The sequence below is a fragment of the Chroicocephalus ridibundus genome, chromosome 21 (assembly GCF_963924245.1).
Source record: "Chroicocephalus ridibundus chromosome 21, bChrRid1.1, whole genome shotgun sequence".
Classification (NCBI taxonomy): Eukaryota; Metazoa; Chordata; class Aves; order Charadriiformes; family Laridae; genus Chroicocephalus; species Chroicocephalus ridibundus.
The window spans coordinates 3,991,693-4,255,876 of record NC_086304.1 but is presented as its reverse complement, the minus strand read 5'-3'; the positions used below and the strand labels follow the sequence as shown (position 1 = coordinate 4,255,876).

Below are 264,184 nucleotides of genomic sequence, written 5' to 3'. Positions count from 1 at the left end.
GGAGAGAACCTGGCTCACGCCCCAGGTGGCCCGGGGGCCTCTTCGCTGCTGAAACTCTCCACCGAGACAGGGCTGCTGCAGTGATCCCAGGGGGGGACGTCAGGCCACAGAAACCCTGTCGAGTCGCGTGTTTCTCAGGCTGCGTGCCGGCTGACAGCGCCAGGCAGATGCTGTTGTGTTGGTTTCTCTCCTCCCCTCGCTGCTGATGTTTTCGCTCCAGTGAATGCTGCTACCTCGTTTGCCCCGGCGCTGCAGGAAGAGCCATCCCCGCGCAAGGTGTGAGCGCTGGGCGAACTCCAGCCTCACCAGAGCCGCGTTGACCATCTCGGCGCTCCCCGCAGACCCTGCCTGCCATCATCAGCAGTAGCCTGCAATTTCCCAGGCCGAGGCCCACCTTATATCCCACTCTGGCTCCTGACCTCCCCCTCCCGTGTTGTCCTTTCAGTCCCGAGCTCTGTTCGCAGAGCTGCCCGGTTTGTTAGCTCTCTGCAAATTTCATTAGCAACCTGGTTTCCTCCCCCTGCCACATCATTAAATTAGAGATGTTAAATAAAATCGGACCTCTGGGAGGGAAGTCATGGCAGAAAGGGAAAACACACTGCAGTAGGAACACATAGATGGGGCATTTCATTCAAGGCAAAAAAACCCCAAAACTTCCAAACCTGTCTATAACTAAAATAAACAACAGGGGAAATAAAGGCCTGTTTCTCTGTTACACGGAGGCTACTTTCCAGCAGCTCCGCGGTGCTACAGGGGCAAGGGAGAGGGGATGCAAAACTGGCAACTGCTTTAAAGCAGCAGTGAAAGGAGAGTCGCTGAGAACGGCCGTCAGGCAGGAACGCAGCAGATGCAATCGTTTAGCAGGAGGTTTACACTGGTTAGAGCCATACTGGGACCATCTTGAGTGCACGGTGAGGGGAGGCTGCTATAAAGGTGCCTTGTCTCAGGAGAGTTCACCTTCGCGTGGGAAGCACTACAGCAGGCGGGGACGTGGCTCTGGACTGCGTCTCTGAGTTTACTCCTGGCCCTTCCACTAACTCTTGGCGCTGATGTCTTGGCTCAACGTCAAACTTGCCCTTAACCCCAAGTTCCCAGTGGCCAAATTTGGCTGCCTACACCCCAGCCCATGCCCAACCTAAGCCAACCTGATCTCCAGACAAGCTTCGCTCAAACTCTGTGAAGGTCTAAGATCTCCTCCTGCAGGCCATGGGCCAGGGATAGATTCCAGCTCCAGCTCCAGCTCCAGCTCTGGCTCCGATTCTGGTTCTGCCCTGCTGGAAGCCCCTGTAGGATTTAAGGTTCTTCATTAGGACACGGACGCAGCATGACCTGCTCGGAATTACATCCCCGTTGAGTACTTCTCTGGACAGGAGCACATCTCCCGTCTTTCCCACCCTCCCCATGCTCCATACATTACCTCTGAAGTTGTTGGGAATGGGGCAGAGCCTTGAGTGAGTCACTCTACGGCAGGCGACTCTGGGATCTTGCTGCCAACCTGAGCCACCAGCCCCTGAAAGAGTCCTGTGGAGAAGAGAGGAGAGCTGAGTCCCAGCCCTCAAAGGGAATGGGCAGTCCCCTGGCCGGCTCCCGTCCAGAGGGGTACGTTCCCCCATCAAGCAGACCCCTCTCCCAGACAACAGTGCTGTAATTATCTTCAGAGACAAGGAAAAACACATGTCCTAATTAAACCCAATTCATCTTCTAAGCAGCAGTTTCACACTTGATATCCAGAGGCAAAATTATGCGGGGGGCGGGGGGGGGGGGGGTGTTAAATACATAAATAAACTGAGAGTGTTTGTTGTTCTGCTTTTGCAGCGAGAAGATATTTTGGTAACTGTTTATTATGAATCAACACATCAAGGGGAGCAAAACTGCAACATCAGGGCTGAACAGAGCAAATAGGATGTTTGAGGACAGCAGGCAGGAGGACATAAACACCACTTTGGAGAGAGGTTCTCTCTTCATTTTGCCCACATTTACAAGGTCCTTTCCCTCCCTCTTACGCCCTTCCCCCTCTTTGAAAAACGATATTCCTGTGCTCCGTGTAACAAAATTCAAAGCCGTGATATTAGCGATTCCCTGCAAGTGCATTGCTCCCTGCTCCCTCAGAGGATGGGAACTCGGCCCGAGGCTCGCATCCCCCTGGCAAAGGATGGGGCACCGACCCAGGGCTCCCCCCTCTCTGCTCACAGCCCTTCACGCCAGCAGGTGCCTGGAGGAGCGTTCCTGCACCCACCACCACGATCCCCCCTTCTACGGGGACCCTCCCACCTTCCCTGGCACGGCGAGAGTCCCCTTGTGCCCAGCCCTGGCGCCCCTCGCGTGGCAGAGTGGCACGGAGAGCCTTTGAGGAGCCAGTTTTTCAGAGTGCAGCCCTTACAGAGCAAAAGGTGGAGACTCCGGGCCAGTTTGTGGGGCACGGAGGAGTCCTGGAGCCCAGCAGGGGCTGTTGGAAACACTGCGCTGCACCTGCCGACGTACAGCCCCGAGCACCAGGACCGAAGTCCCTTGGCGATGATCCCAGCAGGAAAATCCCATCCTGACACGGACCCTTCAGAGCTACCGCAAGAAGGTACTAAAGAAGCGGTCGCCGTAGTTTTATAACTTTATAATCTAAACATTTCTGGTTCCGTCTTTCCTGCTCACGGCCAGGTGGCTGCTCCCAGCGCTGGGCCGCGAGTTGCTCTTTCCTGCGGTGTTATTTATTAGGTACTTCTGATATATCCTGCAACCACCATAAAAAATACACCGCTACTGCAAATACAGACTGGGAAAACAAATCATCCCAGAATACAGTCTACACAAAGGTTGTTAAACTATGGACTGAGTTAATTAGCAGCTAATAAAAGACTAAATTCTTCCATTAGCTATTCCGGTATGCGAGATCCACCGATTTCATTGGGGGCCACTTGCGTCCGTGGGCACAAGGCCATATTTACTGCGGTAACCATGAATGCAAGTCACGGGACAATCAGGGCTCGCCGCAGCTGGGACAGGGATGGGGACAGGGACGGGGGGGGGCTGCACAGCCATCCAAGCAACTTGATGTGCCACACCGGTGCGAACGTGGCTCAGGGAGGCCACAACCCTCCCAGCCCCTTCCCCAGCCCAGTAAATCCAGTGAGAGCAACGCCCGGGGGTCAGTTCCACCGCTGGGACTGCGACTGCCTGTTTCAAGCACGGAAATTGGAGCTGGGCTCCCTCCTATCTCCCTTCCTTCCATGTAAATTGTTGATGTTTCCAGATCTGACTCACCAGTCACATCCTTTAAAACGTGAGTCACTGTCGTGCTGCTGCCTGCGGCCCTGTTCAGCCAGTGACGCCCCTTGTGTTTTCCCTAAGAGCCTGAGGATTTCCACTGGAGCTGGATTCCTCCTGGGACAGGTGCGCAGGGGCTTCATCTGCTGTGGTGACACGGCGGCTTCACTGGCACGAGGTGCAACGGCCAGGGCTGTTCGTTCTCATGGCGCGAGAGCCCGGCTCTGCTGGGTGAGCGGCGCAAAGGGCCATCAGCGCCCGTGGAGACCCAGGAGCCATGGCCGGGGGGGCTCCCAAGTGGCTGAAGACCCTCCTCAGCCACCCCAGCGCTGCTCGGCCATTGCACTTCCTCAGCTTTGTGGTTTGCGTGAGAAAGGGATGGCCCCTTCCAGCAAGGAGCCCTGCACACCCCCCCCAGGACGAGAACAGATGTAGAAGTGCCACAGAGATTTAAAACGGGGAATCTTACAGCAGCGACTTGGCACACGGCTGCGGGAAGCGCAAGGCATGATACGGGCTCTTAAATGGGATTTCAATGGGAGTGAGGCATCTTCTCCATCCCCTTTAAAACTCCCACGAGGTACCTAACGGTAAGTCTTTTGGCCCGCAAATCCCTTGATAAAACCCCAAACACAATCCTGAGACAATCTGTACTCAGAGTACCAGAGACCGGGGTTAGGCTGGTGAAAACAGCACATATCCGTGGGCGCCGGGCTGCCCCGACGGTCCTGTGAGGAGGCCATTTGGGAAGAGAAGGGCCCTGACCAGCGTGAGTCTTGATTCAAAGGGCACGACAAAGCTCTCCCGCGGCTACCAGCATTGTGCCATCTGGCATTGGCCTGCAGCCACCTCTGGGGCGCTCCGTAGGACCTGGCCACTGAAAACAGGACATGAACAATAACACGTCCGGTTGGGAGGCAAAATGTTATTAAAGAAATTGGCACACTCCATCATGCAGTAAGAGACCTGTGAACCGCACCAGGGGCTTTAGACTATTTAGACTATCGCTACAGTGAGGGCGACTCATGTCTGTCCCTCACCCGCTTCTCCAGCTGTGCCCACATGCCAAAATCCAGCTGTGCAGGGCGGGTGTCACCGCTGGGCCCCGCCAGCCCCCGCTAGACACGTGCCATCACTGTGGTAGTTCTGCAATCCGCAGGAAGAATCGCAGAGTGGTCTGGGTGGGAAGGGACCGTAAAGGTCACCCAGTGCCACCCCCTGCCCTGGGCAGGGACACCTCCCACCAGCCCAGGTTGCCCCAAGCCCCGTCCAACCTGGCCTTGAACCCCTCCAGGGATGGGGCAGCCACAGCTTCTCTGGCCAACCTGGGCCAGGGGCTCACCCCCCTCACAGCCAAGAATTCCTTCCTCACATCTCATCTCAATCTCCCCTCTTCCAGTGGCAAACCCTTCCCCCTCGTCCCATGGCTCCCCTCCCTGCTCCAGAGTCCCTCCCCAGCTTTCCCGGAGCCCCTTGAGGGACTGGAAGGGGCTCCAAGGTCTCCCCGGAGCCTTCTCTTCTCCAGGCTGAGCCCCCCCAGCTCTCTCAGCCTGTCCCCACAGCAGAGGGGCTCCAGCCTCCACCCCGGGGCAGGACCCTGCACTTGTTCTGGTTGAACCCCATGAGGGTCACACGGAGCCACTTCTCCAGCCTGTCCAGGTCCCTCTGGATGGCATCCCGTCCCTCAGGAATGTCACCGCACCACTCAGCTTGCGAACGTGCTGAGGGTGCCCTGGGTCCCACTGCCAAGAACCTGTGCTGTACCCACCCAACCCTCTCAAGCGGAACAGACCAGCACCTGACACAGATGAATTTACTGAAGAGAATAAGGGAAGCAATACTGAAGCATTTAGCACACTAAAATTGTCCAAAAAAACAATTATCCTTACGGTACAAAAGGGGAAACTGAGGCACAAAGTTGGCAACTCCCAGTTCTGGCCCCCACAGAGTACGGGGCTGCACAGGCACAGAAGGAAAAGGTAACCCCTGCTCTGAGCGTCTTAGCGGGTGGGTTTGTTTTAGCCGGTGACTTGTTGCACTGTCCCAGGCATTCAGTGCATCCCCCAGCTCACGACACGAACGGGAGAGCACTACAGAAACGCCAGCACTTGAAAAAGAAAAGATATGAACCCGCCAGCCCCTCACTCACAAAAGCCCTGAAAATACCCTGATACAGGCACTCAACCGCTGCTTGTGCTTCCAGCATATAATGTTTTAAAAGATGTTAGCAGCACAAGTACATCATCAGTATTCTCGACGCATTAATTCCAAAGCACTTGGGTTAAAATACAGTCTACAATCGGTAGCGTGGGTGTGCGCCAGACTAAGGATTGGATGGGAGGTTTTCACTGTAAAGCGACCAACAGATCAATTGCTCAATGACTGATCAATCTCCTTCTTTACCTATCTACTTCTGAACAGAACTATTTCCTCCTTTCTCTGTTTTTCTCTCTTTTTTAAACATCTCCCTTATAAACCCAGTCTGTGGCCTCAGTCCCACACTCAGATAGTTCTGGACTTGCAGCACATACAGGAGGGAGAACAAATAATCAGAAAAAAAAGGTATTTTTTAGGAAGCCAAGCACCTCCTCACTTTTGGGAGGCTGTGCTCTGGATCTCCCTGTCTTTTTGCCGTATAAGTCCCTGCTGCCAGACCCTCCGTGCTGGGAAGTGACCCCTTCTCCCTGGCCCCCTCCCCAGGGATTCTCCCCGCTCCTCTTTTGTTTGTGCTCCTAAACGCTCAGCCACTTTCTTGGCAGAAAACCCTCCCGCTGCCACCTGGCCACTTTTCCACCTCCCGGGAAGTTTTGCAGTGACCCGCGCCACAGCCAGGAATGTGGCTGGGACACTGCGGGAGGGGACACGCATCTGACAATGTGCCCCCCCCCCCCACCCGCTGACCCCAGCCTCAACAACACTCGCATCCAGCCACTCGCATCGAGTCAGAAACAAAGAAGAAAAACCCTCATGGGCTGCGATTCGCCCTTTATTGTGAACCCCAGACGTCATACGCGCACGGCTATAGATGGAGCTCGGGAGCCCAGGCCAGCCCAGTGCGAGCCCACCCGAGCTCCGTGATGGTGGTGGTGGCGGCGGCTGGTGGGGGGGGACGCTGTGTCTGCATGGCTGAGGATGTATTACAGAGGCGGGCTGGTCTCCATGTAACTAGAGAGCGTCTGTGATCTACAAAGGGTGAAGGCAGAGAGGGAGGAAGAGGAGGTAGCTGTGTATTTCCCAGCCGCGCTCTCCCCAAGAGGAGGCCGCCGGGAGCCCCTCTCTCATCCCCCCGCCATCTCCCTCCAGCGCAGCACGCTAAGGAATGATGAAAAAAAATAATTCTGCAAAAAGGGTGAGTGGAATCAGTTCTTCGTTGGGGCAGGGTGGGGTAGGGGAGGCTCCCGGATGTTTTGGGGAGGGGGGTTTGTCTCTTGATTTCCAGTTGTTCGCTTTGCCTTGCAAAAAAAACCCCAAACCCCAACCAGATCAAAACAAACCCAGACCCAGCACCCGTCTCTCCTTCTCTCCCGCTGCCCAGCGCCTCTCCTTCCTCTTCAATTTGCCGGGAGATACTACTCGCCGCTTCGTGCGGAGCGATGTAGGCAGGCAGTTTTCATTTTTGATCACAAGGAAACGATAAAATCTGGAGACACCATCAATCTGTCGCTCTCCGCTCTGTGCCGTTTGCGTGTGTCTGCTGCGCCCAGAGATCTTATCGCTGCCTATGCAGAAATCTTAAATATAAACCCAGCCATAGACTTCACCTCTAGGACGAATTGTTCATAAAAGGCTCAAAAATGCAATTTTCACTGCAGCAAAAAAAATCAGCTAGTTTAAATTCTCCCCAACACGCTCCTGTTCCTCTTTCCAATGCGCGTTATATGAGGCGAATATAACATTACAGCCTTTCTTATATAATGCCAGAGTGAAGCCCTGCCTGCGATTTTTGCATCGTCCCCTCGCTATTATTGTTGTTGCTTCGTGTCTGCAGCAGAAAAATCCATGTAGAGCGGATCGAGCAAAGTCCCTCAGTCCCAGCTTCGGTGGAGAGGGGCCGGAGGGAGGGGGAGGCGAAAGTTGGGCAAAGAGGGAGGGGGGGGAGAAGAGGAGTGTAAAACCAAGAATAATACCATTTTCCCCCATTTTCTTCCCTCTCTCTTTGTGTTAGGGGCAACAGGATGGAAACCAGCAATCTGTGCAGCCAGAGAAGGTCGGCTGGGTGCGGAAATTTTGCGGGAAAGGCATTTTTAGGGAAATCTGGAAAAACCGTTATGTGGTTTTGAAGGGAGATCAGCTTTACATCTCAGAGAAGGAGGTAGGATCGGTTTCATTTTCCTTTCCCATCCCCCCTTTCCTCCCCTTTGCAGATGAAAAGCGCACGCTGAGAGGACCCAGCCTTTCCCCAGCCCCTCCATCGCCTCTCCATCGCCAGCCGGGCTCCAGGAGGTTTCTCGGGGGCTTCTCTTCTCCGTGAGCTGGCCCCGGAGAAACCTGGCCGGGGCTGGTGTGTCGGCTCCGACAGCGGCTCTCCCAGACAGCTCCGGCTGGGAGACATTTTCCCAGCACTGGACACATGAAGGGATTCACTTAGCGAGAGTTAAAACCCTCATCCTTCTTTCCGCCGCGGTGAAACGGCCGTGCCAGCTTCCTTCTGTGCCTGTCCTCCGGCATTAAGTTCGACAGTGGTCTTGTTCCCAGCTGCTGCACTGCTCTATTTGGGAATAACTCTGGTCTCCCAGCGGGAATCCAGTCCCTTATCTCTTGTATTTTTTTCTGCCTGAACCACACCGCAAGAGGACAATGGGGGAATTTAACCACGGATTCAACACCTTGTTGAAAAACGTGCCCCCTCTCCTCCCCCTCGTCTCCGCTCAACATAGGCTGGGGTTTGGGGTTTAATGTGGTGTTTACATTAGACTTAATTGGATATGACTATCAGGCTACGCGGCGCGGGCTCGGGCAGGCTGGGATCCGGCTGTCCTTGTGCAGCCTCCCCCTCTTAGTTTTTGTCTTGATAAATTCATCAGGAAGAAATCCCCAGGCAACAGCACTCCTCCCTCTGATTACCCTTTCCAAACTCATCGCTGGCACTAGTGAGAGTTGTGCCCAAAGAAGAGGCACGGGGGCTGTTTGGAGTCAGGCTGGTGTTAGGACAGGGAATTTGGGGCAAAAACATGGATCTGGGTCTGGGTCTTGATGGGTTTCCTCCCGTAAGTGGAGGTTATTCCCTGACGGGCACTGCCAGGTGGCCCGTTGCTCAGACACATGGCTACCTGGGCCAGCTTTATCAGTTTAGGATCTGGAGAGATAACAGGGTCCAAAGCGCCAAGCATAATTTGATTTAGAGGCTAATGGAATCACGGGGCATGGCGAAGTGCAGATGGATCAGGGGTTATTAGAACACAGAAATAGCCTAAAAGCAGACTGACAGCGCAGGTCCTGCTTAGCCATGTGTCGGCATTTCACAGCTCGCTCCCTTGATCCCTTGGCTGCTCCAGAACTGGAGAGAGACACGGGAGTGGGGAATAGTGTTGGCTGCAGGCTGGGGGTTCAGGTAGAGAGATGTAAAGGAGTAAGATTAGAGAGTGTGTGCAACCCTGGTGGTAACGAGGCACTAAACTTATGATGAAGCTATGGATACATTATGGATGGGGAAAGCTGGACGGAAAGATGGACGCAAGGGGTACACAGCGAGTGGCAAAAATCTCCTTTCATTTGGGGTCATTCTCTTTCCCCGCAGTAACGCAGACTGTACAGCGTGGATTTCTCAGCCGCAGGCCTGCTTGTCTTCCATGACTCTTACAAGCAGCTCACATACCTCTGGGGCCACAGATCAGAGTTTAGAAAGTGCTAGACAGACAGATTACATGGCTGGAAGGATTTTACCTGCTGCCTTGCGTTCTACCAGTCCTGGTCAATGGCTCTGCTGTACTGGGGCCCCGATTCAGGGTGGCACTGAAGCACATGCCTGAACAGAAACATAAGCTTAAGCCCAGTTAATGGGTATGGAGCTGGAGCTCGTACTTTTTGAGCCAGGACCTGGAAGAGAAGTAACCATGACCAAGTCCAAATGATAGGGGAGATGCCTGCTTGGATCAGACCGTGCCGACACAGTTGGAACTGCTGGGAAAGGACTGGGAATGGGCCGGACTGGTCGTCTCTGTAATGGTAAATCAACGGCAGGTTGGGCAGATGCTGAACAGTGTTAGCAGGATGCTGAATAGTCCCACAGGCAGGTGTGAAGGTGCAGTATCAGCAATGTGACTGAAAAATACTGTAATTCACAGCAGAGTTGGCAGGGAGGCTGGGGGGGGGGGGTTGGGGACAGTTAGAGACAGTCACGGGAACTTCTCAGGGTCCCTGTCACCACCATTCCATGGGGAAGGGGCCATATGGGTGGGCGGAGGGAGAAACTTGTCCCTGCTGAAGCAAAGGCAGAACGAGCGGCTGTCACCACAGCGTGTGACGGGACGGGGACTGCCACCCAGGCTGCATTGACCGCCTGAGCCCGCGGGATGCGTTCTGCCCAGGCTTAGGGCCTCCTCGGAGAACCTTCGCTGGGGAGGCGGAAAGGGTTCCCAGAGAGCGATTTGGCGCCCGTAAGCCCCGAGCAGCCTCTGAAGTGCCCACTACAGCTACACCCCGGTGCCTGCTCCTAATGCAGGGGGCCAGCCGAGCCGCCGGGCTCCCTGCAGCAAACTCCTGCAGGGCTGGAGGAGCTGCCCTGTCTGGAGGACACTCCCAGAGGCTCCGTCTGCAGCCCAGACCTGCGCAGCGCTGTCCGGGACAGCAAAGCCATGCTGTGTGGCACAATACACTCCCTTAAGCAGTGTTTCAGCCCTCCCTTTGATGGGAAGTACTCTGCATCTTGCCTGGGAAAACAAGAGTGTTTTCCAAAATCCTGGCCACCCTGAAGTCACCAGCTGGACTGCCGCTGGTGGCGGTACGGCTGGGGTGTCCCGGACACCCCACGCTGCCGGGTGGGTGGCTGTGTCTCTCCCGAGCACCCCAACTATTTGAACCCTGGAGGATAAATCGAGAGCAAAGGCTCTGCTTGGCTAAGGAGCAGGGCAGCCTGAGACAGCATTCATACTGGAATCAACACCAGGGAAGATGTGCAGGGCAAAGATGTCTGTCTGTCCATCCCTCCCTCACGAATACGCCCAGGTAGCCACCGCTCAAATATCTGTGTGCTCTGAGCCCAGAGGGACGAGGCTGCCCGAGGGGCCGTGCGGGTGCTAGTTCTGAACAAGGAGCACTTGTGTTTGTTTCAGGGAGCGTGAGCATATTTCTTTACGGGGAAAAAAACTAGTGCATGTGCAACTGAAGCAGCACTGTGGCTCTACGTGTGTGAAAGACCATAAATAACACACAGCAGTGACTGCCGATGTCTTTATATGGAAGAATCTGTGGTTGTGTAGAAATGTGGTTGCAGAGGTAACATCTGGCTGCGTGCACGCGTGCTGAAGTGACTCTGTGCGTCTGCAGGAATGAAGAATGTGCCTGTGTCGCCCGGTCCGGCATCTCTGGGAATCTCGATATAGGAGGTGGCTGCAGCCCCCTGGCCACGGCAGACGGGGGGAGCCTGCTCGTGTCTGCCTGGGCCGACGGAGGGCACACGCTCGGCATGGCTGCCGCTTGCCTGTGTTTTTCAAGACTTTCTGTTCAAAGACAGACAGGTCTTTTAACACACGGCACGGGTTTTTGGTACTGACTGGACCTTACTCCTTAGCAAAGCCAGGCCGTCACATACCAACAAGACCTGAGCTGAGGTCTGCCCTGGGGAGATCTGCCCCGCACTCCCTCCTGTCCACAGGTCCCAGCGCGTGTTTCAGAGCTCTGCTCCCGGAGCACGAGGCTCCCTCTACACGCTCCCTTCCCTGGCAGCAGGTGCCCGCAGCTCCCACAAATAGCTTAATATATTGGGATTTGTCAATCAGAACAGGATAGAGCCTCTTCTGTGGTTTTTTTCACACACGGGATTATGCCCAGTGGAGAAAATGGAGTTGTGTGAGAGGCTCTTCACTGCCCTGGAGAAGGGTCTCCAGTTGTGAACCCCTGATGCCACCGGTGCGGCTGATGGGGCAGGCACTGGATGCAGCCAGAGAGAGAATTAGATAGTGGAGACCCTAAGGAGACGGGAACCGAAAACCCTAGTGGAAATGGCCACTAGACAGGCTGAATCTCAGCCCAATTTCTGCAGTGATGGGAGAGGAGACTCAATTGTCTGTTTCCGCAAAAGATCAAAGTCCTCCTGGGCTATAAATTATTTTTGCTCCATCAAAGCCATCGGAGCAACGTGGATTTGGTGGATGGAGCTTAGGAGTTAACTCTCATATTAACCTCGATGTTGCTTGTCGGCTCCTCTTAGGCTCAGCGGCTGCTCTAGAACAGAAGGCAGGCTGTTCAGCGGTTAACGCAGGGCTCCCGGCCTCCCCCTGTCAGCTCAGAGCGCCGCAGGAGAAGGGGTTAAATACCAGGACTCCTGGATGCTGCCCTCAGTTCTGCCACACACTCACTAAATGAATTCAAACCAGACATTTATTTACTTTTGCCTGAATTTCTCCATCTGGAAAGCAGGGCTAATAATACTCACCTCGCTAAGGCACAAGGTGCCTGGGAAGGGGGAATTGTGTGTCACATACTGTGGGATCCCTCGGGAAAGATGTCAGCTCAGGGCAGGTAATGATGCTGCATGAAGACAACGCGGAGCAGTAAAACTGCTGGGAGCTGAGCACCGGTTTGATATCTGGAAGGGCTGAAGGGACAGGTTTCCAAAAGGCTAACCCCCACAGACTGCTGAAATCCCATCAATATCCACATCGATTCCTGCTGGGAATCCGTGTGCTTTTTCACTTGCCTACCTAGGTCCTGGGCTTGCAGGTTAGAGACTAGCCCTGGTTTATTTATTTTGGTTAGGAGAAGATGTGAACGCCTGATAGAAGCCTGGGCTTTCTCCCTGGCAGAAACCAAGTCTGTAAGGAGAGGAAATATATTTTTATCAGCCCAGCTGATACACCTGGAAAATGCAAACAGGGCTTTTGAGCTACATTCTTTCATTAGGGCATCAACCTTTGGAAGCTGTGAAACCTGCTCTGACACCTAGAACCTTTTGCTCTTCCAGCCGTGCACCACAGCGGTAGCTGGGGCTTACAGAGCTCCTTCAGGCAGGGGCTCCAAGCCGGCACAGCTCTGCACCCCTGCTGCAAGCTGAACCCTGTGAACTTATGCAAAAAACCCCTTCGTTATTTAGCGTTTGGTCATCAGCCAAAAAAAGCATTCAGGGCAGAAACGCGCACGACAAGATGTGCTGAAGTGCGCTGAGCTCTGCTAAGCGCAAGAACACCTTCCTAGGATCATTTTTGCATTCCTTCCCCTTGCTCTCCACCACACCGGTTCCCTCCCCCTCTTGCAAATTTCTGGTAATTGTTCTCTTGTTTCTAGCACAGCTTTGTTATTGCTTTGCACTTGGGAGTAGCAGTCAGACTAACACAGACACAGCTGGGCTCCTACCACTTCCTGACAGGAAGCCCAGGGCTGTCCAGACAGCATGAACGGACTCTGTGATGACGAGATGTTAATGAGGAAATGCTTCTCAGGGCTTCCTTAAGCCTTTTCTTGTTTGCTACCAAAAGCATCGACTCAATTAGCACAAGAGCACTTGAAAAGTAGTCTGTTCTCGCTCCCCATTTGTTACAGCACCATCAAACACGGCACAACTCCCTCTCTGCCTGCAAGGGGTATGTGCGTGCGTGCCCGCATTCAAAGGAGCCTCTGGAATTCACATACGTGGTTCATGCGTGTGATGGAGCCTGTAAAGTACCTGCGGTGTTTCTGTGCATGTGCTGCTCACGTACTTGGTACTGTGGTGACGCTTCATGGTGTGCGTTTGCACTTGGGGAATGTCTCTGCGTGGGGGGTGGCCGTGTTTTCTGTCATGTCTGCGGTTGGTAGGTGCGGAAAGTATCATAGAATCACAGAGTGGTTTGGGTTGGAAAGGACCTTAAAGACCATCCAGTTCCCCCCCTGCCCTGGGCAGGGACACCTCCCACCAGCCCAGGTGGCTCCAAGCCCCGTCCAACCTGGCCTTGAACCCCTCCAGGGATGGGGCAGCCACAGCTTCTCTGGGCAACCTGGGCCAGGGGCTCACCCCCCTCACAGCCAAGAATTCCTGCCTCACATCTCATCTCAATCTCCCCTCTTTCAGCGTAAAACCGTTGCCCCTTATCCCATGGCTCCCCTCCCTGATAAAAAAGGTCCCTTCTGCCCCTTCCATACCTCTCCTGCTCTAGCTCTTTTAAGACAGCCTTTTCCCTTCCACCTTCCTTCTCCTGCTGGGCCAACCTCTGTTCTACACCTTCAGCGAGGCTCTTTTCTGCCTCAATGGCACCGTCCTGCACAACCAGAGAGAGGGTCAAAGAACGCTTAGACCGAAATGACACAGAGACTGACTCCCTTTCCCCGCAACAGAGGTAGCTGGTGAGACGGGGCAGCACGGCCTTGGGATTCCAGTACAGCACTGTGATGCAGAAGAGCTGGTTCCAGCTTCAGGGGCCAGTCGGTTCTCAGGGACCTGTATTTCTAGTAGCCTTGGCTGATGACTCTCTGGGGCAAGGGAGTGGAGTAGATAGACAACGTTCTGTTGCCGTCCCCCCATTAGCTCAGGGCAGCAATCTGACAGTGAAAGGCCTGGAAGGTCCTGCTCGTGCCCTTGAGCCACCAAGTTCGTGGTGCAGCCTCCCCTCAGAATGCAGGTGTGCGGGGGGGGGCAGTCTCCTGGGGCACTGCCACTTCTGTTCCACCAAGGGCCGGAGGCTCTGCCTGAAACCAGGGTCCTGCTGCACTGGTGGCTGCACAAATGCTCTACATCGCCGTCTTCTCTCCACACGTGCACATTAACTGGTACTAAAGAAGGAAAAAGAGGACCACCTGCAGTGTCCCACTGTACACAGACCATTTTAGAATCATAGAATGGTTCGGGTTGGAAGGGACCTTAAAGATCACCCAGTTCCAACCCCCCTGCCTGGGCAGGGACACCTCCCACTAGACCAGGTTGCTCCAAGCCCCATCCAACCTGGCCTTTTACCCCGTGCCCACAGCATTTTGTAGGTCTCTGTTATGTGAAACTCTCCCAGCGCTCCCTGTATTTCTTCTAGTTCACTTGCAGACCAGAACCACACAGTTACCTCCCTTGTGCAGCCAGGGAACCGAGGACAACGGGGAGCCAGTGACAGGACAGGCCATTAAGCTCAGGTCTCCCCCTTCACCTGCCAGTCCCCTCACCAGTGCTGCTGTTGTCCAACAACCAGTGTTGGACACATGCGTGGATTTCCATCTTGGCGACAGCCTGATTTTAGCTAAGGTCTGCAGAAATTTCTGTCCCTTGCTAGCTGGTAGAACCGCTCGGCTTGAGGAAGTGAAACTTTTTTCTCAGCTTGAGAGAGGAACATGCTGGCTGACGCTGGCCCCGAGACTGTCCATGTTTGGATATTCAGCCTTGCTGAGAATCTGCAGGTTTCTTGTTACGCCCCAAGCCACATTCTGACCTCTTGAATGTCTTGTGGATACATTACACTTGGTGTCTTGTGATTTTCTGCACCTTCCGCATTTGCTTTGAGCATGCCACATCTCAACAGGGAACTGCTCAGGCAAATCTCCACCAAAAAAAAATGTGAGGAAAACCGCAGAACTTTGCCTAGTGTGACTGTCCTTCCGCTGCGCTCCTGCTTTGGCCCCAGAACCCAGCCCTGATCCTAATCAAGGCGGTTTGGAGTTGCTGCAGGTGACAACTTGATGAGGGAGGAAATTTTAACTCTCCATCAGCAAGACAACCAAGGGGCAGTTAATTTAAAACCCATTAGGGATCCTCCCGTTGCCAGAATGCTGCAAAGGAGCATTGGCACAGGAGAAGACAGACCTTTGGAAGCATGACTAGCTGCCAGGCTAGAAATGAGCTCTCCAAGCCTTTGAGAGAAGGTACTTTGGGTGCCACGGCTGGTGCTCTGACCCGCTACGTCTGCACAGGATCGCCAGGTCTCACAGTGCCGTGGTGGCCGGCGTCCCTTCGGGCTGGCCCTGGTGGGCAGCAGCTGCGGGGGCGAGGCATCCGAGGAATGCAGCTCCCTCCTTCAACTCCAGCAGCGCGCCAGCAATGTCAGCCTCAGCACATCTCCCCGCTGACTGCAGGCCCAGATTAGCCGCTGGCCGCATGGCTGCCTGTCGTGTGGCTATACCCCCAACAGTGGCAGCTGCCACTGGGGGTGCGGGGACTGTCTGCTGTAATGGCTCCAGGATCTAACGTTCCCTGCTTTAGGGACCCGGCTTTGTCTTAGGTGGTGGGAGACATCTTGGGTTCCTGCTGTGTGCCTCAGTTTCCCTTCCCTCACCTGGCCTACTTGGAACACAGGAAGCATTTTGTAGCTCACCTAAAGGGGCCCCAGGAAAGCTGAGGAGAGACTCTTGATCAGGGAGGGGAGCGATAGGATGAGGAGTAATGGCTTTAAACTAAAAGAGGGAAGATTTAGACTAGATCTAAGGAAGAAATTTTTCACAATGAGGGGGGTGAGCCCCTGGCCCAGGTTGCCCAGAGAAGCTGTGGCTGCCCCATCCCTGGAGGGGTTCAAGGCCAGCTTGGACGGGGCTTGGAGCCACCTGGGCTGGTGGATGGAAGGTGTGTGTCCCTGCCCAGGGCAGGGGGTGGCCTTTAAAGGTCCCTTCCAACCCAACCGATTCTATGATTTCTGGGAGCATGGGGAGGAGCCAGACTGAGCCCCAGGACAAGAAATTGCTTTGTCTGCCTAGAGCAGGTACAGTACGGACAGCAAAGCCAGGAGACAGCCATGGCAGCAACTGCTTGGATTTATTTACCTTAATCCTTTCAATCCAAAGCTTCCCTGCAGGGCAAGGAGTACAAGACCTACCTGCCCACGAGGCTCTGAGGTCCCTCAGCTCGCTGCATGCCAGGCACTCAGCAGCTGTGAGGAAGGAAAGACCTGCTGGCCACCTCCCAGCTGGGAGTGATTTTGCCAAAATCAACCATCCAGGCCTCTCCCTGCCTAGCGCATTGAGCCAAGCAGTCCCTGATACCTCTCAGCCTCAAACTAGAGCGTGGGAGACCTCAAGAAAGGTTAATGAAAGCAGAGGATCCAAAAAATACCCACATCTGCAGAGCCCCAGCTGCTTCGCAGGCAGGTGTGCAAACCTGTGCATGGACAGGAGAGGATACGCTGCCCCAGACAGGGAAGATTCTGCTTTTTCTTGACTCCCTAAAAGAAGCTGTAGAAAAGAGGAACTGTCAGGCCTTGGAGAGCCTGTTTAAGCTGTCTTTCCTGCAAGTTAGAGGGCAAGAGACAAACTGGCTGAGGATGGGGAACCAGACTGAAGACTGTACCCAGAGGAGATGCTCAGCCTTTTCCAGAACCCAGACCTTTTCTTAAAGAGCTTCAAGTTTGGTGTCTGAGACTAAAAATCAGCCCTGACTTTCAAAAATCTACGTTCAATCTATATTCAGCACAGAAGAAGAAAACAAACAGTCAGATGTAATGGTCATAGTAAATCTCCATCACTAGGATTAACTCCTCACTCAGGTCACCCTGACATAAATGAAGATCGATGCTGCTGTGCTGCCCCTGCCACTCCTTTACAAACCACAGCAGGCGACAGAGAAATCGTGCTTCGTTCCCTCCTACTGAGAACTGACACCTGAGGCTCCTTCCTCCCAAAGGTCTCCAAAATGTTGCCCAAAGAGCTTACGCTGCTGGGTAGACATCGAGCCAAACGCTCTGCTGGCAAAACCTGAAGGGTTTTATTTGCATGGCTCCAATCTCGCTGAAAATGTGGAGGAGAGTAGACACCCTGCAGGTTTGTCACCCACCTGTTGATGTAGGTGACCAGGATTTAGGCTCACTGACCATGTGGTTCCAGCAGCTTTGTGGGTCTTTAAGGGTTGGTTTTTTTCTTTACCAAGGACGGGCTGCGTGACTGTCCTCAGCCTCTGAGTGCTCATCCTCTCCTGCCTCTGCTCTGTAATTCATGCCCACCTCCTCCCTCTTCTTGGCTTGAGCAGCCTCCCACAAAGGACAAAAGATCTGGCTGGTACTTTTGAATTTTGCCTTTCACCTTCCTTCCTCTCGTTTCACTGTTTACACACTGAATGCTCTCTTATTTTGCCCTGCTGTTTACTCCTCTGCCTGCATGTCTCAGTGCGGGGGAGAGAGGGGACATCAGTTGGCAATGCCCCTTGTGAGACACGACTGCTGTCCTTCCCGCGCAATCGCTGCTGCTGCGTCACCGCAGAGGAGCCCATTTCGGGCTGATGCTGAGACCTCTTCCCACCACCACGGCAGAACAAAGCCACGTTCACATGACTAAATTACGGCCCCATTCACTTTATGGCCTCATTATACTACCAAGGCTCTGCACAGGAGGGAATCAATTCCAAGTGAGCACAATCCTGCCTTTCCTGCCTGCACTGCAGCTCTGGCTGAAGGGCAGACAGACCCTTTGGTATGCCCACATCCTTAACGGTATCCACATGTGCACCCATTCCCCAAATTACCTGTGGGGGGCTGGACGTGACCACCTGCTCTGAAATGCAGAAACGGGACACCACCATCATCCTTTTAATGCAAATAGATGTTGCTTATTCGCAGTTCTTAAGCATTTTATAACTGGTCTATGCACACATACGGCATTTTGGTGAAAGCGATGTACCATCCGTGCAGCAGGGTCTCCTGTCTGTGTCGTGGGTAGACAAGCACAGGGTTAGAGCCCTGGCATTTGTCAGTTCAAGTCTTCTAAAGGACGAGCTACACCTGAAGGGTGTTTATCTGAACCGATTACACCCATCCTCTCTGCAGCCTCCGGTAGACATTCCTAGAGGCAAGATACTTGAGTCCCAGCTCCCGTGAGCTCACGGTGCAGGCTCTGCGTGTCTGGGAAAAGAGGGAAGGGCTGGGGAAGTCCCAGTGACCTACATGAGCAAACATCTGGAGTAAGGACTTCTGTCTGTGCCGCTGTGTCACAGCTGGGGGCTCAGAGGGGATCGGCTTTTCCCGCTGCAAATGAATAAGGCTGAATTCAGCCAAGATTCTTGGAAAGAGGTGGATTGCAGGGTGTTACTGGGAAGAGAGGAAAGCCGATTAGAAAGGCACAGGGACGATACATAGATAGACATTATCTGTGAGAGCCATTTCCATATCTGTTCGTAACAGCCCATACACAGTGGCTGTTGTCATCAGCAGAAATAAGCAATAGCTTCTGGGGCTCCAGGAATAGCTGTGGACAGTGTCTGCCACCAAGTTCGTGAAGACAAACTGTGGGGGTAGAAGGAAAAAAGGATAGAGGGGGAACTGCAGTCATTATGCAAGGCCAGATGGTCAGTTTATCTCTGTCTCTGGTTAGAAAGCTGGTTACAGCGTTTTAGTCAGCCTCTTCCTTTAATTCTATTGCAAACATCACGGGGAATTCCTTCAGTGCTTCCCAAAACTAGGGAGGAAACATATTAAATGGGCTGGAGTCCTTTCAAGAAATCCAAGAGCTAAGACCTCATCACCGTCTGCCTTTCCGGCACCTGAGTTACTCAAACTCAGATCCCAGCCTGTAATGACCCCGACTGGAGTCGGATTAAGCAGATTCACATGGATTTGAGCCTGCTACAGTTCTGTCCTTAGCGGACACGCAAAACCAAGTTCTTTTCCATCCCAGTTACCTACATTGCTCATGTTTACCATGGAACAAGTAGAGCTGCCCTGCTGTAGAAATGGGAAGTGAGGATTAAAAACGTTAAAAACAGCAATGAAAAGGAAGGCCATACAAAACTGAAGGGGGGAAGCAGAAGACAGGCTCTGCATTCTCTTCTTTGCTCCAAGTGTCCCCCGAGCGACAGCACCTTCAGGTGAGGGGTCTGTCTGTCATGGGGCAGTGTCAAGAACCCTGGCTTCCTCCCCAGCTCAGCCACAGCCTTCGCAGCCCTGCGCAAGTCACATCTTTAATTTAAGCCTCTGTGGTATTTATCCATAGCTGTGTGCCTGTCTCACCAGGGCCAATAGAGGAAGTCTTGGGAAACAGACCTGGAAAAAGTGAGATGTAAAAGCTGCCAAGTGGCCACTCGATGGCTCTCTAAAGGACAACCAGGAAGTGCTTGCACCTCTGAAGGCCAAGCCCTAGCACTCTCCTCCTTCTTGAAACCTTTCGTGAATCCCCTGGCTGCCGAAGGTCTCTGGGGGCCTGGCCACCCAGCAGCTACCAGAACAAAACCCATGACCTGGGCCATCACTGGGGCCTGAATGAATTCTGCCCATAGCCCCTTCCCAGGGGATGAGGCTCAGCAGCGGGGGAGAGCAGCAGACGTGTCGTGTCAGTAATCTGGGACTGGATGTGCTTCATCCACCCCCCAAATCAGCTGTCAGCACAGCCTTCAGTAATACCACCAGGTTAAAAATAGGAAGTGCTAATTTTTATCCCTCAAACTTTTGTTATGATGTCTCCAGAAAAGCAACAAGCGCTAATATGATTGCCCCTTTTAATCAGCAGATGAAAGTCCACCTCCTCCCAGCATCTCCTGCCTCCGCAGGAACCTCCTCCTCGCTGACAGTGTCCTCTTCTTGCTGCTGGAGTAAATCCTGTTCATTTTGGCGGTCCACAAGCATTAACACTGTGTCTGGTCACACCTGCATGTCAGTTCAGCCCAAGCCCAGTAACTTCAGGGGTGGGAGAAGCAGTCAAGTTCCGAAGGAATCCATAACAAGGCAGGAATTAACCTAGGAGACTGTGATTTTCAAGTTAGCCTTCTAAATATGTCCCCCTCATTGCAGAAGAGACTTGAGTCAAAACTATCATGCTGAAAATCTCTGCTTCTCCCCCGCAAACCCAAGTGTAGCGCTCCCCAGCTAATAGTGCCATTACTGCATTTGTGCCTTAAGGTGGACGACTCTCGCGCAGTGTTTCAGTGACCACAAAACCCACCAGAGGCTCCAGCCCACATTCTGTACCTTCAGAGCCCCTGTGCAGCCACCCCGCAGCCCTGTCACTGCCTCTCTGTCCAACATCTGCAAAGGCTGTAATTTTATTTTTCTTTTTGCAGGTAAAAGATGAAAAAAACATACAGGAAATGTTTGACCTGAGTGATTATGAGAAATGCGAAGAGCTCAGGAAGTCCAAAAGCAGAAGCAAAAAGAACCACAGCAAATTTACCCTCGCCCACTCCAGACAGCCTGGGAACACGGTACGCTTTGCTCTCGCGCACGCGGTCAGCCCGAGAAAGCCGTCAGCTCTTGGTGCAGGCCAGCTTGTCTCCCAGTTACTGCTCCAGGCTTGAGGGTTTGAGACAGTAACTGGGGGGTCAGACTGGATAGCCTCACTTGTGTAGGAGTCCTGATCGTGTCTCGTGGTTTAAAATACATGAATGTGCATTTACCACGTCACGACCAATAGCAACAGTGAGAGATGGAGAGAGAATCAGTGTTTCTGCTGGGAAAGCACTCAGGCCTCTGGTGTACTAAGTAAATATGACCAAGCATTTATCTCTGCATCTGATCACCTGAGAGTATTCTGACTTTGGGAAAGGAAGGTATCAGAACATTTGCCAGGAGCAAGGACAAAGCCATTTTACTGCCGCCACTCCTGGCAGCTGTGGTTCAGCTGACTGCCCTTGTTAATTCACGGGCGGAGGCAGGGATGCTGATGGTCTTTGGGTTTGCTGCCCAGATTTGGGCAGTATCAAAAGAGCTGCACAGGAATTTGTCCCAAGGGTCCCTTCCACACAGAGGAAGGCTAAAAAAGTGCCAGAATGGGAGCTCTGCTACCTAGGAGCAGGACTTTCCACAAGGTCTCAGTTCCCACTGCAAAAAGAGAGCCAGTCTCTAACTGCAGGCTGTCTCTGGCACAGATGCACCCACCCACAGCCACACACGTGAGCTGGATTTACACGCTTCATTCTGACTTGTTTCAGTAAACCAGGCTTGCCCGCCCCGCACTTTGAGAGGGATTGTATAACACCAGGGAATGCAAAAAGGGAAGAGAAGGGGAAAATGGAAAGCGGCTGCGCTGTCCCCGAGCAGTGTGAGCAACGGACAGGACTGAACAAAATGTTGTAGAGGCTAAAACTAATTTCTACTGAGTATCTAACTTTAAAAAAAAACAAAACTAAGGATCCTGCATCCCCTTTACACGCCATATTTTCAGAACTGCTCTGCCCTCCGTGTGCATCTGACATATCATAGTATGGAAAATCCAGCTCCTTCTGTGGGTACCTCCTGTAGCCGCTTGTCTACCAGACCCTGCCAAAGTCCGAGGTGGCAACAGATAAATCGCATGTGAGTGGCGGATGCACAGAAAGGCTGCATCATCGTTTGATGAGGGCAAAATCGAGGCTGGTGTGTGGGAAGGCAAAGAGGGGGAAGGAGGAACTGCAGCCACGAGGGAAGTAAATATGGTACACAGCTTTTGGGTTGGAAAGCTGGGTACTGTGAGGAATCGTGGTCTGCTTTGCAAAGGGCTGCCAAGAAGCAGAGAGGCCAGGTGCAGTGTGTGGCAAAGCAGTGCCGTTTTGCAGGACTGGAGGATCGGGTCTGCTTCGTGTTTTCCCACTGAGCCAAGCCAGCTGTAAAGGCCGTGTAGCTTTTCTGTGGGCAGGGTCACTGTGAAAGCATCTCTGTATGAGTTTAGTCACTGGCACTGACCTGAATTCCCTCTTTTGTAGGCACCAAATCTGATCTTCCTGGCTGTGAGTCCAGAAGAGAAAGAGTCCTGGATTAATGCCCTCAACTCTGCAATCACACGTGCTAAAAACCGCATCTTAGATGAGGTGAGCAGGACCCTGAGGGCTGGACCCAGGCTCTGTTGTCCCAACTTTAATCTTGGGTGAAGATTTTAGACTGCTGGAGATAGCAGCAGCCCCTCCTACCCTCTCCATTTCCTATTTAAAAAGAGTGCAAAGCCATTGGGGTTTTATGGACTGCACTCAAGCACAGCCACCAAGACCTATGGAGTGAGCTGTTCTGGAGGTCTGGGATAGTGTGATCCTCCCAGCCTCGGGATTAATACGCAGCACTGATTGCAAAGCGAAGGCAAGGGGAGCCGCCAGGGCCCTGTCCGCTCCCTGGCACACCCGGCCCCAGTGAGATGCCTTCACTTTGGGGCCCAGCACAGGGATGGTGGGACTCTGTTTCCCGGGGCTTTGGAGAGACTTTCCTCCCATCCGCTGCTCCTGGGTGAACATGCAGCGTGCTCATGCTTGCAAAGGAGCTTTAAGTAGTGGAACTGAATTAAGGAATTAACTGAAAACCAATACAGTCTCACGCTACCTTCAGAGCACTCTAATAGCACAGCACCATCTGTCAACCCACCTCAGTCCATCTTCATCCCGCCTACCCCTCCCCTCTCAATCACCATCTTCAAGAGACAGGCCCATTTCCACTGCTGTGGCTGAAGAAATGGGAATTACTGGGCATTTAGACTTTGCAGATCCTTTCCTACTGTTCAAGGGTCAAACCAGGAATGTTTAATCATGCCTTCTCAGCACTGTGTGGCATATCTGTCAAGGCAAGTCAGGCCCTCCATTTAGTGAAGAAAGAAGGGACAACCAGAGAGATGAGGCATCAGTGCACTGTGGGAAAGCAATAGGAGGGCCCTGAACACTATAGCCCTGCCTACTTGAGAACACGTCCACACAACGCGTAACTAGCATAGCTCCTACCACTTCCAAAGTGGTGGCATTATTGCTGCACGACACTCCCAAAGTAACTACCACAATTACGCAAAGCAGCTTCTACTAGAAAAAAAGAACAAAGCAGCATCAGTTCAGCCTCCTCTTGGAGACGAAGCGTGCACTTACAACCACAGCTGAGCTGACAGAGGCCAGGTTTAGGTCCGTGTGAGCATTCCCACATAGTTTATTCCAGAGTGAACGATAACTGCCATGAGAAGGCTATGCCCCTCGCTACCGGGGCTGCGGTTTGAAAGAGCATTTCAACGCTGTCTCACATTAATGCTTCATAACAACTATTCTTCAGTTTAGATCTGTCTCAGATCTATCTCATCCGCATTCAACTTAGCGCAGTCCAGGTGGCCCACTGCTGTGATGCTCTTTGTTCTCACGGATGGTAACACAAAACCCTGTAGTGAAGGAAAACGAAGGTCAGACCATAGGAAAAGCTGTAGAGCAGAAAGCAGCATAGCAAACAATGGTATAGATTGCTTCAAGGAGAGTCTGTCACTGAAATCTTTACAAACAGATCATAGAATCATAGAATCATTTAGGTTGGAAAAGACCCTTGGAATCATGGAGTTCAACCATCAACTCCACTCTACAAAGTTCTCCCTTACACCATGTCCCTTAACACCACATCTAAACGAGTCTTAAACACATCCAGGGATGGTGACTCCACCACTTCCCTGGGCAGCCTATTCCAGTGTCTGACCACTCTTTCTGGGAAGAATTTTTTCCTAATGTCCAGCCTAAACCTACCCTGCTTCAGCTTGAACCCATTCCCTCTTGTTCTATCACTAATTACCTGTGAGAAGAGACCACCACCAACCTCTCTACAATGTCCTTTCAAGTAGTTGTAGAGAGTGAAGAGGTCTCCCCTCAGCCTCCTCTTCCTCAAACTAAACAGTCCCAGCTCCTTCAATCGCTCCTCATCAGATTTATTCTCCAGGCCCTTCACCAGCTTCGTTGCCCTCCTCTGCACTCGCTCCAGCACCTCGATATCTCTCTCGTATTGAGGTGCCCAGAACTGGACACAATACTCAAGGTGTGGCCTCACCAGTGCTGAGTATGGGGGGACAATCCCCTCCCTCCTTCTGCTGGTCACACTAGTTCTAATACAAGCCAGGATGGCATTGGCCCTCTTGGCCACCTGGGCACACTGCTGGCTCATGTTCAGCCGCTTGTCAATTAGAACCCCCAGGTCCTTTTCTGCCAGGCAGCTCTCCAGCCACACTGCCCCAAGCCTGTAGCGATGCATGGGGTTGTTGTGGCCCAAGTGCAGGACCCAGCACTTGGCCTTGTTGAAGCTCATACCGTTAGCATTGGCCCATCGATCCAATCTACCCAAGTCTCTCTGTAGAGCCTCCCTATCCTCATGTAGATCAACACTCCCGCCTAGCTTCGTGTCATCTGCAAACTTGCTGGTGATACACTCTATGCCCTTATCAAGGTCATCAATAAAGATGTTGAACAGAAATGGCCCCAACACCAAGCCCTGAGGGACACCACTTGTGACCGACCACCAGCTGGATTTAACTCCATTGACCACCACTCTTTGGGACCGCCCATCCAGCCAGTGCTTGATCCAGCAGATCGTATGCTCATCCAGGCCATGAGCCAACAGTTTTTCCATGAGAATTCTGTGGGGGACAGTGTCAAATGCTTTTCGAAAGTCTAGGTAGACAATGTCCACAGCCTTTCTCTTATCCAATAATTGGGTCATCTTGTCATAGAAGGAAATCAGGTTTGTCGGGCAGGATCTGCCTTTCATAAACCCATGCTGACTAGGCCTGATCCCCTGCTTGTCCATTATATGAGTTGTAATGGCACTGAAGATGATCTGCTCCATGACCTTCCCTGCTACCGAGTCAGACTGAGAGGCCTATAGTTTCCTGGATCCTCCTTTCTGCCTTTTTTGTAGATGGGCGCTACATTTGCTACCCTCCAGTCCATTGGGACCTCCCCAGTTAGCCATGACTTCAGGTAGATCATGGGAAGTGGCTTGGCGAGCACGGCTGCTAACTCTTTCAGCACTCTTGGATGTAACCCATCTGGTCCCATAGACTTGTGCGCATCCAAGCGGTGTAGCAGGTCACTGATCACTTCCTCTTTAATTGTGATGACCTCGTTCAGCTTCCCCTCCCTGTCTCCCAGCTCATGAGGCTGGGTGCCCAGGGAACAGCCAGTTCCACTGCTAAAGACTGGGGCAAAGTAGGCATTGAGCACCTCAGCCTTTTCCTCATCCTTTGGGACTGTGTTTCCCTCTGCATCCAGTAAGGGAGGGAGATTTTCCCTAATCCTCCCTTTGTTGTTAATGAATTTATAGAAAGATTTTTTGTTATCCTTAACAGCTGTAGCTAGGTTGAGCTCTAGCTGCGCTTTGGCTCTCCTAATTTTCTCCCTGCATAGATTCAACAGATAATTGCCAGGAATGATTTAAGTAGATCTGATCCCATCAAGGCACAGAGGGGAGACACCAAGGAAAAACTCTAAGACTCTTCTAAGGCTGGGTTCCCACATGCCATTCCCTGCTGGCTCTACCTGCAAATCTCCTTCTGTGCATCCTCAGTGAGTTTCAGGACTCACTGCTTGCAACCCCAGCTTCTGCCTGCTGAGCAGTCCAGCCCCTGTCCCAGAGGTATGTGGGAGAAGTTCACCCTCAGCACACAGCCAGGTCACAAGAGAAAGGGAACCCTGGAGGAACGAATGATCTGCCACAGTGCATCTGGCTGATTACAGCTACAGGAGCTAGGAATGGCTCGTATTTCCTGTGCTCCCAGGTGTTCAACTAGCCTTTGTCACCACTTTAGGTTACTGTCGAAGAGGACAGCTACCTCGCCCACCCGACACGCGACAGAGCAAAAATACAGCACTCCCGACGCCCTCCAACACGGGGACATTTGATGGCTGTGGTATGTATAACAAATTCCAGACACCTGCTTAGGTAAAATTCCCTTGCAACTATTTCATTTATAAGCAAATGCAAGAAGACCTGGTGCTTGAGCTCTGGCCCGAACTGAAAATTGTTGTAAAGACCCAGGGTTGTCCTCCATTCTTGAAGACCTTGTACAAACCCTTTCGCAAAGCAGCAGCTTGCCATCACTGACACCCATTTTCCTGATGCTGAAAATGAAAAGCTCCTTCAAGCTCCTGATGGAGAATTAGCCATACGGCTGGGGAACTCAGTCATGAGTTAGCGTAGATGGCTTGTCCAAGGCCATTCAGCTGATCTGCATCTCAGCTAGGAACCTGGGGCTCTGTCAGTAGGTCACACTTCTAGTATTCCTGGTCCATCTTTGCATCCCGGTCCAGGTGATGCATACCTCCAGTATGAGAGACACTCAACAGTAGTATGTGGTTCCAATGATAACACAGCTCTTCTTCATCTGCTTCTTCAGGCATCTACCTCAACCTCTGATGGCATGCTGACACTCGACCTGATCCAGGAGGAAGACGCCTCTCCAGAGGATCACAGCACCTGCGAAGAGAGTTTCCGAGTGGATCTGGATAAGTCAGTGGCACATCTTACTGCTGGCCGGCGCCGCTCGGATTCAGAGAATGTCAAGTCATCAGAGAAAGGCCGGACAGGGAGCCTCCCGAGACGGGAGGTGACCTCATGGGACAGATCTGGGCAGCGCAATGACTCCTTTGACAAAGGGACCATGTACACCCCACAGGTCCCCAAAAAGCTCTCACATTCAGAAAAGAATAAATGTGCCTCCATGGAAGAAATCCTGTCTCGACGGGACTCTTCTACGCACCGGGCGGTGCTGAGGAGGGGGCTGGAGGCTCAGTTTGCCTCGGCAGAACCAGAGCAGCTGTCCCGGATACAAGAACTGGTTGCACTGAAACTGGAAAAAACTCAGGAACTGCTGACAGAGGTGAAGGGCTATGGGGAAGGCAAGAGAAAGACCAAGGATTCCAACACCAGCACCACCACCACCACCACCACCACCTCTTCTTCCTCATCATCTTCAAAGTCGGACTCTGAAAGGATCCTGCAGGAATCTGAGAGGTTGCTGGGGGAGGCTTCCTCCACCTGGAGCCAAGCCAAGAGGGTGTTGCAGGAGATCAAAGAGTTGAGGGACCTGTACAAACAGTTTGAACTGCAGCAGGCGGACTCAAAACCCAAACAGAGCTCACAGTCTCAGTACAGGAAGAGCATGATGTGAAGGCAAGCCTTGGGATTGGGAGGGAGGGACAGGGGAGGGCGGCCATTTGGTCTTTTTTTTAATTATTATTATTTACAGTGTTCAAAAGAGTGAAAAGGTGCCTGTTTCACCCAAATTTGCTTCTCTAAGCTTGAACCCTTCCTTTCCTCCACCGCATCCCCTGACGAAACAACCCTGTGTTCCAATAAACTCAGTTACAGTTTATACCTCCTTTTTTAAAGAGCACCCTTTGCACCACGGGCCCCCAACTTCTGTCATGCTTGGAGGACGGACGAAAGCACCGTTTCCTAGAAAATGCCCCTGCATGCCTGGAGCAGCACGTGCATAATGATGGGGACAGATGCTCTTGCGCTGTATAAGCCCTGGCTTTGCTGCTCTAATGTCTCAGCTGTATCCTGCATTACAGCTCCTTGACCAAGAATCTCGTCTTGTTCCCTCACTGTCCTCTTGGAAATAAATGACAGAAAAAAAAGGTGTCCGTCCCAGCCAATGCTTGGAAGTCCCCATTATCTGGGAACTGTCTCGAAGATGCCTGGAAGTTCAGGCTGACCTGGAGTTTGATGGAAGTCACCAGAGGCATTCGCTGGACTGCAGCTAGTGGGGTTCTGTCCTGGCACAGGTCCCTTTTGTGAACTCCTGGGGTCGGCAGCTCTTACTCTTCTGGTACATATACAGCCCTCCAGAAGGAGGGCTACAGGTATGCAATCCGTGTCCAAACTGAGCCTGTCTGTCCGTTGATGCTTTACAGAACCCCCTTGGCCCCGTGCAATGGGAGTTAGCAGCTAAATGTCTTCCTTTCTGTGCAAATAGAGGATCAAAGCCTTGAATCTAACAGACAGCCCATACGGGTTGTTTGAGGGGGTTGTTTTCTGGCTTTTCCACTTTCATTTCTTTTTTTTTTTTCCTTTTCTTTTGAGCTGAGGGCAAATGGAAAAATCAGGGTTGTGTACAGGCGACAGCTGGAAACCAAGAGCCAAAAGTAGTTTTGGTGGGTTTGATTCCGTTCTCTCGTGCGTGCACAGGCTCGGTTTCTACCAGCCAGACTGCAACAGGCAGCCCTTGTTGCTCCCCTAAGATCAGAATCAGGCCTACTGAAATGAAAGCTGAGCCTGTAGAGAGCTCAAATACCCTCACCTTGGTGATGCCAAGCACTTTGCTAAGTAGGTGGCTCAGTTTTCACGCCTTTAAACAGAAAGACAAGAAAGGAGGATGTTAAGATGTCTCACAGGGCTTAACGTACACTGATGTGGTAACATCCAACTGTTACTTTTTTTTAAAAAAAGGAAACCTAATTCCCTTACCTACATTGCAAATAATCCATGAAAATATTAAAACCAACAGAGTTATTTCCTGGTCGCAGTTGGTGTTGTCTATTTTCTTTTAATGGTTGACCTCCCTTGGAAAGGAGATTGGTTACTTTCACTTGTGTCTGGTCAGCTTTACCATTCAGGCTCGTGTTGCTGATGTATAGTTGCCAGCACTACAAAGAAAGCATTTCTGGTTTGTTTTAATTAGTCCTTCTCCCGCTCTCCTGTTAGAATTACTGGTGGAGTTATTACTGTTGGCACTACGTTCCCGAAGATCTTATTATTTACGAACTTATGTCCCTTCCAACAACCGTTTACTTGTTGCTGACTCCAGCACAGCTCTTTGCCTGCTCTTAAAGGACAGTTTTGAAAAGGCATCACTCATTCACCTAAGCTTTTGTCACAGAGCTGCATGCGACAACTTTCCGGGGTTGTATTCCAGCATTTTTATTCTTTCCAATGTTTTTTCTTACCTTTTCTATCACTTGAAGGATCTGTTTGGAAGCATCAGAGGAAAACCGGAATCCCTAAAAGAGATTAAAAAAGAACGCATGTGAGCCACTCTGATATAACCCTTCCCACTCAGCTCTTTGATCAAGAGAACAAGAAAAATATGCAAATATTTTCCAGATGCAACTTTCAGCATTAAAATTAGCCTTGTTTTCAAAATAAGAACGCTAGTCTAAAAACGTGGAGGTTTGAATTGCTCTCGATTGGGATGGATATGTGTTGTGACTGGCCTCCTGGACTGATGTCAAAATGTAAGCATGAAAATACACCTGATCCTGACTGTTCAGGGGTCATTAAATGGTCTCAAGTCTTTCCCAAGCAACAAGGTAATACAAGAATTACAGTGCACAAACAGTGCTCGAGGCAGGGATGGAACATTGAGCAGTCACCCGAAACAAGTGACTTTTTTTGTTAGACAGGTAGCCAAGGGCATCTTTATTTCACTGCTGCGTCCACAGGATTATGGACCTGAATCCCATCTGGTATTACCCGGAGGTCTGGGCACAGCATTGCCATCCTTACGTCTCTGCTGTCCAGAGAAAAGGGACGCGTTACACACTTGTCCGAGCTGAGCAGAAACGCGGGACCAGTTCTGCTCTTTGGACCAACCTCTGCAAGCCTTACTTTTTTGTACCTAGAACGAGATTTGGAGGAAATGGTGGAGCTGACTTAGGAAGTGAGGAAAAAACTACTTCCAACCTGGGAAGAATTGCAGTTCTCATCCTGCCGAAACCCAGGAGGCGATTTCCTAATCCGAAAACCTAAAGGGCCAGGCGCGACGCAGCTCTGGGTGCAGCGTTTCTTAGCTGGAGAGCAGAGCGCTGCCCGGGTACCAAGCTGTGGCGCAGCAGCAGGAGCGGCTGCTTTTATGCCCCCGGCGCCATACTCTTGCCCTAAAGACGTCCAGCTCTCCCACTCCTCCTGTCTTACCCCAGGCTCTTCTCCGCCCTGCGGGGAACAGAGTGCCTCAGGCTAGCACAAGCACCACAGGGGATTCCGGACCATTTTTCAAACACAAGATCCCACATCTGATCCACGCGTTGGCTTCTCCCTCCCTTCTCTCCACCCCAGCTCAGCACTGCTGAGTGGGATCCTGGGAAGATTTACTATTTCCAAAATTGATTAGAAACTTTCTTTCAGAATATGTTCCCTGTCTGTAGAAAGCATCATTTCTGACGGGGCCCAGAGAAAAGGAATAACTTAGGAAGAAAAAAGCCCGTGAGATTTCAGAGTAGAAAACATATATTTTTCACTTAGGAATATTTTTGTATTATACAAAATGTGAATTTTTCCTTAAAAATGTCTCCAAGTCAAAATAAAATGCTTTGTTTTACCGACTGCCCCCCTTCAAGAAGCCTGACACTTTTTTCCACAGGCAATTTCTACATTGTTTTCATTCAAAACAAAATTAAACTCGACTTGTGGAATTCTTCCTAAGGCAGAAATGCCAGGCTCCAACCGGGTCTGAAACTTTACCAAGTTGTGAAAACTTCAACCCTGGGCTCAGCCTCTGTGCTGCCGAGCACCGTATATTACTGGGTCATGGCCAAGTAGAGGGTTCTCTGTGTTACTGCGTTATTAGATGCTTCACAAGAATATCTATAAACTCATTGCAACAACAGGAGCCTCTGACTCTAGACATTGCACAAGTTCAAAGGATCGAAATCTCTCTCTCCCTTTCTCCCTTCTCTTTTTATTCTTTTTTTTTATTTATTTAAAATTTGGCAAAGTCCTCCCCTCTGTCAATCCCACTTCTGGGATTAGAGACAAAAAGCCAATTATGAGGTAGAATGGCATGTGTATGGAAAACCTGCCAGTCACGTTAGCGCTGCTGTTTCTTCCCTTCTTGAGCACAGCTCCCAAGCGGAGAGCCCACGGGGAAGCTGTGGCTGGGTCCCCCCGTGGGGACCCTTCCCGAGGGCAGGGAGAGGTGGGCTGAGCCCGTTTCCTCCCACCCAGCGGGTGCAATTCATCAACAGATCACACTTAGCGACAGTTTATTCTCTATTTAGCCATATAAACGGCTAACAAAGGCACTGAACACACAGCGATTCTCACCCTTATTTTCTCTAATTGAACCACATTCCAAAGGACTAAATAGAAATTTTGCTTTTTTTTTTTTTCCAAAAAACCCTACAAACTGCAATAATAAAAATGATTCAGCTGCAATTGCAGTGATTCTCTGTAGTCTCTTCTCAGCACGCCTATGCCGAGGAAGCCGTTCACACCAGGGAGGGGGGGTGCGGTGGGAACCCCCTTCCTGTCCCGGGGGGTCCTTGCACCAGGGGATGGGGAGGAATTTATGATGCTGCCATAAAAAGGGATCTTCCTTGTGAATGGATCTGCAGTCCGTCTAACACCTTTAAGTCATCGAAGGAAGGGAATTGCCCTTGAATTGCTGCTGGAACCTCAGAAAAGGATTCCAGCAGACTTTTTTGAGATTTGTGAGGGTTCAGGAGCCTGCTTGAGTTTTATCACAGAAGTCACTCAAACTGAGAACATGCCTGAACACTGAAGTGCTTCACAACAGCCGAGAAGGAGAGCCTGCTGTTCTCTAAGGCCCGGCCTGGGGCTGCCTCCTCCCCAGTGCCTCAGGCATAATTCCGACTGTCCCAAGGCAGCAATTCACCCTCACTTCTACCGCAGTCCAGAAAACCAAACACAGAAAATTTGAGCTTCAGTCCGGCAGGCCTACGAGAAGACTGCGCTTTGCAACTGGGGCAACCGCCTGGTCATCTCCAAGACATTAAACTCAAGAGCTGTAGCAGTAATCTCAGCTTCTGAATCCTTTGGGAGCATTGCTGTTCTTGTTAAAAAGCCCCTAAGAATTGTTCTGGGCACTGGGCAGCAATTTTTCAGGAAGATCAGATGTTAACATGTGAATAAAACAAAGTTGAAAATAAAGAGTTTATTTATACCTGGTCCCTACACAACAGGATGAAGGGCAGAGTCCACCTGGAAGCTGAGAGGTTTTGTATTTTGCTTTCCTGCCTCTCTGGTGCTTAAACTTTTCCCTCCTGCCTCCTTTCCTCTTGCCGGTCCTGCCCCGGGCTCTCCACAGAGGCAGTGTCCCCATGGATGGCCGTGGCTGTGCCGAGAATAAATCAGCAGGCATGGCAGCTTGGCAGGCACACCCCACGCGAGCGTGCGCCTGGGATGCTTCGCAGCATAGCAAGGACAAATTTGCAAGGGGAACAAGCAGTGTCAAACGCGAGCAAATCATTTTTATAAAAGCAGTTGAAGAATTTGAAGAGCAAGATCCCTTTCTGCTTCATGCACCGCATGCCGGAGCCTGGGGGGGAATCTCAGAGCTGAAGAAAGCCTGTCCTCCAAGGACTGCGCGTGACACAACCGCAGGAAGGGCAGGCAGATGGCCCTGGCCGTGCTGAGCACAGCACCGCAGCAGCCACGGGAGCCGTCAGCCCAGCTCTCAAGGGGACAAGCATCTGCAAGAGGGAGGGGGGTCGGGGCTTATCCCCCCCCCCCCGAGTCTATCTGCAGCACCCATGCTTGGTATCATTGAAAGGAGGGGAATGAAAAGCCTCAATTCTCTGTATATTGAAGAGCTGACACATAAATCAGAGTGAGCTGAATGCCTGAAGTAGTTGGTGCAAGAAGATCTATAAATGTAAAATAGGAATTGGTACCATGGAAGTGCTGACTGTGGTTTGACTTCTGTGTGTGCCTGGGGGAGGCGGGGGCTGCGCTGTCTGCCGAAAACAGAAGTCAGGGACTAAGGTGTTGAGCTGTGGAGAGAACTGAAACTCCCTTTCACAAAGGAAATTTCCAGACTGCTTTTACTCCAGAAAATCGTTCCCAATTTCTCCTTCAGGGACATTTCCAAAAGCCTTTTATTTTGATTTCTGACTTTCTTCCCTTTCAGCTGTCATCTACAGTATTATGCAAACATTTACAATGAAAAACATTAACAATGAAATGGCAAATCCACTCGGAGCGCTGAGCACTTCAGCGCTCTCCGAACTGCTCCCTTCCTCCTCCTCAGTCTTCCCCTGTGAAATCCACCAGCTGAGCAGCACATCTGGGTCTCGGGGGAACCCTGGATTCTCGTGGAACTGGTCCCCTGAACCACCTCCCAGGGCCTTCAGAGAAAAGGAAGACAGCTGCCTCTTTGCTGCTCTCCTTCACACTCTCCATCATTCCTGTCTCAGTTTGCCTTTGCAGTTCAGCAGCTCCTGGTTTAGGAAGTTCCTCCTGTCTCGTTCTCTGCTCAGAAGGGTGATGGGAGAGCAGGAACCATGTGATGAACCAGGGGCTCTCACTTTGCGTAACTGCAAGATGCTCCTCGAGGTCAGGTTTCGTTGAACACCTCTTACAACCCCTTCACATGCACACACACACGACCTTGCCCCGGCCTCATCACTGAGATATCTGTCAGACAGAGCAGGGTTATGCTGTGTGGAGACATCGCCGGCTCCTGAAGGCAGGGTGATGGCACCCACTGCTCTGCAGCCCAGCACGCTGCTGGGTTCGGCAGCTCCCAGGACAGTTTAGAGCCACATGGGGCTGGTTTAGAGCCACAGCTGGAACACCAGCCACACTAGCAGAGACAGAGCCACAGGACCCTCACTACCTGCCAGTTCAGCCTGCGCCTCGGTGACAAAAGCCGGACAGACCATATCCCTCACGTTAATGCTGTCGGTGTGCCCAGTGTTCAAGTGTTCAGGGTCTGGGGAAAGCATGGGGGATTTTTTAGTTGAGGAACAACTTCATTTTGGCTTTATGCCCGAGGGTTTCACTGAGTGCAGAGCACAGCACAGTGGAAAGTGTTTCCTGATGCACCCCCGCCACATCCTTGTTTCTCGGGTGTTAAAACTTTGAGCGTTATTTAAGACTTGCCCAATCCTTCTTTCTGCACAGCTGTAATGTACTAAGGAACCTGCCCTTGATCCATCTGCGGAATATTTTTAAAGAAGCTTGTACCTGCCTACCCGTTTTTTCAATAGGAAACAACCTCCCTTGATTCCATTGTAGGGAAACAGTTCACAGCTCCCCCCCGACCTTCCAAAAAAATGAAATGGCAAAAAGCGCCTTTAAAGAAAACTTCCTCCCAACTTAGCTTCCATAATTATCACTTTATAAGTGGCAGAGATCCACTGAAGGAGAGGGGACCACAGCCCCTCATCAGAGACTCTCAGCAGTGCTCTGCTCGCAGGGATTTGCACCCCAAGCTCCCTGATGCCGCTTACCACCGTCCAGCGCTGCGGGGAGGAGCGTACCAGCACCGGGCAGGCAGCAAACCAGGCACCGGCTTTTCTCTCCCTCTCCCTCCATGCCCCATCTGATTGCTTCAGCCACGTACTCCTAGATAACTTGAAGGCTGTGTATTTCTGGGAATTCCACCCCTCCTCCACATCCGAACAGAAGACATCACCCATCCACCCTGCCTGCCCCTCCCTACCCACCAAACTGGCACTGAATTTCAACTGGCACAGCTGGGAAGAAGCCTAGGGCCCCCTATCCTCCCCTCAGAATAAATAATGAATGGTTTCCAGAGGACCAGGAGCTATTTGTATCTGAGCTGCAGGAACCCACAGCAAACAAAAGGCCCTGGGAAGAACTGAATGGTGACTATGATGTAAATGAAGCAAAGCTGGGGGCGATGGGGTGGGAAAAGAGAGGGTTTAGAGACAGTTATATGAGTCTTTAAAAAACAAGCAGGCGACAGCCCAGAGGAGTGAGCTCTAGGAGACTCTGCTGAGCTTGTGCAAGGAGCGCATGTACCCGTTGAAGGAAGGGTGGGAGAGGGAAGGAAGGAACACTGTTCCTGCCATCGTTACATCTCTTGTCTGTTAAAGAAGCTGAGCAGAGTGAAGGGGGAGCAGAAAAGCCAGCTGTGCGCTGAGAGGCTGCTCCAAGCGTCCCGGGGCCCATGCCGGAATGGTTGAGTCCAGGCTTCTCCTGCTCCATGAAGCTCCTGGCTCTACCTCCTTCACCAATTCGTAGATCTGAGCAAGTGCTTAAGCATTTGACTGAATCCGGCTCCTCTAGCAGAGCCTGCCGGTTTGTTCTCCATGCTGCAAGAGGGCGGGTGTGACACTGAAGTATCAGGGCTCTGTGTCACAGCCCAGCCCGTCCAATACCCCAGGCCAATTCCTGGCCTTCTGGCAAAAGCAAAGGATCTCAGGGACTCAAGAGTTTTAGTTATTTGCTGGAAGGTTTGTCCAGGACGTGCTGATCTGCCAACACAGCCCTCATCAAAACACCAAAAGCTCCAGCCTGTAAGAAGCAGCTGTTCTGCCAGGCCAGATAATGAACAGCCACAAATGGCCCTCGGCTGCACCAGCTTCCACAGAGCTGCATTAACTTGTACCAACCATGAAACCTGCAGGAACCCATGCATGAGGACCTGATCCACACAACTGGCAAGCACCGGTGCTGGGATCGGGCAGCTGAAGGATGCTCCGACACTCACAATCCATGCTGGGAAGCTTGCAAGGCTGCAGTGGCCCTGCCTACCTGCTGGGAAATCCCTGCTGTGCACGGTGGTGGAGCTCACTGACCCCGGTGTTCCATCTCCCATTTTACTTGGAAATCCAAAGATCCTCCACATTGAGGTTTGATTCATCACGCAGCAACAACCAGCTCCAGGAGCGACTGATCAGAACTTCAAAGCACAAGGATGCATAGATTAGAGAATGGTTCAAAATCCATTTAATTGGAATTCTGCGAGATTACCCTTTATGTCTGCTTTGCTGTGTGAGAAAGGAACATTCTCCTCTTTCCCTTTTCTGTATCCAATAATTGAAGGAATCAAATCGTTTGCAAGCCAAGACAGTGACCCTGAACTTCATGAATACGCATGTCTAATGAGCCACTTTGGGTTTATCCCCTGATGAGTCATGGCTCAGAGCAAAACAAGAATTTTCAAAAAAGCTAGAAGGGAATGTAAGGGCTTGGGTCGCTCCCTTCTCCGAGAACGCCTACATGGTTTAGGAACACAAATGCCACTGAAAGGTCAATCAGGAAGGCATTAATTTTGCCTACCTTTAGCCATTTAGCTTCCTTCCCCAGAAACGGTGCTTATCTTGGTATGAACAAATCACCCTCTACAGGTATTGATTTCTTTCCATTAACTGTATGCAAGCCCAAACAGTTAAAATTTGGAGGAGATGATTCCTGTCCATAAGCAAAACACCATGTCATGTCTCTACCCCGTTTAAACTCCTTGGAAAGCCTTGGTTTCCACATATATTGCACAAAGGGGCTTTGAAGGTGCTATTTTTTGCTGCAACTGCTCAAAAGAATATTTACAAACATGATACTGATTTTATTGTTGCTTGATCTATCAGTTCTTTTCCTCTTTGCCTTGTATTTCAGGTTCTCCTTTCCTCTTCTTAAAAAGGGGATTTGGGAGGGGGGGATGGAATGGGTTGTTGCTTTTGGAAGATCTGCACTGATTTTTATGTAAATTAAACCTTCCATATGTACAGACTCCGGGACATTGTTCCAGTCTGCTCCAGCTCTGTTTATTTTGATTGATTTTAAGGCTGTGATGAAAAGAATTTTTTAAATTAAAGAAAAATTTTTAAAAAAAAGCGCCTTTCTTAATGGATTTTACATAACTCGAATCGAGTGATGTTTCCAGGGCTAACATCAAGCACTTTTTCATACTGATGAACTGGTTGCTCCACAACAAGTCTTTTGCAATGGAAGGGCTACGCTGCCGACCCAGTGAGATGGATGGCAGTAGCACAAGCCAGCGTGTGTCACTGCTTGCAGTGACAGGCAAGGGCAGCGATCAACGCTCCCTGCTAATGCTGCAGCAGCCCTTGTTAATGGCAAGCTGCCCCCGCCAGCAAACTCAAGCAAGTCACTGCCTTATAATTGTATTAAAGCAGTGGTTAAGGCGGGAGAGGCATTTAGTTTCAATTTTAAAAGTACTGAACTGCTTGAGAACCATGTGTGACCTCTTGCAACCCGGGCAGCGCCAACAAGATGCTGGTCTCCCCAGTGATTGCCCTCGTATTTCAGAAAGCCTGTAGCAGTGCTGCTACGAGTTGAAGCCTTTAAAGAAGCCAGCACAGGCTCTGTTTCATGCTGAAAACCAGCAGAGCAGCTGAAAGGTCATGAACACCAGCTGGCAATGCTGCGGTACCTGATACCCCCAAGCCACCCTGCCCAGCCCTTTAGGCAGGATTCAGTAAGTCCCTCAAGTGTCTAAGAAGGACGGTGTTTTGGGGACTGGGAGAAGAGAGGCAGATGACAAGGGAGGTTACCAGAGGGCAGGGGCAGCTAACGGCGTAGCTGGGACTCGGAATATTTCCTCCCTAAACCGTTGCCATTAACTGAAAGCTGGTTTAGGCTGGAGGAAGGGAGGGAATTCCTGTCACTCCCAGGTTACTGTCGGAGCCTCCCCTAATGAGGAGTAAGGAGGGAGAGGCCTTAGCTTGGGTAAATCTCAGACTCGCTGCGGTTGAGGGAAGGCCAGCCACAGAACCGGAGCTCTCTGCCATGGCGAGGTCCAGTTTGCAGCTCACCAGCTGCCTGCCCCCAGACCTCGCCGTCTCCAAGGCAGGGAATTGTGGCTACTGCTTTATCCAGCCCCGTGGGACTGGGCACTAGCCATGTCTGCCCGCTCAGCATGCACTCCCTGCAGCCTGTTTATGTCACCTGCACTGCCAGAGAGCCAGAGATCCTACAGTACCACCGGCGTCATCTTTTACATCGCAAGCTCAAGCCCCGGACATTTTCAGCTCTTAGAATTACAGCTCCCTCCTACACGTTTCCTTAAAATATGCAATAACACACCACACCCAGCAGTATGAGAATCAAGGCAATTTTTTGTTTCTTTTACTACTATGACCTACCTCAGTATCTGCTCTCAGCAGATCAGTGTCACAGAGGTATCTAACACTGTTAAAAAGACCCTCTTTGGGCTCATGGGGGGTTTAGATAACACTGGCCGTGTCCCAGCCAGGCTGGCCGGGAGTGAAGGGGAGGCAGGAGGCACCGCAAACTCATGGAGAGCAGAGCTCACACCTGGGTGTCCCGCACCGTCCGGCTCGGAGCCAAGTGCTCTGCCTGTATTTGCCAGATATTTTCACTCAGCAATTCCTGTATCAGATGTAATAGCCTGGGCTTGAATCTGAACTTTGTACCTTAGCATAGTTCTGTGGAAGGATATTTCTCTTTACTGACGTTAATAAAATCGCTCTATCTGTTGGTAACAAAGGACAAGGTTTGTTCTCTGGGACCTCTTCAACAGTAACTGGTAGTTTGCAAAAAGCAAGCGAACAGGCTGGTTTTACTATAACAGTGATCCAAGTGGAGATAGGAAGAACGGGTTGGAAAAACAGATTTAAAATACAGAAAAATACATTAAACTCTTCCATGGTTTCCACGATTTCCAGGCTTGCTCTTACAGCCTAAGAAATGTCCTCTTTCTTGGTTCATATTTCAACAACCTCACCTGCATATGCCAAGTCTTACAGACTGGTTTCAAAAAATCACTCTTTAAAAATCAGATGGAGAATAAAAACATTCAACAGCTGTAGGACTTGGCCTATAGGATTTCCACCCCACTGACGGATTTGCAAACCCTATTCTCAATTTATAAATGTGAGCCTAGTTTTATTAACCCTGCTGCAGATTTACAGATCCTATTAGAGATTTACAAATCACACCAATCTAACCTAAAGGAAAACTGATTTACAAACCCGCATGTTCTGCTTAGGCAACACGCCCATGTCACGATAAATAACCAGCTGTACAAACCCCATCCCCTTTTTTTTATCTCAGACACGGTCGGTCTGAGCCCTCTGTTGTGACGATGCAGAGTCTGATGAAGAAGGAGGTCTCCACAGTGGAAACCAAGATATTTCAGAAGTCTGAAAAACAAGCTGGACAGATTTTCCTGTGCTTCCTGCATCGAGATGCTCTGGAAAGACCTGAAGAACGAGCTCTCGTTTTCCAAGGCTCTGTGTTGAGTCTCATGCAGAACTTAGAAAAGCAGAAGCAGTAACCTAAAAAATAACTGACAACTGTCTCTGCTGGACCAGTGAAGCAATAGAAATTACAAACCCTCTGAGATGAGATCGTCTTACAGGAAGAGCTTTAGAGAATCAATACAGAATTCTTTTTGCCTGCTGATGTCTCTAGCTTTTTGGGAATCTCACTTAGTTGCGTGACTCCAGGAGCCTGATGATTTAAGAAAAACACCAAAAATGAAGGTTGTTGGCAAAGTGGAATATCATTGCAACCACTTTTCTCCACTTTCTAATCCTCACTTCTGACTACTCCTTTTTTTTTTCCCTGAACCCCATTCCTCAAACTCTGCTTTCTCCCTTCTTGTCCTATAAATCACTTAGTTTCCCAAAGTATCTGTGGACATTTATTCTGGTCTTTACTTCCAAGATAATCTCACCATTCCAGTATGAGCCACAGCTCCCCTTCCTGTCCTCGTTCTTGCATCTGATCACCCTCTCCTTACCCCTTGCTAGTTTTTTCCACCTCTCTCTCTCTGCCCCCTCCCTGCCAGCCCCTTGGATGGTCCCCTGCCTTTGATGGCATTTCCCAAAACACTGGCATGTTGCAATGAACCCTAATGGAGCTTCAAAGCCAAAGAGAGCACAGACGTTGCTTTGTCCATCACACACCAGTTTTGTGGGTCTATCCATGCGGGAATAACACTGCACAAAGAGGACATGCTTGGCCAATGGAGGAGCAACAAGTCTGCCATTCCCTGAAAGGGCCAGCTGTATTGTCCAGTGCGTCAATTATGTCAGCTCTGGAGACAAAATATTGTATCATTATAAGAATAAAGAGCACCCTGGCAGAGCAGCACAGAAAAGAACAATTTTGAAACTTGTTAATGGCTAAGAAATCTTGCTTATGCACAACTCTGCACAACTGCACCTTGAAAACACATGCAAGATGGGAAGAAGGGGGCTGAGAAGAAGTATTTCTCATTGCACTGGAGATCAGCTCGGGCCCTGGATTCTTAGTTAAGATGTAGGCAAAGTGTCTCCTACAAAAATAGCTGCAATTTGCTTGACAAATGCCGATGAGCGTGTGAGTGTTGTTTTGCTTCCCTTGTCAGCTGCCACTCAGCTTCCCTTCACCCTCTCTGTCTGCTTCTCCTTCTCCTTCTCCTTCTCCATCTCCGCAGCCAACCCCAAACCCTGTCTCGCTCCAGCTCCCAGCCAAATAAAGAGCATCAGCGCGAGGAACCCCAGGTGCGTGCAGGCACCCAAGCACCCACCCAGCCCAGCAGCTGAGCCAAAGAGGCTTTTTTTGGGTTATTTCCACCTCCCCAGCTCAAAGACAGGCTCTCCCTCCCTCTTCTGCCTTTCTGAAGAAATAACGGCGAGGCACCTGGGAAATGCCTGGGGTATTACCAGTATACAACAGGCTGGGAAAAGAGGTTTGAAAAACAAACAAAAAACCCCAATATCAACAGGGGGCCAATAATCCCAATAACAACACCGGGGGGGGGTGGGGTATGAACTGAAGATTTTCCACAGCCACTTTTGATGAAAACAATGACAAAATGTATATTATAAATTTACTTTTCCACAGAAAAAGTTGGGCTTTTTGTCAAATGAAGCAAACCCCAAATATTTCCATTTTTAAATTCTTCTGCAGTACATCAAGGGAGTTGTAGTTAATTCCCTTTGCATTCCTCTCTGCATCCTGATGGGCCTCTTTTGGAGACGGGAAGACAGCCTCGTAGCTGGGGCCCATAGATCATCTTCACACTGTACTAATTTTCCTTGAGAAAAACAAAGAAAACAAACCAGCACATCTGAAATTCTTATGGTGTTTTTTCTATCCTCTTCCAGCACACACATGACCTTCTCTTTCCACTTAGCAAAACCGGAGGGACAGAAGAAATGTGGCCCCCATGGTTAGAGATCTGGACGGTTATGGTGAGAACTCCTCCGAGCATCAAGGACACAGGGACCCTTGCAGTCCTGTACCTCTGGTCTTTAATAGTCATTTAGCTGAGGATAAGTGAACCACACGGAATTCTGGTTGCACGCATTGCCAACTGTGTGGCACACGCAACCTGGACGTCCAGCACCAGGAGCTGGAGCTGCTGTGGCTGTCATCGCCCCAGGCCGATCAGGCTCCTTCTAGCCTTGCCCCGAGAATTTTAAGTGGGAGGGAAAATGAGGAATGGGACAATCTTGCTTGTGCTACAGATGCTGAGAATGTCTGGCCACCATTTTGGCAACACCTCTGTGGTGGCTGCCACCTTGTTTGACACCGATGATGGAACACTTGATCTCCACGTATAACAGTTACTGCTGAAGCCAGTGCTGCTTGGACGGTGCTGTAACAGACTTGTACCCTCCATGGAATTCAGTCCCATCTCTTATTTTCATAGGTCGCTAATGCCCTTCAGAATCAGTAACTCAAAGCAAACGCAACAGGCCAGATACAGAGAGCAGCTGCAAAACTGAATTACTGCAAGGCCTCTTTAAAGCAGAAGGTGACTATTAAGAGCCTTTTGGTGGCTATAAATAGAATTTATACACACTTGGAGGCAACTTTTACACTGCTGGAGTGAGGTAAAGGACTTTGGTATAAGGAGGAAATAGGCCTGTGTTGTTTAAATAGCAGTGGTCCACATCCTGGAATTATATCTTACAAAAGCAGTTCACAATAATAAAATTATGGTGGATAAAGTCATATTTCTCCAGCAGTTTCCAGTCTTGAAGCCTTCCACTGCATTAAGGGGAAAAAAAAAAAAGAAAAGCCCCCAAACTCCAGAATGGAGCATAAACAATTGTGACTCATGCCAGAGGGTTCTGTCTGCTGGGGTGGGTGGATAAATACAGTTTTCTGATACAGCTGATAGTTCCTGCTGCGCAGAAGTATTTCTTGGAGTTACTGATGAAGGAAACTGCAGAAGTTTTTGCTTTTTTTTCTCTAATAAGGCAAATGCCTTAAAAAGATAAGGCAAGATCTATTTCTGCAGAAGGTGTAAAGCTATAGCCCCTCTGATACACCAACTATGATGGTAAAATATGGTGGAAAAATATGTTCAGCATACACTTAGCATAAAATCAATGGGATTCAAATGCACTCCATTATGTTATTGGAGCTGGGTGGATTTTTTTCTGGACACCTGTATGAGCAGGTGTAGATGAAAACCCCGTCCTGTGGGCTGGGGAGCAGAGGGTGGCCCGGAGCTACAATGAAGCGTGACTCTGTGCCTTATCCATTTTACCCCCATGGGGCAATTAGCTTGATGCGGACGGTTGAACTTTTGAAATAAAACGTTCCTCCGGAGATGCCCATCTTTCCATTGATCACAGAGAGGCTGCTGACAACTAGGTTACTAACCTCGAGATCCTGTAAATTACCTGCTCAGAGAAGTGCCAGGGATTTACTGCCTGCTAAGTGCATGTAAATGGGCAGCTATCTGCCACAGAGAACAGCTCTCACCAGAAGGGAATGCACTTCCACTGACCTCACTTACCATAACATGCCATTTTTCAGTACATTTTGTGAAAATCTTAGGCTGCTTTGAGAACTGCAGTGTATTGAGAAGACAGTTTTATTTCTGCAAATTTCCTGCTTCGAGGGAAGTTGCTCTATAGGAAAACCTACTTAAGCATATAAGGGTATATCTACCTCGAAGTGTTTCTGCTTTGTTATTGAGAGTTGTCTCTTCCTAATGGAAAGCACGGTGCTTCTATCCTTGGAGTACTGGAGTATTGAAATCCTCTTCCAAGTCCCAAGAGGGAGAGGAAAAAATAGAAAATAGTTTGACCTACATTCACAAGAATAATTATTGACTTAACAAGTTCCAACCAGTTTTTCAAATTAAAGCTCAGCAAGAACAGACCCACTTCCCTAAAAAAAAGAAAAAAAGGAAAAAATTTAGTCTTATTGTATGTCAGATGTACATGTGTGCAGTGATCAGATGTAAAGGTATCCCTGGAATACGCATGTATGAATATTTGTGTGTGCTTGCACCTCTTTAGGAAGGAATTCTGTTTTGTCATACATTGTCTGGTGCCTTGCAGTGTGGGTCTCTGCCCTTCGACTGGCAATTTCTGCACACCGAGCAGGAAGATGCGTGGCTGGATACATACAGGCTACAACCCTTCCTCAGAACCTACGGGATCAGTACTGGGAACACAACTGTGAACCATGAACAAAAACTGCCCGAAAAGGGCACGTTTAGCATTTCCCTCTTGTGGCCACATGGAAGCCAGAAACCCAGCAGCTGTGAATTCACGAGTTTCAGGATTGTACCTACAAACATCAGCACGGAGACACTTCCTGTCCCTGGGATTAACATCTCAGAAAGAAAGAGGAAAAGGCCTTCAAATAGCAATACTTGAGACTGGAGTTAAAAAGCCCTGCCGAGCCGTTACCTGCTACTAATGAACTGGAAAATAGCGCATCATCATTATATGATTCTGGCACATAATTCTGGATTCTTTCCGAACTCCAATGAGAAGTATTTATTAAAAATTTCTGGCTTTTTCTGCATAATTATGAACAGTGTTGGTGTCTCCATCTATTGTAAGTCCTGGATTGTTTCTAGGATTTCTTTTCTCTAAATACAATTTTAAATACACCTTATTTTGTCCTTAAAACTGACAGCCAGGAATTTCTGTCTTAAGTTGCCTTTTTTCGTTCTGTATTTCATGCACTTCATAAAACTAATTCATAATAATTGCTCTCAATCCCTCCATCTTGTCATTTCTATTTGTTACATATTGCTTTTTTTGTTCTAATTGCCGTCTTTGCACTGAGTCTGTGCCAGATGGACTCTCTTGAAGGAGAAATTATGGCTCTTTGGCAACTTAATGCGGTCTTTTTACAGACTCATCCATGTTAATTTGTGTCTTTCCATGTGAAATCCTTTGCTGTCAGTTTTGACTCTCAGTTTCCTTCATCTTTGGGAGATCAGTCCTGCAGCAGTACATCACATGGGGCTGTTACTGGCTGAGACAGTCCTCTGTTTGCCTGTTCTGAATGTCACCAGGTCACAACGGTGGAGCATCCCTGCCTGAACATCCACTGGCAGTGGCCTTGCCACCACCCTGTCACTTTGCTGATGGCTCCACGCCCTCGGGTACCATCTCTCAGGCCTGCCAAATGAGGGGTAAACAAGCATGTAACCATATTTCTTCCCAAATCCTCCTGAACAGATGCTAATCTTTCCTCTCTCCCCGGCAAGCAGAGACTTCCAGCCCATGTCTCCACCTCTATCACCATCCCCTCTGGCTGCCTGGGTCTGGGCTAAGGCTTTGTTGGTTTTGAACTTCCCTCCTGTGTGGCAGGAGGTGCTGGGTGGGCAGAGGGGAACCCCCAGGCACAGGCAAAGAGGCAGCAGAACTGCAGGGGCAACACCACTGAGCACCGAGTCCCTCACTCCGCTAATGTCATCTTTGGCCGTCTCCAGGTGCCAAAGCTCTGGGAGATACCTGTCCTGTCTGAGTTTTGGTGGAAGCAGAAGATTGCAGGAGGCTGAAGCCAGCTGTGGGCATTTCCTGGGCTTTGGTTTTGACTTCTGTATGCTTGATGTCCAGGATGAATGTCCGACAGACTCCCCTGTTTCCCCACTCCTCCCTTTCTCAGTTTCTTCCTCTTCCTTTATTCCCTGGAGGGGATCTGGGAGAATCCTGGGGTTTCTGCACCTCCTTTCCAAATCTGTTTTGGAGCACAAGACAAAGTGGTTCTCCTCTGACAGTCAGGAAGCGGCAGCTGGCATAAAAGACGATATTAGGGAAAGCAAACTGATGAAAAAGCAGATCTGTATAACATATCTGTATACATATATTTTATATGTATACTTTTATTTATTTTTATATATATATATTTTTTTTTATATATATATATATTCCCAAGTGATTTGGGAATAGCAGACACTACAATGGCTAGTGGAGACTGTAATAAGAGATGTATTGACAAGCCTGGAAGCCTGTCTCCTGCCATCAAGTGTTTGTTTTCAGGAACTAGAACACGTGGTATGAATTGGGCAGCGAGCGTTCAGCACGAAGCAGTCGGTATTTCAAAAATGCTTCCAGTCCACTGGGGTGAGACCATGCTCCAGGAACACAGCTCAGAGCCGGCAGCTTCTCAGTTATTAATTCCTTGGCAACTTTGCCCAAGAAACTTGATCTCTGTGTCCCAGTTTCCCCTGTCTGTATGAAGATAATAATCCCTCATCCACCTATAAAAGGATGTGGAGGGATTGATTAAGCAGCAGTCAATGCACAACACGTTCATTTTCAAGGCAGAGCCCGTTAACGAGAAGAGCTGTTCATGGGAGTTACTAATAAGTCTCAGAGCATCCCTCCTCCCCAGCACTAGCATTCCTTCCCTTCGTGTGGGGTCAGAGGTGGTGTTTTGACACTTCTGCTGTTTAACATGACATCTGGTAGAGAAAAAGTTGAAAATTGTAGCTAGTTGTACTTTTTGGAAATGTTTCTATCAGCCTGGCACAAGAATGGCAAATCATCTGCTCTATTTTCAGACATATCTATTTTGTTTGAGTTTATAAAATGTCCCCAAGGGACCAAAAACTATAGTGAGCCTTCCACTGTATTAATTTTTAAATTTTTAAACAACTCTTCCTCTGTTTTGAAACAACTCTTCCTTGCTCAAAGGGAAGACAACTTTAAAAAAAAAAAAATCTTTGTAACTTTTCTGAATATTTGGGAGAGGTCAGACAAGCCAGAGTTCAAAGGGCTGGAGATCAGCCCCTCATGACACCAGTGGCTTTGGAGTTATGCATGTAAATGATTATTGCTTCTTCCAAAACCCTTCCCTTCAGGCTGACAGAAAGGAGACACTTCATAGCTCTGTGGTTAGAATAAAGAGTTCATACATGCATGATAGGCAGACAGAGGGTATTATTCAGAGCTGTAAGAATTAGTAGCTTACAGTCTGATATTGAACAGTGTGCAAAGGACTGGCATTAATTGGAACTATCCAGCAGAGATGTGGACATAATTATTTAAAGGACTAACTCTCAACAGATGGACTTGGTCATGGCAAATGCATAGTGGAATTATCTAAAGAGGAAAAATGCAAATGCCCTAGAAGGGAATTATTATTTTGAAGGATGCAGGCAGCCTTTGGCTATTAGGTGGCAGATGATTCTGTCCAGCCATGGAGAGCCTAAAGAGTAGTATCTTTAACATTTTTCTTCAAAAATCTGCTCACCTTGCCCTCACAAGCCTAAGAGAACCAGCAAAGGGTCTGGATTGACGGTAAGAACATCAGCGTGACGGTGATGATGGGTGCTGTGAATGCAAGCCGTGGGATGGTGACTTCCCTTGAGATTCCTCGTGAGGCAGCTTGTGGGGCGCTGAAATACAGTGGCACGAGGGACATGACAAGCTCACATCTGAGACAGGTGGTGAGGCAGACACAATGGAGAACCTGGGAATTTGCATAATGGTCCTCCTGTTCTTGATAGCCATGTGATCATATGGCATCAGCCTAAAGATACTCCCCCTCGCCATCAGATCAGACATCTTAGATGCAGTGGGATGGGGAAACTGCTGGCAGGGGGAGAGAAACAGCAGAGACAGCTAGACAATCTCAGATGGAGGTGCTTCAGGGAAAGGTGGTACTTCACCTTTTCCCAACCAGGAGTTCCAGTTCCTGAGCAGATGGCTCTGCTAGATCCCTCTATGTTCTCAGTATTCACAAACAGACTGAGGAAATCGCAATTTTAACGCAAAAGCTTTTCATCAGCAGCTGAAGTCCTGTGGCTAACAACAAAATGGAAGGACAGTTTTATAACCAAGAATATCTTCCTTTCTTTATTAAGCTGCTGATCCTTAAGCACATGCATAATTTTGGTTGCATCTAGTTCATATCCTATCATAACTTTTAGTGTGGATTGCTGGATCTCCTCTTTAAAATAGGATGCTCTTGGATGGACATTACTCCATGCTGGAGACATGGAGACATTACTCCCTGCCTGCTGGGCAGACCATGGGCTTCAGGTTGGTCTCAGCCCTCTGAACACGTGGGATCCTGCATGTTTTAGTGTGCAGAGTGAATTTGGTCGCTCCCCGAGGGACGGATCTTCGTGTGTGAGTGGGGAAGAAGACAGAGCAGAGAGCAAGGAATCAAACAGAGTACACCAAACCTAACCTTAGTAGGGGTCCTCCTTCATCTCACCAGCACTTCTTTAGTGCCTGTTGTTGTAACACCCAAACAAGTCTCAGCAGGGAGGAAAATACTGATGATGTTGAGTGTTGAGAGAGCCTGAGTGTACGAGATGGAGAAGCAGCACTGCCTAAAGGTTAGAGCCAGCAACTGGGAGACAAGCCTGGTTTCTCTGCTGTTTATGCTGTAACATAAGTCACTTGATTTCTTCAGAACAGCCTCCCACTTCCTGTGAGCCAAGTGTTCTTCCTTCCAACCCACTTGCTGCTATATATAATCTCAGCACTGTCTACCTTTTTTGCAGTTCAATCTGGGAGTCATGCTTCTCAGAAATCATGAGATGGCATGCAAGATCATGCAGGTTCTTGGAAGAGCATAGTTTGGATGCCTGCTCTTGGCTGCTTGCTTTCTGATCCTTTATAGGTCACAGGGTCACTTTGTAAGGTTTATGTCTGTTGGCAGGAAAGCAAAATGGTAAAGTGCTGTAAACAAGAAGCCTGGCTCACAAAAATAACATTTGGCCTCTGTATGTCAAATACATAATTGGGAAAATCAGTTTATCTGTCTCCTTGTTCAAGCAAGCTAAGCAAATTTGCCTTCTGCCATCTGCTTCCTCCCTACTTTCAGTGAAGAGTTAACCTACCAAATAGTCAACATGAGGCAAAATCACAGATAAATCTGACTGTACGCTATTGGGAAAAGAACGGTTTGTAGCAGCAGCCTCCTCATCTGTTATGTAATAGTAAAGTTAATTTCTCCAGAAGTTTAGTCTAGAACAGAGATCTGTCATCAGGTATAAACTCTGCTTATTGATCACTGCAGGGATTGCAGCCACTTCTGGAATGGAACCAGGCAGCTCTTCAACACCACACACCAGTGAAGGACAGCCGCTCCCTCTCCTTAGCACACTGATGGGTGACTGGGACTCAGGGAACCAGAGCAGCTAGCTGATTTGTCATATTTCCTGGAACACCAATCTTTTGCTTCCCAGGACAGGAACTAAAGACATAATCAGCTGGAACAGGAAGAGGACGTGAGGTGAACCAGACTCAGCAGCTTGCTCCATGACACAACGCTTCCATGTGCACCTTGGAATCACAATGACTTTTGTGGACACCCAGATTAATTACAAACAGCCTCTGATTTGCTCTCAACTATTGCTGGTGTATCTTTCCCATGGAAGATATCTCTAGCGTTACTCCTACCTGTATCTACCGACCTGTCCATCTTTTTCCGTTGGCCTCCGTTACACTGTATCTGACCCTTTGCACTTTTCATACAAAAGTCATATTTTCTTATTATCCATCTTTTTAACCAAAGACAGCATTTTCTTCTGGTGTGTACAAGTAATTCTACAGTGTTTGCCGACTAGAATCTGCTTCACAGAACCAAAGAATCCATCACAGCAGATCGAGGTAGCTGTCACTACTACTAGTAGAGTGCATTACTACTAAAAAAAAGTGGCAAAGGATGTGAAAATGTAGACAAACCAGTATAATTCCTAGTACGATTTCAGCATACGATGTTGTATTTATCTAGGATTTTTGTACGAATTATGTGATTCAATGTTGACTTTTTTATGATTAAAAAGATAGAAAAGATTGCCTTTTATTGTGGGGAAACTGAACTTTAGAGCTGGGGAATGACTTACTTGGAATCATCAGCAAAGCTAAGGCAGAAGGAGCACCACGCGTGACCATTGTGACCATTCATAAATATGGTCACAAGCTCACACTGAAAGGATTAGACTTGAACTCTTCTAAAAGAACCAAATGAACTCTAGCGCGCCACAGGTGGACCCAAACAGACTGGAGAGCAAGGGCCAGAGTCTCCCACACTTCAGCAAATGGGAGCATCTGCTGCATGGAACAGAGTTGATAATGCCTTGTTATACAAAATGTGGGTGATAGCTCAAATGGATGCATTTAAAAATATAAAAAAATACATGTATCATATCTCAATGATTTTCCTCTGACAATCCAGTCACCCTTATAGTGACTCAAAATTTTCTGCTGTTGTAGCTTTCCTCACTCAGACAGCTTGTGACCTTGTTTATTCTTTAGTGTTAGAAACATCACTGTCTGTATTTTAAGATGCCTTAAAAACAACTTCCCCTTTTACACTGCCTTCTATACAGTTTTCCGTCCTTTTCTTACTGCTTAGCAGTTTAGAAATGTTTCCATTACAAAGAAAAACCACCTGCCTTAAATCACAATATTCACGAATTCAGAGGCAAAAAAGAAGATACTTGGTCACCTGAAGCTCTCATCATACAGAAATCCTTGTCATTTCAGCTGAACCTTAATAAATATCTGCCTCCTAAAGTTTCTGTTCAGTGGAGTGTGTGAAATAGCACAGGAACAGGTTTGTGCTCATGCGGTCGGCATGCGGCGTCAAGGCCAGCTCTAGGAAATGCAGTACCTTGTGCAGGGCAGTACGAGGTGCAAGGCAGCAGGCCCCTGCATTTCACGGCTACCAGTTCTGCTTCCTCGGAAGCCCACCCTGAACTGGTTTCCAGGGGTAAGCTTGGCTCCGGCCTCCCAAGCTGCAGGGTAGGTGTAACAGCGGCCCCACTCTGCTGGTTTCAACCCCCTCTGGCTCAGCTGGTGAAGGTGGCTGTTGTGACCTACAGTCCACCGGTGGGCTTGTTCCTGATCCAGCTTTCACAGGGCTACCCGGAGTCTTGGGTCCCCTTCAAGGGCAGAGGTAGCATGCACCAAAAGTCTGAGCTGTTGCCTTGAAACATTCTGCAATGCAATGGGATGACAACTGCAGAAAGTGATACGAGCACCAGCTGACCTGTCAAGATGGTGAGTTTGGCTCCTTTCGATAATACAGGGATAATGCAGGCCTCTCAGATGTCTTCCATCCCCGTGTAAGAAACCCCCAATATCCACTGGCCATCTGTCACAAAGCTACAGGATGGAAGCGAAGCACCAGTGCAGGGCTATAAAGCGGAAGTGATCCAGGTCCGGCTGCGTGGGAAGTATGAACGGGACATCTCACGGGCTTAGGCCCCAAGACTGGGGCAGTCCTGAGCTATGAAATAACAGGATCAGAGTTACCCTCCAATACAAAAGTGCAATTCAGTGACCAGGAGGAGCAGAGGCAGGGAAGATAGGGACTGTTTAAGCCAGAACTGTTGTTCAAATGCTGACTCTGCCAGTTCCTGAGTGCATGACTTGGGATGAATCACCTCACTCTGTGCCATTTAGCCCTACGCAAAGGGCAGGCATGAGATCTCTGCTCTCAAAATAGGAAGACGCTGCTCCGCCCTTGTGATTCACTGCAGGTGATCTGTATCTTCATATGCTCAATGACAGTCATTCCCGCATAAAGGAAGCTGATGCTTATACACTGGAACAGCTACGGGACAGGAGGGGGCACATTATTCATTAAGCAATGGTAAAAGTGATTGTGAGGAAGTATTACCTGGCACAAAACAGTCCCAAAGAACTTTCATTTAAAGGGAAAATAAAAACTAGAGGTGCCAATTTAGATCAAGAGAGTAGAAGGGAGACTCTTCAAATTGGAACAGACCAGGTGCTTGCTACAGGGTAGAGCAATGAGGGTGCCAGAGAGAAGGGAACTGGATAAGAAGGATTGTGAACATATTTACAGCCATCTGGCACCCTCTAATTATCCAAATGACGAGGCTGCCTGAGTGCTCACCAAAATGCGGAGAGTGAGGGAAGGAAGGAGTTTGTTTGGGCAGAGGATCTTGAGTGCTTCATGCTTTCAACGTATGTTTTTTGGAAATGTTTTATATCACTTACAAGATTATTTATATTACTGGAGATGTAGGAAAATGATACCAGAAGGAAATGGAAGGGCTACTCCTTCTGGAGTTTTCCTTCCAGGTTCCTAAAAATCAAGTCATAGGAAAGAAAAGACACGGTTTCTTGGGAGGCAGCATCAGGGATCAGGAATGCATCAGGAAAGCTGGATTCCTTCTCATCTATGCCACTGATACGTTGTCAGTATTATCTGAAGTCTTGCAGTTTTTCGTGGGAAATCTGCGGCAGCTGGGATCATGTTATTTAGGAAAAAAATCCCAGGTTCTAGAACTACAGAGTAAACATTTTAAAACAAGGTCATGGTGCTTACTCAAAAAATAAGAAGGAAAGTTAAAGTTAATGTTTTCAAACACCAGTATTATGCTTTTATTGGCCTTATTTATGATTTTTTAATGTCTGGATTCATCAGCATTACAGTTGTGTTATCTTTAAATTACTTTGTTTTGTTGTGCATTCTTTCTTGAATCAGTTTTGACTTGTTTTCTTGGTTTTATCACTGTCCAGCTGTAAGGACGTGAATAAGAGCTTTCAGCTCCTTCTTTAGAATGACACTAACCTTTCTTTCCTACCTGTTGAGAGTTTTAATTTTAGTGCTCTGCAGAAACGCAAGCAGCAGTACAATTCTTGCATTGCAGTTATAGTAAATGTATATCCCTTCACTTGACAGGACTGAACAATAAAACCCAATCGTTTAATATGAAATCTTGGGTGTGTTTTTCTCTCCTTTTTGATCTGGGAGATACCATAGTGTCAAATACTGTGGTGTGATATTTTTAAAGGTTGGATAATTTTATGACCACTAATAACATCTGCTGTTATGCCTTTTAAGAGAAGGGTAATCAAATTTCATGCTTCAGGGTATCAACTGATCACAGCAAGTGTCAAAATTGGCTCTGTATTTCATTCTTCCGTCAGGAGCTACTGGGCTGACTGATCTCATTCAATTGGGAACTAGACTTTAGTGACAAATTATTTGTCTTAACATGGTAAAAAGCAAGGTGCTGGATTTAAAATTTTATATTTGCCATTGCTCACATATCATGAAACTTTCCATGGTACCTAGTGTAAGAACTGACATAAAAACACCGTGTTCTGTCAGATTCAGACCACTGATTCCTTGCATTTTCTATCTTTAATTTCTTCCTATACTTAACAAAAAAGCTTTTCACTTTTCTGCCAACATGCTCTTAATATTGCTAGTGAGCCATAACTTCTATAGAGCATTTATAGCGCACAGTGTACTCCTTGTCTTTATATCCGTTTGTGCTGGATTTCTCATTTTAAAATCCATTTGCATAGTTTCAATAAGTTCTTGGGTGTTCCTCCCTTTCTGTTACAGTTCCTTTCTTGCCTTCTGGCAAGTTTGCCTTCTCTTTTTTTGGTCATTTATGGGATGCTGTCAGAAATGCTGAGCCAAAGCATTTCCATTTCCTCAATTTCGACTTGTTCTTTTTGATTCATTTTTAAAAAATAAAAATCCTTTTCATTTTTCATTCGATTTGATTAATTCTTTGTTCATTCTATCTTGGTGTCCGAGCAGTAGGTTTTGGTATCATCTTTCAAACTTCGTTCGATGAAGTGACCGAGTGCAGAGTAACATTGCTGTGGTCCAACTGCCTGTTAGAGTGCCGCAGGCAAAGTTATTTTGGGCTAAAATCTTGCTCAGTCTGAAGCCCGTCCTTTGCCTTCTGGGGAAGTTATATGCGTGTAATTTAGCATGGAAAACTGCCACCAACCTGATTTCACTCTGCCCTCCCTGCATGAATTTTATTGGAAGGTGAATGAAAAGTTGTCTTGCTCTGCCCTCTTATGATGGTATCATACTTCCAGCTGCTTTTTATTAGGTATGTCCTGTCTGCATCTCCGAGACAGGCTTTTAAGTTAAAATATATGATAGTTATACAGTTCCTAAGACCTAAGTGACTATACTTAACAGTATTGATTTTAAGTATTGAGATATGCATTTTTGTATTGCTCAGTTTTTTTATTCTCTAGACAGGATGGCCTAGCACCCTGTCCAGCCGAACCTTAAAACTGTCCAATTCTGGGGAATCCACCACTTCCCTGGGGAGATTATTCCAGTGGCTGGTTGTTCTCACTGTGAAAAAATTTCCTCTTGTGCCCAACTGGAATCTCCCCAGGAGTAACTTGTACCCATTACCCCTCTCTTTTCCATGTGACTCCTTGTAAAAAGCGAGTCTCTATCTTCTTTGTAGCCACCCTTTAAATACTGGAACGTGCTGATAAGCTCTCACTGAAGCCTTCTATTCTCATGGCTGAACAAACCCGGTTCTCTCAGCCCTTCCTCCTACGGCAGCTTCCCTGGCCTTGGATCATCTTGGTGGCCCTGCTCTGGACCCCCTCCAACCCATCCACATTTTTTTTGTGTAGCGGGGGCCAAAACTGAACACCATATTCCGGAGTGGGATAATGACTTCTTTATCTCTGCGGGTGATGCCCTCGTTGATGCAACCCAGCATCAACTGAATGTCATGTCCAGTACATACATTCCTCAGTTCCAAAAGCTGGTGTAAAAAAGGGTGGTCCCTGATGTTATTTAGAGTTCATATACTCATCAGAGAGATTGCAGGAGACAGTGATGATATTGTAGTACTGTGCTAACATCCCAAGGTGGTCCATTTTTCATTGTCTTTTCACAGAAAACCAGAATACATGCAGTCAATCCATTGTGTAAAAACATCGGGGGCCAAAGGAAATGGTCGCAGCATGACTCCAGGCCTGGAATCTTATTATGAAAATGCCTAACTATATTAACTGAAATGGAAAGCCTATTCACATGGGACACCAAAGGGTGTACGTGAACGCGTGTGGCAATTCTTGTGTTGCAATTGTCGCTTCCAATCACTGTTTTTAACCTATAATTTTCCTGTTTATCTCAACTTAGCAGTCAGTAAATATCTGAACCCCACTCCAGCATTTCCACGTGTTTTCTAGGGCTCCCCTATCAGATATGCTGAAATACTGAGGGGATGCTGGGTGCCAGTGTCCATTTAAAATGTCTGCAGTATACTTGTTGGTCTGCACTGAACCCTTTATCTGTTATTCCCAAAATGAAATAACCCACATACCATCAAGAAACATGCTTACAGAGTTGGAAGAGTTTTCCTCATCAGCTTATGCTTTCCTCTCCCCTTCTTGTTTTTCGATCTGTCTTTTGCACTTCTTAGGCCCAGCTCAGTGACAGCCTCTCTTGTTGGTATAGGGAACCTTGATTTTGTGAATATCCTAATAATGATGGTGGAAATACACAAAAAGAACAATCCCAGGCCTGTGAACAGGTGATTTTTCTATTTTTCATTAAGCATGTTTTCTTTAAAACATTTGCTTTTAATGTAAGTTTGAAAGTCACCTGTTCACAGATGCGAACATACTTTGTGTCTTGTGTGGGGTCAAAACACAGCTGCTTCCTGAGGCTGGACCAAAGTGAGCAGCAGCCACCTCAAACTGCATTTCCTCAAACTGCCCAGAAGCAGGGAGAACAGCAAAGTGCTTTTACAAAAGAGATTATACTCTCCGGAGCTCCTCCGGCCAGGAACAATCTTTCTTAACTGGCTGGAAAGCATTCAGTAAATGTCACATTCCGAAATAATATCAAATTGACAGCAGTGCCTCAAAATCTAGAACCAGTTTTACTGAGTGATAAATGCTGCAATGTGCCAAACTTTGCTTCTGCTGTTGAACCCACAGGAAAGACACTTGGATATAATGAAGATATGCAGCAGAGTGAAATAGCAGCGTCGGGGGGTAAGTGAGAAGCAGGGATGTCATTGATGGTGTGGCAGTTCTCAGTTACGTTTGTTTTGTCCTTGACACTGTCCAGGGTAATACACCTGTCCACATTTGTCCAGTGCTATTGTGCACTTCAAAGGCCTTGTGTAATTAAAAACACTTATTACATCTATCTAATAACTTTAATTATCAAAACTATTCCATAGAAAGTAAGCCCAAATATACTAAGACTTTAGGATTTCAAATTTCTAGCAGTGTAGCCATCCTTAAATAAGGATGGTTCCAACAAAACTATGCAGAAGCCTGTATGATTCTGTCAGAATGCCTTTTGCCTCTTGTGCATTTAAAAAGGCCCTGGAATCATCCTTTCCTTTAAAGCTTAAAGGGGTTTGATGGACGTGTTTCTGAAATGGTAGTGAAAATCATCCTACGTTCACATGACTCCAGGTTCTGCGATTTTAAGATGTATTTGTACAATATTCATAACACAACTGTGAAAGCTGGCAACTCTCATTTTGATATGCCACTTTCCCAAAAGCCCACAGAAAACAGATGGACTTTGCAACATGCCTGGAAAATTAATTAAATCTGGACGCTGGTGGACAAAGGAGAAAGGAAGAGCCAGATTCAAGGACATCTCCTGAAAAATGTTTCTTCCTGTACACAATGGACGCGGGGCTGAACATCTCCAGAGTGTGTTTGCTGCTCTTAAAGCGAATGAAAATGTGTTTGTTTACGGTCACGGACTGTGGAGAGAACTGTTGGCACTGCTGGATTCGTGCTAAATACAGTCTTGAACTTGAAGGAACTGGCATATTTGTGAGCCTCAACTTTACATTAACGGAAGTTTTGCAGCTGTTGACTACAACTGCAGCCATTGCTGATTGTTTACACACACATGTTTTTGCATCCCCAGGAAACATGAAAGCCATGAGAGAAGAGGGGAGGAGGAGGAGAGGGGTGACAGAGGGTTTGAGAGATGGAGCAGGATTCTACAAGCAGTCACCACATCCCCTGAACTGAACCCTTTTTGACCCAGTTGTTGGGATTCTGTTTGCACACTCCTTCGTTGGACTAACACTTTGTTATTCTTGTCCTTATACAAATGACACTGTCTTGGGGTCAGGACTGCGTGGGAAAGCAAGTCAATTCAATGACAACGCAGGAGAAAAGAGAACAAACTAGCTATGGCCTGCAGCCATACAACCCCAAACTGGGATTTCATTAGTTTATGAAATAACCATCATAAATCCTGACTGGGAGGAGAATAAGAAGCTGCCAAGAAACTCCCAGGTATTACAGGAAATAGTGTTGACACTCAAAACCCCCAGCTACCTAGAAAGACAGATTGATAACTCAGCATGTGGCACTTCTCAACAGAGGCCAACAATTAACCTTATCACTTTAGTTGTGTTAGAGATCAGTACATACAACTCCAGTTAGAACATGATCAATTTACCTTTCCATAAAAATCCTCATTATTGCATTCGGTTACTGTTCAGCATCTAGTCCAGCATCCTGCTTCCAGAATCAGTTATTGCTTAATGCTCCAAAGTAACACGCAGCTCACTAGATGCATTATTTTTTGTAATGCCATTCACAGACGCAGGAGAGGAGAAATACCTCCCCAGAAACCAGCAGTCCCTAAGCATAAGATTTGATTATCTTATTTTAGCATGCGCATTATGGCCCAGATTTTGAGCTGCAGCTGTGTTGTGCCATGGGGACTGGCTCCTGTCTAATTTAGAGCAATGGCAGATTAGGAATTGCTGCAATTACTATGGTACAATGTTGCTCCAGCCACAGCTCCATTTTCCCAGTAATTAGCCCCTGCACCAGAAAGCATAGAAGGAAGAAGATAGGAAAGTGGCTGTACATCTCCTGGGGAGACTCCGTGGCAGGTAGAAATACACCAGTGACGGAATCTGTTGAGAGTACAGCTGCTTTATGTAGTTAGAGAAACATAAAGCAGTTAGCTAGAAGACCAGGTCCTCCATTGCAACCTACAGAGGTTACTCTGGCCCAAAGGATGTAATTAATTACTATTATTGCTTGTATATTTAGGAAATCATCCTCTATATTTAGTAAATGTAAGAGGAGGGTTGGCCAGAAAACACGGTAAGGACAATTGTCCTTCATGGATGATGGTAAGATACATCATGATAAACAAACTTTAAACAAACTGTGATAAGCCCAGAATATTTTGGTTTGGAAAACAACCCCCCAAACCCAAGAATCTTGGGTACTAGACCAATGCCCACAAGACCAGGTCTATTCTTCTCTGGTTATGTAAGACCAGGAAACAAAGCGGGGCTGGGGGCAAAGGAAATGAAAACAAGCGAAAGCCTTGGAAACAAAAGTACCACTATGAAGCTTTTGGACTAGTAAAAGAAAATCCTGTTTGTAGAAGATTTACTACGAACTTGAAAGATACCTGTGGAAAAAGTATTTGATTTTGCTGCATTTACTATCACTTCAGTGACAGAGTGCGTGCTCAGTAGGCGGGTTACCGAAGAGTTTATAGGCAGGACAACCCCAGCCTTGTACTAATCCAAAAGGGGGTTTTTGTCATCCAAGTGCATCTGGGAATTTTATGGGGTCCCCTTTAATACAGAAGGACTGTGCTACAAATAAAGGATCCCTAAACCATTAACACAGGAGTAATGACCTGCATTATGCCAAGAAGATTTTTTGTCCTTTCAAGGGCGAGTTAACTTAAAAAACAGTGCAATAATTACAGTGTTTTGTAGGGTTGTGGGGTTATTTTCTTCTTAGGCTACGAAGTACAGAGGTTAAATGATACATAATATGGTCACCTTAAATGTTTTATGAGAACAGAAAGAGCAATACTGTTTCCTTTTCCCTCTCAGGGAAGCTGAATTTTCTCTGTCTAAGAAGCAAATTCTGATGCAGCATTATATTTTTACTAGACTATCAAGAATATACTCCCCAAAATGTTGTGCCAGTGGCCTCAGTAGTGTGCAAGTCCTAAACATGACAGACCAGCAACTTAATCTTTTGGACAGTTCATTTAGAAGAGCGAATGTAGAAGAGAAGGCAAACTTACTTTTTTTTTTCCCCCCAAGAAATTTGGAGTACTAATTTCACAAAGCGAATGCATACCAGACAATGTAGTACAAGCTCCTCCAGGCTGTTAGATGAATAAGGTCTTTCAGGCACTGCACACTGCCTCGCTTGTTCCCTAAAGTACCGCTTTCTGGTAGCTAACCTCTCAGCTGGCAAGAGCAGAGGACACTGGACCAAGTGCCATTTGTCTGCCAGCTTAAAAAAAAAAGTAGAACCCCCCCTTACAGCTGTTCCCTCTGCACCTCCTATTACACACTTCTATGGCATCTGACACTATAGATGAAGACACATGATAGTCTTTAAAATTAAGAATTCCAAGTTTAATGAGCTCAGCTGTCAGAATCCTGCTGAAAGTCTACTCTGACCAGCTCAGAGTTCTCAGACTCTATCACACCTCACTTGCACACTCTGAAAATCCTAACGTGCTAGGTCAGTCCATAACTTCTCATCCCGAACAAATGCTCCTGAAGTGAATCAGGAAGCAATAAATATTTTTAGAAGGCAGCCTTCTCTCATAGTTCCCTAATGAAGGGGAAGATAATTACCTACTATTTATAACTCCTGAATGTTGTAAAGACAGGGGTTATAGATGAAGCATTGTGGAAACTATGTATATTTTACCATGTGAAACCAAATAATTTTTTGTATCACCTTGAGCTCCTCATTACAGACAGAGGCACATGCTACTTATTTTGCTGCATTTTCATCCTTACAATTCCAAGTTTTATGAAATGAATGCAGCTGATGAGTCCGGAACCTTCCAAAATATGGCATTTTAAAGAGTTACTTTGACTCCTTCACAGTTAGAAGATAGTTCAAAGATAACTGGTCTCTGATTCTCTCCCCTAGCGACCACAAAGCTCGTTACTGGTCGGACTGTCGTGCAGACGGTGCCCTCTAGTGCTCATTCTTCCTAAAACAGGGGGCAGATCCCGCCTATGGTGCCTGGAGCCCATCAAGTCTACAGGCAGAATCAGTAATACATGGTTAAAGAATAACCAACAGGAGATTTGCATGGAACTGCAATTTTTTTTCTAACAATTTTCCCTTCCTTTTTCCTCCATCTCCCTCCATATTCCTGAGTGCCAAAGGAGATAATAATACTGGTATTGCAATAGCAGGTAGGTGCCCTGTGGCCTGTACAGCACTGTGCTTGCACGCATGAACAAAAAAAAAATAATATTTAAGAACAGCAAACCCACAAAATGACAGGAGGATCAAAGTCAGCAGCCTAAGTGGCTGAGTGCCAGGCCCGGCAGCCCACCACCATTCCAAGCACCTGCCAGATGAGGTCACTCCATAACAAGAGAAAGGAGATTCTCCCATCATGCCTTCCCTTGCACTGTCACAGAATAAGAGAGACATTTCCCGATATAGTTTCAAGCGTCTCATGACAAAACCAAAATTTTAGTTCTGCCCTTGCAAAGCACTGCACCGCTATGTATTTTTTGACAGACGTTATTTCCCCTAGAGCATGATGCAGTGCATTCATAAGTGACACTTACAAGGGATCAGTACTGGGTATGACTGCATCTGAGCTAGGAATTTACAATGTACAACTCTTCGTCTTGTTTCTAGCAATTCTAACTTTGTCGGTTTTATTGCTGCTTTCTATCACTGGAACCATGCAAGACAACTGGAGCTGCTGTTGGTCTTTGCAAGTCCACGCAAGCTTTGCATTTACTTACTCCAGCCAGAACAGAACTGCCTGGCTCTGGGCACTGCTGCCCTTGCACTCGCTGATTTGCCAGTGGTTTTTGCGGAGAGGCTAATAGTCATCACAAAGAGATGGGGAAACAAAGCAAAAATTCTGTAGCTGAGTGATTGTACCTTGTGTGCTGAGTTCCTTTTTTTTTCTTTGTAATTACGCCGTATTGGAAACATCTAAGAGACGGCAGGTTTTGCATACATTTTAAACTGTCTTCTAAATAATAAATCCAGATACATATAATTGCCTGTAAAGGCAAATTGAGTTTAAATTACTGTATCTGCTTTCACTTTCTTAATTATGTCACTTTCCTTAATTATGCTTAGCTGTTTCTGAATTATTGTGATTAATTCAGATTATCTGTGAGTAATTCCATTGCCTCAACTTTAAGCGTGTGGCCAACACTTATAGAGATCAAAGATAAATAACGAAGAGTACTATTGGTCCAAATACTACCAACCGCTGAGTAATTTCCAACATTTAGGAGCAGATTCAGCAAACGACTTAAGTGGGTTCTTAGTACTTCAGAACAGAGTACTAAGTCCATTCCTATTCGATGAGTATTAACTATACATATAAGCACATGCCTGTGTCACAGGGACTTCCCGGTGCAGCTTCTTCCTCACAGCACATAAAGAGAACTTGCCTTGCTCTCTAATTCTCCCTCATCTCTTCCCTCTTTCTAACCTACGTCTTACCCTTCTACACAGCAAACAATATTTGCGCTAACCTTGCATACCGAGCTGATGATTGATTCCTACTGAAAGTACATTTTCTATACCATTAGAAATTCAGGCGTACTAGAGAAAGGAAAAAGAGACTTATTTGGGGAATTTGCAAAAGTTCCAACTGAAGCACTTCAAAAAGACTTGCAGTAAAGGACACACAGCAAGCATTTCCAAATTTAAACGTTGTTCTCAGTGGGCGTTTCATATTACTATCTTCTTCATGATTCCTCACTTTGTTCTAGGAAATATTTGTGCTTTTCAATAGTATGATGTTCCTGGAATCTTCTTTGTAGTGAAAATGCTTAACCTTAATGTAGGAATTATGCAGAAATTTAAGCCTACAGCTATTCAGAAATTCAGAGCAGAGATACATTAGTATTCTTCCTCCTTCCATCCCTCCTCATTCTTACAAAGGTACAACTCGTCTGTTCAGACCTCTGATTTGAATAAGGAGTAACTCTAGATGTCTCTGTAAAAAAAAAAAGAGGCTCTCCCAGGGAAAGCATCTCTTATTAATTTGTGTAACATGTTAATGTAAGAGATTTCACTAACAACCAACCTTACTACCCCTGGCAATATACATCAGTTGAGATGGAAATACCCCTCATTATATCATAAGATAAAACATTTTAATTTCAAGAAGTCTGTGCTTCAAAGAAAGCAAGCCTCAAACACATGCATTTATCTTTAACACCAAAAGCTTTAGATATTTCAAGAGGTACAATCTAAGCGTTCAGAGCTATATTAACTTCAGCAGGAGTACTGGATGGATGTACACAGGAGGTGTGATTACACCCAATATTTGGCATGAAAAAGTCATAGCTTGATTACGTATGGAAAAGAGTTACAGACATGGACCATCCTGGGTGGGCCAGACCACAAAACAGACCCTGTTCTTAAACTGGTGAGGAAATTTCACTCTTTTGTTCTCATTACTGGCGTGTGTTTATTTTCCAGCCAGAAAGCCATATAAAGGTTACAGAGCTATAAAGGAGATCAAAGGTATGTCTGTTAAAGAATTAAATGGAGCCATAAGACCTAGGACCTTTTTAAGAACATAGTCTTACAACGACTCTAAATGGGTTTTTGTTCAGTTTAGGCAAGTAACTTCAACTATTATAAAATTTATTGTTAATAAGCCCATAATGATGAATGCAGAGAAGGATGAAAATATATATACACATGTGAAAATTAACTGTAAAAGTCAGTAAACAAAACTGTGTTTCAGTAATACTTAAAGTACATTAAACACTAAGAAAGTTCAAATATTTGACTTTAATGGCGTGTAACTTGATGTCGCTTGGATGAACAACATTAGCTGGCTGAATACTGATTCTTAATAAACAAACTAATGATTAAGTTTCCTGGAAATTAAACAGTAAGCTTCCTTTTCTTCTCTGACAGAGGCTGAAATGGAGATGAAGGTATCTTTGTAAAGCCTAACTTTTTTCCCTGCAAGTTTGAAGAATGAGAATTTCTTTCAACTTAATGTTTTTAGATTATTGTAATTCATGGGTAATAAAAAATTTAAATTCTTAAGTTTTAAAATACATCCAGGGTACTTTTTAACTTACTCAATCCTCATGTTCTCACCCTCACTGATACTTTGTAATGAGTTGATAGCTAATAAGTATGCTACGTATGACTTGATATGTAATGAGTATGCTACCTATTGAGCGTGTGTGATGTGCAGACATGCATTTTTATTAAACAGAAGGCATTTTTTTCTTTTTAGAAGCAAAAGGTTTAGCTGGTTTTGTGGCATTTTTAAATACCACATTGTTCTTACAACTTCTTGCACAAAATAAGGCATGAATTACTTGAATTTCCAAGTCTGATCCTACTATTTGTGTAGATCCTTTCACAGTGATAGCGATGGATTGAAGAAAATATTCTTGTTAGTTTTGAGAAACACGAATTATCAAAGTCATTCATTTCAGTACTAATAATAGTTTTTTGCTGTAATGTGGGATCTTATTAGTAACAAATGGCAGCGTAGAAGAAATACCTCACTGTAGTTTTAAGCAGAAAAACAGCTATGAGTCATCACTGTGGCAAAGCTGGGAGAACAAACTGGGATTCTAAAACGTCTAGGAAAGACACTTGCTGCAAAGACATGATAATATCAATATGATTTTAGCCAGAAGCTCCCTTCCAATCTTAGGTGCCTAATTAAACATTATTTCTGTATGTCCCCAATATTCCCATGAAAGACAGATTCCCAAGGGTGAAGGACGTGAAAAAAATTGTTCCATTTTCTTTGTATCCCCCATGTCCTTAACTACTCTTTCCCTCAAGATTTGCCCTAAAGCCCTTACATGAGTGTATCAGAGGAAACATACATCACACAAGTTTATCATAAAGTTACTATGCAGCTTTAAACAAATATACAGATATAATTAAATTTGTCAACCAATACTGGCATAACCAACAGAATCTATCATTCTTGAAAAAAAAAAAAAAACAAACAGAGATTTTCAGTTTATCTTAAAGAAGTTCCCAAAAGGCATGAGCTCACACACATTTTTGACACTCCTCTACCAGAAGAGACCAAGAGGTCTGACCCTCTTGGGTGGGAACGCTTCCAGTTATGAGTGACCTTCCTAAGCCTACCGCATGCCACAGAGCCTTCTCGCCGTTTCACAGGCTTATTACCTCAATTTATATCTGAGCCCACGCTAGCTTTCCCAGCTCACCTTTGCAGGGGAAACACAGGCCAGAATTTCATCCCTTGGGCTTGTTCCACATTGCGGAACGACTGCTCTTCATTTTGCGTTTGGTAACTGCATTTAACTGTGTATTATCTTACCTTCAGAGGTGACTGTCTTCTGCACATTACAGTGATGCTTTGAGCTCTCTAAGGGTCTCAGACATCATCACGCTAAGTTCTTTACTGCTCTGGAGGTTACATGATGCCACAGTTCCCCTGCCAAAATAAGTTACTATTAAAACAACACTGTCATGAGGCTCTACTTAAAATATAAAAAAAAATAAAAACAAAAAAACAAAAAAAACAACAAACCCTCAACTAATATTTTGAGATAAGTTCTTTTTTTGTCAATTATTTGGTAGAACCATTTTGTAAAAAGCATATGAATATTTTATGTTTTCCTGTAGTCTGTGCTCCTTATCATGCTTTAATAAAAAACACAGTATCAAGCAAACATAGAAATACTAGCACAACAGAATTTTACTTTGAAATACCATGGTGAAAATCAACAATAAAAATCTCTTAATATACAAAGCAGCCACTTGCGAAGACTACCAAGTGAGGACAGTCTCTCCAGACGGCCTTTATAGCCGATGGAAAGAGAGAGGCTCTCCCAGGAAGTGGCTGGCGGCAGCTACATGAAACGCTGCTGTCTGGGGGAGCTGCTCACACTCCACTGACAATGCAGAGGTGTCATTTATGTTTAAACGGGGACCCTTTTCTTTCTTGCTTTCATTTTCCCTTATCTCGCACGATCGGAGACGTATGATGCCTGTTACATGCCTGTTGTTACATGTCCCCTCCTCTCCTGAGGGTCTCCTGGGGACAGCTGTGACATGGCACTGCAGTTTCTAGGCGTAAAAAGGGGCACGTAGGAACTGCCCAGTGTGGCAGAACTGGAACTGGCTAATTACACCCCGCTGAGCAGGGCAGGGTAAAACCACCCCCTCTACCTTTATCAAAGAACCTATCCAGGGACCACACTAAAGGCTGTTTGTACAGCTCCATTTTAATGGACAGACACTATTAATGCTTCAGCTAGGAGGAGCTGAGGAACTTTCATTTGCTGCTCATCAATCTGATTATTTTATTTGAATTAACTACTGTAGAAGGAAATGCACATCAAACATACCATTTTAACATGCTATATTAATATAGGAAAAATATCTCTTTTTTTCTAACATAAAACCAAATATGAAGTCTGTGGTCATTTTTTTTCCTAGAACAGAATCCTTTTCCTCCGTGCCAAAAGTTCCCAGCCTTTATGCGTGCTGTGGTTTTCTTTTGGTTTGTTGTTGTGGCTGTACATTTGTTTTTGGATTCTCCATAATTTTTGGCAGTTAAATTAGAAGCATCAGGAAAGGGTTTCCTCATTTTTTTTTTTATTTTTTTTTTTTTAATGAAACACACTCAAAGCAGAAACTGAACCATATGAACTGTAAAGTTTAAAAACCAGATGAGTGTTCCCCAGAAGATAAAGCTGTAACTCCAGTGAAAAATCTCCCAACAGGAGCAGCACTAGAAATTTCACTGCCCCAGGCCATGCTCTGCAGAAACTAATTTTCTGCCATCCTGCTCAAAGCAGCTGCTGTCACTGACTTTTTCTCTTCCCATCCTATGCATTTTGCTACCCCAGGGCAGCTGTTTGCCCTGCCTCTCCGTTTGTGCCAGTCCTGCTCATCGATGAACAACAAATGGAGAGCCTGAGCATGTACTTACAATATGATGTAATCTCACTTGGGCCGCAACCCCAAGCACAACTAAGAGACTCAGAAGAGAAGTAAAAATAATGTAAGAATTATTTGTATCTCCTAACTTCTAAACTGATCTCATTCTCTGCCTCAGTCATTTGTAACGTGTATGATCAGTGAAACTGGCATTTATTTTTTTAGTATACAGCAACAACTCTTACTGCCAAAATCAACAGTGCTCTGTTTACTGTTGCATGTGGCAGTTTTCATTCTGATAATTCTCATCACTTCATCAAAAGCTCACAGTACTTTACACTCTTCTTCAAGCCTGAATTAATGGGATTACATGAGAATGTCAGGTTCCCCTTTATCACGTAGAAATACAGATGAAGAAACTTGAAAGCATATGCCCTGAAGGCCAGACATTGGAGACCCTCGTGGTTTTATATCCTCAACAGCATGATTTTTTTAAAACTAATTTTATTTGGAGGGGAGGTGGAATAAAGGGACAAAAAGGCGAACTCATCATCTTGGAATGTGTGGGAATGGCAAGGTATAGTTCTGTTAGTCCTTGGCTACATCACAGATCAAAGAAAACGCTTTTGTACAAGTCTTACCCGCACTAGGGTAAAAATAGCTGCTAACAGAAAAGAATGCCTGTCCTAGGCAGGTCTAAGGACAGCGCACAAGCGTGACCAGGACGGGTGTGCCATCTGCTACTAAGACATGTGTAATGCAGGAGCAATTTCTTCACCTGATGGGACCTGCAGAGGCAACAGCGCAAGAGTTTCCTGAGAAACAACTTGCAAAACTGGATTTCAAATCATTCAAATCTGTGCGCTGCTGCGTAACAAAGAGCAAGTTTATTACGCATTCCCTCCGCGGGAGCACCCAAATCATCGCTCCCAGGCACCCACTGGCACAAGGTCCCGTAAATCGTTTTTGGGACTGTTACCAGATTTAGCTGGAATTTCGTGATAGCTACTGTGGGGGAAAGTGAGAAATGGGCAGATTTGACTGGTAACTGTGTCACGTTTCCTTGGGAGAGCTGGCCAAATATGGGGCACGTAAGAACTACATTGCAGCACGAGCTGCCTGAAAACACATGCTTTTAAGAGTTCTCTAACTACCGGGTTTTAACTAGGGAAGAATTTCTTCACGTTTTCACACTAAGCATTTGTACCAAAGTCCAGCTAAACTTACCCCTTCTCACGCAGGACGTTGCGAAAAACCTTTGGGATTAGGGTTTATACTTTTTTTTCTCTGTTTGGACTCACACACCCTGCAGCGGCACAAAGCTCACCCCAACTGACAGGAAAAGCATCTCCTGAGGGGCGGGCGGGCAGACAGACAGGCAGGCAGGCAGCGGCTGGTTTGGGATGAAAATTAAGCCCTTCACGGGAGCTTCCCTCCCCTCACCTCTCGGGGCGCTCCTCCCCGCCAGCACTCGAGGCCTGCCCGGCCACGAAGGAGCGAATCCGCGGCGGGGGGAAGCGAGAGAAGCCGTGAGGAGCCGTTGAGCAACGATCGTTGAGAAGCGACCGTTACCGGGGGTGTGAGGGGGACGCTGCTGGGCGGGAAGGCGGGGCCGAGGGGGGGAGGGGGGGCGGAACTGCGGCAAATCTCAGCCAATCAGCGGCGGGCTCGGCCCCTGCTACCCGGGGTCGGGGAACCCCGCGGTGACGGTTTCCCGCTCTCGGGGCCCCGCGCGTCCTTCCAGGCGGGGCGCGGGGGGAGTGTAAAGATGGAGGCGCCCCATGCTGGGCACTCACCCGCCTGATGAGGCGTCGCTGCCCCTGAGGAAGGAAGGGGAGGGGAAGCAGCACAACTGGAAGGGGGAGATAAGGGCCGAGAGGGGCGGGAAACAGAAAGAAGGGGCAACAAAAGACAAAAGCTCCGAGAGGAGGAGGAAGGAGGAAGCCGCGCGGCCGCCCGCCAGCGGGGCTTCCCCTCACTGCGACAAAATGGAGGACAACAGAGCCCATGGGCTTCCGCTACAGGCAGCGGTCTAGGGCACTTTTAGCCTTTGGAGAGCGGCAGGCTTCCTTCCATGCCTGTCCTGCAAGCCCCTCTCCCAGCCGTGTCGAGCATCTCACTTCCAGGAGCCGGACCGATGACTTGCACAGCAGGAGGGGTGTGTTTTAAAACAAAGAGAAACTGCCAGACTGTGGCAGGGAGAAAGGTAGCTTATGGCAGGTCACAACAAGCTGTTCGCCTCCAACAGAACGAGCTCAGGAGCCCACACCTCAAGTTTTTCCTGATTTTCAAAGACATGCCTACACAGCACTGAATTTTTCATCTACCATCCATGTACCAGAATGAAGAGCCTGGTTTTACTGAAACATAGCCCACCAGTATCCCCAAAAGGTAGACGAGGCTTCTGCTAAAAACAATCCTAAATCTCAGGTTCCCCATTTGGTCTCACTCCAGTGGGCAAACAGGTGCATAGGGAGTGAGCAGACAATATGCAGCTTTACATGGAAAGGCAATTTCTCCCCACACTTAAAAAAAAAAAAAAAATCACAGAAAACCACCACCCCTTTCTTGGCTAATCACTCATCTAATAGAAGAAAAGCTTGCTTAGTTACTAGCTTTCTCAAGTGCATCCAGGGGATTTTTGCCAAGAATGCTGGACTAATCCCAAAATAAAAACAATGCTATGTCTCACTGTATAGGAGAATCAGCTTTTTTTAAAACATTGTTCTTGGATGAGGAGCAATCCACACAGACCAAGGCAGCTACTTTAAAAGGACAGCATTAGACTTGCAGCTCAGGCTGTCGGGCACTTATGTCAGCATTTATATGAAAAGCAAAATATAACCAGGCTCTTGATTTTCATTTTTGTTTCTAAACACTCAACCAGACTCGCCTAGCAAATGGTACTGACTTCCAAAAGCCCTGTCAGCTCCAACACTGTTTCTACATTGAACTCATCTGGAAATCCAGCCATCCCTTTAGGTTTTCCATAGCATCCTTCCTCGACAGTGACAATGTGACCAAGAACTAGAGGACCATAAAATCCAAGTTCTAGCCCCAGAAAGATGCACAGGTTTCCCCAGTAACAAAATGTAACAGGGCTGAACAATTACCTGTTACTCCATTCCTGAAGAAATAGCACATTCTCCACAGCTGCACACACTAAAAGAAGTAATCCAATACAATAGTCTCAATTTATTTGAAATAATTCGGTTTGAAAACTTTTTAATTTAAAATTTACAGCACATGTGGGGAGGAAACATGTTTTGTTACAACTAAAAATTATCAGAAGAGTGCTGCAGGGTTGTTTTCTTTAATTTAACACTGTCATGGCTTTATTCAAAACACAGTTGCACAAAATCAGTTACTCCAAAGTTTAAGGAAAGAGTTTGATAAGGAACCGAAACACACTATATACATACTGCCATACAAAGAGCATTAAAATAGGACAAAACCTCTACAAAATATAAAACCCACCCTTACATATTTGCATGAAAAGACCACCCACCAAGCAAAAAAGTTTCAAAAGTTATCTGGAGGCTCTGTATTACTTATTTTAAAAAAATGCTATGCTGTTTAATTGCATGCCAAGCTGACAAATACAAAACTATACTTAGATGGTGACACTGAGGAAAAGACAAAGTTACTTAGAAGTTTTGTGTGAGACTCAGATTTTTAGATGTAGCGGCTGATGCACAACCCTGCAAGTTGTTGTTAGAAGTGTTAAATCTGCCTATCCTAGGGCAGGTCTGCTAACCCCTTCTGAGTTTATCCTCTTCTGTCCAATTAGCTCATCCAATGCTAAAATTGGACTCGCTTACTGAAACAAGCCCGGTACTCAAATAATTTTAATCCATTAAAATAGAATTTTTCCATTTATAACTAATTTTATATGCATCAGTAAGAGACGGTTAAGGAAAACCCTGACAACGAGGTACTTTAGAGTACATGCTTATAAATAAGAGATCTCAATCATTCGCCGAGACTAAAAAAAAAAAAAAAGGCAAAAAGATGGGAAAACACACTTTTCTATCTCAAAGCTGAGCATGAAGCAACTGCCTTGAACACAGAGCCTCCACGACAAGATAGGATGTGCACTTACCTAAGGTTTCTAGTCATTCAGTATTCATACACAAACACAGGAGCTTAGATTGTGGTTGCAAATGTAGTTTTACCACTACTTTTCTAGTGTCTTTACAGATATTCATTAAAAAAAATGCAAAACCCATTTAGTCAGTTCATTTCCAAGTATATTGCCGTCTGCCTGACTCATCTCGTTCAGATGCCTTTAATGGCTGGCTATGCTTTACAGCTACATGAGAAACTATGATTTAAGGCTCTATTCGGGGCTGGGGAAAAACCACACACACAAGAAATTGGGCTTTGCAGAATTTCAACCCTGCAGTATCTGAGATTTAAGAGTTGGAAGTCACATTTAAAGTCTGCTAGTGTGTGAAATACCTATTAAATATTCACAGGTAACCGATCTATGGGTGACTGACTCTCCCTTAGGTCCAGGAATCTCCCTCTTCCCCACCCTCGGTGTCTCCCTCAGTTTAATGGCAGCTATTGTCAGCCAAGACAGATATAAAAATAAGTCTCTTGAATAAAGCTGTGTGTGATATTTGGTTCAGTACCTACGTGAAACAATGTAGATTAGTTTCATATCATGACTACTGTTTTAAGTCCATATCATGGCTGAAAGAGGAATGCTCTACGTCTGAACTTGTTTCGCAGTGGCTCAAATAGAGAACATGAATCCAGTGGGGCAGAATTATTAAAGACCTGCTGGTCACAATCAGGCTGCTAGAAAAAAGCTTGTCTGCATGTCTCCTGTACTTGCCACCCACTGTACGCAATGGAACAAGTTTCTGCAGCCATTCAATATAAAAAACCCTAAACTATTAACTAGTATTATACACGAACTCGAATGTTTTGCCTATGACCAGATTTTAAAAATTTAAAAGGTGACCTGGGAAGAAAGACTAACTTCTGCTCATCTTTCCCCCTTCAACGATTCTATAAAAGGGCAGGGGGGAGGGTGTTTGAAAAAAAAAAAAAAACAAAAAACAAAACATGCTTGAAGGAGTTACCCGTTAACTTCTGCATTAGAAATGCATGTATTTTATAGCCAAACACCATGATTGTTGCAGAATTCCCAAAATGACAATGCAAGAGCGAAGCGAGTGAAAGTTTAACACAGACTTCTAGCGAAATGTTTTACAACTACAGATTATTTGCTTTTGTTAATACCTGCAATGACTATGTGTTTTTGAGAAAATTTACAGGTTACAACCTTTCAGTTTGCCAAGATACTTTCTTGAAGGTATCTAGTGAATACTCCAGCAAACACTGACCATCTGAACAAGCAGGAAAAGAAAAAGATCTTCTGAAACCCACTTAGGCTTTACCATGGAACACACAAAACGGATAGAAGACACAAAAAAAATATTACAGGAGTCACCTTTTAAAAAGCTGAAATGAAGGTGTAATCTAGTTGTCGATTTCAAATAGAATCCCTGGTAAACTCAGACTCCAGTCAACACCTCATTGAAGGGAGACTAGAATTTGCCATATAGCATTTTTGAGTTCAGCTTTTTAAGTATAAAAACTTAAAAAACTTGAAGGAAATTCACAATATTAAACCCATGTGAAGAGGGTATTTTGACTCTGGGCTAACGATGACCAACACAGCAAGCTTGTATGAAATTAAAGAGCTCCAAATAAAAGTCTAGGGGGAAACTTGACAATGGCTTCAGTAATTATAGGGCTGAAAATTGTTTCCTACATATAGGTTCACTAACAGGCTATTATATCTTATTTGGAATGATAAAAAGGGCAAGAATAGTAAAACCACACTTCTCCTATAAAAAGTTAACATATTATCTTCTGTAGGGACATCTATGGTACATGGAGACATACAGATCTGCATAATCACTATTGCGTATTCTGTAACTTAAGAGTCTGGTCCTACTTGTGTCTATAACAAATTAATCATCCTCTTCCTCGCCTTCGTCTTCAGGGTCTCGTTTCCTCTTCTCCCCTCGAATGCCCTCTGCTAAGGAAGAGAGGTATGCAGACAGCTCATTAGGTTCCGCTCAGACATCATAAACATCATGTTAGACTTGCAGAAAAGGTAATGTAAATAGATTACTGTTTGTTTGTAGTTAATGCATTCACTGCTATAACATCTGTGTTGCTTATGGCTCTCAAAAAAAAAAAGATCAGTTTACATTCCACTGCATAATTCACACAGGCCACATTAAACTAAGTTCAAGCTAAGCATGTGATGTTCCGTACAGCAATTACTGATATGAAGTAGATTTATAAAAAAAGATTTTCTGTTAACCTGTATTTGAGAACTAAAATGGAAATGCTTTTGTGCCATCTCCCTAACTTTAGTTGTTAGAAATGGCACACACCCTGCCCAAAACCCAGCAGTTTCTGCAGATACCAAGCAAAACGTGCTCCGCTCTCTCCCCAATGACAAACTGATACAAGCATCTTGCACAAACACCTTTGAGCTTATTCTTAGAAATATGCTTAATTCAGTCAGTGGACTATGCGCTCTTGTGGTGAAATCCTGAAATGCAATTTTCTTAAATCTAATAGATTTGTTTTCCAGCAGTCATTTCCTGGCTAATTAGCCATCCTGACCGCCTGCTTTGTTGTCTTAATAGATTCAAAGACTGCATTTTTAAGGAGCAAAGAATTAGCATTACTCCTTCATAATTTCAGTTTTTTCAGGCACTAGATAGATCTCCAAGAACTGCTGCATTAAGCCAAGCGTACAGATGAGATGGGGACTAGTCTGGCGAGAAATTCTACAATTTGTCTGCAGTTTACACAGACTTCAGGATTAATACAGAACTTTGCTGCCAGGGATAGTTCAAAGATGAGGACAGAGTTCCCAACCATTCGAAAAGTGAAGTTCTGGGAGAGCCTCATAGCAAGAACCGCGCAGAGGGAAAGCCAGCTAATTGTAAGATTAAGCTTGAGAATTCTTTAAAGGGCCTTTAGCAGCTGCTGACTGGTAGTAACAGGGAACTCCTATACAGTGTCTCCATCTTACCGCTGGGGTCACACAGATGCATACAACTAAGCCACCCACAAACCAGAGTGCCCCGATTTCTGCACAAGACCCAAGAATAAGCCTTCTGCTGAGAGCGCGACTTCTGCTCCAGCAGCCCAGAACAGAGAAGGAGCATCGAACATAAGGCTGGTCCCTACCCTGAACGCCTGGGAAACTCAAACAAGGTGCAAAAAAAGAATTGAGTGATTTGTTTGTCCTGTTTAACTTCTTGCAGATCCTTTTTAAAATATCAAAAAAAGATAAAACAAGAAGTTATTTTATGAAAAAATACCAAAGGAACAGCATCAGCCTGCAAAAAGGCCGCTTCTTCCGTATCAGTTCTAGACACTCGGTACGCTGTGCCGTCTTAAAGCAGGATGAACCACACACACCGGCTTTTTTTATTTTGCAAGCTTTTGAACTATTAAGCATGTGTTTGACATTAAAATACTAATTTACAAAACGAAGAAGTTCCAGCCATTGATGAAAAGAGTAGATAGAAAAAATCCGATTAGGCTCACTAGCTAAGCCGTTAGACAGGATACTGGGTCAAGTTTGCCTCTGAAGAAAGTTCTACTGGAGAAGCCACTTTCAGCTTGACAAAGGGAAAAGATACAGCAGCTCCTGCTGCTGCCAGGGCTTTGCCACTGGAGCCGCTGGTGCGTGAAACAAGGCATTTTAAACACATGTAAATAACATTTGCAAGGTATAAGGAAGAGTCCCTCTCCTCTCCATGTTGGAACATCAAAACTTCTAACTGTGTAGGAGATGCAGTATCTTTCATTTTAGAAAACCGCTTCAACCAGAGACTTTGAAAACTCTCATTTCTTCTTTATCTCACAAGTGGGCAGACAAAAAAAAAAAATACCAAATACTGCACAGCTATTTTACTACCTGCTCGAGCTCTTGCTTAAACCGATCCTAAAATACCTCACATACCTTCAGAAACAGACCAGCCAAGGAGTGATTTATACCGTTAAAGCACACGTCCCAAACTTGCAAAGTTAGAGAATTATAACAAAAAAAAAAAATCTATTGTTTTAGTCACAATTTTAGTAACTTGAGAACTTACCTTCTTCCTCCTCATCACCTCCTTCTTCAACATAGTCATCATCATCATCTTCATCCTTTACAAAAGTTGTGAAATACTTTTAAAATTGCCATTTAAGTTTTGCTTACATGCTGATCCCGAGCAGAACTTTCAGAAAATCCCTCTCACTCTGTTCAGAGGTCACATTCCACATTTACTTTTTGCTACAGGACATCTGTGCAAGGTCAGGCAGCCAAACGGACCGCGGAACGTTTAATCACCCCAGCCAGGGCATTATCTGGCCCGGTAATTCTCGTTTCTTTGTTTTTCCCACTTATCACTACCTTACGCCAGTTCAAGAGTAAGTTATTGCAAAATTAACTGAAGAGGCCATGACAGCAAAGAGAAACGACAAACAGCTTCAGTTTTCCTCTTAACCCGCTGTCATTAAAGGACAAGGAAGCAGAACAGTTAGTATCTTCACAAAATCATTGTTTCTGTGGCAAATGAATTAAGTTGTTGGGATTATTTCTCCTTGTTTTTTTTTTTTTAAAGCTGATAGCTGAAAAATGTAAACCAATTAACAATCAGCAGCCCCAGAAAATTAAACAGTGGTGCAAGATCTCTACCCTACTGGCACCACGTCAAGCCTTGAAGACAAACTGAAGTCTTATTTTTATATCCATCTGCTGTATCGAATTTTACACATAGGGCAATGTAACAAGTGAAAATGTGAAAACTTAAATGAATGCAAAATACAAACTCAGTGTCTGGTTTTGTTGCGCCATGGTTCTGAACTCCTCTAATATTGTCACAGCTGTGTGTGACAATTCCTAGCCACCTAACGAGCAGAGCATATACATAAACTAACGACCACACAAGATTAATTCCTGATATTCTTCCTAGTCACATATTGTTCATTTTCCAAAGAACTCTCTGAGGTCTTGGCTTCAAAACAGATTTAGTTAGTTTTAGCTTCATTAATTGTGTTACAGCCATCAACTGTAAGGGTATTAAGGCAGGAACGATGTTACATTTTAAGCAAGTCATATGAGCGCTAGTTACAAGACCAAAATGAAGAACACCAAAGAGTTGAACTCAAGGTTTTCTGTGAAATGCAGCTGATGGGATGTAAACTCTTATCAAAAGTAAAAGCAGTGGAAGCGATGTCAACAGGGTTTGTCTGAGCGGAAACGTGCGAGCTGCTCACACAGCCTTGTGCACAAAATCCACGCCAGACACCTTCTCCCTCTGAAACCCTAAAAAGAGCACCGAGTTAAGACTCCTGGGTTTTACTCTGTCCAAGAAGCATTTAGGCATGACCAGTTTATAGCTACAAGAATCTATTCATAACCTCGTAAAATGTGCCTATTTTCTTAATACTCCTCCTATTTGCTTTTTTGCTACCTGAAAGATCCTGTAGGCTATTTTCCACAGCTCTTCACACCACCACCAAGAACATTATCAACTGAGCGCATGGTAAAAAACCCTAGGATTTGTTACAGCAAAAACACGGACTTTTCCTTTGTTTCATTGTTCTTGAAGTACCAGTAACTTGTTGCTACTTCATTCTCTTCTTTCACAAAGACAGGGTATTTTCTTTGGTTTTCCAAAATAAATTAATTTATTCTACTTAATATGTATTTCTATTCTAACAATTTAGTTGGTAGTAGCGCAGTTTCAAAACGCTGGGGAGAACGGCTTCTTTAACAGAGAATAAAGAGGCTTTACCATCCTGCAACGTTCAGGGGTGGGATAAAAGTGAACCAAGCCTTGGAAGTCAGCCAGGAGCATCCTCCCAGCTGACAGCCACCGCTCCTGTTCCAGTCAACACTTTGTATTTCAGCGACGGCAGCATTTTCTCTAAAATGTCTCACTGCATATGTATACTCTGTGTCTGCATGGTTCAATTAACACAGAGGTCTGTAGGCAGTTTTTCTTAATCTCTTGGATTTGGCAGAATTTACGAACTTTACCTGAATCTCTTCTTTCATCAGGTATGAGAGACCAACTTCCTCCTCCTCTTCACCTTCCCCCAAATCTGAACCTCCGTCATCTTCATCATCTTCCTCTTCATATTCTCCTGGAGGACCAGCTTCATCCTCATCTTCATCATCATCATCTTCATCTCCTTCTGAAATGAAGGATGCACTTACACAGATACGCTAAAATTCAGTTTCATTAATTCCTCCTTATGCAAGTTCGTATATGTCAGGTCAAGCTAGTTGTAACTTTCTTTGCAGAAGGGTTTGGGGGTTTTTATTTTTTTTAAAATGCAGGCAACACTTGGGAAACAAGTATGATTTTAATGAAGTTAATCTTTATAATTTTTTTCCCCTGAAGAAAGGCTACCAATGCTTTCATGTCACAAGTCTCAGGCAAAATTCGCAATGCCTGAAGCAGCTGTGAATGCAAACTCCTGCGAAGGAGCTGAAAGTTAGTGGAAGCGGACGAGAGGCTTCTCTATAGACTCAAACCCTAAAATATTTAAAGGCAAAACCATCTTAACATATTACCTGTATCTGTTATTTAATCACTTCCTAGTGACTATGAAACAGCTACGCTTACAAAGAGATGTTCTCTCATTTAATTTCTCTGTCTGGAGCATACAATCACTTTCACAGTTTCCGTTAAGCAAATTACAAGAAATGAGAAGGTGATTTAACACTTAAATTCATTTTCAAGTTAATAATCTATTAACCTGTTTTTAAATACTGGGCTTATAGTCACATTCTAAGTACCAACTATTCAGCCTTCCTTCAGTTCTTTTAAACACAAGCTTCCAAACTCCAATGTGTCCAAGTGCTCGTCAGCAGCCCCTTGAGAGCCACGACCCAGCACCCAGCAGCGGCAGCTCCTCGTTTAAGTCATAAAGAAAACACTGAGAAACCTCCATCATAAACAGCTACAGCCTGAATCTCACTGGTTATTTGGGTGGATATTTAGAACACAGACAAGCATAAGCCGCTGCATCACAACAACAGCCCATCATATTTGCTAACATATTTTGGGTGGTTTTGTTTTTTCTCCCTTAACAGCTTTGAGTGTGTCAGTCATCTGTTCAGCCGAGTACATTTAAAGACGAGCAAGCGTCCTGTTCCTGCGACCACATCAGCCCAGACTTTGTAGCCCCACACTGACAGACCTACATCTACGGGCTTCGTTTTCAATCGGGTAACAATGGAAAAAGATGCAGGAATAGCCTCATTAATGACTACAACTGAGGTCAAGTCAGAAGAACTATATACATTTTTTGAACAAAAAATTATATCATACTTGAGCACGGGACTGAAGCCATTACAAAAACAAAGCATTTAAATTTAGTTTTTCATGCAAAATAATGTGTTTGTCCCCTCACTTTGCATCATTCAGTAGTGCCGAAGTGCTTTACTACTGGCAACAACTTATTTTGAGAATATTTCTATCTTTGTACCATTATCTTTAGTCAAATTTCCTTAAACTTAGAAGGCTCCAGCAAGAAGACTCAAAACCTGTGACGGGAGTTTTCCTTCTGTATCAGTATGTTACTACCAACCCAGTTCTAGAAGTCTGCGCTTTAAAAACAAGAGCACGGAAGAAGTCCCTGTACCCGCCACCGCATTCCCATCTTTATTACGGCATGCTAGTTCTGTCCACAGCTTATTCCAGGAAGTTACCTTCATCATCATCATCTTCCGAGTCCGGTGCCTCATTATCCTCCTGATCAAATCCATCTAGGTACGTGATTTGCTGAAGCAGCTCAAAAATGCTGTCTCTGTAATCCTCGAGGTTTGTAATCTCACAGTTGAACAGGTCAAGGCTCTTCAAGTTTTTGAGATTTTGCTGAAAATAAATGAAAAGGGTGTTGTTTTTCACCCCCCCATTTCTTGACACAGTACTTCAAGTTACAGTGCAGTCACGGCTGAAACACAGGTAACCATATAGCCAGCTACAGAGTTTATTTTGTCCCTGTCCCTTCTTCTCTATTCAGTTATTTTGCTCCCCATTAAATGCAAACTTCAGTCAAAAAGGTTTCCAGGTCAAAAAGTAGTGAGAACTCCTAGTGGAAGCGCTTTTGCAGACCAACTCCACGGTGTGTTCGCTGCACGCCCCACACATCCTCCAAGCACCGGGCCACTGCGCACCAACCGCACAACACACATTTGGCTTTGCTTTTTGTTGGCACAGTCAATTTGTCTTCCATCCCGGGCAAAAACTTAACAACTCCAGCAGCCTTTTCGTAAACAGTCTGACTAATTTAATTACAGGCATATCTTGTGAGGAGCAAGCAAGAGGCACTTGGTAGGATTTATAACCCCACTGCAGAATTTGCCTTCTGAACAATAAAGACGAGAAAGCCGATGGCGATTTTTCTCACCTTTCAAACCTTACACACTACAGAAGGAGCCACCTGCCTGCCTTGGCAAGCACCTAGCATCCAAATAAACGTGCTTCTTCTATAGAGCGCTGTAACAGCTTTACTTGCTCTACTAACTGCTCGGTCACAGCACCATTGAAGTAGATGAAGAATCTTTACGAGCAGTTTAAAAAATATGCAGTCGATATCAAAGTCCTAAAAAAAATTAAAATAATCAGCTAGAAAACGGGGTGCACAGATGAGGTGGCGAGAGGCGCTGGCAGCTTCCTCCTGCATTTACATGACCTGCTCCTGGTGCTTTCCAGGTTTGCTCCCAAGTGAGCGCCTCGAACACCCCCCCAGTCACCGCACAGTTTAACGAAAGCTTAAGGCAGATGCTTATTAGACAAACTGTACCTTAACAAATGAACACAAGAGGATTAGCAAGACATAACTTGGCTACTTTTCTTTCAAAGACAAAACAGAAGCTCAAAAATCTCTTATTCAGTCCATCCCGCTACCAACACAGAAGGGATTTTGCAGCAGTACATTTACAAGCGCTGTCTCTAATAACCGTGACACTGAGTTAATCAAGTTGGGGCCAAGTGGAACTACTGACAAACCTAAACCACTGCAGTACCCAATATATAGGAACTATATAGAACACAAGACAGGTAAATTTCGTCTCTTACGCCTTTCAGCTGAAAGGGAATATAGGCAGCTAGAACATATCACACTGTATCTTTGTCCTTGATTTCTTGCATCGTACTAGTTCAAACCCCCCATTTGTGCTTGGAAAATCTGCTCAAACACAGCCCTTACAGCTATGTTTATACCATTCCATTGCAAAAAAAAAAATGCATTTGTTCTTGATAAAAATAAAGAGTATTTATTAAATTTTCCATTAGCCCCTCTCACTTCGTACTTACAAGAGCTTCCACAGTGCCAAGATCTTTGATTTTGTTGCCACTTAGATTTAGATATGTGAGATTTGGACACCTTTCTGCAAGGACCTCCAGGCCTCCTGAAATGATGTTGTCGCTCAACTCCAACTATTATAGAGAAAGCAAATGAAGTTATTTGAATGGTTGGCTTCTTACCATTAGATCCAGACCCACACAGTTTTTAATGGTTCTCCCTCTAACTGGCCAGCTTAATCACAAAGCTGAAAGCTTCTGAAGAGTACCCCAAGTTAAGAAGGAATAGTTGTGTTATCGCTTTGGCTGTCAAAAAGTTCCTTCGAGTTTACTTTAAGAATTATAAATATTCCTTAAAATCTCATGGGTTCGAATACCTAAATTTTAAGTTAGTAGAATACGCAATACTGGGATTCACTGCAAGCCTTTACTCTGCCAGCGATGTGCAACTTAGAATCACAGAATTGTTTAGGTTGGAAGAGACATTTAAGATGGTCTAGGCTGGAGAAGACCTTTAAGATCATCGAGTCTCACCATTAAGCCAGCACGGCCAAGTTACCAATAAACCAGTCCCTCAATGTCACTGGCTAAGGGACAACCCAACGGCCTGTTATCCACCACCGGCGCCCCACAAGAGACGTCCAACCTTCACACCCAAGCATTTCCTGCCCTCGGAGTCGTTGGCGAAGCCCAATTTGGCCGTAATTAAGTAGAGATACCCCCCAAAATTTCAAATCTTAAGAAATAAAGAGGTAGCTGGGCCATGGCATGGCTTCCCAGCCCGCCATCTCCCAACGCACCATCAGCCCCACGCCAGGTCAACCCAAAGGCACAACCACAGGTCATCACCCATGACTTGTGACTTCTCCAAGCACCAGCGGGCAAGGGGGACGTACCTTTCGGAGCTTACTCAATGTGGGAAGCTTGGCCAGCGACGTCAGCTCTACGTTGGCCATGCTAAGGAACTCGAGTTCTTTGAATGAATCGTTCAGCCCTTCGATTTCACCGTTGCTGGATCGGCAGTTGTCGAGCACCAACTCCGTCACCTTTGAAGAGGACAGCAAGCCACTCGTCAGCTTAACGAGCACCAAGAAAACCACATACTTCACCTAAACCACAACTTGTGACTGTTAAATATCCGTTGGTGTTTGGTTTAAATTTAGACTAGGCTTGTGGTCCAAAATCACCGACACCCGCCTATTTAAAAAAATAAAAGTATGTGACAGCTTCCCTTCCTCTCAGCATGCTTCAAATTCTGCAAAACCTGCCATCTAACCCCAAACTTTACTGACGGACACTTTTATAGCTTCCGATGGTGCCACCGCAGCCAGGGCACAAGTGAACCGCTAACTTGTTTCTACAGTCTGCTAATTTCATTCTGCATATTCAAGCCTATAAAAAACATCCAATTTCTTCCTGAACCCTAAACCTTCTGGCTCCAGATTATTTTAGCAGGGAGTCCTGCAGGTTAATTAAGACCAATTAAATAATTTCCTCATGCCAAAGCCACTAAAACGACTCGATAATCGATACAGGTCGCATACTTTGAGAAGCGGTAACAAGGAGAGCAGCCAATTAATTTTAAATTATTTTATCTACAGTGGAACATCCCACTCATCAGAAAGGACATTAATAAGGCGACTCTTCCTTCCCCCTGTACACTTTTAAATAATAACATTTTAAGAAGCGCCCAAGCAGCGTAATTTTACTTTTCAGTTAAGTCTCCTCTAACTCACTGCGCTCCCTGAAAAATATGCTGCAATTTCAGAGTAAAAGAGAATTAACAGAAAAGTTAAAATTACTGAAAAAAAGAAATAAATTGGTTTTGTTCTACCTCAAACCAGGACAGCCAGCGTCATGTAAAGCCTCACTATTGTTTTATTTTTTTTTTCTACCAGAAAAGATGCCTCCAAAGCAGCAGAAAGTTTTGGAGCCGAGAAGGGACCTTCACGCCTTGGCCGGGGGGAGCCGCGGGGGGGCCCGCGCAGGTACGTGCCACCCAGAAACTCGCGGAAATTGCATTCAACCAACACTTTTAGGCACTTTTTGCCCCAAATCCCCCGCGGGCCGGGTCAGTATCGACGCAGCCGGACTTTAGTCCCGGGGCGAGTGAGAGGTTCTGCTCCGGGGAAGGGGGCGGCCCCCACCCCCGGGGTGTGCGGGGGGGTGGAGGGCACGGGAAAGGATCGGCCACGCCAGACCCCAAATTTCCAGCTTTTTCTTTTTTTTTTTTTTTTTTTTTTTGCATTTTTCTCGAGAAACGGGGAAGTTGGCGGCGGGAGGACACCGCTCTCCTTAACCGGGTGGGCATGACCTCCCCCCCCACGCCCCCTGGGAAAGGAACAAGGTTAATTTTTAAAAAAAAAAAATAATAATAATTAATTAAATAAAAGCGGGAGGCGTGGAAGGGTCGGGGCCGGACCCGCCGCCACCGTGACCTGTTTACTCCCGCCGCGCTCGCAAGTTGGAGGCAGCCGGCAGCAGGGAGGGGATTACCGGCGGGGGGACCGGGGGGGCCGCCCGCGCCCCGCCGCCGGCCACGGTGGGGCGGAGGGAGGGACGCGGGACGAGGGGGGGCCGCCGGTCCCACCGCCCCCCGCCCCGGGGCCCGGAAGCGCCGCCCGCGCCCCGCGGGGCTCCTGCGCCACCGGCTGACCCAGATTCGCGGCGGCCCCGCTCGGGCCGAGGCGGCGGCCCGGTGCGGGGGCGGGAGCGCGGCCCGCCGCCCCGCCGCCCCTCACCTTCTCAGGGGCCCGGTTCCTCAACTCCAGAGTGATGCGCTTCTTCATCTCCATCGCCGCCCCCCTCCCGCGGCTCCGCAGTGGCGAGGGAGGGCGGCCAAGCCGCCGCGGGGGTCGCTGCCGGTGCCGGGGCGGCGGCCGCCGCCGCCGGGAGGGAAGCGGGAGGGAAGCGGGAGCGGGGAAGGGAACGCCGCGGGCAGCCGCGCAGCTCCGGCCCCGTCAATGGCCGCCCGCACACTGAGCCTCCATGACATGGCGCATGGCGCCCCCTCCCGCCGCCACGGCCCCGCCCCGGGGCGGGGCTTCCTCCGCACCGCCGCGCCGCTCATTGGCCCCGCCGCGCCGCGGGGGGGGGCGGGCGATTGGCTGGCCGAGCTGCCCGTCCTGGCGGCACTGCCTTATAAGGGCGGGGAAAGGGGGCGGAGCTCGTCTTTGTGCGCGCGGGCGGGAGCGGCGCGGCGGGAGCGCGCGCGCCCCGCCGATGCACGTGGCGGCGGGGCGGTCACGCGTGGGGGTTCCCACGGGGGGGGGGGGTCCCACGGCGGGAGGCGGATTTTGCACGGAGCGGGGGGGGTTACAGGGCGGGGGGGCGGAGGCCGATGCTGCAAGCGGTGGCTTGCACGTGGCGTCCTGCACGGGTGCTTGCGTGGGGTGGGGGCTGCCCGTGGGAGGCTGCGTGGCCGGTTGCCCGGGGGAGGGTGCCCTGCTGCGCCCTCCTGTATGCCCCTGGGGGAGCTTCGGGGAGGCGGCGGTGGTTCGCAGGCCCCCTTGCGCTGGGGTGAGCTGCTTGGGGGGGGTTGCACCCTCCACGGGGGGTGGGGGGCTGCTGGGGGGGGTTTGCAGGCCACAATGGTCCTGGGGTGGGCTGCTCACGAGGGTTTGCACCCCCTGGTTCCTCCCCCGGGGCACTGCAGCTGGGGCTTTGCATGCCCCATTGCGCTAGGGTGGGCTGCTCCTCGGGGTTTGTGCCCCCTGCTTCCCCCGACAGGGGCCAGGAGGGCTACAGGTGGGGGGTTGCATGCCCCACTGCCCCGGAGTGGGCTGGTGGTGGGGGTTTGCACCCCTGTTTCCCCCCATGGGGCCTACAGGTGGGGGACTGCATGCTCCATTGCACGGGGGCGGGCGGCTTGGGGGGTTTGCGCCCCTGTTTTTGCCTGGTGATGAGGCTCCCGGCACCGCTTTGCGGGGGGAGTTGCAAGCCTTGTTGCAGGGGCAAGGTGCAGGTGGGACCTCGGGGTCCCACGTGGCGAGCTGCGTGGTGGGCCAGGCACGGCGGGAGCGTGCACCCGGTTTTTCTGCGTCTCGTTGCACGGGGAATGGCAGACAAGTTTTTGCACGTGGGATTTTGCATGCCTGGTTGCGTTGGGGGCAGGAATTGCACCGCATCTGGGGTGCTGCACGAGTGGTTGTGCAGAGGTTTGCCTGCCTGGTTGTGCCGAGGTGATAAAATCACAAAAAAAGCCACAAATAAAGGATGTAAACGCTCCTCGAATAGGGAAACATGCAGGGGACAATGTGACACCAAAGCAAAACCGCGGGTGAAACCCACTGGGTCTTACCAGGTCTGGCCAAACCTCGGTCCGGGCTTCCTGCAGCCCCCTGTGACTGAGAAAAAGCTGCCGTTATTGCTGCTAATTTGCATTATTTTGTGTTAACACGCGTGAAAAAAGCTTTGCAAACGTACAGGATGTATAGGGGAGGTAGATGCACAAGCAAACAGCTACGTACTAGCATAATCCTTTAGTTTCGAGGCACCTCTGGGTGGGTATATATGGTTTATATACACCCGGAAACGTGTAAAACTTTTTTGCTATTTAAAATTAAATAATATTTCTATATTTAAAGCTTTGGTCCTGGAAGACGCTGATCTCCAGCCGCGCCGCGGCCGCTGAATCATGCCCGTAAGCCACTAACATCCTTAATGCTAAGTACAGGCAGGAGTGCTTTGCCAGGCTGGAAGTGTTAGTCCCTCCTAGACAAGCTATTCCAAATATTTATATGTTGATTCTTTTAACTTTGAGACACAAATAGCTGGAGACATTTTGGCAACTCAGTAGCAGAACAAAAAAAAAAAAAAACAAAAAAAAAAAACCAAAACAAAACAACAAAAAAAGCCATCATGGGAATCTCTGCTGGTCTATTCTGCTTTGTATAAACTGAGCAGAGAAAATATTTCCTGTTTGACGTTCAGATAGTGAGAGTTCAGCCAGCCTGCTTCTCTGCTTATTTCAGAAGGGGTTAAAAATGGGGTCAAAAAGACTGAATCTTGCCAATTTGGTGCTATATTTGGCCTGGAAGGTATTTTATTTTAGGGGAGTCTCGAATAGAAAAAGTCACCCGCTGATGTAGGAAAAATAAGGGGTGGTTTTGCTGGAGGGGAGAACCCGCTGCAACGCTGCTTGTGGTGCGAAGGGCAGAGCATCGCTTCGTCTGGAGTTGGAATGGCTGATACTGAAGTGCTTTCTCCAAAAGACGCTCGGGTGGTCTTCGAAGGGAAATGGCAGTCTGGGAGCCGTGCCATAAGTGGGAGAGATGAGGCATGAAAGGGGAATTATGCTTTTTTATTTCAGATCCTGTTGCTCCATGCGATGCCGATGGAAGTGGTTCGTGTTCTCGGTGACACTGCTCTTGTCGGGGCTGTAAGATCTGACACGAGGTTGGTATTGATGGCCGTAGCGGGACACCCAGGGAAGACAATAACTTATAAATACTAAATGCAGGGGACCAGTCCCAGCCCTCATCGGTAATTGTATAAATCTGCACAAATTCACCTTAACAGGTCTTTAAAAAAGGCGTTACGAACCCCAGGACCCGTTACCTCTGGCCCCGTGGCTTTGAGCTGCTCTTCCCTCCTTGTGTGCGTTTTCCTGTGCGTTGCTGGCGATTTTGGGGGTGAAAGCAGGTCCCTGCTAACCCCCCCCACCCCAGTACAAAAGCAATATCACAAACACCTCGAGTGAGAAACAAGCCCTAAAGCAGGCGCGGCAGTTTCATTCTCGAAGAGGTCAATAAGGTGCTGCTAGAAAACGCGCAGAGAGACCTTGAGAGACCTTCGGACTTCTTGTCCAACGATAACTGGGGAAGGTTTTCAAAGCCGGAGGGAAATCCTCTTTGTGTTAAAGCGGCTTATCCCGTGGAGGTTTGCTGGGAAAACTGGGCGGCCGTTTGCAGAGCCCGGGGTCGGGCGGGCGTCGCACAAGTGGTGAGGAAAAAAAGGGGGAAATTTGGGAAAGCAACTCGTGGAAGCATCCGGACGAGGATGGCTTCACCCCCGGCTTCGGGTGCGGACCGAGGAAAAGGTTTACCATTGGGAAGGACTCTCGGTGAGATCTTGTTTTTCCTATTTGAAATGCAAGTGTGTGTTTCCAAAGAAAAGAATTAAAATTTCAAGTCTTAATAGTTTCACTGATACAAATGTCCTGACTCTTAGAATCACGTGTGAGAACTGCAGGTCCCGTAACGGAAAACCTGGGATTTTCCCCCAGTCAGAGCTCCCCGGGTTGGACCGATGCTTGTGGGAAGGTGCATTTAGTGTTGCAAGAAAAAAGAACATTTATAAACTAAAGAGATTTTGGTGAATAATATCAGCTTCGGGAAAGCAGCGAGGTCGTTTCCAGCTATACATCGTTAGTTGTAATTAGGTCAGGACATACTTTCTCCCAAACACTGCTGTAACTTGAGTATAATTTTTGTCCCTTTCTTCTGGGCTTGAAGTAAATGATAAAACTAAGCTGCGTTTCTAAAATAAACTGGGTTTATTGTATACGTCTTCTCATATTTAACTTCTCTTTGTGGTTTTGTTTGTCTCGCGCTTTTGGAAAGGGCTTGTGGTTTTCTGTCCCTCAGTGTCAGGAACACCACCGTTGAGTATTGATGCCACTAATAATTTAGTAAATTTTTTTTTATTAATAAACTTAGCGTGTTATAAGCTTCATGCACATGTTTTATTTTCCCTTAATTATTTTTTTTTCCTCATTGCAGAGTTGAAAATCTCAGTGCTGTGTATTCAGAAATTATTTTCCGGAGCTCTCCTAGGCAAAGCTCAGCGTTTTTTGTCAACTTTAATAGCAGCGCGGAGCCAGGAGGTGGCACTGGCTGGGAGCACATTTGGGTCTCGCTCCCCTCAGCAGCTCCTGGCCCTGCTTCAGAGCCTCCTGCCTTCCCTAGAAAATAAAATAATTCTGCTTTTCAAGGTTGGGAGCCTGGATAAGGCCGCAAGCCGGGGTGGGGGACGGCAGGACTGGCTGGTGGTGGCACCATCCATGGCACTGCTGCCACGTGGGTGTAGAGGAGATGGGTGGGTTTGGGTTGTGCCGGCTCTGGCAGGTGGGGAATTTCAGCCTGCAGTTTTGAGGGTGAGCTCAGGGGAGTTTAAAGCTCCGCAAACCTGGGGACCGTGCGGCCAGGACCACCGTGAGCTCTGCCTGTTGGGTTGACTCAACCTCTGTTGACTTGCGGGAGCTCCAAGGCCATGCAGGAGCCCCTGGATCAGGTTTGCTGTCCCTCCTTCCCCGTAACTCCTCCAAAGAGAAGCAGCGTAGACACACAGAGTGTGGCATTGCATTTTTTTTCCCACCAGCTGGGCCAAGAGGAGCCTTATAAACTCAGATTTCTTGGCCAAAAAAACCCATTTCTGGCAGTTTGTTCTCCCTGGGGAGCTGGTGGGAACTCTATTGGTTGGAGGGGCTTTTTTTTTTTGTGTCCTGCTTCTCATTGCACTGCAGATATTGCTGGTGTTTCTAGAAAATAAGTAGTATTAAGAGCAAATCTGGAAAAACCTAAGTGAAAAACTTCTGCCTGCTCTTTCTGGCCAGCCTGTTAGCTTAGAGCTTATGGGTTTAGATGCTTAAAAAGGTCCTTTTGATGGGACAGGCACTGTGCAAGTTCCTTGCGTTTGTTGTTCCTGCTCTGCTGGTGTGTACTGATTATTTACCAAGCGACTGCAAATGAAACCACGCTGTCAGCCACCACAAACCTCATGGCGGACGGTTGCTGGTGTGGAGGATTTGTCCTAAACCAGCCCCATTTAACGTGGTGGCCTGGCAGAATGGGATGTGGCAAAATCTGCGTCTGGTCCCCAAAGTGCTGAGGTTTTCCTGGAGAATTGGGGTGGGAATCGGAGCAGGTTGGCCCAGTTCGGGGCAGGGTGGAGCTGTCATCTCTCGTGCTTTCCCGGAGGGTGTTGGTGGCTTCACGCTAGAGACCGAACGCTGATTGTTAGTGATTTTATTGGCAGGAGTTCATATTTACAACAGAATAATAGGAAATAGGAAAGAACCTAGTCATTACAAAGCTCTTCAGTGTTTGCACAACTTTTATGGCTCGGGACGGCATCGTCCATCTATTGAAAACTTTGTACATAAAGTCACAACCGCACTAAAAACAGAGGTGACCGCTTCGTTTAGAGGATGTAATTTCCAACGCAGTGACGATGTTCTTTTCTTCATCAAAGCCATCATCGCGTCTGAAACGAGGGGAAAAGGTGAGGAAGTGGTTGCCACGTCCTCCTATTGTGTTTCAAGCCACGCTTGTGGCAGGACAGGGATTTCGTCTGCACCTGGGATGCCAGTGAGCTTCAGCCTCTGCAAAAAAGGGGAATTTGGGTGATTGAGCAGCGGAAGCGCCTGGGGCTGAGGCCTGGCTTGGGCCAGGGGTACCCGGAGGGTGTTCGCGCCATTGAAGCTCCCGCTGAGGGCTCTCTGCAAAGAGGCCACTTGTGTACTTTGGGAAAATACCCTAGAATGGCTTTTCAGGTCGCTAGTAGGAACGAAAGCTTTTTCGGTTGTCCCCAGCGTTGCAGCTGGGTGCCTGAAAGGCTGAATTATTTTTTAAGTTGTTTTGAAAAGTTGCTGCAAAGCGCTGCTTGTTGCTGCTTTAGAAAGATTTGAATTTTGCCGGCTTTACGACATGCTTTAGGCGAGCGCTTAAATCCTATGGGGCTTTAGTACCTTGTGAGGAGGAGCACGGGGGGTCATAGCAGGAAACCCAGGAGGCTGAGGAGGATGACGAGGGGGAGGTGGCACCGGAGGGGCGATCCCACCGACTCATGAGACTCCTGGAAAGTCTGGGAAAAGAAATCAATCAAAAATCACTTGTTTTAATGTGCTAAAGGCCAGAGTTCATCCCTCGAAGAGCTCTTCTGCCTTCCTCACTGTCCCTGGTGGTTGCTCCTGGGGGCAGAAATGGCACCGTGTCCCTGGAGCATCCGTGTCTGTCGCTGAGCGAAGGGGGGGTGTCGTGGAAACCTCGGGGATGGCCTCCTCTTTGGGAAATGCCTTCCCCAGGGCCCCGATGGCGCTCGGGTAGATGTATAGGAATAACTTGTATCCAGCGGGATCCCTCACTGGGACAGGATTGGTAGTATTTAATTAGGAAAACGGGGAATTTCCCCTTTTCTCAACAGATACATCATGGCAAAATAAGTCCATGGTGAACTAATCACAGCTATTGCATGTGATTGTGCTGTGCGTATTATGCTACATGTTCTTTGACCAAACTCATTTGAGTTGTTCAGTGATTTAAAATCAACACTTTTAATCCATTTCTTTCTTCTCGCAACAGTGGTTTCGCCAAGGAAATTTCCCTGTTCTCGGAAATACAGAGAGAAAGTCCAACTCACCTCATACAGATACATGGTGGGTATTAACGTGGTGTTCTCAGAGTAATAATCTACAGTTGCATATAAGTAATCACCTGGAACGAAAGCATTGTCCTGATAAGTCTGTGTTAATATTTAATATTTTAGTATCTTACCCACGCAAGCCATTGTAATAATAACACCAGATAACACTGAGCATCAATTCTGTAGGTTGGAAACTGGATTTTAGAGGGTGCCTGGGCTGAGTTTGCTTGTGAGCAGCGACGGCAGCGCGCCGGGCAGGGCAGGACTCTGCTGATGCTGCAGAAATCAAAGCAAATCTCTCTGCTCGGGAGCAGCTCCCGGGGTTACCTCTGCTCCTAGTCCATCTCAGTAACCTTTTCAGCTCAGCAAGGCGTGATTTCAGATGGTGACGAGAACCACTGGGGGCAGAACGGCTCCAGAAAAATGTCTTTTAACTCTGCTTTTAATGTTGTTTTATGTTTTACACCGCCCTTGTCTGAGCAGCCCTTGATTTATAGTGGTCAGACCCATTTGGCGTTAGGGAGTGTATTTCCTACGGGTTGCTCAGGTTTGTATCGGAGGTTCCTGATGTGGTTCAGACATAAATGTTTTTCATCTGAGAGGGTCTCCAGAGGCTCCGCTTAAAGTCAGTGGAGATACTGGGCACCCGTTTCTCTCCGTTGACACTAAAGGGGGTCCGGGGGGGTCCGGGGGCTCAGTGTCCCTCGGGGTTTATTCGTAATTGCAGAGGACTCGATTCAGTGGCTTCTCGGTGCCCTCGCATTTGTTTACATGGGCAAAGCCCCACCTCCCTGCCCAGCGGAGGCCCCCCAGCATCCTTTCCAACCCCGCTTAGTCCAACTTGCATCAAACAATCCAAAAAAAGCAAGAATTTCTCACCGAAACGAGATGCGTAGTCATATAAAAACTCTGTTATCTCCTCATCTTCTGTCTCAGCATTCCCTAAAAAGACACAAAGAAGGAGCGGTTCATCGTCCGGCACCGTAAGCAGAGGCTCGCGTCGAGCCCGCGGGATACGGTTTCACATGAATAGTTTCAATGATTTATTGGCGCTTTGTGCAAAATCTGTTCCCTGGTGGGAGTAATGGATTCGCAATCCGGCCCGTAATTAAGTCAGAGACTTCACAACAAAAAGCTATCGCGTTGCAGGCTGGACCCGAGCTCGTCCCACGTGGGTTTTTTCCCTTTATTTTGGGTGCAGATGTGCTGGGAGAGGGAGATGCAGCAATGGGGTTGCAGCCCCCCTCACGTTCCTGCGCCCCCTACCCCAAATTTATTTAGAGGTGGATCTCAAACCTCTGTTCCGTGTGTTTTGAGCCGCTCCTCGGCCACCGACCCGGCTGCTTTATTTCTCATGCGCCTTTTGCTGTGAAATTGCTGAAGGCTCGGAAAGGAAACTTGCATTTCATTAGGGCTGAATCACTATAAATAGATTTCTGAATGGTATGACCTTGTCAAAGTCTTATCGAGTCTCTCATTTCCCTTTTCCAAATACAAGGTTCAATGTGTTTTCTTTTTTTCGGGGTCTTACAAAGCAGACTAATTGGGAATATTAATATTATAGTACTTGCGTACTCATAGAACAGTTTAATCAGATACTCATCGAATAATCTAAGATAATATTATAATGTTAATAATTTAATACTCATATATAATCATATATGGTCATATAATAAGATAATATAATTATAATATTGTAAGTTATACCATTAATAACTTGAATGATGCTGTTGGTCATGCCCGGGGCCAGCCGTAGCTCCGGGTACCCCTCTCTAAAACTTTCCACCTTTTCCTAACATGTCCCTGAATTCCTCGGCACTGGCTGAGCGAGAAGCCCAGATCCCAAAACTCTCAGAATTAGGAAGTAAACTGGAAACAGTGACCTGGCCTAAAGATTTCTGTGCAGGCATCAAAGCCCCGGGGTCGGAGTCCGGGCTCTGTGGGGGATGACGCAGCGCATCCATCGCTCCGGCTCTGGGAAGCCCACCCCGTCCCCATCCCGAGCTTTCGGGGAAATCTGCACCAAAATGGGGAGCTGCGTGGTGTAGTCTCTCCACCCCCACAGCTTCCCACGCTCGCCCTTCAAAAATACTCTGTCCCTTTTGGCTCCAGCAGCGTCAAGTCCAGTTCTCCGGGCACGTTATCCCAGGCACGAAGCTTTCTGAGAAAGTTATTCCAAGTTGGCTCTTGTATTTACACTGGAGCCAGGCTAAGAATAATAGAGGAGTTGGATTTGCCGCAAAGACCTTCCAGCTGGAAATCCCCCCCTACTCCGCGGCCAGTTTTAACCCCTCGCGTGATGTTTCGTGCTTGGCGTTGTTCCTCCTGCGCGGTGGAGGAGGAGGAGGAGGAGGAGGAGGGGGAGGAAGGCTGTTTTGGGCCGGCAGAGCCACAGGCAGCTGCCAGGTCCTGGTCATCAGCCCCTCGCCTGGGGCTGCCCGCGGTCTCATGTTCGCAGAAGCGTTACCTCATGACATGTGTGTTCGTCCCCGATCAGCGCTGGGTCCTCGCCACTCGTCCCTCCCAGGCACTGCCAGTGCCATCATCTTCCTCCCTCAATTGCCCCTGACTTCGATCTCCCCACATCTCCTAAGTGCCCACCTAATACTTCAGGAAATCCTGGGGTTTGGTTGTTTTTTTTTCCCCTGTGCCTGTATCTGTCTCTCTTAACAGCTCCCGGCTGTATACTGCGAATTATTTTGAATGCAATATGGAAAACATTAATTATCAGACTCCCTTCTCCCAGCACACGCGATGTTCTGCGAGCACAGGCTATATTCTCCAAGCACGCGCTTTACCGTAACTTTTACTAATTGCATTGTGTTTTCCTGTGGGGTTTTTTTGCGACTGACCCCCCGTCGCCGCGCGAACACCCCGAGACCCCTCAGCCCCTGAGCCCCCACCCCAGGTGCCGCACAGCATCGCCACAGCGCAGGAATAACTCCAGCCCAGCCCTCAGCAGCGCGGTAAAATTAAATTGCAAGCCGGGGGGGGGAAAAAAAACCAAACAAACCCACAAAAAACAGAGGAACATATTTACCCAGTAAAAAATGAAGAACCAGGAGTGCTGCAATTAAAAAGTTTGTCATCCTATGTTTCGGTGTCGTCCGCCGATGCGGCCAGGCACTGCTGCTCGGGAATTTCTTGAGACGTCCCAGCGGAGGCAGGAAATGACTCTTGCAAGGGTTGGACTGAGCAGCCTCTGCGCTCCGTGGGGAAAAAACGAGCTTTTCTGCAATTTGCCAAGGGGTGCGGCGGCGGGCTGGGCTCAAGGTTGCCCCGTGCGGGACAGGAGATGCGCGGTGCCCGTCATGCCGCTCCGGCGATGGAAGACTTTTTCCCTTCACGAGGACTTTGCTGATGGCCGAGTTGCAAATCTTGGGAAGTTACTCCCCAGGGAGGGTTAGTGCCGCTGGATGCACTTGCAAATAGGGAGGATGGTTTTGATTATGTTATAGCAGAGCATAACGGAAGTTATTAATAGCAAATCCTTCTAGTCTAGAGAAGGCGGCAATTGGGAGGCAAAGGCAGAGCTGACGACTGGGAGCCAGATTCAGTTCCTGACTTCCCTTAAAGTCTTGGGGGATTTTTTTCTTGGCTTCATTTCACCTTCCCAGGCCTCAGTTTCTCCGTCAGTAAGAAGAAATGCAAATGGTCACAGGCTTATTTTATATCCTGGCGGTTCGGTAGAAACAGCCGGGTTGGGATGCTGTAGGAGCCCCCGCGTTTGCGGTCAGTTTCTGTTCCTGCATCCGCAGGGCGTGCTGCCTTGGGACCTGCTGATGGCGCTGCTTGTTTCCCTCTCTCCTCTAAAAATGGAAGAGAAATGGGTAGGGAAAAAAAAAAAGGCTCTTCTGCTTTGTGGGGAAGAGCCAATACTGGCGCAGAAGGCTTTCCCTTAGGAGATGATGCGACGCTGGTGGAAACTGGTGTTAACTGGGGTGTGAAGCGATGGGGAAATAGAAGGAGCGGGAGGTAAATCAGGTATAAAATCAGTTCCTGGGCAACGTGTGGTGGGGGCTGCTCGACACCGCGGGTTTCCTGCCGGGGAGTGCTGAGATCGCGGTGACTTTATTGCTTACGCAGCGATAAAAATCACTTCACCCAAGACCGTTTCCTCTCCCAACTGGTCTCTTGAGGGCGATGGGTGACGGTGTGTTCTGGGGGCTCTGGGGTGTGGTGCAGGAGGTGGGTGTTGGCAAACTGAGAATGAGCAAGGAAAGTCTTCACGAGTAGGAGAGGAGCTTTATTTTGAGATAGGACAAGAAGAAATTCGTAACGAGGAAGATTCGGAGAACCCTTTCCCAGGAGGGTGGTTGAACATGGGACCACCTTGGGAGGAGGCGCAGACCCCGCTCTTGCCTTGTCTTCACCCACCACCCCCCAAGGCGCTTCCTGCCGGTCCGAAAAATCTTTTCCCAGCCCTGTGTTTCCATTTTCTCCAGCAAAATGGCCTAGAGGACGATGCTCCCCCAGCACGGACCCCCGACGCCCCCCTCGCTGGGTGCCTGCCCCCGCGGGATGCGGGCTCGGGAGTTTCCTCTCCTTTGCAGATGAGAAAACGGAAGCGAGTTTTTCAGCGGGGCGAGGGAGTTTAATGGCAAACAGCTGCGCTGAGACGAGACCTGGGGGGGGAAGGGGGGGCAGGGGCTGCAGCCGGTGGTTTCCCACCCCCAGCTGGGGGTGGGACGGGTGCGGGCACCCGCGGGGCAACCGGCCAAGGAGAGCAGCGGCAGGGAATGCGCTCCTCACCCCTGTGCCGTCGGTTGTAAGCCGAGGATTCCTGCTGATTTTAACACAAGGATTCCCATCGATTTTAAGCCGAGGATTCCCATCAATTTTAAGCCAAGCATTGCTAACGATTTTAAACCAAGGATTCCCATCAATTTTAAGCCAAGGATTGCTGTCAGTTCTAAGCCGAGGATTCCTATTGATTTTAAGGCAAGGATTCCTATTGAATTTAAGGCAAGGATTGCCGTCCGTTTTAAGATGAGGATTCCTACCAATTTTAAGCCAAGCATTGCTATAAATTTCAAGCCAAGGATTCCTGTAGATTTTAAGGCAAGGATTCCTATAGATTTTAAGGTGAGGATTGCTGTCGATTTTAAGCTGAAGATTCCCATCGATTTTAAGGCCAGGATTTCCAAAGGCAGATTTATTTATTTTTTCCGACTAAGAGGGGACCCAACTGAAGACTTTTTCAAGCACATCCCCAAAGGGTTTGCAGCCTCCGGGGGCTGGACGTGCTTTGCCAAAGGGGCTTTTCCCACCCATGGGGAGATGCTTGGCAAAGGGTTAAGCACAGAGGAATGCCGAGCGACCCAGCAGGCAGGAAGCGAATCTCTCCAAACCCTCCTCTCGACCCACAAAAATAACAGCAAAACTCAAAATCCCAACCCAAGCAGAAATCTGAGCTCGGGGGGATGAATCCCACCGGGGCCGGAGCTCGGCCAGGAGGCGCGTGGGGAGATGTCGAGCTGTGAAAGAGTTAAAATATTCTGGTTTTGAAGTGATGGGGAGGGAACGGGCAAGGAAGGTTTATGAGGGTGGTGGTGGCTTTTTATGAGATGAGCGGATGGGGCTGGACGACAGACTTCGTGGCTTGCAAGCCTGGAGTTTGAATTCAAAGGGATTTGCTGGCTTGGGGCTGAGAACAGCTCCTTGTGGTGGGATGCGAAGATGTAAAACTTGACAAAACTTGGGAAAAATAATACCTAATACCTGCAGCGGGGAGATGCCGCTGAGGGAGCTGGGTAAAACGCACTCCAAGGTGATACGAGGGGGCGAAGAAACCCCGTGCTCCAATCTCTGCCGAACACTGCGGTGTCCAGCCTGAGCATCCCCGGCAGCATCCTGCATCCCTGCGGGATGGCCCTTGGGTGCTGGCGACCACTGGGGAAACGCGGGCACAGGTTTTGAGTTGCATTTCTGGCTGGAAAAAGAAAAAGCTCTATTGTTTTGTTTTGCTTTTTCCTTTTACGTTTGTTCTTACTCACTTTTTATGCCTTGCAACACAAAAGCAAGCAGCCAAGAAAAGCAGCCAAACCAACATCTTTCCCGTCTCTGATCCCATGCTCCTTTCCCAAAACCTAATTCCTATTTTGCACAATCTCTACTTTTACGTCTTCTTTTTTTTTTTTTAAATTATTAAAGGTTACGTGCTGCAATCAAACCGTAAAAGGTCCCACAGCGAGGGAGCAGCCTGGGAGCGCGATGCCGAGGGAAAATGCAGCATGAGAGCCAAAAAATAATGGCTTTTCCAGAAAGGGGGATGGCAAAAGCGGCCCTTGCTCCTCGCGCTGTGTCCTGGGGATGCTCTGAGCATCTTGAAGCCCCGCCAGGCTGCGAGTCGGGGTCTCTCACCGCGGCCGGGGGTTTTGCGCTTGAGGACGAGGGTGCGAGTGAGCTCAGCGCCGTCCCCAGCTCTCGGATGCATCGCGTCATTTCCCAGCTTTAATCGGCGGAAGCGAAACCTGAAGGGAAATTAAAGAAACGCGGGCGGTAAATAAGACCCTTCCCTTAACAATAACTCACGCCCGAGCAGATGATGTTAGCAGGATTCCTGCGGAAGTCGCCGGAGGGGACATTGTTTGGTGTTTTCCCTGCAGGAGACGAGGAGATGGATGAAGGAAACCTAAAAACTCCATTCCCTGGATTCCCGGGTGGCACCGGCCGCCGTGGGGCTCCCACCGTCCCCCAGATGCCGGGAGGTGGGTGGGATGAGCCACCCGTCCCGTGGGACGCCCTGCAGGAACGGCGGGGCTCTTCTCCCCACCCAACAGGCTCTTCCCGCTGCCCGACGGGGTTTTCTGCTGGAGATGCTGAAATAAAGATTTCCTGCCCTCCCCTGCCCTCCCCTGCCCTGTGCTAAACAGGCGGCTGCTTCGTCCTGGCTGCTGCCAGCTGGGGCGTGCGGCTCTGCCAGGGCTGGGGAATAATCATGGGATGCTTTGAAATAAAGAAGAAAAGGCGCTTTTAAACAGAAACTCTTCAAAAAGTAAAATAAATTTAAATAAATTCAAATAAATTTAAAGAAAAGAAAAGAAAAGAAAAGAAAAGAAAAGAAAAGAAAAGAAAAGAAAAGAAAAGAAAAGAAAAGAAAAGAAAAGAAAAGAAAAGAAAAGAAAAGAAAAGAAAAGAAAAGAAAAGAAAAGAAAAGGAAAGAAAAAAGAAAAATAAACCAAGATACAGTACAATACCGTACGGTTCCTGGTTTCGCAGTTGGTTGCCGCGGGGCAGCAGCTCGCCCGTCCTCGGGGCATCGTCCCCGCTCGCAGCTCCCGGCGCGCTCAGTGTGGGTGATGCAGGAGGGATTTATAACCCCACGTTGTCCCACCCCCAGTTTTCAGCGGAGACCGGGGGCCCTTTCTGTCCCCAGCCGTGGGGAGCCGCGGGAGGTGATGCTGTGTTAACATTTTATGATGTTAAAATAACTTTTTCCCGCTGTTTAACAGCAATTTCTGAGGGCTGCTGTGCAGGATACCGCAAGGCGTAACCCGATATAAATCCAAGACCTCAGTTGCTTACCCAGGAATTAGGAATTTTATTATTTTTACGCCATCTCCCATTGCTATCGAGCATCCCCTCCCTCCCCCCTGTGCTTACGGCCTTCCGAGAAACCCAACGGGAAGAAAAGCACAGGTTCTTTCCCCCACGCTGCTGCCCTGGAAGGGGGAAAAATGGGATGGTGGAGCTCCTGGAGATGCTCCGGCCACCCGAAGGGGACGCGGGGACCGCAGCGCGGTGGCACTAGGTGGCGGTGACAGGGCGGTGGCTGCTCCTGTTCGCTGGTAAACCACCAAAAATGAGCTTTCCAGGCAGTTTGTGCGTGACACCGGCTACGAGCAGCCGTGAAATTCGCTTTCGAGATTACAAATGAATAAAAAAACAAAAAACAAACCAAAACAAAAAAAAATTCGGCTTAAAAACTCTCCCCCCGAGAGGCTAGAAAATATCTGGAGGGAATTGTCCCGGGGCTGGCGCTCAAATCCTATCAGAAAAGATTAGGCTGAAAAAAAAACCCTCCTGGCTTTTGCGAAGCTGCTGCAAGTTTGCAAACTCCTCCTGGGGCCAATTCGCAAAGCTACTGGTGGAGGTTTGGGAGCGGCGGCCAACGGGGGGCCGTGCCCACCCTGCTCCCATCCCGCAGCTCTCATGATTTCCCCTTTTCTCTTGGTTTTTAACTCATTTTGCAGGTGAAGGGGTTTGGCAGAGCAACATTTCAGCGCCGCACGGTCGTGGCTCCGTCTGCAAGAGGAAGAGAGAGCTGATGTTGTTCAAGCCCATTTCGCACCGGAGGAGGTGCGGAGCGTTAAAAAAAAAGAGGTTTGGGTTTTTTTAGCTGCCCTGGGTGACACCGGGCGGGTGGTGCTGGGGACCGAGGGTGGCAGAAGGTGGTCCCTCTGTCTCCGAAAATGACATATTTTGTGTTTAACCCAGCCTTGTGACCAATTTCGATGCTTTTCGAAGCGTTGTTTGCGGCACCAAGGCCGGCCAAAAGTGATTTTTCTCACCAGTGTGGTGGAGAGTTTTCCGCACCCCCCCCCCCACCCCGTAAAACTGCGGAGGAAATTTTGAATCCGAGGGGTGTTGGGTTTTGACCAGAGCAGCGTTACCACGCCATAAACAAATGAATTTTTTTTGCACCGGGGGTAGAGGAAGCGGTTTCTAGCAGCCGGGCGGGCTGTGGGCGGCTGGGGGAGGCGGGAAGAGAGTGGGGGCGAAGGGGCTGTGAGGGGGGACTGGGGGGTGTCACCTCTGTCCAGGCGCCGTCGGCAGAGCAGGATGGTCAGCTGGAGCAGGGAAAGGAGGCAGACGCAGGACAGCCCCAGTGCCAGCGGCCAGGAAGGGCATCCTTCTGCCGGGGGGGGGAAGGAGAGTTAATAGAGGGGCGAGAATGTGGGTTTGGTACTCTGGAGAGACGAGCGTCCCCCGGAATGGGGGGTCAGGGGTGAGCGTCCCCCAAAATGGGGGGGGCCAGGGCCAAGCATCCCCAAAATGGGGGTTCAGGGCCGAGTATCCCCTGAAATGGGGGGGTCAGTGTGGTGCTGGGGGGGTGACATGCAGGTTTAAAGCCTTTCAGTGCGGGGGGAAGCCCAGCGAGAGGATGGAAGGATCGAGGGATTTCCCGAATGTGTCTCAGTGAGGGAGAACTGGGATGTTGGGATTCCCTAGACAAGGAAAGGCTGGAAGAATTGGGATGCAGGGGGTGGATGGAGGCCAGGATCTGAGGCGGGGACAACATGACTGATTACCCTCCCCAGCTCCCTTACGGATGCTGACGCTGCGGGTCCTGCCCGTGTCCCTCTTCAGGGCTGTGCACGCCGCAGCCCCATCCCACTGCTCGGCCGGGACCCAGGTGATGCTCCAGGCGCTGAGGACACCATCCTCGTCCACGGCCGCCGCCGTCACCGGTGTCACCTCCCCGCTGGGCTGCCAGAGCACGGTGTCCCAGCCCGGAGGGAGGTCGCGGAGGTGGCAGAGCAGGGGGATGCTGGCCGGGACCTCCCTGGGTTCTTCCACATCGACAGGCACCAGGATGGAGAGCTTGGGCTCGGTGGCATCTAAAGAGGGAAAAAGAGAGCTGGGGGGGCACAAACCTCCCCGGGGATGTCCCCCGCCACCGGGCGACCTGCCGGGCACTCACTGGTGACGACGAGCCTGGTCCCGTTCCCAAAGGAGGGCTGGAAGGTGGAGGAAATGGAGGAACTGCAGTAATAAACCCCGGAGTCCTCCCTCTGCACGGGGCTGATGGCGAGGGAAAAATCCCGCTGTTCTTTCTTCTTCCCCGAGTATTTTCCCTTTGTTTGGGAGTCATTAGAGCTCTGGTAAATCCAGTGCAAACTGCCGTCCGGCTTCTCCTTGTACCAGTCGACGTCGATGCTGATTTCCGAGACGTGACAGCTGAGCTCCGCCGTCCCCCCGGGGGGCACCCAGAGCTGCCCCGGGCTCTGCAGGACCCGTCCCCCCTCTGCCGAGGCACCTCCTGCGTGGGGGGGGAAGCCTTGAGTCAGATTTTCTGCACTTCAGGCTCTCCAATATATTAATTTAATAAGTTTTGGAGCAAAACAAAAAAAAAAAACAAAACACATCGGCAAATCCTGTCCAAGTTGGGGTATTTTTGGAGCGGGCACATACCTGGCAGGAGGAGCAGGAGGGTCCCCAGGAGCCCGTAGGACATGGTGGCCGAAAAACCGCTTGCCGGGGAGATTTTCTCTCTGTCTGGGGAGATTTTCTCTCCCTCCCAGACTGGTGGGCTGGGGATGCTCAGAGGAGGCACCCCAAGAGGTGGCCCTGCCCCAGCTGGGACGGGGGGGTCAGTCCCAAACGTGTGTGTCCCCCCCCGTGGGACTTTCCATCCTCAGGTGACGGAAATCGGGTGGAAACAGTGGCTTTGCCACCCATCCCCCACCAACGGGACCCTTTTGGGCTGGGTTTAGTGCAGGGTGATGCCGGGGGGGGGTGAAGGGTCCCGGGGACCAGCGAATCCTCCAGCCTGGGGGGTTATTTGGGGTTTGAGGGTCTGGGGGGGGGCAGGAGAGGGGGAGTTTGGGGAGGAAACAGTGGAAGAAGTTTGGGGAGGGACCATGCGCCCTGGTCTCGCTCACAAAATCCAATTTTAATTCAAGCCCCACGTTGCAGCGGGGGTTTTCCTCCCCCTGCCCGTCTCTCCTGGCAGCCCCGGACTTTGTCATTCCCCGGTTTTTCTGCCCTTCCAGGCAAACGCTTTGCTCGCTCTTGGTCTTTGGGTGGGATTTTCCCAAGCTCCCGCATGGGAGCCACTGGGAATTACCTCCGGAGCATGGCATCCGCCTGCAGCAGGAGTCTATGACATTAATTCAATATATAGTCTATATTCTGCTGCCCTTCTGCAGCAGGCGGAGGCTTTGCTCGAGCTGGAGACGGCTGCGGTCAGCCTCGCCGCTGTATTTTGTCACTTGGATGGAGTTTATTGACACCAAACACCTTCACCATTCGCCCCCCCCCCGCCCCCCACGCCAGCAGTGGGGGTTTGTGATGTTTTTCGGCGCCGCTTTGGCCGAGGGCCCCGTGTGCCGAACCGCAGCAGGAAAGGCAGCGGCAGGGCTGGGGGGTGGGAAAAAAACAGCTTTGCAGTTTTTAGTCCCTTTGAGGGATATTTTTGAGGGGTCTGGGAGTGGCAGGGGGACACTTTTAATCAAATGCTTCCAGGAATTGCCCAAAACCCGGCAGCAGCGATGGGATTGCTGTGATTTCCCGCTGTTTGGGACGGAGACGGGGTCCGCAGGGTGGACCCAGCGCTTGTCCACTCCTGGCCAAGGCCATCTCTATCCCCCAGCATCCCCAAAATGCTTAACCCCCCCCAATTTTGCTCCCCCAAGCCTGGTCCCAGGCAGCGCTGGGCTCAGGACCTGCGTTTTGCCTGGATTTTGCCTCTGCAGATGACTTTCTCTCCATCTTGGAGGTTTCGGAGGGGGGTTCAGCATCCCTTCGGCTCAGAGCATTGCCCGGGCGGGTTTATTCCCCCACGATGCTCAAAAAGAGCCCCCACGTTTTGCTCAGAGGCTTCAAAACAGGGGAGGGGGCAAAGGGGGGACCCAGTGGCATCCCACCCCCAGCACCCTCTGCCAGGGATGCTCCGGCACGTGGCATGTCCCCGCCACGTCTCCGGTGACGAAGCCAGCGAGGTGAGGGGGGTGTCACTGCCCGGGGGCCCCGCGGTTTTGGCAGCGGTGGCAGCTCTGCAGAAGGACTCGGCCCCAGGGAGGAGGCGGCCTCCCCATCGCGGTGCCGGCCACCCATGGCAGCCGGGGGCTCGCTGGCCGCCGCGGGGCTGCTGTGGCTCTGCCTGGGTGAGTCTCAGGGGCTGGGGAAGAGCAGCCAGGCCCTGCTTTGGGGAGGTTTCTGGGTGTTTTGGAGCAACTGGCTGCTGGTGCGGGGGGGGGGGGGTGTTATGGTGGGGCTGGAGGGGAATGAGCCCCCGTTGGCCCCCACAGCCCCGGCAGCGCTGCTGAGGCTGCACCAGCCCCAGCCTGTCCTGGTCGTGGAGCCTGAGAAGCCGGTGGAGATCATCTGTGAGGCCGACGAGAGCATGGAGAGCAAAGCCAAGGTGTCCTGGTACCGGCACGGCAAGGACGGGCCCCGCCTGGTTGTGGCTTGCGATAACGAGACGAGCCAGGAGTTCTCCTGCAAGTTTGGGGGGCACAAAGTCACCCTGCACATCCCCTGCGCCCGTCCCAACAACACCGGCCTCTACCTGTGTGCCTACCGCGGAGTCCGCAGACTGGAATTCGGCAGCGGCACCGCGCTGCTGGTGGGAGGTAGGGTGCCCCTGGTCCCCCCATGGTCACCCCCTGGTCCCCATCTCCTGTTATCCCTCATGGTCCTGTCCTGACCCCCTCCAGCATCCTCCACCTGCTTCCACCACCTCTCTGTTCCCCTCCGTCCACATCTGTCACCCCTCAGTCCATCTCTGTCCCCTCCGTCCCCTCTGTCTCTTCTGTCCCCTCCACCCCTCTCCATCCCCTCCATCCCCCCTGTCCCCTCTGTCCCTCTCCATCCCCTCCATCCCCTCCATCCCTCTATCCCTCTCCATCCCAGGTCCATCCCCCCCCCAGACCCCGCTGCAGCCCCTCTTCTTGTTGCAGACAGCTGGAGGGAGCAGAGCTGGGTGCGGGTGCTGGGTCCCCCTGGGGACCCCCGGGCCCCCCCCAGCCTGGTCTGTGCCGTGGGTGCCACCACCGGCCCCGTGCTCGTCTCCTGGCCGGGGGAGGCCGGGCGGGTGCTGGGGCTGGGGGGGCGCGTGGAGCTCCTCATCAGCCCGGTGGGCACGACCCAGGGGGGCGGGGGGCTCTGCGAGGTGCGCTTCAATGCCTCAGGCCCCGTCGTCCGCAGGAGCGTGGAGCTGCGCAAGGCTGAGGGTGAGTTCAGGGGGGACCCCCGGGGACCCCCAGCTGGGTCACCCGAGGGGAAACTGAGGCACTGGGGACGGATGGCTTGGTCCCAGGGCAGGGGGATGCTGGGGGGATGCTGGGGGGGTCGGTGGGGGGATGGTGGAGGATGGTGGGGGTCTGGAGAGGGATGCTGGGGGTCTGTGGGGGGACAGTGGGACAATCCAGCCCCACTCCCCCAGGCAGCTGCGTGACCCCCAGCTTCCGGGCCCTGGCCGGGGCCGTGGCGCTGCTGCTGCTCAGCGTCTGCCTCAGCATCTGCCGCCTCTGCCGTCCCACGTAGCATGGTATGGGCAGGGGACTGTGCCACCATGTCCCCCGCTGTCCCCTACTGTCCTGTCCATCTCCCTCTGACCCCTCCATCCCCAGTCCCCCTCCTTCCTTCATCCCCTTTGATCCCCTCTGTCCCCCCGATCCCCTCTGATCCCTTCTGTCCCCGCCATCCCCATGCTGGGGACACATGTCCCTGCTCTGTGTCCCCCCCAGGTGACCAGCCTGAGACCCCGATGCCACCTGTGTCACAGGAGAATGAGGTGAGGCCGTGGGGTCCCCGGGTGCCCCCTGGCTGGGCTGTGGGGCTGGCAGGGAGGCAGCGGCAGGGAGGCAGCAGCAGGGGACAGTGGCAGACGGGAGATTGGGGGTGCGAGGGTGGCTCTGACGCCATTGTCACCCACAGGGACAGCTGACGTACGCCCAGCTCACCTTCGCCACCCCTGGCACAGCCCACGCCATGACCCACAGCCGCATGCGGTGACAGCCCCAACCCTGGAGCTTGTCCCTCTGTGTTCCCAGCCCCTGGGCATCACCCCGCGAACCCCCCGACGGGTGCTGAGGCTGCTGCACCCACTTTGCCCAAGAGGATGAAATAAAGAGCTTTGGACTTCGGCAGCATTCCAGGGTCATGGCACCGTGTGCCCGGCGTGTCCCCAGCCCAGGGACTGTCCCTCAGGGGTCTGTACTGGGACCAGTGTCTTCATCAGTGACATGGACAGTGGGATGGAGGGCACAGGTGACACCAAGCTGTGTGGTGCGGTGACACTCACAAGGGACGGGATGCCATCCAGAGGGACCCGGGCAGGCTGGAGAAGTGGCTCCGTGTGACCCTCATGGGGTTCAACCAGGACAAGTGCAGGGTCCTGCCCCGGGGTGGGGGCAGCCCCCGGTGCCAGCCCAGGCTGGGGATGGAGGGATGGAGAGATGGAGAGCAGCCCTGAGAGAAGGGCTTGGGGTGCTGGGGGGGGAAACGCTGGCCATGGGCCGGCAACGTGCGCTGGCAGCCCAGAACCCCCCCCAGCCTGGGCTGCATCCCCAGCAGCGTGGGCAGGGGGGCGAGGGGGGGATTCTGCCCCTCTGCTCCGCGCCGGGAGACCCCCCTGCAGTGCTGCCTCCAGCTCCGGGGCACCAACAGCAGAAGGACACGGAGCTGTGGGAGCGGGGCCGGAGGAGGCCCCGGAGCTGCTGGGAGGGCTGGAGCCCCTCTGCTGTGGGGACAGGCTGAGAGAGCTGGGGGGGCTCAGCCTGGAGAAGAGAAGGCTCCGCGGAGACCCCCCGGTGCCGGGCCGGGGGGCTGTGGGGACAGAGGGGCTCCCCCGGAGCATCTGCCCCGCCACTGGTCCTACCCCGCACCCGCCGCCCCGCGGCCTCCCGCCCTGCAGGGGGCGCTGTGCCCGCGGCCCCGCCCCGGCCCCGCCCCGGCCCCGCCCCTGCCCCGCCCCGGCCCCGCCCCGGCCCCGCCCCGGCCCCGCCCCGCCGCCATGGGGGCCGCCGTCTTCTTCGGCTGCGCCGGCATCGCCTTTGGGCCGGCGCTCGCCCTCGTCCTGCTCACGGTGGCGGCGGAGCCGCTGCGGGTCATCGTGCTGGTGGCGGGGTGAGCCCGGGGGGGGGGGGGATAGGGAGCGTCGAGGGGGCCGTTGGGGGGGGTCAGGAAGCGCTGCGGGGGGCTGAGGGGGCAGTTCTGGGGATCAGGGAGCATCGAGGGGGGGCCGTTGTGGGGCCTCTCGGTGTCAGGGGGCGCTGGGGAGGGAGAGGGGGGCAGCTGGGGGGGGCAGAGGGCGTCGGGGGGGTCCGAAGGGGCGGTTGGGGGGATCAGGGAGCATCGAGGGGGGCCAGTTCTGAGCAGATGGGGGGCAGAGAGCATAGAGGGGGTCCGAGGGGGCAGTTCTGGGGCAGTCGGGGGGTCTGGGGCAGGGCAGGCAGCACCGGGGGGGTCTGAGGGGGCAGTTGAGGGGAGTGATGGGGCAGCCAGGGTGGAGGTGGTCAAGGGGGCAGCTGGAGACGTGTGGGGGGGTGTAATTTGGGGGTAGCTGAGGGGGCTGGGGGAGGGTTGTCAGCTCAGAGAGGGTCTTTGTGGGGGGCAGCGAACCCTGGTCAGGCCACAGGGGTATGCGGGGGGGACGAAGGGGGGATCTTGGGGCAAGTCGAGGAGGTCTGGGGCGGCCGACAGTGCCCCGGGGGGGACAGTTGTGGGGGGTGTCTGGGGGTGGGCTGTGCCTGGGGGGTGCCCGGTCGGTCCCCGGCGTCCCAGCTCCTGCCGCGGGTGCCGACCTGGGGGATTCACCGCTTTGGAAAGAGCGAGATGTTGGCTCCGAGTGGCTGCGTCCCACCACGCTCAGCTTCCCGAGGGCTCAGCCTTCCCCTCTTCCCTCCGAGTCGGCCACCGTGGCTCCAAGAAGAAAAAAAAAAGAGGATTTTGCCTTCTCAATCTGTTCTTCTTTTCAGTCATGTGCTGTCCTGCCGTGCCCTCCTCATGTGGCAATGACCAGGAACGCCTGACCTGCAGCCCGGGCAACCCGAGCAAGCGTCTTGGCCCGTGTTTGCCGGCTGGTTGCGAGCCCCACGGCCTGAGCTGGGTGTCCCTCTCTCCCCCAGGGCCTTTTTCTGGCTGGTGTCGCTGCTCCTGGCCTCTCTGATCTGGTTCGTGTCAGTCCATCTCAGCGACCGGGAGGACGCCAAGCTGCAGTACGGCCTCCTCGTCTTCGGGGCGGCCGTCTCCGTCCTGCTGCAGGAGGTGTTCAGATTCGCCTACTTCAAGCTGCTGAAGTAAGAGCCCGTGCCAGGGCGGCTCCGTGGCGCCGGTGACGTGTTCTGGGAGCTGTGCTCGGGGCCCAACCTTTGCTTTTTGTCCGGAGAACCCCGCAAAGCACCTTCCCTCGAAGGGAGCCATTGCTCCTCACCCCCGGGCTTGTTTATAACCACCCCTTCCCCTCCCCGGCGTGATGGGGCGCCCGTCCCACGCCAGCCGCTCACGCTGCCTCTCCCGCCCGCGCAGGAAAGCGGATGAAGGCCTGGCGACCATCAGCGAGGACGGCCGGTCCCCCATCTCCCTCCGGCAGATGGCTTACGGTGAGCACGGGCCCGGGCAGGGCTCTCCCGGGGCTGTCCGGCAGCGGGATGCTCGGCTATCGCAGCCTGGCGGTGGCATCAGTTAGCCCACCGGGCTACCACAGCCTTCCCGGTTCTCTCTCCCGCTCTCCTGCCTTTCCCTGGACCCACGCGCCGAGCCTGGGGCTGGCGCTGGAGGTGGCACGGCCACGGTCGCTCAGGGCTGGCTCTGCTCTGCCTCCGCAGTCTCGGGCCTGTCCTTCGGCATCATCAGCGGCGTCTTTTCTGTCATTAACATCCTGGCGGACTCCATCGGGCCGGGCATCGTCGGGATCCACGGGGACTCGCCGTACTACTTCATCACCTCCGGTGAGGTCGGGGGCCGGCACGGGCCGTGGGCTTGTGCGTGGCCCTTCACTGTGGCGAGGAGGAGGAAGGTGGTGGCGAGGTCTGAGGGGGTTCTGTGTCGCTCTCTCTCCCCTCCAGCGTTCCTCACCATGGCGCTCGTCTTGCTCCACACCTTCTGGGGGGTGATCTTCTTCGACGCCTGCGAAAAGCGCCGCTACTGGTGCCTGGGGCTGGTGGTGGCCAGTCACCTCCTCACCTCGGGGCTGGTGAGTTTGAGCCAGGGCCGCCCGCGCCAGAAGCTGTCCCCGAAGTCGAGCTGTCACCAGCTGCCCCTCTGGGCACGGGGAGGGGGACGCGGGGACACCCCCTGCTGCTTCAGACCCCCTGGACCCCCGCCCCTGAGCTGTGGGGCGATCACAGCCCCCCGGGCAGCCTGTTGGGGTGCGCTGGGGGGAAGGAGAGTTGAGGAAGGGCCGGGGGTGGGACGGAGGATTATCCGCTAATCTCCTGGTGGGAAATCGCCCGGCAGGGGTTTAAACTTCCCGGAGCCTGTCTAGCAACACCAGATAACACTGAGCATCAATTCTGTAGGTTGGAAACTGGATTTTAGAGGGTGCCTGGGCTGAGTTTGCTTGTGAGCAGCGACGGCAGCGCGCCGGGCAGGGCAGGACTCTGCTGATGCTGCAGAAATCAAAGCAAATCTCTCTGCTCGGGAGCAGCTCCCGGGGTTACCTCTGCTCCTAGTCCATCTCAGTAACCTTTTCAGCTCAGCAAGGCGTGATTTCAGATGGTGACGAGAACCACTGGGGGCAGAACGGCTCCAGAAAAATGTCTTTTAACTCTGCTTTTAATGTTGTTTTATGTTTTACACCGCCCTTGTCTGAGCAGCCCTTGATTTATAGTGGTCAGACCCATTTGGCGTTAGGGAGTGTATTTCCTACGGGTTGCTCAGGTTTGTATCGGAGGTTCCTGATGTGGTTCAGACATAAATGTTTTTCATCTGAGAGGGTCTCCAGAGGCTCCGCTTAAAGTCAGTGGAGATACTGGGCACCCGTTTCTCTCCGTTGACACTAAAGGGGGTCCGGGGGGGTCCGGGGGCTCAGTGTCCCTCGGGGTTTATTCGTAATTGCAGAGGACTCGATTCAGTGGCTTCTCGGTGCCCTCGCATTTGTTTACATGGGCAAAGCCCCACCTCCCTGCCCAGCGGAGGCCCCCCAGCATCCTTTCCAACCCCGCTTAGTCCAACTTGCATCAAACAAATCCAAAAAAAGCAAGAATTTCTCACCGAAACGAGATGCGTAGTCATATAAAAACTCTGTTATCTCCTCATCTTCTGTCTCAGCATTCCCTAAAAAGACACAAAGAAGGAGCGGTTCATCGTCCGGCACCGTAAGCAGAGGCTCGCGTCGAGCCCGCGGGATACGGTTTCACATGAATAGTTTCAATGATTTATTGGCGCTTTGTGCAAAATCTGTTCCCTGGTGGGAGTAATGGATTCGCAATCCGGCCCGTGATTAAATCAGAGACTTCACAACAAAAAGCTATCGCGTTGCAGGCTGGACCCGAGCTCGTCCCACGTGGGTTTTTTCCCTTTATTTTGGGTGCAGATGTGCTGGGAGAGGGAGATGCAGCAATGGGGTTGCAGCCCCCCTCACGTTCCTGCGCCCCCTACCCCAAATTTATTTAGAGGTGGATCTCAAACCTCTGTTCCGTGTGTTTTGAGCCGCTCCTCAGCCACCGACCCGGCTGCTTTATTTCTCATGCGCCTTTTGCTGTGAAATTGCTGAAGGCTCGGAAAGGAAACTTGCATTTCATTAGGGCTGAATCACTATAAATAGATTTCTGAATGGTATGACCTTGTCAAAGTCTTATCGAGTCTCTCATTTCCCTTTTCCAAATGCAAGGTTCAATGTGTTTTCTTTTTTTCGGGGTCTTACAAAGCAGACTAATTGGGAATATTAATATTATAGTACTTGCGTACTCATAGAACAGTATAATCAGATACTCATCGAATAATCTAAGATAATATTATAATGTTAATAATTTAATACTCATATATAGTCATATATGGTCATATAATAAGATAATATAATTATAATATTGTAAGTTATACCATTAATAACTTGAATGATGCTGTTGGTCATGCCTGGGGCCAGCCGTAGCTCCGGGTACCCCTCTCTAAAACTTTCCACCTTTTCCTAACATGTCCCTGAATTCCTCGGCACTGGCTGAGCGAGAAGCCCAGATCCCAAAACTCTCAGAATTAGGAAGTAAACTGGAAACAGTGACCTGGCCTAAAGATTTCTGTGCAGGCATCAAAGCCCCGGGGTCGGAGTCCGGGCTCTGTGGGGGATGACGCAGCGCATCCATCGCTCCGGCTCTGGGAAGCCCACCCCGTCCCCATCCCGAGCTTTCGGGGGAATCTGCACCAAAATGGGGAGCTGCGTGGTGTAGTCTCTCCACCCCCACAGCTTCCCACGCTCGCCCTTCAAAAATACTCTGTCCCTTTTGGCTCCAGCAGCGTCAAGTCCAGTTCTCCGGGCACGTTATCCCAGGCACGAAGCTTTCTGAGAAAGTTATTCCAAGTTGGCTCTTGTATTTACACTGGAGCCAGGCTAAGAATAATAGAGGAGTTGGATTTGCCACAAAGACCTTCCAGCTGGAAATCCCCCCCTACTCCGCGGCCAGTTTTAACCCCTCGCGTGATGTTTCGTGCTTGGCGTTGTTCCTCCTGCGCGGTGGAGGAGGAGGAGGAGGAGGAGGAGGGGGAAGAAGGCTGTTTTGGGCCGGCAGAGCCACAGGCAGCTGCCAGGTCCTGGTCATCAGCCCCTCGCCTGGGGCTGCCCGCGGTCTCATGTTCGCAGAAGCGTTACCTCATGACATGTGTGTTCGTCCCCGATCAGCGCTGGGTCCTCGCCACTCGTCCCTCCCAGGCACTGCCAGTGCCATCATCTTCCTCCCTCAATTGCCCCTGGCTTCGATCTCCCCACATCTCCTAAGTGCCCACCTAATACTTCAGGAAATCCTGGGGTTTGGTTGGTTTTTTTTCCCCTGTGCCTGTATCTGTCTCTCTTAATAGCTCCCGGCTGTATACTGCGAATTATTTTGAATGCAATATGGAAAACATTAATTATCAGACTCCCTTCTCCCAGCACACGCGATGTTCTGCGAGCACAGGCTATATTCTCCAAGCACGCGCTTTACCGTAACTTTTACTAATTGCATTGTGTTTTCCTGTGGGGTTTTTTTTGCGACTGACCCCCCGTCGCCGCGCGAACACCCCGAGACCCCTCAGCCCCTGAGCCCCCACCCCAGGTGCCGCACAGCATCGCCACAGCGCAGGAATAACTCCAGCCCAGCCCTCAGCAGCGCGGTAAAATTAAATTGCAAGCCGGGGGGGGAAAAAAAAAACCAAACAAACCCACAAAAAACAGAGGAACATATTTACCCAGTAAAAAATGAAGAACCAGGAGTGCTGCAATTAAAAAGTTTGTCATCCTATGTTTCGGTGTCGTCCGCCGATGCGGCCAGGCACTGCTGCTCGGGAATTTCTTGAGACGTCCCAGCGGAGGCAGGAAATGACTCTTGCAAGGGTTGGACTGAGCAGCCTCTGCGCTCCGTGGGGAAAAAACGAGCTTTTCTGCAATTTGCCAAGGGGTGCGGCGGCGGGCTGGGCTCAAGGTTGCCCCGTGCGGGACAGGAGATGCGCGGTGCCCGTCATGCCGCTCCGGCGGTGGAAGATTTTTTCCCTTCACGAGGACTTTTCTGATGGCTGAGTTGCAAATCTTGGGAAGTTACTCCCCAGGGAGGGTTGGTGCCGCTGGATGCACTTGCAAATACCGGGAGGATGGTTTTGATTATGTTATAGCAGAGCATAACGGAAGTTATTAATAGCAAATCCTTCTAGTCTAGAGAAGGCGGCAATTGGGAGGCAAAGGCAGAGCCGACGACTGGGAGCCAGATTCAGTTCCTGACTTCCCTTAAAGTCTTGGGGGATTTTTTTCTTGGCTTCATTTCACCTTCCCAGGCCTCAGTTTCTCCGTCAGTAAGAAGAAATGCAAATGGTCACAGGCTTGTTTTATATCCTGGCGGTTCGGTAGAAACAGCCGGGTTGGGATGCTGTAGGAGCCCCCGCGTTTGCGGTCAGTTTCTGTTCCTGCATCCGCAGGGCGTGCTGCCTTGGGACCTGCTGATGGCGCTGCTTGTTTCCCTCTCTCCTCTAAAAATGGAAGAGAAATGGGTAGGGAAAAAAAAAAAGGCTCTTCTGCTTTGTGGGGAAGAGCCAATACTGGCGCAGAAGGCTTTCCCTTAGGAGATGATGCGACGCTGGTGGAAACTGGTGTTAACTGGGGTGTGAAGCGATGGGGAAATAGAAGGAGCGGGAGGTAAATCAGGTATAAAATCAGTTCCTGGGCAACGTGTGGTGGGGGCTGCTCGACACCGCGGGTTTCCTGCCGGGGAGTGCTGAGATCGCGGTGACTTTATTGCTTACGCAGCGATAAAAATCACTTCACCCAAGACCGTTTCCTCTCCCAACTGGTCTCTTGAGGGCGATGGGTGACGGTGTGTTCTGGGGGCTCTGGGGTGTGGTGCAGGAGGTGGGTGTTGGCAAACTGAGAATGAGCAAGGAAAGTCTTCACGAGTAGGAGAGGAGCTTTATTTTGAGATAGGACAAGAAGAAATTCGTAACGAGGAAGATTCGGAGAACCCTTTCCCAGGAGGGTGGTTGAACATGGGACCACCTTGGGAGGAGGCGCAGACCCCGCTCTTGCCTTGTCTTCACCCACCACCCCCCAAGGCGCTTCCTGCCGGTCCGAAAAGTCTTTTCCCAGCCCTGTGTTTCCATTTTCTCCAGCAAAATGGCCCAGAGGACGATGCTCCCCCAGCACGGACCCCCGACCCCCCCCTCGCTGGGTGCCTGCCCCCGCGGGATGCGGGCTCGGGAGTTTCCTCTCCTTTGCAGATGAGAAAACGGAAGCGAGTTTTTCAGCGGGGCGAGGGAGTTTAATGGCAAACAGCTGCGCTGAGACGAGACCTGGGGGGGGAAGGGGGGGCACGGGCTGCAGCCGGTGGTTTCCCACCCCCAGCTGGGGGTGGGACGGGTGCGGGCACCCGCGGGGCAACCGGCCAAGGAGAGCAGCGGCAGGGAATGCGCTCCTCACCCCTGTGCCGTCGGTTGTAAGCCGAGGATTCCTGCTGATTTTAACACAAGGATTCCCATCGATTTTAAGCCGAGGATTCCCATCAATTTTAAGCCAAGCATTGCTAACGATTTTAAACCAAGGATTCCCATCAATTTTAAGCCAAGGATTGCTGTCAGTTCTAAGCCGAGGATTCCTATTGATTTTAAGGCAAGGATTCCTATTGATTTCAAGCCAAGCATTCCTATTGATTTTAAGGCAAGGATTCCTATTGAATTTAAGGCAAGGATTGCCGTCCGTTTTAAGATGAGGATTCCTACCAATTTTAAGCCAAGCATTGCTATAAATTTCAAGCCAAGGATTCCTGTAGATTTTAAGGCAAGGATTCCTATAGATTTTAAGGTGAGGATTGCTGTCGATTTTAAGCTGAAGATTCCCATCGATTTTAAGGCCAGGATTTCCAAAGGCAGATTTATTTATTTTTTCCGACTAAGAGGGGACCCAACTGAAGACTTTTTCAAGCACATCCCCAAAGGGTTTGCAGCCTCCGGGGGCTGGACGTGCTTTGCCGAAGGGGCTTTTCCCACCCATGGGGAGATGCTTGGCAAAGGGTTAAGCACAGAGGAATGCCGAGCGACCCAGCAGGCAGGAAGCGAATCTCTCCAAACCCTCCTCTCGACCCACAAAAATAACAGCAAAACTCAAAATCCCAACCCAAGCAGAAAGCTGAGCTCGGGGGGATGAATCCCACCGGGGCTGGAGCTCGGCCGGGAGGCGCGTGGGGAGATGTCGAGCTGTGAAAGAGTTAAAATATTCTGGTTTTGAAGTGATGGGGAGGGAACGGGCAAGGAAGGTTTATGAGGATGGTGGTGGCTTTTTATGAGATGAGCGGATGGGGCTGGACGACAGACTTCGTGGCTTGCAAGCCTGGAGTTTGAATTCAAAGGGATTTGCTGGCTTGGGGCTGAGAACAGCTCCTTGTGGTGGGATGCGAAGATGTAAAACTTGACAAAACTTGGGAAAAATAATACCTAATACCTGCAGCGGGGAGATGCCGCTGAGGGAGCTGGGTAAAACGCACTCCAAGGTGATACGAGGGGGCGAAGAAACCCCGTGCTCCAATCTCTGCCGAACACTGCGGTGTCCAGCCTGAGCATCCCCGGCAGCATCCTGCATCCCTGCGGGATGGCCCTTGGGTGCTGGCGACCACTGGGGAAACGCGGGCACAGGTTTTGAGTTGCATTTCTGGCCGGAAAAAGAAAAAGCTCTATTGTTTTGTTTTGCTTTTTCCTTTTACGTTTGTTCTTACTCACTTTTTATGCCTTGCAACACAAAAGCAAGCAGCCAAGAAAAGCAGCCAAACCAACATCTTTCCCGTCTCTGATCCCATGCTCCTTTCCCAAAACCTAATTCCTATTTTGCACAATCTCTACTTTTACGTCTTCTTTTTTTTTTTTTTAAATTATTAAAGGTTACGTGCTGCAATCAAACCGTAAAAGGTCCCACAGCGAGGGAGCAGCCTGGGAGCGCGATGCCGAGGGAAAATGCAGCATGAGAGCCAAAAAATAATGGCTTTTCCAGAAAGGGGGATGGCAAAAGCGGCCCTTGCTCCTCGCGCTGTGTCCTGGGGATGCTCTGAGCATCTTGAAGCCCCGCCAGGCTGCGAGTCGGGGTCTCTCACCGCGGCCGGGGGTTTTGCGCTTGAGGACGAGGGTGCGAGTGAGCTCAGCGCCGTCCCCAGCTCTCGGATGCATCGCGTCATTTCCCAGCTTTAATCGGCGGAAGCGAAACCTGAAGGGAAATTAAAGAAACGCGGGCGGTAAATAAGACCCTTCCCTTAACAATAACTCACGCCCGAGCAGATGATGTTAGCAGGATTCCTGCGGAAGTCGCCGGAGGGGACATTGTTTGGTGTTTTCCCTGCAGGAGACGAGGAGATGGATGAAGGAAACCTAAAAACTCCATTCCCCGGATTCCTGGGTGGCACCGGCCGCCGTGGGGCTCCCACCGTCCCCCAGATGCCGGGAGGTGGGTGGGACGAGCCACCCGTCCCGTGGGACGCCCTGCAGGAACGGCGGGGCTCTTCTCCCCACCCAACAGGCTCTTCCCGCTGCCCGACGGGGTTTTCTGCTGGAGATGCTGAAATAAAGATTTCCTGCCCTCCCCTGCCCTCCCCTGCCCTGTGCTAAACAGGCGGCTGCTTCGTCCTGGCTGCTGCCAGCTGGGGCGTGCGGCTCTGCCAGGGCTGGGGAATAATCATGGGATGCTTTGAAATAAAGAAGAAAAGGCACTTTTAAACAGAAACTCTTCAAAAAGTAAAATAAATTTAAATAAATGAAAAGAAAAGAAAAGAAAAGAAAAGAAAAGAAAAGAAAAGAAAAGAAAAGAAAAGAAAAGAAAAGAAAAGAAAAGAAAAGAAAGAAAAGAAACAAAAGAGAAAAGAAAAGAAAAGAAAAGAAAAGAAAAGAAAAGAAAAGAAAAGAAAAGAAAAGAAAAGAAAAGAAAAGAAAAGAAAAGAAAAGAAAAGAAAAGAAAAGAAAAGAAAAGAAAAGAAAAGAAAAGAAAAGAAAAGAAAAGAAAAGAAAAGAAAAATAAACCAAGATACAGTACAATACGGTTCCTGGTTTCGCAGTTGGTTGCCGCGGGGCAGCAGCTCGCCCGTCCTCGGGGCATCGTCCCCGCTCGCAGCTCCCGGCGCGCTCAGTGTGGGTGATGCAGGAGGGATTTATAACCCCATGTTGTCCCACCCCCAGTTTTCAGCGGAGACCGGGGGCCCTTTCTGTCCCCAGCCGTGGGGAGCCGCGGGAGGTGATGCTGTGTTAACATTTTATGATGTTAAAATAACTTTTTCCCGCTGTTTAACAGCAATTTCTGAGGGCTGCTGTGCAGGATACCGCAAGGCGTAACCCGATATAAATCCAAGACCTCAGTTGCTTACCCAGGAATTAGGAATTTTATTATTTTTACGCCATCTCCCATTGCTATCGAGCATCCCCTCCCTCCCCCCTGTGCTTACGGCCTTCCGAGAAACCCAACGGGAAGAAAAGCACAGGTTCTTTCCCCCACGCTGCTGCCCTGGAAGGGGGAAAAATGGGATGGTGGAGCTCCTGGAGATGCTCCGGCCACCCGAAGGGGACGCGGGGACCGCAGCGCGGTGGCACTAGGTGGCGGTGACAGGGCGGTGGCTGCTCCTGTTCGCTGGTAAACCACCAAAAATGAGCTTTCCAGGCAGTTTGTGCGTGACACCGGCTACGAGCAGCCGTGAAATTCGCTTTCGAGATTACAAATGAATAAAAAACCAAAAAACAAACCAAAACAAAAAAAAATTCGGCTTAAAAACTCTCCCCCCGAGAGGCTAGAAAATATCTGGAGGGAATTGTCCCGGGGCTGGCGCTCAAATCCCATCAGAAAAGATTAGGCTGAAAAAAAAACCCTCCTGGCTTTTGCGAAGCTGCTGCAAGTTTGCAAACTCCTCCTGGGGCCAATTCGCAAAGCTACTGGTGGAGGTTTGGGAGCGGCGGCCAACGGGGGGCCGTGCCCACCCTGCTCCCATCCCGCGGCTCTCATGATTTCCCCTTTTCGCTTGGTTTTTAACTCATTTTGCAGGTGAAGGGGTTTGGCAGAGCAACATTTCAGCGCCGCACGGTCGTGGCTCCGTCTGCAAGAGGAAGAGAGAGCTGATGTTGTTCAAGCCCATTTCGCACCGGAGGAGGTGCGGAGCGTTAAAAAAAAAGAGGTTTGGGTTTTTTTAGCTGCCCTGGGTGACACCGGGCGGGTGGTGCTGGGGACCGAGGGTGGCAAAAGGTGGTCCCTCTGTCTCCAAAAATGACATATTTTGTGTTTAACCCAGCCTTGTGACCAATTTCGATGCTTTTTGAAGCGTTGTTTGCGGCACCAAGGCCGGCCAAAAGTGATTTTTCTCACCAGTGTGGTGGAGAGTTTTCCACACACCCCCCCCACCCCATAAAACTGCGGAGGAAATTTTGAATCCGAGGGGTGTTGGGTTTTGACCAGAGCAGCGTTACCACGCCGTAAACAAATGAATTTTTTTTGCACCGGGGGTAGAGGAAGCGGTTTCTAGCAGCCGGGCGGGCTGTGGGCGGCTGGGGGAGGCGGGAAGAGAGTGGGGGCGAAGGGGCTGTGAGGGGGGACTGGGGGGTGTCACCTCTGTCCAGGCGCCGTCGGCAGAGCAGGATGGTCAGCTGGAGCAGGGAAAGGAGGCAGACGCAGGACAGCCCCAGTGCCAGCGGCCAGGAAGGGCATCCTTCTGCCGGGGGGGGAAGGAGAGTTAATAGAGGGGCGAGAATGTGGGTTTGGTACTCTGGAGAGACGAGCGTCCCCCGGAATGGGGGGTCAGGGGTGAGCGTCCCCCAAAATGGGGGGGGCCAGGGCCAAGCATCCCCAAAATGGGGGGTCAGGGCCGAGTATCCCCTGAAATGGGGGGGTCAGTGTGGTGCTGGGGGGGTGACATGCAGGTTTAAAGCCTTTCAGTGCGGGGGGAAGCCCAGCGAGAGGATGGAAGGATCGAGGGATTTCCCGAATGTGTCTCAATGAGGGAGAACTGGGATGTTGGGATTCCCTAGACAAGGAAAGGCTGGAAGAATTGGGATGCAGGGGGTGGATGGAGGCCAGGATCTGAGGCGGGGACAACATGACTGATTACCCTCCCCAGCTCCCTTACGGATGCTGACGCTGCGGGTCCTGCCCGTGTCCCTCTTCAGGGCCGTGCACGCCGCAGCCCCATCCCACTGCTCGGCCGGGACCCAGGTGATGCTCCAGGCGCTGAGGACACCGTCCTCGTCCACGGCCGCCGCCGTCACCGGTGTCACCTCCCCGCTGGGCTGCCAGAGCACGGTGTCCCAGCCCGGAGGGAGGTCGCGGAGGTGGCAGAGCAGGGGGATGCTGGCCGGGACCTCCCTGGGTTCTTCCACATCGACAGGCACCAGGATGGAGAGCTTGGGCTCGGTGGCATCTAAAGAGGGAAAAAGAGAGCTGGGGGGGCACAAACCTCCCCGGGGATGTCCCCAGCCACCGGGCGACCTGCCGGGCACTCACTGGTGACGACGAGCCTGGTCCCGTTCCCAAAGGAGGGCTGGAAGGTGGAGGAAATGGAGGAACTGCAGTAATAAACCCCGGAGTCCTCCCTCTGCACGGGGCTGATGGCGAGGGAAAAATCCCGCTGTTCTTTCTTCTTCCCCGAGTATTTTCCCTTTGTTTGGGAGTCATTAGAGCTCTGGTAAATCCAGTGCAAACTGCCGTCCGGCTTCTCCTTGTACCAGTCGACGTCGATGCTGATTTCCGAGACGTGACAGCTGAGCTCCGCCGTCCCCCCGGGGGGCACCCAGAGCTGCCCCGGGCTCTGCAGGACCCGTCCCCCCTCTGCCGAGGCACCTCCTGCGTGGGGGGGGAAGCCTTGAGTCAGATTTTCTGCACTTCAGGCTCTCCAATATATTAATTTAATAAGTTTTGGAGCAAAAAAAAAAAAAATCCACATCGGCAAATCCTGTCCAAGTTGGGGTATTTTTGGAGCGGGCACATACCTGGCAGGAGGAGCAGGAGGGTCCCCAGGAGCCCGTAGGACATGGTGGCCGAAAAACCGCTTGCCGGGGAGATTTTCTCTCTGTCTGGGGAGATTTTCTCTCCCTCCCAGACTGGTGGGTTGGGGATGCTCAGAGGAGGCACCCCAAGAGGTGGCCCTGCCCCAGCTGGGACGGGGGGGTCAGTCCCAAACGTGTGTGTCCCCCCCCGTGGGACTTTCCATCCTCAGGTGACGGAAATCGGGTGGAAACAGTGGCTTTGCCACCCATCCCCCACCAACGGGACCCTTTTGGGCTGGGTTTAGTGCAGGGTGATGCCGGGGGGGGTGAAGGGTCCCGGGGACCAGCGAATCCTCCAGCCTGGGGGGTTATTTGGGGTTTGAGGGTCTGGGGGGGGGCAGGAGAGGGGGAGTTTGGGGAGGAAACAGTGGAAGAAGTTTGGGGAGGGACCATGCGCCCTGGTCTCGCTCACAAAATCCAATTTTAATTCAAGCCCCACATTGCAGCGGGGGTTTTCCTCCCCCTGCCCGTCTCTCCTGGCAGCCCCGGACTTTGTCATTCCCCGGTTTTTCTGCCCTTCCAGGCAAACGCTTTGCTCGCTCTTGGTCTTCGGGTGGGATTTTCCCAAGCTCCCGCATGGGAGCCACTGGGAATTACCTCCGGAGCATGGCATCCGCCTGCAGCAGGAGTCTATGACATTAATTCAATATATAGTCTATATTCTGCTGCCCTTCTGCAGCAGGCGGAGGCTTTGCTCGAGCTGGAGACGGCTGCGGTCAGCCTCGCCGCTGTATTTTGTCACTTGGATGGAGTTTATTGACACCAAACACCTTCACCATTCGCCCCCCCCCGCCCCCCACGCCAGCAGTGGGGGTTTGTGATGTTTTTCGGCGCCGCTTTGGCCGAGGGCCCCGTGTGCCGAACCGCAGCAGGAAAGGCAGCGGCAGGGCTGGGGGGTGGGAAAAAAACAGCTTTGCAGTTTTTAGTCCCTTTGAGGGATATTTCTGAGGGGTCTGGGAGTGGCAGGGGGACACTTTTAATCAAATGCTTCCAGGAATTGCCCAAAACCCGGCAGCAGCGATGGGATTGCTGTGATTTCCCACTGTTTGGGACGGAGACGGGGTCAGCAGGGTGGACCCAGCGCTTGTCCACTCCTGGCCAAGGCCATCTCTATCCCCCAGCATCCCCAAAATGCTTAACCCCCCCAATTTTGCTCCCCCAAGCCTGGTCCCAGGCAGCGCTGGGCTCAGGACCTGCGTTTTGCCTGGATTTTGCCTCTGCAGATGATTTTCTCTCCATCTTGGAGGTTTCGGAGGGGGGTTCAGCATCCCTTCGGCTCAGAGCATTGCCCGGGTGGGTTTATTCCCCCACGATGCTCAAAAAGAGCCCCCACGTTTTGCTCAGAGGCTTCAAAACAGGGGAGGGGGCAAAGGGGGGACCCAGTGGCATCCCACCCCCAGCACCCTCTGCCAGGGATGCTCCGGCACGTGGCATGTCCCCGCCACGTCTCCGGTGACGAAGCCAGCGAGGTGAGGGGGGTGTCACTGCCCGGGGGCCCCGCGGTTTTGGCAGCGGTGGCAGCTCTGCAGAAGGACTCGGCCCCAGGGAGGAGGCGGCCTCCCCATCGCGGTGCCGGCCACCCATGGCAGCCGGGGGCTCGCTGGCCGCCGCGGGGCTGCTGTGGCTCTGCCTGGGTGAGTCTCAGGGGCTGGGGAAGAGCAGCCAGGCCCTGCTTTGGGGAGGTTTCTGGGTGTTTTGGAGCAACTGGCTGCTGGTTCGGGGCGGGGGGGGGGGGGGGGTGTTATGGTGGGGCTGGAGGGGAATGAGCCCCCGTTGGCCCCCACAGCCCCGGCAGCGCTGCTGAGGCTGCACCAGCCCCAGCCTGTCCTGGTCGTGGAGCCTGAGAAGCCGGTGGAGATCATCTGTGAGGCCGACGAGAACATGGAGAGCAAAGCCAAGGTGTCCTGGTACCGGCACGGCAAGGACGGGCCCCGCCTGGTTGTGGCTTGCAAGAGCGAGACGAGCCAGGGGTTCTCCTGCAAGTTTGGGGGGCACAAAGTCACCCTGCACATCCCCTGCGCCCGCCCCGACAACACCGGCCTCTACCTGTGTGCCTACCGCGGAGTCCGCAGACTGGAATTCGGCAACGGCACCGCGCTGCTGGTGGGAGGTAGGGTGCCCCTGGTCCCCCCATGGTCACCCCCTGGTCCCCATCTCCTGTTATCCCTCATGGTCCTGTCCTGACCCCCTCCAGCATCCTCCACCTGCTTCCACCACCTCTCTGTTCCCCTCCGTCCACATCCGTCACCCCTCAGTCCATCTCTGTCCCCTCCGTCCCCTCTGTCTCTTCTGTCCCCTCCACCCCTCTCCATCCCCTCCATCCCCCCCGTCCCCTCTGTCCCTCTCCATCCCCTCCATCCCCTCCATCCCTCTATCCCTCTCCATCCCAGGTCCATCCCCCCCCCAGACCCCGCTGCAGCCCCTCTTCTTGTTGCAGACAGCTGGAGGGAGCAGAGCTGGGTGCGGGTGCTGGCTCCCCATGGGGACCCCCGGGCCCCCCCCAGCCTGGTCTGTGCCGTGGGTGCCACCCGCGGCCCCGTGCTCGTCTCCTGGCCGGGGGAGGCCGGGCGGGTGCTGGGGCTGGGGGGGCGCATGGAGCTCCTCATCAGCCCGGTGGGCACGACCCAGGGGGGCGGGGGGCTCTGCGAGGTGCGCTTCAATGCCTCAGGCCCCGTCGTCCGCAGGAGCGTGGAGCTGCGCAAGGCTGAGGGTGAGTTCAGGGGGGACCCCCGGGGACCCCCAGCTGGGTCACCCGAGGGGAAACTGAGGCACTGGGGACGGATGGCTTGGTCCCAGGGCAGGGGGATGGTGGGGGGATGTTGGGGGGGTCGGTGGGGGGATGGTGGAGGATGCTGGGGGTCTGGGGGGGTCTCTGAGGGATTGTGGAGGATGTTAGAGGTCTGGGGGGTGCCTGGGGGAGATGTTGGGGGCTTGGGGGGGATTTTGGAGGGTGTTGGTGGTCTGTGGGTGTCTGTGGGGGGACGGTGGAGGATGGTGGGGGTCTGGAGAGGGATGCTGGGGGTCTGTGGGGGGACAGTGGGACAATCCAGCCCCACTCCCCCAGGCAGCTGCGTGACCCCCAGCTCCTGGGCCCTGGCCGGGGCCGTGGCGCTGCTGCTGCTCAGCGTCTGCCTCAGCATCTGCCGCCTCTGCCGTCCCACGGAGCATGGTATGGGCAGGGGACTGTGCCACCATGTCCCCCGCTGTCCCCCACTGTCCTGTCCATCTCCCTCTGACCCCTCCATCCCCAGTCCCCCTCCTTCCTTCATCCCCGTTGATCCCCTCTGTCCCCCCGATCCCCTCTGATCCCTTCTGTCCCCCCCATCCCCATGCTGGGGACACATGTCCCTGCTCTGTGTCCCCCCCAGGTGACCAGCCTGAGACCCCGATGCCACCTTTGTCACAGGAGAATGAGGTGAGGCCGTGGGGTCCCTGGGTGCCCCCTGGCTGGGCTGTGGGGCTGGCAGGGAGGCAGCGGCAGGGAGGCAGCAGCAGGGGACAGTGGCAGACGGGAGACTGGGGGTGCGAGGGTGGCTCTGACGCCATTGTCACCCACAGGGACAGCTGACGTACGCCCAGCTCACCTTCGCCACCCCTGGCACAGCCCACGCCATGACCCACAGCCGCATGCGGTGACAGCCCCAACCCTGGAGCTTGTCCCTCTGTGTTCCCAGCCCCTGGGCATCACCCCGCGAACCCCCCGACGGGTGCTGAGGCTGCTGCACCCACTTTGCCCAAGAGGATGAAATAAAGAGCTTTGGACTTCGGCAGCATTCCAGGGTCATGGCACCGTGTGCCCGGCGTGTCCCCAGCCCAGGGACTGTCCCTCAGGGGTCTGTACTGGGACCAGTGTCTTCATCAGTGACATGGACAGTGGGATGGAGGGCACAGGTGACACCAAGCTGTGTGGTGCGGTGACACTCATGACGGATGGGATGCCATCCAGAGGGACCCGGGCAGGCTGGAGAAGTGGCTCCGTGTGACCCTCATGGGGTTCAACCAGGACAAGTGCAGGGTCCTGCCCCGGGGTGGGGGCAGCCCCCGGTGCCAGCCCAGGCTGGGGATGGAGGGATGGAGAGATGGAGAGCAGCCCTGAGAGAAGGGCTTGGGGTGCTGGGGGGGGAAACGCTGGCCATGGGCTGGCAACATGCGCAGGCAGCCCAGAACCTCCCCCAGCCTGGGCTGCATCCCCAGCAGCGTGGGCAGGGGGGCAAGGGGGGGATTCTGCCCCTCTGCTCCGCGCCGGGAGACCCCCCTGCAGTGCTGCCTCCAGCTCTGGGGCACCAACAGCAGAAGGACACGGAGCTGTGGGAGCGGGGCCGGAGGAGGCCCCGGAGCTGCTGGGAGGGCTGGAGCCCCTCTGCTGTGGGGACAGGCTGAGAGAGCTGGGGGGGCTCAGCCTGGAGAAGAGAAGGCTCCGCGGAGACCCCCCGGTGCCGGGCCGGGGGGCTGTGGGGACAGAGGGGCTCCCCCGGAGCATCTGCCCCGCCACTGGTCCTACCCCGCACCCGCCGCCCCGCGGCCTCCCGCCCTGCAGGGGGCGCTGTGCCCGCGGCCCCGCCCCGGCCCCGCCCCGGCCCCGCCCCGGCCCCGCCCCGGCCCCGCCCCGGCCCCGCCCCGCCGCCATGGGGGCCGCCGTCTTCTTCGGCTGCGCCGGCATCGCCTTTGGGCCGGCGCTCGCCCTCGTCCTGCTCACGGTGGCGGCGGAGCCGCTGCGGGTCATCGTGCTGGTGGCGGGGTGAGCCCGGGGGGGGGATAGGGAGCGTCGAGGGGGCCGTTGGGGGGGGTCAGGAAGCGCTGCGGGGGGCTGAGGGGGCAGTTCTGGGGATCAGGGAGCATCGAGGGGGGGCCGTTGTGGGGCCTCTCGGTGTCAGGGGGCGCTGGGGAGGGAGAGGGGGGCAGCTGGGGGGGGCAGAGAGCGTCGGGGGGGTCCGGAGGGGCGGTTGGGGGGATCAGGGAGCATCGAGGGGGGCCAGTTCTGAGCAGATGGGGGGCAGAGAGCATAGAGGGGGTCCGAGGGGGCAGTTCTGGGGCAGTCGGGGGGTCTGGGGCAGGGCAGGCAGCACCGGGGGGGTCTGAGGGGGCAGTTGAGGGGAGTGATGGGGCAGCCAGGGTGGAGGTGGTCAAGGGGGCAGCTGGGGACGTGTGGGGGGGTGTAATTTGGGGGTAGCGGAGGGGGCTGGGGGAGGGTTGTCAGCTCAGAGAGGGTCTTTGTGGGGGGCAGCGAACCCTGGGCAGGCCACAGGGGTATGCGGGGGGGACGAAGGGGGGATCTTGGGGCAAGTCGAGGAGGTCTGGGGCGGCCGACAGTGCCCCGGGGGGGACAGTTGTGGGGGGTGTCTGGGGGTGGGCTGTGCCTGGGGGGTGCCCGGTCGGTCCCCGGCGTCCCAGCTCCTGCCCCGGGTGCCGACCTGAGGGATTCACCGCTTTGGAAAGAGCGAGATGTTGGCTCCGAGCGGCTGCGTCCCACCACGCTCAGCTTCCCGAGGGCTCAGCCTTCCCCTCTTCCCTCCGAGCCGGCCACCGTGGCTCCAAGAAGAAAAAAAAAAGAGGATTTTGCCTTCTCAATCTGTTCTTCTTTTCAGTCATGTGCTGTCCTGCCGTGCCCTCCTCATGTGGCAATGACCAGGAACGCCTGACCTGCAGCCCGGGCAACCCGAGCAAGCGTCTTGGCCCGTGTTTGCCGGCTGGTTGCGAGCCCCACGGCCTGAGCTGGGTGTCCCTCTCTCCCCCAGGGCCTTTTTCTGGCTGGTGTCGCTGCTCCTGGCCTCTCTGATCTGGTTCGTGTCAGTCCATCTCAGCGACCGGGAGGACGCCAAGCTGCAGTACGGCCTCCTCGTCTTCGGGGCGGCCGTCTCCGTCCTGCTGCAGGAGGTGTTCAGATTCGCCTACTTCAAGCTGCTGAAGTAAGAGCCCGTGCCAGGGCGGCTCCGTGGCGCCGGTGACGTGTTCTGGGAGCTGTGCTCGGGGCCCAACCTCTGCTTTTTGTCCGGAGAACCCCGCAAAGCACCTTCCCTCGAAGGGAGCCATTGCTCCTCACCCCCGGGCTTGTTTATAACCACCCCTTCCCCTCCCCGGCGTGATGGGGCGCCCGTCCCACGCCAGCCGCTCACGCTGCCTCTCCCGCCCGCGCAGGAAAGCGGATGAAGGCCTGGCGACCATCAGCGAGGACGGCCGGTCCCCCATCTCCCTCCGGCAGATGGCTTACGGTGAGCACGGGCCCGGGCAGGGCTCTCCCGGGGCTGTCCGGCAGCGGGATGCTCGGCTATCGCAGCCTGGCGGTGGCATCAGTTAGCCCACCGGGCTACCACAGCCTTCCCGGTTCTCTCTCCCGCTCTCCTGCCTTTCCCTGGACCCACGCGCCGAGCCTGGGGCTGGCGCTGGAGGTGGCACGGCCACGGTCGCTCAGGGCTGGCTCTGCTCTGCCTCCGCAGTCTCGGGCCTGTCCTTCGGCATCATCAGCGGCGTCTTTTCTGTCATTAACATCCTGGCGGACTCCATCGGGCCGGGCATCGTCGGGATCCACGGGGACTCGCCGTACTACTTCATCACCTCCGGTGAGGTCGGGGGCCGGCACGGGCCGTGGGCTTGTGCGTGGCCCTTCACTGTGGCGAGGAGGAGGAAGGTGGTGGCGAGGTCTGAGGGGGTTCTGTGTCGCTCTCTCTCCCCTCCAGCGTTCCTCACCATGGCGCTCGTCTTGCTCCACACCTTCTGGGGGGTGATCTTCTTCGACGCCTGCGAAAAGCGCCGCTACTGGTGCCTGGGGCTGGTGGTGGCCAGTCACCTCCTCACCTCGGGGCTGGTGAGTTTGAGCCAGGGCCGCCCGCGCCAGAAGCTGTCCCCGAAGTCGAGCTGTCACCAGCTGCCCCTCTGGGCACGGGGAGGGGGACGCGGGGACACCCCCTGCTGCTTCAGACCCCCTGGACCCCCGCCCCTGAGCTGTGGGGCGATCACAGCCCCCCGGGCAGCCTGTTGGGGTGCGCTGGGGGGAAGGAGAGTTGAGGAAGGGCCGGGGGTGGGACGGAGGATTATCCGCTAATCTCCTGGTGGGAAATCGCCCGGCAGGGGTTTAAACCAGGCTTCCCGGAGCTCTGCTCCGCTCGGAGGCTCCCCATTCCCCCCATGGCTGTTTGGGGGGGGGGGCAGCTGGCAGGCGGTGACGTTCCTAAGGTGGCTTTTTCCGTACCCCCCCAGACGTTCCTGAACCCCTGGTACGAGGCCAGCCTGGTCCCCATCTTCATCATCACCCTCTGCACGGGCCTCTGGGCCTTCGTCACCGCCGGGGGCTCCTTCCACAACGTCCTCAAGTGCTTCTCCTGTAAGGCGGGGCCGGGCGTGGGGGGGCGGTGCGATGCGGGGGGCAGCGCTGCGATGGGGGGGCTTTTCTGGGGGGATGTCTGCCCCATTTTAGGTGTTGGGAGAGGTTGGAAATGGGTGTTCAGAGCCCCTGGGAGGGGGGAAGAGGGGTCTCGCCTGTAACCGTCTCCCTTTTGTTGAACGGGGGCGGCGCCTCCTGGGTCCTGCGACCCCACAAACAGACCCCCCCGCCCCCAAAAACAACCCTGCTCACCCCCTCCCTGCTTTCTGTCCCCCCCCAGGTAAGCAGGAGGATGACAGCAGGGTGATGATGTACTCAGCACTGCAGGTGCCTTTCGAGGACTGAGCGGCAGCCGTGGCCCTGCCCGTGCCACCGCCGTGCCCAAGTGCCCTCTGCTCCGCGCCGGAAGGTGACGGCGACACCATCTCCTCCGTGGTTTGTCCCTCTGGTGCTGCCGCCCGGCCCCCCGCCCTGGCAGAGGGGGCTCCGTGCCCCATCCCGCTCCAGAGGGGATTCTGGGGTCCTCGTGGGCACCCCAATAGCTTCGTTAGCAGCTTCGTTAGACTTTTTTTCTTACAAGGTATGGCGGGGGGGGGGGGGGGGCCGGAAGGGGGCCGGGTGCCCTGTGGTGTGGCCAGGCTTGCGGGGCTCAGGGCAGGACCCCCCCATCCCTTGCATTTTCCCCCCTGCCCTGCCCCAGCCATCTCTGTTCCCCCTCGGCCCCCGCAGAAGCGAGGTGATGCTCTCGGGGTGGGGGGAGCTGGGATGGGGGTGCTCTGCCCCACTCACCCCCTTTCTGCTCCCCCCGGGGCCCGGCTGGGGGCCCTCGTCACCCGGCCGTGCACCAAGGGTGGGGCGTGTAAATTATTTTTTTTGATTCAGAGTAAAACCCTTTTAATAGATCAATGGGTACCACAGCGCTGAGGCGACTTCTGTGATGGGGACGGCGGGAGGGGGGTCGCTCGCCCCCATCCTGCTCCACTCCCAGCCCCTGTCTGAGCTTCGGGGGGGGGCGGGAGCGGGGGCACCTGGGTATCCCGGTCTCTCGGAGGCTCGCAGGATCCGTCCCCGTTCCCTCCCCAGCAAAGAGCAACCAGCGCCGTGGGGTGGGGACGGGGCTTTATTATCAGTGGGGCTGGGGCAGGAGCCGCCGCTGCTGTGGGGCTGAGCCCCAGCCGGCTCCTCTGGCGTGGGTGGGGGGCAGCGGGGGTCCCTCACAGCCAGGTCCGGGGGATGTTCAAGGTCGGGGGCCGGCGTCCGAGGGGCCACGGCGGGAGGAGGCTTTGAACACGACGTCGTGGTCCTGCGCCCTCCTGGCTCTGCCGTGCAGGGGGAGAAGGGCTGTGGTGAGCGCGACCCTCGCCGTGGGGGTCCGGGCCCTCAGACCCTGGGGGTTCCAGGCCCCCTCCTGTGTGTGGGGGGGGTCCCTTCTTGGGGCGGGGGCTTCTCACCGCGTCCTCTTGGCCACAAAGTGGATGGTGAGGAAGAGGCCGAGGCAGCCGGCAACGGTGCCGAAGATGATGGCGACGATTTCACCTGCGTGACACCACAGAGGGCTCAGGGGGGACCGGGGCGGGGGGGTGACACCCCCCCCTCCATTCCAGACCCCCCCCCAGCCAGGCCCTACCTGTCGAATACCCCTCAGTCCCTGCAAGAGAAGAGCCGGGACTCAGCGCCGGAGCCTCGCAGTCAGACGGGGCTCTGGGAGCCATTTTAGGGGGGGCACAGGGGGGGCCCTTCCTACTCACCGGTGGGGAAGGACGACAGCACCGGCCGCTGGTTGAGCTCCTGCGGCACCCGAAAATTATCCACCAGGGGCTGGGGCTCGGGCTCGTCCGCCTCCGTGGCGTAAAGGGTTCCCTGGAGCTGCTCCAGCTGAAACGGGGGCGGTGGGGGGGAGGAGTGCTGGGGCTGCCCCCTTCCCGAAACCGGGGGGTTTTGCCCCAAAGCGGATCCTACCTGGGCCAGGCTGATGCGGACGGGCTGCTGGAAGAGGGTCCAGAGGACGCCCTGGAAGCAGGGGGGGGTGGTGAGGGACCCGTTGTAGCGGTAGAAGAGGTCCAGGCGTGGGGGCAGCAGGTCCTGCACGCTGAAGGAGGGGATGGCCGTCGTCTGCCCTGGGGGGGGGGGGCACAGAGGGGGATTTTGGGGATGTCCCCCCCCCACCGCCACTGCGCGTTTTCCCTGCTGTCTCCCCTCGCTCCCCCCTCGCTCGCGCGCCCCTCGCTCACCGGCGTAGCGGATGCTCCCGAGGTGGCTCAGGATGTGGTCGTAGGCGGGGTGGGGGTCAGCACCCACCTGGGGGAGCGAAGGAGGGGGTGTCAGGGCTGGGGAAGGGGGGGGGTTGTTGGTTCTGGGGGGGGGTGTGTGTTTTGGGGTCCGCATACCTCCAGCAGGATGCCGAGCACGGCCAGCCCGCCGGCGTGGTGCTGTGCCTCGCTGGCGTTGGCGTAACGCGCCGCATCGAAGTGCACCACGTGCATCTGGGGCAGAGCAGGTCCACGGGGGGGCAGCACAGGGACCCCCCCCAGCCGTGACCCCCAGCTGGTGTCCCCTTCCCTTGCCCCCTTTCCCATGGCCCAATCCCAGACCCCATCCCAGCACCTTCCCCGGTGTCTGGAGCCGCTGCCTGCACCCCGTCCCTGCTCCTGTCGCCCTGTCCTGTCCTGGTTCCCACCCCCACTTTCCACCCCTGTTTCCCCTTCCTGCACCCATTTTTCCATGCCTCCTCCCATGCCTGCACATGATTCCCGCCCCCAGACCCCTTCCTGCACCCATTTCCCACCCCCAGACCCATTTCCCACCTCATTCCCATGCTGTTTCCCGCTCCCAGCTCCATTTCCCACGAGATTTCCTGCGCCCAGACCCATTTTCCGCACCATTCCTGCACCATTCTCCACCCCCAGTGCCATTTCCCACCCTATTCCTGTGCCATTTCCCACTCCCGGCCCCATTTCCCACCCCATTCCTGTGCTGTTTCCAGCACCCAGACCCCTTCCCACACCCGTTTCCCGCACCCAGCCCCGTTTCCCACCCCATTCCTGTGCTGTTTCCCGCTCCCGGCCCCATTCCCTGCTCCATTCTCCCCCCATTCCTGCTCCATTTCCCACTCCCATCCCCTTTCCCAGGCCGGAGCCCCTTTTGGACCCCGCGCTGGGGGTGGCCCCGTACCTCGGCGGGGGCGCGGTGCCCGTCCAGGAGGTGCTCAGCGCCGCCGGTGTGGCCGGGCCGGCCCCAGTGGAAATGGAGCTGAGCGGCGGCGAAGCCCCCGGGCAACCCCTGGAGCCGCAGGGAGGGCGGCAGCACCAGCACCGCTACGGGGCGGGGACACAGGGGGGACACTGAGCACGGCTGTGCACGTCGCAGCCCTGCCAAGGACCCCCTGGCTCCCTCTCACCGGTGTGGCCGTTGTTGGCGAGGGTGAAGGCCGGTGTCCCGGGGCGCTGGTAGCCCACGGGGCGGATGGGCGGCAGCGAAGGGTCCAGCTGTACCCGCTGCCTCCGGATATCGATGGGCGACTGGGCTCGGCCCCCGCACGCCGGGTGGCCCTCGGGCCAGTGCTGCTGCCCGTGGGGACCTGGGGGGACCCAGGTGTCCAGGTGGGCTCCCCCTGCCCTCCACCTTGGGGACCCAGCGTGGCTCCGTGACCTTAAATGGCCTCCTTTCCCCCCAAACCAGGACACGGGTGACATTCCCAACCCAAAGCTCGTTAATCTTCTAGGGACATTTTTTTCCGGCCGGGGGAGCGGGGACAAAGCTGATCCTGCGGAGGGGGGTGTGGGGGGCCCCGCGGGGTCCCCGTGGGCCGGCGGGACGGGGTTTAGCCGGGATTTGGCCAGTGCCGGATCCTAATTGGATTTGGCAACCAGAGCCTTATGTAAAGGGCACAATGGGAGCATTGGAGCGAGGGGGACCCGGGCGTTGGGGGGGGGGGGGGGGGCACGGGGGGCTGCACCCACCCACCTCCCCCCATCTCAGGGGATGCGGGCATCCGGGGTGGGGGCACGGGGGGTGTCACCCACCCACCTCCTTCCTATTTAGGGGACCCGGGCGTCCAGGAGCGGGATGGGGGGCTGTCACCCATCTGTCTCCCCCCATCTTGGGGGGCCCAGGCACCCGGGAGCAGGGTGGGGGGGTCCTGGGAGCCTGTCACCATCCAACCCCCTCCCATCTTAGGGGGCCCAGGGGGCCGGGGCAGGGGCCGGGGGGGGCTGCACCCATCTGGGGAGCCCCAGGTGCCTGTGGGTGGGGTGGGGGTGCTGGGGGCGGGCTGCACCCACCACCCCCCCTCCCTTCTGGGGGGACCTATCGGGGTGTGGGGCGGTGGATTTGGGGTGTGGGGGCAAGCGGGGGGTTCCCGGGGGGGGGCACTCACCCTCGTACGCCCAGTGGGGACCTGTGGGGGAGAACAGAGGTGTTGGGGGGGGGTCCCAGGAGGCCGGGGCTCAGGTGGGACCCCCCCAGCCTTTCCCTGGTGGGGTCCCCGTGGGCGCTGGTGGCTGCACCCCAAAGCGGGTGCCGCTGCCGGGGGCCGGGAATTGGGGTGAGCGGCTGAAGGAGGACGGGGGCACTCACCGGCGGGCAGGGCGGGGGCCAGGCCCCCCAGCAGCAGCAGGGCACGCAGCATGGCAGGGGGCGGGGGGGGCCGGGTGCCGCCAGCCGGGCTTTAAATACCCACCCGGGACGGGCCCCCCCGGGGAGGGATGGAGGGACCATCCCTGGGGCGATGGGGGGTGGGGACGGGGGGGTGCTGTGGGGCTGGGAGCTTGGGGTTTGTGGGGCTGGGGGGGGCTGAGGGGGGGCCTGGGGGGGCCTGGGGGGGGCTGTGGGGTGGGGGGCTCGGGGGGTCTGTGGACCTTCTGGGGTGCTGAGGGGGCTGGGGGGGGCGGGGGGGGGGTTGGGGACCCGGGGAGGGCTGGGGGTGCTGGGGACCCTTTGGAGGGCTGGGGGGGGCCCCTGGGGCGGGGCCGGCCCCCGCACGCGCTCCCTGGTCCCGCCCCCTTCCCCGGGCCCGCCCCTTTCCCCGCCCCCTCCTCCGGCCCCGCCCCTCGTCACCGCTCCCGCGCGCGCGCTGACGTCACCCCACGTGGGAGCCCACGCGCCCGCCCTCCCGCCATTATGTAACGGCGCGCGGGCGAGGCCACGCCCCTCCCGCCCCCTCCCGTTGGCCGCTGCCGCCGTGACGCGCGGCCGCGCCCACCGCCCATTGGCGGCTCGCGGCGGGGCGGGGCGAGGCCGGCCGGGAGGGGGGGGCTCCTCGTGCCCCGGTGGCGCGGCGGGGGCGTGGCCCGCGACCCCCTTTCCCCCAGCGCGCGGAGCCGCGTGACCCGCGGCCCCCGGCCCCCCCCCCGCCGCCCGCCAGGGGGCGCTGCCCCACGCGGCCACATGGAGGGGGCGTGGCCGCGGCCCCACCCTCCCGGCCAATCAGCGCGGGGCGGCCTCCGCATTGGGCAGCGCCGGCGGCGGCGCGGGCCAACCGGGGCGTGGGGGCGGGGCGGGGCGCGGAGGCTCCGCCCGGCTGCCGGGGGGCGGCGGCCAATGGGCGCGCGGGGGGGCGGGGCCCAGCGGGAGGCACGTGCGGCCGCGCACGTGTCCGCGTGGGGCCGCCGCAGCCGGGGCGGAACCGGCGCCGGGACCGGGACACCGGGACATCGCGACAGCGCCGCCGGGACAGCGATACCGATACCGGGACAGCGATACCGGCACCAGGACCGCGGTACCGGCACCGGAACGGGGACACCGACACAGCCGCAGCTGCAGCCGGGAGCAGGTGGGAACGGGGGTGGCCGGGTTCCCGGTACGGGAAGGGGGAGGGTCCCCGGGAGGGTTTCGGGGGGTCCCAGTGTTAGGAGGGGGGGTGGGCGGCGCGGGACCAGATAGGGGGGGCCCGGTATTGGGTATAGGGGTCCCGGTGGAGGTGGGGGGTCCTGGTGCTGGAGGGTCCCGGTGCTGGATGGGGGGGTTACCGCGGCTGGGGGCGAGGGGTCCCCACCCGGGGTGGGGAGTCCGGAGGGTCCCGGGGCTGGGTGGGGGTTGGTCCTGGGGGTCCCGGGGCTGGGGGTGGAGGGGTCCTGGTGCTGGGGAGTCCTGGGACTGGGTGGGGGGTCCTGTGCCAGATGTATTCCTGCACCCCCCACCCCATACTGGGAGGTGCCACCGTGGGGGGAAGGGGGTGTGGACACCTCTGGGGGGGGACCCACAGCAGTTTCTCTATTTTCCATTTTTCCCCAATTTCCCCACTTTTTCCCTCTTTTTTTTTTTTTTTTTTTTTTTCCCCTCCCTCCCCCCAGGCGGCCTCGGCCGGGCAGCACCACAGGAGCCGAACTCGGGGAGAGGCTCTTCCGGGGGGGTCCCCCCTGCCATGGAGCCCCCCCCAGCCCACACCTGCTCCTGCGGCTCCCCCACCTCCAGCCCGGGGGCTCCCCCCACTGGGACCCCCGCAAAATCCGAGTGGAGCCGCAAGCGGCCAGGGGGGCCGGAGAGATCACCCTCCGAATCGCCCCCATCACCCCGTGGGGGGAAACGGCCCCGGAAGGGGGAGGGGGGGGACACCTCCCCCAGCGACGGCGATCGCCTCTTCGCCCAAAAAGTGAGTTTTTCAGCAGCAAAACAGAGGAGCGTGCCCAAATTTGACTCACCCCAAATGCATCTCTGCCAGGCTCTGCCTCCGTTTCCCCATCTGAAACAGAAGGGAGGGGGGTGAGGAGGGGGATAAGCTGGGGGGGGAGCACACATGACACCCCCTCCTTGGTCTGGATGCAGCCACCATCCTCCTCCTCCTCTTCCTCGCAGTGCCAGGAGCTGCGGGGCTTCATCCGGCCGCTGGCAGAGCTGCTGGAGGGGCTGAAGCAGGGGCGATACGACAAAGGTGAGTGCCACCCCCGCAAAAAACCCTTCCCCCACCCCGCCAGAAACCCTCCTCCAAGGAGGATTCCCAAATTTCGGGGGTTTCCCAGGGCTGAGCAGCTTCCAGCAGAGCGTGGCCATGGACAGGATCCAGCGGATCATCGGGGTCCTGCAGAAACCCCAAATGGGGTGAGTTTCCCCCCAGAAATCCCTGGGGGGGGAGTGCACAAAGGGACACCCTCCCATGGGGTGTCCCCCCCCCCCACACCAGGGTGACAGGTGCTCTCTGTCCCTGCAGTGCCCGGTACCTGGGGACGCTGCTGCAGGTCGAGGGGATGCTGCGGGTCTGGTTCCCCCACGTCGCTCCCAAACCCCCCCAGGATCCATCCCCCCCACCTGCTGCCGCCACTGCCCCCCTCCGCCGCCGCCCCCCTGCCGGCCCACCCGGGGCTCCCCGCTGCCGCCGCCGCCCCGAGGACACCCCCCGCTCCACGGGGACGTCACATCGGGGGTGCCAGACCGGGACCCCTGCATCCCCCCGGGCGCCAGATGCCTGACCCCCCCCCCGAGCTGGGGGGGGGTCTCTCCTGGATTTGCCTTTTTTGACTTTTTTTTGTAAAAAATGGTGGACAGTTTTACCTGCAGGTGCGGCCATCATGGGGGGGGACCCCGAGCACCCCCCAGGCACCCCCAAACCCCCGGGAGGGGTCGTGCCTTCGCCGGAGCGGAGTCCCCTCCCCAAGGGGGTAGTCGTGCCTCAGTGGCGGGGGGGGGGGGGGGGGGGAAGACAGGGCGGGGGGCTGGCCCCCCCGCTAGGCCTGTGCCTTCCCCCTGCAGGGCGTTTTGGGGGGGCTTCCTCCACCCCCCCAGATGCGGGGCTGCCCCACGGGCCAGACCCACTTGGAGCAATAAATGCCGCGGGAGCGGCCGGGGCCACCCAGTGCCAGTGTCCTCTGTCTCCGGGGGGTGCCTTGTCCCCGGGTGGGGGTCGGGGTGGCGGTGGGACCCCTGTGCCCCCCATGGGGCTTCCCCCCCCCTTGCTGTGGCGCAGGGCCAGGCCCAGAGCCCCCCAGCAGGCCCCACAGCCCCCGCCGGGCCTGGTGTCCCTGTCCCTGCCTCCCGCCCTGACCTTTGACCCTGTGACCTGCCCCCTGAAAGCCTGACCCCTGTCCCCGTGCCCCACATCCCGCCCCCGCCCCCTCGTCCCGCAGCTCAGGCCACGCCCCCGGCGCATAAACCACGCCCCCTCCCCCGAGGCCCCGCCCTCCGAGCGCCACCTCGCGTCCCGCCGCCCGTCGGAAGCCGCTTCCGCTTCCGGGGGCGGTGAGTGGAGGGGCCGCGGCTCCGCCGGGGGGTCCCGCCGCCACCGGGGGGGTTGAGGGGTGGGAAATGGGACGGGGGTGGCTCTGCCGGGGCCTCCAGGGGCGGGGGGGGGGGGGGCCCGACGGGGTCCGCTCGGGAGGGTCAGGGCCCAACCGGGTCGTTCCGTGAGGGGCGGGGGGGCATTACCGGTCCTGTAGGGGGGAGTCAGGCCCCGCCGCGGGGCAGGGGGGCCCCGCCGCGTTCCCGTGCGGGGTTCGGGGCTGCTCCGGCACACCCGTCCCGTCCCGTCCCCCGTCCTGCAGCAGAGCGGCGGCCGTCGGCAATGGCGAACCACCTGCGCTTCCTGGGCCGCACCGTCATGGTCCAGAACGGCAACGTGGAGGCGGCCTACGGCGCGCTCAACCGGTGAGGGGCCGGAGGGGGGCCGGGGATGTCGAAGGTCGTGACCCCGGGGGGCTCGGGGGTTCCTGGGGGGTCCCAGGAGAGCTGGGGGGGTACAGGAGGGTCCCGCGGGGGGAATTGGGGGGTCCCGGGGAGCCCTGGGGGGGTCGCTGGGAGGGCTCTGGTCTCGGCAAGGTCCTAATGAGGACCTAAGGATTGTGCTAATTAAAGCGGGTGTAACTAGTTCTTGGCTGGGGTCCTCCTGCTAACCCCCCCAGTGGTGCATCCCTGTGGGCTTCTCGTACCACGAATTGGGTTCAGAACGTACATTTAAGGGCTTTTATCTACGCTTGAGGCCTCTGAAGCGCGGGAGGGGAGTGAGAGTCATGGGGCACTTTTCCCTCCAGCTCTGTGTCCTGACACACCTCTTTGGATGCGGATTTAATTAAATTAAAATGAATTAAAACCCAAATGAGCACAAACCCAGGCAGGGCTGTGGGCAGAGGTGTCACCGGGGGGGGTCGGCGGGTCGGGGGCTGGTGATGGGGTGGCAGGGGAGGAGGTCCTGTCACTGTGCTGAGACCCGCTGTGCCCACCATTGTTTTGTCACGGCTTAACGAAGGTCCGAGGCCACTCATTCCCCTCCTCATTATCCTCAGCCTGTGGCAGGACGAAAAAAATAATCATGCCAGAGCTCCATTCAAGAGTTAAAAACACAGAAGTGAGGCACAATTTTACCCAAACCTCTGGGGTTTTGACCTGCTGTCGGCTCATTTGCAGAAGATGTGTGTGTGGGGGGTGCAGTGGGTCTCACCCTGTTTTTTCCCACCCCCCCCAAGGATCCTCTCGCAGGACGGGCTGGTGGAGGTGGTGCGGCGGCGGCGGTACTACGAGAAGCCATGCCGCCGGCGGCAGCGCCTGGCCTACGAGGCGTGCCGGCGGGTCTACAACGCCGAGATGGCGCGGAAGATCGCCTTCCTGGCGCGGGGCAACCGCCAGGACCCCTGGCTGGGCTGCTAGGGCGGGCGAGGCGCGCCCCCTCCTCAATAAAGGCCCTGCCCTTAACCCTGTTTTAATTTAGTTGTGGTTAATTACGGCTGATGAGGCGGGACGGGCCTCGCGGCCCGCGGGCAGGTGGTGGGGGACAGCGGGGGGCGGGGTCTTTCGGCGGTCACGTGGTACTAGCGCGCCCCGCCCCTTTCCCACGCGCCCTGCCCGCGTGCCGTTCGCGCCGTCCTCCTCCTTCCCGACAGCCCCCGCGCCAAGGGGCGCGCAGGCGCCGCGCTGCCGTTTCCGTTTCCGCCCCGACGTGCCGTCGCCGTTAGGGCCGTTGCCGTCAGGGCCGCCGACCGGGCCGGGGCCTACCGGGGTGGCGCCCTGCTGCGCCCGCTCCGGTGAGGGGAGGGGCCGCATCTGAGGGCAGGGAGGGCGCCGGGCGGGAGACGAGGCGGCTAAGCGGAGGGTGGGTGGGGGGGCACTGGGGAGGCCGCGCCTGAGGCCTTCCCCGCTGAGGCCGCGCCGAGGAGTCCCGGGCCGCGGCCCAGCTCCGGTGCCGGGGGAGGTAGGGGGTCGGACGCAGCTGCCGGCAGTAGCGACGGGATGCTAGGGCTGTGTAGGAGGCGAGCGGCCCCCGCGGGTACCGGCTGTGGCGGGGCCGGGGGTCTCCTGCGCCGAGCGGGAGCCGTTCGGCGGGGACCGGGCGTCCTTGTCGGGCCGCGGCGGCCTCTCGGCGGGAATTCCGACCCCGGGCCGGCGAGTTTGGGGCGGCGAAGCTGAATTCTTCTTTTTCCTCCTTGAAGGAAGCAGTTTGTCCGGCCGCGGGAGCACCGGCTTCAGTTTCTCACCGTTCTGGGAAGTAACATAGGAAAGCCGGTTAGTGCCTTTATTTATATATATATATATATATATATATTTAATATCTCGCTTAGGTGTTGTTTTCCCACCGGGTTCCCGGGAGTCCCTGCAGCCCAAGGGTGCTGGGAGCACCAGCGCTGATGGAAACGTTCCCTGCGGACACTGACCGGCCTCTTTGCTCTCCCCGTATTCCGAGTGAAACACCCTTAAACCTGTTGCATTACTCTGTTGGTCTGACAAGGTCGCAGGAGTTGAAAATTATTAATACAGAGTTTAAAAGAAGCTCTAATTATATAACTTCTGCATTTAATAGCATATGTGCGGAAAGTTATTGATGTGTCAGTGTAGTAATTAATTATTTTCACTTGCCTTGAATCTCTGGCTTTGTCCTGAAGCATTACATACTGCAAAGTCAGAAGTTATAGGTGAAACTCTGTAATAACATTCTTTTGGGATGTATTTGATGCTGCTTTTTAATTATCTCTGAGAAACCAGCTGTCAAAAGTACAATGCTCTGGAGATTTTCAGGTTTTTGGCTGCAGAGAGGTGTGAGCTCTCCAGAGGGAGTGCAGGCCCCCTCCTTGCTGCTTGAAACCAGCAGATTTACTTCTGTCTGCCATTCACGGATCCTAAACGGGGAAAATGCTTCGTTAGAACTCACGCCCCAGCTCTTAATTCTCAGCTTCAGGGATGTGAAACATATTTCATTGGTTTTCTGTTAAAATAGATCTATGTTAAGGCTCTGCAGACCTTTTTGCATGGGGAAGAAATGCCGAGGCCAAACATATTTCCTTAAGAAGATTTTCTTCTGTTTCCAGATAAAGGAGACTTGCTTTCCAAATCAGATTAGGGCCCGGGCGTGTAATTAAACATTATTGCATCTGTAGCCTGTGACTGACAGTGTGAGAACTGCTAATGATTAATGAGGAGAGATGGTTTTTTGCTTTGAAAAATCTGTAATTTCGACTTCGCCGACGACAGCCGCTGGTTTAAGCAGCAAACACAGAGGCAACCAGGCATGTGCTGAAACTTTAAGTATCAGTTAAGTGGAAAGTGATCAAAGTAGTTCATGAACCTCAAGGAAAGTGGCTAATTAAGGGTAGCAGATACGTGTGAGGTTTTTCTGTATCGGTTTGAAGTGTTATTTGTCTCGCATTGTGCAAGGCAGTTGTCTGTCATCCGTAAGGGAAGGCTGGTGGGATGTAGGAGGTTGAGGGCTTTCCCCGCAGGGTGATCTGTGAGCACAATTTCCCTTCACAGGGCCTGATGCTGCGTCTTGTCTAATTTAGATTAGATATTAGGAAGAAATTCTTGGCTGTGAGGGGGGTGAGCCCCTGGCGCAGGTTGCCCAGAGAAGCTGTGGCTGCCCCATCCCTGGAGGGGTTCAAGGCCAGGTTGGACGGGGCTTGGAGCCACCTGGGCTGGTGGGAGGTGTCCCTGCCCAGGGCAGGGCATGGGATGGGATGGTCTTTAAGGCCCCTTCCAACCGAAACCATTCCACGATAATGACAATCTGATACTTTTATTTTACTAGTCTGTGGTTTTCTCGGCTTTCATCTTTATAGGTGCAAGCGAAATAATTCAGTTCAGCTCCTGGCAAAGATGTCGCTCTCCAAAAGGGAATTGGATGAGCTGAAACCATGGATCGAGAAGACAGTGAAGCGAGTCCTGGGGTTCTCGGAGCCCACCGTGGTCACGGCAGCGCTGAACTGCGTTGGGAAGGGCATGGACAAAAAGAAAGCAGCCGGTACGTCCCAGGGGCTCCAACCCTGACCCTGCAGGTCTTCATGCAGCTGGTCAGACAGAGAAAATAGGTGCACACAAAGCCTCAGATCCCTTTGAAATGGCCTCAAATCATATTTAAGCTCGCTCCCTCTATTCCTGGAAGACCAGCCTAATGCTGGGCTGTGTGGTGGGTTGTGGTTTTGTTGCTGGTGGTGGCTGGCAGTGTCTGGGGGGCAAATGCTGTCCTTGCAGGGGTGGAATCTGGTTTGTGTTGAGCTGGTTTTGTAAAACAAACGAAACCCCACAAAGCTGGAAGCTCTTTAGTGTGCGGGGGGGTGATTCTGTCTCGGCCTCGATGAGGCAGTGGCGAGTGCGTGCAAATCCATGCAGACAGGTGAGACACAATAAAAAGTCTTGGAATATGTCACAAAAAAAGCAGAAGTAAAAAACGAATTTAAGAGCTCTTGTTCTAAAGGAATTGAAAATGATGATTTTACCCATGGCTTTTTTTTTTTTTTTTTTTACTATTAGAGCCCTAATTTTTTTCTGGTTTAGGCCTGAACTCCCTCAATCTTACAGAGTTTAAAGCTCCTCACAACAGGATGTGCAGATCCCAGAGGTCTCCGTAGCCCAGCTCGCAGGTCCCGCTGCGTTTGTTGGGTTGAATCCACCTTTAAATATGTGTTATACAGCTCTGCAGAAGTCTCTGCGAATTCTCCATTCTCCCGCTTATCCCACACAGTGAATTCTGAATTTACACAACTCGCTTTTCTTTTCCAGACCACCTCAAACCCTTTCTCGATGATTCCACCCTGCGATTTGTGGACAAGCTCTTTGAGGCGGTGGAGGAAGGCCGAAGCTCCAGGCACTCCAAATCCAACAGCGACCGGAACCGGAAGCGAGAGCTGAAGGTGATTATTGATTGCTTTTTTTTCTGTGGTTTGGTGGCCGTGGAGACAGCACTGGTACTCTGCCACGCTTTCCTCTTCCAGAGAGGTACATCTCGTAACGCTTAAAGTTCAAGAGAAAAGACCCTGTTCCATGATGAAGTGTGTGAGCCTTTACCTTTCGGTTCTCTTTGCCTTCGGATGAGGTAGCACCATACTCTCCTTGGTGGGAAACCTGGGCTTTTGGTTTCTTTAAAGATCTCCAGTACAATTGTGCAGCAGAGTAATTTCACAGGGCTCCATCTCTCCGTTTTCTTTCCTACTCTTTACCGCTGCGTTGGCAGTGCTGTGTTTTCACTGGGAGCCTGGGCTTGGTGCTCCCAGCAGCTTCCCCTTGCTCTTCCTTGCCCAGACGCGCCACGTTTCGCTCTGTCAGCCAGCTCTCCCTGTCAGTGAGTGAGTGAGGCTCTGTGGTGGGTAATCCTGTGGGTTCTCATTCTTTTTCACATCTGTAACCAACAGAGGGTGATTTTTGACAACTCCTGTCGGAGCACAAGGTGAATTTCATCAGGGATTTAATAGCTCTCTGGTGTTTCTCCCATCTAACGCTTGTCTGGGATGGTGGAAGTCTCATGCATCCAAACCTGTTTTCACTTCCTTTCTTCTCTTGAAGACTTTACTCGCCATCTTCTGGAATTGCATTTTTTCCATCACTCGCATACCGAGTTTAAAAGGGGCTACTCTCCATGCTGCTCCCCGCTTACAAAGTAAGTTTCCTTTCACTTTTTCTGAGGTTCCTATTTTATGGCAATCTGTGTTTCTCTGTGACAGTTTTAATCAGCGCTTAACCTCAGTTAGCTAGAATACTCCTGTTCAGGATTTGAATCTCTTCAGGTGTATTGGGAGACAGCTGCCATCACTCCCTATTTTCTGTTAGAAACTTGCTGAGGCTTTAACTGGTGCTGGGGAAGGGTTCCCTCCAGGTCTGGCTACGTTCCCCAGTTAACAAACGGTGTGTTAAAACAGCTTCCACCCTGCAGAGCTGGTGCAACCCAATTTACTGATCTGGAGAGGTCTGGGTTCATGTGTCCCAGCCCCCTGTGAGCGGCGGTAGCTTAAAAGGACTTCAGTCTTCTGCAGCTTTCTTGGTCACAACCGAAGTGCCAAAAAGCATCTTTCAAGTATTTCCGTGCTGCCGTTCTGCTTTAATTTGGGTATTGGGCTGGCACAGCCACTCACTGTGCCGAGCTGCCACAGGGCCATTAGAAAGCAAGGTTTTGGGTAGGCTGGTGGATCCCAGCTGCTCCCCTCTTGTTTTTGACCTCCTGGGGAGATGGCAGAGAGATAGAGACGTCATCAGTACCGTCGCCGCTTGGTGCTTCATGGTGGCAGGATCGCCAGCTGCAGCCTGGCGGGGTGACTCCTGCAGCCCCGTGGCAGAGCTAACACGCGTGGATCCTGCCTCTCTTCGCAAGTTGAATTCAGATTGTGCCCGCTTTTGGGTTGTCTTGTCCTCTCATCTTCCTCGTGGCTGTGGCCAGTGCACTGCAGGACACGGGGAGGGAGCAGCAGCCTGTTGCAGAGGGGATCTCGTGCTGGCAGAGTGGAGCAGGGATGGGGCTGGCTGTGGAGTAGGTGATTCTTCTCCAGTGAAGCGTCTGCTGGGGTGTCTCGCATGAGTGCAGATGGTTAATGGTGTTCTCAGCTTCCCAGCTAACACGAAAGCAGGGCTGGGAAGCGGCAGAGCAGACCTATCCTCTTCTCTTGGCTCCTGGCATTGGGACAGGCATCTCGCCTGCCAAATCGTCAACGCTGCTGTCCGGAATTACCTTTCTTGGAGGTCCTCCATCAAGATCTAGATCTGTCCTGACCCTGCTGTAACACAAGATGCTCTAGAGAGGTTGTCACATCATGGCTGTACTTACAGACTGGCTTCCCCTCCCACCCCAGTGCAGCTTTTAGAGTTGAATTTATACTTGCACACGTAGATCTTCTAGCAACAAGCAGTGGATTAATTCAGAATGCTGCTTACTGGTCACGTTAGCTGTCTTCAGCATGCTGCCTGGCCTGCCGTCTCTCTCCTTGGTTAACTCTTGTGGGGTAGGTCGTTGCTTGGGAAGTTTCAGGAACTAAAACGTAATGGTTTACACACTTTATACTATGGGCAAGTCCTTTCTCTTGAACTTGTAGGTTTTCCAAGAAGTACCTGTGTCTGGATGAGGAAGTGTCCTTGTAGAATATGAATAGAAGAAGGGATTGCAACTAACGCTTACAACCGGTGTGTATATTTTCTTTTCAAATAACACCTTGACACACACACTACAGTAACCCAGCCGCATGGACAAATCCAGTTTACTGTACACAAACCAGCCACTGACTCAATGAAAGCCGTGGCCGCAGTCTCCCAAGCTGGGGTGTGCTTTGACGGCACGCTTTCCTGGCTCCCCGAGCGCAGAGCTCCCTCTGAAGCGTGCCTCGCCTTTTCTTTTGTGACCCTCACGCTGTACGCGAGTCCATCAGCGTGGTCATTGCTCTGCCTGCTCTCTGAGCTTCTCCAGAGCGGCTCAGTTTGAGTGTGGCATCTTTGGATCTAAGCTGGAGTCGGCTGGGTCGGAGCGTGAGGGAATGCCGCAGGTATCCTGACCTGCTCCGGGTCTGGGGCTGCATCCTGCTCTGGGGAGGATGTGGTAGGACAGTGCAGCTTCCCTCACCAAACCCCTCTGAAGCTGGTGGAAGACGTGGAAACCATTTTAGCCCAGTCAGGTCAGCTTGTGGGCAGGCTTTTTCCATCTCTCCGGATAGCTGGGCAAGATCTCAAATCTCCTCAGTGCCGAAAAACCTTTGCCTGCCTGAGAGAACCATGTTGGCTTTTACACTGGCACGTCCCTGTGATGTCTCCTGTCCTTCAAGCTCTTGCATGGACCATCATTGATGCTTCTGTGGTGGGGGACCAGGGCACAGGCTTCATGCGGGGTTACCAGTAGATCAGCCTGCGAGTGCCGCCCTGGAAACTCTGAACCACAGCGCGGTGCTGAGCGTACGGTGCTGGATCTGATCCGCCTGGTGGTTTCTCATCTTAAAACAGTGGCCGTGAGGAGAACTTTGTTTTTAACCACAGTTTTTTCCTCCTCTTTTTTAAATTAGGATGTGTTTGGTGATGACTCTGAGGTATCCAAGGAATCTTCCGGCGTCAAGAAGCGGCGCATACCGCGATTTGAGGAGGTTGAGGATGAGCCTGAGGTCATACCAGGACCCCCGTCAGAGAGCCCTGGGATGCTGACCAAGCTACAGGTCAGTCTAACTAGGCTGTTACACGAGCTCTGCCCCAGAACAGAGCTGCCCCGCTCTGAGATCTCAAATCCCAGCATGGTTTAGCATTTACTTTATCTTAATTCATATAACAAGCTGAGCAAGTTGCTTTTGACTGCCCTTTGCTGCGGTCATTGCCTCTGTTCCCTTCGCAAGGCTCCCTGCCGCCTCTGCGTTCAGCTAATGATAATGCAAAGCCTTCGAGTGGGGAAAGTTTGGATGTTTTCTTCGCATGAGCTGGAGTAAATGGTCTTGGTAGAGTGTGCCTGCACTGTTAGATTCTTTCTCTGCGGCTGGGGTTGTTGATTAGAGCAGTTCGATACAATTCCGCTCTCACATGCATTTGCAGTTGTAAAAGGGTGCTGAGGACCCCATGTCCCCTTCGGATAGAGGGAAGAAAAACTCATTCTCCAGTTTTCTTTCCACAGATCAAACAGATGATGGAAGCAGCCACCCGGCAGATCGAAGAGCGGAAAAAGCAGCTGAGTTTCATCAGTCCTCCGACACCACAGGTACAACCGGCAAGTCCCGTGGTCCCTCTTTCACCTATGACACGTTGACTTCGGTGCGTTGCAACAGTCAGGTAACGAAACTTCTTTCTCTGTCAACAGCCAAAAATTTCTTCTTCATCCCAATCGGAACGACTCCCCATTGGCAACACCATCCAGCCCTCCCAGGCAGCGACGTTCATGAATGATGCCATTGAGAAGGCCAGGAAAGCTGCGGAGCTGCAGGCCCGAATCCAGGCTCAGCTGGCCTTGAAACCAGGGCTCATCGGCAACGCCAACATGGTGGGGCTGGCCAACCTGCACGCCATGGGGATCGCGCCGCCGTGAGTACCTGCTGTTCGCTGTGGGCTCCTGGCGAGCGTAACGCCAGAATGCCGATGAAAGGTCTGACCAAAGGCTTCTCCAGAACTGCTGGTTCCCTGGCAGTGGCCTTAATGGCTGCTAAAGGAACAAATTTTATGTTAAAGAGGTGAAAAGGAGGTTAATCCTTCCTTGGGTGAGACTCTCCCAAAGCCTGCATGTGAGATTTGAGTCCTTTCTGGCAGCATAATGAGACTTAATGTTATGAGGAGGCCTTTCACAAGTCGTGGGCTGGTTTGGTGCTCACCGTGGAAATAAGGCTCGCATTTCGTTTGAGTTAATGCTATACTCGCATTTTAACGCAACTTATCTTGTCTTGCCGCCAGGAAAGTGGAGCTGAAGGATCAGACAAAGCCTACGCCGCTGATCTTGGATGAGCAAGGCCGAACTGTTGATGCGACTGGTAAAGAGATTGAGTTGACTCACCGCATGCCAACCCTAAAAGCAAACATCAGAGCTGTGAAGAGAGAGCAGTTCAAACAGCAGCTTAAAGAAAAGCCCTCGGAAGATATGGAGTCGAACACTTACTTTGACCCCCGCGTCTCCATAACCCCAGCCCAGCGTCAGAAACGCACCTTTAAGTTCCATGAAAAAGGCAAATTTGAGAAAATTGCCCAGAGGTTGCGAACGAAGGTATTTGAGGTCTTGCCATGCTAACTGAGAGCATGAAGTGAGGGTTCGGTTCGGGATGGGAGTCGATGCTCCTCTCCTGGGATGTGAAGGGAGCTGTGTTGGCTTTGAAGAAGCTTTTCAGTAACGTCACCTGAAACTTTCCTGTCAACATTGTCCTTGTTGGAAAGGCAGGCATCCAAATTAGGACATGTGTGCGGAAAGTGTTTTCTTGCAGCTAGTGTCACTTGATAACAGACAAAATCTATTTTTTTTTCTTTTATTTTTTTTTACAAAAGATTGAAAATTTCCAAAAGAGAATTTTCTGGGCGAGTGTTCTTTACGCATGAGGAATCGCTCCAGAGGTGGAGATTTAAAGGAATCTTGGTAAAATGCCCAAGTTCTTGGGGAGAAGGGGAGAGAAAAGAGCTTCATTAGAAAAGTCCGGGGATATGATGCCTATGGGGAGATATTTCTTTGGGATCGCTCCATGCGCCTAGAAGGCTCAGTAAAAAGACCAGATTTTTGTCAGGTTCATGAGCTTCTGCAAAAGCACTCTGCTGTCACATGTGGTGTCGTTTCTTCTGCGGTCTGCTTCAGATTGCTTATAAAAAAAATAAATAAATGAGCAGGTGCATACATATTGTGCTTTTCCTGAAGGTTGTGCTATTTTGGAATGACCTTTCTGTGCCATTTTCCTCTCCATCTTCACAGGCTCAACTAGAAAAACTGCAGGCAGAGATCTCCCAAGCCGCCAGGAAGACAGGGATACACACTTCCACCAAGTTGGCTCTTATTACCCCAAAGAAGGAGCTGAAAGAGGGGGAGATCCCAGAGATAGAGTGGTGGGACTCCTACATCATCCCTAACGGCCTTGACTTGTAAGTATTTTATTTGCCAGGTTTTGAGCGTTCTGCCGCAGGAGGAAACTCGAGGAGCTTCTCGGGGGTAACGTGGTGGTTGAGGTCAGGTTGGACGGGGCTTGGAGCAACCTGGTCTAGTGGAAGGGTTGGAGCTAGATGATCTTCAAGGTCCCTTCCAACTCTGACCATTGTATGATAAATCAGGGCAGATGTACCTGCTTGAGCTATTGAATTCCACCTCCCTCATCTCTGAGATCCACATGGGCACTAGTTTCGCTCACAAAGTCTCTCCTGGGGCTGGTGGTAGGCATCTGCCCACCTCCTGTGTTGGAGGCAGTGTTCCCTCAGTGACTGAGGAGGTGACTGCCCTGGAGTTAGAGGGCGTTTTTGGCCCAAAGTTGGTGGTGTGTTTTGGGTTTTTTTTCAAGTATTTTTGTGACCAAGTCTTGTTCACGGTAGATTTATGGGAATCCTGCCTCCTAGCCATGAAACGTGGGTGGATATTCCACTGGGGTAGACACCTACGCATTAATACTACATCACTGCGTGTCTCCTTCAGCACATCAAGCTCTGATCTGTGCCTTGGGTAGGAATTTGTGTGGGTTGCATACTCTCCGCGGCTGGCCCAAGGGAAGCATTATATTTCTTTTCCATGGATCACGTTTAAGGGAACACAGGAACTCAGGCTGGGTTTTTTGCAATGACACCCAACTCTCCCCTTTCTAGAAAAGGTGGAACGTCTTCAAAGAGAGACGAGTACTTCGGGATCACAAACCTCGTGGAGCACCCAGCACAGCTCAACCCCCCAGGTACTGCCCCAATTTTGGTTGACTTTGTTGTTAAACTAGAGACAAAATACTTAGTGGGTAACCCAGCCTGCAAGTCCCCACTTGTAACACTGCAGCCCGGCATCTCTTGTCCCTGCGATGAGAAGAAATTGTGCAAAGATAAGCCTGAAAGCTCTGCAAAGATCACGGGAATTGCGAGGGAGAGTCTCTGCCCTGTTTTTGGAAACTTGATATAAAACCTGTAGCAGTTACCAGTAACTTGCTGCCTGTCGGTGGCCTTCTCCGTGCTTGCTGGGGTGGCAGCACAGACATGAGCTCCTCGCCTCCGGCAGGTTGGTTTTGACCTCCTCACCCTGAGGAAAGGACATAAAATTAACCGCAGAGCGTTTTACTTTTCAGTAAAACCAAAAAATAGACAAAACCCATTTTCTTGGTTTCGTGTTTCATGCAAACAGCCTGCAGCGCTGCAGAGGTCGGATTTGTCGATGAAGTGCGGATATAACGGAGCGTGGTATGGGGGTAATGGTTGCAGGCAGTATTTTGCTTCTTCAAAAGCAGATCTATGTTCATCTTGCCTTGTTTCTCTTCCCAGTGGACAGTGACATGCCAGTGACCCTGGGCGTTTATTTAACTAAGAAAGAGCAGAAGAAATTACGGCGACAGACTCGGAGAGAAGCCCAGAAGGAGCTGCAAGAGAAAGTCAGACTGGGCCTGATGCCACCACCGGAGCCCAAAGGTAAACAACAGCAACAGCGGGCAAGCTGGGAGCGGAACTCCGGGCCAGTGTGGGCCCTCAGATGGCAAACCAGTTGCCCGGGCCAAACCTGGAGGTGGTTGGGAATGCTGCAGGCAGCACAGTCTCTGTGGGATCGCACAGATCTGTGCCCCGTGTGATGGTGTGATCTGATACCAGCCCGTACAGTCGGTGTATGAGCCTGCAGACGTGCCTGGTGTGTCTGTGCTGGGCCGTTATGGCAAGCTGGTGTCCGGCTGGAGCCTCTCACAGCTCCTCTCCCGTTTCCCTTGCAGTAAGAATTTCAAACCTGATGCGAGTACTGGGAACGGAAGCTGTTCAGGACCCGACAAAAGTCGAAGCTCACGTTAGAGCGCAGATGGCAAAGAGACAGAAGTAGGTGGCACGTTGTACCATTTTTTCGGGGCCATTTTTAAATGGATTTAGTGCCGTTGCTGCATTTGTTTGTACAGAACAAAATCCCTGAACTGATGCAGCAAAGCAGGAGCAGTGGGATGTTGTGTGTGTTGCTCTTGTAGCCTATTTTAGCTTGCCTGGAATGACGCCCCCGAGGCCCAGGGGGGCAGCTGGGTCTCGGTGATCGGATCTTGCCAGTGGAGAGTGGCCTCGTGCCCTGTATTAAATGAGTTTCTTACCATGATGGTGGTCGCAGTTGTTACTAATTAATGTTTTCAGGGAAGAGACTGAGAATGAATTGGACTGGGGAGTGGATTAAAAAACCGACATGCTTTTAATTCGGGCAGAAATCCGGGCAGGAGTTGCAGCTGCTTTGGGATCTGTGGAACATATTCTGTGCTGAGGAAGAGAAGGATCCGTTTTGATGCCGTAACGGGTGCGTCATAGGCTGCTTTGTGCTTATTGCTGCCTCTCTCTTTGCATCCAGAGCTCATGAAGAAGCAAACGCTGCGAGAAAGCTCACAGCGGAACAGCGAAAAGCCAAGAAGGTGAAAAAGCTGAAGGAAGACGTTTCACAGGGAGTTCACATAGCTGTGTACAGGTGAGCGCAGGGCCAGGACCTCTTGGCGGTGGTTCACCCTACGTCTCTTTCTAAATGAACCTGACACGTTCCCTATAAAAACACGCCGATGGAGAGGAGCAGCCTTCAGTAGCAGGACTGTGCACCCGCTTGTCAGGTTTCCATCAAGCACTGCCTGTAGCAATGACACCATCCCAAATGACGTGTCTGTTAACTCTGTCCTTAACTCATTCTGTCACAGCCGAGCCCTAAAAACACGTGTCGGGTTTGGAGCGTTTCATCTGGGATTGAAGTTTCTGATGAGGAGAGCCATTGCCCAGCTGTCTAAGCTAAGCTGGTGCACTGATGTCCAGAAATCAGGAAACTTTAGAGTTCTAAATGAAATGAGAATGGGAAGGGACGGACGCAGCCTCTCTGAGCAGTCCGATAGCAAACGTGTGTCACTTTGAGCTGTGGGTAAAGCCCCTGAGGGACCCAGCTGAGGCAGGGTAGGGACCTCTTATGGTGATAATAGTTCTGGTTTTCCACAAATGTTTGTCTTTATTTATTTATTTATTTATTTTTTAATCCTTAGGGTCAGAAACTTGAGCAACCCAGCAAAAAAATTCAAAATCGAGGCAAACGCTGGCCAGCTGTACTTAACAGGCGTGGTGGTTTTACACAAAGACGTCAACGTGGTGGTGGTAGAAGGAGGTGAGGACTTCGGAGGCTGGTTTTTGGTCAGTGTAGCATTCAAAAGCTTGCCTCTAGCAAAAATTACCATGGAAATTGTTGACTGAGGGTTCCGGAAGGGCAAGAAAGTGAAGAGGCCATTTGAAACTCCCTTAATTACGGCGCTAATGGGGTTAGTGCTGACTGCGGAGCGCACTGTAATCCAGTTAGAAAACCCAGCGCGTTCGACGTTAAAGGGAAAAAGCACTTGATTTGAATCCTTGATGCTCTGTGAGCAGGTGCTCAGAGCGAGAGCCTCGGCTCTGGCACGGTTCCTCATGGTTTGCACAGTTCTAGGTAATTTTGCGAGGTGTTGAAGAGCCTGTTTCTTTACTCTTTTTTTCCCCAGGCCCGAAAGCACAGAAGAAGTTCAAACGTCTTATGCTTCATCGAATAAAATGGGATGAGCAAACATCGAACACAAAGGGAGAGGGTAAGTGTAAAACTGCGCGGAGGGGTGGCGAAGCGGCTCTTCGGGCCTAAAATTAGCTTTATTGGTTGTTTTTTTTCAGATGATGATGAGTCCGACGAGGAGTCTGTTAAGAAAACAAACAAATGCTCTCTGGTTTGGGAGGTGAGTCGCGGGTGTAGTTCAATATGGGGGGGCCTAAGGCTTGGGGGGGAAAAAACGATGAAATGGGAGAAATTACGTTTCAAGGCACTGGATTGGATGCAAACCTGCCGTTCTGACTCTTTCCGTAGCGTTAGCAGAACTAGGAGAGTCTCCCACATACAGTGCTCCCTTAGTCACGCCTCAGCTTGGGAAAATGTTTATTCCCGAGTTCCTTGAGTCGCTCGAAGCCGCCTTTCCCCTGCCTTTTCCCCAGAGATGGGTCAGAAACCGTCTCTTTTCTCCTCCCCAGGGCACAGCGAAGGACCGCAGCTTCGGTGAAATGAAATTTAAGCAGTGCCCCACGGAGAACATGGCACGGGAGCACTTTAAAAAGCACGGCGCCGAGCACTACTGGGACCTGGCGCTCAGCGAGTCGGTGCTGGAGTCCACGGACTGAGGCGAGGGGCCGCCGCCGCCCCCCGCCTCCCACCACCGCCCCTCCCGGACCTCGGACAGCCCCCTCCTCCTCCCGCTCTCCCGCAGCACACTGATTAAAGACATATTTTTTAAAACAAGTCACCGTTAACGCTGGTTTTCTGGAGCAACGGGGGTCTGCGGGAAGAAGGGTGAAGGGGGGTGGGGGGGGGCTGTCAAAGGTGTCTTTGGGGGAACCGTGGGACGCAGGCCGCCCGTGAGGGCCTGGCGGTGACAGGACCCGCCTCCTCTTGCTTTATTTACACCGTAAAATGCTTATTTTTTTTTAAAGCCGCAGCTGTTTTCCAGCCCCGGGGGCTGTACCCAGGCCCCGTGCCCCCCGCCCGGCCGGGGGCGGCCGCCATCTTGCGTGGGGGGGCGGCACCGCGCACGCGCCGAGGGGCGGGGCCGCGGGGCGCAGGCGCGGCGGGGAGGGGGGCAGGGTGGCGCGTGCGCGGTGACGCGGCGGCGCAGGCGCGGGGCGGGTTGGGGGGGGGGCGCCGCGGCGGCCCGTGTGAGGGAGCCCGGCACAAAATGGCGGCGGGGGGGCGGGCGCTGCCTGCGGGGGGGGCCGGCCGGTGACTGCGCCGCCGCCGCTCGCCGCTCCCAGCCGCCGCCCGGGGCAGCTGCGGGGACGGGCCCGACGGGTCCGCGGCCTTGAACGATCGTCCCTCGGGGGGGGAGGGGGGGCGGCGCCGCTCGGCCGCCTCCTCTCTTCAGCCCGCCGCGGCTGGGCCGCCGCATTCCCCGCCCCGCCGCGGCGCGGCCCCCGCCGCCTTTCCTAAGGCCGAGAGAGGAACGGGGGGCGCCGCGCCGCCGCCGCCCTCCGCGCGGCCCGGTTGGGCGAGCAGGGCGGGAAGATGGCGGCGGGCGGCGGAGGCGGCGGCCGGGCCTCCTCCTCCTCGGCCGCCGCCTCCTCCTCCTCGGCCGGGGCGCTGGAGGCCTCGCTCGACAGGAAGCTGCAGGCGGTGACCAACACGATGGAGTCCATCCAGGGCCTCTCCTCCTGGTGCCTGGAGAACAAGCGGCACCACAGCACCATCGTCTACCACTGGATGAAGTGGCTGCGCCGCTGTGAGTGCGGGGAAGCGGCCCGGGGCGGGGGCCACACCGGCAGCAGGGGGGGACCGTCCCTTGTGCTCGGGCGAGTGCTCGCCCGCCTCGCCGTGGCCCGGCGTCCCTCGGGGCGAGGACGGGGCGCGAGTGGGCTCCTGCGGTTGGGGGAAGGAGATGAGGTGTGGACAGGGATTTGGGACCCCGCGTCAGGCAGCGAAGTGAAATCTCTGAGGTTTTCTGTCCCCTCGGAAACCGGTTGTGTGGCCTCTGAGCAGCGTTTTTGCTCAGCATCACCTTGTCGCGCCCAGAAAAAAACAAATTGGGTGGCTGCACCTGAACGGCAGCACCTTCGACCTCCCGAGTTATGCCTGCGCGGGGCCAGGATCTTCTGAAACGTTGTTGTGAGAGCTGGGGGGGAAGATGGTTAAGCATTGTGGGGTGAGGGACTGTCACTCTCCCCTTCTGCGGGCAAAGCAGCCTGTTGTGGGCACAAATTGGGTGCCAACTCTCGGATTTAGCAAGAGCCCACGGGCGACGCAGCAGTGACCCGCGAGTGGGAAAGTTAATGTTTTCACGAGACTAAACAAGGTGGCATTATCTCTGCTGTCTCGCCGCCACGTGAAGGTTTTGCCTGTTGTCGCAGGAGTTATAAAGTAAGCTTTGCAGTAACGTGAAGATAATGTTCCCATCCCAAAGCGTTGCTCTGGTTTGTGCTAAACCCTCTGTAAAGTTTGGGATAGTTTGTTTTCTCTGTCGAGGCCCTTCTGCAAAGTGCGGAGGGCCCTCTGTCCCCTAGATTTTGATTTGTGTTTTTCCTTGTCCGCGTACTCCTTGGTTAAAGAGAGTGTGGTAAGAGCCTGAGGGCTGCTCTCTGGTCCCTGTGACCTGCTGGTGAGGAGAAGCTGGTCCTGGTCCATCCTGCCTTGCTGTCGTTGTTTGCCTCTCCTGGAAATCCTCTCTCTTCTGACAGCCCTCATCCCCTGGGGGATACTGCAGGTCCATCCTTGGTCCTTTCCTCCCTCTTGCTCTGAGCATGCCCCTCTAAACAAAATCCAGCTCCCATCTCTCCTTGGGATGTGCAGACTCCTCTGGACTTGGCATCTCTTGTCACAGCTGCCATTTGGCTCCTCTAGGACCTTGGTGAATGTCTTGCTGTAGGTCAGGCTCAGCACAACGCAGCTCCTCATTCCCTGCCTGTACCTCGGGGCAGGTCCTTGCTTTGCCCGGCCGCTCGCCAGGAGCATGAAGTCTTTGTGCGAGTGCAGATCCCCCATGTTTATCGTCCTGCAGCTCCCGTCCTGCTGGCTCATGGAGCGGAGACTCTGCCCTGGACTCCTGCTGCTTCTCCGTGGCTGACATTCATCTTTCAGCTCCTGGCCAAGGCAGCTGAGCTTCCAGGGACACTGCTTTGATGCTGCCCCTTCCTTCTCCCTTGCACTTCTCCGTTACTCCTTCCCTCCTTCCCAAGCTCATCAAAAGTAATTTAATTGCTCCGACTTGCAGGGCCCTTGCTGCTCTGTTCCTGCCCTGCCAGCTCACGTCCACTGCTGGTCTGTCATCTCCTGCCCCTCAGCCTGTCGGGGGTACCACAGCCTGGACTTTCTGTTTTATTTTGATGCGAGTGCTTTCAAGGCTGAGAGAGCTGGGGGGGCTCAGCCTGGAGAAGAGAAGGCTCCGCGGAGACCTTGGAGCCCCTTCCAGTCCCTCAAGGGGCTCTGGGAAAGCTGGGGAGGGACTCTGGAGCAGGGAGGGGAGCCATGGGACGAGGGGGAAGGGTTTTCCACTGGAAGAGGGGAGATTGAGATGAGATGTGAGGCAGGAATTCTTGGCTGTGAGGGGGGTGAGCCCCTGGCCCAGGTTGCCCAGAGAAGCTGTGGCTGCCCCATCCCTGGAGGGGTTCAAGGTCAGGTTGGACGGGGCTTAGGGCAACCTGGGCTGGTGGGAGGTGTCCCTGCCCAGGGCAGGGAGTGGGATGAGATGGTCCTTAAGGTCCCTTCCCACCCAAACTGTTCCATGATTCCATTGCACAGCCCTCACAAGGATCTCCCCTCAACACCCCTCATGTTTGTCCAAGTACCTCCTTAAACGTCTTATCACCCTTGACAGCAGCTGTGATGCTGCCGTGCCCTGAGCCCTGATTATTTGGTTACTTCCCCCTTAAATGGAGCTTTCTTCCTGCTTTTCTCTTCATGGTACACTTCATTCTCTGCCCCAAGGACCTTGCAGCCTCTCCGTGTCCTCACACGGTGGGAAGTCGCGGTCCCAACCAGAAGAGTTCAGTACTAATAATGAAAAGCACAGCTTACTTGGGTGTTCCTTTTCCAGCTTTTAAATATTTTAACTCCAAAGCTTCTACGAACGTGGAAAATCTGCTTTTTCCAGGGAGATCCTTGTGAAGGATGGATGCGGTGGGATCAGGGGCTGTATCTCAGTGCTCTGCCCGGGTGAAGATGAAGGCGCCTGTTTAATCGGGGGAGCAGTGCTTTCATATCTCTTAGATGTTCATCTCTATTAAGTGTGGAACCCTTGAGTAAGGCAGTTCCTGCCCAATGTCCCTCCAGCAATGCCGGTGTGTGGCTGAGGGTGGCTTCTTGCAGGAGGCCTGTAGAAGATGTCAAGTAGGGGGGGGAAATGGGCGTTTTTATTCTTTATCCTCTATAAATCAGAGTAACTAGACATTGGACTGGCCTGTGGGGCAATTGGTGCTCCTGCCTCAGGCTTTGAAGTGATTTTGCCTGAGTGCTGGAGGTCTCGTGGGTGCTTCTGCCCGGGGGGGTTGGTCAGTCCCTGTCCCCCTGCATGCCCTTGATAGGAAACAGCTGCATTTTGCTGTGAGTATTTCCTAGCATCTGCATTTTACCATATCTCAAAGGATTTTTCTGTGCTTCACTGTTAGATATTTGTTTCGGATGATGTGAAACGTCCAGTTTAACCAAAGATGCTGCTATTTGGACAAAGAATTTCGTCCTTTCAGGGAAAAAAAATTAATTATTGCTGGTATTTGGATATGTTGCTGTCAGCATGGGCATCTCCCTTCCTGGGACAAGTTTGTCCTGAGTGTGAGCTGGTCACGGTTGTTGGCCAAGAGCTTCACAATGTTTCTGCGAGGTAACACTGCGATAACTTTACCTCCGGGAAGTTTCTGTTGTGAATCAAGAGCTTTCATGCAGGTGGGTCATCTTGTTGGTAGGTTCATGCGAGGAGCTCTTAAATGCGAGTTAAATTGGATGCATGGCATGCTGGCCATGCGGAGACATCGGTTGGTGGAGCAGGCAGCCATCCTGGAGCTCGGCAAAAAGCTAGGGTGGGCTCAGTTATAAAATTGCCTTTTTCTTGTCTATATTTCCTCTCTGGTTTAAGCCGAGATAGTCTAAGAGTAATTAAGAAGTCGTTCACCCATCAGATATGGCCAGTTGCATAACGTTGTTGAAACCCCTTGTCCAAAGTGCATTTTGGACCCAAAGGTGCTTCATGCAGTTTGTCCGTAGCCTAGGTATTGGTCTAGCATAGATTTTTTTTTTTCCTACTGTGCGATTAGGGTGAATCTTGTTTTATAAATATTAGTTCTAAATTGAGGAGCTAAATTAATTCTGTCTTGGCTGAGGTCTGCGTTCAGCCTTGTGGAATGGTGGTGGAGGTGATGGTGCGAGCCATGCTCCAAGCGTTTGGCATTTCTCTTGAAGTTGGCTCCGGGTTTTTCTGCTGCATTTGAAGGCTGTGTATATGTTGAATTGTTTAAATCAAAGGTTTGTATCTGTTCAAGATCTGTTTTCCTTTATGTCATAAGATCTGAAATCAGTGCTATCTCTGCTGGTGGATAACATCGCTGGGATAGAAGGAGCATCCAGTGACCAGCGGGTGAATTAGCAGTGGAGTGCTGGATTTTAATTAAATTGCAGAAACCCCATTTTGATGAGATGATGATCTGATAGATTATTGAGGCTGGCGTTTTGGGGAAAGCTGGCTCCGAATCATTTCGCGAAGCCAGGCGAGTGTAGCACCGCTCCGGTTGGATTTCCAACCCTCCGGGCAGAGCAGAGCACTCCTGGCTCCGCTTCTCGCTCAAACAAACAAACCCCAGTCTGCTGGGTAAGCACGTTTAGGCTGAAGGTTGTAAATAACAGTTTCTGGTAAGGAAACCTTGGGTTGTGTTTGTTGCTATAAATGATTATTCTGAGACATGGGAGCAGAGACTCCTTGACACAGCAGCTGCCAGAGAGGTGTTGAAGTAGCCTGGTGGGAATGGTGAAAAATAACATCCAGCAAAAAATATCTGGAAAATATGTAAGAAGCCGTGAGAAACAGGTGAGAAACCGGCTGCGGTGCTGGGGGAGGCCGGGTTTGGGTCTCGCACTTTGGGCCATCCCGGGCACTGGCTGTCCCGTTGACCCACTGTGCTGTTCCTGCCCTGCATTTGGGGCTGGACGATGCTTGTTGCTCACCCACCAGTCTGTGGCAACACTCAGTGGGCACCAGCAACGAGCAAGAAGAATCAGTGCTGCTTGCAGGGGCTTGTGGAGTCTCTTCGCTTTGCAGCATCAACCTGTTGAGGATTTGGCGATCAAACCAAACTAAGCCCTTGCATGTGTCCTCAGCTTTGCTTTACTCAGGAGGCTGCCTTCTGTGAAGGATCTCCATTTTGAACAACAACGTCGCTAAATTATCCTTCAGTGTATCGGTAGGTCAGCGTGTGTTCCTGGCGTGAGCTTTTAAAGCAAGCTCGCTGACTGCCTGTGCTCGGTGTGTGCTGGACACAGGTCTGCTTCCCTGGTGCCGATTCCTCAGCCGGGATGGAGCCCTCCTGCAGGAAAGGCATGGGAGAGCACGAGCAAGAATTGTGCACAGAGGTGAATCCCAGAAAGCACCAGCGTTTCATGCCCAGCTTCCCGTGGCACACCGTGTCATTCGTGAGCAGGGTTTCTCTGCCTTATAATAAGGCTTTTAAACAATTGCGTTCAGTATGCTAAAAATGAACTAATGCTCGATTTCTGTGGCTACGCTCCTACTTTGATGGACTCCTTGCCAGCAGTCTGATGGTGGCCACTGACCCTCTTCTCCGTGTCGGAGAGGAATATTGGAAAAGAGGGAGGCGATAAAATTTAACAGTTTCCAATAAAAGCATGCGAGCTTACTGCTGGCTGGAAAATACTCATGGGGTGGTTCTTCCTTAGGCACAAATGAGTTTTGTGAAATTCCTGGCTTTATTTCTGGTTGGTTTTGAGCAGGAGGAGATTGAATGGCCATGGTGGGTGGTTTGGGGTTTTCCTGCGACCGGTCGTGAACACGGGAGTGGTGTCAGTCAGGGTAAGCTCCCACCACAGGCTCTGGACCAGGGATGATGTTAAGAGTTTCTCGATGGGAAACCCGGAGACCAGGAGAGCTCCAAGGTGCAGTTGTGCCGCGGGAAGAGGCTCTGCCAGAGTAGGGGCAACTGGAAAATGAAGCGGGATAGAGAATGAAAAGATTTGTAGTTAAAAACTCTGATTACTAATGCGGCTGGAAAGGTGGGAGCCTGATAGAGCTCACGGGCACGTGAAACAAAACCGTCTATTGTCAGCATTCCTATATTGAAATCCTCATATTGTGTCATGAAATTAAGTGAAGCGGCTAATTAGCATGTGGATGAGCTTACTGCACTACAAGCGCTGTTACTGGCCGACAGAAGAAGAGGTTTGGTGAAATAATTAAATTCAGAGCTGAATGTAAGGAGGATCAGAGGTGCGTTGTTTGGAGTCCGGCTGTGGGTGGGAGGTCTGGGTGCAAAGGTCAGCGCCGGCTTGATGGGGACAGGGGAGGTATTTTTGGCAAAATCAGTCTCTGGAGGAGAAGGAATGGGGATCCAGGGTCCTTTGTGGGCCGCACAAAAGCTGGCGTTAAATTGCACGATGCAAAGAGCCATCCAGGCAGTCGCCTCCAAGGAACTGGCAGCGCTTTTTAAACATATCAATAAACGTTGCTTTATTAATAGGAGGCATTTAAAGGGATGTGGAGAAGGTCTCTCCCTGTCTGTAGTAAGGGCCTTCTGGACAGCCATGAACATAGGTACGTGCCTGGTAAAACCTCCCTGACAATGCTGCCGATCTTAGAGATGATTTCAAGCTATTGCAGCTTAAAAAAAGGGAGATTTATACATGGTGTTTCTTAGAGGCCACTTATTCACATTTTCTAAGTTATTAAACAAGAGATTGCACTGAGTCAGTAGGCAAATGGAGTGATGCTGGAGCTTCAGAGACCAGACCAGACCACAGTCTGGAGTGGTTGCAGAAGTTCGTGCCGTTTTGTGTTCGGCCTGTTACCGTGGGCGATGCTGATCTTTCTGGCTGTGCAGTCCCTTTCCCAGCACGGGTATTGTAGAAATAGCACAGGGTCGATGGCTTTTTGTGTCCTTTTTAAGCCAGAGTCAGAGTCAAGGCTTGACGTTAACAAACATGATTTAGTTTTTGGGAAGATCTGGAAACGATTTGTAAATTGAAGATTTCCTCTCGACTCCCCAGTTTTGACTGTTGGACTTGCCCGTTGGACGCACTGTTGACAGAAATGCTGAAAAAAACCCCCTAAAGCAGGCATTTAAATGTTGTTACTAAAACGCGTCTGACGTGACTACTTGATGATGAATCTGAATTTTGTTTCTGTCTTTAGCTGCCTTTCCTCATCGACTGAACCTTTTTTACTTGGCCAATGATGTCATACAGAACTGCAAGAGAAAAAATGCAATTGTTTTTCGTGATACGTTTGCAGAAGTGCTTCCTGAAGCTGCTTCGCTAGTGAAGTAAGTAACGGCGTGTTGGAAGGCTGAATGGCTCAAAGTCGGATTTTTCTTCTGACATCTCAAACTCTCTAGGGACATCAGCAAAATTTCAAGGATTTTGTTCAAACAACTGCGTGGGTTTGAGCTTCTCTACAAGGAGCGTGCTAGAGCTGGCTTTTAATTTGCGTGGGGGTCTCATTTGAGTAAAATTATCCCGTGAAGTAGTGCGAGGGGTGAGTCTTGCACCAATAGGTGCGTGTCCTGCAGCTCTGTAGGCACCGGTGGCTCGTGCTGCTGGTGGCAGACTCAGGGAAGCGCTCGCAGCAAGGAGGGGTGTGACAAGACAGGGAGGAAGAGGAGGTCTTTGTGATCTCCAGGGATCTGCCTGTGGTCGACCACCATGAGAACAAGCATCGCAGATGCCAGTCTAATCCCTGCCTGGCTCCTGTGAGCTTCTCTCTGGCTCCTGTGCTGCTGAAATGTTAATTCCCTTCAAGGTAACGCGTTCTCAAAGGTGGTTTTGTGCCCTGCCGGAAATCGGAGACTTTAATTCATGAGAGTAACGTGGGCTGAAAAGGCCTTGCGCTGGCACGTGTCCAGGAGCCCTGTCCCATCGTTACTGCAGGGTGCCTTGCTGCCCTTCGTTCTGGTTCCGAATCTTCCTCTAACCAGATGGTCCTTAAGGGGCAGGACATAGTAAAAATACACAGCAGCTCCTTAGTAGTAACACGATGCTGCTGGTCTGTGTGTCTGTGGAACGGAAAAAGGCAGATGGTTGAACGTAGCATGAGGCAGGGAAAAGGTTAAAGTTGGACTGCTCATTAGCTTTAATTTAAATGTAAGTTGCCAGAAGAGAGAGTTGAAAATACCATTAATAGATGCCAACAATGAGGAGGAGGGAGAAAAAATTCTGGGAGTATCAGCTACCAAAGCAAAAGAGAGAAGAAAGCATTACTTGCTGTCTTGGTCTCGCTTGGACCCCTTGCAGCAGAACTAAAGCCGTCACCTGGACAGAGAACTTCCCAGTCTGAAGGGACTTTTAAAGTTTTGATTTAAATACATAATTATTTACATCATTATCCATTTTAAAATCACAAGAAATTACAGTGTTGGGGAGAAGGAGTACCCAATGTGCTCTTCTTTTTCAGGGATCCATCTGTTTCCAAATCTATCGAAAGAATCTTCAAAATCTGGGAGGACAGAAACGTGTACCCTGAGGAAACCATTTTGGCACTAAAAGAAGCTCTGAGTAAGTTGCTTACCCTTTGCATTTCTTACCTTCCAAACTAATGCCTGGAATCGCTGAGTAAAATGAGTTTATTGTGTGTATCTGTTCTTTCTGCATTTGCACCTCGCGCAGACTTTTAAAATAGCGAGGTGTAGTGTGTGAGCAGCACTGAATTCGTCTGCTTCACGTTTTTTGTACCTTTCCAAAGGCAGCTCTGAATCCTTTCACGTACGCTGGAGCTGTTCCAGCCGAGAGTAAACGGAAGGTGAAGGTAAAGTGGTCCTGCAGGCCCTGAACAGGGTGCCCTGGTAGAGGGCTTGTGTCCCTGGCTCTACCTTTGAGTCCCTTTTAGCCATAAGTTGTTTTTACTAATATTTGTGGTGTAGAAAAGAGGCTGGAAGCAAAGCTGGAGGGTGAAGTGTCCTCAAGTACTTACGAAAGAGCTCTGCTTAAAAGCTGAAATGGCTAATGTTAACGGGAAACACGTGTAGTCAGTTAAAACCAGAAATTAGCCGATACTCAAATACTTGATGGAAATTAGTCCGCGTTTCTGCTTTACTTGGTAACATCATTAAGAGCTAAAGGTGCTTCAGGAAATCCTCACGTGTGGTTTTGAGAGCCAGTTGTTGTCCCGGCAGGAGAAACGCGGTGTCTCGGGTTCAGGCTTTGGCATGTGAAAAGGCTTCCGTTGGGTGTTGCATGTTGAGAAGTGAAGTTTATGTGCGTGTTCTGAAATCTCTAATTTTTGTTACTTGAAACCAAAAATATTTCAGATTATTTATAAATTAGGTACTGTGGCTATTTTCCCGACTTGCGTTACTTGCCTGTTGAACACTAAAAACCTACCTAAAGAGCCGAGCGGTATAGTTTTATTTTTAGATGCCTTATGTTTTTTCCTTTTTACTGTAAGGGCAAACAGAAACTTGATTTAAAAATGGAAGACCACCCCACAGGTTGCTGTATTCCTGAGTAAACTTGGGTTCTCTTGGGCATCCAGCAGCTCCTCTAAGGAAGTTGGTCTAGGTGTTTTAAAACAAATTTCTGTTCACTCTTTTACCGTGCAACCGTACGGCACCACAAACCAGATTGGTGAAGGAATCCCATAATGCCAGACTGCAAAAAATGAAATGTTTTCCAGGTACCACTTTCAAAACTCAGAAGCAGCTGAAAGAAACTCTGAACAAACAACCGAATAAGCCGTGGAAGAAATCGCAAAGTAAGGAAACAATGTGAACTCTCTGAACTAATGTAGAAATTGCCTTCTTGAGGAAGAAAGAAAGGCTCGCCCGAACCGGGCAAAGTACCTGGACTAAAACATGAGCCAGCATGCGTCTTCCAGGCTTGTAAAGCTCCTTACAGACTAATATGTAAAGCACCAAGGAGTTGTTGCTAGAGAACCACTTTTTAAAGGAATGAAGTATGAAAATAAAATAAAAAATAAATCTTTATGAGAGCAGAGGCTATGACCAGCAGAGGAAAGAGCTGGTGGAACCTCTTGGAAACTGGCATTAGACTATTCAGAGATGGCGAGAAGACAGACAGAACCGTGTGCTTTGGCAGCAGAAGGTGGACACTACCTTCGTGCTCGGGAACACATCTTCAACACCAAACTAGGTGCTAGAATAAAAGAAAACTGGAAGCTGGCAGTGCAGATAACGAACTGTTCCGTCCAACAGTACCGGGAGTGCAGTCTAGCAGGAAATGCATTTATAATATACCAGTTTTACTAATCTCATTATCCGATAGAGCCTTGAACGGTCCGTAAAGTGAGATGGTGGAAGGTTAGGTGTGAGATGTGGTGTGCACCCGCCTGTACAAGTGCTGAGATCAGAAGGTTAACAAAAGAGTTTATTACTTGGCTTAACATCACAAGCTGCTTTCCCAAACAAAAATGTGCTGTATTCAGCATGGATGAAGGGTTTAGCATTTTGCTTCTTATCAGATGTTTCTTCTGTTTTGTCCAGAAACCAATGGATTTAGTGTCTCTTGACAGTGGGATTCATTCCCCCGTCTCTGTTAATAAGATGTCAGAATAAAGGCGCAAGAGTTTTCAGGGTTAAAAGCATGATTAGGCCTAGTAAGTGCAGCAGGGAGACCCTGTCTGAAGGAAACGCTGGGGTGCCCGTGTCAGCTCTAAGTTTGGCACTTAGGAAATAATATTACCTTCCTTGTAGAGAGGCATAAACTCCTCAGGTGTTAAATCAACCCTTGCAGGGACTTGTCCTCACAATGGTAGAGCTGGACAAGGTATGCACAGTAAATTTTTATAGCATGTTTGGAAAAAAAAAAAAAAGGCAATCGTATAATTTGTTGACCTCAGTGAAAATCTAGTTGCACGTGATCGGGTCCTGTTTAGCTAATGGAAAGCCAGAGCATTGAGGGTCATCTGTGTGGAGCGGAAAACATAAAGAGTAACAACAGCTTGCGAGTCTTTCGTTGAATTACGTTAAAGTATTTTTTTATTAGAACTGCCTTTTGTGACTTACTTTTAGCTGGGGTGTAGTTCCTTAGTTTCTTCATACTTTTTCTTTATTCCAACAGCATCCACGAACCCGAAAGCTGCTTTGAAGTCCAAGATTGTTGCTGAATTCAGAGTAAGTCTGCGAGCGGAAATATTCTGTTGCACTAACCTCCGTCCTTGGGCTGTAGCTTAAGTCCCCGGGTCCTGTGCTTCAAGGGGCTGGCTGTTAACGTGCAGTCAGATCCTCGAAATGGAGGGGGAGTTTAGGGGAGCTGTTGTGGTTTAACGCCAGCCAGCAGCTAGGACCACTCACGTCCCCTCCGTCCCCGCAGTAGGCTAGGGAGAAAAGGAGGAAAAAATACCTCGTGGGTTGAGATAAAAGCATTTTAATAGAACAGTAAGGTAATAATAACGGTAAAAGAATATACAAAATAAGCGATGCAGTACGGTTGCTCTCGCCACCCAGTGATGGGTTGCCCAGCCCGTCCCGAGCAGCGATCATGGATCCCTGCACCCCGGCCAACCCCCGTTTATATACTGAGCATGGTGTCTGTGATACGGAATATTCCTCTGGCCAGCTTGTCCTGTCCGTGCTTCATCTCAGCTTCTACGGGAAGCTGAAAAAGTGCTTAATTTAATATAAACATTACTTAGCAATAACCAAAATGGTGTTAACAGCATTCTTCTCCTACTACATCCAAAACACGGCAGCTACTAGGAGGGAGATTAACTCTCTCCCAGCTGAAACCTAGGCAGGTGGCTGAGGAGTTGGTAGCAAGAAAATGATCTAAATTAGGTCCCCCGAAGGAGTGTGGTGTGTTAATAAAATGCATGGACACCAGTAGAGTTAAAAAAAGGAAAAGAAAAAAGGCCTGTGCCTACTCTTAGCAATCATAGCCAGAATTACAGCCCTTCCTTGAGCCTGAGTGCACTGAGCTGTATGACTTGAGGCTAAAATTCCAGAGATTGGCACAGTTTGTGTCTGCTCTTGTTTGGAAATGGTCTTGAAACGGAGCGTTATTTGTCGCTGAAGCAGGTCTGTGCAGTAAGCTCTGTGCAGCCAGGCTTCTCTTCTGTGGAATGTGATGAGGATGCTTTTCTTATTTGGTTATTTTTCAGCCACAGTCTCTCATTGATGAACTGCTACTGTATAAGCGCTCGGAAGACCAGATAGAACTGAAAGAGAAGCAGCTTTCCACTATGAGAGTGGATGTATGCAGCACTGAAACACTTAAATGCTTAAAAGGTAAAGACAGTGTAGAAGATCCAAAACCCAAATTAGTTGAAGGAGGTGCAAATACGTATTCTGACAGTTGTAGGAGCAACATCGTTCTGTTGAGCTTAGACCAGAAATCAGACTGTTGGTAAAATGCCAAAATTTCAAAGTGCGGTTAAGAACCGCTAAGCAGGAGCCTAAAACTGTTGGTTTAGGTTAACAGGTTAATGTGAACCTGCTCCTAGGAACCTGCAGATACAGAGCTCAAACAAAGCAGCAATGATGAAGATGTATTTTGTACTCTTCAGACATACCCTCATATACTGTTAAAACATGCATTGTTCCTAATTCCGAACCCCTTAAATAATTACGGATTTAAGTTAGTTAAGGCATCCATCAATGGCTATAGTTTGAGAATGCCAACTGTGAGTCCAATAGCAAGCAGCACATATTGGGGGTGAATGAAGTGAGTTACCTTGAGCCATATTAACAGGAAATTTAATTGTAAAACGGTGGATAGCTCTAGCTGTGCTTGGTAATCCGTGACTGCAGTCTTTGAAAATGGTTACAGTCATAGATGTTGTGACCCCCGGTGATGTTAGGAACCCTTGGAATATGGTAACGAAGGAAAAATAAAACTCAAGATCTTTGCCTCTTCCAAAATGAAAGTTGAAAGAGTAAAATTTTACACTTCTATGTCTTGAATTTATTTATCACTAATAACTAGTTCGAAACCAATATAGACTACTAGCAACTTGGCCTCTTGTTTTTAATGGATACCGATAGATGAACTGGGGAGTGTATGGTGGGTTGCAGTGTCCCTTGTCTGAACTTCCCAGTTGCTGCTGTTGGGGCTGTGTTTCTGAGCGCGGATTTCCCATTTGGCAGGTGGCAGCTTATTTACATGGTGTTAATCTCCTTGCAGACAAAACAGGAGGAAAGAAATTCTCCAAGGAGTTTGAAGAAGCAAGTTCAAAGCTGGAAGAGTTTGTAAATGGCTTAGACAAGCAAGTGAAAAATGGCCCCTCTCTCACTGAAGCGCTGGAGAATGCCGGTATATTTTATGAAGCGCAGTATAAGGAGGTCAAGGTGGTGGCAAATGTAAGTGTGCTGTTCCTCCATCCCCCTCAGGCAGATCGATGTCCGCCCGTGTCTGCTGAGCATCTCGGAGGCTAGAAACTCAGTATCTCTGTTGACAAATGAAGAAGTTTGGTGTGATGGTCATACAAATGGTTTCAAAAGAGAGCACGGTTGAGATGTCAGGCAAGAAAAGGAGATGCTACAAAAATCCGTGGGTCAGAGCTCAATTCTTGTACGTTGCTGGAATTTTGTAGCCCCTCTGCATCTTTAAACAGGGACAAAATTACGGTTCGTCTAACAAATCCTGAGTTCTAGAAACTGCACAAGTTGTGATCAATATGCGAACTAGATAAAGAAAGAATTCAGCATTGTAAAAACAACCAATTCCCCCTAACCCTACCAAAAAAAAGGCAACGTATTTATTAGAAAACATTTTTTTAGTGAAAACTGTTATAAGTCACTGGAAGAAAGGTTTTACCTTCCCCTTTTTTTGTGGTCGCTGCTCTACAAGTCACTGAAAAGTTGAGTTCTTAGAGCAGAGCTTTCCCTGCAGGGTGCAGGTAATTCAAAGTGCTTTTCTAAGGCTGTGTGTTACTTTTGTTACGGAAGTGATGGCAGCATCATGCTCTCTTCAGATAAGAGATACTCAGTCCGATGTCCTTTCCTTCTTAGGCTTATAAAACATTTGCCAATCGAGTGAGCAATCTAAAGAAAAAGCTAGACCAGTTGAAAGCAACGCTTCCTGATCCAGAGGAGTCTCCGGTTCCTTCTCCAAGTATGGACGCCCCATCGCCAACGGGCTCCGAGTCTCCTTTCCAGGGGATGGGGGAGGAGGACAGCTCCCGCTCTCCGGTGGTTGGAAGCCGCAAGATGATATCTCCAGAGCCTGTGACAGATAATCGGGATGTGGAAGACATGGAGCTCTCTGATGTGGAGGATGATACATCTAAAATTATTGGTACGTTCTGCGGGAGTAATTTTTGTGTGGAAATTACATTGAGAGAAAGCAGCCCTTTCAAGCCTCATCTGGGATGTAGCGCAGGCACAAAGCCCTTGTTGGGCTGCAGATTGGTACTGTCGGGTTTCCATCTCCCAGACCACTCATGGAATACGCTTTTACATAGCCTGTGGGAATCAGACCTACCATGCCTAATGATGAGTATCCCCTTGAAAATCTTGTACCCTAAGTAATGCTTTGGGGACAGAGAATTCCAGAATGGTTTGGGTTGGAAGGGATTTTTAAACGCCATCTAGTCCATCCCCCCTGCCGTAAGCACGGACATCTCCCACTAGATCAGGTTGCTCAGAGTGACAGTTTTGGTCTTGTTCTCCCCCTCTCTGATGCAGTGGAAGAGAGGAAGGAGAAGCAGACTGCTCCAGCTTCGGCCCCCGCCAAGGCTGAAAGTGTCCCCAAAGCGGCGCCGTCTACCCCGGCGGCAGGCACAACCTCGGTGACAGTGACAACACCTGCCCAGACTCCTGCGACTCCCCCGGCTCCCAAGGCGGTGAGCGCAGCGCCCGTCCCTCCATCGCCAGCACTGGCGTTGCCCAACCTGGCCAACGTGGACCTGGCCAAGATCAGCTCCATTCTGAGCAGTTTAACGTCTGTAATGAAAAATACAGGTGAGTGCTGAAGCAGTGCTGGCCCAGGTGTTTGCTTAATGGAGCTAAAAATGTAGTTTTGTTTTGTAATCTTTTCGTGCTTTAATTGTGAAAATAAACATGAATGAGTTACTACTTGAAAAGATCTGACTCGGTCTCTCTGACGCACAACTGTTGGCTTTGTGAGCCTCTCCTCGCTCACGCTCAGTGAAGCTCTGCTGCGGTTGTATTTGTGGAAAATTTCAGCCAAAAAAAGCTTCTGTTAACAAAGCAACATAGATGAGTGGTGTGTGCTTCCATCCTAGGTGTCAGTCCCGCCTCGAGACCTTCTCCGGGAACCCCGACGAGCCCAACAGCTCTTACCAGTGGCCTAAAGACTTCTGTCATGGGGACTCCATCTGCTCCTTCCAACCCGTTAGCAAATATTCTCTCCAAAGTTGAAATAACTCCCGAAAGTATTTTGTCCGCTCTCTCCAAAACCCAGACTCAGACTGCACCAGCATTGCAAGGTACCACTGTGGGTTTTGAGGGAGTGGCTGACTCTGTGTTTGGTGGCAGTGGCTGCACTGAAATGTGCCGTTGTGCTTATCCTAAAGGGAAAATGAAGGGAGAAAAACTTACTTGGAATGTATTACGTCCTTGGCAAATGCAGATGGCGTTTTCTCAGGTAGCATATATGTTACAGACCACTGAATTTTATTACTTTCTGTACGTCTTTGTATCTTTGCCGTGACCGAAGCGCACTTACCCAGGAGGACAGGAGCCCACAACAGGTCTTTGTGGTTTCCCTGCGCTCCCGAGAGCGCTTCTTTAGAGCAGAAACCTTCCCAGAGGTGCACTCCTGCTTCTGCACCTTGCGTGTGTAACCCCGATCGGTAGCACCATGTTTTTCACACCTGGCTACAAAGCCAGGCTGAGTTATTACCCAGCTTATTCGGATGTATGTTGTAATTTATAAATCAATCTGAGCCTCTGGCAAAAGTTCAGTGGGTGTTAACTTCGATATTAATGCAGCAAAATCCAATCATTTTCCTGGCTAAAACATGAAGTCGTTTTAAGGAATGACATCTGCGGTACAAATATGGAAACCTTTCCCTGGTCGGCAGCTCGGGTTGCCTCGCCTCTTACCCAAATACCTGACTGCAGCGTTCCTTTTTTTTTTTCCCAGGTTTGTCATCCTTACTTCAGAGTGTTGCTGGAAATACCGTTCAGTCAAGTGAAACTGCGGCGCAGAGCACTTCAGCATCGCCAGCCAACACGACTGTTCCTTGCGTGAAGGGGAGGAATATTCCTTCCAATACTCAGTCCTTTATATCCAAGAGTTTTGGTTATTCTCCAAACTCGTCTGCTGCTGAGGTTTCCTCAACTTCAGTTAATAAGGCTCCCGTTGGACATACCCCAGGGCTGTCGAGCTCCAGTTTTAAGCCGCCAACCAATTCCCTGGGATTTCCCAGTTCCCACCCTCCCACTCCTTCTTCCCTTTTGCCAACAGAAACCTCACTGGGTCAATCCTCTGAAATTTCAAAAGCGAAGCTGGAATCGGAACCCCCTTCTCCAAGCCTGGAGATGAAGATACACAATTTCCTGAAGGGAAATCCCGGTTTCAGCGGTCTGAACTTGAATATTCCAATTCTCAGCAGCTTAGGGTCCAGCATCGCAACGGAAAGTCACGCATCCGACTTCCAGCGTGGTCCTACCAGCACTTCCATGGACAATGTGGACGGAACACCGGTGCGCGACGAGCGAAGCGGGACGCCCACCCAGGATGAGATGATGGACAAGCCGACGTCGAGCAACGTCGACACCATCTCCCTGCTGTCGAAAATCATGAGCCCCGGTTCTTCAACTCCCAGCAGCACCAGGTCACCTCTTCAGAGCCGGGACGACGGATATCCCCAGGAACTTCCCAATTCCGTGCACACCTACCGGCCCTTCGGCCTCGGCAGAGACTCTCCGGCTGGCCTCTACAAGCAGTCTGCAGACAGCATGGAGATACCCTCCTCCTTAATGGACTCCTCCCAGGAGAAGTTTTACCCCGACACTTCTTTTCAAGAAGACGAAGATTACCGCGACTTCGATTACTCTGGCCCGCCGCCGTCGGCCATGCTAAACCTGGAGAAGAAACCCGCCAAGTCTATCTTAAAATCCAGTAAACTCTCTGAAGCTGCAGAGTACCAGCCGGTCCTGTCCAACTACGGGCAAAGAGCGCAGGAGTTTGGCGTGAAGTCGTCCTTCCCGCAGTCGATGAGGTCTATTCTGGAGCAGAGCGAGAGCTGCGACCCGCTGGCATCCTCCCCGGGGATGTACGGGAGCTACAGCCTCCGGGGAAACGACTCCACCTCTGACGGCTCCCCTTCGCCCAGCAAGAACGACGTGTTTTTCACGCCGGACTCCAATCACAACAACTTAACGAAATCGGTGGTGCACTCTGGCATCTCACAGAAGCAATACCCAGACTCGCCCCACTCGATGCCCCACCGCTCGCTTTTCTCCCCTCCCAACGCCATCTCCAGCCCCGCAGGCAGAGCCCCCGCGGTGAGTGTGGAGAAATCCTTGGGTTCTTCCATTTCTGCCACCTCGACCATCGAATTCAAGAACATGCTCAAAAACGCCTCCCGTAAACCTTCCGAGGAGAAGCATTTTGGCCAGATTTCCAAAAGTAGCTCTGGTGAGGGGGTGAGTTTATCCGGAGCTGCCAAGGGCGAGCCGCAGCCGCCGGAGGAACACTACCGCATAGAGACCAGGGTCTCCTCCTCCTGCTTGGACTTGCCCGACAGCACCGAGGAGAAAGGGGCCCCCATTGAAACACTGGGTTACCACAACGCCTCCACCCGGGGGATGTCAGGAGAGCCCATCCAGACGGTGGAATCCATCCGGGTGCTGGGGAAGGGGAACAGAGGACACGGGCGAGAGGCGAGCCGAGCGTCGGGGTGGTTCGAGATGAGCGGCAGGGGAAATGCCTTCGATAACGGGCCCTCGGGGACGTCGGAGCTGCCAGGCATGGGGGGGTTCCCGCCCCCCTATAAGGAGCACGTGCCCCCTTTCCAGGAGAGCGTCAACAACTTCCGAACGAATAACTTCAGCCCCGCTTTTGAGCACCATATGCCACCGCCACCGCCCCTCGCGCCGCCTCCCATGGAGCACGGGACTCCCTTCCAACGGGAGCCGGTGGGGCCGCCCGCCGGCCCCCCGCCTGCCCCCCCAAAGGACCACGGCGGCCTCTTCCCGAGGGACCACCCGGTCCCTCCCCGCATGGCGGCGGTGGATCACACCAACCCCTTCTCCAAGGAAACGTCTGCTCCCCTCTCCCTGCCCCACGGCGTCCCACCGCCTCCCTCCGTGGAGCACGCCGGGGTCCCCTTCCCCACGCCACCCCCGCCGCCCCCCGTACCCGGGGACCACGCCGGCGTCCCCTTCCCGGCCCAGCCGCCCCCCACAGGGGAACACGCCGCCGGCGTCGCCTTCCCCAAGGAGCACGGTACCATCCACCAAGGGACGATGAAAGAGCATTTCGCCGTCGCCCGGGAGCCGGGGGGGGCTCAACCCCAACAGCAGCGGGACCACACTGCGGCCCCCCGCTCCCGCGAGGCCATGGGCATGGCCCCCCTCTCCAGGGAGCAGCTGGCGGGGGGCACCACCCGCCCCATGGCACCCCCGCCCCACCGGGATGCCGGGGGGGTGCTGGTCAGGACCCCCCGGGCCGACTTCAGACCCCGAGAGCCCTTCGTAAGCAGAGACCCCTTCCATAGCCTGAAAAGGCCCCGGCCGCCATTCGGGAGGGGGGGAGCCCCCTTTTTTGCCCCAAAACGCCCCTTTTTTCCCCCCAGGTACTGAAGCAGCTGCCCCCCCCTCCCCAGCGAAGGCCCCCGGATGCTATGCGGAGCAGCCGAGTAGCGCTTTCACTTGGTTGTTTTTTTTTTTCTTCCATATTTTCTTTTTTTTTTTTTCCTTCTTTCCCTCCCCAGCCCCATAACCTTCTCCTAAATTAAATATTCTGTAATTTTTTTTTTCTTTTTGGTTGGTTATTTCCCCCCACCCCCCCCCCCATTGGTGCGAAACTAGAGAAAAAAAAGAAAAAAAAAAAGTTTTAACAAAAAGAAGCGTTGCTGTTGAAATAAAAACTCTTCCAGTAGTAGTTTAAAAAGCTTAAGAAAAAAAAAAAAACACAAAAAAGAAAAAAATCCTAAAAAAACGGCAAAGAAAGGTGACGCGTGCTGTTGGGATGATGTTTTTTAGCCCATTTCCCCAATAGCTGCCGCAGGGCAGGGTGCTGGGGGGGGGGGCAGAGACCCCCCCCCACCCATCCTGTGCCTTCCTCTGCTGCTCCCCCTTTGGCAAAAACCACCCAAAAAAAGGCAAAAAAAAAAAAAAAAAATATATATGTAACCCACCTGAGGATGATACCTGGTGCCAGGGCCTGTCGCCCCCCCCCCCGGCTCACCTGGAAGGACCTGTGTCTGTTGGTTGGTTTTTGGTTTAATTTGGGGGTTTTTTGGGGTTTGTTTTTTTTTTTTTTCCTCTCCCTTCCCCCCCCTGGGAACACTGTTGACTTTCTACGTGTGTGTATATAAAATAATCACTTTTTAATTCCATCTGGGATCGTTCATGTGGCGCAGACGGAGCCCGGGGGGGGCTCAGGGCGCTGTACCCTCCCCCGCCAGGGCCGCCCCAGCGGCTTTTATATGAAGTTGGAATTTTACTTGATTTATTTTAATTTTTTTTTGTTGTTCTGGTTTTTTTTTTGTTTTGTTTTTGGTTTTTTTTTTTAGTTGCTAGACTCCATCATATATGTTTGATAAAGGTGTAGGGTTAAATATCTACATAAAAATTACAAAAAAAACCGAGGTGGTGGCGGATCTTTTCTTGTGGCGGCGCTTGGGGGTGTGGGGGGGCCCTGACCGAACCTCCCCTTTCTCTCGGGTTACCGGGCGGGGGGGTCCCGGTGTGTGTGTGTGTGTGTCTGCCCCCGCCGTTTCCCACGGGAGGGGGAACGAGGGACCCAGGGGCGAGGCCTCAATGGGTGGCTCCGCCCCGGCCATTAATAGACCCAGGTGTTGGCTCCGCCCCCGGCCAGTCATTGGCTGCGAGTGGTGACTCCGCCTCTGGGCGGGGCTCCGCCTCTGGCCCCGCCTCAAGACTCCGTGGCTCCGCCCCCTGAGGGGACGCCGGCGTCCGGGCGGCGCCGGAAGGGGCGGGGCGTCCCGCCATGCCGTCCGCCGGCGCCGGGGGGCGGCTGCTCTTCGCGGGAGCCCCGCGGCGACACCGGGTGCGCTCGGGACCCCCCCCCCTTCACCCCGCCTTCACCCCCCGCACCCCGGGACCACCCCCGGCTCCCCACCCTTATCCCCTCCCCGGGGGACCCGGGCGTCCTGACCCCGCCGTGACCACGTGACAGCGGCGTGAGGGCGCCCCGGCGCGCTGACCCCGCGCTGACCTCTCACCCCCGCAGGTCTGCGGGCCCGACCGCGGCCTGGCCGAGCGCCTCCGGCTCTTCCAGCGGCTGCGGGCGGCGCAGGAGCGGCCGGACCGGGACGGGGATGGGGCCGAGGCCGGGGGCGGCCTCGTCCCGCCGGGGACCCCCATCCGCATCGCCCTGCCCGGGGGGCGCCACCTGCCCGGCCGCGCCCGGCAGACCACCCCCTTCCAGGTGGCCACGCAGCTGTGGTATGCGCAGGCCCCGGGTCCCGCGGGGTCCCCAGGGTGTCCCCGGCGTCCTCCTCGTGTCTCCACGCCCCCCACGGGGGTCCCCACACTGTCCCTTGCGGTCCCCACGGGGTCCCCAGCGTGTCCCCAGAGTCCTCATGGTGTCCCTGCAGGGTCCCTAGTGTCCCCACGGGGTCTCCATGGTCCCCACAAGGTCCCCAGCATCCCCACGGGGTCCCCACGGTGTCTCCGGGGTCCCTGTAGTGTCCCCACAAGGTCCCCAGAGTCTTCACGGTGTCTCCGTGGTCCCTGTGGGGTCCCCAATGTCCCTGCAGTCTCCCCATGGTGTCCCCAGGGTCCCTGCAGTCTCCCCGTGGGGTCCCCATTGTCCCCATGGGGTCCTCAGGGTCCCCACAGTCCCTAGGGGGTCGACAGTATCCCCAGCATCCCCACGGTGTCCGCCGATGTCCCCGCAGGGGGGGCCTGGCAGAGTCAGCGCTGGTGGCTCGGGTGAACGGGACCCTCCAGGACCTCGACCGGCCCCTGGAGTGTGACACCGACCTGGAGCTGCTCGACTTCTCCACGCCGGAGGGACGGGCGGTGAGTCCCAGGGGACACGGGTATGGGCCCGCGCCCCACACCCCCCACAGCCTGTCCCCCATGTCCCCTGTGTCCCCCCAGGCTTTCTGGCGGTCTGGTGCCTGTGTCCTGGGGGCGGTGGTGGAACAGTTTTACGGGGCCACGTTCTGCAGCGCCCAGGCCACCGAGGACGGCTTCTTCTGCGATGTCCACATGGGGGACAGGTAAGGAGGGAGGGGGGGGACGCACGCGGGTCCCCCGTGCGGCGCGGTGTCCCCAGCCCATCACCGCACCCGCAGGACGGTGCAGCGCGGGGAGCTGCAGGCACTGGAGGATGCTTGCGCGGCTTTCGCCCGCGCCGGCCACCGCTTCGAGCGCCTCGAGGCCACCCGCCAGCAGCTGGCCGAGCTCTTCAAGGTGAGACCCACGGCCTGTCCCCTCCCCGGCCTGTCCCCTCCTCAGCGTGTCCTCTCCCCATCCCGGGCCGGGGCGAGGAGGCCCCGCCCGGGGTCACTGGGACCCTCCTGGTTGGGGTTATGGATGCGGGTGATGATAGTGGGGACCAGTGTGTCCGCCTCCTTGGTGTCCCATCCCCCTGGGTGTCACCCATGCTGCTGTCACCTGCCTCAGTCCTCCCCCCTCAGCACAGTGTCACCATTCTCCCCTGGTGTGTCCCCCCTTCTGTGTCACCCAGGCCACTGTCACCCACCTCAGTGACTGCCCCCCAGCATGGTGTCACACCCCCTCGGTGTCACCCCCCTTGGCATCACCTCCCTCGGTGTCACCCATGCCACTGCCACCTGTCTTGGTATACCCCCCAGCATGGTGTCACCTCCCCCTTGGTGTCACATGTGCCACTGTCACCCACTTCGGTCCTTTACCCCCCAGCAGTGCGTCACCCCCCTTCAGTGTCACCCCTTCTTGGTGTGTACCCCCTTGGTGTCACCCGTGCCCCTGTCACCTACCTCAGTGTGTGTCCCCCAGCACAGTGTCACCTCCCCCTTGGTGTCACCTGTGCCACTGTCACCTACCTCTGTGTTGTTGTCCCCAGGACAACAGCTTCCAGCTGCAGCAGATCGAGGAGGAGGTGACGTCCCCCATGGCCACTGTCTATAGGTGAGCATGGGAGGCTCTGGGGTGGGGGGGGGACAGACATCTGGGTGGGTGGGGGGCTGTGGTGTCCCCGCATCCCTCCCCATGTCCCTCCATCTGTCCCTGCAGGTGCGGCCCCCTCCTCCAGCTCTGCGGCGGCCCCCTCCTCCGGCACACAGGGCTGATTGCCGCCCTCCGTGTCCTGACGGTGGGTCGAGATGTGGGGCAGGGGTGGGGGGGACACCCAGGCATCCGAGCCCCACTGATTAACCCCCCTGCTTCCCACCCACGGCAGAGCTCGGCGGCGTTCTGGCAGGGGGCTGGGGGCCGCTGGTCGCTGCAGCGCGTTGCCGCCGTCGCCTTCCCCAGCGCCCAGGGCCTGGCCGACTGGCAGCAGGCGCAGGATGAGGCCGCTCTGCGGGACCACCGCCGCATTGGCCGGGTAAGCCCCATGCTGGGGGGGTTGGTGGGCGTTACTGGGGGGTCCCCAGCAGCCCCCCAGTAACGCTCTTTCCCCGCCTCCCCACCACAGGAGCAGGAGCTTTTCTTCTTCCACAAGCTCAGCCCCGGCAGCTGCTTCTTCCTGCCCCGCGGCGCCCACGTCTACAACACCCTCATCGACTTTATCAGGGTACGGCTCCCCTGGCCCCCCTGGCCCTGGGGGCATCACTAGCACCTCTGCTGGGGGTGGGGGGAGAAATTGGGGTCTGCCTTTCCCCCCCAGCCCCACTTTGCACCCCATTGCACCCCATCCCCATCACACCCAGACCCCCTTGCACCCCAAGTCCCTGCCGCACCCCATCCCTACCGCACCCGTGGCTGCATCTCCCCATCCCTTCTGCGCCCCCGAGCACCCGCAGCCCCCCCGGGGTGGGTGCCGTGGGGCTGGGCTGACATCCCCGTCCCTGTCCCCGCAGAGCGAGTACCAGGCGAGGGGCTTCTGCGAGGTGGTGACCCCCAACGTGTTCAGCCCGCGGCTCTGGGAGCTCTCGGGGCACTGGGAGCACTACAGCACCCACATGTTCTCCTTCACCGCCGGCACCGAGACCCTCTCCCTCAAACCCATGAACTGCCCGGCCCACTGGTGAGCGGAGGGGACATGGGGACATGGCTCGGGGGGGCGTTGTCACCGCGTCGGACCATCCGTCTGTCCCTCTGCAGCCTGATGTTCGCCCACCGGCCGCGGTCGTGGCGGGAGCTGCCCTTGCGCCTGGCCGATTTCGGGGTGCTGCACCGCAACGAGAACCCCGACACCTTGACGGGGCTGACGCGGGTGCGGCGCTTCCAGCAGGACGATGCTCACATCTTCTGCACGCTGGAGCAGGTGAGTGTCCCCGCGGGTGTCCCCCGGCTGTCCCCACACACCGCGTCACCCCCCCGCTGACCCCTCGTCCCCAGCTGGAGGCCGAGATCGACGCCTGCCTGGACTTCGTGCGGACGGTCTACGCTGTGCTGGGCTTCTCCTTCCGCCTGGCCCTGGCCACCCGTCCCCCCGGCTTCCTGGGGGACCCCGAGACCTGGGACCGCGCCGAGCAGGTGGGACGGGGTCAGAGGGTGGCCCTGCCATGGGCACTGTCCCGAGCATCGTGTCCCCTGCCGTGTGCCCCACGCGTTACCTCCTGCCTTGCCGGCGTGTCCCCTGTAGTGTGTCCCCCACCATTTCCCAGCTTCGCCCCCATGTCCCATGCTCCGTGTCCCAGCTTGGCCATAATGTCCCCTTGCAGCGTGCCCTGGGCATCGCGTCCCAGCTTTGTCCCCATGTCACCTGTGTCGGGTCCCCTCCCCACTGCGTCCCCAAGTCCTGGGCATTGCATCCTGGCTGTGTCCCACGCGGCGTGTCCCCTGCGCCGTGTCCTGGCCGTCGTGTCCCAGCTTTGCCGCCACGTCTTGCGTGTCACCTCCCAACTCTGCGGTCGCATCCCTTGTGTCACGTCCCCATGTGGCGTGTCCCGTGTGTCACCTCCCAGCTTTGTTGTCATGTCTGTGTGCTGTATCCGTGCAGCGTGTCCCCTGCATTGCACCTGTGTGTCCCCTGTGTGTCCCCTGCACTGTGCCTGTACATTGTCCCCTGCGTCGCGCCCCCACACTGTGTACCCGGTGTTGTGCCCGCATATCGTGTCCTGTGTTATGTCCCTGCGTCGTGTCCCTGTGTCATACCCCCTGCATCGCATCGTGTCCCCTGTGTCACATCTCCTCCATCGTGTCCCCTGCATTCTCCTGTGTTGCATCCCCTGCATCGTCCCCTGTGTCACATCTTCTCCATCGTGTCCCCTGCATTCTCCTGTGTCGCATCCCCTGCATCGTCCCCTGTGTCACATCTCCTCCATCGTGTCCCCGGTGTCCCATCCCCTCCGTCATGTCCCCTGCATTGTGTCCCTGGCATTGTCCCTTGTCACATCCCCTGGCATCGCGTCCCCTGCGTCGTCCAGTGTGTCACATCTCCTCCATCGTGTCCCTTGTGTTGTTCCCTGTGTCACATTTCCTCCATCGTGTCCCTTCCATCGTGTCCCCTGCATCGTCCCGTGTCACATCCGCTGGCGTCATGTCCCCTGCCTGTCCATGTGTCACCTCTCCTCCGTCACGTCCCCCCTGCCCCATCCCCTCCATCGCGTCCTCTGCATCGTCCCCTGGGTCACGTCTCCTCCATCGCCCCCCGACCCCCCCATCTGTCCCCACAGCAGCTGGAGCGGAGCCTCCGCACCTTCGGGCAGCCCTGGGAGCTGAGTCCGGGTGATGGCGCCTTTTATGGCCCCAAGGTGAGAGAATTTTTGGAGGCGGGGGGGGGGGGGTGTCCCCGAAGGGTCCCGTTTTGCCCCCAGAGGGGGCAAAACGGGACCCTTCGGGGACACCCCCCCCCCCCAATATTATTCCTGATAGATCGATATCCGGATCCGGGATGCGCTGGGTCGGCAGCATCAATGCGCCACCATCCAGTTGGATTTCCAGATGCCGGAGAGATTCGAGCTGGAATATGCCAGGTATGGGGAGGGGGCGGGGAGGGGGGGGCCAGGATGGGGCTAGGGGGTGAGGATTTGGGGGGGGGGGAGCAGGATTGGGCCAAAATGTTGGGGCTTGTTGGGGGGGGTGGTAGGATTGGGTGAGGATTTGGCGGGGAGGGGGGGCCAGGATTGGGGCTGGGGGGGGGGGGGGCGGAGCTTGGGGCTTTGTGGGGGGTGGGATTAGGGCTGGGGGCAGGGGGGGTGGCAGGATTGGGGTCTCGGGGGGGGGGGGGTCAGAATTGGGCTGGACTTGGCAGAATTGAGGCTGCGGTGGGGGGTTGGGGGGGGGGGGGGGGGGGGGGCGTGGTGGCGGCGTGTGCACCCCCCCCTGACCCTTGAGGGGGGTGTCGTGCGTGTCGTCCCCCCCCCCCCCCCGCCTCTAATCAGTGCGACGGGGGGCACGGCGCGACCGGTGATGATCCATCGAGCGGTGCTGGGCTCCGTCGAGCGCATGGTGGCCGTGCTGGCCGAGAGCTGCGGTGGCCGATGGTAAATTGGGCCGGGGGCAGGGGGGGGAGTGACCCCGAAGGGTCCCGTTTTGCCCCCCGGGGGGGGCAAAACGGGACCCTTCGGGGTCACTCCCCCCCTCCCCGCAATGTCACCCCCCCAGGCCGTTCTGGCTGTCCCCGCTGCAGGCCATGGTCATCCCACAGGCGGCCGAGGTCGAGGACTACGCGCGGGAGGTGGGTTTGCCCCCCAGCCTCGTGTCCCCTCTCATGTGCCCCCCCCCCCGCCCCGTGCTCCCCCTTTGTCCCTCCGTGTCCCCCCCGCATCCATCCATATGTCCTCCCTCGCCCCTTATGTTCCCCCCGTCTGTCCTTGTCCCTCTGTGTGTCCCCGCATCCATCCCTGTCCCCCGTTTCCTCCATGTGTGACCCCCCCGACATGTGTCCCCCCCTCCATGTGTGTCCCCCCCCTCCCTCCGTGTCTGTGTCCCCCCTGTCCATCTATGTCCCTCCCATCCCTCTTTGTCCCTCCCTGGGTCCCCCCGTCCCTCTCTGTCCCCCCCATCCTTCCTTGTCCCTCTGTGGCCCCCCATCCCTCCATATGTCCCCCCGATCCATCCATGGCCCCCATCCCTCCGTGCCCCCCTCACCCCCCTGCGCCCCCACCGCCCCCGCCGCTGAGCCCGTGTGCAGGTGCAGGCCGTGCTGCGGGGGGTGGCGTGGTGGCCGACCTGGACATGGATGCGGGGGCCACCCTGGCCAGGAAGATCCGCCGGGCCCAGCTCGCCCACTACAACTTCCAGCTGGGTAAGTCGGGGGGGGGGATACCCCGACCCCCGGGGCCTCCCCCCGGACATCCCCTGGGGCCCCCTGTGCTGAGTCAGCAGCACCCACCCCCCCCCCCCCACCACAACCTGGGAGCTGCTGGGGGTGGGGGAAGCACTGGGACCCCCTTGGGAACCCCCTGGGACCCCCCCCCCGAGATCCTGAGACCCCTCCTTGAGACCCCCCCTGGGATCCCCCGCGACCTTCTGGGACCCCCCTGGGACTCCCCCCTCCAGCACCCGCTTTGGGATCCCCCTGGAACTGCCCTTGAAGACCCTCCCTGGGATCCGCTGGGACCCCCTGGGACCCTTCTTGGACCTCCCCAGGACCCCCCTGGACTCTCCCTGGAGACCCCCAGGAGACCCACCTGAGATTCCCCCTTGGGACCCCCCCGGGACCCTTTGGAGACCCCCAGGACCTCCCTGTAGACCCTCAAGAGACCCTCATGAGACACCCCCTTGGGACCCTCTGGAACCCCCCCAAGACCCCCCTTGGGACCCCCCCAGGACTCCCTTAGGACCCCCCTGTGGACTCCCCCAGGACCCTTCTGGGACCCCCCCAAGACCCCCCTTGGGACCCCCCCAGGACTCCCTTGGGACCCCCCTGTGGACCCCCCCAGGACCCTTCTGGGACCCCCTTGGGACTCTGGGACCCACTGGCCCCAGCCCTGAGTGGCGGGGAGCGCTGTGGGTGCCCCTGAGGGTGCATGTGCAGGGTCGGGGGGGGGGGGGGGCTGTGGGGGACACGGGCCCCCCCCCACCACCCACGGTGCCCCCCCCGCAGTGGTGGGCCGGCGGGAGCGGGACCATGGCACCGTCAGCGTCCGGACGCGGGACAACCGGCAGCTGGGGGAGCGCGACCTGCGGCAGGTGCTGCAGCGGCTGCGGGAGCTGCGGGACACCCGCGTCCCCGACGCCGAGGAGCGCTTCTGACCCCCCCGGCTGCGTGTCCCCCCCCCGTGTTCCCCCCCATCTGTGTGTCCGCACTCTGACACCCATTAAAGTCCTGGTGCTGGAGCTGAGACCAGGGCAACTCGGTGCATCCCCCTTGGTGCTGGGTCCCTGGGGAAGGCGGGGACAGGACACCTGGCCCCCCCCCCCTCCTCCCCCCCCCCCCCAGCCCAGACATTTGGGTGCCCCCCCCGCCAGACACCCCCGGGTTCTCGTCGCCCCCCCCCCCCAACCCAGACGCCTGGGTCCTTCCCGCCTGGGATTTCCCCACCCGGATGCCTGGGTCCCCCCTCCCTTTTTTGGGGGGGGGGGCGGGGGGTGGTTGCGCAAACCCACGTCACGTTGCCGTCGGGTGTTGGGCAATCGCGGGGGGGGGACAGGGCTGTTCCCCCCCCGCCACCCCCGACACTCCCTGGGCACCTGCCCAGAGCAGGATGTGGCCGTGCTGGCAGAGGGGACGTGGACCCCCCCCGGGTCCCCCCCTCCGTGTCCTGGGGTGAAGGGAGGTGACCAAGGCCATGACACCCTCCTGCCACCCCAGGGGTCCCCTAGTGTGAGGTGGGGAACACCGGCTGAATGTCCCCCCCAGCCCGGGGGTGTCCCTCCATGGGTGTCCGTCCCCCCATCCCCAGCGCCCGCAGTGACTCACCGGGTGGGGCAAGCCCCAAAATGGGGCGAAAACCACAAAAATCCAGCCACCATGACTCAGGGGTCCCCGTAACTCGGGGGGGGGGGGGAACTGGGGCCACCCAGGGCGGGGGGAATGTTTGGGGCCACCCGGCGCAGGGGGGTCACACAGGGCCACCAGGGTTGGGGACAGGACCACCGCGGTGTCCCCCACCCCCCGGCCTCCTGGGACAGTTGGGGTCCAGGGGGGGAGCATGGCCCCGGTGGGGGGTGCAGGATGGGGCCCAGCCCCCGGCCCCCCCCCGGGCCCCCCCCCCCCCCCCGGCCCCGCTGCGACGTCAGGCCGTGACTCAGCCCCGCGGGACCAGGCCCTTCATAAGGCGGCGGAGCCGGCAGGGGCCCCACAGCGCCCGACGCCATGGCCGCCCTCGGCCTCCTCCTCCTCCTCCTCCTCGGCGCCGACGGTGAGTCCCGACCAACGGCTGGGTCCCCCCCCGAACGCCTGGGGCCCCTCTCCGGACTCCTGGGTCCCCACCCAAACGCTTGGGTCCCCTCCCCGACACCTGGGGCCCCTCCCTGAACGCCTGGGTCCTTCCCCGGATGCCTGGGTCCCCTTCCCGAACATCTGGGTCCCCTTCTCTGACACCTGGGTCCCCTCCCCGACACCTGCGTCCCCTCCCCGGACACCTGGATTCCCTCCTGAACACCTGGGTCCCCTTCCCAAACGTCTGGGTCCCTCCCTGGACACCTGGGGTGGCCACCCAAAATTATTCCTGGCACCTGACCCTTTCCCAGGCACCTGGGTCCCCTCTCCAGGCACCTGGGTCCCCTCTCCGGACACCTGGGTCCCCTCCCAAATGCCTGGGTCTCCCCCGGACACCTGGGTCCCCTTCCCAAACTTTTGGGTCCCTCCCTGGACACCTGGGTCCCCTTCCCAAACTTCTGGGTCCCTCCCTGGACACCTGGGGTGGCCACCCAAAAACCCAGGTCCCCTTCCCAGACACCTGGGTCCCCTCCCCGGACACCTGGGTCCCCTCCCAAATGCCTGGGTCTCCCCTGGACACCTGGGTCCCCTTCCCAAACTTCTGGGTCCCCTTCTCTGACACCTGGATCCCCTCCTGAACACCTGGGTCCCCTTCCCAAACATCTGGGTCCCTCCCTGGACACCTGGGGTGGCCACCCAAAAACCCAGGTCCCCTTCCCAGACACCTGGGTCCCCTCTCCAGACACCTGGGTCCCCTCCCAAATGCCTGGGTCTCCCCCAGACACCTGGGTCCCCTTCCCAAACATCTGGGTCCCCTCCCCGGACACCTGGGTCCCTGCCCACGCATTTGGGCCACCTCCCCGGATGCCTGGGTCCCGCTCCGGACGCTTGGGTCCCCTTCCCAAACATCTGGGTCCCTCCCTGGACACCTGGGTCCCTGCCCACGTATTTTGGCCACCTCCCCGGACGCCTGGGTCCCTCCCTATGGTGTGTCTCTGCGCCCACGGGATTGGGGGGGTCCCCACTTGCCCCCTGTGGGTGGGGAAGGGGCGGGGGTGGCCCCGCTGACCCCTCCCTCTGTGTCGTGTGTCCCTCCCCGTGGTGACAGTGGTGGCACCAGAGCGACGCCAGCATGTGGCACAGGAGAGCCTGGTCCTGCAGCACCCCCACATGCAGCAGCGTAAGGACAGGGACGGGGGGACACGGTGGGGGGATGCCCAGGGAGGGGGGGGACACCCAGGGAGGAGGGCGACATGGGTGGGGGGGACACGGTGACAGGGGGTGTTGGGGATGGGGGCACATGAGAACATGGATACGGGGGCCACAGGGGGAGACCCAGGGATGGGGACAGGGGGACATGGATGGTGGGACATTGTCGTGGGGGGGCAGGGGGGACATGGGGGAGCGCTCAGAGGTGGGGACACGGGTGGAGGGGACATGGGGACATGGATGGGGGGGCGGAACTTGGGGCGGGGGCAATAAGGAGGACATGGGGACTACGACGCTTGGAGGTGGGGGGGCACAGTGATGGGGGGGCACGGGGCCAGAGAACAAACGGGGATGGGGGGGGACACACAGGGACAAGTGTCACCCGGGGCCAGGGCAGTGGGACACCCCCCGCCGTGTCCCCACACACCCCCCCTCCATTCCAGTGCTGCAGAAGGAGGTGGAGCCCCAGCTGCCCCCCGACGTCCTGGCGGCGGCAGCGGCGGGTTCCGTGTCCCCGACACGTCCCCAGCCCCCCTGGGCCAGCGCCCTGGACGGCTTCCCCCCTGCCTGGCCCATGGCCGCCGCCGTCACCCGCCACTGCCGCCAGCCCCCGCCGCCCCCCCCGACCCCCCTGCTGCCCCGCACCGCCTTCGCCCACCTCCGTCGCCAGGCTGCCGCGCTCGACGCCCTGCGCCCCCGCCTCAACGCCTGCTGCCGCCATCACTCCCCGCTGCCCTGCGCCCGCCGCGCCGTGAGTGACACCACGGGGACACGGTGGGAGGCGGGTGAGACGCAGAGCGGGGGGTGTCTGACCGCAGCGGGGTCTCACCCTGCAGTGGACGGACGTGCTGGATGGATTCTGCACCGATGAATTTGGGGTGAAAACGCGGCAGTTCCACTGCTGCCGGCAGCACGGGACGGCGCGGCGCCGCTGCTTCGCCCAGGGCCCCGACGCCATCATCGCTGCTGCCACCGCCGAGGCTGCCATTGCCGTTGTCACCACCTGGGAGCCCACCGGCGAGCCCTCCTTCCCCCCCGGCGAGCCCACCACCGACAACATGGGCAACATCTGCGGGTTGTGGGGGCTGCGCCCCGGCCCCCCCAAGCCCCCCGCCCGCACCGGCCCCCGCGACCGCCTGCGCCTGCGCCTGGAGCGCGACTATGGCCGCTGCTGCCGCAACGAGAGCCTGGCCTGCGCGCACAAGGCCGTGAGTGATGGGGGGGACACGGGGGGCAAGGAGGGACCCAGCCATCCGGGGGGGACCCAGGGGTCTGGGGGAGACCCAGGGACTGGGGGGACCCAGGTGTCCGGGGGGGACCTCGGTATCCAGGGACTGGGGGGACCCAGGGGGCAAGGAGGGACCCAGGTATCCAGGGGGGGCCAAGAGTCCAGAGACTTGGGGAAACCAGGTGGTGAGGAGGGACCTGGGTGTCCGGGGGGACCCCAGGCATTGGGGGACTGGGGGGACGCAGGCATCCGGGAGGGACCCAGGAGTCTGGGGACTGGGGGGACCCAGGTGGCAGGGACAGACCCGGGTGTTCAGGGGGGACCCAGGTGTCCAGGGACTGGGGGGGACGCAGGCATCCAGGAGAGACCCAGGCATCTGGGAGGGACCCAGGAGTCCGGGGACTGGGAGGACCCAGGTGGCATCCGGGGAGGGGACCCAGCTATCCAGGGAGGGGACCCAGACATCCGGGGAGGGGACGCGGGTGTCCGGGGAGGGGACGCGGGTGTCCGGGAAGGTGACCTGGGTGTCTGGGAATGACCTGGGTGCCTGGGGAGTGACCCAGCCATGCGGGAACAGGGAGGGACCCAGGCGTCTGGGAGGGACCCAGGTGGCAATGGGGGACCCGGGTGCCTGGGGGGGACCCAGGTGACAAGGAGGGACCCAGGACTCCGAGGACCGGGGCGGGCACGGGTGGCCGGGGGGTTCCCAAGCATCCGGGGAAGGGGACCCAGGTGTCCAGGAAGGTGGCCCGGGTGTCTGAGTTGGGACCCAGGCATTCAGGGAGGGGGACCCCAGTGTCTGGGGAGGGGACGCGGGTGTTTGGAAGGGGGGGCCGGGGAGGGTCCTGGAGGTCCGGGGAGGGTCCCAGGTGTCCGGGCTGGGGGGATCCAGGCATTCGGGAGGGTCCCGGGGTCTGGGAGGGACCCAGGGAGCCAGGGACTGGGGGGGTCCCAGGTGTCCGGGGACTCGGGGGGGATCCAGGTGTCGGGGGAGGGGACCAGGCATTCGGGAGGGTCCCAGGTGTCCGGGGGCTGGGGGGACCGGGGCATCCCCGCTGACCCCCCCCGCCCCTTCCCCCGCAGTGGCAGAAGGGTCTGGATCGGTTCTGCCGGGAGGAGTCTGCGGTGAAGACGAGCCAGCACCGGTGCTGCCAGCGCGGGGGGGGGCCGGGCCCGGGGCCGCTGCTTCGCCGCCGCCGCCCCCCACCCCGCCTACGACCGGGAGCTGCACAACGTCAGCCTGGCCCGGCCCGGGGCCGCCCTGCTGCGCTCCCTCTGCGCGCCCACCCGCCTGCTCACCCACCGGTGCGGACCCCCCCGGCACCCCCCCATCACCCCCCAATCACCCCCCATCACCCCCCATCACCCCCCGTCACCCCCCATCACCCCCCTACACCCCCCCGTCACCCCCATCACCCCCCCCAATCACCCCCATCACCCCCATCACCCCCCAATCACCCCCATCACCCCCATCACCCCCATCACCCCCATCACCCCCCAATCACCCCCAATCACCCCTCATCACCCCTCATCACCCCCCATCACCCCCATCACCCCCCAATCACCCCCCATCACCCCTCATCACCCCCCATCACCCCCCAATCACCCCGTCACCCCCATCATCCACGTCACCCCCCATCACCCCCATCACCCCCCATCACCCCGTCACCCCCATCATCCACGTCACCCCCCATCACCCCCCTACACCCCCCCGTCACCCCTATCACCCCTCCGTCACCCCCATCACCCCCCCAATCACCCCCATCACCCCCTACACCCCCCCATCACCCCCATCACCCCGTCACCCCCATCATCCACGTCACCCCCCATCACCCCCCTACACCCCCCCGTCACCCCCTACACCGCCCAATCACCCCCATCACCCCCCATCACCCCCCGACACCCACCGAGGGACCCCGGCGCCCCCCGCCCCCGGGCGGGACGTGCCGGGGGGGGAGCGCGCCCCCCGGCGGCTGCCGGTGGTACCGCGGGAGGGACACAGCGTATGCCCCCCCGCCCCCAACCTGGGAGGGGACCCAGGTGTCCTGGACCCCCCATCTCAGAATGTCTGGGACCCGCCATCCCCCAAGACGCCCCCCATCCAGAAGGGGACCCAGACATCCGGGACCCTCCATCCCCCAAGGACCACCCCCATCAGGGAGGGCACCTGGGCACCTGGGACCCCCATCTCAGAGGGGACCCAAGTTTCCAGCCCCTGCCGTGCCCCCCACCTGGAAGGTGACCCCCCCCCCCCCCCATGTCTGTGTCCCACAGGCGGCCGGTTCCGGAGCTGCTGGGGGCCATGACGGCGGCATGCTGCCCGCTGCCCCCCGAGGAGCGAAGCGCCTGCGCCCAAGATCAGGTGAGTGTTGCGGGGGAGAGTCCTCGGGGGGTCCAGGGGCTCAGGGGTCCCCCCCCCCAGCCACCCTGACCCACCCCCTCCTCGTCATCCGCAGCTGTCTGAGGGCATCGCCACCCTCTGTGCCAACCCCCAAGACGCCTGGCGCGACCCCCAGGGCTGCTGCTCCTGGGAGGAGCCCGAGCGGCGACGCTGCTTCGACAACGAGTACCTGGCCCAGGTCACCCTGGGGGCGGCTGTGGCCCCCCCACCCTCCGGCCTGGACAACTGAACCCCTACATGTCACCCCCCCCAGGGCGGCGGGGGGGGGGGGGGGAGGGGGGCAATAAAGGTGCTGTGGTGTCATTGCCGAGTGCTTCAGTGTCCCCATTTGTGTGTGTGTGTGTGTTGGGGGGGGATCGCCCGTGCCTCAGTGTCCCCATACTGTGTGGGGATGACCCCCTCCCCCCCCCGCCCCCGGCCCCCCAGGGCCTCAGTGTCCCCACGGGGGCCCCCTGCCCCCCCCGCCGGCCCCAGGGCGTGCCGGGGCGTGGGGCCGCTGTCGGGGTGTTTGCGGTGTCGGGGTGTGTTGGGGCCCGGTGTGACATGGGGTGTTTGATTATCGGGGTGCGCCAGGTCACCGCGGGGACCCAGGCATCCAGGGCGGGGTGGGGGGAAGTGGCCACACATGACCCTGTGTCCCTTGGGGTGTCCCTGTGCTCCCCCTGACTATCCCCTACATTCTCACGTCCCCACACAGTCACTGTCACCTCTGTCCCCCACATTGCCATGATCACAGGGTGTCCCCCCTTGAGGTGTCGCTGTGTCCCCCAGGTCCCTCCATCCCCCATGGTATCTCCATGTCCCCCCCTGGGGTGTCGCCACATTCCTCCAGCTCCCACGGTGTCCCCCACACCTGATCCGGAGTGTTCCCATGTCCCTACATCCTCCATAGTGTCCCCATGTCCCCCCATACTGCCCCCCCCGGGGTGTCCCCATGTCCCTTGTGTCCCCCAAGATTCTGAGTGGGGAAACCAAGAGGGGGCTGCGGGGGGACTGCCCTGGTCTCACGGCTGCACCCCCTCCTTTTGCACCCCTGTTTTTACCTCCCCCCCCCCGGGGGTTGTTTCATCAGCATTTCTCGTGCTCTCAGAGGCTGAAGAGCAGCAAGAGCTCGGGGGGGTGGGGTGGGGGGGGATATTCTCCTGCAGCCCCTCTGCTGTGGGGACAGGCTGAGAGAGCTGGGGGGGTTCAGCCTGGAGAAGAGAAGGCTCCGCGGAGACCTTGGAGCCCCTTCCAGTCCCTCAAGGGGCTCCGGGAAAGCTGGGGAGGGACTCTGGAGCAGGGAGGGGAGCCATGGGACGAGGGGGAAGGGTTTTCCACTGGAAGAGGGGAGATTGAGATGAGATGTGAGGAAGGAATTCTTGGCTGTGAGGGGGGTGAGCCCCTGGCCCAGGTTGCCCAGAGAAGCTGTGGCTGCCCCATCCCTGGAGGGGTTCAAGGCCAGGTTGGACGGGGCTTGGAGCCACCTGGGCTGGTGGGAGGTGTCCCTGCCCAGGGCAGGGGGGAACTGAGTGACATTTAAGGTCCCTCCCAACCCACTTCCTGACTCTGAAACCCCCAATACAACAGCGATGCTGAAACCCCCAGTTACAGACTCAGATTTCCCCCGATTTCCATCCCCAGCGCAGTGAAATGGGTAAACGGAGCAGGGGAACGTTCCCTCGTCTCCATTCCCCCCACGCGAAGGACATCCAACGTCCCCACCCGGAGCGGGAGGGAAGGGTTTGCTTTTGACGCTCACCCCTCAGGGTAGGGGGGGATCCCTCGACAGCCCTTGGCTCTGCCCAGCTCCTCACTCTCTGCCCTGGCAGCAGCCGCCACATTCCCCAGTGAGAGAAGGGGGCTGTAGTCCAGTCATTACTTAGTATTTACAGACAGTGAAAATGTGTATTTTTTTTCACCCGTTCATAAGTTTTAAAGCCAATTAAGACACAGCTGCTTTTCACATTCTTGAGCTGTTGGGAACAAACTCGGGTCGCTCTGGAAAAGCTCAGACCCGAGAACGACCGTTGCTCACCCACCATCACCCCTCGGGTCAGGAGCTGACCCGAACCTCAGCCCCAGGACAGGGGTGACAAAAGGAAACCCTGAAGGTGGCTGTCGGGAATATTCAGCACAGCATCCCCGTGTTTCCCCTCCTCCCGGGATGTTCCTACCCTCCTCCAGCATCAACCTGGACTCGGCCGGGGCTCTGGAGCGCAGGGAAACAAATCCCTACACCCGAAGAAGGTGCTGTCGCAGCACCAGGAGACCCCCATGCTGCAGGAGGGGACGGATTTTGTTTTTGGCCTGAATTAGAGGAAGCGTTTTGTTCGTCTCAAAGGCCAGTATCTGTTGCCTCCCATCACGTAACGACCCGGGGGGAGGCCAAAACCAACCTCCAAACTGCTGCCAAACCACCCCCTCCCTCGCAGCGAAGAATCAGAGCGTTAAAGGCAAACTAATTTGTATGTATTTTATCCAAAATTTATTGACAGCAAGATGGGTGGGGCCACAGGGACAGCAGGAAAGTCACATTTGTGGGTGGCCTTCCGTGGACGCCCGCCGGGCTCCGGGCTGGAGGCGCAGCTCTGTGCGAGTAGTCCCATCCATCCCCCGCTCCCTCCGCCTAATGCTGCTTCCGCCTGAACGAGCAGCCTGAGGAAAGGAGAAAAAGCAACACACGCAGAGGCGTCAGAACCGCCGCAGCCCCTCCACCTCCATTTCCTTCTCTCCCCACCCCAAACTCAGCAGTTTGTGCCTTAATTTACGAGGCAATCGCCCCCCCCACTTCCAGCGCCCAGAACTTAAGCGGTTTTTATAATCTTCCAGACCAGAAAATCCGCATCTCCACAAGCTGCCTGGGTTCAAAGAACTCCGGGAGCTGCCCGAGGGCCCCGTAAGCCGCGCACCCCCCCCCACCCCCCCGGGGGTCACCCACCTTCTGTCAGCCGGGCCTTGCCCCCCGTGGGCTGGCATAGCACGGTCGAGCAGCCCACGCACAACACGACGGTCTGAGCGTGGCTGAACACCGTCGTGATCTTGTAACAACCTGCGGGGAAAGGGAGAGCGCTGAGGGCGGCAGGGATGGACAGCGGGAGCCGGGGGGGGGGGGTGGGGGGGTGTGTGCCCATCCCGCCCCCCCGCCCGCTGCCGTACCCGGGCACTTGACGTCCATGAAGTAGGAGTTGGGGCTCTGCACCAGCCGCTTCTTCTTGTGCTTCCTCTTCTCCTCCTCAGGGGAAGGGTGCAGCAAGTCCTTCGCCAGCTGTGGAGAGAAGGGGGGGGGGACACAGGCCCGCTCAGCGCCCGGCCCCCGCCCGCCGCCATCTTGGTGGGGGGGGACCGGACGGGGGCCGGGACACCCTCACCGCGGAGATGGCGGCGGCCAGGGCCCACCCCGCGGGCCCGCTGCCCTCCCTGCCGCCCTCCCCCCGCTCCTCCCTTCCCCTGGGGCGGCGGCCGGGGCCCCACCGGGGCCCTGCGGGGGGCGCGGGGCGCGGGGCCGCACTCACAGGCATGTCGGCGTGGAGGCAGCCGCCACCGAAAAGGGGCCGCACCGGAAGCGGGAGCCGCTATATCCGCTACGGGGCTCCCCGCGCGGGCGGAAGTGCTCTGGCGCCATCTTGGGAAGGGCGCTGAAGGGGGCTGGGCGGCGGCCATCTTGGAGAGGTCGCCCTCTCGGGAGGGGAGGCCGCGGCGACGGAGGGGAGTCGTGACGTCGCCTAATCACTGATGTGACGTCACGGGAGGGGTGTGGTGACGCGATGGCGGCGGGGCCGGGCTCCGGGAGAGTCCCCGCCCGGGGAGGGGCGGTGCGGGGCCGGGGCCGGGGCCGGGGCCGGGGCCGGGGCCCGGTGGCGGCGGCGGGCGGGGGCCATGGCCAAGGCCTACGACCACCTCTTCAAGCTGCTGCTGATCGGCGACAGCGGCGTGGGCAAGACCTGCCTCATCATCCGCTTCGCCGAGGACAACTTCACCAGCACCTACATCTCCACCATCGGTGCGTGAGTGGCATCTCCCGGGGACACCGGGACCCCCCCCCCTCCGGGACACCGGGACCACCCCCGGGGACACCGGCACCCCTCCGGAACACCAGGACCACCCCCGGGGACACTGGGACCACCCCCCGGAACACGGGGACCTTCCTCAAAGAGGCTGGGAACCGACACCGGGACCCTCCCTGGGACACCGGGACCCCCCCAGAACACCGGGACCCTCTCCGGGACACCGAGGCCACCCCCAGAGGACACTGGGTTCCCCCCCCCCGGGAACCAGGACCACCCTCGGGGACACGGGTACCCCTGCAGGGCACGCCGGGGCCCCTGTGGGTCACCGGGACCACCTCTGGGGACACCGGGACACCCCCTCCAGGGATACCGGGACCCCCAGTGCCTCCCCTCAGGTCCGCACCGCACATCCCGGGGTGGCCGGATGCCCTTCTCCATCCCCTGCCTGCCTCCCGCCCCGCACCGGATGGCAGGGGGATGGAGACGGTACCGGGGACGACACCGGGTGGGGACACGGCTACACCGCGGCGCTGCTCTGGGCCTCGTCCCGGCCGGTGGCCGGCGGCTCTGAGCCGTTCCCAGCCGGTCCTGGCATGGCGGTGCCGGCGGTGGCTCGATGCTGGTCCTGCCCTGCAGCCGCCCCTCGGCCGGGACCTCGGCACCCACCACCCTGGTCTCCTCCCCCGAGTTCCCACCGCGCCGGTAAAACCATTCCCGGAGCCCGGAGCAGCCGCCCCGGCACGGCCCCGGCCATAAAACTCCGGTGTGGACACGCTGGCTGCCAGCTGGGGTCCAGGCTGCGCCCCCCCATCACCCCCCCGGCGGCTCCAGCCCTTCCTCCTCCTTCTCTTTTGGGGGTGCAGCAACCATGGGAGGATTTTTGGGGGGGCATCTGCCAGCTTTTGGGGCTGGTTGACTTCATGGGGGGGTCCGGGAGCTCCGTCCATCCCTTCCCCCCCGCCCCCGGTGTGGGCGGTCGTGCGGGATGATGCCATCCCGCAGGAATTCCGGAGGGCTCAGGGCGGGGGGGGGACACCGGTGACCTGCTCCCACCCGCCGCAGCCAGTGCCAGGCCTGGACTTTGCCCCCCACCCGTTCCCCGGGATGCCAGATGGTTACTGGGAAACTGGAAACTGGGACTGGGAGTGGAGCTGTTTATGGCACCCCCTCACCGCTCCCCCCCCACCACCCCCCCCGGCCTCATCCCATCCCAGGGATTGACTTCAAAATCCGGACGGTGGACATCGATGGGAAGAAGATCAAGCTGCAGGTCTGGTAAGTGTTGGGGGGGGGGAATGGAGATGGAACTGGGGACCTCCCCATCCTGGCTTCCCCCCACGCCACCCTCACTCCGTGCCTCTGCTACTCCCGCAGGGACACGGCAGGACAAGAGCGCTTCAAAACCATCACCACTGCCTATTACCGCGGAGCCGTGGTATGTCGGGGGGCGCTTCCCCCCAAAAAGGGCTGGGACAGCTCTTGGGGGGGGACACGGGTGCCTGGGAATGAGGACCCCCCCGCCCCAAACTGGGGCAGAGGGTTCCGGTCCCACTGACTGTGCCCTCCTGGCAGGGCATCATCCTGGTGTACGACATCACCGATAAGAAATCCTTCGAGAATATCCAAAACTGGATGAAAAGCATCAAGGAGGTGGGTGTGTGCGGGGGTTGGGGACACGGAGGGGGGGAACACAGGGACAAAAAGGTGGGGGGGTCCTGCCCATCCTCTCCTGCCTGCAGAACGCCTCTGCTGGGGTCGAGCGTCTCCTCATCGGCAACAAGTGCGACATGGAGGGCAAGCGGAAAGTGCAGCGGGACGAGGCTGAGAAGGTAGGGGGGGCACCGGAGGGCTGGCGGGGGTCAGGGGGCCCCCCCGGCAGCCGGATCAAAGCGGGGATACCCTTGTCCCGCAGCTGGCGAAGGAGCACGGGATCCGCTTCTTTGAGACCAGTGCCAAGTCCAGCGTGAACGTGGAGGAGGTGAGGGGGGGTCCCCAGGTGTAATGGGGGGTGGGAGCAGCATGGGGGCAGGTCCCCGTCCCCGGGGGGGCGTCCCTGGGCACTGTCCCTGCTGACTGTCCCTTCTCCCCAGGCCTTCAGCACGCTGGCACGGGACATATTGCAGAAATCCTCCCGAAAAGCGGTGAGTGGGGCTGGGGGCGGCCGGGTGAGGGATCCCGCCCCCCCGGCTCCGGCTCCCCCGCTTTGACCCCCTCCCCTCCCTCTTCCAGGCGCCCAGCAGCAGCAGGGCCCCGCTGGAACCCGGCCCCCAGAGGAAGGCTGGGAGTAAATGCGCCCTGGTGTAGGGCCGCCGGCCCCCCCGCCGCCGCCGCTCCCCCCGCCTGGCCCGGGGCGGTGCGGGCGCCTCTCCGGGGTGGGGGGAAACCGGGGGTGTCCCGGCTGCAGCGAGGCCGGGTGGGGGGAGGCGGGCTGACCCCCCCCTCGGTCCACACCTCGTGCCATAAAGCCCAGCTTGTGCCTTGCCCCGTCTCCGGTGTCTCTGTTGGGGACGGAGGGGGGCGGAGCGGGACCGGGACCGGGAGAGGGGAATCGGGGGGAGCGAGCGGCCGGGAAGCCGGGGGAGGGTGAAACCACGCCCCCTTCGCTATAAACCACGCCCCTTCGCTATAAACCACGCCCCCTTCGCTATAAACCACGCCTCTCTTAGTCAAAGCCACGCGTTTTATCGCGAAACCACGCCCTCCTCACGCTAGACCACTCCCGTTAGTGTAAGCGACGCCTCGTTCGTGCGAAACCACGCCCCCTTCCATTGACTACTTGGCCTCAAGTCGCGCCCCCGTCATTAAGCCACGCCCTCATTTGAAAACCCGCCTCGCTTTGGCCCAGACCCCAGCCCCGCCCTCGCCCTTCCCGTCGTGCCCCGCTCCTCCCAGCGGCCCTCGCGCCTCAAGATGGCCGCGGCGGCGGCGCTGGAGAGGGTGGGCCCGGCCCGGTAGTTCCACTGCGCCGATGGGGTCCCGCGGCCCCGCCGTGTCGCGCTGCTGCGCCCTCTACGCCGTCCTGGGGGCCCTGGTCTGCGGCCTGCGGTGAGCGGGGGGCGAATCGCAGTTGGCGGGGGGCGGGGGAAGCGCGGCCCTCAGGGGGAAGCGCAGCCCTCACGGCGTCCCCGCTCTCTCCACAGGCCGGCGGCGGCGATGGCGGCGAGCGACGAGAGGCGCTCGGGTGAGTGTGGGGCCGGGCTCGCCGGGGGATCGGGCCGGGCCTGGTGAGCTCCCGGTTGGGCCCATGCTCAGCGGCCATGCTCTCTCTCTCCGCAGCGAGCCCGGTGGCGACCACGCCGTGCTGGCAGGTAGAGGACTTCGTGGTGGCGCAAGAGTGTGCCCGCTGCTCCAGTTTCGAGGTGGTGAGTGTGCTCACCCCCTCACCCGGTGAGCCGGGCCGCTCCGGGCCCTCCCTGGGGCTGGTGGGGTCGGGGGGGCAGGTCCTGCCCCAGCATGGCTGCTGACAGGCCCCTCTCGGTCACAGAAAACGTTACCAGAGTGTGTCCCCACGGGCTTCATTGAGAAGATCAGCTGTCCCACCTCTAAGAGGGAGGAGGTCAAAAGGTGGGTGCGGGTTCTGCTGTGGGGGGCAGGAATGGGGCAGCCCTGGGCCCCCGGGGGTTCTCAGGGGGAGATGGGGTAGGGTCTGGGGTGAGGCTATTCCCTCTGGCATTCCTGACTCTCCCCGTGGGCGCAGCTGTCGCTCCGCAGTGATGGAAGCGCACGTTTTCTGGAGGTTCGTGGGCACCATGATGTGTGTTGCTGCCGTCTTTGCGGTGCTGGTGGTGTGTCGCCAGCGCGTGCTGGACAGGAAGGCCCTGGAGAAAGTCCGCAAGCAGATCGAGTCCATTTAGTGGAGCCTGGCTGCCCTGGAGCGATGGATTCTGCTCGACCCCTGCTCCCAGCCATGTGGGAGGAGGAACGGGGTGCCTGGGGCAGGCCCTTCCCTGCTCCGTGCTCACAGAATCCTGATGGGAGCTGCCCTCGGATGCCACCGGGACATTCCATGGGGGTGGCTGAGGGGTGCCCTGCCCGCACGGGGGACCCCCAGGGAGCGTGGTGTGTAATAAATCCTGATCGTTGTCACCGGAGCGACACTGGCGTTTGTCCCCAGGAGGACGGGAGCGATGCAGGGCTGTGCCACTGGCACTGCTCCGCTGTTGGACCCCTGGGGGGGTCCCTGTCCCCCACCCCAGGCAGTGCTGACCCTCTGATATGTTTGCGTGCAAACCAGGCATGGGTTTATTCACCGGTGGCACAGAGCTAGAGGGGGGGCACACCCAGCACCCTCTGCCCAGGCTGGGCTGGGTGTCCCCCCACTGCTGCCCCTACCCCGGGGCAACTCCTGGGCCCTACAGCAGGGGCTGCTCTCCGTTGCCTGTCACATCTCATCCCCGAGTCCCCGTTTCACTGCCCCCACATCCTGGCCTGAGGAGTTGGTGCCCAGCTCCATTCTAAGGGGGGGCCCCCCATCCCAGTGCCCCTCCTTGGCTCTGTCTTCCTCTGCAGGTCCTGCCTCTTCCACCCACAGCCACCCTGGTGCAGGGAACGTGACTTCTCCGTCCGGTCCCAGCGCCTCCTCCTGTGTCAGGATGTTCCTGGAAATCACTGTGGGAACAGGGAACACCGGGATGGGCAGCGCTGCCAGGGGGGTGGAGCTGCAGCCGGCGCTCCCCCCGGGGCTCCCTGTTACCTCCAGTGGGCCTGTCGCCATCCCGGCTGCCCCGGCGGAAAGGGCTGTAGCTGGGGAAGAGGATGAGTCCCAGGGAGAAAAGCAGGATCTGCCAGGGAGGGACAGGGTTGGCGTGTGTCACCATGCGGTGCTGGGGGAAGCCAGCGGTGCCGGGGGACATGGGGTGACATGGTCCGCGTGCCGTACCAGGACGCAGGTGCCGGTCTGGGCAGTCTTGTTGGACGTCTGCATGATGAGCACCTGCAGCTGCTGCAGCAGGGACCTGTGGGATGAGGGGTCAGCGAGCGCCTGCCCCCGCGGGTCCCCTCCCGTCCCCATCCCATCAGCATGTCCCTGTGCCAAAACCCTGCCCCATGCTGCGCTCACCTGTTGAGATTCTCCAGCTCCTGGACTTTCTTCCGCAGCTCCTGGTTCTGGGCTGAGCATGCGGCCGCCCTGCCCAGGCATAGACGGGGGTGGGTGAGGGGACATGTGGTGGGGCATGTGCTGGGGACACGGTGGGACGTGATGGCTCATGGTGCCACCGGTGCCCACCTGCTCTCCAGCCCGTCCAGGTACTCCTTCTTCCTCCGCCGGCTGTCCTGGGCTGACTGCTTGTTCCGGATCTTTCTCCTCACCTTCTTCAGGATCCGTTCCTCGGCCTGGGGGCGGGTGGAGGGGTGAGCCCTGCCCCACGTCACCCCCCTGGTGTCCCCCCCCGTGTGTCCCACTACACACACACCTGGGTGAGGGGCAGGGTGCTGGGCAGCGTCACCCCTTCCTGCGCCAGCAGCTGTTTCTCCTCCTCTGTCAGGCAAAGCTGCGGAGAGATGGGGACAGGCGTGGGGACGGACTGGGAGGGGGGTCGGGGGGGACAGGGATGCAGGGGGGGGCTGTGGGGACTCACCGTGAGGCTAGGGGCAGGCAGTGGGGCAGGCAGCGGGGCAGGCAGCTCGTTGATGATGCAGGAGCCGGGGAGCAGCGTGGGGCACAGCCAGTCACCTGCAGGGGGTGGAGGTGGCCGTGTCCTGCTTGCCCTGAGCCCAGCAGGATGTGGCCCCCTCAGGCCGAGCCCCCCTGGGGGGGTCTGAGCCCCACTGACCCAGCTGGATGGAGACGACACTGCCGTGCAGGGGGGTGCTGAGGTCGCAGACCACCTCGTAAAGGGCGGCTGGGGGGGGCTCGTCAGCTCGTGGAGGGTCCGGGCTGGCATCCTCGGGGCTGTGGCCACCCGGGGAGGCGAGGTGGTGGCCACCCAGGCTGCAGACCTCGTTGGGGTTCACCATCAGCTGCAGCAGCTCCTCGGCTTTGCTCCCCTGCGGCTGTGGAGATGCTGGTGGGGGACGCTCGAGGGGACCCTGAGGGCTCCTGTGACACCCCTGCGGGGGGTCCCCCCTGCCCCACTCCCCCCCTGCCCCGACTCACCCCGTCCTCGGGGAACATCCAGCCCTCGAAGGCCAGATCCGAGCCGGAGAAGGGGGGATCAGGGAAGACACTGCCTGGGAATTGCTCCTCCGGGAGCTCCGGTGCCTCCGGTTCCATTGCCTGGGTCAAAGGGTGAGCAGGGGCTACCGGGGACCCCCCTGCCCCGGGCCGGGTGTGGCGGGTGCTGCTCCCGGTGAGGGGCTCCGTGGCCTCACAATCCCCGTCCCTCGCTTCCCGGTTTGCAGCTGCCTCCGCCCGGTGCCGGGGCTCGCACCAGGATCTCCGGTATCCTGGGCAAACCCAGCCAAGTCCCACCCCCGGGAGGTTTACATCGCTAGAAGGGCCGGGATCCCCGCCCCCGGCATGGCCCGGGCCCCCCCCGCCTCTACCGGGGACCGGGACAGCAGAGGGACCGGGGAGAGCCGGGCTGGGGGCTGAGGCTGCCCGGCGACCGCGTCCGAGAGGCACCGGGGGGCAGCAGTGAAGGGCTCCCGGGGAGGACGGGGACACCGGGACCGGTCCCGGGGACCGGTGCCCTCTCGGTAACGGGGAACCGGGACCCCAGGAAGGGTCTCAGGGGCCGTTTTCGTCCCGGTAACGGGGTCCCGGGACCGATTCCCTCTTGGCAACGGGGAACCGGGACCGTTCCCGGGGGCTGGTGCCCTCTCGGTAACGGGAAACAGGGACCCCGGGGACAGTTCCCTCCCGGTAACGGAGAACAGGGACACCGGGGCCGGTCTCGGGGGCTGGTGCCCTCCCGGTAACGGGACCCCAGTGCCAGTTCCCTCCCTGTAACGGGGAACCGGCACACTGGGACCTGTCCCGGAGGCCGGTGCCCTCCCGTTAACGGGACCCCGGGGCCGGTTCCCTCTCGGTAACGGGGAACAGGACCCCCGGGGCCGGTGCCCTCCCGATAACGGGGCCCGGGGGGCACACATGGGGACTGACCCGTCCCGGCGGAACCGGCCACGTTTCCCGGTGCGGCGCGGTTTTTTTTTTTCTTTCTCGTTTCCTATTGGCTGCGGCGCGCGTCACTCAGCGGCACCGTCGGGGCTTTTCGCGTCGCTATTGGCTGCGGCGCGCGGGGCCGGCTCCGCCCTCTGGAGCGGCGAGGAGGCGCGGGTGCAGCGAGCGGTGAGTGCGGGGCGGGGGGGACACGGGGGAGACACCGGGGCCTTGGACCGGGACGGGGACCGGGAACCGGGACCGGGACACAGTCCCGGTCCCGGTCCCCGATCCCGGTCCTGGATCCCCGTCCTGGTCCTTGATCCCGATCCCCTGGCCCGGGCCCAGTTGTTGATCCCGGTCTCGGTCTTTGATCCCCGTCCCGGTCCTTGATCCCCATCACGGTCCAAGGTCCCGGTCCTTGATCCCGATCCCCAGTCCTTGATCCCGGTACCGATCCCGGTCTTTGGTACCGATCCCCGGTCCTTGATTCCGGTCCCGGTCCTTGACCCCCGTCCCGGTCCGCTGTCCCGGTCCTTGATCCCGATTCCCGGTCCTTGATCCTGCTACCGATCCCCGTCCTTCATCCCTGTCTCGGTCCTTGGTTCCGATCCCAGGTCCCGATCCCGGTCCTTGATCCCGATCCCCGATCCCGGCCCTAGTTGTTGATCCCCGTCCCCGTCGTTGATCCCCGTCCCGGCCCTTGATCCCGGTCCCGGCCCTTGATCCCAATCCCGGTGCCGGTCCTCGATCCCGGTCCCGGTGCCCCGTGCCGTTACCGGAGCGCTGTCCCGGGCCCCCCGGGGATCCCCCGCCCACCCCCCGCGGGGCCCCGGGCCGGAGGGGAGGGTGTCTCGGCGCCGGCGGGGCCGGGAGGGCGGTGTGCGTGTGAGTCACCGGGGCCGGGAGGCGGCCCCGGCCGCTCCGACGTCCCCGTCCCGTCCCGCCGCAGCGCCGGGAGGCCACGGGGATGCGACGGGCGACCGAGGAAGCGGCGGCCGGCGGGAGCCTCCCCCGCGGCGGGCGCTGAGCTGCCGGTACCGGGCGGGATGGCGGCGGGCGGGAGCGGGGCCGGGGCGGCGGAGCTGGCCTGGAGCCCCGGGGCGGCGGCGCGCCCCCCGCCCGGTCTGGAGGCCAAACTGGGATCGCTGGTGCTGCTGCTGCTGCTGCCCCTCGCCTGCGGCCTCGCCCCGCTCTGCTGCTTTCGGCAGCCCCCGGGCGCCGCCGGTACGGGACCGGGGGGGGGTCCGGTGGGGTCTGGGGGATCCCGGGGGGTCCCGGGGGTCGGGGGGTTTTGGGGGTCGGGCTGTGCCAGGGAGGCTGGGGGGGGGCGGGGATCTCATGGGTCTGGGGGATCCCAGGGCGGGGGGGGGCGGTTCTGGGAGTCTGGGGGGGGGGGGTCTGCAGGATCTCATGGGTCCGGGGGATCTGTGGGATCCTGGGGGGGCCCGGGGGGTTTCGGAGGCCCAGGCAGTTTGGGGAATCCTGGGGGCTGAGAGGGTCCTGGGGGGTCTGGGAGTGTCTGACATGTCCCAGGGAGTCGGGGGGGGTCCAGGGGTCTCACGGGGGCTTGGGGGATCCTGGGGGGTTTCGGGGGTGTCCTGGGGGGCCTGGGGGGGGTTGGGGGTTCAAGAGGTCTGAAGGCTCCGCAGGGTCCTGGGTGTCTGAGGGGTTCTGAGGGGTCGGGAGGTCTGAAGGATCCCAGCGGTCTCAGGAGTCCGAGGAATCCTGGGGGGTCTGGGGGTTCAGAGGGTCAAGGGGGGGAGGGTGTGTCCTGGGGGTGCCTGTGATGTCCCACAGAGTCGGGGGGGGTCCAGGGGAATCTGGGGGGGTCTGGGGATTTTAGGAGATTCCAGGGGCCCGGCGGGGCTCAGAGGTCCGGGGGGTCTCAAGGTTCCAGGAGTCTGGGATGGGCTGGGGACAGGGCTGTCACCCGAGGCAGGGCTGGGGAGGAGGGGGCTGCAGTGGGGGTCCCAGCGGGGTGTTGTCCCCCCCCGGCAGCTGCCCGCAGCCCGGTGCTGAGCCTGGTGAGCTGCTTCGCCGGCGGCGTCTTCCTGGGCACCTGCCTCCTCGACCTCCTGCCTGACTACCTGGCCAGCATCAGCGCCGCGCTGGAGGGGCTGCGCGTCACGGTGAGCGCCCGGGACCCCCCTGCGGGCCTGACACCCCCCCGGACCCTGCCCAGGGGGACCGCGGCTCTGCCCCGTGGGGTTCTCGGTGTCCCTGTCCCCGGGATCGGGGTCAGCAGCTCTGGCTGGGTGTGGGGGGGTCAGGTATGCTGGGACAGCGGGGAGGGGGACAGTTGGGACAAGACGGTGGGGATGGGACAAGAGGGCAGGGGGATGGTTGGGACAGGCTGGTGGTGGGGGACAGTGTGGTAGGGGACAGCAGGAATGGGATGGTGGGGAGGGGGACAGCAGGGATGGGATGGCAGGGAGGGAGATGAGCGGGTGGGATGGTGGGGAGGGGGACGGTTGGGACAAGATGGTGGGGATGGGACAAGAGGGAAGGGGGACGGTGGGGACAGGACTAGTGGGGATGGGACAGTAGGACAGCAGGAATGGGATGGTAGGGAAGGGGACAGGGGGACAGCGGGGATGGGACAGGGGGAGAGCAGCAATGGGATGGTGGGGAAGGGGACGGTGGGGCTGGGGACAGCGGGCTGGGGACAGCAGGGATGGGGACAGTGGGGAAGGGAACAGCAGGGATGGGACAGGGGGACAGTAGGAATGCAATGGTGGGGAAGGGGACGGTGGGGCTGGGGACAGTGGGCTGGGGACAGCAGGGATAGGGACAGTGGGAAGGGGACAGCAGGGCCGGGCTGGTGTCAGCGGAGCAGCCGGGAGGGGACAGCAGGGCCAGGAGAGGACAGTGGGGCTGGGACAGCGGGGCCGGCCGGGCAGGAGGCCCCTCGTGTCCCGCCATGACTCATGGAAAGATCCTCCTCCCTCTGCCCGCGGCTTCCCGGCAGCCCCCGCCTCCGCCTTCCTCCCGGGGGGGGGACACGGCGGGCGCAGGCGCCCCTGAACCCCCCCTTTCCCCTTCCCCCCAGCTCCAGTTCCCCCTCCCGGAGTTCATCCTGGCCATGGGCTTCTTCCTGGTGCTGGTGCTGGAGCAGGTGGCCATGGTGCAGCAGGAGCCGTCGGCCGCGGCGGAGGAGACGCGAGCCTTGCTTCCCACCACCGCCTCCATCCAAACGCCGCCATCGTCCTCCTCGCCGTCCCCGCGCGTCCCCGCCGTCCCCGGGGGTGCCATGCGCGCGGGGCTGCTGGTGCTGGCGCTGGCGCTGCACGCCGTGCTGGAGGGGCTGGCGCTGGGGCTGCAGGAGGGCGAGGGGGCCGTGCTGCGCGTCTGCCTGGCCCTGCTGCTCCACAAGTGCGCCGTGGCCTTCAGCCTGGCCCTCAAGCTGCTGGGGGGCCGCCTGCGCCCCCCCGCCGTGGCCGCCTGCCTGCTCCTCTTCGCCATGATGTCCCCGCTGGGGGTGGGGTTGGGGACGGTGGTGGCGGCGGGCGCGGGGCCGCGGCAGCGCCTGTGCCGGGGGGTGCTGGAGGGGCTGGCGGCCGGGACCTTCCTCTACATCACTTTCCTGGAGATTTTGCCCCAGGAACTGGGGGTGGCCCAGCACCGCGTCCCCAAGGTCCTCCTGCTCCTGGCCGGCTTCGCCCTCGTCACTGGCATCCTCTTCATCAAGATCTGAGACGTGTCCCCCCGCTCCTCGCCGCGGTGGGGGTACAGCAGTGCCCTGGGGGGGACAACAGTGCCTTGGGGGGGTAACAGTGCCTTGGGGGGGACAACAGTGCCTTGGGGGGAGGTGTCACAGTGCCCCGGGGGGGTCGTAGTGCCCAGAGGGGGGACAACAGTGCCCTGGGGGGGTCACAGTGCCCTGGGGGAGGGGACAACAGTGCCTTGGGGGGGGGTTGCAGTGCCTTAGAGGGGGGTCACAGTGCCCAGGGATGGGACAACAGTGCCTTGCGGGGGGGGGGGGGTCACAGTGCCCTGGGGAGGGTGTCACAGTACCATGGGGGGGAACAACAGGGCCTCTGGGGGGGGACAACAGTGCCTTGGGGGGGACAGCAATTCCCGGGGGAACAACAGAGCCCTGGGGGGCATCATAGTGCCCCCCCCAGGCCTATACAGGCTGAGGGGTCCAGGACCCCCAGTTTTGCGGGCGTAGAGGGGGTGTGCTCTGTTCCCAGCCATGGGGGGGTTGTGGTGACCCTGCTGTCGTCGTCCCCCCAGTGTTCCACCAACTCCCCCCCTCCATGTAGGACCCCTCTGCGCCCCAAAGTGCCACCCCAGGGCTTGTCCCCAGCGTCCCCTGAACACCCCGGGGGTGGCGGCTCCGCACCCGGCTCAGCCCCGTGCCTCAGTTTCCCCACCTGCCCGGGAGGAGCAGTGCTGTGTCCCCCCCCCCCCCGCGGGACCCCAGGACGGGGGGATGAACATGTCCCCTCCACACCCACAACTGCCCTCACAGCGCGGGGGGGCACGAGGGGGGGTGCAGCCCCGACCCCCCGGCCCTGGACGGGGAGGTGTTGGATGAAGCAAATAAAGGACTGAACCGGCTGGTGCTGCCTCTGCCTGGGGGGGGGTGTGCGATATTGGGGGTGGGAGGGATGACAGTGCCCGGGGGGGGGTCCACAGTGCCCCCCCCCCCGGCCTATACGGGCTGGGGGGTCCAGGCCTCCCCAGTTTTGCGGGGGGGTAAGGTAAGGGTGGGTCTGCTCTGTTCCCAGCCATGGAGGGGGGTGACCCTGACGTCGTGTCGTCTCCCCTCAGCACTAACCCCATGCAGCATGACACCCCCCCCCCCCGCCCTGCTGCCCCCCCCCAGGGACCCCCATTGCGCTGCCCCCCTCCCTCCCTCCCCAGGTCATGCCACTGTGGTGTGTCTGTCCCTTTGCGTGTCCCCCCGCCCCCGGGCCCCCTCATTGCGGTCCCCCCAACCCCCGCCCCGGGTCCCCCCATTGCTGTGCCCCCCCCCACCTCGCGGTGTGTCCCCCCCGGGCCCCTCTGTTGCGGTGCCCCCCTCCATTGACGTACTCCCCACTCCTCCCCGGGCCCCCCCGCTCCGGTCCCCGCCCCCGTCCCCCGGGTCCCCCATCGCAGTGCCCCCCACCCCGGACCCCCCATTTCTGTGTCCCCCCCCGCAATCGGTGCCCCCCGTCACCCCTCGCCCCGGGGGCGGCCCCGCGCGGTGCACGCCGGGAGCTGTAGTCGGACCCGCCCTCCCCCTCGCGTGTGTGCCCGGGGGGGCGCAGCCCGGGGACTCTGCTTCCCGGCGGCCCCTGCGGGCGCGGCGCGGAGGCTGCCGGGAGTTGTAGTCCCCGCCTCCCCGCAGCCCAGCGGCGGCGACGTCCCGCGGACTCCCCGTCCCGGCATCCCCCGCGCGGCGGCGGCGGCGGCGGCGGCCGGAGCGGCCCGAGCAGGGAAGATGGCGGCGGCGGGCGCGGGGGCCGGGCCCGGCTCCGGTGCGAGTTCCTCGGCCGGTGCCGGTGCTTCCAACCCGCGGAAGTTCAGCGAGAAGATCGCGCTGCAGAAGCAGCGGCAGGCGGAGGAGACGGCGGCCTTCGAGGAGGTGATGATGGAGATCTGCTCCACCCGGGTGAGCGGCGCCGCCGCGGCCTCCCCCCGCCGGATGCGACACGGGACCGGGGGGGGCCGGGGGCTGTGAGGGGTCGGGGGCGGGCATGGGGGGCTGTGAGGGGGCCGGGGGGGGGCGCTCCGGGGGCCGTGGGATGTGGAAGGAGTCGGGGACTGGAGGGGGGTGTCGGGGGCTGTGAGGGGCTGGGGGGGCGCGTGAGGGCCCGGGCGGGCCCGGGGACTACGAGGGGCCGGGGACCGGGGGGGAGGTCGGGGGCTGGTGGGGGCTGTGGAGTCGGGAGGGTTGTGAGGGGGTCGGAGGCAGAGTGAAGACCTTGGGGGCGGGGGGCGCTAAAGGCGGCCGGGGGCTGTGAGGGGGGCCGGGGGCTGGTGGGGGGGCTGTAAGGCGGCCAGAGGCAGAGTGAAGGCTTGGGTGGAGGGGCGGTTTTGAGGGGCCCAAGGGCTGTGTAAGGGATGGGGGGCTGTGGGGATGAGGGGAGAGAGCGTTTGGGGGTACAGAAGGAGGGGGGGGGCTCAGGTAGGGTAGTGGGGGCCAGGGCCTGTGCTGGGGCTACAGGGTGGGGGGACGGATCAGGAGGCACAGAGGGGATGGGGGGTGCTCAGGTGGGTGCCCAAAGGGGCTGGGGGGGTTGGGGGTGGCAGAGAAGATGGGGCATCACCCCAAGGTTTGGGGGTGGGTGTGCATTTGGGGTGCTGGGGGGTGCGGAGGGGCTGGGAAGGGCTTTCCCCCCCGAGAGAAACGCTCCTTCTCCGAGTGCCCACCTGTACCCTGCTCCTTCCCCCGGGTTTATTTTGATTTATATTGTTATTTGGCCACGGGTATGTCGGCATGTGGCTCGCTCCGGACCGTGGCCGCTGTGTGTGGGGACCCGCTGTGTGTGGGACTCGCCGCCTCTGCTGCCGAGTGCACGTCCTGGGTGGAAAAAGCGACTCGCCCTCTGCGGCACCCGAGGCTTTGCCGAGGCACTCGCTGCGGGGGCGAGGAGGGGATCCCCGTGCCCACGGCTCTGCGACGGGCTCTTGTCCTGTCGCAGCCTCATGTCGCCTCCACCAGGCGTGGGGGGGCCTGTCCCTGGGCACTGGGGACCCTCGGGTGGCTTGGGTTGGTCCTTCCCATCGATGCGGCCAGCTCCCGTGGGAAGTGGCGGATGCTCCATCCCTGGAGACACTTAAATTTAGCTTGGCCAGAGCCTGAGAAAAGGCAGTGTTGGGAGCGCAGATGAGTGTGCCGGATCTGAGCCGGCAAAACTGCCCCGCATTTGGGAAAGGGGAGTCGTGGACCCCCAAAGGCTTCTTGGAGGGACCTCGGTGGCAGGAGGGGTGCTCTGGGAGGCTGGGAAAGTTGCGGGGCATCTCCAGGAGCGTGGTTTCCCAGGCGGGGGAAGCCGTTGAGAGGAGATGGTTGGCTCCGGTTCACATTTTGCTCTGTGCCGACCCTGCAGAGTCGGCAGGGATCCGACGGCCGTTTTCCAAGATGAGGGTTTGGTCAGATTTCAGCTCCCAGAGAGGCGGGTTGCACCAACCCTGGTGATGGGGCTCTGCAGTGCTGCGGGTCGCCGTGCCGGCGGCCGCGGGCTCTGGCACCCAGCGCCGTCCTTCCCAGCAGAGACAGGATGGATGAGCGAAGGGAGAGGAGTGCAGAATTGAGGGAGCCGGAGACACAGGGAGGTTCTTCCAGGTGACAGGGACCGCTGATGGGGAGGCTCATGTGTCACCCCACACTTGGGGTCGGCGGGACTGGGAGAAGAGTGGAGCAAAATCCATCAGAGCTTTAAAAAAGGGGATGTTGGGGTCGGAGATACCCGCTGGCGCCCTGGGTCTGGCGAGGCAGCGGTGACCTGACATCCACGGAACCGAGGTGGGTGACAGCGACAGGGTCCTGCTGGCCCCCAGGGAGCAACGTGCACCGCTCCCTGCCCAGCCGAGAGCAGTCCTGTCCCCGGCAGGCAGATGTCCTGTGCAGGATGTGCGGGGACATCTCTCCGGAGGTTTTGTCCCCTGTCTTGGCAGGACGGCAGGCGGGAGGCGTGACCTGCGCATCGCCAGCGAGTTTGGGAGTGGGCTGGAGCCTTCTGCAGCGTGTTTGCACAGTAAACAGCTGGTTAATGTGCAGCAAAGCCGGGGGGAGAGGCAGCAGGACCGTCCCCCCCCGCTAATCCCTGTCCCGGGATGCTTCCTCCGGGAGTTCACTCCCCGCGTGTGGGACCGGCAGCCCCAGAGAGGCGCAGAGCAGCACAACCTGGGACAGGAGCTGGTCCCCATGGGTCCCCTCTGTCATTGCCCACAGGGCTGCGGGCAAGGAGCTGGCAGCGGTCATCGCGCCGGCAGCTTCTGCCCCACACGGGCACCTCCCTTTTGTGGCTGCTGGCTGGGGGAGAGGCAACTGGGGGGCTGCTGCCCAGCTCTGGGCTGCCCCGCTCCCACCGTGGGGGTCTGACAGCCCCTCAAGCTTTGCTTCGTGTTTCCTGGAGTTTTTTTCTGGCCGCTTGCGAGCTGCTGCCTGATTTCGGCCTCGTCTGGCTCTGCTGGCTCCCGCAGGGACCCTGGCTCCGAGAACAGAGCAAGATCCCAAGACCTTAAGCCCCAGTGCAACTCCTCACACTAATCCTGCAGTGCCAGCGCAGCCAGCTGTTGACTAAATCTCCCATTTTTTTGGTGGTTTGTTGTTGTGTTTTTTTGTTTTGTTTTGGTTTTTTTCCCTTGGATCTGGATTTTGCTGGTCTTAAGCTTGGGAATTTGCTGTCGCAGGTTTCCCGGCTGCAGCCCATTTCCAAGCTGCTTTTTGTGCTTCGTCTTCTCATTCCCCGGGGTTTGTCCGGGACCGATGAGCGCTGGTGCTGGCTGGAGCGCGGGGGTGCTCAGGGACCCCCCAGGTCCAGAGGGAAGGTGGATTCCTACGTGCTTGGCCTTGGCTCTGTGGATTGGGGAAACCCTCCTTCCCCGGTAGGATGCCAGACGGCGGGAATGGGACATCCCCTTGTGCTGGAGGGGATGATGGTGGCTGTGCTCTTTCCCGGGATGTGGGCAGCGGAACGTCTTCCTGCTGCTGTCGGGATGAGGAAGTCTGTGCTGCTCACGGCGGGTCAACCCCCCGCCCGGCTTGGCTGCGGGCGGGCTCCTGCCTGCGGGGCTGGGCCAGGAGGGGGCTTTCGGGGGCCACCTCGGCACTGCTCCTGCCCTGGCACCCCGGCTCTCTTCTGCCGTGGGTGTTTTCCTCTGCTGCCGAGCACGGGGGGCCGGTTATCTCCCGCCTGCGGTTTGCCGTGACTCCTTCCCTTGGCCTTGAGCAGCGCTGGGAGCCGGCGGGCTGCTGTGCCATGCCAAGCCGAGCTGGCAGCCCTCCCTGCTCACCCTGCCGGAGCCCCGGCCCCAGGCTGGGATCTCCCCCGGTTTTTGGGCTGCGGCACTGGTGTTGCCGACAGCCCCAGGACTGTCTTTAGTGTGGATGAGAGGCTGGAAAAGCCAGCACCTCTGGATCGAAGGGGACGGGCTGACCCGCCGAGCGCTGGTGCCTGAGGAGCCCAGAGCCCTCTTGGGTGGGCATGGGGGCTTCGGCTGTTTCTGGGGGGAGCGGGGCTGGGCTCAGCCTCTGCTCCAGGGATGTGGGAGCCGCAGGCTGTGGGAGAGATGTGGCTTTCCCCGCTCTGCGCTGCTAAACCCAGCGGGGGCTCAGCGTCCTTCCTACACCAGAGCACCCACGGAGGGAGGAAAGTCCCTTGCAGGGCTTCCTCCGCACCCGATGGCTTCAAAGCTGAGAGGTACTGGGCACCTCAGGCCCTCCTGGCCTGTTCCTGCACGGTTCCTGAGGCCACTGGGTCAGACATGCCTCGCTTGGGGGCCACCTCCTGTGGGACCCCCCAGGGGCTCAGTAGCAGGCGTGGGGCAAGCTTGGGGCTCAGCTGCAGGAGAGAGAGCATGAGGATGACCCGCCGGAGTGGGGATGAGGATGTCTCGGGTGTAATGGGGCAGTTCGGAGGAGCCCCAGCACCGTGGGGTGCCTGCTGGCCCCCCCTGACCTGCCTCCTCCCGCCCCGGCCCAGCTGCAGGCACAGAAGCTGAGGCTGGCACACAGCCGGGGACCCTACTACAGCGGCTCCCTGCCCAACGTCAACCAGATCGGCAGCGGCGTCTCCGATTTCCAGGTGAGCAGCGCCCGCTCCGCCAGCCAGGGGCTGCCCTGGGGGGGTCTGGGGGGGCTGCCCCCCATGGCACAGCGGCTGCCACCCCTGGTGCCTTGGGAAGCGGGCTCAGGAGCTGCATCAGGACTCGGGGTGGGTGTCGGGGAGGAGGAAGAAGAGCCTTGGGGCATGATGCTGATGGGGACGAGGGGATGTTCTCCTCTAACCCCCTTGCCTGGCCCCAGCTCCATGCCCCCGGCAGCGCTGCCGGGGCAGTCGAGGGGGGGCTGATCCTGCGCCCCCTTCCCTGGCGAGCGGGTGGTAGGCTCACCGCGCTCTCTCCTCCCCACAGGGCCCTCTGCATTCCCCGCTGGACTCCACGCGCAGCACCCGGCACCACGGCCTGGTGGAGCGAGTGCAGCGGGACCCACGCCGGATGATGTCCCCCCTTCGCCGATATGTCCGACAGATATCCTTTATCCCGTCCCCTCCCACCCCGTCGGCGGGGACAAGGACAGCCTTTCCTCCCACTGCTGGGGCTCCTGCCCCCATCCCAGTGCCCCCAGTGCTCGTCTCTTTGGGATTAGTGAGCATTAGCAACGCGTGCAGCCCTGGCCCGTCTGCGGGGTTGCACTAGGTGCCTGCACACTGCCTGCCCAGCCCCTCGTTTGGCCCTTAACGTGCCTCTCACATCGACAGCTCTCCCTACGGACCGACCTACCTGTCGCCTCCGCCTGAGCCGAGCTGGAGGAGGTAAAGACCCTGAGTTTTCTTGGCTCCCGGCACTTGTTTTCTGGGTGTGGGTTTCCAGCCCCGCTGCCTCCCCGTGTCTGTGGGGTCGCTGGAGCCTGGGGCTCACTCTGTGTTAAAGAGCACCCGGAGGTTTGGAAAGAGGCAGGTTGGCAGGAGCCCAGCGCGGGAGAGTCCCTTGGAACGGGCAGCCCTCCCGGGAGGATTTACACGGCTTCCCTTGCCGGTCCGTGGGGGAGAAACCAGAGCTGGGGGGGACAAAGAAACGCTGAGATGCTGGGAGTGGGGCTGGGAGGTCTCCCAACTCTCTGATTTTGGGTGCTGCTGCACCGTCTCACAGAGTGGGGGGATTTTTAAGGGGAAAATGATTTCATCGTGCTCAGAATAGCCATCTCTGGTGTGCGGGGCAGCATCCATCCGCTGTGGTAGCGGGAAGAGGGATCCTGTCCGAGGTGAATCACGGAGCAGCTGAGCCCCAAGCCGGAGCGCACCCCGAGCATCGGCTCCACCCCAGGGAGGTCCCGATGAGCTGCGGCTCCGCACAGGAGCTCGGCTCAGCGCAGCTCAGCCCATTTAGAGGTCGCTCAGGGCTCCTGGGCTTTATTTTCAAGGCTGCCCTTGTGCTAAAGTGCTGTGCTCAGCACAGCTCTCCTTCCCCAGCCCGAGGACCGTTCTCGCTGCTCGTGCTCCTGCCATGGTGCCTTGGTGCCCGGCACAGCTCGGCTGCTGTCTCAGTGCGCCGGGAGCCGGAGGGGCCATGTGTGCCCCTTCTCTCCAGCTCGGTGGTGACACCGGTGGTGGCAGATGCCGGTTGGCAGCCCTGGGTTGTACCACACCAGGCTGTGGCTCTGCTGGAGGTTCATGTTGTGTCTTGCACTTTGTCCCCTGCGACGAGCCTCCGCGCCGGTCAGTCCAGAGTGCGAGGGCTGCGGCCTCGTCCCCTGACACATCTTCCCCCATCCTGCTCTATCCAAGCCCAGCTGTCGGGTGCCCTCTCTGCCATCTTCCCTGACCTCCCGGGGCAAAGCCTTGGCTTTTTTCCCTGAAAGAAGAGGTTGTGTCAAATCCGCCCTGTCACTCGCAGCGTACACAGCCACCCTCCCCACTCCCAGGAGCATCTCGCTGCAAATCCCGCTGCAAATTCCTCACCCTGGGCTTGGGCTTAGGGGCGTTTTGTCCCTTTTCCAAACAGCTGCCTTCCCTTGGCTCTCGCTCCACAATTTTCCTGGGTGCTGCTGGAGGGGTGGGTGGTCTCTGGCCCGTGGTCCCCCTGCTTTGGGGCAGGGAGACCCTCTGGTGTTGCCCCAAGGACCCTCAAGCATTGCCCCAGCGTGCCTCAGCCGTCACAGCGTTGACTTGTGGTAGTTTAGGGTTTTTCACACGGAGAGGTCTCACCAGCTCCTTCCTCATGGGGACCTAAAGATTGAAACAATCTCGGCTACGGTCTGCACAGCCTGGCCATGTTTTTGGTTCCCCGAGGCCATCGCTGCGGCATCTGGGCTGCGAGCAGAGAGCTAAGGCAGGGAACGGGGTGAGGACGTTGAGGATCAGCCCCGGCCTGGTACCGAGGGGCGTCCCCAGGACCGGCAGAGATACCCCAGCTTGTGCCCGCAAGGCAGCCTCCTCCTGCTGCCCTTGGCCTCCCCGCTGCCAACCCTCCCTCCTGTGGGGCAGTGCCGCCCTGCCCCTTCCCCCCACCCCAAGTAACCCTGCTCTTTCTCCTTACCAAGGACCATGCCCTGGAGTAACTTCCCTATGGAGAAAGGACATTTGTTTAGGCTGCCGTCGGCTCTCAACAGGTGAATGATTTTTTCGTTCCTTTTTCTCTCCAAGCCGGGCTCCAGCCCTTCCCCACGACCCCCTGGGTGGGCACAGCCCCGGTGGTACCAGCTCCAGCCCCCCAGGAGAAGGGAAGGGGTCTCCAGGCTGCCTTATCCACCAAACGAGGGGGACCCCTGGGGTGGAGGTGGCCGTGGGGACCCCGGGGAGGAGGTGGCCCTGTGCACCCTGGGCTTGGTGCCTCCATGGGCTCCGTGGTCCGGCAGACACTCTGAGCTCCCCAGGGAGCTGCTTTTGGAGACATGGGGCTCCTGGATGTGGGACAGGGTGTACCCCAGGGCTGCCCTGGCTCAGTGCTGGCTACTGGGGCAAGGACCTCGCTCTGCTGCAGCTGGTTGGTTTCACCCCAGTGTGGCACGAGGAGCAGGAGCCAGCGCAGCCCCGGGGGATCGGGCCACCTCTTGGGACACCAGCGAGGTGACAGGGCAGCAGGTTCCCCATGGGGTTTGAGCACAGGGAGGAGCTGCCCCTGCCAGCCTCAGAGAGCCACGGCTTTGCCCCGTGGGGGCTGGGGTGGCTTTGGGGTTGTCCCTTTCCCTGGGGACAGCAGGGTCTCAGCAGGGCGAGCCGGGGCTCGGGGCTGGCACTGGCACATCACTAACGCTGCTCGTGACCGTCCCGGCGCTGTGTCCCTTGGGCCATGGGGGGAGTGGTGCTGGCACCTCCCGGGGCCCGGTGCTGTGCCACAATCGGGCGCCCATCGCTCCCCGTCCGGGCCCCGCGCTGGAGGGGGCTGCGTCCCATGGGCGGCGGGGGGAGCTTCCTGCCTCCCAGCTGCGCCGCAGCTGAACAATATCCCCCTTGTGCGCTCCCTGGACTCGTCATTAGCTTGAGCAGCCTTTTCCCAGCCCCTCCCTGCGCTCCTCTGCTTCAGACCAACTAATTGGGAACACAATGGGTGTAATATCCCTGGATCCTCTGCCCCCAGCCCCTCCAGGGCCCCCCGGGGAAACTAAAGGTCCCTGGGGGAGCCTGTCTGCCCCTGTGCCAGGGGTGGCGAGGGCTCCGGGGCCTTCGCTGTGGTGGCAGAACCGTCCCTCGGAGGAGGTGGGTTCAGGGCAAGCCCCAGAGTGTCTGGAAGTGCCGGACAAAGGACCCCCCTGGACCATCGCGTGGGGAGGGGAGGGCAGGGCTGGCAGAAGGGCACAAGGTCCCCTCAGAGCCCCTTGGCATCTGCCCCCAGGGCTTGTCCTGGGCATGGCAAGTGTTGGACATGGAGGGCTTTAAAGGAAATGCTTGTTCCTCCAGCGAAACCCTCTGTGCTCCCCTTCCCTTCTTCCCCTTTTTTGCCTGCTGTCCCGGCCCTGCTCTCGCCCACCGTCCCGGGGCCGGGGCTGATGGGGGGGGGTTGAGGGGCCAAGCCCGGGCCCGTCTGGTGATCACCTTTCCTTTTCCAATCAGAACAAATTCGGACTCGGCACTTCACACGAGCGTGATGAACCCCAACCCCCAGGACGCCTACCTGGGCCCCTCGCAGGGCGCCCCGCCGCCCGGCCGCCGCAGCGGTGAGTGTCCCCTCCCTTGACACCTCCCTTTCCTCAGCGGGACTCCCCTGCTCCCCACCTGCACCCGGCTGCCTTGGGACCCCCACGCCCCTTTCACCCCTTGAGGACACTGTGGGGGGACCGCATGGAGCCCTGTCCCTCCGCAGTGGGGTCACGCAGTGGCCCCCTCCCCTTCCTGCCTTTGCTCTGTGGTGCTGGCTGATGTCCCCCCTGTGTCCCCATGTGCTTCCACTAATGGTCGCCTGCTCTCCTGCAGGTTTTCTGGATGGGGATGCAGACAGTAAAGGTGAGCGCCTGCCCGCGCCTGGCAGCATGGCACCAAGCCCGGCACAGACCCGTGTCCCCCGCCTTGCAGTCTGCAAAGAGCCGAGGCAGCGGGTGGGATGTGGGGGGCCAGTGCCCGGGGACCTTTCTGTGGTGGGGGGTCTGTTGTGCCCCACGCGTGATGGGTGGGTGGCTGCGGGTGGGCTGTGCCACTCTCCCTGTGCTGACCCTCTGCTCCCCCCTCGCCAGTGTTTCTTTTCCAAGTGCCTCCCATCGAAGAGACCTTCGACGACAACAAGCATTCGCTGAAGCCCTGGGACACCAAGAAGGTGGGCGCAGGAGGAGGACAGGGAGGAAGTGTCACCCCCTTGTCCCCCTGCCCGGGCTGCCCGCTTCCTGACCGTGGGGTGTTGCGACACCAGGGTGGCTCTGCCCCCTTCCTGCCTTCAAACCGCGGCTGGCCCAGGGTTTGGGGCGGGGGGAGCGCAGGTTCAGCATCCCGGCCTCGCATCACTCCTCCTCCTTTCATTTCCCAGCTCTCCTCGTCCTCGGCCCGTCCACGCTCCTGCGAAGTCCCTGGGATCCAGTAAGTCCTGGGTTGGGCTGGGGGACACAGCTGGGCAGCCCGAGCCCACAGGCGGCTGCGGAAAAGGGGCTGGAGCCAGGGGGCCGGGCCGCTGGGGAGGGGGATGCCTCCTAGGCAGCGGCGTTCCCACACTGAGCGTGTCTCTCTCTTTCCCCCAGCATATTTCCGTCCCCGGATCAGCCTGCCAACGTCCCCCTCATCCCCTCGGCCCTCAACACAGGGGGGTCCCTTCCCGACCTCACCAACCTGCACTTCCCCTCCCCGCTGCCCACCCCCCTCGACCCGGACGAGACCACCTACCCCAGCCTGAGCGGGGGCAACAGCACCAGCAACCTGGCCAACACCATGACGCACCTGGGCATCAGCGGCAGCATGGGCCTGGGGACGGGCTACGACTCGCCAGGTGAGGGCTAGCCCCGTCCCACTGCTGCCGGCAGGCAGGGAGGCACCGGAGCCGACGTCCTGGGTGGCAGGACCAGCCGCCGGGATGTGCAGGGAGCCGAGAGATGCTCCCTCATAGTGGGGAGCCCCCTGCAGCGAGTGCTCGGGAGGGCTGGGGCAGACAGGACCCCCCCGGCTGGCATCCCAGAGCCGGCTGTGGCGGAGATCGGCCTTTCCGTGCGATCCCGGCCTGGGAGCGGGGTGGGCAGAGCAGCAGGGTGTGACGGGGGGCCCTGTGGGGGTGTGGGATGGCAGTCCCGTTGGGGAGCCTGCCGCCCACCCTGCTCCTGCCCCAGCACCCTCCGCTTGCTGGGCCGGAGCGTCCTGAGCCGCCGGTGGCGCCGTTCCCGGGGTGTGTGTGTTTCTGTCTCTGTCTCCATCGTTTTGGTCGCCTCCGTCACCTTCCATCCCACCCGGGGCAGACGGGGAGCCCCAGCCTGGCCCGGCCCGGGGAGGAGAGCCTGGGGCGCGAGGCGATTCCGTGGGTAACGGTGGTGTCTCTTCTTTTTTGTCCCCACAGGACTTACCTCACCTATGCAGAGCTCCCTGAGTAACCCGTCCCTGCAGTCCTCGCTTAGCAATCCCAACCTCCAGGCCTCCCTGCGAAGCCCCTCGCTCCAGTCCTCCCTCAGCAACCCCTCGCTCCAGTCCTCCCAAAGCAGTTCCTCCATCCCTTCCTCACTCTCCAACCAGTCCTTGCCTTCCTCCCTCTCCTCCTCGCTCAGCAATCCCTCCCTCCCCACGTCCCCCCGCAGCCAGCCCATGCAGTCTTCCCCCAGCAACCCCAGCCTGCCCTCCGGCTTGAGCGGCTCTTCCTACGCCCCCATGGTGCAGGCGTCCATAAACACCTCGCCCCGCCGACGGGTCCCGCTCAGCCCCCTCACCCTCCCAATGGGTGGCGACTCCAGAAGGCAGCACCCCAAACAGTTCTCACCAACAATGTCACCCACATTGTCCTCCATCACCCAGGTATGCATGGTCCATCGCCCGCGCCGGCCCCCGCGCCGCGCGCTCGCCTCCGTCTCCTCCTCCTCTTCCTCCTCCCTCCACTTCTCTCTTTGTCTCGTTTCCATCCTCATCTCAGACACACGAAGCCCCTCGCCCCCCCCGTCCCACTTTGGGGTCAGGGACGGGGGACACAACGCGGCACGTCCCAGCTGGGGCTTCCCCCACCCCGGATTCCTGCTCCGGAGGGGGGAGCCCGGCCTGTGGTGGGGTTTTGGTGCCTGGTGCTGCCGGTGGGATTGAAATTTGGGGTCTCCCCAACCCGCTGCCGGGGGCGGCACCGGGGGCTGGCGGAGACGGTCCCTGTCCCAAAAGAGATGGGGCACCGAGCAGAGGGGCCGGATCCTGGTGGGCGCTGAGGTGGGCGCAGGCTGACCCCCCCCCCTCTCCGCTCTCTCCGCAGGGGGTGCCCCTGGACACCAGCAAGCTGCCGGCCGACCAGCGGCTCCCGCCGTACTCCTACAGCCAGCCCGGCCTGCTCCTGCCGTCCCAGCCCAGCCAGAAAGCCCTGCACCAGCCCGTGCAGCCCCCCCCGCAGCCGGCCATGCCCCCCGCCCCGCCGACGCGGCCCCCGGCGCCGCCGGTGCCACCCAGCGGGGCCACGCAGCGCCCGTACCCCCCCCAGTACCAGCCTAACGCCTCCCTGCCGCAGCCGCAGCAGCAGCTGGGACAAGCCCTGAGCGACTTCGGCTTGGGCAGCGTGAGTGCTCCCGGGACGGGGACGTTGGCGGGGGGGACGCAGCAGGGATTTTTGGTCCCCATAACCCCCCCCCTCTCCCCGCAGTTCGACCAGTTCGGGATGGGGGAAAGCCCCACCGGCAACAGCGGGGGCTTCCCCGAGGAGCTGGGGACCCTGAGGGACCCCTGGGGACCCCCAGCCGAGGGCACCTACGACCCCCACGTCCTCAACCGGCAAAACCTGAGCAACTGCAGCCGCCACGGCCCCATCCCCAACATCATCCTCACAGGTGGGTCACTGGCAGCCCCCTCACCCCCGGGGGAGCGGGACGTCGCTTAGGGGGTGCTGAACCCCTCTTTTACCCCCCCCCCCCCGCCGTCTCCCAGGGGATTCTCCCCCCGGCATCTCCAAGGAGATCGCCACGGCGCTGGCCGGCGTCCCCGGCTTCGAGGTGGACGCGGCGGCTTTGGGGCTGGAGGAGGATTTGAAAATCGAGCCACTCACCCTGGACGGACTGAACATGCTGAGCGACCCCTACGCGCTGCTCACCGACCCGGCCGTGGAGGACTCCTTCCGCACCGACCGCCTCCAGTGAGGGGCCGGGGGGGGGCTCCGCCAGCACCCCCGCCCGCCCGCGGACACCCACCCCCCCTGCCTCTGGACCCCTCCCCAACTTTCCCCCCCTCCAACTCCTCTTTTTCACTTTTTTTTTTTTTTCCGGTAAAACGGTGGGGCCACCGCTCCCTCCCCAGGGAACAGGACCGGGGGACACTGGAGCCGGTGGGAAAGGGGAAGGGGCGAGAGCCAGGCGCTCCCCGGCCCCCCCAAACCCCGGTGGGGAGGGGGCTCCCATCCCCCCCGGGGGTGGCTGTACATAACCCCGTAGGTAGAGACCCCGGGGGGGGAGGGGGTGTAGGGGGGGGGCCGCTTCTGTTTTTATTTTTTTTTCTGGCTAATCATCATGTTTAAGGAGAAATCCTGCTCTCCCCCCTCAGCTGCGCCCTGTGTGTACCCCCAGCCCCCTCCCCCCCCCCCCCCCCAACCTTTCCCAGCTGCTGGGGACCCCGCGGGACGTGTAGAAAGCACTTGTAACTTTGCCCCCCCCCTCAAAGCCCCCCCAGACCCTCGGGGGAGCACGGGGGCCCTGTCGGCGGGGACCTGGGGCCCCAGGACCCGTGTGTCCCCCCGCCCCAGGAGGGAGCCAGAGTGATTTATTATTATTATTATTTTTTAAAATATATTATATGTTAATTAAATGCCCCCTGTCATGGTGTGTGGCTGATTTCATGGGGGGGAGGGGGCTCCCGGGTCCCCCCGGGGGAGGTTTGGGGGGGCACAGGGGGGGGTTCAGCTGCTGCAGACCTGTTGGTCTGGGGTCCCTTACTTGGGGGGGGGGCAGTGTAATGGGGTCCCTGCAGTTCCTGGGGTTGGGGGGGGCACAGTGGTTGTGTGCGGTGGGTCCTTGAAGTTTTTGGGGGTGCTGGGGGGGTCCTGGCAGCTTCTGGGGGTGCGGGTGGGGGGGTCTGGGGGGGTCCTGAGGAGTCCTGGCAGGGTCTGGGGGTCCTGGGGGGGTCTTGGGGGATCCTGGCAGCTTCTGGAGGTGCTGGGCGGGGGGGGGACACACACGACGACCTGGCGGCTTCTGGGGGTGTCCCGGGGCGTCCCGCTATCCCCCCCCGCCAGTGCGGAGAGTCCTCCCGGCCGCCAGGGGTCGCTGTCGGCGGCGGCGGGTCCGGGCGGGCGCGCGGTAGCGGCCCGGTGGAGCCCAGCGGCGCGGCCCGGCCCGGCCCGGCCCGGCCCGCAGGTACCGGCGGGGGCGGCCGGGGGGGCGCAGGGGCCGGTCGGGGCCGGGGGGGCTGCCTGGTTGTAGGGCCCGTGGGACCGACTGCGGGGCCGGGCGTAGGGCCTGGGCCGGCTGTAGGGCCTGTGGGGCCGGGCGTGGGGCCTGGGCCGGCTGTAGGGCCTGTGGGGCCGGGCGTCTATACAGGGTGTATGGGGCCGGCCGTAGGGTTTATAGGGCCGGCTGTGAGGTGCGTAGGGCCGGCTGTGCAATGTATAGGGCCGGCTATAGGGCTTGTGGGGCCGGGTGTAGGGCCTGTGGGGCCGGCTGTAAGGCTTGTGGGGCTGGCTGTGTGTGTAGGGTGCACAGGGCCGGCTGGGGGTGGCTCTGTGACCAGGCTGACATTTGCTTGACATCCCCATTTCTACCCCAGGGTTTCCAGACCCAGATGGGGCTGGGTTGGGGGGGGGGGGCTGTGGGACAGAGGGCACAGAGTGGGGCAAGGTCCCCGTGCGCCGTTGGGGCAGAGGTTGCCGGGGATGTGCTGCCTGGGGACCCCCTTTGCTCCCCTGCCTTTGGGGCACAGCCACAGGGCACTTGCCCCGTAGCCAGCGGCTGGATCCTGCCCCAGGGCTGGGGCCGGGGCACGGGGTGGGGGGGTCCTGTCGCCCTCTCGCCCTCAGTCGCCACTTCCCCTTCGTCAGCCGCACGGTGGGGCCGGTTCCTGGTCCCGCTGCAGCTGGGGGCGAAGCCCCGCCTCTCCCACGGGAGCCCTCCGTGGGGCTGCCCCTGCTGGGGGTCACCGGGGGGGAGTCCATGGGGACATGAAGGCGGGTCAAGGGACCTGTCATCCAGGGTCCAAGGGACCTTGCCGTGTCCTGCTGGCTTTCAGTGGGGTGCCCCACTGCGGGGCCCCGGCCAGGAGGAGCTATGAGAAGGGTTTGTGTGTGTGTGTGTGGGGCACAGGCCGGCTGTGTGGACCCCCCCTGCCGGTTTCTCCCCACCCGAGGCGGGTGGCAGGAAGCTAAATCGGGAGCCGGAGCTGCGTCTCGGCCGTCGTCACGTGGCGCTGGGCTAAAAATACGCCGGGTGGCCACCCGCGGGGCTGGGGGGGTCCCGGGTCCCCAGCTGGGGGACAGGGACAGGCTCCAGCACTTCCCTGGCCCTGCCTCTGCCGGCAAGGGGGATGCTGGCCCTGCCCCAGCAGGGTGTGACCCCCCCCAGATAAGGGGGTTTTCCTCCTGGGGTTGTGGGGCCACCGCCGTGTCCCCGCTTGGGGTCTCTGTGTGGGGCTGGGACTGGTTTGCCCCCACCTCGGTGCGGCTGGGGCAGAGCCGGCGTGGTGCCCTCTGGAGGGGGGTGACGGCCGGGGGGTGTGACGTGAGCGTTCACGGCCTTGTCGCCTGCTTCCTTCCCCTTTCCAGCCCGCCCTGTGCAGCTCTCCGGCAGCCTCCGCGGACTCCTCCTGCAGCGCCCGGGCAAGCTGGGGGTGCTGGGCATGGGGAGGGGGTGCGTGGAGGTGACGGTGGCCAGGGCTGCAGCCACCAAGCTGGGTGGGGGGGCCACGCTGCAGGGTGGGGGTCCTGTCTCCGAGGCGCTGCCCGAGGGGTGTCGATGTGCTCGGGGTGGGGTGCTGTCCCCCTCCTTAAGCCGTGGGGGTCCCCATCACATCGCCCGGCACTTCGCGGCGTGACCGGAAGCCTCCTCCCTTCCCGTCCCCGGCGCTTTTGCCCCGTCAGCTCCGCTGTGCCCCACGGCCACCAGCTCCGTCGTGGGTCACCCCATGCTGCCAGCCTGCTGGGACGGAGGGGCTCTCCCTGCTCCGTGGGGCCCTGGGAACGGCCAGTTCGGGGGGGCTGTGGGGCAGGGTTGTGGTGTCACACACCCCTCTGTCCCCCCGCAGATGCCGTGAGCCATGTCGGACGAGAAGCCCCCGCAGCTGGTGGACTACTTCGTGGTGGCCGGACTGACAGACACCTCGCGGCCGCTGGAGGAGGAGAACCAGCAGCACCGCGCGGCCCGTCCCAGCGAGCCCATCACCGACGTGGCCGTCATCATCCGCTCGCAGGGCGAGGAGGTGCCCCACGGCTTCACCTGCATCGAGACCACCACCTCGGGCCACCCCGTCGACCTCAACGCCGGGCTGCTCAACAACCCCCAGATGTTCATATGTTACAAGCGGAGCCGCGACAAGCCCCCCCTCATCGAGTTGGGGTGAGTGCTGGGGGACGAGGCTGTGGGGGGGACACACGAGCTCCCCGGGGAGCTCTTCCTCACCCCTCTTCTCCACCCAGGGTGCACTACGAGGGCAAGGACCGCCCGAAGCCGGGCTATAAGATCCTGGACACGACCCCCTACAGCCGCTCAGCCAACCTCAATTCGGGGGGGCCGGGACACCAACGCACCTTCCTGACGTACCGGAGGGCAGCCGAGCCCCACGGCCACAACACGCTGGGGGTCACTGACATCTGCCTCATCATGCCCAGCAAGGGCGAGAGCACCCCCCACACCTTCTGCCGGGTGGACAAGAACCTCAACACCAGCATGGTGGGTGCCAGGGGCCCCCCCTCTCGCTGCTGCCGGGATGTCCCCGCCGCCATCCGGCCCACGCTGACCCCCCCTCTGCTCCCTCCTTGCAGTGGGGCCCTGCCCTGTTCCTGTGCTACAAGATCGCCATGGCCAAGGCCAACACGCTGGTCTACGAAGCAGGTAGGGTCTCTCACGGCGACTGGGGGGAGTCAACCTGGCGTGGGTTGGCCTTGGCAGGCTGCTGGGCACCCACCCAGCTGCTCCCTCCCTGCCCCTGCTCGAGTGGATGGGGGAAATGATAAGGTGAGGCTCGTCCTTCTGTCCGTCTGTCCGTCCAGGGCTGCTGGGACGTTACCCCGAGCAGGACAGCGAGTCCTTCCCCCTGCCCGAATCGGTGCCCGTCTTCTGCCTGCCCATGGGGGCCACCATCGAGAGCTGGCCGGCCGACACCAAGTACCCGTTGCCCGTCTTCTCCACCTTCGTGCTGACTGGCGCCTCGGGCGACAAGGCAGGATGGGCCGGGAGGGGGTCAGGGCTGGCGGCGGGGAGAGGCGGGGGGCGTCTCCCACCCTGACGCCCTGCCCCACGCAGGTGTATGGGGCAGCCATCCAGTTCCACGAGGCCTTTCCCCGGGAGCGGCTGTCGGAGAAGCAGAGCCTGCGCCTGGGGCTGCTGAGCGTGGTGGACCGACGGCCGGTGGCCGGCCGCTCGCTGCAGACCCGCAAGAGCATCTGCGTCCTCTCCCACTGGCCCTTCTTTGACGTCTTCCGCAAGTTCCTCATGTTTATCTACCGCTACTCCATCTCGGGGCCCCACGTGCTGCCCCTCGAGACGTGAGCACCGGGCGGGGGGAGGTTTTTGGGGGGGGGGTGGCCCCTGTCGCCTCCCCCCTGCTGACGGACCCCTCTGCCTGCAGGCACATCTCCCACTTCATGCACAACGTCCCCTTCCCGTCCCCGCAGCGGCCGCGCATCCTGGTCCAGGTGAGTCGTTGTGTCCCCCCCACCGCTGTCCCCGTCCCTTTGCTGGCTCCCCCCAGCCCACCGTGTCCCCCCAGATGTCCCCGTATGACAACCTGCTGCTGTGCCGGCCTGTGTCCTCCCCGCTGCCGCTCAGGTAGGGATGGCCGTGGAGCACTGGGTGGGGGGACAAACACACGCGGCAGGGGGACGTGGGGTGGTTGAGTGACACCCCCCCCCGCCCCCAACAGCGGCGCCAGCTTCCTGACGCTGCTGCAGAACCTGGGCCCTGACAACGCGGTGGCACTGCTGGTGGCCGTGCTGACCGAGCAGAAGCTGCTCATCCACTCCCTGCGCCCCGACGTCCTGACCAGCGTGGGCGAAGCCCTGGTGGCGGTGAGTGCCGGGGAGGGGACACCACCGCGGGGGACACGCCGCGGCGCTGGGGACCCCCGGCCCGCGGCGCTGACCGCCCTTGTCCTGTCCCCCAGATGATCTTCCCCCTGCGCTGGCAGTGCCCCTACATCCCGCTGTGCCCGCTGGCGCTGGCTGACGTGCTGTGTGCCCCCGTGCCCTTCATTGTAGGCATCCACTCCAGCTACTTCGACCTCTACGAGCCCCCCCGGGACGTCATCTTCATCGACCTGGACACCAACACCATCTTCCAGTGAGTGACCCCCAGCTCTTAGCCACGGGGGGTGGGTTTCGCCAGCCTGGAGGGATGCCGGGGGTCCACCGGCTGCCCTCCTGTCATCCCTTTGCGTGTCCCCCCCCAGGAGCGAGGAACGCAAGCTGCTGTCCCCCCGCTCCCTGCCCCGCCGGCCCTGCAAGGTGCTGCTGGCCTCGCTACACAGCCTCTCCCAGCAGCTGGACGAGAGTGAGTGGGGGTCCGGGGGGCACCCCACAGCCGCCTGCGCCCCCCCACACAACTAATTTTCCCCCCCCACTGCCTTGCATTCGCAGTGTACAGCGGGCCGGGGGAGGAGGCGTCGCTGGAGCTGCTGCTGAGCGACGCAGAGGCGGCGCGGGGCCGGCGAGCGCAGCTGGAGCTGGAGGCGCGGGCGGCGTTTCTGCGCTTCATGGCCTGCGTCCTGCGGGGTTATCGCTCCTTCCTGCGCCCCATCGCCCCGGCGCCCGCCCCGGCCGGCCGCGACGCCAGCAGCCTCTTCGCCCTGCAGGGTGGGTGGGCGGCAGGGGAAAAGGCAGGGGGGTGATTAGGGGGTGTCAGCTGGATTTAACCCCCCTGTCTCGTCCCCTCCAGCGTTCCTCAAGTCCCGGGAGCGGGCGTACCACCGGTTTTACGGGCAGCTGCTGCGCACCCAGCTCTTCACCCAGTTCATCGAGGACTGCTCCTTCGCCAGCGACCGAGACCCCTGCCTCGAGTTTTTCGACACCTGCGTGGATAAGGTGGGTCCCGCCAGCTCCACGCCATGTCCCCATATCCCCCCCCTGCCCCCAGTGACACCCCGCGCCCCCTCCCCAGGTGCAGGCAGAGCTGGAGAAGCCGGAGGACACCCCCCTGATGGAGCTGGATGACCCGCGGGGGGGCGAGCACACTGTCTTCATCACCCCCCCTGAGCAGCCGGCGGGTCCCGATGGCACCGAGCTGCCTGCGCGGGTACCGGTGAGACCCCCCCCTTACACCCCCCGGCTCCGCCACCCCCCGGGTCCCCCCAACTCAGCCTCTGCTCCCACCCCCCCCCCCAGCTATGACGGGTTCCCCACCCTGCGCCCCGAACTCCTGGAGCCCCCCCGCGACCCGCTGGTGGCCCAGCTGTGCCAGGCCAGGAGCAGTGCCCCCAGCAGCCCGGCCCCGCGCAGGACCAAGCAGGTGAGCGGGGCCAACAGTGTGACGAGTTGGCTGGGCCTCAGCGGGGACGGGATGGTGAGGGATGCAGGATGCTGGCTCCTCCCCCCCCCGACGCTCCCTCATCTTCCTCCCCTTGTCCCCAGGAGATGAAGGTGGCCCAGCGTGTGGCCCAGAAGTATTCCTCGGTGCCCGAAATGTGGGCCAAGTGCCTGCTGGGGCACTGCTATGGCCTCTGGTTCCTCTACCTGCCCACCCACGTCCGCGCCGCCCCCGCCAAGCTGCGGGCGCTCCAGCTGGCCTACGACGTCCTGCGCAAGATGGAGGCTCACAAAGTGGTGCTGCCGGATGAGGTAGGGGGCATTTGGGGCAGGGGGGCTTGCCGGGGGGGTGGCCGAGGGATCGCGGCCACCCCTGATTGCCCATGGTTGCCCCCCCAGGTCTGCTACCGCATCCTGATGCAGCTCTGCGGGCAGTACGGGGAGCCGGTGCTGTCGGTGCGGGTGCTGCTGGAGATGAAGCGCGCCGGCATCGTGCCCAACACCATCACCTACGGCTACTACAACAAGGTGACGGGGGGGAAACGTGCATGAGGGCACCAGGGGGGTCCCTGCTGGCACCTGACCGTGTGTCCCCCCCCTCGCAGGCGGTGCTGGAGAGCAAGTGGCCGGCAGGCACCCAGGGCGGGCGCCTGCGCTGGGCCAAGCTCCGCAACGTGGTGCTGGGGGCCGCACAGTTTCGGCAGCCCCTGCGGCAGCGGGAACGCCGGGCTGCCGCCGCCCCCTCAGGTAAGGTGGGGATGGGGGGGGCCGGGGGGGCCTCTGTCACGCCGCTGACAGCCCCCTTGTCCCCTCCCGCAGGTGGCCGAGCTCCCCCGGCGCCCCGTCCCAGCCTGCAGCGGCAGACCACCTGGGCCGGGCGCAGCCTGCGGGACCCACCTGCAGCCCCCCGGCTGGTGAAGAGCGGCAGCCTCAGCTTCCCCGGCAGCACCCAGGCTGAGGGGAGCCAGGGGGGGCCGGGGGAGCCCCCCACTACCCAGCCCCCCCTTCTTCCCGCAGCCCCAGACCCGCTGCCCCCCCGGCTGCGGGGTCCCCCCGGCTCGGCCGATGGGAGCCTGTCGGACATCAGCTTTGCCACGGATGAGAGCGACCGGGCAGACGAGGGGCCGGGGGGTGCCGGGGGGGTGGCGGGGGGCACACCGCGGCGGGGGCTGGCCGCTAAGCTGCAGCAGCTGCTGTCCCCTGGCAAGCGGTCCCCCCTCCGGCCGGCCGCCAGCGCCGAGCTCCCCACCGGATCCCGGGATGCCGCCGCCGGCCCACGCCGGGGCTCCGAGCAGCGGGACGGGGACCCCCCGCCACGCCGCAGCCCCGCCGAGACCCTGCTGCGCCCACGGGAGCGCCCTGAATCCACCGCCTCCGAGGTACCCGGCTTCTCCTTGGGGGCTGGGGCTGTCTGTCTGTCTGTCCGTCCGTCCTCACTGATAGCACGTGTCCCCCCCAGAGCTCCGTCTCGCTGGGCAGCGAGCTGGACCTGTCGGACACGTCGGTGGGCAGCACCGGCATCCCCAAGTCCGCCGAGCCACCGGCTGACAGGGCAACGGGGCAGGAGCCGCCCGCCGTGGAGGTGAGCTGGGGGGTCCTGTCCCACCGCGGCCCCCCCAGCCTCCACCGTGGGGGCTGGCGGCGCCACTGTCACCGTCCAGGTCCTGCTGTCCAGCTGCTCGCGCTGCCAGGGCTGCGGCGCGCTGGTGTACGACGAGGAGGTGATGGCAGGCTGGACCTCCGACGACTCCAACCTCAACACCACCTGTCCCTTCTGCAACCGCTCCTTCGTCCCCTTCCTCAGCATCGAGATCCAGGACTTCCAGCTGCCCCCCAGGTGGGACACCGCTTCCCCCGTGTCCCCCATCCTCCGGGAGAAACCCTGGTGTCCCCCATCCTCCCTGCTGTCCCCAGCACCCCTCTTTGCTGCCCACCAGCGTCCCCCCCGTCCTCTCATCCTCTGGGGGAAGACCCTGATGTCCTGCATCCTCCCTAGTGTCCCCGGTGTCCCCAGCACCCCTCTTTGCTGCCCACCAGTGTCACTCGTCCCTCTTGTCCTCTGGGGGAAAACCCTAATGTCTCGCATCCACCCAGGTGTCCCTGGTGTCCCCAGTGTCCCTGACCCTCCTCTTTGCTGCTCACCAGTGTCCCCTGTCCTGTCCTCAGGGGAAAAGCTGAATGTCCCACATACTCTACGGTGTCCCTGCTGTCCCCAGCATCCCGCTTTGCTGCCATTGCTGTTCCCCAACCTTCCACCCTCTTGGGAAAACCCCGATGTCCCTCTGCCCCAGTGTCCCCGGTGTCACCAGTGTCCCACCAGAGTAGACCTCTCTTTGCTGCCCACCGCTGTTCCCCAACCCTCCGTCCTCTGGGGGAAAGCCCTGATGCCCACATGCCCCCTGGTGTCCCCAACCCCCACTTTGCCATCCACCATTTTCCCTAACCTTCCATCCTCCAGTCAAGTCCCTAATGTCCCGTGCCCTCCCCGGTGCCCCCACCTTGCTATAACCCCCCTTCTTTGCTGCAGTGCCACCGAGGATGGCTCCCTCCCTCCTCCCACCGCGCAGGGACCAGTGCTCAGCGACCGCCGCCACTGCCTGGCCCTGGACGAGGCCGAGCCGGAGCTCTGCAACGGCTACCCGGACACAGCGGTACGGAGCCGGGCACGGAGCGGGGAGACAACCGTCCCCACGCAGGGGACACGCTGGGTGTCCCAGCCAATGTGTGTCCCCCCCACAGGTGCCGCGGCGGTCGGAGCGGGTGGCTTTCGCCTACCTGAGCCCGTTGGTGCTGCGGAAGGAGCTGGAGAGTTTGGTGGAGAACGAAGGCGGCGAATTCCTGGCGCAGCCGGAGCTGGTGGACAGTCACCCCATCATCTACTGGAACCTCGTCTGGTACTTCCAGCGCCTGGGGCTGCCCAGTAACCTCCCCCACCTGCTCCTGGGCTCCCAGCACGTCGCCCCGGCCCCGCAGGTAAAGTGGGGGGCTATGGGGGGGGGAATTGGGGGTGGCCGCCAGCCCAGCGGTCACCTGCCTGTCCCGCAGATGCAGCCCCCCGAGTCCCCCTGCGTCCGCATCCGGCTGCTCTGGGATGTCCTGGCCCCCGAGCCCGACAGCAGCCCCCCGCTTTACGTCCTCTGGCGGCTTCAAAGTGAGTCAGGGGGTGGTGGGGAGGGGGGGACGGCAGCGGCAGGGCGGCGCTGAGCCCCCCCTTCTCCCCTCCTCTGTGTCCCCGCCACCCCAGGTAAAATCCCCACCCGGCTGCAGTCCTGGCAGCCCCACGGCCACCCCTTCTCGCCAGCCTTCCTGGGGGCCGTGATGAACCACGTGGGGCTGAGCGAGGTGCACAAGGCCATCACGCTCCTCCTGGAGACGCTGCCAGCACCAGGTGGCCCCCGCCACCCCCAGAGGTACCGCGGACCCCCCCCCATATCGCCACGAGCCGGGTGTTTGCTCGGTGACACCCCCCCCTCACTGCTCTGCCTCCCCAGGAGCATCTACCGGGAAATCCTCTTCCTCACGCTGGCGGCGCTGGGCAGGGACCACATGGACATCGGTACGGGGGGCTCGGGGGGAGGTTCGGAGGGGGTCTGGGGGGGTAATGCCGGTGTATTTATGTTCCCCCCCCCCCCCCTCACCTTGCAGCCGCCTTTGACAAGAAGTACAAGTCTGCCTACAACAAGCTGGCGGGGAGCCTGGGCAAGGAGGAGCTGCGGCGGCGGAGGGCGCAGCCCCCCAGCTCCAAAGCCATCGACTGCCGCAAGAGCTTCGGGGCCACCCTCGAGTGCTAGAGACCCCCCCGGGACACTGCGGGGGGGGGCAGCCCAGACCCTCCACGCCCCAGCCGCGGGGCGGGGGGAGCCCCCACCACAGCCCCCAGCTCACAAAGGGTTTTATATGTCAGTATTAATATATTTTTATTTATTTATTCCACCCCCACCCCATTTCCCCCAGTGTCCCCTCCTCGGGATCCGTGCATCGCCCCCATCATCTCCACCCTGTCACCGCCTGCCCGTGCTGGGGGGGGTGGGGGGGGGGTTGGGAGGGGATTTTGGGGGGAGTTCGGGGGCTTTTGGGCCCCCCCCCTCGCACTGTGCAATAGGAGCCCCCCCGCCCTGGGGGTCTGTAAATAAAAGCCGCTGCGGTATTTTCCCTGCTGCCTCCCGGGGCGCCTTCTTGAGGGGGGTGTCAGGGGACACACACACACAGAGCCCTTGGGGGTGCGGGCGGCGCCATGACACCATCGAGATGGGGGGGGGGGGGGCGGGGGGAAGAAGAGGTGCCAGAGCGTTGGCCTGCGGCCACGGCGGCCATCTTGGGGCCTGGCGGAGGCCTCGGGGCCGGGGCGAGGCCTCCCCGGCGCCGGGGCCCGGCCGGGAGGATGGCGGGGGGGAGGGGGAGTGTCCCTACCCGGTACCGGGGTCTCCACCCCCCCCGGCCCCCGGTGACGGCGTCGCGCGGGGCCACGTGCCCGCCGGTGCCGGGCGCCACGTGGGCCGGGCGCGGGGCGGGTACGGCGGCCGCGTTGGGCCCAAATTCCCCCCTGTGGGGAAGGGGGGGTGGGGGGGGTGGTTTTTTTGCCCGCCGACACCGCGCGCGGCCGGCGATACCCGGATGTCCAGACTCGGGGACCCATTAAAGGCGCCCCGCGGGGAAGCTCGGCGCTTTGCCATTGGCGGAGCCGCCCGCCAATCTCGGCGCCCGCCCGCCAATCAAAAGAGGGAGGCCGGCAGGCTGAGGGACCTGGCGAATTCAATTGGCCAGACGCCGCGTCCGTCGGCGCGTCGCGCCAATGGGCGTCGCGCCTGGGGTCGGGAGGCGGGAGGAGAGCGGCGGGGCCGCTGCCCAATCAGCGGCATTGTTTGTGGTGGTGCCGGCTGCGCTCCGCGGCGGCTGGTGGCTGCGGCGCCGCGTCTGCTCCGCCCGCCCGGCCCGGCCTGGCCCGGCCCGGCCCCGGCTCGGCCCCAGGGCACTCACCGGCGCCCCCGGCCCCCAGGGCGGCGCCCCCTGAGCCAGGTGAGGGCTGCGGCGGCGGGGGGGGGCGGCGGGGGGGGCTGGTGTGTGGGGGGGGGGGGGCAGGGCCCGGCGATGTGGGGGGGCAAGGCCTGGGGGTCGGGGGAGGGGGGCGAGCCCGGAGGCTGAGGGGAGCGGGGGCGTGTCTCTGTCTGGGGGGCAGCACCCGTGGGGCTTGGGGGCTCTGGGGGCAGGGGGCAGAGCGCGGGGGGTTTGAGGGCGGCCGGGGGTGGGGGGCGGTGTGCCTTTGGCGGGGCAGAGCTCAAGGATTTGGTGGGGGCAGAGCTGAGGGGATTTGGGAGGGGCAGAGCCCAGGGGTTTTTGGGGGCAGAGCTCAGGGATTTGGGGGGAGACAGAGCCTAGCGGTTTTCGGGGGGGCAAAGCTCAAGGGATTTTTGGGGGGGGCAGAGCCCAGGGATTGGGGGGCGGGGAGGGCAGGGCTCTGGGATTTAGGTGTGGGGGGGAGAGCCAAAAGGGGCTTGAGGGAGCAGAGCTCAGGGATTTGGGGGGGGGGAGCAGAGCCGGGGGTTTTGGGGGAGAGACAGAACCCAGGATTTTTTTGGGGGGGGCAAAGGCTAGGGTTTTTGGGGGGCAGGGCTCAGGGCTTCTGGGGCTGGCAGTAGCACGGCACAGAGCTCGGGGGGGTTCAGGGGCTCAGACCTCGGGTTTTGGCAGGGGGAAGAGCCCAGGGTTTTGGGGGTGGCAGAGCCCAAGGGGTTTTGTGGGGGGCAGGGGCTGGCCCAGCCCTCGGGAGTGGGCAAGGAGGGCTGGGGGCGGGGATACCCCGTGGTAAAACGGGGTGTTGGCTCTCGCTGCAGGGCTGGGGGGGCCGGTCCCTGCCCGGCTGGGGACCGGCTGGGCCGGGGGCGGTGGGGAAGTGGGGTGCGGGCGCCGCCTGGCTCCGGGCCTGCTGTGCGTGGGGGGTCCCCGGGGCAGGGGAGAGCGGGGAGGGGGCGGCCGCCTCCCTCTCAGCAGAGGCGACAGAGCGGGGTGGGAGCAGCCGCCTCTCTGCGCCCCTGGAGGGTTTGAGGGGAGCGGGGTTCCCCCCCACCCCATCTTCCCTCGCTGCTTCGTGGGGAGTGCCGGCGAGCGATGCTGTGGTGGAGCAGCCCTCCGCGATGGGGGTGCTGGGGGCTCGCTGCTCCCCCCGGCACCCAGAGGGGACCCCCCCTTTGTTCCCTCCTCTTCTGCCGGGTTTCCTTCTGCGATTCCCATTTCCTTCTGCGATTCCCATTTCCTTCTGCGTTGCTGTCGCGGTGTTTCCCTGTTTCCTCGTCGGGGAGGCGATGGGAAGGGGCGATCGACTCTCTTGCTCTGCCGCCGGTTGGGAAACCAGGTTTTTTGCCCTCCAGGATTCTGCCTCCTTGCTTCCCTCCTCCCAACCCCCCCGACTTCTTCCCTGGTTAAAAGCAGGAGGCGGGGGGGGGAGCAGCCAGGAAAACTTTCACATCTCTGCTTTAACGTGGAGCAAGAGACTCCAGATCTGCTGCCTGCTTCCCTGTGGGCAGTGCAGGCAGCCCTGCCCGCACCCCTTTCCCTTTTGCCGTTGGCGGGGGGGTGATGAAAATGCTGCTTCTGGGGAGGCACAGGCCCTTCCTCGCTTGGCGTTTGGGAAGCCGGGTGGCACGGTTCCTCTCTCTCCTTTGCTCAATTTCCCAAAATAAGAGTGTTCGAGGTGTTTAAAAACGCTCTCCCTTTTCCTCTGCGCCGAGAAAGAAGGGTCTCTCATGGCGGGGGGGTGTGCTCTGCCAGGAAGGGGGGAGGAGGAGGAGGAGGTTTGGGCAAGCGGAGGGTAGCTGAAAGCAAGGAGGAAGAGCGACAGCATATGGATGTGATCGTATCGATTCGCTTTAGCTGCTTTGCCTTCCTCGCCTTCTGTTTGCTGAAATCACCCCCCCGAAAAGGGATTTTTTTTTTTTAATTTTTTTTTTTTTGAGCCTGCCTCAGCTGCTGACAGGCTGGAGGAGGAAGGGAGGGGGTACGAGCCCATGGGGAACGGCGTCCTTCTGGAAGAAGGTGTGGGAGGTTTTGACTCTTATTTCTCGGTGTTCTTCGGTGGGGGCTGGGGGAGGATTGCAACAACGCGTGGTTCAAGAGGACGGTGGTTTTTGAAGGATTTGTGCGTGGTTGGCTGCCGGCGGAGGATTGCGTGCAGGGAGAGCCCCCCACCCCTCCAACCGCTGCTGCTCCGCTCTGGCACACCGCTGGATGCTCCTCTCGCCGAGGGCAGATGCGATTCCAGCTCGCGTGGAGGCTGGTGCAGCCGTGGAGCCGGGGTGCCGCTGGGGCCCAGCACCCTCGGGTGCCTTCCCCCCCTTTGCACCTTATCCAAAACGGGGCTCGTATGCCCTTGGACGGGTGTCTGTAGGGATCCCCCTGCCCCGCTGCGATTTAGGAGCATGCCTGGAATTTTTGTTGCGTTCCTGGTTCTCCTGAAAGAGCCAAAATAGACCCGTCTCGGGTGCCGGCGACCTGGTTTCCGAGCCGTTAAGATCTTCCGCGCGAGGTGCAACCTTCGCTTCGGCGCTTTTCCTGATCACGAGGCTGCGTGAAACCGAATGTGACGTGCGGCTGACAGGGAGCATCCATCTTCGCAGCGCTGCGGTTTGCCCGTGCCCGGGGCGGCCTGGCTTCCTCTTCCGACGGCTAACGGGCTCCCGACGGCCGTGGCCCCCGCTTCCTCTTGGAGCATCCCAATCCCTGCCGTGCTCCTGACTGCTCCGGCACCGGGCAAGGGATCACTGCCTGCTTTCACATGTTTCTAGGAGGGGAAAAGGAGAAATACCTCCTTGGCAGAGTTAATTAAACTTAAGATGCTCTTGAAAGTGTCTTTTCTGCCAATGTTTTCTTCCGAGGGAGCAGCACGGGGCTCGTGAGCAACCGCTCGGAAGATGCAGGGGGGATTTAAATGAGAGGAGCTTCCCGGATTCATTCACTGAGCTGCTTTCATCGCTGGCTGCTCCCTTCAGTTTTTAAGGAAAAACAATCACTGAAGCTTTTTTTTTTTAGTTATTATTTATTTCCCTGTTACTTGACAATTCTCTGTGCTTTGTGCCCCCTCCCCCCCGCCCCCCACAACTACAAACCGCTCACTGGACCCTGATCTTGCAGGGGGGTAACTGACTTGCCTGGGATAACTCACTCACCTGGGATAACCCGGGATAACTTGCCCTTTTTTGGGAGCCAGCCAGGGGGGAGTTTTGGCGAGTGGCCCCCCTCATCCTGGCTTGGAAGGAGTCCTGTTGCACCGCTTGATCCTAAGAATCACTGATTTTTAAAACATTTTGGCAATAACAAGAACTAGGGATGTGGGGGGAAAAAAAAATAATTTAAAAATCCCTGGTTTTGTGTGGTTTTTTGGGGTTTTGTTTTTTTTTTTTTTTTTACAAGTCAGTGCATTACCCCACAGAAAGTGACTTTTATTTTTTAATGGAGCACTTGGTTTGGGTGGTGTTTAAAGCTGCTGATGTGTGGGCGCCGAACACACGGCTCTGCATCGTGTTTGCGCCGAGGCACCACAGCAAAATATTTCTGTTTTTTTAAAAAAAAAAAAAAGAGAGAGATTGGTCATAAATCTAATCCCCGTGTAAAGCTATCCACCTCATGCACAGAAATTCAACCTATCAGGCCGTGCCACATGCCGCTGCAGTTTTATAGCGTTGGATCGAGCGCTGGAAGATGGAGAAGAAACTTATTTCTGCACGGAGCCGCCATGCCGAGACCTCGCTGGTGCTTTGGGGTTTGGGGATCCCTTTGCTTCCGTCGCGCCTCGGTGCCGTGAGCGATTCCCTCTGTGGAAAGCTGCGTTTTTTGGGTTTCACCTGGAGACTGGTGGATTTCTGCTCCTTAATCTCGAGTTGGTTCAGAGGAGCCGGGTTACAGATGGCTGAGGTTTCGTTTGCTGTGCCTTTTTTTTCATTGCATGTAGGTTATTTTGCAGGGTTTTTTTTAAACACGTGGGATGATCTATCGCTGCTCCGTAACTTTGCAGCATCTCGGGGCGATGCACCAAGCGCCGGGGCCTGGGAAGTGAGATGTTGCGATGAGCCCATGTTTCTCTCCCTCACTGTTATGGAGAGATTTGACCGGTTTCAGTATTTCAGGTAATTTGGCTATTTAAAAAAAAAAAAATCACAAATATTCTCCGCCTTGGCTGCGCTTTCTTCGGGAGGTTTCCGAGGAAAGCGGTGGAAAAGCGCATCGCTGTGCCTGCACGCATCCCAGCGGAGCGTCCGCCTGGGGAGAGGCTCGCTTTGCCGTGGCACGTCCTTATTGTGAGAGCTGGAGTTGAAAAGCTTATCTGGGTCATTAGAAAAAGAGAGATTTTTTTTTTTTTAAATTATTTTTCTCCCTTAAAGAACATTGCTCTGAAATTGGGACTTTGACGAATACGTGACGGCCGGGGTCTTGCTTTCGGGGGCTCGGACGGTCGCCTGCACTGTCACGGTGCGGTTAGGGTGGATGACAAAGGTGCTGGTTGCCCGTGGATGTGTGGGGCTGCTTGTCTCCGTGCTTTTTTTTGGTTGTTTTTGTTTGTTTTTTTTTGTTAAAACTGGAAACGAATGGACATAAAGTTTAGGTCACCTTAAAGTGGAGCTTCGTCCCTGGTGCTTGTCCCGATGCTTTCCAGCTCCCTCTGGAGAGATGGTGGTGATGTTCCCCCTTCCCTGAGCATCCCCAGCCCAGCATCCCAAGCTTTCCTGCTTTCTCCCGGACCTCTGGCTAAACTGGGAACCAGCCTTCCTTGCGGGGACTAACCAGTTCCCTCCTGTCGCCTTAAGCTCTTGTGCAAAACCGGAGTGGGTAATTGTCCCAGGTCGGCTGGTTTTAGGTTTATCAGGCGCCTCGTTGGGTGCACAGACCTCAGGAAGCTCGTCCCGTCCATGGGACGTGGGTCGGGGAAGAGACCACAGCGCTGGGACTTATTCCTTTTTTTATTCTCCATGATTTTTGTATAAATGTGACTTATCACTCCTAATTGCTCGCTCTCAGCCCTTGCGAAGATGGGATTATTTAAGTTGTATTGAGGAAAGGGGAATAACGCTAAACTTCGGATGGTGATTGGTTTTGCAACTCTGCCCCTTGGATGCGGAATATTACCCGGGTATTTGTGATAATGGTATCCAGAATATGCCTGAAATCCTTCTGAAGACCAGCATTTGGAATTCGGAGGGTGTGAGGAGAGGCGCTTCCAAGCCTCCTCTCTAAAATTAGACCGAAGACCGGCGCGGAGGAGTCTATTAAGAGCCTCGGGGGCTTTTTTTCCACGGAGCCTCGAGGCGACCGTTGCATGTTGGTCCTGTGGAGCCGCATCCATTTTGTTTCATCCTGCACCTAAGTCTTTTGGCTTCATATTTCCAGGTAGGTGGTGCCAACTCCGGTGGAGCTAGGCACGTGCCGGGATGGCTTGACAGCCTTTCATTGGATGGAGGGTGCCGGTGCTCAGGTTTGAGTGTGTATTTTGGGGCTGAACCCTGAAATATTCCCATTTCAGGGTCCTGATGGTAGATTAGAGGCAGCCGTCGCTCGCAAGCCCTGCCTGGTTCCTCGAGGTCGGGGGAGCGTCCTGCTGGATGATGGAAAGAGTTGCAAGAAGGGAGAAAGAGGCATTAAAAGACCATTAAAGTGGTGATGGAAAGAGAAAACCAGAGGATTTCTCTGTTCAGGCTGAAATGAGCTGTGTCTCCTCCGGTCCTGCGGCGCAACAGGGAGTGGCGAGGAAGGGGGAAAGGTGTTTGTGCTCGGAGGTGCCAGAGGATCAGCCCCGAGCCACACGTTTCCTCTAGTTTATTGGGTTTTGTCGCAGCAGTTGGCGTTCTTGGAGCAGTTCTTTTTTCCTGGGTAAATTTTTCATGCCTGGGCTTTAAAGGCAAATCTCGCCGCTGTTGAATATGCGAACGCGCAGTGCCGTCGGGGCGGCTGGGGCGTGCTCACTCCCGGTGTCCCGGCTGCCTTTCAGGTGCCTGCGTCAAACGAGCAGCTCGGTACGGCTGCGTGGGGGCTACTAATATAATAACTCATGGCCGTCTGCCCTTCGCTTTAATGGAAGAGTTAAAAATACCTTAAAACACCCGGTTGTGGACGTTGTAGTGTAGCGGTGCCGCTGCTCCGCACCCTGGTGCTGCTGCGCTTGTGCTGCTGGGGTAAATTGCATTGACCATAAGCTCAAACCGCCTGGAGCCAATAAGTGTATTTTTCCAGAGTATCCTGGACTTAGGCCTCATTTTCATTGCATCTCAGAAAATGAATGCAGGAGTCCCGTTTCTTTGGGATTAGACCTGACCAAAATCCGTCTGTCACCTCGGGAAGCGGGTGCCGCTGTTTCTTGCCTGGTTTCCGTCTCCTGGACCTGCAGCTTTGGGTTATGCCCTGTCCTGGGAGCAGAGCAGTTCTGTGCTTCTGTGCGCAAAGACAAAACATTTAAATACTTATTTTTCATTCCATTTAATGCTCTGATTCGGTGTCGGGGGCTGGAAACAGGATCTTTATCACCAAACCTGCATAAAGATAAATATTTGCAGGGAATAGAAACTCTTCTACATGTGGTGTCGCCAAGTGTCGCCTTTCCCCACCCAACTCTTTTCGGGCCTGATACTGGGGTCTCGGGTGGCCGGGGCTCCCTGGGGGCAGGTGGGTGCATCCCTCCTCTTCCCAGGGTGGAGGGATCCTGAGAAGGAAGCTGTGGAAATGGGATTTGGGAGGGAAGTGGCCAGACTTCTCCCTGCTCTCTTGGTGAGCTCGTGTGTTGGGGTCAGGCTTTTTATCCCTCTTCTGCTGGGCCCAAATAACCTTTTGGTCGTGTCCCTCCCAGCAGGGAAACAGAGGGAAGGGTGTTTCTTCAAGCTCCCAGCAAGGAAGGGGGATGCGTCCTCCTGAAAGGCCTCTCGTCCGAGACTAAATCTGCGTCTTTTCCCCCAAACTGATCTTTCCCATTGACATCCCGGCACGAAGACTTGAAAAGCGAAAGATCTCGCCCTGCACCCTGGTGTCGCATCCTTGCTTCAAGGCAGCCGGGAAGGGAGATGGATAACCTGAAACCCTCCTCCCACCAGAGTTTTGCTGCTGATGAGTTCTGGGTTTAACCGTTTGCTTGTCTTTTTTTTTTTCTTTTTTTTTTTTTTTCCTCCTTTTTTTCCTTTTCCCAACTGCCTAACACAGTTTGTAGGAGGAGAGAGATAATTCGCTTTAATGAATTATAAAACTTGTTTCACTGCAGTGGGTCTTCATTTCTCCTTTTGTCTGCAGCAGAGTCACTGTTTGAGTAGAATAAAATTAACTTAGTCCCTGAAAAGACAAAAGAGCTGAAACTCCTCGCTGCTGAGAGGAGCTGAGGGAGGGAGGGGGCACGAGATTATCTCGAAGGCCCCATGTGCTTCGCCAATCATAATGTTTTGGGGTGGTTTTGTTTTGTAATCTGGAGTTTTGAGTTTAAACACTTTGCCATTTAAAAATGGTTCTTTTATTTATATATATATATATATATATATTTATTTATATTTGTTTTCCCGGTCAGTCGCTGAGAGCTTTGCGCACCTCCCCAGAAACAAATGGCGTAAAGTTAATGAAACTCTGCAGCGTCGTTAGACATCTGCAGGGGTAGTTCCCCCGTCTGCGCTCCAGCAGCTGCCTGCGGTTAGCGAGGGACCGGGATATCGGGTAGAAAACCTACTTGTCCTTACTGCTGCCTAATCCTGGGGAATTTTAAGTTTTGTGCTGTGAAGTGTTTGTTAAAAGTCGGATCGCTTGTCTTGGTTAGGTGGCTGAGTGAAGGTCCGCACCGGGGCTTGGAAATCTGGGCATCAGCTGAGTGGCTCCCAGTTTGCTCCCAGTTTAAAGCCAGTCCTTGGATGGGGGTTTGTAGCGATTACCTGGCGTAGGCGGCCGAGGTGTCCCCGTGAGGGTGGAGATGCTGCTGCCGTGTCTGGAAGGAAGCTCTTGGCTCCTCTCACGCCCCGCACAGTCTGGCTGACCTTTGTCACCAGCCAAGAGATGATGCTCTTTAGACTTTTTCTTTTTTTTTTTTTTTTTTTTAGTTTTGCAAAGGAAATTTGGAGTGAAAGGAAATCAATCTGACAGATGCAGACTTTCAGAGAGTTTCAAAATGGTTGCTTGGTAATAGTCCCTCGTTGTTGAATAAGTCCAAACCTAATGCGTTTTCCCCTTCTATGAATCACTCCTTAACTTGCTGCTTATTAAAGTCCCTGATTCTAATTTAATCTTGGAGACCTGACAATTTTAAATACCTACTAGTGCGGCGTGAGCCCGCTTTGGCATTTCAATAGCTTATTGTTTTAGTCCCGGCAACCACCATTTCAACAAACCAACAAACCTTTCCAGGAGGAAAGTGGCACTTTGGTGTCCGTGTCGGAGTCTCCGCTCTCCGTTCGAAGGCCCCAGTTTAACGTGACGCTGCGTGTTCAGGAGCCCCGGAACAACACGCGTGCCCGCTGAAACAGGGGGGAAAGATGCTCGTAGGCTTGTTTTTAATGGAATGGAAGATCACATCCTGAATTTCTTTAGCAAAACTGTTTTAAACCAACCTCCCTTCTGGGTTTGGCTGTATTTAGTCAGTGTATTTCACTGACATTTGGATAAATTGAAGGAATGACGGGTTGGGAAGCTTGCCGCAAGCCACCAGGGATGCCTTGATAAATTGCTGGGCACCGTAGGGCAGTTTTGGCTGTTGTGGTGTGCCGGTGAGCCTGTTTTCTCCATGGCTTGCAAATGGGGCTTGGTTGGACCACCAGCAGCCGCCAGACTCCTTGTTTCCTCTTCTCTGTATGGGCTTTTCTTGTTGTTTTGCTCTCACTCTGGCATTTTTATGCCAGTTGTACCTGCTTTACTCTCATTTGGAAAGCCGTGGACCCAGAGTGCCGCTGGCTAGTTTTACCTTTGGGTGCTGACCAGGACAGGAGTGGGAAGTGGGCAGCTGCTGGCCGTGGTTGGCGTCCCGCGCTTTGTGGTGGGGATAGAAATAGGACTGTTGTCCCTTGGCTTTCCGCTGGGACACCACCACAGGGAAAATATGGCATTACAGCCGGCCCGTGGTGTCAGGGACGGGCGGCTCGTCTGTTAAAATCCCTGTGAAAAGTGAGCGAACGAGGAGACCCAACCTCGGTGTTCCACTGGAAAATTCAACAGGACAGATCTCAGCCTTGGTTGTGTTGCGTTTTAGAGAGAATTGTTGGTTTCAGAGGGGTAAACCGCTGAATTTTAGTGAGGTAGTGCTGGTTGTGCGCAGCCCGTAGAAGATGAAGTAAGTGAATTACACTGAGGCAGTCCTGGGGGGTCTGTTCCTGGTGGACGTTGTTCTGCTTCCTGAGAGTTTGCTGGTGAAACCTTGTTAACCAGTTCCTTTGCCTTGAGATTAGCAGGCTTTGGAGTAGTATTGAATAGCAAATTAAAAAAAAAATAAATAAAATATCATTGTCTTCCAGTTTTGCCAAAATATTTTTCAGAGTACTTGTTAGTCTGAAGCTGTGTGATGATGATGATCGTGATCATCATCTGCTTGCTATTAGCTAATGGGAAGGAAGGAAGGAAAGAAAGTAAGTCCGAAAAAAAAACCATGAAGAGGAGGGGATTTGGTCCAGGATCCCTGTGTTTTGGAGAAGAGGCAGCTTGGGTGCCAGATCGATAACCAAAGGGCAGGTGGGGAATAAGCAGCGAGGGAATAGATGTGTCCTGGTGGAACCCACCCCGTTCCCGCGGCTGGCCTGGCTGCGGAATGCCGTCCCCGCTGGGTCCTGCGGGGTGGGAGACTTCGTGCTGCGTCCCAGCACAACGAAGAGCCGTGACAGCCCACGGGACCAGGCTTGTTTTTTCCCCAGAAAAATGATTAGGAGAAATTCATTGTCTTCAGATGTGTTCATTTGAAATACCAGCAGCACGGATGCCAGCGTGTGTCCTGACCTGCGTTTTATCATTTGGTTCCGCCTGGAGATTCAGCGCAGGATTTAGGTGACACAGGAGTGATGCTGCCAGTGTCCCCGGCCTTTAGTGCTACAGGGGTGTTACGGCTTCCAATTGCTGGCTTTATTACTATTTTTATATTTACACCACCAACAACTGTCTGTCGTTGGATGTTTAGTTCTGGTTGAATTTAAAATTCAGTAGAAGTGTTGTCGTTAAATATTTTTCTGCCCCCAATGACTGTCGTGGCGTTTACCGCTCTTTGGATGGTGGGCTTTCTTCTTGCCATAACTTCCTAGAATGGATTTGTGTATGGAATATGTGTCTGGCCTTCCTGCCGTCTTCACACCGGGGTTGGGAGTCTTCTGGGCTCAACCTCGGTGCCAGCCTGAACCTTCACACTCTCCCTCTACTCTTCATCTCTTACCCCCTTCTCCTGCGCGGTTCAATGCGATGGGTTCATCGTTCGTCCCCGGTGTTGGGAGCCAATTTTATTGCTTATTTTGGCATTGTGGCACCGTCGTCGTTTCCTTGGCTGGTGCGTGGTAGTCACGCCATGGACTAAACCTCGCCCTGCCATCACGTGCTACGTTAGTCCTTTAACAAGTGACTTTATAATTCAAACTTTCCAAATATTTCATCCCAATACATTAACTCCAGGTGATCGCATCCTACTTTTTTGGTCGGCTGCTTCTTCTTACCTTCCTGATTAGTTACCTGGGAAAGCTTGAAGGTTTACCGCCCTAGAGACCCTGGCCACCCGTCCTTTGTGTATTATATTTAAGAATCACTGTAAAAGCGTAAATGAAGAGAAGATGGGGACTTGTGGGCTAATCACCCGGCAGAGCTGATGGGAATGGGGAGAGATTTCTCAGCGATGGATCACCTGCAGATAATGAATTGGGTTCGGGAAACAGAGCCGCATAAAAGCAGCTATTGTTAGCACTTTCACAGACTTCGTCAAAGGCCTTTTCATACTGGAAATAGAAGCACCCAGAGGATGGGTCCTTATGAAAGGACCCTAAAATTCAATTAAACGAACAGTCCAGTGATGTTTTACCAATACTTTTCCCCATCCTGGCCATAAAGATCTTTTAGAAGCCTTGAAACAGCGGGAGAAAGGACCGGACAGGAGGAGAGATCTAAGGCATCTCCAACCACCCCTAATTTGTTAGAAAAAGTTTCATCTCTGCCGAATCTCCGCATGCCTTAAAACAAGGATGAAAGGTCTGGAGGAAGATGGGGGAGTATGGAAAAAGCATGAAACGGTCCTAAAAATCAGAGAATGGGAACGGCCGAGGACAGAGGAAAATGCTGGAGAAACTTTTTGTGGCGGTGAGCTGCTGTCGAGGAGGAGGTGAGATAAAGAAGCATAGGATGGAGGTTTCTGTAGGGGGATGCACCTGGGGTCGTGCAGTCTCCTCCTTGGTACCAGTTGATGTTTCTCCATGGCATGGTGAAGAAAGGATGAGCTGCGAGGCTGGGCTGCAGTGCCCAGGTGATCCCAGTGAAGACCAGTTGAGTACCAGTTGGCAGGGCTGGGGCTGCCCTGAGATCATATGTGGACTCAGTGTTGGGGAACCAAACTTCAACTGCAAAGGCCCGCAGCCGAGGACATGTTGCTTAGACATGAATGTTGAGAGACAGTCAGCAAAACCATCTCAGTTCTGGGTTTTAAATGAAGAGCGGGTCAACTTTGTCTGTGATCAGACCTAAACGGCTTCTTCACGCCATATGGAGAGAGGCTTCCCAATGTAATACCTTCTTTTCCGTGCCCCAAGACCCCAAACCACATCGTTTCTTCAAGCAGAACCTCAGGATTTCTCAAGACTTCTCAGCCATAATGCACTTGGGCTATCTCTTAAAAAAAACCCCAACAAACAAAACAATTTCTTATCCCACATTTCTCCTCTCCGTTCTCCCATGACCTGCCACTTGGTCTGCACATCTTTGGTGGACACAGCCTGGAAATAAACCTTATTGGGGCCCAAGCCACCACCTCATTAGTTTATAAATCTATGGTAACTACCATGTAATTAAAGCCTAATTAGTTATTTCCCCCTTTGTAAACGAAATTGTTCCGTTTTATCTAATAAAGGCAAACTCGGGTAGTACCAGTGCTCGGAGTGGCATTGAGACTCTGCTTAATTACCAGCTTCTCTGCAGCCCATAGGTTGGCTGAATGCATGATAGTTACTGGGTGTTATAGATTACATGGTTATTTGTGCGCTGTGTAATGGCTTTATTTTTAGAAGATGATTTGATAATGCTTTCAGCGTGTAAAACCAGTGAAACCTGTGTGCGCTATCTTGAAAAAGATGTAATTTGTAAGTCGGGTCACTTCTGCTCGCTCCACAAATAAATTAAGTGTAGGACTAATACTAATTACATGCGGGGAGTCTCTCCAAATTGACGCTCGTGCTCTTGTTAACCTTTGATTAGCACCATTTTGTGATTTGCAACCCAAAATGGAAGGTGCCCGTTTCACGGGTTATTTCAGCCGCCGGGTCTCACAGACCGTTCTCATCTGAACCGTTGGGACGCCGATTGCCATTCCGTGTTTGGCACAGCCCCGTTTGTGCTGGATTTTGGATTAAGCTGTCCCTTCACCAGCTTTGGAAAATGGTTGAACCGACTCTGTTAACAGAGAGGGTTTAGACCTCCTGGCCCGTGAATGCAGCTCCTGCCATTGCAGGCGGCAGCTTTGTGCAGGAATTACCAACACCTTCAAACGCGCTTCAACCGCAGGTACCTGGTTGCTGAGCAAGGGGCAGTCACTCATCTGAGGCTCCCACAAAACAGACTCATGGAAGGGTTTGGATGCGAAGGGACCTTAAAGACCATCCAGTTCCCCCCCTGCCCTGGGCAGGGACACCCCCCACCAGCCCAGGTTGCTCCAAGCCCCGTCCAACCTGGCGTTGGACACCTCCAGGGATGGGGCAGCCACAGCTTCTCTGGGCAACCTGGGCCAGGGGCTCACCCCCCTCACAGCCAAGAATTCCTGCCTCACATCTCATCTCGATCTCCCCTCTTCCAGTGGAAAACCCTTCCCCCTCGTCCCATGGCTCCCCTCCCTGCTCCAGAGTCCCTCCCCAGTTTTCCTGGAGCCCCTTGAGGGACTGGAAGGGGCTCCAAGGTCTCCGTGGAGCCTTCTCTTCTCCAGGCTGAGCCCCCCCAGCTCTCTCAGCCTGTCCCCACAGCAGAGGGGCTCCAGCCTCCACCCTGGGGCAGGACCCTGCACTTGGCCTGGTTGAACCCCATGAGGGTCACACGGAGCCACTTTTCCACCCTGTCCAGGTCCCTCTGGATGGCATCCTGTCCCTCAGGCATGTCACCGCACCACTCGGCTTGGTGTCATCTGCAAGTGCGCTCAGAGTGCCCTTGATCCCAGTGTCCATGTCACTGATGAAGATATTGACCAGCACCGGTCCCATTACAGACACCTGAGGGACGCCACTTGTCACCGATTTCCATCTGGACATTGAGCCGTTGACCACCACCTTCCGGGTGCGACCATCCAACCAATTCCTCATCCACCAAACAGTCCAACCATCAAATCCACATCCCTTCAATGTAGAGAGAAGGATGTTGGGGAGGACCATGTCAAAGGCCTTACAGAAGTCCAGACAGATGACATCCATAGCTCTTCCCTTGTCCACTGATGTAGTCTCTCCATCACGCAAGGCCACTAGGTTGGTGATGATGAGAAGATGAAGATGAGAAGCCAAACCTGTAGGCGGCGTCTTCAAAACCATCTGGGTGTTTGAAACCATGGCCGGTTGGAGCTCCAGCCCAGTCTCTGCTGGCCCCAGGGTGGGGAGATGCTCTCCTCCAGCGAGCAGGGACGATGCAGATGCTCTCCTCCAGCCAACCTCATGCCACAGTTGGCTTCGCCGCCATCCCTCGGCATCTTCACTGGGACCAGTGATGGAGAGGATGCTTTGACCAACCTGGTCTACTGGGAGATGTCCCTGCCCAGGGCAGAGGGTGGGACTGGATGGTCTTTAAGGTCCCTTCCCACCCAAACCATTCCACGATTCTATGACACCTTGGGGTGGGGGATGTTTTGTGGGGGGGTGAGCAGAGCCCCATGTGTGTGGCCGGGCGTGCAGAGCGTCAAGGGACCCCGGCGGGGTTTTTTTCGGGAGGGAAACAGTTAAAATACCATCAGAGGAAAGGAGCTCTCATGAATGAAGACAAAGTTTGGCGGGGGGCCAGGGGCTGCTGGCGGCTGGGGGGAGGGAGGGGGCGGCAGCCAACTGACTCTTATACCACAACCCACTTAAAAAAAAAAAAAAAAATTAAAAAAAAAAAATTAAGAGATAATTCCATGTCCTGAGGTTACAAACCGGCTGCAACTGGTTTTTTTTTTTTTCTCTCTCTTTTTTTTTTTTTTTTTTCCTCTCTTTCCCTGCCCCGCGAGGCATCATGGGTAAAAGTAAGCATCCCCCTTTTCTTTTGTTTAATATAACAGTACAGCGCATGATTGGCAGGGAAGTGCCCGTTTTGAGACAGGGTTTCTGCAGGTCCCTGGAGGGGGATGGCACGCGGGGCCGCCCATGCTCTTCCGAGAGGGCTCCTCGTAAAAAAAGCTTGGCTCTTCCTCGCCCTCCTCTCCCCCCTTCCCGCTCCGCCGTCCCCGCTCCCCGGCTCTCCCGTCCCCCCTTCTTTTCTCCCTAATTTTCTTGACAACTAGAGGAGGCAGCAGGAATATTGTACCTGTAAGTATTCTTTAGACTGTCCTTTTTTTTTTTTAATTTTATTTTTTTTTAAACGGACAAAAGGCTCTTTATGGATTATCAGATCTGCTTTTTCTCTCTTTTTTTTTTTTTAACATGAGTTTGGCAGCTAAATGTAATGTCTTTACAGAATATTTTAAGGAGACAACTAGCACTGTTGCTTGTATTTGCTGTTGGAGAGGATCCCTTCCCCCTTCCCCCCCGCCCAAAAAAACCCCCACCAGCCTCCTACCATCGCTATTCCGCTGGAATTACTAAATCCGACCCTCCCCGCTGCATGGGCAGGCTGATTATAGTCAAAAATTCCAAAAAATAATAATTACTATTTTTCCTTTTGTCTGTAGCGCTGATGCTTTGCTGTAACAGCACCCCCCTCCCCATCCCCTTTTATTTTATTTTATGTTATTAATGTTATATGTTATTCCCCCCCCCCCCCCCGCCCCTGGGTGCCGGGGGCCGCCAGCTGACGGGCGCGCGTGGCTGGCCGCCAGCGCGCAGGAGCGTGCGGCGCCCACAAAGGCAGGGCCCGCAGTCGAGGAAATCGCGGCGCATTATATAAGGAAGCCTGCGTCATCCCCGGCGAGCTCAGCCCGGCCGGCGGGAGGAGGAGGAGGAGGAGGAGGACGGAGGCCAGCGCTCCCCTTTCCCCCCCCATTACCGTTACTATCCCTGTTTTTCTCCCGACCAGGCTGCTTTTCCCTAGTGCACGCGATCCCCCTGAAGCAGGAGGAGTGGGTTCATATGTATTTATTTTTTTCTCCCCCATCGAGGGGCAAAAAGCAGCTTTTTTTTCCTCTCCCCACGCAAATGCCTTTATGGGGTAAGGTGTAAGGCCTGTTGCGCTGGGTGCAGCGGCAGTGGTGACCCCCCCCTCCTAAGAAATTAACTTTGCTAAAAACACAAACTTTGGAGGGGAAGGTGGGAGAGGGGAAGAAGCGCCTTTGCTGCCCCGTTGGGTTCGTACCGGGCAAAAACTCATCCTGGGGCTGTAAATCCCGGGGCCGGGGAGCAATTCGGGGTCTGGGGGGGCCAGGGTTGTGTTTCACGAGCCGTGTGATTCCCCCCCCCGCCCCCGCAGCTGTGGCCACTGGCATTTTATCCAGCGAATCAGTTTGGAAGTTGTGTCCGTTACCGACCACAGCACTCTTAGAATCAGAAAACGACAGCCGAGTATTTTGCCCGTTCATGTATTAATTTGCCTTCTGGATGGCCAGGGGGAGGAAGCCACCGGGGGGGGGACACACGGGTGTCTCCCAGCGCTCGGAGCCGGCCACGGGAAGGGGAAACAGCAGAACTGTTTTAACGAGTTTGCGCCGAAACGACTGTAAGAATTTACGGTCTGCTGCAACCCAGAGACAGCTCCCCACTCCTGCCGAAAACTGCCCGCACGGTTTGTCTTCTAAAATATTTCCTTTGTCTTATTTTATTATTTTTTTTAATTCCCCTCCCTTGCATCTGAGTGGCAGGGAGAAGCCTCGCTTCACCCCCCGATTTATGAATGACTTCTCCTTTTACGCTCGGTGAATTTTTTTTTTTTAAAGGCTCTGTCAGCTCTTTTCTCTTTGTTGAGGCTGTATTTAGGGCTGTGTGTTTCTTTAAAGCCTCCTGCACCTTCTGCTCTTGATGAAATCTCCGCGATAGGCCCTACGTATTTTCCTTCTTACCTGCAGAAAAATTCCTCCACAGGGCTGCAGCGGAGTGTTTCTCTTTGCGGCTCACACAATAATCCCAGCCCGCCGTAGTATTTCTTGACAACTTACGATCCGTAGCATCAGCCTTCAAAGAGCGACACGTTTTCATTCGATAGTGGGGTGGGTTTTTCTTCCCCCCCCCCCCCCCCTTTGCATTAGTGTTCTTGCAGATCTCTCTTCAGACTGCCGAGCCGTTAAGTCATAATTACCTTTTTAGGTTATTATCCTTTTTATAGTATTGTATGGAAATGCTCGTCTTGGGAGCCAGCCATTTTGTGTGTGCTGGGTTGAAATGCGTTTTACGACGTGGATGTTGGTTTGTAATTCAGCCTAGATGGAAGCGCAGACGTCGGAGCGGGGCATGTGCTGGGCTCTCGGCAGCCCTTAGACACACCGTTTCATCCCGACGGGCTCCGGACGAGGAGCCGAACCCCGGGGAAACCCGCTTTTTGCCTACGGGCTCGGTGCGTTTTTAAGTGTGCGAAGGGAATCGGGCGATTCGGGGGTGCAGAAGCGGGTTTTGAACAGCAGGAGCCGAACACGTTCAGGTGAGTTGGACCCCAGCACCTGTAGGTGCCATTTCCACTCCCCGAGCCCGGCAGAACAGGGCTTTAAACAGCTTGTATTCCACCCACGTTATAGTTTTGAATATATAAATGACAGTGCGCCTTCGCTCTAACCTGGGACGGACGCGCCGGTTGGGCGTTGGGTCCCTGGAAACATTACGGATAACGCAGGGACGTTGGGGTTTGGATACTGGAGCCCCAGTTTCTGAGTCTCTTCCGTGCAACCCTGTGTGTTACAAATGCATTTGTTCCGATAATCCAACCCAGTTGCTTTTTTTTTCTTTTTTTGAACTAACGCAGCCCCAAATGTTCCCGAATTGTGCGTGAAGGCGCTGGCTTCCCCTGGGGTTTTATTTCATGGGGTGTGGCAAGGGGTACCTGTGACGCTTCCGAATCTCTCATCCCAGTGGGGCTTATTCCTGCTGGGGTAAAATCTGGTGCGACGTCTCGGCTGAAGCTGGAAACAGCGCCAAGCTGCAGATTTAGGCTGAGTCCGGTGGTGGAAGGGCATCTCTGCAACCATCAGCTTCCCTGTATGCTTGGGATCTGCTTGGATGGCTTGGAAAAAAACAAAAATACTGATTTGGGGTTTACTGGTGTTACTGGCCGCGTGTCTGTGGCTGGAGGACGGCATCCTTCTCCTTGATGATGGCGGCTGAAAACTGTTCTCGCCCGCGTGGGATGTGGGAGATGCTCTGCCCTTCTGGACCGTGTCCGTGCCAGCGTTGGGGATATTTCTGTACGTCTCTCCTTCCCTGTCAGGGCGGGAGGAAAAACCATCCTTCTTGGCTGCTGGAGCGTCGTTAGGTGGAGTGCTCTGCGCACGTGGATGGACTTAGGCTGCACTTGGGAAGAGCAGAAATTAATCTTTCTAGAAAACCGCCCTTCTCAAAGGGCATGGGATGTTCCTGGTCTCCTGAAGCTGCTGCGGATGCCCGTCTGTCTGCGTTTGGTTCTCGTTTCTGGGGGATGGCGTTGACACCTGGCCTTCCCCAAGGCTGCTCCGCACCCGCACTCTGCCGATAGCCTCTGCGAAGGACTGTGTGATCCCGTTCCTCATGCGAGCGTGACCAGCTTTCTGTTCCTGCAGCCCTCTCCTGCCCCTACAGGGCTCTGCTTCAGCCACACGGGGAGGGTTTTCTCTCCTACAGGCGCATCCATAAACCTCTGTGCAGGAGATACCCACGTGCACGCAACATTTTCGGTGTCTGCAGTTCCTGACCATCGCCTGCTCGTGCTGTAACGTGGCGTGGGGTCAGTACTACGTCTCACAAACAATCTGGAGATTAATTGCCCCGAGCGACGTCCTCGCCACCGCTCTCAATCCTCACTGCGAGCGTTGAGCATCCCCGCAGGTGTCCTCGAGCTGCTGCGGGCACCCACCACCAGGCAGGGGCTGGCAGGTTTGGTTTTGGTGCTTTGTCCTCCAAGAGGGAGCTGCCGGGCCGATGCTGCCTCCTCTGCTGCTGCGGGCTGGCTGATGGCGCCCTCGGAGCTGTGTCGCGTCGAGCAGCAGGGTTACAACGGTGATGTTCCACCTGGGCACGGAGCACGGCCCTTGCTCTGTGCGTCGGTACCCGGAGCCCGTGCTGCCCCCCGTGTCCTCGCCCTTCTCCTCCCTGGACGACGAGTGGCTTTGCAGGGAGCAGAGCAGGCGCCAGGTCGGGTTTGTCCTTTTCCTTTCGTGCTTCCTCGGAGGCAGGAACGCAGGGAGCCGCCCCGGCTCTTCCAGGGCTGTTGGCTGCCTCTGTGCTGCTGGAGCAAAGATGAGTAAGGAAACTGGTTGTTACTGGGCAGGGTGGGACTGGGGAGACCTTGTGTCACTGGAACCACGTGGCCAGGGGAAGATTTTCCTTTTAAGAAATGTCGGAGGAGATCTGTTGTAGAGTCCGTCTCACTCGTGAGGGTGGCCAGTATAAACAGCTTCGCAGGAAGGCGGGAGTAGGGTTGCCAGGAGGATTTTGGAATGCTCTGCAAAAAGTTTTAGCCCCGGCTAGTTCAGAGAGGAGGCGGATCAGTGATCCCTCGTTGGCGGATCAGAGATCCCTCGTGGCAGATCAGCGATTCCTCGTGGCAAAGCAGTGATCCCTCGCGGTGGATCGGAATTCCCTTGTGCAGAGAGTCTGGAGCGGAGGAGAAGAGGAGCCATGGCTCTTGCTGGGCTGGGGGTGGAGGTTCGGAGCGTGTCCCGTCTCAGCTGGTCCACGCGTGGTGGGATTAGTGCTGCCCGGAGCGTGGGCAGATGGAGAGCTCCAGCCTGGGAGCTGGAGGAAACCTCCGGCAGCAGCGGCGTGACGTCTGGATGTCGTGGCCTTCACCTCGGGCGCCTCGCTCGGACTCCTGCGAGAAAGGAGGAGTGTAGGTTGCACCTGGATCGCGTCCAGAAGGAGAAGTTGGAGGATTTCTGTCTGGTTTTTCTGCACCTGCAGCCGCCGTCTCAGCTCCAGGGGAGTCTCCCTGCGTCTCTGCTGGTTTCTTGTAAGGTTTTCCCTTCTGGGTGCTGCTGCTTCTTGGGCGGGCAGGTAGGATGACACATTATCTTGTGTTGCCTTTCAGCTTTGCGGTGTGTCAGCCTGTTAATTGCAACCCATCAATTAGTTCTGGAGGGGCCGAGGCCCCGAACAGCGGCTGGACGATGTGGTTGGTCGCGTAGGAGGCCAAAAGTGTGGGTTAACACAACGGAGGAGCCCTAAAAGAAAGTCAGGGAAGGGGCTGTAACCTCCTGGGGCTTCCTGGCATAAACTCGGGTGGAAATTAACTTCTGTTGATGCTGCCAAATTTCAGTTGCTTGGTCCCACCTTCATCGGGCACATGTGAGGATGTTTATCCGTACCGGCTGTATCTAGTCCCTAGATATACTTGCTTCTCCAGTATAATATTAATTTTTTTGGCCCAGCTCACTTGTTAGAACTTTTAAAATAGTTGTCTTGGTTTTTTGTTTTTATGTTTTTGGTTTTTTTTTTTCCTTGTGGGTGCTGTATCAAATATAAATGGAAAATTGGGCTGCTGCTTTGTTTGTCTGGGAATGGCAAACCTGTCTTTCGAGCACCGGAGACGTGAAAGCGCCTCAAGCCAAAGGAGCATCCAGAGGAGCGCGCAGCGCTCGGGCTGATGGCTGCCTCGCTGGAGGGGGCATCGGCACAGCTGGGCACCGGGCTGCCAGGCTCTCGCATGTCCACACACAACAAGGTGCCTGTGGTGTCGTCTGCGGGCGGGGGGCCGTTGTGAACCAAAAATGAAGGTGAGCCTGGAAACAGGTGACACCGGGAACGCGTGGATCAAACTGGAGGGGCTGCGGAGAGGAGAGCTCTCGAGGTCATAAGCCGGGAGGGGGTGCAGGGACTGGCTGGTGCTGGGGTGGAGAGAGGGCTTTGGAGCTTGCCCGGGTGATGGTGATGGTCGGCAGCGTCGGACTTCATGAAGTTCAACCATGTGACCCTCATGGGGCTCAACCAGGGCAAGTGCAGGGTCCTGCGCTGGGGCGCGACCAGCCCTGGTGCCAGCCCAGGCTGGGGATGGAGGGATGGAGAGATGGAGAGCAGCCCTGAGAGAAGGGCTTGGGGGTGCTGGAGGGGGAAATGCTGGCCATGGGCCGGCAACATGTGCAGGCAGCCCAGAACCTCCCCCAGCCTGGGCTGCATCCCCAGCAGCGTGGGCAGGGGGGCGAGGGGGGGATTCTGCCCCTCTGCTCCGCGCCGGGAGACCCCCCTGCAGTCCTGCCTCCAGCTCTGGGGCACCAACAGCAGAAGGACACGGAGCTGTGGGAGCGGGGCCGGAGGAGGTCCCGGAGCTGCTGGGAGGGCTGGAGCCCCTCTGCTGTGGGGACAGGCTGAGAGAGCTGGGGGGGTTCAGCCTGGAGAAGAGAAGGCTCCGGGGAGACCTTGGAGCCCCTTCCAGTCCCTCAAGGGGCTCCGGGAAAGCCGGGGAGGGACTCTGGAGCAGGGAGGGGAGCCATGGGACGAGGGGGAAGGGTTTTCCACTGGAAGAGGGGAGATTGAGATGAGATGTGAGGAAGGAATTCTTGGCTGTGAGGGGGGTGAGCCCCTGGCGCAGGTTGCCCAGAGAAGCTGTGGCTGCCCCATCCCTGGAGGGGTTCAAGGCCAGGTTGGACGGGGCTTGGAGCCACCTGGGCTGGTGGGAGGTGTCCCTGCCCAGGGCAGGGGGGGAACTGGATGAGCTTCAAGATCCTTTCCAACCCAAACCATTCCATGAGTCTATGATTTGGGGACCCAAAGTCTTTAGGAAGAGCATCTGCGCACCGAGTGACTGCGACTTGTCCATTTACATCGGGGACATCCCATCGGTCGAGCACCAGGGTGATGCTCCCATCGCAGCGAGGTGCTGACCGTTCTCCAGCTCGGCTGTGGAAGTTTTGCTGGGATTCCTAGAAGGCATTTTTCCTCAAACGGCAGCCGGTCCGGTCTTGCTGACGGTGCTGCATTTCATCTCTCGGACCGCCCCGTGTGCCTGCGTCGTGGGGGCCGAGCAGGGTGTCCCCCCTTCTCCTTTGGCCGCCTCCTCCCTCTTAAATGTTGGCTCTAAACTGACACCAGCTATTTTTTTTCTGGATATTCGGGAAAGCCTGCTCACCTACAGAGCTGCAACTGGAGATAATTACAGTCTGTATCAAGTCAGAAACAAAACATGTTTTATAGCTCCCTTGTTTTCCCCTGGAGGATTTTGCCACCGTTTGAGAATTTTGTTTCAATTTTTGTTTTTTGTTATGTGGTTGTTTTTTTTTTTTTTCAAAGAAGTTCCTTAGGGAAGCAAGAGGGAGAGCCTGCTTCCTGGGATGCGCCAGATCTCCGGGAGCGCTTTTGCCGGAGGCAGGCGAGTCTGGATGGTCTGGTTTTGGTGAGGATGTGCCGCGATGCCCGTTGCCTCCCGTCCTTCAGGTGTGACTCCAGCACACCCGCGCTGTCTGGGGCGGCCGACCGGCATCGCTCAACGCACCCTGGTCCTGTTACCGGCTGATTAACGAGGCTGGTTTCTTCTGCCAAGCGGCTAAAATTCAGAGAGGGGAAAAAAATCCGCTCTTGCTTAGTTTAGAATTCCAGACCGCCGGTAAAGCGGAGGTGCTCCATGGCCAGTCCTCCTTTCCCAGTCCAACCAGGGCCGTTTAACCTCTGCTCTGCACTGGGGTTACGGTGACACAGAGCGGGGCCAGTACTGAGGTTCCAGACCGCCTGGCCTTTAGGCTGGTTGATCAGCCCATGGTTAGAAGAATTCCTGCTCTTTTCTGTTGATTTTTGGGTGAAGTGGAGTGCTCTTCCCTGGCTTGCCCAGTTCCTCAGTCGAGATGCTCTGGAAATTCCCAGGAAAGCTGCAGTTTCTCCCTTCCCCCTCCTCGCAGCTGAGTGTTCATGCTGAAGGGCCCCATTCAATAAAGAATCTGAAGCCTAATTTAATTTTTATTGAATCTGGCTGAAAGCACGTGCTCCTTACCCAGCCTGGAAAGCCTCCTCTTGAAAGGATTAAATAGTTGTGGTACCTGTTTCTGATAACAGCGCTTTTGATTTGTTTCTAGTACCGAAGCCACTTACGTTAGAGGGGAGAGGGCATTTTGAAACCTTCAGATACCATCTACCGGCGTCTGTGCGAGCAGGGGGTTCATTCCCGGTCTGCTCGGTCCTCCCCTCCTGCAGCAAGTGGGTGTGCTAAAGGACACTGTCAAAATCCCGCTGACTGGTGGCCGTCGAGTCCTGGATCGCTGTGGCATTCCCTTGGTGTTTGTTGGCCAGATCTTTGATTGCCAACCCGCTGTGTTCCCCTTCTGCCTCCTGAGATGGTGTTTCTTTAACTTTCCAAACGACAAACGGCTCGTGCTATGGCTCTGTGCGAGCGGGGGACAGCAAAGGTGGAAAATCACGGGGGTGCTGTGATGCTCGGGGACATGGTACCGCTCTTGCCATGGAGCACGATGGGTCTGCGTAGGTGGGGGACACCCAAAACGCCACTTTGGTGATGGGAGCGGCAGGTCCCTGGGCTTCCTGTGGGGAAGGGGAGGTGGAAAGAGACCTTCTGTCTTGCAGAAATGGAGCGATAGGTTTGTTCTCGTGTCATACCGCCGCTGTGCTCCTGCCTGGTCTCGCTGGTGGTGGTGGGCCCTGGCTGCTGCCGACTCCCTCGCTCGGCACAGATCCTGCCGCTGCCTCCGCCGCTGGTTTTGTCTCATGCTCCGACTCGGATCGGAGCGCAGCAATGTGGCTCCTCATCCCCTGCGAGCCTGCAGACGGGGCTTGACAGCTTCCTTCTGGCGGGAGGGCAGGGGCAGCCCCCAACCAGCAGGTCATTGCTTCTCTTTTCCCATGTGGCAGCTCAGGGGGCCAGTGGCGGCCGTGGGTCTTTAAAGGGAGCACCCAACTCCGCTCACGTTTCTTGGCGCTGCTTTGACTTGCTTAAATAACTGCCTGCGAAGGGCTATGGCTCGGTCTGAAACCTCATCACAGCCCAGCAACTCTCCCTTTGGGTACGTTGCTTTTTTTTGGCCCGTGCCAGGTTTGCTGACGTGTCACCTTGAGGTGCCGATGTCATCTTTCATATTTCTTAAAATGGGCAAGTTTTTACGATGATCTGATGGTTTTCCTCGCGCGGGTACATCTCACTACCCTTCTGAAGGCCAGAAGACGACCACTGTGCTCTCAGGAAGCCTGAACCTCCTTTGTGCCCTCTAGTATTGTTTTATTTTGCTGCTTGCCAGCAATATTGCAGCTGCATTTGTCTCGGTGTGGGAACACGACGTGAAATATCCATGTGCATGAAGCAGATTTTTGAGTACCAAGTCGTAATTCAGTAGAATTATCAGTCTGGGTGCCACCAGCTCTCCTGTGCTCGCTGTGTGGTGTTTGGGGTTTTTTTAAGCGATACATTCAGTTCATGTATCAATGTGGAGCTTGTTTTGTAGGGACGAAGTGGCTTCTCAGTAGGGGAGAACCCGCGGGATGACTTGACCGCACGGCGGGGTGGGTACCACTATCTAGGGATGCTTTTTTACTGCGTCCTCAAGCAAACGCTGAAGCGATGGCTGGTTAGAAAGTGCCTGCGCTCCCTCCCCGCACATCAGCCTTTGTCTGCCAGGTATCTGGACTTCTCCCTCCTCCTGCTCCTGCTTCTGCTCCTCCTCCTCCTCCTCTTCCTCCTCCTCCTCACTTTCTTTCATCTCCCAAGAGTACGAAGTGGAGGAAGCAGCCGTGGAGGCCCTTTCATGGCTGAGTTAATTGGAGCTCGGCGCTTTCCCAGCAGCCGGATCCAGACCGCAGCGCCGGGTGCGGTGAGGCTCCTCGCTATCCCATGCTCTCTTAAATAACCCACCGCCGCTCACAGCTCCAATTTAACCTGGGGTCACTTCTTAGGGACGGGGGCGGAGAGCGGCATTTCATGTGTCTCCCTTGGCTTGCCTGCGCTTGCCTTTCTATATTTGGTTGCAGGAGACGTGCATTTTCCTGCAGAGAGACCAGACTGTCAAGTAGAAAGAAGTCGAAGGTGCTCACCCTGAACGTGGCAGCCTCTTTGAGATCGGGCTGCGCCAGAGGCTTCATCGGACTCTTTTTCTGTTGCGTTGTGAATTTGCATTTGTTTTCTTGCTGCCTGCCGTGGCTGCACCCCTTTTTTTAAGAGTAAGGTTTCTCTAGCGCAGTTTGTACCCTTGAAACCGTATTGATGCTGCAGTTGAACTCGTGTGCCAGCTGTGCTTCGGAAGATGTGTAATTAGAGGGGATTTAGAACTGAGCCAGAACAACATTTTCTTGGCAGAAATTTGGCTCGGCGCAGCTTTATCTCGTGAGGAAGTTTAGGAAGCTCCACCTGAAGCCAGCGTGGAGGAGCAGAGGTGCCCAAGGTTCGGCTGCTTTGGCCTCGTCTTTCGACTCGGAGCACACAGACCTTATTAACGAGCCCCTGCGAGCTGCTGGCGTGCGGAGCGAAACAAGCTATCGGTGGTTTTGAGACGGCCACGTCTTAATTCTGACTTATTTCCTGGTTGTTTGTTATCATCCCCAGCCCCGGTCTGCGCATCGGTAGGTAAAGACCTCACCCAGCTGGTCTTGCCCTGTTTTCAGGTGGAGCTCCCTCGGCTCTTATTTTTTTTGTAGGTAGTTTCTTATCAGCCTGGGAGCAGAGCAATGGGGCTGGGATGGGCTCTGTGGCTCCTTCCCTCTTTTTTTTACTGCATCTGTTTGCCACGGGGCATTTTTGCACCTGGAGGAGAGGCAGGCGGTCGGCCGGGGAAGATGGAGAGGGAGCGTGGGTGGAGATGCTCTTGTGTGTGCCTTCGTCCTTTGAGGGAGAAGGTGCCTCGCATTCCTCACCCGAGAGAGCAGAAAGAGCGGGGAAAAATCCCGTGCAGCAGGGGAATTTCTGTATTCTGGAAGCTTGCTACCAAACCTGGTGTGCCGTGGCATTCATACCGATAGCAGTGGGCTCAAACCATGCCGCGGGTCCCCTCAAAAACCAAAAGTCGGTGGCACAAAGCCTGTGCATAAAGACTTATAAAACCTAAGGCTGGGCACACGCAGCACGAGGAGGGACTGAGCTGCCCTCGTCGTGTCCCTGAACGACTTGAGCGTTTCCCAGTTCCTCTTTCTAGTAAACCTTGCTGGGTCGCAGCTGGTGGGGTTTCGATGCTGAAGGAGGGGTTTTGCCCCCGTTCTGGGGGGGGTGTGGGGTGCTCTTGCCCGTTTGGTGCGTGCGGTTCCTTCTGCTTGGGAAACTCCCTGCCTGGCGGGGTTGGGATCGTTGGGATCGGGACGAAAAGCATGCGGCACCGCTGCCGGCAGGTCACCGCACGCCGGAGCGTGGGAGGCGGGTGCTCCCCGAGGGGGGAGGCTGGGCTCGGAGGTCCCCGCCGGCCCCTGGGGGAGCTAAGCCGGGTTTGCTGTTTGCCGTGATATTGAATGTGTCCTTATCTCAACCCCTGTCCCGCAGGATGGACAGAATGACGGAGGATGCTCTGCGCCTGAACCTCTTGAAACGGAGCTTGGACCAAGCAGATGACCGGGATGATGTCCTGGCAAAGAGATTGAAAATGGAAGGACATGAGGCGATGGAGCGCCTGAAGATGCTGGCACTGCTGAAGAGGAAAGACCTCTCGGGCATCGAGGTGCCCCACGAGCTCCCGGTGAAGCAGGATGGTGTGAAAGTCTATGAAGAAAAGCTGAATGGGAGCCTTAGGCCCCATGGGGATGGCAGGACTGCAGGGAGGCCAGGGAAGGAAAACATTAACGATGAGCCGGTGGATATGAGCGCGAGGAGAAGGTAGGTGCCAAATGACTGGAGTCTGTAGCTTGCCTGTTGTTAATCCTGTGCTCTGCCAGATGTGAGAACCCAAGTCAGAAATTAAATCGACATTTTGCGGTCCTGGGGGCCTGGGGGAGTCTTCCTGGTGTCTGCGAGGTCCCTTTGGCTGAACGCCGAGAAGCGGAGCCTGCTCTCCCAGTAGAGCTTCCCTGGAAGGCATTCAGCACCGTTCTTTCATTGTTTTTGCTTCTGCTGCCCTTCTTATTCCACCCCAAAACCAGATGGATTTTGTTTCTTCCTCCGTCCGTACGTTTAGTGTTATGAGCTCCAGCCGCCGGGTGGCTGGCAGAGCAGACCCTGTGGGTGCGCGCGAGGGACGAGGGCTTCCCCTCCGGCCAGGACTTTTTATTAGCACCTACAAAAGTGGCAGCAGAAGTCCTTTATTTAGCTGGAGGCCAGCTCTGATGCAAGTGGCACGGACAGTTGCTCTCAAACCTGGCCCTGGCCAGGCTCCTGCCTCTGCGAGGAAGAATTAAATGGTTTTTCCTGCAGAGCTTTCCTTTCCAAAGTGCAGGCTGGGCTGTCGGGTGGAGGAGCAGAATGGAGGAGTCCTGTTTTAAGTAGGTGCAAAGTGCTGAGACCTTCCTGGGATGTTTTGGTGGGTGAAAATCTGGCCATGGGCTGGCAATGTGCGCTGGCAGCACAGAACCCCCCGCAGCCTGGGCTGCATCCCCAGCAGCGTGGGCAAGGGGGCGAGGGGGGGATTCTGCCCCTCTGCTCCGCTCGGGGGAGACCCCCCTGCAGTGCTGCCGCCAGCTCCGGGGCCTCGGCACAGGAGAGACACGGAGCTGTTGGAGCCGGGCCAGAGGAGGCCCCGGAGATGCTGGGAGGGCTGGAGCCCCTCTGCTGTGGGGACAGGCTGAGAGAGCTGGGGGGGTTCAGCCTGGAGAAGAGAAGGCTCCGGGGAGACCTTGGAGCCCCTTCCAGTCCCTCAAGGGGCTCCAGGAAAGCTGGGGAGGGACTCTGGAGCAGGGAGGGGAGCCATGGGACGAGGGGGAAGGGTTTTCCACTGGAAGAGGGGAGATTGAGACGAGATGTGAGGCAGGAATTCTTGGCTGTGAGGGGGGTGAGCCCCTGGCCCAGGTTGCCCAGAGAAGCTGTGGCTGCCCCATCCCTGGAGGTGTCCAACGCCAGGTTGGACGGGGCTTGGAGCAACCTGGGCTGGTGGGAGGTGTCCCTGCCCAGGGCAGGGGGGGAACTGGATGGTCTTTAAGGTCCCTTCGCATCTAAACCCTTCCATGAGTCTGTTTTGTGGGAGCCTCAGATGAGTGACTGCCCCTTGCTCAGCAACCAGGTACCTGCGGTTGAAGCGCGTTTGAAGGTGTTGGTAATTCCTGCACAAAGCTGCCGCCTGCAATGGCGGGAGCTGCATTCACGGGCCAGGAGGTCGATGACGGTGTCCCAGCTGGTTGAGTACGTCTCGGCCTGTGGACGTGGGGGAAGTTTGGCTGCTTGAGCAGGAAGGTCCGAGGGCAGCGTGAGCCCTCCTTGGGACGGGGTGCCTGTTCCCAGCCTTCTCTGTTTTTGGTCTCCCCTTTCATCGAGGAGCCAGGATCGCGATTCAGCAAAACCAAGATGGTTTTGTCTTCGTTGTTGTGTCATATTGGGGTCTTCTTGTGTTGGTGGGGGCTTTTGGATGACGAGGGGGTGCTGCCAGCGCTTCTGTGGGGCTCCTGTCCCAACAGGAGTGGTGAGCGGCTGATGGACCGGGGATTTGAAGGCAGGAGATCTCTGCGCTTCTGGGTGCTGTCAGTGTAGTAAATATTATAAAGATGAATGCCTTCATAGACGCTTTCTGATCTGGCACGCTCCGGCTTACGGAGCACCACAAGTGGTGAACAGACCTGGAGGTGGGAAGGGGAAAATCACCTGGATTGTTTTTCTTTAATGACAATATACATGGCTTAAATCTGCCCGGCCGCCTCTGCCGCTCGTTCAGCCTCCTGTAAAATCTGAAGAACTGCATGCGGTGAGGCAGGGATGTTATAGTTGTGCACCGCGGGGTTTTATCTGTGCCCGTGGGAGCATTCGGGTACAAGCAACACCCTTTGTACGTGCCCGGCTTTTGCTTGTGTCTTGCTCCCAGCGCATCTTCGGGGTATCACACCTCTGAAAAGCCCAATTCTCCCCAGAAGCCCCGTGCGTGAGACAACACGGGTGATACTCAACCCCTTGGCGAATGGGTTTCAGCTCTCGAGGAATAACCGTGGCGCTGGGTAAGTTATTGTGCAGGTCATCTTCCCCCGAAGAGCTGGCAGGCGAACGCCAGCAATGCAGAGGGCTGAGTTACTCCAATATTGTGCAGGACGCGGGGAGTCCGGTTAGGGACCAGCACTGGGCATGGGCACCGGGATTGAAAAGAAATCAGCCCTAAAAAGAGGTAGAAAAATTCTGCCGCGAGTTTTTGAAATAACTCAATGTGAAAAATATCTCTAGCAAGTGAAATAAGGCTAAAGGGTGTTTTAACTTTCCTAACCAGGGGTCACGAAGGTGGAGTTTGCTCGGGAATATGCTCCACGTCTCCTCACCTCGGCCTGCCTCCTGCGCCGTCGGTGCAGCTCTTCTTCCACTACTTTTGTTGTAATTACGCTCTTGCCTTGACAAAAGTAAATAAAACAGCCCTGACATACTCAGCAATTCTTTGCAGATGGCCCTGTTTTCCCCTGTCTGGTTTTGACGCTGGCTTTGCTTTTTCCCCCTGATGGAATGTAAATAAACCAGCCTGGACGTATCTGGATGCTTGTGCAAAATAATCACCAGCAGCCGTAATGCCAGCAGCCCGCATTGAGGAAAATCCTGGACCAAAAATCCGATGCTTTATTACTCTGGGTGTGTGCCCGAGATGTGGCCAAAAATGCAAGAGGAGCAAGAAAACCTGTTGTGTTCGATGCTGGATTGCCCTCAGTGCCTCTCGTCTGGGGTTCGGGATGCTGCTACTCAAAGCAAGCGGCATCCAGAGACTTGCAGCAAAATAAGGGACGTGTTTTCAGTGCCTGCGGGGTCCGCGTGAGCAGCCCCGATGCCGGTGGGGGAAGAGACCCTCTGCAAAAGCCCATTTTATTTTTAACGTGCGATCCTGTGCATTCCAGAGAGCCTCCTGCCCAAACACTTGGTCATCACGGTATTCGGTGACATTTGAGACTGTGTTTGGGGAACGGTGGCTGCGAGATGACCCGGGATCCATGCTTCGTGGCAAGGACGTGTTTGTTCCCGAGCAGTTTCGTGTATAGACGTGCCCTGACTGATAGTTTGGAGAGGGGCGCCGTGGGTAGCTGGCAGCAGGAGCCAGCTAAAATGCCGTGGGAGGGTGATGGGCTGCTCAAGAGCTGTTGAAGACTCATCCAAGAGCAGCTCTCACTCTTGGCCAGCTAAATATAAAACTCCTTGGGTGCAGGTTGGTTGGCCTGGATGGGCTCGGGCTGACTTGATCTCAATAGGATGCTCTGGACCTTCTCTGCTGACCGCGCTGCTGGGACAGACCACGGGCTCTGCCCCACCTGGAAACCCTCCTGAGAAACCTCCTCTGCTCCAGAGAGGGAGCAGCAGCTGGAAAACCCCTGGTTTGGGTCCCGCACGCGGCCTCCGTGGGGTATCGAAAGGAGACCCGCCAGAACAGGACATGTGTTGATCAGCAGATAGTGTGTTCATGTGACGCCTTAAGTGTGTGACGGCCCACAAAGGGGTTATTGAGAGCTCTGAAACAACGCACCCACAAATAACCCACAGAGCCATGTCCTGGCACCTTCGGGCACAACCCAGAGCCTTCACGTCTTTGGTTTCTTCTTTTTTTGATTTATTGATGGTTTGGAGCCACGCTGCTGGGGACATTTCTCCAGCTGAAGAGTGACCTGCAGACTCCCTGAGTGACGGGGTTTGCCGTGGACGCGCAACAGCTGGAGAAAAAGGCAGCTCCGCAGCACCAGTGATTCGAAATGCCCACGAACGCGGCTCGAACATTTGGGAGACGAAGCTGCCGAAGGCAAAACCCCCGAGTGAGCCAGCGTCCTGCTCCAAACATCCTCTCCGGACCCTCCGTCCTCGGAGCAGCCCAGCCTGGGAGCTGGGATTTGGCTCCCTGCTTCCAAACTGGAAGTTTCAGATAAGATAATGTGTGTGTCTCCTGCCCCAAAGACCTTCCAGGGAGCCCAGGGCGATAATCTGCCTGCCTGGGTGGCAGCGTGCCCGCCGTGCGTTCCAGCCGTGGCGCTCCTGCTCTCCACACCGCACTGGTCAGCGTTTCTCCAGGGCTCGCCACGCACCCTCACATCAAATTGGTGACAGCAAAGGGCTTTTATTGGTGTCTCCTGACTGGGATGCCACACGAACAGCACGGTGCTTGGATACTGCTGGATTATAGCATTGATTTCTTTATTTTTAATATTTATTTTTTTTCCCCGGTGACGGGCTGCCGTTGTTGCTGCTCCTCTCGTTTGCTGATCCCTAGGTCACGGTTCAATTGGCTCTTTTGACTCTACGCAGGGTGTTTATTCAGGTTTCCTTTATAGAGTGACCTTTTAAAGTAGATTTGTGTTGAGATAGGCTTGGAGTATTTACATTTCTGTTAGCTGGGGGACTTAGCCCACTCTTGTCTCCAGCGTCATGGCCATCTTCCCGAGTAAGTAGGAACAAGCCCAGGCCGGAGTATCAGCTCCCGTTCCCTCTCATCTCGGCACCTGGCTACGGTTGTGTCTCCCTCTTCAGTTACTGTGTGGCTCGTTATTAACGCCCGGCTGGCGCCCGGGCAGATAGGGTTTGCATCACGTGTTTGCTTACCGTGTGCTTAAAACAACCCACCTTTCACCCTGGTGAAGAAAACGGTTTTAGAGGAGTCTTTTTCCTCCCGCGAGCAGAGGATGCTCCTGTCCTGGAGCCTCCACAGGCCTCGGAGAGTGGTGCCAAGCTCCAGTCGCATCCGCGGTGGAGCCGGGGCTTGTCCCGCTCCCACATTTGCTGCCCATGTCTCGGCCTTGTGGCTCAGCCTGTTGTTTTTTTTCCTCCCTTCTGTTACGCAGTGACCAGGACAGGGGACGATTAACCCCTTCGCCGGATATAATTGTCCTCTCCGATAATGAAGCGTCCAGTCCCCGCTCCAGCTCTCGCATGGAGGAAAGACTTAAGGCAGCAAATCTTGAAATGTTTAAGGTAAGGAGTTTCTCGGCTGTCCCAGGCTCCCGCGGAGAGCTGACGTGCTGCGGGGGGTTCTGCTTTTTGGCAGGATTTGGGAGCTAAGGGGGTTTCTGAGCGATGCGGTAACTTGTGGGCGTAAGGGTCTTGCACCTCTGGTTGTCCATGGTACAAATCCTTGCTTGTATTAAAGCTTCTGCGCGCTCCCTTGCCACCAAGGCACGGGCGGCAGGTTCCAGCTCTTTGCGTTTTGACTGATTTCCTGCCTCTTTGTAGGGTAAAAGCATAGAGGAGCGACAGCAGCTGATCAAGCAGCTTCGGGATGAGCTACGGCTGGAGGAGGCCAGGCTTGTGTTGCTGAAGAAACTGAGGCAAAGTCAGCTGCAAAAGGAGAATGTGGTACAGAAGGTGAAGCTCTGAGCGGGTCGGGATGAGGGGAAGGTGCTTGGCCTCGCCGAAGCCTGTCAGCGGGCAAAGACAAAGCCTTGCTCTGCTCTTGGACTCCCCTTTACTCCGTGTTTGTCCTCCTGTGTGACTGTTTCTTACCCGAGGGTGTCTGTGGCAAATCCACGGCCCGTCCTACCCCGTGGGCTGCCCTCAGGGCCAGCTGAGGAGATACATCAGTGCAGCTCCGAAGTGTTAATACTTGGCGTAGCATCGATGAGGCCTGGTCTGCGTCGGGTCTGGCGGTGGATCTCCTTTCCAAGCATCGCGCACTGATGCCAGTTCTCGTTTTCTCTTGATCTAGACTCCGGTTGTCCAGAATGCGGCGTCTATTGTCCAGCCATCTCCTGCTCACGTGGGACAGCAGGGACTGTCCAAGCTTCCCTCCAGGCCTGGAGCTCAGGGGGTTGAGCCTCAGAACTTAAGGACATTACAGGTGAGCCTTCCTCACACCCATTTTCCGGGCAAAACACACTGACTTTTGCTTGGTCTCTGCCCAACGGGGATGCTTTTCCCGGGAGGCAGATGCGTGCTGGCAGTTCTCAGCACCGTGAGTAGAATGGTCTGGTGTCCCACCATGGGGCTGGGACGTTCCCCGTAACGCTTCATGCCTGTCCCAGCTCTCGGCCCCTTGCGCGATGGGGAGGTCTGGGTGCTCTGCTGCTTCAGAAGGGGCAGATTTTTCAGCGGGGAGGGCTGGAGGTCAGTCCAGCCGACGATTCGTCTCGTGTCGAGCTGAATTTACATGTGGTGGCCCTGAAGAAAGTTGTCTGCTGCTTGGTGATGCAAGTCCTGGGGCTGGCAGGGAGAAAACGGCTCGTTTGCACGTACCTGCAGGAGCGGCCGGTTGGCAGAGCTGCTTTTTGAAATGGTGCAGAGTGGTCAGAGGATGAAGGTGAAGAAAAATGCAGGCAAAACAGGGAATCGAAGTGTTGACCTTCTTTGGGAAAGCGCTATAGGCCGGGCGGGGTGCTGTGTGCCACGGCACCTTTCTGCCTGCGCGCTGGGGGGACGCTGATTGGAGGTGACACAATTGTTTAACGCTGCCGGCATAAACGAGAAGCCGAGGGCGTGAGCGCAGTGACGCTTGGGCGCTCGGGCTGTGCGTGGAGCTGAGGGGCGATGGGCATGTCCCTCCTGGGGCTTGCTCCAGGGCTCGGGGTCCCCTGCCACCTCGGGGCACCCGTCCCCCAGCGTCCCTCTTCCCTGAGCTCTGCAGGGAACGGACTTTGTCCTTTCAGCAAGAGGCTGACAGTTCTATTGCTTTGGTAACGTACTGGAATTGCAAAGCCCCAGCCGTGCGGCTGTGAACCCAGATGCTGGGAAGATGCTGTACGGGACAGGACGGGGGTGTTCCTCCAGCGTGTCTCTCTGCCTGCAGCTTTCCTGCCCGCTTTTGCCAAAAAGACTTTCATTTCAATCTTGCTGATCGTTTACTCCCTCCGTTAACCATCTTCTTTGTTTGTGGCATTTGTTTTCTTTGCTATGGCAACGAGTTGGGGTCAAGTCTATTGTGACTTCGCAGTGGGATCGGGCTGGTAAAGGAAACGGGCTTTGGGAGAAGAGGAAACGCATTGTTTGCGCAGGCTTTGTGAAGCTTGTCTTGTGTGTGACAGCGAAGAACCTCATCTAGAACAAGTCTAATAACGAAAGCAAGAGGAAAAGGTTGTCAGAAAGGAGGTGTTTAGTGTTTTAAGATCATCTATGATTAAAAAATGGAGCCCTTCTACCTGTGCGCCCCCCTGGGAGCCGTTCTGGCGGCGCTCCGAGCCAGGAGGACCTCGGTGTGAGGAGAAGCCCGGGCAGGTCAAGCCCTGGCTCGGCCCGTGCCCCGGTCTCCCCAGTCGCCGCCTCGTGTTTCTGACTGCCCGGGACTGGGGTTTGTAACACGCCTCTGTGTTCCCGCACCAAAGGCAGACACCCGTCTCCCGCTTGGCCAGGACTCTCAGAACTCTTTCGCTTTGAACTCGGGCACCGCTGGGAATTCTGGTTTTAATACCTCCATACAGCTGGCAAACAGCTCCTTTTTGGTTGGGTTTTTTTTTTTTCTTAAACCCCCTCTTTTCCCCTTGTGTTTTTCCACAGCTGTCAAATTTTTAATGCAAAAGTAGGCCACAAATGTGTGCCTTGAAAATCACCTTCCAAAACATCCCAGCCTAGATCCCGGCGGTCCCTCCTCTTCCCAGGGAGCTGGCTGGCGCCTGGGAAGTGGTTGCTCCACGAGATTCCTACCCCTTTTCTTGACTCAGGTGCAATTCCAGCCTCTCTGCAGAAAACAGGAGTATGTTCACTTGAACTGTCCTCCCTCCAGGCAAAATGGACGTGATTATTTAAAATAAAGGACAATTAGAGGGAAAGTTAATTTCTTTGAGCGGTGTCTCACGTTAGAAGTTAACTGGAATTACAGATAAGTGGAAGTTCTCTGCTGTTGCAGAGCCTGATCAGGGAACTAAAAATTCTGGTTTGCCTCAAGTCTTTATTTTTTTAAATTTATTTCTTGTTTCCTTTCTCGGCAGGGTCACAGTGTCATTAGGTCTGCCACAAACACGACTCTGCCCCATATGCTTATGTCGCAGCGTGTGATCGCTCCAAACCCTGCCCAGTTACAAGGGCAGCGGGTTCCTCCTAAGCCTGGCCTCATCCGCACTACAACTCCGAGCATGAATCCAGCCATCAACTACCAACCGGTAGGTTCCTGATCTGGCGCTGGGGCTCGGGGGCGCGGTTGATTAGCGAGAAGGGAAAACGGGAGGTGCCTTAATGAGCACCGTGGAGGTGCTGGGAGCTCAGCACGAGGACTTCGGAGCGAAGCTTCCAGGAGGAAATGTATCCCAAGCGTGGACGAAGACGGCTGTCCTGCGTGGAAGAATGAAATGAGAAATGATTTAAAAATTCCTGTTGGGAGCTGGTTCGTGCGGGCAGCACTGGCCTCCTGCCGTGACCCCAGTGAGGTGGGGCGACTGGTCTGCGAGCAGCACTGGTTCCTGACAGTTCCTGGTTCCTGGCCAGCAGGACGAGGCGGGGGTTCTGCCCCTCTACTCCGCTCAGAGGAGACCCCACCTGGAGAACCGTGTCCAGCTCTGGAGTCATCAACAGCAGAAGGACACGGAGCTGTCGGAGTGGGGCCGGAGGAGGCCCCGGAGATGCTGGGAGGGCTGGAGCCCCTCTGCTGTGGGGACAGGCTGAGAGAGCTGGGGGGGTTTAGCCTGGAGAAGAGAAGGCTCCGCGGAGACCTTGGAGCCCCTTCCAGTCCCTCAAGGGGCTCCAGGAAAGCTGGGGAGGGACTCTGGAGCAGGGAGGGGAGCCATGGGACGAGGGGGAAGGGTTTTCCACTGGAAGAGGGGAGATTGAGATGAGATGTGAGGAAGGAATTCTTGGCTGTGAGGGGGGTGAGCCCCTGGCGCAGGTTGCCCAGAGAAGCTGTGGCTGCCCCATCCCTGGAGGGGTTCAAGGCCAGGTTGGACGGGGCTTGGAGCCACCTGGGCTGGTGGGAGGTGTCCCTGCCCAGGGCAGGGGGTGGGATGAGATGAACTTTAAGGTCCCTCCCAACCCAGACCATTCCATGAGTCTATGATTCCTCTTCCCGCAGTCAGTAGCAGGCACTCGCTGGCCTCTGCTCTTCTTCCCTCTGCTGGAAGACAGCAGCAAGCTCCCTGCGGCCGAGGAGCAGGATGCTTAAACCCATTTGGTTTTCCTTTTGGAGAGTGGAAGGATTTCCCTGAAGACTGGAAATGGAGGTGGGGGGGAAATAGCGCTTCCCAGTTGTAGCACTGGTGCTGTATAAAGCGGTGAAACCTTTCTCCTGCAAACAGCCGTGGGCTGCGGCTCCCGCGCGGTGGCACAGTCTCTGTCCCTTGTCCCTTGGGAATGCGACGCGTGGCCGAGATGCTCGGCATGTGTGCGGGCCCAGGCTAATGACGCCTGTTAACTCCTTTTTGGGTTTGTCACCAGTTCTCAAGCCATTTAATCTGTCCTAACGATAGTATAGTAGATTACGATGTGACTACACAACAACCTGAAAGTCATGCAAACAACTGTCAAACAAACCTAATTACATGTTGGATTAAAAAAAACCCACCCCAGCTGCTCTTTCAGAAGAGTTGAAAGTTCGTCGGTGTTAATTCATCATCTCTTTATTTAAATCGGCATGAGTTATTATCCCTGGTCAACTCTGCCATTAATTTTCCTCGACCGACATTGGACTGACTGGTTTGGGATGAACTTGGTTCTCTGTCTGCTTTTCCCTGTATTGCCGGCCTTAGAGAAGAAACCTGGGGCAGACGGAGCGATCTGCGCTGTGTTATTCTCCATCGACACGACCGTGTCCCCCGAGCTTTGGTAGCTGACCCCGTTTGAATGGCTGAGAGGGTTCCTTACCCTTTGGGATTTTCCCCTTTGCACGTGTGGAAGCGTTCGTAGCCTGGGAGTCGGGTGAGTTTGGGGAAAGGCTGGCAGCAGCCCTGTCCGGGCTCAAATAGGTTGAAGGCTGATGGCTCCTTCTCACAAAAGACGGCGAAAGCTGCAGCCTCAGGTCGGCAGAGGGTTCGTGCTTTGCTACTGTCATGTGCCGGAGGGACTGCGCATCCGAAGGGAGGATGCAGAAGCAAGCTGCTGGGAATGGAAGAGGAGGGAAGTGGCACATTGGGAGCACCTGCGTGGGAGGGGATGGACGCCATCTGGCAGCGGGGACGCTGCCGGGCCGCCTGCCAGATGGGCGAAGCGAGAGGTGGAGGAGCAGAACACGATGGTGCCGGCGCCTGAATCCCGGCACTGCCTACGCCGGGCGAAGCCGTGACAGGTCCCGAGGCTGGACCCTGTGTGCACCTTCCCTCGCCGGCAGAAGTTCCACGGATGCTGAGACTCCTCCTGTGGATTCCGGAGCACCGGAGGCTCCTCAGCACCAGCACAGCCGATGGCTTTATCCTAGGGACCGAGACGCCTCCTGTGGATTCCGGAGCACTGGAGGCTCCTCGGCACCGGCACTGCTTTAGTGTAGGGACCGGGACAAGCTCCTGCTCCCGAGTCCCAGCATGGCTCCTGTCTCCCCAGGTCCTTTTGGGGCCGTTTGCATTCAGGAGGGTTGCGAGAAGGTGACCTGGCTCATCCAGGTCACTGTGGGGACTGAGCTGTAGTCGGGGACCGTATTAATTTTCTGTATTAATCCTCTTTTCCTCTTCCTTTCCAGCAATCAAGTTCTTCTGTTCCTTGCCAGCGTACGTCGTCTTCAGCCATCTATATGAACCTTGCCTCTCACATCCAGCCTGGCACCGTCAACAGAGTGTCGTCTCCGCTCCCCAGCCCCAGTGCTCTGAATGATGCCGCCAACTCCCAGGCAGCCGCCAAGCTTGCCCTCCGCAAGCAGCTGGAAAAGACGCTGCTGGAGATCCCACCCCCCAAACCACCCGCTCCCCTCCTGCATTTCTTGCCCAGCGCAGCCAACAGCGAGTTCATCTACATGGTGGGGCTGGAGGAGGTGGTGCAGAGCGTCATCGACAGTCAAGGTGAGCTCGGGGGGCTGCGGCTTTCCTCGACCGCCGCGGCACAGCGCTCCCGTGCGCCGTTTCCTATTTTTTTTTTAGCAAAACACCAACACCTGTGGTTTGCGAGGTGTTAGGGTTTGAGAAACCGACCACAATTTAGTGTCATGTAGACAGTTATTCTCTCACCTGATCACCCCTCCCCACCTGGGAAGCGGAATCGGGAAAAGACAAGGAAACCCGAGGGTTGAAATATACACTGATTTAGTAGAATAAGGCTCAATAATTAACATTAATAATAGTAAAGCACCAATATTGATCCCGATACCGATATAAAATACACAGGGGCTATACCCAGCCCATTCTATCGTGGGAAGCCGTGCACTCCCGGCAGGAAGAAGGGAAGGGCTCAGGGCTCCGGCACGGGGGCGAGGAGCGCTCTGAGAGAGAACTCCTCAGCAAACTTCCTAATTTCTATGGAATGTGCCATTCATGGGATGAAATAACCCCATTGGCAACTTGGGTCAAGTGCCCGGGTCTTGCTCCTCCTCATCCCCACACCTGGGGAGCTTGAAAACACTGAGACCTTGAAACCAGCACCCCAGAGCTGGCGATAAAGTAAATATTTCCACAAATCCAGACACTAGAGTCTTCTGAAAGTGTAGTTTTCTCAGGTGTTAGGAGAGAAATTAGCCCTGTGTCGCTCAAACCAGGACACAAGGCTATGAGCAAGCGGTTCCTGGTCTTTCCCAGCCTGGACCCGGAGGGGCCTCCCAGGACCTTCCCTGAATGAATGTTCGGGAGCTGAGATGTAGAATCCTCGGAGCTGTGAGTGCCCGGGGTCCCGTCCCCACGGGATTGTGGAGGTTTTAGCTCTCACCTCACCGTTCCCTCCGGGTTGTCACCTCCCCGCTGGATGGCATGGAGCCTGTGCTCTTGCTCTCACTGGCTCTCCCGAATAACCGCCAAAACCCCCAGATTGCTATAGCCTTGTGGAGCTGGTCCCAGCACCGCCGGGTTCTTCTGTCCCAGGGGCAGGATTTCTCCCATCTCTCTCCCGGGTTGCTGAGCTCTTTCCTGGAGTAGGGTCGGACTTAGATGCAACGCTGTCCTGAAAATCCTTTTATTTGCTGGGAGCTTCCTTCCCGTGCCAGTGTCGTGCGTGGAAACCCGTTGCTGTCGTTCCTGGGATGGAGGAGGGGGATACTGTCCTGTGTTCCCACCTAACTCCCGTTCTTGGTGACTCCCCAGGGAAAAGCTGCGCGTCCCTCCTGCGCGTGGAGCCCTTTGTCTGCGCCCAGTGCCGCACCGACTTCACCCCCCACTGGAAGCAGGAGAAAAACGGGAAGATCCTGTGCGAGCAGTGCATGACTTCCAATCAGAAGAAGGCGCTGAAGGCAGAGCACACCAACCGGCTGAAGAACGCCTTTGTGAAAGCTTTGCAGCAGGAGCAGGCAAGTGCACGGCCCCTCCGTGAGCTGCTCCGATGGGGCACGTTGGCTCCAGGAGAGCCTGGAATTTCCCTCTCTGGACTCTGGGACCCCCTGCTCCCCTTCCCTTTGCACGTCTCCACCCGCACGGCTTTTCGGGAGGTCAGTCGCAGTTCCCCATGTGTGAGCTTGAGGAATTTGGCTTCATCCAGCTCATGGGGATGCCCAGCTCAGCACGCGGAGCTTCGGAGTGTCCAGAGTCCTCCGGAGCGGCTGCTCCTCTCCCTTTGTGCGTTGTTTTCCCCCTGGATTTGTAGCTCAAGGGCTGGCTGGGGACGGCACCCGTCCCTCCCTGGTGTTGCCACTGACTTTCCTGGAACATGTGGGAAGTTGTTTTTCTGTGGAAGGGGGGAATTTGCTAAATTCCGGTGATGAATTGCTGTTGGAGAACTTGTTTAGAGGCCCTGGGGTAAAATAAACTGGAGTTATCACTTGTGAACTGTGAAAAAAACCTAAATATGAAGTGGGATCTGGCTGCTGACAAATGGGAACGTGCCTGTTTCGGAGCAAAAAAGAGTCTTTGGGCTGTTTGTAACAAGTGGGTGCGGAGATAGAAGAGCTGTTGGTGTTGGCTGCAGTTCCAGTAACACCTCGGGAAAGCAGACGGGTTTTCGGTGGTTTTCCAGTGGTCTGATGGGATGGCGCGCGCCTCTGAGGATGCTTCTGCTTCTCTCGCTCAGGAGATCGAGCAGAGGCTACAGCAGCAGGCGGCCTTGTCCCCCACCACGGCCCCGGCCGTCTCCAGCGTCAGCAAACAGGAGAACATCATGCGGCACCACACGCTCCGGCAGGTGAGTGGCGCTGCCTCTTCCCTCGCTCCGGCGATGGGAAAGGGCCTGCATCCCGTCACTTCAGCGTGGGGTGGGCACGGTGCCCGAGGAGGAGGGAGGTGCGAGCATCCTGCTCCCTCCCCTCCTGCAGCAGCTCTGGGCTCCGGCCGCCCTTTTTGCTGGGGGCTGTAGGGTGGGGTCCCCTTTTTCCTGGGGACTTTTACCCCGAGTCCCCCGCACCCCATTTCCTCGCCCCAGCGGAGACCGTAGCTGCTGCTGGTCTCCCACCCTTCCCCTCGGATCCCAACCATCGATCCCGTAGCTGCTGCTGGTCTCCTCTCCCACCCTTCCCCTCGGATCCCTCCGTCCAGCAGGGAAAACCCCAGCACAGCCCAGACTCTGCTGCCCAATACTCCTCCAGGAGGGATTTGCAAACTGCATTTTCCACGTACCGGCCAAAAATCGCCATTAATTCTTCCCACTCTGGCTGCAGCTGCGTCAGCGACTGCTTCCAGCCCTGACGGCCGATCCTGGTGCCTTCCTACCGTCTTTGTTCTCTTCTTCCTCAGGCTCCGCAGCCCCAGAGCACTTTGCAGCGTGGCATCCCCACCTCTGCCCGCTCCATGCTTTCCAACTTTGCGCAGGCACCCCAGCTCTCGGTGGCGGGCGGTCTCCTCGGCATGCCAGGTACCGTCCCCGGCCGCGCCGGGGCACCGGGAGGGATGGGGCTCGGGGGCAGACGGAGAGCGGGGCGCGTTGGTTTGATTTTTGGGGAGGAAGGACATATTGCCATTAGCACAGAGTGATGGTGATGGCAGCGCTTCCCTTCCCCATGCCGTGGAGCCCCCTGCAAGACCCCCGCGTGTTCCGGAGGGTGGATTTGGGGTTAAATTCCTGTGTCCTTTGGGTTAGATTCCGAGGAGCATCCTGGCTGGAGGGGTCCCCACCTGCTTTTCTCTCCCCCTTCCAGGTGTTAACATCGCTTACCTGAACGCTGGCATTGGAGGCCACAAAGCGTCGAGTTTGGCGGACCGGCAGCGGGAATACCTTTTGGATATGATCCCACCCCGCTCTATATCGCAGTCCATCAGCGGACAGAAATAACGCCTATTGACCGTCCCCCCACCCACTCCATCCTCCGCCCCCCGTTTCCTCCCCACTTCCGTCGCATGCAGTGCCTGTACTGGTGCCTACCGTACACGGGGGAAAAAAAAAAAAGACAAAAAAAAAAAAAGAAACAAAAAACAAACAAATGAGAAAAAAAAAAAAAATCCAACAAAAAAACCGCATTTCAAACCTTCAGCGACCTGTCCTTTTTCCAAACCTTCAACTTCTTGGGTTTTCTAGAGCAGTGAGAGGTCACTTCCTTTGCCCGAGGTCAGAACAATGTCTGCTTGAAATCCGCACTCTCCAGGTGTTAAAGCTTGTTTTATGCTCTTTTTTTGTAATGACAAAGCATAGAATTTTTAATTGTGTTGTGGGTTTTTTGGTTTTTGGGCTTGTTTTATTTTGGTGGGGTTTTTTTCCCTTTTTTCGTTATTTTTTATTTTTTTTTTTTCCCCTCCTTTGCTCAATGGATGGTTCAACCTTTTTTTCCTTTCCAGAGACTTTGTTAAGGGCACCCGCTCGACGTTAAGTGACCCTGAGATTTTTTTTTAAAGGGCAGCCTATGCCAACCCACGGGGAAAACGGGGGCAAAAGAGACGCACGTGATGGGCCGGAGCCCGCGCCGCTGCCGGTGGTGGGCTGCCACGCTTCCCGCCGCTCGGCAGAAGAAATCAGGAGACGCCGATGCCAACGCCGTTGCTCCCGTCTCGCCCGGTTTGGTGAGGAGCCGGTCACCCGGCACCCATGGGGGCGACGGATGGTGCTGGCAACCCCCCCCTTGCCGGACCCGAGGAGCCCGACGGGTGTCGATGCCGCCCGGTGAGCCCCCGGCGTGGCGCGTGCCGGCGGGCGGCGGCGCTTCCAACAACCGGTGGCCTGGGGCGCGGTGAGTCCCCGTCCTCTCCCTTCCGTGCTCTTGCATGCTCCGGAGCCGCTCTTGGGCGTCAGCACCTGTCACCGGCTCTCACGCATGATGGGGACGGCACCGCGGTCCCTTTCAGACGATGGGGACGGCACCGCGGTCCCTTTCGGACGATGGGGACGGCACTGCGGTCCCTTATGGACAATGGGGATGGCACCATGGTCCCCATGCAGACGATGGGGATGGCACCGGGGTCTCTTTCGGATGATGGGGATGGCACCGGGGTCCCTTTCGGGCGATGGGGACGGCACCACGGTCCCGCGTGGCACCTGGGCTCCGGCCGGCGGCGAACGAACCCAAAGCAAGAAATAAGCCGCGAAAAAAGTCATCTGAGAAACGCTCTATTTGCACTTAACCTGCACACTAACGGGCCCTCCCCTCCTCTTCCTCCCCCTCCTCCTCCTCCTCCAACGCTCCCAGCCAGCCGAAATTGCGCCCCGGCTGCCAGAGGGACCCCGGCAGAGCCGTCCCCGTGTGTGTGTGTCCCCCCCCCATGACCCCCTTGGCGCCCAAACTTGCCCAAAGCCAAACATCTGGGGTTTCCTGAGAGTTTTCTGGTGGGTTTTTTTTTTAATATTCATTTCCTTTTTTTTTTTTAATTTTAATTTTTTTCCCTGCTATTCCAATTTTCTCGTGCAATTTCGAAGCGCCAGCTCGCCCGTGGGGGGGGGGGGGTCCCAGGAGTACCCCCTTCCCCCTCCCCGCTACTGGGGACAAGGCGCCTTCTCCCCCCCCACCCCAAAAATGCCACCCCTCCTTGGGGGGGGGGGGGCACCCCCACCCCACCAGCATCCCCCCCTCAACTCAATGAGCACTTACCCCCCCCACCCCCCCCCGACCCCCGCCATGAGGGGTCTGGGTGCCCCCCCCCGCCACCGCCAGGGGCCCTCCCTGAGGCAAAAGGACTTTTTTTGGTCATTTTTTTTGGAAGCTAGTGAAGCGTTAGTGGCATATATATATACATATATATATATATTTTTGTGGGTTTTTTGTTTTTAATCTTTTTAGCTGGCTCCCCCCTCCCATTGTCGTCCCCCCCCCCGTCCCCCCCAGGACACTGAGATCCTTTTGAAATCTCCTTTTCTCGCCCCGCTTCCACGGGAGCACTTTGACGCATCGTTTCCTCTTGGCTAAACCTGAGGTTTTGGGTTATTTTGGGGGCTTAATTTTTATTTTTTATCGTCTTATCCTTCACCGTGTCCGTCCCCCCGCCACCTCCCAGGGCCCTACGATGTGGTCGAGCCCCCCCCCCCTCCTCGCTCAAGTGCCATTCTCCCCCCATCAGATGTTGCCGAGAGGTACGAGGTGACCTGGGCGCATGGGTTGAGATTAAATTATAAAACTTTTAAAAAAATGAAAAAAAAAATTACAAAAAAAAAAACAAAAACCAAAAAAAAAAAAAAAAAAAAAAACCAAGAAAAAAACAAAACAAAAACCCCAAGTGCAATACTTAATGCCGAGTCTCTCCCGCCGCTGGGGGGGGTTACGGGGTGGGGGGGGCGCGGATGGAGGGAACCGATGGAGAACAAGGTGCCGACTTCATGGTGCTATAAGTGAAATCCGCCCCCGGGGACGGGGGGGACCCTATTTTTGTGTATGTGTGTCCCCCCCCATGGCGGCGGGGGGGGTCGCTGGGGCTGGGACGGGGCGGGTGCCTTGGCCCCGGGGTCTGCAGGCAGTTCCCCCCCCCCCCAGAACCCCCCAAACCAGCCCCAAAAATCACAACGGGGGATGCTGAACACCCCCCCCTCCCCGAGGCTTCGGCTGTGGCCTGTGCAGGTTTAACAGTTTTATTATTATTATTATTATTATTTCTTGGCTTGAGCCCCCCCCCTCCTGTCCCGTCCCCCCCCAGCCCCCAGGGATGTGATGTACGGTAGAAAAAAATCCTCATTTTTTTCCTTTTTTATTGTTTTTTTTTTTTTTTTTTTTTCAGAAATAAGAATTTTTTTCCTGCTTCCGTTCGCGTTTCTTTTACAGCTAGGGGTAGCGCCGCTTGTGAAAACGCTTTTATTGGGATTTGTTTTGGGGGTTTTTTTTTGGGGGGGGGGGGATGGGGGTGGGGGGGGTGGTTCGGTTATTTTATTTTGTTTTGGTTCCTCCAAAGGCATAACCCGCCCCCCCCCCCCCTAACCTCCCCCCCCCCCATTAGCTTATGATATTGCTGCCGAAATGTTATAACAAGGACTCATTCGTGTATATAAGCTATTTCTTGACACGTTAAAAAAAAAAAAAAAAAAGATGGAAAAAAAAGGATAAAAAAAATATTAAAAAAAAAATAATAAAAAATTGTACATTGTGTAGAAAAAACAAAAACAAAAACAAAACAAAACCAACAAACAAAACCCCACGAAATAACGCAAGAAATGGAACCCGGGGAGCGAATCCCGCCTTGCCATGGCTGTTGTGGAACTCGTCGCGTCCTTCTCGTGGTGTGACCTCGTGTGTGTGACATGAAACGTGCAAAACGGGGGGGGGTCCCGGCGGCTCGGCTGGGGGCTGGGGCGCGGGGGGCGGGGGGGGGGGTGCGGGGGTGCCGGGGGGGTTGGGGGGGGGGCGAGACGCGGTGCTGGGGGTTGTCGGGGAGGGGGGGGACACACATGGCGGGGGACGCCCCCCCCGGCCCCGGCGATGCACTGGTGGCGGCGGCCACCTCCCGAATCTTGTGCCTTTCACACACACGGCCCCCCCCGCGGCACCGGCAGGGAGGGGGTGTCCCATGGCGGGGGGGGGGGGGGGACGGGACACGGACGGGGACACGGGGGACAGCGCGCCGAGCACGGGGCTGGGGGGGGGACGGCGGGGCCGGGGCGGGCTGGGGGGGACGAGTATTATAAACTGTAACTGTATTTGCACTGTTTTTATTATTGCATTGGCATATATACAATATACATCTATAACAACTGCTGTCTGCCGACTCCTTCCTCGCCCCCCCCACCCCCACAACCCCCCCTCAGAAACCCCCACCCGCCCAACGGGGGGCTCGGCCCACGTTTGCAGGATTTCGGGCAAAATTTGGAGGGTTTCAGGCCAAACTGGCGGGATTTTAGGCCCAAATTTGCAGGATTCCAAGACTAAATTTGCAAGATTTCAGGCCCAAATTTACAGGACTTCAGGCCCAAATTTGGAGGGTTTCAGGCCAAATTGGCAGGATTTCAGGCTACATTTGCAGGAATTTAGGCCCAAGTTTGCAGGATTTTTAGGCCCAATCCAGGGGCTTTCAAGACTAAATTTGCAGGATTTTTAGGCCAAGTTTGCAGGATTTTAGGCCCAGTTTGCAGGATTTTAAAGCCCATTTTGGAGGATTTCAGGCCCAAGATGGAGGATTTCAGGCCCAAATTTGGAGGATTTTTAGGCCCAGTTTTGCAGGCCAAATTTGCAGGATTTCAGGCCAAACTTCTGGGATTTCAGAGCAAGTTTGCGGGATTTCAGTCCCAGTTTGCAGGGCGTTGGTCTTGATTTGTAGGATTTCAGACAAATTTGGAGGATTTGGGACCCAATTTGGAGGACTTTAGGCCAGATTTGTGGTAGTTCAGAGCAAATTTGCAGGATCTCAGGCCCAATCTGTGTGATTTCAGTCCTGATTTGTAGGATTATGATCCCATTTTTTTAGGATTTTAGGCTAAATTTGCAGGATTTCAGTCTTGATTTGTGGGATTTTGGCCAAATTTGCAGGATGTCAGGCCAGGTTTGCAGGATTTTAGGCCCAATTTAGAGGATTTTAGACCGAATTTCTGGGATTTCAGAGCAAATTTGCAGGATTTTAGGCTAAATTTACAGGTTTTTCAGTCCCCATTTGCAGGATTTGGGGCAAATTTGCAGGATTTCAGGCCAGATTGGCAGAATTTTTGGGACAGATTTGCAGACCTAATTAAGAGGATTTTAGCATAAATTTTCAGGCTCTCAGGCAAATTTGCAGGGTTCTGTCTCAGTTTGCTGGATTTTAGGCTAAATTAGCAAGATTTCAGTCTTGATTTGTAAGATTTTGGCCAAATCTGGAGGATTTTAGGCCCAATTTA

General features: G+C 55.7%; 23 protein-coding genes and 1 long non-coding RNA gene across 56 annotated transcripts; 17 read left to right on the top strand and 7 right to left on the bottom strand.

Annotated features, from left to right (window-relative positions):
* The first annotated feature begins 6,207 nt into the window (after positions 1-6,207).
* On the top strand, positions 6,208-36,453 carry PLEKHO1 (pleckstrin homology domain containing O1). 4 transcript variants are annotated; one of them, XR_010073883.1, is made up of 7 exons: positions 6,209-6,607; positions 7,424-7,570; positions 20,339-20,479; positions 21,956-22,060; positions 25,774-25,875; positions 26,362-27,832; positions 33,831-36,453. XR_010073883.1 is itself a non-coding variant. In XM_063357480.1 (6 exons), exons 1-6 carry the CDS (start codon positions 6,578-6,580, stop codon positions 27,133-27,135), a joined length of 1,290 nt encoding a protein of 429 aa, XP_063213550.1. In that variant the 5' UTR covers positions 6,208-6,577; the 3' UTR covers positions 27,136-36,453. The 4 variants fall into 4 exon arrangements, 2 of the variants coding, with proteins under 2 accessions (XP_063213550.1, XP_063213549.1); XR_010073882.1 differs by having other exon boundaries at positions 28,934-36,453; XM_063357480.1 differs by having other exon boundaries at positions 6,208-6,607; positions 7,433-7,570; positions 26,362-36,453.
* LOC134526049 (uncharacterized) lies at positions 28,915-66,050 on the bottom strand. The gene is made up of 3 exons (XR_010073886.1): positions 65,738-66,050; positions 62,943-63,059; positions 28,915-28,969 (listed from the first exon to the last, which is right to left on the bottom strand). It is a non-coding gene; the product is annotated as an uncharacterized LOC134526049 (long non-coding RNA).
* A 1,635-nt stretch (positions 66,051-67,685) lies between these two features.
* On the bottom strand, positions 67,686-80,907 carry ANP32E (acidic nuclear phosphoprotein 32 family member E). 3 transcript variants are annotated; one of them, XM_063357502.1, is made up of 7 exons: positions 80,607-80,907; positions 78,762-78,911; positions 77,878-78,000; positions 76,269-76,434; positions 74,589-74,746; positions 72,655-72,709; positions 67,686-70,568 (listed from the first exon to the last, which is right to left on the bottom strand). In XM_063357502.1, the coding sequence occupies exons 1-7, from the start codon at positions 80,658-80,660 to the stop codon at positions 70,501-70,503; spliced, it is 774 nt and encodes a 257-aa protein (XP_063213572.1). In that variant the 5' UTR covers positions 80,661-80,907; the 3' UTR covers positions 67,686-70,500. The 3 variants fall into 3 exon arrangements, with proteins under 3 accessions (XP_063213572.1, XP_063213574.1, XP_063213573.1); XM_063357504.1 differs by having other exon boundaries at positions 67,686-70,565; XM_063357503.1 differs by having other exon boundaries at positions 74,589-74,743.
* A 4,895-nt stretch (positions 80,908-85,802) lies between these two features.
* On the bottom strand, positions 85,803-98,048 carry LOC134526047 (M1-specific T cell receptor beta chain-like). Of its 3 annotated transcripts, none has more exons than XM_063357500.1 (10): positions 97,366-98,048; positions 96,875-97,213; positions 96,501-96,791; positions 95,984-96,085; positions 94,428-95,475; positions 90,269-93,701; positions 88,108-88,170; positions 87,226-87,299; positions 86,555-86,670; positions 85,803-86,188 (listed from the first exon to the last, which is right to left on the bottom strand). In XM_063357500.1, exons 1-5 carry the CDS (start codon positions 97,406-97,408, stop codon positions 95,450-95,452), a joined length of 801 nt encoding a protein of 266 aa, XP_063213570.1. In that variant the 5' UTR covers positions 97,409-98,048; the 3' UTR covers positions 85,803-86,188; positions 86,555-86,670; positions 87,226-87,299; positions 88,108-88,170; positions 90,269-93,701; positions 94,428-95,449. The 3 variants fall into 3 exon arrangements, with proteins under 3 accessions (XP_063213570.1, XP_063213571.1, XP_063213568.1); XM_063357501.1 differs by having other exon boundaries at positions 85,803-86,070; XM_063357498.1 differs by lacking the exons at positions 85,803-86,188; positions 86,555-86,670; positions 87,226-87,299; ... (2 more) ...; positions 94,428-95,475; positions 95,984-96,085 and having other exon boundaries at positions 96,283-96,791.
* Positions 98,049-98,941: 893 nt separating this feature from the next.
* LOC134526042 (uncharacterized) lies at positions 98,942-101,831 on the top strand. Of its 6 annotated transcripts, XR_010073884.1 has the most exons (5): positions 99,008-99,527; positions 99,855-100,127; positions 100,340-100,444; positions 100,644-100,690; positions 100,834-100,900. XR_010073884.1 is itself a non-coding variant. In XM_063357482.1 (4 exons), exons 1-4 carry the CDS (start codon positions 99,008-99,010, stop codon positions 100,909-100,911), a joined length of 918 nt encoding a protein of 305 aa, XP_063213552.1. In that variant the 3' UTR covers positions 100,912-101,831. The 6 variants fall into 6 exon arrangements, 5 of the variants coding, with proteins under 5 accessions (XP_063213555.1, XP_063213552.1, XP_063213554.1 ...); XM_063357482.1 differs by lacking the exon at positions 100,340-100,444 and having other exon boundaries at positions 100,834-101,831; XM_063357484.1 differs by lacking the exon at positions 100,834-100,900 and having other exon boundaries at positions 100,644-100,781.
* Positions 101,832-101,892: 61 nt separating this feature from the next.
* LOC134526044 (gamma-secretase subunit APH-1A-like) lies at positions 101,893-113,827 on the top strand. 8 transcript variants are annotated; one of them, XR_010073885.1, is made up of 7 exons: positions 101,893-102,024; positions 103,026-103,196; positions 103,426-103,499; positions 103,725-103,847; positions 103,965-104,092; positions 110,439-110,786; positions 110,894-111,265. XR_010073885.1 is itself a non-coding variant. In XM_063357492.1 (7 exons), the coding sequence occupies exons 1-6, from the start codon at positions 101,912-101,914 to the stop codon at positions 112,646-112,648; spliced, it is 684 nt and encodes a 227-aa protein (XP_063213562.1). In that variant the 5' UTR covers positions 101,893-101,911; the 3' UTR covers positions 112,649-112,679; positions 113,689-113,827. The 8 variants fall into 8 exon arrangements, 7 of the variants coding, with proteins under 7 accessions (XP_063213562.1, XP_063213563.1, XP_063213561.1 ...); XM_063357492.1 differs by lacking the exons at positions 110,439-110,786; positions 110,894-111,265 and adding exons at positions 112,574-112,679; positions 113,689-113,827; XM_063357493.1 differs by lacking the exons at positions 110,439-110,786; positions 110,894-111,265 and adding exons at positions 112,574-112,679; positions 113,640-113,771.
* LOC134526046 (M1-specific T cell receptor beta chain-like) lies at positions 112,495-114,609 on the bottom strand. 2 transcript variants are annotated; one of them, XM_063357497.1, is made up of 5 exons: positions 114,508-114,609; positions 114,023-114,361; positions 113,649-113,939; positions 113,133-113,234; positions 112,495-112,625 (listed from the first exon to the last, which is right to left on the bottom strand). In XM_063357497.1, the coding sequence occupies exons 1-5, from the start codon at positions 114,548-114,550 to the stop codon at positions 112,600-112,602; spliced, it is 801 nt and encodes a 266-aa protein (XP_063213567.1). In that variant the 5' UTR covers positions 114,551-114,609; the 3' UTR covers positions 112,495-112,599. The 2 variants fall into 2 exon arrangements, with proteins under 2 accessions (XP_063213567.1, XP_063213566.1); XM_063357496.1 differs by lacking the exons at positions 112,495-112,625; positions 113,133-113,234 and having other exon boundaries at positions 113,249-113,939.
* Positions 114,055-117,920, top strand: LOC134526043 (uncharacterized). 2 transcript variants are annotated; one of them, XM_063357488.1, is made up of 4 exons: positions 114,055-114,129; positions 116,351-116,674; positions 117,002-117,274; positions 117,629-117,920. In XM_063357488.1, exons 2-4 carry the CDS (start codon positions 116,446-116,448, stop codon positions 117,868-117,870), a joined length of 744 nt encoding a protein of 247 aa, XP_063213558.1. In that variant the 5' UTR covers positions 114,055-114,129; positions 116,351-116,445; the 3' UTR covers positions 117,871-117,920. The 2 variants fall into 2 exon arrangements, with proteins under 2 accessions (XP_063213558.1, XP_063213557.1); XM_063357487.1 differs by lacking the exon at positions 114,055-114,129 and adding an exon at positions 116,082-116,198.
* Positions 117,921-119,145: 1,225 nt separating this feature from the next.
* Positions 119,146-122,774, top strand: LOC134526040 (gamma-secretase subunit APH-1A-like). Of its 2 annotated transcripts, XM_063357478.1 has the most exons (7): positions 119,146-119,302; positions 120,300-120,470; positions 120,700-120,773; positions 120,999-121,121; positions 121,239-121,366; positions 121,759-121,882; positions 122,163-122,774. In XM_063357478.1, exons 1-7 carry the CDS (start codon positions 119,190-119,192, stop codon positions 122,225-122,227), a joined length of 798 nt encoding a protein of 265 aa, XP_063213548.1. In that variant the 5' UTR covers positions 119,146-119,189; the 3' UTR covers positions 122,228-122,774. The 2 variants fall into 2 exon arrangements, with proteins under 2 accessions (XP_063213548.1, XP_063213546.1); XM_063357476.1 differs by lacking the exons at positions 121,759-121,882; positions 122,163-122,774 and having other exon boundaries at positions 121,239-121,639.
* A 291-nt stretch (positions 122,775-123,065) lies between these two features.
* On the bottom strand, positions 123,066-126,509 carry CA14 (carbonic anhydrase 14). Its single transcript, XM_063357644.1, has 11 exons — positions 126,458-126,509; positions 126,258-126,278; positions 125,280-125,645; positions 125,054-125,196; positions 124,270-124,365; positions 124,114-124,180; positions 123,842-123,999; positions 123,631-123,757; positions 123,510-123,530; positions 123,334-123,418; positions 123,066-123,201 (listed from the first exon to the last, which is right to left on the bottom strand). The coding sequence occupies exons 1-11, from the start codon at positions 126,507-126,509 to the stop codon at positions 123,120-123,122; spliced, it is 1,218 nt and encodes a 405-aa protein (XP_063213714.1). The 3' UTR covers positions 123,066-123,119.
* Positions 126,510-127,383: 874 nt separating this feature from the next.
* CIART (circadian associated repressor of transcription) lies at positions 127,384-129,500 on the top strand. Its single transcript, XM_063357225.1, has 5 exons — positions 127,384-127,652; positions 128,173-128,471; positions 128,675-128,750; positions 128,839-128,917; positions 129,027-129,500. The coding sequence occupies exons 1-5, from the start codon at positions 127,421-127,423 to the stop codon at positions 129,283-129,285; spliced, it is 945 nt and encodes a 314-aa protein (XP_063213295.1). The 5' UTR covers positions 127,384-127,420; the 3' UTR covers positions 129,286-129,500.
* Positions 129,501-129,996: 496 nt separating this feature from the next.
* Positions 129,997-131,508, top strand: MRPS21 (mitochondrial ribosomal protein S21). Its single transcript, XM_063357226.1, has 3 exons — positions 129,997-130,051; positions 130,354-130,456; positions 131,272-131,508. The coding sequence occupies exons 2-3, from the start codon at positions 130,374-130,376 to the stop codon at positions 131,450-131,452; spliced, it is 264 nt and encodes an 87-aa protein (XP_063213296.1). The 5' UTR covers positions 129,997-130,051; positions 130,354-130,373; the 3' UTR covers positions 131,453-131,508.
* Positions 131,509-131,671: 163 nt separating this feature from the next.
* On the top strand, positions 131,672-144,899 carry PRPF3 (pre-mRNA processing factor 3). The gene is made up of 17 exons (XM_063357224.1): positions 131,672-131,826; positions 132,232-132,304; positions 133,852-134,033; positions 134,792-134,922; positions 138,043-138,189; positions 138,636-138,719; positions 138,819-139,039; positions 139,403-139,709; positions 140,400-140,566; positions 141,275-141,357; positions 141,929-142,072; positions 142,366-142,465; positions 142,974-143,087; positions 143,641-143,759; positions 144,127-144,210; positions 144,290-144,351; positions 144,641-144,899. The coding sequence occupies exons 3-17, from the start codon at positions 133,889-133,891 to the stop codon at positions 144,785-144,787; spliced, it is 2,055 nt and encodes a 684-aa protein (XP_063213294.1). The 5' UTR covers positions 131,672-131,826; positions 132,232-132,304; positions 133,852-133,888; the 3' UTR covers positions 144,788-144,899.
* Positions 144,900-145,290: 391 nt separating this feature from the next.
* Positions 145,291-164,159, top strand: RPRD2 (regulation of nuclear pre-mRNA domain containing 2). 2 transcript variants are annotated; one of them, XM_063357078.1, is made up of 11 exons: positions 145,291-145,878; positions 152,500-152,629; positions 153,757-153,857; positions 154,975-155,052; positions 156,378-156,430; positions 157,417-157,543; positions 158,439-158,614; positions 159,266-159,551; positions 159,941-160,216; positions 160,501-160,704; positions 161,364-164,159. In XM_063357078.1, exons 1-11 carry the CDS (start codon positions 145,665-145,667, stop codon positions 164,027-164,029), a joined length of 4,311 nt encoding a protein of 1,436 aa, XP_063213148.1. In that variant the 5' UTR covers positions 145,291-145,664; the 3' UTR covers positions 164,030-164,159. The 2 variants fall into 2 exon arrangements, with proteins under 2 accessions (XP_063213148.1, XP_063213149.1); XM_063357079.1 differs by lacking the exon at positions 154,975-155,052.
* A 1,177-nt stretch (positions 164,160-165,336) lies between these two features.
* Positions 165,337-172,807, top strand: TARS2 (threonyl-tRNA synthetase 2, mitochondrial). The gene is made up of 18 exons (XM_063357287.1): positions 165,337-165,461; positions 165,645-165,859; positions 166,315-166,438; positions 166,520-166,641; positions 166,717-166,834; positions 167,469-167,533; positions 167,639-167,717; positions 167,805-167,951; positions 168,042-168,140; positions 168,427-168,593; positions 168,671-168,833; positions 168,908-169,045; positions 170,188-170,265; positions 170,387-170,487; positions 170,896-170,997; positions 171,119-171,195; positions 171,648-171,761; positions 172,563-172,807. The coding sequence occupies exons 1-18, from the start codon at positions 165,402-165,404 to the stop codon at positions 172,709-172,711; spliced, it is 2,118 nt and encodes a 705-aa protein (XP_063213357.1). The 5' UTR covers positions 165,337-165,401; the 3' UTR covers positions 172,712-172,807.
* A 166-nt stretch (positions 172,808-172,973) lies between these two features.
* On the top strand, positions 172,974-178,949 carry ECM1 (extracellular matrix protein 1). The gene is given in 8 exon segments (XM_063357286.1): positions 172,974-173,820; positions 174,949-175,020; positions 175,493-175,800; positions 175,886-176,257; positions 177,361-177,435; positions 177,437-177,582; positions 178,552-178,639; positions 178,734-178,949. Coding segments are annotated over 8 exon segments (1,281 nt in total). The 5' UTR covers positions 172,974-173,774; the 3' UTR covers positions 178,908-178,949.
* Positions 178,950-181,119: 2,170 nt separating this feature from the next.
* Positions 181,120-182,315, bottom strand: RPS27 (ribosomal protein S27). The gene is made up of 4 exons (XM_063357044.1): positions 182,173-182,315; positions 181,817-181,925; positions 181,599-181,709; positions 181,120-181,315 (listed from the first exon to the last, which is right to left on the bottom strand). The coding sequence occupies exons 1-4, from the start codon at positions 182,176-182,178 to the stop codon at positions 181,287-181,289; spliced, it is 255 nt and encodes an 84-aa protein (XP_063213114.1). The 5' UTR covers positions 182,179-182,315; the 3' UTR covers positions 181,120-181,286.
* A 79-nt stretch (positions 182,316-182,394) lies between these two features.
* On the top strand, positions 182,395-185,036 carry RAB13 (RAB13, member RAS oncogene family). The gene is made up of 8 exons (XM_063357042.1): positions 182,395-182,660; positions 183,882-183,942; positions 184,042-184,102; positions 184,240-184,317; positions 184,407-184,496; positions 184,580-184,645; positions 184,758-184,808; positions 184,897-185,036. The coding sequence occupies exons 1-8, from the start codon at positions 182,537-182,539 to the stop codon at positions 184,969-184,971; spliced, it is 606 nt and encodes a 201-aa protein (XP_063213112.1). The 5' UTR covers positions 182,395-182,536; the 3' UTR covers positions 184,972-185,036.
* A 543-nt stretch (positions 185,037-185,579) lies between these two features.
* On the top strand, positions 185,580-186,753 carry JTB (jumping translocation breakpoint). The gene is made up of 5 exons (XM_063357043.1): positions 185,580-185,712; positions 185,808-185,848; positions 185,944-186,029; positions 186,152-186,231; positions 186,365-186,753. Exons 1-5 carry the CDS (start codon positions 185,636-185,638, stop codon positions 186,519-186,521), a joined length of 441 nt encoding a protein of 146 aa, XP_063213113.1. The 5' UTR covers positions 185,580-185,635; the 3' UTR covers positions 186,522-186,753.
* Positions 186,754-186,869: 116 nt separating this feature from the next.
* Positions 186,870-189,642, bottom strand: CREB3L4 (cAMP responsive element binding protein 3 like 4). The gene is given in 9 exon segments (XM_063357039.1): positions 186,870-187,275; positions 187,361-187,525; positions 187,528-187,622; positions 187,727-187,795; positions 187,895-188,001; positions 188,082-188,159; positions 188,247-188,341; positions 188,442-188,661; positions 188,765-189,642. Coding segments are annotated over 9 exon segments (1,173 nt in total). The 5' UTR covers positions 188,882-189,642; the 3' UTR covers positions 186,870-187,048.
* Positions 189,643-189,777: 135 nt separating this feature from the next.
* Positions 189,778-193,492, top strand: SLC39A1 (solute carrier family 39 member 1). The gene is made up of 4 exons (XM_063357040.1): positions 189,778-189,898; positions 190,662-190,936; positions 191,711-191,841; positions 192,762-193,492. The coding sequence occupies exons 2-4, from the start codon at positions 190,759-190,761 to the stop codon at positions 193,404-193,406; spliced, it is 954 nt and encodes a 317-aa protein (XP_063213110.1). The 5' UTR covers positions 189,778-189,898; positions 190,662-190,758; the 3' UTR covers positions 193,407-193,492.
* Positions 193,493-195,107: 1,615 nt separating this feature from the next.
* CRTC2 (CREB regulated transcription coactivator 2) lies at positions 195,108-207,244 on the top strand. Its single transcript, XM_063357246.1, has 14 exons — positions 195,108-195,314; positions 199,354-199,455; positions 199,784-199,902; positions 200,125-200,184; positions 201,912-201,980; positions 203,422-203,525; positions 203,782-203,811; positions 204,039-204,118; positions 204,326-204,375; positions 204,534-204,778; positions 205,337-205,785; positions 206,225-206,521; positions 206,606-206,789; positions 206,887-207,244. The coding sequence occupies exons 1-14, from the start codon at positions 195,144-195,146 to the stop codon at positions 207,093-207,095; spliced, it is 2,169 nt and encodes a 722-aa protein (XP_063213316.1). The 5' UTR covers positions 195,108-195,143; the 3' UTR covers positions 207,096-207,244.
* Positions 207,245-208,224: 980 nt separating this feature from the next.
* Positions 208,225-217,668, top strand: DENND4B (DENN domain containing 4B). 7 transcript variants are annotated; one of them, XM_063357198.1, is made up of 24 exons: positions 208,225-208,304; positions 210,184-210,494; positions 210,575-210,827; positions 210,920-210,989; positions 211,148-211,317; positions 211,401-211,642; positions 211,726-211,792; positions 211,867-211,925; positions 212,020-212,164; positions 212,260-212,435; positions 212,545-212,645; positions 212,732-212,947; positions 213,030-213,175; positions 213,252-213,599; positions 213,722-213,928; positions 214,016-214,144; positions 214,222-214,995; positions 215,076-215,198; positions 215,278-215,453; positions 216,144-216,267; positions 216,356-216,767; positions 216,861-217,026; positions 217,108-217,172; positions 217,262-217,667. In XM_063357198.1, the coding sequence occupies exons 2-24, from the start codon at positions 210,196-210,198 to the stop codon at positions 217,405-217,407; spliced, it is 4,614 nt and encodes a 1,537-aa protein (XP_063213268.1). In that variant the 5' UTR covers positions 208,225-208,304; positions 210,184-210,195; the 3' UTR covers positions 217,408-217,667. The 7 variants fall into 7 exon arrangements, with proteins under 7 accessions (XP_063213268.1, XP_063213269.1, XP_063213271.1 ...); XM_063357199.1 differs by lacking the exon at positions 208,225-208,304 and adding an exon at positions 208,443-208,530; XM_063357201.1 differs by lacking the exon at positions 208,225-208,304 and adding an exon at positions 209,768-209,789.
* Positions 217,669-218,486: 818 nt separating this feature from the next.
* GATAD2B (GATA zinc finger domain containing 2B) lies at positions 218,487-260,796 on the top strand. Of its 4 annotated transcripts, none has more exons than XR_010073858.1 (12): positions 218,487-218,632; positions 244,460-244,789; positions 249,844-249,973; positions 250,232-250,363; positions 250,704-250,835; positions 252,916-253,086; positions 255,585-255,900; positions 257,128-257,330; positions 258,047-258,157; positions 258,706-258,823; positions 259,107-259,513; positions 259,798-260,794. XR_010073858.1 is itself a non-coding variant. In XM_063357075.1 (11 exons), the coding sequence occupies exons 2-11, from the start codon at positions 244,461-244,463 to the stop codon at positions 259,238-259,240; spliced, it is 1,776 nt and encodes a 591-aa protein (XP_063213145.1). In that variant the 5' UTR covers positions 218,487-218,632; position 244,460; the 3' UTR covers positions 259,241-260,795. The 4 variants fall into 4 exon arrangements, 2 of the variants coding, with proteins under 2 accessions (XP_063213145.1, XP_063213147.1); XR_010073857.1 differs by having other exon boundaries at positions 259,107-259,550; XM_063357075.1 differs by having other exon boundaries at positions 259,107-260,795.
* The last annotated feature ends 3,388 nt before the right edge of the window (positions 260,797-264,184 follow it).

Coding starts and splice junctions, on each gene's coding strand:
- LOC134526042 (XM_063357481.1), top strand. CDS start 99,008: ATGGCAGCCGGGGGCTCGCTGGCCGCCGCGGGGCTGCTGTGGCTCTGC. Junction 99,528..99,854: donor CACCGCGCTGCTGGTGGGAG/GTAGGGTGCCCC, acceptor TTCTTGTTGCAG/ACAGCTGGAGGGAGCAGAGC.
- PRPF3 (XM_063357224.1), top strand. CDS start 133,889: ATGTCGCTCTCCAAAAGGGAATTGGATGAGCTGAAACCATGGATCGAG. Junction 140,567..141,274: donor ATCCCTAACGGCCTTGACTT/GTAAGTATTTTA, acceptor TCCCCTTTCTAG/AAAAGGTGGAACGTCTTCAA. Junction 142,466..142,973: donor CAGATGGCAAAGAGACAGAA/GTAGGTGGCACG, acceptor CTTTGCATCCAG/AGCTCATGAAGAAGCAAACG.
- GATAD2B (XM_063357077.1), top strand. CDS start 244,461: ATGGACAGAATGACGGAGGATGCTCTGCGCCTGAACCTCTTGAAACGG. Junction 244,790..249,843: donor GATATGAGCGCGAGGAGAAG/GTAGGTGCCAAA, acceptor TCTGTTACGCAG/TGACCAGGACAGGGGACGAT. Junction 255,901..257,127: donor GAGCGTCATCGACAGTCAAG/GTGAGCTCGGGG, acceptor GTGACTCCCCAG/GGAAAAGCTGCGCGTCCCTC.
- CRTC2 (XM_063357246.1), top strand. CDS start 195,144: ATGGCGGCGGCGGGCGCGGGGGCCGGGCCCGGCTCCGGTGCGAGTTCC. Junction 199,903..200,124: donor CGCCGATATGTCCGACAGAT/ATCCTTTATCCC, acceptor TGCCTCTCACAT/CGACAGCTCTCCCTACGGAC. Junction 203,812..204,038: donor TGGGGATGCAGACAGTAAAG/GTGAGCGCCTGC, acceptor CCCCCTCGCCAG/TGTTTCTTTTCCAAGTGCCT.
- LOC134526043 (XM_063357487.1), top strand. CDS start 116,147: ATGGCAGCCGGGGGCTCGCTGGCCGCCGCGGGGCTGCTGTGGCTCTGC. Junction 116,199..116,350: donor GCTGCTGTGGCTCTGCCTGG/GTGAGTCTCAGG, acceptor TGGCCCCCACAG/CCCCGGCAGCGCTGCTGAGG. Junction 117,275..117,628: donor GGAGCTGCGCAAGGCTGAGG/GTGAGTTCAGGG, acceptor CCACTCCCCCAG/GCAGCTGCGTGACCCCCAGC.
- JTB (XM_063357043.1), top strand. CDS start 185,636: ATGGGGTCCCGCGGCCCCGCCGTGTCGCGCTGCTGCGCCCTCTACGCC. Junction 185,713..185,807: donor GCCCTGGTCTGCGGCCTGCG/GTGAGCGGGGGG, acceptor CTCTCTCCACAG/GCCGGCGGCGGCGATGGCGG. Junction 186,232..186,364: donor AAGAGGGAGGAGGTCAAAAG/GTGGGTGCGGGT, acceptor CCGTGGGCGCAG/CTGTCGCTCCGCAGTGATGG.
- LOC134526044 (XM_063357489.1), top strand. CDS start 101,912: ATGGGGGCCGCCGTCTTCTTCGGCTGCGCCGGCATCGCCTTTGGGCCG. Junction 102,025..103,025: donor GTCATCGTGCTGGTGGCGGG/GTGAGCCCGGGG, acceptor TCTCTCCCCCAG/GGCCTTTTTCTGGCTGGTGT. Junction 103,197..103,425: donor GCCTACTTCAAGCTGCTGAA/GTAAGAGCCCGT, acceptor CCGCCCGCGCAG/GAAAGCGGATGAAGGCCTGG.
- RPRD2 (XM_063357078.1), top strand. CDS start 145,665: ATGGCGGCGGGCGGCGGAGGCGGCGGCCGGGCCTCCTCCTCCTCGGCC. Junction 157,544..158,438: donor AACACTTAAATGCTTAAAAG/GTAAAGACAGTG, acceptor ATCTCCTTGCAG/ACAAAACAGGAGGAAAGAAA. Junction 160,217..160,500: donor GTCTGTAATGAAAAATACAG/GTGAGTGCTGAA, acceptor CTTCCATCCTAG/GTGTCAGTCCCGCCTCGAGA.
- CIART (XM_063357225.1), top strand. CDS start 127,421: ATGGGCGCGCGGGGGGGCGGGGCCCAGCGGGAGGCACGTGCGGCCGCG. Junction 128,472..128,674: donor ATCGCCTCTTCGCCCAAAAA/GTGAGTTTTTCA, acceptor TCTTCCTCGCAG/TGCCAGGAGCTGCGGGGCTT. Junction 128,918..129,026: donor CTGCAGAAACCCCAAATGGG/GTGAGTTTCCCC, acceptor CTGTCCCTGCAG/TGCCCGGTACCTGGGGACGC.
- RAB13 (XM_063357042.1), top strand. CDS start 182,537: ATGGCCAAGGCCTACGACCACCTCTTCAAGCTGCTGCTGATCGGCGAC. Junction 184,103..184,239: donor CCTATTACCGCGGAGCCGTG/GTATGTCGGGGG, acceptor CCCTCCTGGCAG/GGCATCATCCTGGTGTACGA. Junction 184,318..184,406: donor GGATGAAAAGCATCAAGGAG/GTGGGTGTGTGC, acceptor TCCTGCCTGCAG/AACGCCTCTGCTGGGGTCGA.
- TARS2 (XM_063357287.1), top strand. CDS start 165,402: ATGCCGTCCGCCGGCGCCGGGGGGCGGCTGCTCTTCGCGGGAGCCCCG. Junction 168,594..168,670: donor ATGAACTGCCCGGCCCACTG/GTGAGCGGAGGG, acceptor GTCCCTCTGCAG/CCTGATGTTCGCCCACCGGC. Junction 170,998..171,118: donor GAGAGCTGCGGTGGCCGATG/GTAAATTGGGCC, acceptor TCACCCCCCCAG/GCCGTTCTGGCTGTCCCCGC.
- DENND4B (XM_063357198.1), top strand. CDS start 210,196: ATGTCGGACGAGAAGCCCCCGCAGCTGGTGGACTACTTCGTGGTGGCC. Junction 212,436..212,544: donor GACACCAACACCATCTTCCA/GTGAGTGACCCC, acceptor GTCCCCCCCCAG/GAGCGAGGAACGCAAGCTGC. Junction 217,027..217,107: donor GGCCCCCGCCACCCCCAGAG/GTACCGCGGACC, acceptor CTGCCTCCCCAG/GAGCATCTACCGGGAAATCC.
- LOC134526047 (XM_063357498.1), bottom strand. CDS start 97,408: ATGTCCTACGGGCTCCTGGGGACCCTCCTGCTCCTCCTGCCAG. Junction 97,214..97,365: donor CCTCCTGCTCCTCCTGCCAG/GTATGTGCCCGC, acceptor CCCCCCACGCAG/GAGGTGCCTCGGCAGAGGGG. Junction 96,792..96,874: donor GACCAGGCTCGTCGTCACCA/GTGAGTGCCCGG, acceptor TTCCCTCTTTAG/ATGCCACCGAGCCCAAGCTC.
- LOC134526040 (XM_063357476.1), top strand. CDS start 119,190: ATGGGGGCCGCCGTCTTCTTCGGCTGCGCCGGCATCGCCTTTGGGCCG. Junction 120,471..120,699: donor GCCTACTTCAAGCTGCTGAA/GTAAGAGCCCGT, acceptor CCGCCCGCGCAG/GAAAGCGGATGAAGGCCTGG. Junction 120,774..120,998: donor CCTCCGGCAGATGGCTTACG/GTGAGCACGGGC, acceptor CTGCCTCCGCAG/TCTCGGGCCTGTCCTTCGGC.
- ANP32E (XM_063357502.1), bottom strand. CDS start 80,660: ATGGAGATGAAGAAGCGCATCACTCTGGAGTTGAGGAACCGGGCCCCT. Junction 78,912..80,606: donor GGAACCGGGCCCCTGAGAAG/GTGAGGGGCGGC, acceptor TCCTCTTCAAAG/GTGACGGAGTTGGTGCTCGA. Junction 70,569..72,654: donor AGGTGATGAGGAGGAAGAAG/GTAAGTTCTCAA, acceptor TCTCTTCCTTAG/CAGAGGGCATTCGAGGGGAG.
- LOC134526046 (XM_063357496.1), bottom strand. CDS start 114,550: ATGTCCTACGGGCTCCTGGGGACCCTCCTGCTCCTCCTGCCAG. Junction 114,362..114,507: donor CCTCCTGCTCCTCCTGCCAG/GTATGTGCCCGC, acceptor CCCCCCACGCAG/GAGGTGCCTCGGCAGAGGGG. Junction 113,940..114,022: donor GACCAGGCTCGTCGTCACCA/GTGAGTGCCCGG, acceptor TTCCCTCTTTAG/ATGCCACCGAGCCCAAGCTC.
- RPS27 (XM_063357044.1), bottom strand. Junction 181,710..181,816: donor CATGGACGTCAAGTGCCCGG/GTACGGCAGCGG, acceptor CTTTCCCCGCAG/GTTGTTACAAGATCACGACG. Junction 181,316..181,598: donor CAAGGCCCGGCTGACAGAAG/GTGGGTGACCCC, acceptor TCCTTTCCTCAG/GCTGCTCGTTCAGGCGGAAG.
- MRPS21 (XM_063357226.1), top strand. CDS start 130,374: ATGGCGAACCACCTGCGCTTCCTGGGCCGCACCGTCATGGTCCAGAAC. Junction 130,457..131,271: donor GCCTACGGCGCGCTCAACCG/GTGAGGGGCCGG, acceptor ACCCCCCCCAAG/GATCCTCTCGCAGGACGGGC.
- SLC39A1 (XM_063357040.1), top strand. CDS start 190,759: ATGGCGGCGGGCGGGAGCGGGGCCGGGGCGGCGGAGCTGGCCTGGAGC. Junction 190,937..191,710: donor GCAGCCCCCGGGCGCCGCCG/GTACGGGACCGG, acceptor CCCCCCCGGCAG/CTGCCCGCAGCCCGGTGCTG. Junction 191,842..192,761: donor TGGAGGGGCTGCGCGTCACG/GTGAGCGCCCGG, acceptor CCTTCCCCCCAG/CTCCAGTTCCCCCTCCCGGA.
- CA14 (XM_063357644.1), bottom strand. CDS start 126,509: ATGCTGCGTGCCCTGCTGCTGCTGGGGGGCCTGGCCCCCGCCCTGCCC. Junction 125,197..125,279: donor CGCCAACAACGGCCACACCG/GTGAGAGGGAGC, acceptor CCCGCCCCGTAG/CGGTGCTGGTGCTGCCGCCC. Junction 123,419..123,509: donor GACTGAGGGGTATTCGACAG/GTAGGGCCTGGC, acceptor GGTGTCACGCAG/GTGAAATCGTCGCCATCATC.
- PLEKHO1 (XM_063357479.1), top strand. CDS start 6,578: ATGATGAAAAAAAATAATTCTGCAAAAAGG. Junction 22,061..25,773: donor AAAACCGCATCTTAGATGAG/GTGAGCAGGACC, acceptor TCACCACTTTAG/GTTACTGTCGAAGAGGACAG. Junction 25,876..26,361: donor GGGGACATTTGATGGCTGTG/GTATGTATAACA, acceptor CTGCTTCTTCAG/GCATCTACCTCAACCTCTGA.